The sequence below is a fragment of the Aythya fuligula genome, chromosome 1, assembly GCF_009819795.1.
Source record: "Aythya fuligula isolate bAytFul2 chromosome 1, bAytFul2.pri, whole genome shotgun sequence".
NCBI lineage: Eukaryota > Metazoa > Chordata > Aves > Anseriformes > Anatidae > Aythya > Aythya fuligula.
In genome coordinates this window covers 66,014,098-66,302,455 of record NC_045559.1, presented here as the reverse complement: position 1 = coordinate 66,302,455, position 288,358 = coordinate 66,014,098, and the positions used below count along the sequence as shown (strand labels likewise).

Below are 288,358 nucleotides of genomic sequence, written 5' to 3'. Positions count from 1 at the left end.
CTGGGTTGGAGATGAGAAGATACTGAACACTGGGTTGGAGCTTCAAGAGTTCACCCATTGCTAGCCTGGCTACCTCATTGCTATTTTTCTTCTTCATGTTTCTCAGACATAAGATGGGAAACCACAATCCTAGCCTCACAGTTGATGTGATTAGGGTAATAGGGTTCAGTCCAACTACAAAGACAAAGCCTGACTTTGTGTTGCATGCTGAGCATGCTGAGGATGCTAGGCATCAGTTTTGCTTTCAGCAGAAGGTAAAAAGAAAGAACACGTTGCTGCTGCTGCTGCAGCTGCAGCTACTGGGACTATTACAAAACACCTGCCCAGCCATCAGCAGGACAAGCTGCACCACTTACTCTCCTCATATCAGATTAAGCACATGAGATATGATGTATTTTTGTAATATTAACACAGAACAATACATTACAATAGTATAGCATAAGCTGTATGAGGTATAAAATAGCAACACATATAAATCACCTTCTAACAGGTAATATGATGTATGCCATATTACAGTATATCACTGTATAAGCAATATATATACACTGCATAAATGTATTTTTTTTTAATATTGTAGCTGCATGGATTTTTTAGATCATGATGTTTCAGGAGTTTTTAAATATAAAAAGTATAATATAATTTTTCCATACATTAGGCAGCCTTTACAAGATAATTCTCGTTAAGAAGAAATCTTTGAAATTTGTCATGAAAATATTTGTAGTACTAAGTAATTAACAAAAGCTTGGACAGACTGAAGCATAGGATTGATTTCATTGCACAGCTAAAGCAGAGGTAAACAGCAATCCATAACTGAAAAATATACGCAGGGCTGACAGCAGTGGAGGGGGGTTGGAAAGGAGGTTGTTTGGTTTTCTTTTGCACAGGACATGCATTATTACGTATGAATCCTTAGAAACACATGAGACGTACTTCAATACACCAGGCAGATTTATAAACCAGGTTACTGCATCTGAAATCTAATTTTCACATCTGCTTTACTCTAAATGCTTGCTGAGAGATAAAGCATTGGAATAGTGATTACAGAGAGTTTATGCCAAAAGCAGGTTATACTACTCGTAGGCATCATAAAACTACATACCATGGCTCCTGCTTTAATTCTGGTAAGCGCATCTTTCATTCACTGATGCAGTTTCCAGATGCCATCACTGTCAGTCCATTTGTTATTCCCTCAGTTCCTCCACCCTGGCCCTGTCTGAATGGTTCTTTTTTTAACATTGTCCGGGGATTTCTAGTACTTCAGAAGCATGCACCCCCCACGCACACATCCTGTAGTTGCTACTATACATGAACAGCTGTTCCCAGAGATGTGGAATAGCAGGAGACATGCATGGACTTCCATTTTCTATGGCACTGGCCTCTGCTACCCTGAGCAGCAAAGCCAACAGGATTGTTTCACTCCAGCAATGTCAGGTCAGCTGCTTTTCTCCCTAATGCTGGACAGGGCAGGGAGGCAAGCCAAGCCACTGTAAGACAGAAGCCTACCACATTTCATGAAGGAAATTGTCACCTCCCAGTCCATTAGTCTCATTCTGGAGTCTTGGGAGGTGCTTGTGCAAACGATGGGAAAGTGAAAACAAAAACCAATATTTGAACACAAGCAGGACACTTTGCAAACTCAGGGAAAAAGTACATTTTTGAGTAAATCCAGGTGACCATCTGTAGGCAGGGTCAGCCACAGACCCAGAGCTACGGACACAGGTATGTGCAGCTCACAGCATTACCAAATGGCAACACTTGATCTCTGCTCGCCTTTCTTTCAACCACCAGCTCCTGCCACCGGAACTGCACTGCACTGGTCTCTACCCCTGGTCAAAGTGGCTTCAGGTCCTAAGATTTCATTGAGAAGTTAGGTTTCTAGTATTTATAGTTACCAGAATAAAAATGAAACATATGCAAACCAGAGAAGTCTCTTGCCTAATTTACCTCAGCGCTGAGGAATTCTAAGTCTACTGAGATTATTTATAGACAAATATTCTTTTTTTATTATTCAGCATTTTTGCAATCCAAACTTTCTCTGGTAGTATCCTAGCTTCCAAAATCCTAAATGCCAAACTCAGAACTACATTTCTCGACAAACAGAACTGTGTAATTATGTGCTGGCAGTTATTTCAAAGTATTTTAAGTACCAGAAAATGTGGGAACAACATAAATAACATAATACAAAAGAAAAATAATATGAATCACACAGTGCATTTTTTTTATGTTAGCTATGCAAAAGTGTTCCAGTTTTAAGTTTAGCTGAAACTGTTGCAAAATTTTCATTTAACTGATCTGGAGTACCATCAAGAATAATATGCCTTGTTACAGAACATAAGTCAAGGTGAGACAACTGACGCAAAGTCTTAGATATTATTCCTGTCTGTGACTGTCCATTTCTGCTTTTCATCTTCTGCCTTCTGGATACAAGGGATTTGTTCTGGCCAAGCAGAAGTTGTCTTTTCCTACAGCCTGCACTACTTGGGTGGAAACTACAGTGTCCTTGCCAAGTGGTCTAAAGTCTGAGGACTTGTTCCAAGTGCACCAGAGTTTTCCAAGAGGACATCACGTCACCATGGAGCTGTTTCCAGAGTCCCATAGCAGCGTGACATAGGAGGATCCCTGACAACTGCTCTTTCAGCTTCTAAATATGGTTTGAAACAAGATGGATTTGTACCAGAAGCCAAACCATCTGAATTTAGAATATTATCAGTAGTTTTCTAATAAACTAGTGATTTTGGTCTTTTTTTTTTTTTTTTAACAAATGTAAGATACAATAATAATAATAATAATAAAATATCAGTAACTATATTTGGAATTGGTGGAAGAACAAATACTTTAGAGAAAGAGGAAGTTTTCCTAATAGTTAAAGAACTTTTGGCTTTGTATCCTTGTGGTGTAATTGCCTGAAGTAACTAGGAAAATAAAACTAACATTCACATTTTTAAGGAAAAGGTACAGCATTGAAGAGGCTTTCAGGGTAGGGCATAACTGCATTACCTGAGTGTTCCCTAGGCTCCCAACCTTAGATGCTATCGCGCTGGAGAAACTTGGTGTGCTAGCCCTAAGGAACAGCACGGAGCGTAGAGTGGAGTGGAGACACCACGGCTAGGCTCTGTAACCAGGTGGGGACTCGATTGTTCTTGTGCACAAAGCTGCACTTTTTGCCACCCTGAGCCAAAGACCTGTCATGTTTTGACAAATGCTATACCCTAGTGTACTTTTTGCTCATTATAATATCATTATAATACCAAAACACACTTCCATCCCAAAAGCTACCCGCCTCCAAGGTGCAACCACCCCTCATCGAGCATGCGCTCTGAATTTCTCAGAGCCTATTACTTTAAACGGAGACAGGAGAACTTTTCACCAATCATAACTAAGATATGTTTGACTAGAGGCACTCAAGCTCCACCTAAAAGATAGAAAATAATATAAATTGGCCCAAGAGAGAGGGGATGCCAGGGAAGATACCACTGTCAGGGGAGATACCATCCCAAGGAAATACAACATCCTTAGGACCTTCTGACTCCTGGGACCAGTCGACGGGCTGAGCCCCTCTTAACCCCCATTGGGACGCCTTTGTGTGAGATCTGAATACTTGCTTATAAATCTCTATAGAATCTTTGATCCTTTTAACGCGTTTATTTCTAGGCTGTGCACCTGTAACACCTGTAACATCTGAATATTTCACGCATGCTAGCTTGCTTTTGCAGACAGCCACTATCGCCGGCAATCCAAAAGAACCTGATTATCTGTTGCTGTAATAAACCATACTTGATTGCATTGTGATAGCTCTCATTAAGTGCAACTAGGGTAAGGGTGGTTATCTGTGATAGTTCAGTGTTCTGAATCCAACCAGACCCCCAGACGGTTAATGCGATGTTGGTGAATGTCTGAACGGACCCCCAGACGGTTAACGCGTTGTTGGTGAATGTCCGACTGGTTCAGTACCCTGAATATGACCAGGCCCGTAACGGTTAATCAGCTACACCCCTTAACGCGACAATCCTGGCTGTAAATATGACAACAACCCTAATTGTTAATGATGGAGAAAGCTTGAAATCTTGCAAGATGCTCTTCCATATTTTCAACCATGTGAAACCCCTATTCTAAGGCTCGCATATTTCGTTTCTTAATGCACAGCATGCAGCATGGCAATACATGGACCAATATTACACCCTTCCGGACCAATATTACACGCTTCCTTTTTCCACTGTTTCCTCCCCACTTTATCAAAAATAACAAAATCAAACACCATCTCTTGCCGGCCCCAAAACAGGCATGATCTCTTGGGCATTTCGAAACTCAGAACATCTTCCAAAAACAGCGTAGGGAGACTTGAATCATGAGGCAAGGAGATGAAAGAAATCTCCAGGTAACTCAGCTTATCAACATGGCTGATAACAACCACAAAATATCTTAAGTGATGGTCAAAAAATAAGGCAGACAAACCAGAAATCATAGATGAACAGAAGAAAGACAAATAGTATATCCTGGAACCTTTGGTTTACCGTGCAGATATCCAGCCTTAACATTAACTTTGTTCATTTTTTCAGTCTCTGTTGCTATGTGGATCTGGCTTTCTTTCATTTAATTACTTGCAACTACTGCAAACTGAAGAAAACCATCAGATGTCAAAAGACTGAAAGAAAATGACAACAATTTTCTATTCCATTCTGTCCTCCTCTGGCTGCCATGACAATGTTTTATTAACAATATTTTACTAGTGGAAAAAAATTAAAATGAAGAGCTTGTGTCTGCATCTCAGCTGTAGAAGAAAGGGAGAGCAATGGTAGCCTAAGTGGCACCTTCTGCTTCTTTCAAACAGCTTAGAGAAACCCGGAGGGAGCTTCCTCCAACAACAAGGAACATAACTTGTACTATAAGGCTTATAGCTTCTCCTAACCCTCCCACACACACAAGGGGAGCTGGTGAATAGAGGTGAAGCTCAGCGATACCCAGGATTTATTTCCTAGCATCACAATATGTCAGAAGACAGACAGACAGGCTCTTGTGCTTATTACAGTGCCAAATGCCACAGACAAGCTGAGTAAACAGGGACAGGCTAAGAATTTCTGCAGATGAAGACTCCTCTCCCTCAGTTTATAGCATAAGAGCAGAGTCAAACCAGAGCTGCTCTGGCCACCTTAGAACTGCAAAATCTCACACACCTGCTTTTCAGCCACCCATGATGTATCTAACAGGCTGCTTCTCAAAATTCCCAGCACAAGAGAAGCTTCCACAGAACTGCACTTTTCATTAAAATACAAACAGACAGACCTCACCACGTCGTCACAAAACCTGTGACATCTCTGTATCTCTCCTACCTCCAGTATTAGGAAAAGTTCTTATTTTCTCTCTACTCTTTACCTTTCCCTGTCTGAAACATAGAACCTCAGGCAAACATTGAATGCCCTTTGAATTTGGGGGTGAAAAAGATAACTATCTCTCTTCTTTTATATCACTTTGCAGGGAGGAAGGACACAATATACATGTGTTTTTAAATAAATTACTATGGTACAAAAGACAAGGAAGAAAGCTAAATTTTCTAATTTATTTTAATTTGTGAACAAAGTGGGATAAAGACGTAGATATTTTCCAGAGACACCTGCATATATAATAAAATATCAAATGTAAAATATACAGATACAATATCATCTTCAACTGTTGTTTTTTTTTTTTTATTATTTTTGTTTTATCATTCCCAATACAAACAGTTCTGTGTAGTACTAAAACTTCCCATCTTTGAGAAAAAACGTTGTTTATACAAGGCAGTTACACAACACTAATGTATCCCTTGTTTTTGGCTGTTTGGTTAAAGCTAAAGCACACAAACCTTCATGCTTCAGGTGAGATCTGCATTTTAACTTTCCACAGCTGGGCACTGCTTCATTGGCACATATTTCTGCAGACTCCAAAGAAGAATCTAGTAACACCTGTAACTCTGCAAAAGAGGACACACAGTGCAGACCAAAACACAGAAAGGCACAGATGCAGATGCTTCTGTGTGTGTACATGGCACTAAACAAATGCAAGTCATAAGTAGCTCATTTGGTCTGCTCAGTGCCTTTGAAATAAAAAGCAGCTCTAGATTCAGATTTTGAGTTACAGGCAGGCATTCAAGGATGTTCAGACTGTGGATTAAGTTTAAATCTTTTGCAGAGAAAGTTAGATGGGAAACAGAGTTTCTTGGAAGAAAGGAAATCAGAGTAAATCAAATGCTGAATTAAAGGTCTAAGTTGGGGGGAGCAAGAAAGCACTCTTAAACATTAATATCATGACTGAGTGCTAATCTGAATTATGAATGTCTAAGGAGTACCTGAAATTATGAACAATGTGAGGGATGTGAGGAAAGAATCTTCATGGACAACTGGACAACCCACGATGCAGTCAAAAAATCAGAGCACAGAAGAATTTAACAAAAAAATAAAAACCCTTGAAAGTTGAGACATCATTTTGAACCAAACAACAATATTGCAAACTAGTTCCTGCAGATATGTTTCTGATAAAAGGCAATATTCCAGCATTCCAGCACACTTCTTGTATGATTTATCCCTTTGCTACGTGAGATGCACATAAATGAAGAGAATTCATTTCACGAGACTACAGCCACATACATCTTAGTTGCTTCAAGCCCATGTAAAGACCAGGAAGGAAAAGATCATTAAGGGACAAACTTGCACAGGGCCTTATCTGCAGGGCAGGGTCCAGTCCTCTATAATTAGATGGCATGAGTCACTGTGGGATGGTGTTGGGGACAGGTGTACTCAGGCTCCTTTACCCGCAGGAAGAGTCTGTATGAGCAGGCAAGATGCATGGTGAGGATGTCTGAAAGCAAGGAGGAAGAGCTGCACCATTGTGTCCTGCTAACCTGTGTGGTAATTGAGTGGCATCATTAGCATAAAAAGTCAGTGTATGTAGGACCTTTGTTTTCCTTTTCAGGGCCAGGAGCCAGCTCTCACCCCAGCCAGTAAGCGTAGCTGTCAACTGCAGAAACTGAGCTATAACTGGCTTAAAATAACACCCCTCCTCTCAAGATCTGGTGCAGCATCATTCCCCACTCAAAAGCTGTTCATGAGCTTCATGAAAAGAGCAAAGACTATTTGTATGAACCTTACAAATTTATTTAATGCTTTGCCAGCCTTCCTGAGAAGAAGGGCAGCAGAGTTCTGGAAGTGTTCTGCTATATGTTTCAGGTTGACTTAGCATAAGGAAAAACTCAATTTTCAAGATGTCTCTTCCCTCCTTTTTGTCATGATAGCCATATCAGCTGAAAAAGCAAATTAGGAATGTATGATGGAGCTCCCACAGCTGGGGATGTTCAGATCTGAGATTCTGATTGAGAGTCGTACAGCTAAAGCAAACATGAAAAATCAAGAACTAGGATTGTGCAGCAGGATCCATCACCTAGGGTTATGCTGATCCAGACACTTCTATCTGGGGATAGCTTTCATCTATAATTCTTGGGGAAAAAATGATACAAATAGAGACAAGGCAATCTTCCCCCAATAGAAATCTCTCAACTCCTTGCTTCAATCCTTTATTCAAATCTTACTGCAAGTCCAAACTTTATTTGGGTTTAAAAAAAATAAGAGAAAGAATCAATATATTTCAATATATCTGCCTTTTGCTCTTGCATCTATTCTGTGCTCCACTGAAATGCGTAGAAAATGTGTCAAGATAACACAAAATGACTGTTCTTCCTCCCATGCTCTCAGCAAGACAGGAAACACTGTGGCCCCATGAGAATATTTTTTAAAAAACAACTGTGGCTTATCCTGCAAAGAGCTCCATGGAAACATAAATGGAACTCATTGCTGGACTGCAGCCTAAAGCTGGGGTTTAGCTCAGTTTTTTTGAATTTGTTCCTATTTTGTCCCAAACAGCCTACACATCTCTGGTACAGCTCTGCTGGCCTGTCAGAAGCTAAGCTCAGTTCTCCAACTTCTTTTAAAACAAGATGCCAAACAGCCATGAAATGGTAACGACTTTCAGTATGTGACCCAGTAACCTACAGGAGGAATGCAGGTAAAACTTTGTTGACTGATGTTGCATTATGTAAAGCCAGGATCAGATAAGTGCTGGCATTTTTTCTATGCTTGCCATGATGAATAAAAGCACACAAAGCTTTATTTCAAAATATAAATGAGGTTGGACTGAACAATTCCTGTATTTCTTTTAAAAATTACACAGTTGGAAAAGAATTGTCAATCAGTTTTATAGGGAACAATGAATGCTAAACCTCATTCAAGACTGTTTCTGTACTTGACTGTTTCTTGTACTTGTTTCTGAGCTGGTGGAAGGGGATGGGGAGCAGGATGTGGCCCTCACCATCCACGAAGAACTGGTTGGTGACCTGCTACGGCACTTGGATGTGCGCAAGTCAATGGGGCCAGATGGGATCCACCCAAGGGTACTGAGTGAACTGGCAGAAGAGCTGGCCAAGCCACTATCCATCATTTATCAGCAGTCCTGGCTATCGGGGGAGGTCCCAGTTGACTGGCGGCTAGCAAACGTGACGCCCATCTACAAGACGGGCCGGAGGGCAGACCCGGGAAACTACAGGCCTGTCAGTTTGACCTCAGTGACAGGGAAGCTCATGGAGCAGATTCTCTTGAGAGTCATCATGCAGCACGTGCAGGGCAAGCAGGCGATCAGGCCCAGTCAGCATGGGTTTATGAAAGGCAGATCCTGCTTGACGAACCTGATCTCCTTCTACGACAAAGTGACACACTGGGTGGACGAGGGAAAGGCTGTGGATGTGGTCTACCTTGACTTCAGCAAGGCTTTTGACACCGTCTCCCACAGCATTCTCCTCAAGAAACTGACTGCTCTTGGCTTGGACTGGCGCACGCTATGTTGGGTTAGAAACTGGCTGGATAGCCGGGCCCAAAGAGTCGTGGTGAATGGAGTCAAGTCCAGTTGGAGGCCAGTCACTAGTGGCATTCCCCAGGGCTCGGTGCTGGGGCCAGTCCTCTTTAATATCTTCATCGATGATCTGGACGAGGGCATCAAGTGCACCCTCAGTAAGTTTGCAGATGACACCAAGTTAGGTGCGTGTGTCGATCTGCTTGAGGGTAGGAAAGCTCTGCAGGAGGATCTGGATAGGCTGCACCGATGGGCTGAGGTCAACTGCATGAAGTTCAACAAGGCCAAGTGCCGGGTCCTGCACCTGGGGCGCAATAACCCCAAGCAGAGCTACCGGCTGGCAGATGAGTGGTTGGAGAGCTGCCAGGCAGACAAGGACCTGGGAGTGATGGTGGATAGTCGGCTGAATATGAGCCAGCAGTGTGCTCAGGTGGCCAAGAAGGCCAACGGCATCCTGGCTTGTATCAGGAACAGTGTGACCAGCAGGGCTAGGGAAGTGATCTTTCCACTGTATTCAGCTCTGGTGAGGCCGCACCTTGAGTACTGTGTTCAGTTTTGGGCCCCTTGCTACAAGAAGGACATCGAGGTGCTTGAGCGGGTCCAGAGAAGGGCAACGAAGCTGGTGAGGGGCCTGGAGAACAAGTCCTATGAGGAGCGGCTGAGGGAGCTGGGCTTGTTCAGCCTGGAGAAGAGGAGGCTCAGGGGCGACCTTATTGCTCTTTACAGATACCTTAAAGGAGGCTGTAGTGAGGTGGGGGTTGGTCTGTTCTCCCACGTGCCTGGTGACAGGACAAGGGGGAATGGGCTAAAGTTGCGCCAGGGGAGTTTTAGGTTAGATGTTAGGAAGAACTTCTTTACCGAAAGGGTTGTGAGGCATTGGAACAGGCTGCCCAGGGAAGTGGTGGAGTCACTATCCCTGGAGGTCTTTAAAAGACGTTTAGACGTAGAGCTTAGGGATATGGTTTAGTGGGGATTGTTAGCGTTAGGTAGAGGTTGGACTCGATGATCTTGAGGTCTCTTCCAACCTAGAAATTCTGTGATTCTGTGATTCTGTGGTCTTAGCATGGAGCGCATTATAGTGATTCACATATCAGGTGGTATCTTTATGCCCTGTTTTTTGAATGACTTCATCTTTCATGCACAAAGCCACAAGAGAATCCTGGAAAACCTTTTCAACTTGTTGATCTGAAAGAGTGTTTGAAAATCAGAGAAGCCTAGTTATTTCATATCCTTGACTTCATTATTTTACAAAGTACAGCTACATGTGTTCCATTTTAACCAAGTAGGCCCTGGAAAAGTATAAATATGCCACTCAGTATGCAAGTTTTTTTTTTTCCCTGTCTGCAACAAGATGTTCTGCCAACTGATTCACATTTGCATGACATTGTAATATTTCCATTAACTTGGCTGATAAAAGTTTTGAGTGTCTGAACATGCTGGCAACCTTCACAATTTTTAAAGAAACTTTGGCCTATCTCTTTTTGAGGGGGATGTACAAGGACAAACCACCAACAGAAGTTTAAAGGACTAAAGGCCCAAAACAGATCATCATGACTTAGAAAAATGTTAATTTTAGTTTAGTTAGCCTCATGTTTGCTTTAGGTAGGAGAACAATTTATTTTATTTATTTATTTTTAGCATTCAGCTGCTCTAAATGTTTTGAGGAAATCAACATTACAAATGAAAGGGACATCCTGTAAAAGTTGGGCATAGAACCAGAGGAATCGGTCGCGGTCATATAAATGAATGTAGTACAACCCAGTATTAGCCAATAAGACAAAATTAGAGTCAAACGCTGAAAGCAGCCAAAGGTCAGATAGGCAATATAAAGAAAAGAAAAGAAAAAAAAAAAAAAAAAGAAAAAAAGAAAAAAGAAAAAGACAATCCCAAACAATTCATACTTTTAAAATTCTAAGAGAAGCTGTAATATCATGTACATAGAAACCTTACCCCATGTGAGCAAACAGGGTCCACCAAAACAAGTCTCAGCCCTCAAATACAAGGTGCCAAAGAGACAGAAATCCATACCATACAGAAATCTATAAACAAGGAAATGGATACTTCATAGCCTAAAGGTAAGCAGGATGCTAAAGACTCTGCTGTTCTGAGCAACAAGGGCCAGAGAAATCACACAGGGTCATCAAAATCAAGAGGAGCAGCACTGTTCTCTTTGTATCCTCAGAGACCCATTTGAAAATCAAGCTCCCCTCCTCTCACCCAAGAAAGGGTCATAAATGCTGGAATTGGGAAATTACATGTAGTTTTTCTCCTTCCAATTAAAATAAAATAAAATAAAATAAAATAAAATAAAATAAAATAAAATAAAATAAAAATAATTAAAATAATTAAAAAAATACAAATCTTGAGTTATCAGTATGAAGAAAATCGTAAGTTCAGAACAAGAATGTTGAACAAGGACCTGTGCTGAGAAGACCAAGGCCCCCTGCCTTTCTCCTTACTCACAGCTCTGAAGCCCACTGACAGGAAGGGGAAGAATACTTCCTTTAGATTTCCTGCTGTTGTCAGGCAACAGTCCTACATGTTTTAATGCACTGATTAAGGGCCCCACTACTTAACCTTTAATTAGCTCATCACTGTCTCTCAATCAGTAACGTGCAGCATTCACAATTCTAACTCTGCTCTGCACAAAACTGTTCTGCACAGTATTTTGTGCATCAGTATTTGTAAGTGCAGGTTGTTTTCAAAACTAGTAAGTTTCAGAACTATGTGGGAGAGCTGGCTTTTTTTATTCTGCAGGATTATGCTGGAATAACTCTTGTGGCTTCTAGAAATGTTATAGAGATGAGAAATTCAGCCTACCCTGTCTCATAATAGGTTTTCTGTTCGTTTGGCTGGTTGTGTTTTGTTTTGGTTTTTAACATAAGGAACTGAATACCACTGCACATACATAAAAAGTCCTTTATTAAAAGCCCAGGTGCACAGTGCTGCAGGACATTTTTATCTGCAAAGTCTTGCACCCATGCACTGCTCCACGTAACATAACAGAATCTCATCGAGCACGACTGATCTTACCACACAACTGGGTCCTATATAATGCAATTTCTTGGAGCCTGGAACCACATTTTAACTTAAGAAAGAATTTTAATGGTCCGCAAGGTCTGTGGCCTAGAGGAAGAAAGCTTTATTTGCCTCTTTTCTACTTGCTCTCCAGAAGAGACCTTGCCCCCACTGTAACTGCAGATTGCACAGAGATCATCCCAGGGATGAATCTGCTGCCACTGCACTAAATCCACCTTGCCTTACTTAAAGAGTAGGAATAAGTGTGTGGCTTTAACTTGGCTTAAAATACCACTGGTAAAACAAATGTTCCAGAGCTCTGATCTGTGATCATGCAAAAGCTCTACTAGGAAGCAGTTCAGAGGCTCATGTTCTTCTCCTCACTTTGGGGCAATATGATGCCCCTGTTAATTTAAGCCACTTTGCCCTTTAGGTTTATGGTTCCTCATGATCTTGCCACTAATTTGTTCTCACTGTTCTTAGAACTGCAAACAAGCCTGTGAGGGACTGTTTCAAATGTCTTTACATTCCCATACCAGTAACTCAGAGCAAGAATAGTTCCAATGTATCTAAGAGCAGTATTTAAAATCTGTAACAGCAGTGGGTGAGAAAGAGCTATGTCTAATGAGCCTCAGCCCACTAGAACATATGTTTGTCAGTAACACAGACTAAGTGCCAGGATTTATTAAGAAAATTATTGTACAGCCATTTATTGAGTCTCCAATACTAATGACTGTGTGAAAGCAGATCATATGCAAAAAAGAAAATCAAGAAAGAAACCACATTGTTCATATCTGACTGTTTTTATTTCTGCCATCTACCATCCGTTCTTTAGCACCAGCCAGACTGTTGCGTGAGATAAACCTTTTAATCTAGGAGTCACTGCCAATGAGGTCCTGTATTTGTGTCTGCAAAAGGGTCTAATAATAGTAAAGACATTTTGGTGCACACTGAAAACCAGAAAGAGAAATAAAAGAACTTCTAACCCAAGAGAGCATCTTACTTTATACCCTTTGGATTCCGCAGGAAAGTATTTTTGCACAGTTCATGGAAGATCCCAACTAGTATTTTTCCAGATGATATATAAATAATCCACCTGGAACACTGTGATATGGCCTGATGTTTCACTGACTGTTCAGAAATCTCATCTTTTCCAGCACAAATTCTGCAACATCTCGGAAGGCTTTGCCAGAAATAAATGGTTAAAAATAAATAGACAGCAGCACTCTTTTCACAGGGATGTAACATCCAACAGGGAAGCAAAGAATGGCAACATGAACCATGGTGTAAAGAACACCTTACAGCACTATAGCTCCATGGTGTGGAGCCCATCCTTCCTGAAGTACCATGGTCAAAATTTAGCATCAGTGAACACCTACAATGAAAACCAGCCTTCATATTGTTTTAGTTTTGTACTGAAAGGCTGCGTATCTGCTGCAAGAAGAGTATCATCTGCCTCATCATTGGTTTAAAATCATTCTAACCACTATTGTAAAGAAGCATTTTTTAAGTTAACAAGTTACCTTTCAAAAACTTCTCTGTTGCAATCTTAAAAATGATTTACAGACAGGTAGTCCCAGCTCCTTATTAACTAATTTCAGGCACTTAACTAGAGTTACCCTGAGTAGCCTAGGAGATAATGAGGCACCTGCTGACAGCAATTGAGATCTTACTGGTATGAACAATTTTTCTCTCTCTACCAACTACAGGGGAGACTTAGGACAATTATGCTCCTAACCGAAGTGCATCAATTACGTACCTAAAGATAGGCAAGATGAATGCAGGCCTACAGAGCTTAACATTTACAGAGAATCAGTGCACCTAAGGTGCTTATGTGGACAGGTCATTCTTGAAAAAGGCTTTTATGCCCCATGTTGGGTCTTTAGGTACCTAATTCCCACCAAATTCACCAGTAGCTGGTGAATAACTACCTTTAAAAGGCCTTTCCCCAAAGCACATTTGAAAGCAGCACCTCTGGTTTTGACCTGTTTTGAGTGGCTGCAAACAGCAACAGAGCAACTGAATACCTAAGGAGAGCAGCTAACAAGTTACAGAGGGAGATGTAGCGGAAGAAGAAAAAAAGCTGCATTACTGTGTCAGATTTTACAGCCCTTCTGAGGGCTCAGAAGAATCCTGCTGGTTTTATGTGATTGACATGATTTATGAAGGTCAAGGAGCTGTGAGCAGCAGCCCTAGGTAGATGCTACAGCTGACAGCGTTCCTCTTCAGTGGGAATGCAGAGGGGCACAAGCCAGTTACAATATGCAAAGTGTACCTTCATGATATGTAACACTTGAGCACTTTCTAAAACCATATTTGATAAGGATTTGAGTATTTATTTGCAAGGCAAATATATCCTTATTTAGACAAAAAGAATCTGCTACAGTCCCAGAAAAACCTTTCTAAAAAATAAATAAAGGCTCAAAGGAGAAAGCTAGAAGCACAGACAAAGTTGGTTATTATTTAGCACACAAAAATCAAGACAGAGTTGAGGATTTACCGTATGAGTCCAGAGGACCTGATAATGTCCCATATGTAGTATTAATAAATAATTTTTAAAAAACTACCAACACCAAAACAAAACAAAACAAAACAAACAAAAAAAAAAAACAAAAACATCATAATGAACCTAAGAGAACTCCATTGCTATATGCTATGGGAAGAGGTACAATTCTTCTCTCTCTCCAAAGATGGAAAGCTTAGACCTAAAATATGTCAGTTGGTTTTTCATATATGATTTTTCACAATTATGAGGTATAAAAGAAAAATGTGAGAAATTTAGGCAGACAAAATTAGTAAGGAACATCCACCTCCAAACTTCCTATTGCTTTCACCAAGAAAAGAGGAAAACATCTGTATTGCTGATAGTGGTCCCCTCCTCATTAACTTTCAAAAAGGTATTGTATGAATTTTTGATACATCTCCACCTAATCTTACCCTTAGCTTTAAAATACCCAGTTGTCAAATGCCAGATTTTCACTTCAGATAAGTCTGACAGAAGGGAAGTTTTTCATCAGTACAATCCTCTTTGTATATAATACTACCTGATGCAAACCACAGTCCTTCCCCATGCCATGCCATCTACTTGGTAGATTTTTATTCAACTAGTGGCACGGCCAAGTTGCAGCAGCTCCTCTTCCCAATAGCAAGAAGACATTGTTCTGCTTAGAGAACAGTCTTTCCACCTTGAAGGAGTAGGTGAAAGATTCAATAACAATAGCAAAGATAAGGGTGGACAACATAGTGCAAATATGCTGAAGTCAACAATTTTCTTCTATGCTAGCTGACCATTTTGCTGTCAGGTACTATTCTTTTACCATTGGTACACCTGTCATTGCCTCCTTTTGGTATTTCGTACCCCATCACATCCTTTGCGATTATACAAGTACATACTAAATGATATCTTCTACATGATTTTTTCATCTTAATTGTAGGCCAAGGACATGTACATTCAAAATATCCCATCAGAAACACCAAACATCATGGACAATGAGAGGAAAAAAGAAATTATGATTACTAACATCAGAAACATGCATCGCCTAATCAGATCACCATTGTTACTAACTTTTAAGTAAAACACTGTGCCCATCTAACAAGCTGCTGATCTCACATCTTAGGTGTACACATCTTCTGTATGTGGTACAAGTCTGGTGCTCTACTGGGTAATGTGTCCTAGGATACATTGCAAGGCAAAGTGGAAGGCTGACTTTACAACTTCAGGTAGCCACTGCCAATATTTGTTGGTAAAAGTGGTAGACAGAAGGCTTTCTAAGGAGAAAAGCCAACTTTATATGAAATAATTTATCACCAATTTGAAAATATTCCATTTCCTGTTAACCAAGACACAGCAAAATATGTTACATTGGATACATTCCTAAATGGGGGGAAAAGATGAAATGGGCATCTCCTTAAGTTACATTTCCGGGTTAGATTTTGATTAATTATGCTTTTTATTATGCCTGAGTCAAATTCCCACATCCATCCATGGAAGATGCTATAGAAGCCTTTTTGATCATACAGTTGCAGTGTTACAGGATCCTGTGATTTGCAAGTGCATGGAATATTGGGAAATGAAGTAAACATGGTTTATTTACAGTGGTGTCAGCAGTCAGGTCTAGAAGAGACAACACTTCAGTGCAAGGCTGTATTAAATATTACTGTATTAAGTAAATACTGAATTTTAAGAGTGTGGTCCATTTTCTTCATTATAACATCTGATATTTGAGCATAGTGAACAAAATTGCTATAAAGAATCTATGGTCCAGAGCAGGTTATTCTTTTACAGACAGAATTAATAACTAATATTCTGTGCAGCTCTCTTAACTGTTCTGCACCTAATATTTCCCTTCCATAAAGCAGAGATTGTGTGTGTTACTCTTGTAAAGATCACTATGGTGATGAAAAAATATTTCTCATACTTAATCCATCTTCCCAGTGAATATTTTCCTTTAGAAAAAGATTAAAAACCTAATGGATACACAAGCTTGATATAGGCTCAGCAACATTTTCTTTCATTACAGAAGACATAAAACATATGCTCATGTGGGACACAGGTTATGGCATTACCTCTGGTTTCTTTTTGTAAATTTGCACTCTGCTATAAATTAGAGGCCTTTCAGTTCTTTATCGAGGTTTGTGGTGGCCTCTAGTGGTGGTTGTGTGAATGGGACTCACCCAGCTGTTCACAAGCTGAAATATGGCTATGAACAAAACAAAACAAACAAACAAAAACCAAAAGAATGTGTTGCAAGTTGTGGCTCCCTATCTCTCACACAGAAAGTGTGGGAAAGAAAAAAAAACACACAGCAGTTCCTTTGTATAGCTGACACTTTGGGATGACGAAAGTAAGCTTTTTGAAAGTGAAGAAACATGGAGGGAAGAGGGGAACCTGAACAGGCTTGAGAGCTACAACCCAAGCAAACCATGTGAAGTTCAGCAAGGCCTGCACCTAAACTGAGGCAATCCCAAGCACAAATACAAGCTGGGTGATTAGCGGACAGAGAGCAGACGTGGAGAAGGACTTGCATGTACTGGTGGATGAAAAGCTCACAATGAGCTGTCAAGGCGTGTTTGCAGCCCAGAAAGCCAACCATACCCTGGTCTGCATCAAAGCAGCGAGGCCAGCAGGGGAGGGAGGGGATTCTGCCCGTGTGCTCTGCTCTGCGAGGCCTCACCTGGAGCCCTGCATCCAGCCCTGGAGCCCCCAGCACCAGAAGGACATGGACCTGTAGGAGTGGACCCAGAGGAGGCCACGAGGCTGATCAGAGGGCTGGAGCACCTCTCCTCTGGGGACAGGCTGAGGGAGCTGGAGTTGCAGCCTGGAGAAGGGAAGGCTCCGGGGAGACCTTACAGCGGCCTTTCGATACTTAATAGGGGGTTGTAAGAAAGAGATTTTTTACATGGGCATGTAGTGATAGTTTTAATTTAAAAGAGGGAGGATTTAAATTAGATATTAGGAAGAAATTCTTTATGAAGGTGGTGAGGCACAGGAGCATGTTGCCCATAGAAGCTGTGGATGCCCTGGAGGTGTTCAGGGCCACGGCCTTCAGGCAACCTAGTCTAGTGGGAGGTGTCCCTGCCCAAGGCAGGGGGTTGGGCTAGATGATCTTTAAGGTCCTTTCCAACCCAAACCACCCTATGATTCTATGAAACCACTACATTTGTTCTTCAGTTCTTTGCAAACAATCTAATCTAAGACCTTTCCTAATATTTCTTAACATTTCATCTCAGTAACCAAAAATAGGCATTCTTTCCATCAGCTTTCCTTAACGCCTTCAGGGTATAGGGCTTTTAAGGTGAAATTCACTCTGAAAAACAAATCCAAGGATGGCCTTCAGTAGTGGAACACAGTCTGAGCATTCCACCACACAGAGCAGCCACAAACATGTTTTTAGAATTGGATTCTCTTCATAGAATAAATTATTTTGAACTTCATTCTTTACCCTGTCTCCTAAATATCTCTCAGGTTCATTTCAAAAGCATGACACTATCCTCTGTTGCTGGAAGTACACACATTTTCCTCTAGGGAACACCTTTGCATAGACTGTCAGGCCTTAATGGCTTCTTCACCAGGTGCCATTCATTTCTTTCTTACCTACTTTGAAATCTCTTTCATAAAGAGACTTTTGTTATCCAAACCAGGAGTCTCTTTGCTACACCACTGCACAAAATCTTTCAATAGTTTCCCCTCTTCTTTCTCCTCCTCTCTTCTTCCCCACTTCAGACCTAAAGGACAGGCCTCAGTCCCATGAGAGGCCCTAAAACTGGCAGAGTGCTGAGGTGAAGACAGCAGTAACAGCAGCAATTGCTTCAGACACCACATTATCTGTGTTCAGTGGATATGACAAAATCCATTCCTGGCAAGCTTGCTAGCAGAAATCAATCTTTACAGAGTGTTTGTTAGAGATGTTTGAACTAGACATGCTCAGAAAGGACCCAATGAAATACGAATATATTTGTAATTCAGAGAAGTTTCTTCTCATTTCTTCAATGGCTGTTTCAGAACTCTCACTCTACTTATCTGTTTAGTTTTTAATCTCAAATTCAAAACATTTAACTGTCAATTAAAAATAATTACATCCTTTCATTCAGCTTTTCAGCTGTGTTCCCAGAAAAGGCTAATGCCTCAACAGAGGAAGCCACAGAACAGCTTCAAAGTGAGTGCTTATGTGGTCTGGGAAACTGAGGCACAGAGAGAAGATCACACAGATACGATGTGACAAGGTCAGAAATAAAACCCAATTTTCCTAATTTGTAGGACCCTGTCCTAATCCCTGAACACATTCCTTTCCTTGCAAGGGGTATTTCAAAATGAACCATTAAATCCCACCACCGTTCTCATCTTTCTCTGGCCAGATGATATCCCATGTTGCTTTCATTATTGCTTTGTGCTATCCTTTGGCTCTCCTGCTCCACTCCAGCTCTCTTGGCTTGGCCCACAATCTCTTCAAAAGCACAGTGCAAGTATTATTTCTGTTTCATGCAAAGCTCTCCTGAATTTGTGGCAGGGAAAAGGCTGCAGAAAAACTGTATCATGTGACTCCCAAATGAAACCAGCTGCCTATTATTTCCATGCCTGTAACTTTAGACCAAATTATGTGAGCTGGAAAGCTAATCTTTGGCCACCCTTTGACAAAGAGGACCTTTTTTTTTTTTTATATATATAATCATTTTTATTTACATTTTGGGTTGGTAGCATAGAAATTTGATCACAAATATGACCTTATTGTTATCTGCTCTTGCTTAGCCAATTTTGCTGCTAAGCTAATTACAATAGTGATATGGAATATTTGCCTTAATATGTCTTTAAACTGTAGCTGCTGAGTCTACTAACAGTAGGCCTATGGTCAGTGACAAACATTAACAGGTCACTGAGATCCAGGTGCTTGTGACAATTGATAGTACTTGCAAAGTTTTCCTGCAGCCTTTACCCTGCTTCCTGACAAGGTGTCACGATTTCACACCAAGCTCCATGGTATTGTAGACTGACCATGTCTGGAAAACACAATCCTAGATCACCTCTAGATTAGGTATTACCTATAGGGGCAAGTGTAGATATAGCGTTAGACTAGAGAAGGATACCGGTGCCATGGGATCACCGAGAGTAGCTGACAGTTACTATTGCTACGAGCCTCTCTATCAAACCAACATTGCATGTATTTTGAAATCAGTTCTCACTCAGTGCAGAAACTGTACTGTGAAACACTACAGCCAGCATTCTGCAAGGTATAAGAGTAGCTGATCATAACTGTTCCTTCAGTTTTTAATATACTTTTCTCTTGAGCCTATATATTAATAACGCAATTGCTCATCTTGCAGTTTCCAGTGCCTTAATTTACTTCACGTCAACCATTTTGGAAGTGAAGATCCTCCTCCATTTTATTTTATTCTCAGTGGGAGGACAGAGCTAGTAAAAACTTTAGTAAAAAATTCATATATTTTTTTCCCTTCATGTTCTGCCTGCCTTACATCCTACACTTTAATTCTCAGTTGTTCTACCTGTTTGGGGTCTTGCAAATGACTATGCCTGCCAGTTACTTGATACTTGTAAGAATATTTTTCAAAGTTAGGCTCTAATGGGTGCGAATGCATGAAAGTAGCCATAACATAGCAGTACTTAGTGGCTGTAACCAAAATCAAAACTTCAATGTATTAGCAATTGAACAGCGTCTCTTCCGCGAGTACACACCAAAAAAATAAAAATAAAAAAACAATGTCATTCATATCTTTGACCATCTGAACTCTTAAATTCAAATGGGTTGTGTCTATGGCATATCAATACTGTCTGATCTGCAAGTGAATACTGTTTGTTGAACTTTTTCTCCCCTCAGCATTTGAAAAGCCATTAAAATGTAAAGGCCCACATATTCAACCCTCAAAAATGTAAAGTGGCTTATGCAGTCTATTGAGAAATAGATAACTATTTTCCTAAATAAAGCAACAGATTTCACAGAGATAAAAGTAATACCTTCTGCCTTTGGAGGAAGTGACGAGGATGTTTCACTGGACTATTGTGCAGTGAAATATTTACCACTGATACTATGGAAAATCTGAAGATCTATAAATAGAAAGTGGTAGAAGCAGCATGTCTCAGTGCCAGCTCTGAATTGTTATGGTCTATTCACAGCCAGCATCTTGAGGCTCAGAATAAATCCTGCAATATACATTCTTCTGAAAGAATTCATGGTCAGGAAGAAAGCTGACTGGTGGTATGAACTAACTGTAAAACAAACACGTGCACAAATCCTTGTACTCTTCTAAGGGTAATGGATTCAAATCTAGTTCCATCCAATTATTTCTTCATTTTCAGAGGGCACGGAGGAATGAAAGTATTCAAGCTTTATCTTAACCCTGCCAGATCTGCATAACAGAAAACGGCTTATAGCTTAAGGCAAAAACATACTTACTTTTAGAATCTTTGGCTTCCTGGCTGCAAATCTCATAGGCTCTGAGGTTCCCACCTCCTTGGCCTGCTTAAGTCTCCACTTCAGCAGATCTTCAGTGTAACACATTAGTGAAAGTGAAAAAACATTGACTAGCTAGCATGGCAGGCATGCAACAAGCCCAGTGTCTCATTTGTAAACCTGGTACTTCAGAGATCTCTCTGACTTTCCAAAAATCATATATATATATATTTTTTTTAATGTTGTATTTCTGATTTTTCATTTAGATGCAGAATAACAGCAACAAAACCTAGATCTGAAAATCCTAAATTATATACAAGACTAATCTCACCACATCTGCAGGTTTTCTCTTAGACATGACTCAGAAGAAAGGTCCCAGTTCCTCACAATTCTCACAGACTTTGTTTTCCTCAGTAGTTTTGCAGTAGACAGAGTTTTAGAATTTGGTTAGTAGCACATGAATATCTTGGCAATATTACATAATGTAAGTGTCCCTGTAGTTCTAAATGAATATATGTATACTTGTACATGTTTGTGTGTATATATTTACCTAAATGTCAACATAAGCTGCTAAATATGTAAACAAATCCTGGAGACTGTAAATTACATGTATAGTGTGCATATAGCAGTCAGTTGTAGTTGGGTTTGCCTACTGATTTTCACTTTACAATCTTGCTCTCATACACTTATTACTTATAAAAGACTTCCTTTTATTATTATTGGTAACAATTAATGCTATAGTAGCACTTAAAGACTCAAGCCCTTTCTTTTAGGTATTGTTTGTAATAGACAGGCTGTTCTGTGATTAGTTAAGAAGGGTGTCTCAGCTCTTGATGTGAGTCATGTAATCTGGTTAAGCTGTGCCCCAGTCAACCCTTCCTACCAACTGTGCACCATACAGGGGGCAGAAGTGGGGTGTTGCATTGGCAGGATTTTGGCACCTTAGAGTACCTAGAAGACATGCTACTACATGGTTCGCAAATTATTTTTAAGGCAATTTCCCAAAAGGCTCTACTCTGATCTCTTTCTAGTAGAATTTCTTCAATTATTTAAGTTACTTGGACCTAAAATTAATTCTCTTCATACTATTGTTTAGTTACTGGGGCAGTCCAAAAGACAGCATTTCAGAAATAAAACTTAGCCTGAATTATTTGTGGTCCATCTGCGTTCATGTTAAGCTTTAAGAGCATAGTTAAGCTCTAAGCAGTAATGCTAGACTTGGACCTGCCTTGGGATGTATAGTCTGAAGCCCCAGCTGGCATGAACAGAGTTTACAACAGAGATTTACCACCTGACAGAAGTGTAACAGGAACAAGTAGCAAACACACTGAGAGGAGACTGCAGCCTCAAGGACTTCCCAGAGCATCCTCAGAGGGCAACATTGTGGTTTCTATCACTACAGCAGACTCAATCCAATCTTTTCTTGGTTGACATATCAGCATGCAGCCATTGTCATTATGTTTCTTGCAGCATTATATTTCATAGAGAAGAAAAGGTTGACAACAGATCTGAAAACTTACACATCTATCTAATCCTACACACCACTGTTGAGTTCACTTGAAACTATCCTGCTTCTCAGAACTTGTCACTAACTTTAGTTAGTGTCTGTCCTAAGCCAACCTCAGTATAGAAACTTACTATAGCCCTTACAAGGCGAATGTCAGTTTTTGTTTTTCCAGTATGCCCAGTTGAACAGAAGAAATTTTGAAACCAGTAGGACTCATTAGAAAGTGTCAGAGTTTTTCCTGTCTTGAAACAAATAAGTGTTAGTTCTAATGCTTTTAGTGTCACTAAGATATGGCAGAACATTTCTAATTTGGGCCTGTTGGTATTGTGACATCTGGGAGTTCTGCTTTGTCATCACCATCATCTGTGAAGACGTCTCTTATGCAAGTACCCAGGAACCTTACAGCCCAGACTCCCAGCTGACACAACTCAACATACCACAGTCATCACAGAGAGGAGAATTTTCTTCAAAATATTTACAAGTGAAAGCCCTACAAGCTAAGTAACATATTAGCTATTGTACTAGTTTTCAGAAGAGAGGAATAACTTTTTCAAGCTACATTTCAAAAAGACTACTGAAGCAAGCTGAAAAATTCCAGTGGATACTGGCACTGCTTTCAAAAAGTTTTGGGTGACTTTATAATACGCTCACTTGGCCATTGCAATATAGACTGTCACAAAGAGACTTTGCTTAGGCTAAAATTACTTTAAGTAGCTGCATTTTTTAATCCCTATTTTTGTACACAACTTGGAAATGGATTTAAATCATCAAGCCACTCTAATTAGTTAAGAAATTCAAGATATTGAAAAGATTAAGGAACACAATTCTTGCTAATTCTAATGCTGTACATATACCAGGGTTATTAATTTCATGCAGTGGCAACAAATTATAGAGGTCATGAAACCTTGCTTCATTGTGATATTTTTGGTCTTTCAGGTTGCAGGAACTGATCCAGTTAATAAGTTAATCATGCAAAGTTAATAAACTTGATTTCTGAGCCTTAACTCAGCTTTGACACATAACAGATTAAGTGTTCGCAAGCACCAAACCATTTCTGGTGTTGTCCTTTGCTGTCCCTCACAGCAGCAGTGGTTATTTTAACTTTCATATCAAACTGCAATGATTACAAAAGGAAACTTCTTAATATGAGTTAGAGGCTGCTGATTCACATGAACTCTCTCCACTGGCAGTCAAAGCCTCTACCTCAACTTGAAATCAAGTCCAACTACATAGGGGATCCACAGGTCTCCTTTGGTCCTGCTCTACAAAGGAGCTAGAGAGAGCCCATATGACATTGCATCACCTGTAGTCAGAAAGGAGAGGAGTACCAGGTCTAACTCCTGCTAGTTTCGGAGGCAGTCTCACTGTGACCTGTTAGAGGCAGCCTTTGACCACACTACTAAACCTGAAAACTGGCCTTGTGCTGAGGATCCCAGCCACAATAATACTCCTGGAGAGACAAACTTTCTTTCAGATTTCTGGCTTGATCTAGTAATGAGATGGAAGTAAGTTGTTGCAATTCCACCCAGAGAAAAGACTCCTTCACTATATAGTCTAGATATTGACTGCTATGGCCATATAGAGATTTCAGCACCATTGTGATGCTGCAGTCTAAGGTGGTGTGGCAGTCTGCAAATCTCTACTACCCCAGAGTGGGCAGATGTGGAAGCAGCATCTGGAAAGACCACCCAGGACTGCCAGGACTCAGCATTTTGAATGTATTTTTCAGCCTGGTATGACAGAATACGACAGTCTCAGCACAGTTCCACATCAACAAAATCTAGGATAACCTGCACAACAATTTATATTGCTAAAACAACACAATATATGATTGCAGCTTATACTGTGGCTAACAAAAGAAATCAAAGTGTATTTCCTGAAGATTTGAAGCATAATAAAAAGAGAAAAAAGCATCATTTAGTGAACTTAGCTGAATGATTTTTCAGAAAGCAGACAGTGTCTATTGTTCCTTGATTACTACAACAGTCAGAAGAGCTTGGGACTCCATGTTGGTCATGACTGGGAAGAATCATTTACCCTGAAAATTGAGACATTGAGTACACATCACCTCTTTAAAATTAAAAATAATATGGACAAAGTCCCTTTTTACAGATACTGCATCACTGTGAGATAAGCTGGGAAGAAAAATAAATAAATAAATAAATAGATAGGTAGATAATGAGGCTTTGGGTGAAACTCCAAGCCACTTGAAGTCTTCTACTGAGCTAATAAGGTCATGTATTGCTTCATTTCCAATTTCTTTTTTATTATTATTATTTTTGTTGTTGTTTCTTGCTTCCCTTTGAGCACACAAAACTAATAAACCTGCTTTTATCTCAGATAAATAAGGTAACACTAGTGAAATCTGCAAGAGCACGTGGGCATAGAAATGCCTTTTTTTTTTTTTTTTAATAAAGGCTTTAATAAAGATGTATATACAAGCCTTGCAGCTCTTCAATAAAAGCCTGAGCCTGCGTGTTGCTTATAGACCTCAACTTCCCCTGAAGTCAGTGAGCTATTTTACAAGAAACAATCTTGTTGTGGCTCCAAGGCAATGAACAATATTATCTAATATGTCTTTTCCCTCTTGAATCTCTGCAGTTAGGTTTTTAATTACATCTGTTGGAGAATACATATGAACACAAGGGAGCAGATACACAGATCCCAGCTCGTTGCTCTCCTCACTGCAGCAGCACTTGAACTTATGGCTCCATTATAGGAAGACAGCAGACAAGAACTTGATGGCCAGCAGGTCCAATTGCCACCATCTGGGTGCCAGGACTCAGACACTCCACTCTGCAATGGCTGCCAAGTTTTAATTCCCCCATCAAAAGCCATAGCCTACAGGAGGTGGTAGTGTCTGATGCCTTTACTTGCAGTAAGTAATGAGGATGTTTAGAAGGATCATCACAAAAATAATTTTTGAGCTCACTATTCAAAATTTTAAGTAAAAGATAAATAAAATAGATTAATTGTGGTAAAAAATAAAAAAATAAAAAAATCTGTTTCAAAAGGGAAGATCTGATAAATTAGGAGTATCAGTTAATAAAAATGAACAGAACTAGCCAATGAGGCAGAGTAGTCTTGGGATCTGAATGCCTGCTTGCAATTTCTGCAAGTCTGCAGTGCTTGAACTCCAAGTTCACTGAAAGCTTTATAAAACATCAAGCCTGCGGAAGCAGGAACATGAGCTGGTGTGCAAACATGGCAGATTTACCATCCCTCTCATTCTCCAAACCTGCCCTTATGGTCCAGTATCTCAAAGTAGATTCTCAGACCACAAAATCTCAGACGATGATGTACTACTACCAGCCCAGGTAGCTTGGACACAGTTATCTGCAGCACAAGGAGCGGTTCTGGCTTCAAGCCACAGGCAAAGTTGGGAATAAAGTTTGGTCCCCTGTTTCTGACTCTCCCACACAAAACATAACACTACAAGATTCGACTTGCATTGAGTTTTGTTTTTAAGCATCTTAGTTGTGTTTGTAATCAAAGATGTGCTCAGAGTTGATTTACGTTGTAATAAAGAAATATTCCTTTTGCAAGTATTAAAATGACTTAGACATTCCAGTGGGAGCAGATTGCTTTAATGAAAGCAACAACAGTAAGAAATAAAAAATTGTTATTTTCTCTGTCTTTTAAGTTGTGGCACAACTGCTTCAGCCCCTATCCACCTCTATTAACAGTGGAAATAGTTTTACTCAACAAATATTTGTAATAAAAGCTGTAGGTGCTCCCAAGTCTGATGAAATTAACACTTGGAGTTTAATTGCTGATGCTTACAGATGCCTTAAAAATAAAATAAACATGTGATATAGGATGCATCCAGTTAATACAATAGAGCAGACCAATTATTTATCTGGAAAAGGACTGTTTTTTTAATAGTTAAATCACAGTTACACTGCTATAAATATCACAACATACATGCGTTCAGATTTAGGAGGGCCAGCAAAATGTACAAAACTGAAAAAGCAACTCACAGGAGATATAACAGAGACACACACACATGAAGTAAACTCTAGCTGTCATGATTTTTCCTAGCAGTGTCAGACAAGACACGTAGTTTTACTGCCTGCCATTTTCTCAAGCTGCAGGAGCAGTCAGAGGAGCAGAGTTGATAACACATGAGAAAAGCAATGATGAAAATGGGTTCAAGCAGCAAAGCAACTTGGACAACTGCTACTGTGGTCACTCATTTAACACACAGCCATGACAAAAACAATACACACTGATTCAGGTATAACAGAGCCACATAACTCTAGCTAGCTAAAAGCTAAAAATGAGGTATCACTGCTATGGCCTGATTAAGGCATTGACAAAATTAGAGACCTTCATTTCTAAGGCCCAAACACATTACATGCAATACATCTTCTCTGCTTCCTCTCTTTCCATTACTGACAGATAACCAAAACAGCTAAAACTACACTGGGAACACAGACCAGTTTTTACCAGACTCTCTTTCTCCAGCGTGACCTGTTTGTGAAAATCAGACTTAATTCTCTCTTTTTTATCCCTTACGTCATTTTAAATTGAAACTTGGAAAGAGATGCCCTCTTCAGAATAATTAGCAAGAAGGCAGAAGACAAAACAAAGAAGAGGTCTCAGTTCCCTAATTGCTTGATGCAATTCAAAGTCCAATATTCAAAGTTCAAATACACTTCAAATTCCAATAGAAATTCCAAATCAAATTGCAAAGAAAATTAAAAGCATCAAAATAAAAAAGTTGTGGCTAGAAGAAAGCGTACCTTTATTAGGGCACCATACTAAGTAGCCAAAATTATCAGTATGTGAAATGTAAAGAAAAAAATACTTGTGGATGCAAAACTATAACTTATTGATCTTTCTAAAAATCAGGTTGGATGCAGAAAAATTTGCTGATGATAATTCTCAACTGTTAATATTAAATATTCTTTTAATGTTAACCTGTGTTCTCATAAGTCTATTGAAACAGTTGTATGTAACAAAAGTTATACTCAGCTCTTTGGTTTAGGAACAGTGAAGGGAGAACAGCATTAACTAGAAAAGCATCTACCTACCTATTCTATCTTCTCTCAGCTGTACACGAATTAAAAGACTGATATAAGACTGATATACTATCTATCTGATGTAAGTTGAAATAGGTTGTCTGGGATTTTTGCACTAATAGCTTCAAAGGCTCAGCACCTAGGAGATCCAGAAAACACAACATACATATATAACATATGCAAAGGAAAACAAAAAAAAAAGTATATATACATATTTTTTAGTAAGTTTAGCACACAGTATGGAAAAGGTACGGCTGTTTTATAAAATGATTAGGGGACAGTAAAATGAAAAAGTACTTATCTAAACTTACAGGGTTCTGACTATGCTTGCGAGTCTAGCTGATCCTGAGCAGCCCCATCCCCATGCTTAAATGCACAGGAGCATGAAAAAGGCCTCACGTGGGCCTGTTCAGAGGCATTAAGTCTTTTTTGTGCCCATAGCACCCTGAAGTAAATACGTCAGTTAACCATCCCTCTCACCGCTTCGTTTATCCTAAGGTGACTGCAAAGGAACAAGTGATGTATTCCCTCTGATTTCAGAAATACAAAATTTACTCTGTGGTACAGCAGAGGAACCCTTGTGCTGTTCTAGTGTAGGAGTTTACCCGAGCTCCACTGTTAGAAAAGAACGCATTTTTAAATTGTGCTGCATGAAAAAAACACCCATGATACAAGCCAAGTCAGCTCTGGTGACTCACAACTGGGATCATAATTGATGTATATGTTGAGGCAATTTGGATCTTCAGAGCCACAGCAGCCAAATGAATGGAAAGCGATGCCCACTGGAGACTCGGGCCAATAATTAATCTTTGGAAAACATTCAGCATCTCAAGTAAATTCAATCTAGAAAGTGACTGATTTCTCAGGTGCTTTCAGGACCACAGGGACAGAGGAAAATAATAACATGCCAGAAAAGAGGAAAAGTCACTGGCCACTTTGAGCAAGAGGACAACAGAGGGCTGCTTCTCCACACAGCTCGAGTCCACCATGCAAGAACTTGCTCTGTAATGCCCAGGTTTGTCATATGGTCATCTCCCTACTGTTGTTTTTCAAATTATGTATGCCAGAGCCCCTGCCCTTATGAATTTATAACTGGGAGGGAGAAAACAATAGCAACAGGCAAAGAGAGAGAGAGAAAGAAAAGAGCAACTGGGGTATCCAGTTCTGACACTGCTGCTTTTAATTAAACCAGTGGAACAGCTTATGACACAGACAGATTTCCACTGTGGGTAGGAACAGAAGAGAGACTCCATGATCAAAGCATTGGTTTGATGCCATGCAACATACACTTTCTTTTATCTGCATTTCATTACATTGCTAAAAGAAGCAGCGAGTGAGTGCAGGGCAGCAAAGGTGAAGGAGCAAAGCAGATGGGACGACAAAGGAGACAAGCACGACTAACAGGAGAAGGAAACTGGGAGAAGGTGAACAGCCAGGGGGAGAGGATGGTGAAGGGCTGCTGTCGTAAGAGAGCGATATGGCTGATGGAGCAAACTGTGAGTGGAGGTGAAGGAGAGACCAATTCCAAAGGTGAGATGACTGAAAAGCTCTTCCCCGCAGGTTCAGATGCCCTCTTGTGAAATCCTCTACGCAGAATGGTCCTTTGGCTGAAAGACCTCCTTTTTCAGTCATATCTGGGGGAGCTTTCTAAAAGGCTTCTATCTGTGTCAAAGCCATGCATCCCATGGAAAGTAAAGCAAAGTAAGGAGCCACACACAGCTGTGTGGCTGGCCACCATCTGCAGGTAATAACCTGCACAAGGGTCTTCCAATTTGAGCCTGATATTTATATGAAATGATGAAGACAACAGAGAAACATCCTGCTCCTAGACATTAGCAAACCAGACTAATAGTTCACCCAGTGCTTGATGCAATTCCCTAACAATTACAGACATCACCTTCCACAGATTGCTGCTACACAGCAGCACAGAAAACAGATCATTCCATGTTACTTTGCTGCATAATCTTCCCAGCAGTCTGTAATTAAGAGCATTAAGCAGAAGAAAGAATCAAGAGGAAAAAAAGGGTTCTGACAGGTTGAAAATAGCCTATTTTGAGTGGCAAGGAAAAGATTCATATTCCTAGTGAAAGATCTATGAAGGACTCTGATCACAAAGATCATTTAGAATCAGATCCAACCCCTTTGAACAGGTTTAGGGAACTTCCCAGCATGAAAGGAGAATGCTTTGAATGGAAGCAGCTACAAACAGAGCTGTAGTACCACAGATCAAGAGGTCAAGAAAGTTTTACTGGCTTTAGCTAACTGAGAATGATTTGCTATGTCATCTTCCTTACCCACCTACCACACCAACAGTCATGACTTCTGCAAACAGCCAGTCGTCATGATGAGTGGTACAACTGACATTGTCATAATCAGAAATAAAAAAGCACAGATGCTTCTACTCTGTGTGGCTGACTGCAGCTTGAAAAAAAAAAAATGGACATTAAAAAATAATAAAATCATGATAATCACATGCTGGCACATATTATGAGTTTTTACAGGAGTGCTGGAGACAACTGGCATGATTTTCAAGGGACAGATGTCCCATTAGAGGAATCACTCTGAAGTTGACCATTGTAACACAGATTATATAAATATTACTATTCTGTATGCTGTTGGATCAAAGAACTAGATAGCCAAGATATAATAGATTAGCCAAGAGAAATTTGTGATTTATAGTGACAGAGCAAGAATTTTAAAACCAGTAAGACCACCAGAACAATAAGAAGGAAATATAAGAAAAAGACAGTTTCAAAAATGTCCATAAATTAAAAATCCAGAGTCTTTCTTTGTATATTTTCATGTGACTATGAGTTACCTAACCATGGAAAGTGAATGAAATGGAAAATGTAATAATGTATACTACAGGTAAGTTACAACGGCAGAATAATAAACGTCATTTTGATGATGTGGTCGGTATTTTAGAATCACTTGAAAAGGGGTTCCTTTTCCACAACAACACTCTGGTCTCTGATTAACATACCTTACTGTATGTATGTTTTCTAGCCGGTACAATAAACCACTTGGAAGCAGTTAAGTATTTTATACCAGCTCGGTTTCCAATTTGCTTGTACATGTCAAATTAACGATCCATTTTGTTTGCAAATCAGCATACAAGAAATGAATTCCACACAAACTCATTTAGTGTGAAATAAAAGAGGCAGTATAACAAAGCTTTAATGAAACTGCATCTAGCGTTTGGGGAAATTAATTATTTATGGAAAAGACAGACAAGCTTCTTCACAAGAATTCAGCAAAATAACATTTGTAATGCTCTGATAAAACATGAAGAACACTGTAATCTTCCTTCAGCTTACTGGAGCATAAACCAGCAATGTTTCTCAGTCATTGGAATTTCAGCAGTAAGGAGGCTTGGAAGACTTTTTTTTTTTTTTTTTTTTTAATTTGGTGTAAGATGTTAATATCAAAATTGAAGTTTGATGAGGATGCTCGTCTTGATGAAGTTATTAGCTTCACTACCAAGGCAAGATCATATACAAAAAGCCATCAGAGAGCTCCTTGAGTGCCATCCTAGGGTAGTAGCTCTGTAGAAGCAAAATAATCTCAGCCCTGATAGTCCTCAAACATAAAACAGCTCTCCCATTCAGGTATACTGAGTGTCAGGGAGATCAGCAAGACACTGAGGAGATATGTCCTATGTTTATTCCATCTATGTTTTTTGTTTGTTTGTTTGTTTTTGCCTCCCCTGAGGTACACATAAAGTGACAAAGCAAATGGCCTCTCTTTCACACAGCCTTTTCCTTTGGAATTCCTGAAGTTAAAGGGAGAGAGATGATTACCCTTTTAATAACAAAAATATACTTTTAAGATGTAATGAATTTAATTCTGTGTAATGTTCAATCTTTGACAGCCACAAACTTTGTTATGCGGGGAGGACACAAAATACAAGCATGAGTAATGGGAATTTCCTTCAATAGTTATAATTTTGTCACTGATTTTTAGAAAAATTATCAGTTGGTACTGGTAGTTACTTCTGCTGGAGAAAAAGGAAATGTGTGTGAATGTTAGAATCAACCGTAACATATTCCTTGTTCTTATTTTAAGTTTATCTTCACAAAGAGATAAAAGTTAGCTAACTCAGTGTAAAACTTCTGTGAAAATTAAAACCTGTACTGTTTTTATGTAAACTATTTAGTTAGGATAAAATCTATAAAGAAGAAGGGAGTTTCTATTGACTCCTTGACTGAAATGAAAGCTAGCATCTGAGCTGCATTAAGATTTTACCACCCAGACATTCTGAAGTTATTTTTTTCATTAGCAAAGACACCGCCAAAGGGTTTTTCTTTCTCTCTGCTCTAATCCACTTTACTTCCTCTCTGCCAAATTTGTCAGACAGTTAATGGTTGGTACATTTACATGTATGCTTTAGTCCAGCTGATCATTGCAACAGGACTGACACCTACTAGCCTTCGGGTTGCTCCCAATTTGAACTAGCTGTTGAAAAAAGACCTGAGTGTACTTTGTTTGAAAGCTGTGCTCTGATAAACTTTGAAGGAATAGCTCTTTCTCCCTCCCTGGCATTTTTTTTTTTCTGACTTGCTTTGGCTTGTTTCAAAAATACAGGCTCTCATAATCTCCTGTAGTAATACAAACTGTCTTTACCTGTTTCAACTTGATTCCATTTGGAGTCCACTTTTCTAATCACCGATGACTTAATCTGTATGTAGTGCTTCAGCTAGACTCACTGTGCTTTGTAATGATGGTATTGTTCCCACAATCTTCAATGAAAATACCTCACCCAACACATCATAGGCTTTATTTCTTCCTTTTAAAGCCAAATTGTATCAGTGACCATAGACCATACCAAGAAAGCGAGCCAGAAGTCTCTAAATTAGCAGAGACCTGAGATGATAAAGTTTAAAATGCTGTTTTGAAGCAAATGTTCATTTATAGAAAAGGTACTGATGCCTAATGAGATTTTTAACACTATTCCTTCCGAAGCTTTCTAAGAAGACAGTTCAAATTGCACTAGGTGGGTTTGCCACATTATGTGCAACAACATAAGTTCCATGATGTAACTCAGCAGCAATACATTTTTGTGCATTAAGAAGGAACAAACTACCACAGAACTGGGATGGTTTGAGCCATGTAACAAGCATCTTTGATGCCACAGTCGGTGAGTGAGTGAAATGCCCATGCCTGATCCAATGCATACTTAACTCAGTGGAAATATTTGCCCCGATTTCCATATGCCTTCATCCAGGCCCACAGAACTATAATTCAGTATCAGATAAGCCAGATAATAATACAATGCAGGTGTTTAGGAGCAGTTGTATTTCAGCTTCAGGTACCTGCAAATCTGATTTTCAAGAAGCATGTCAGGGAACATCTGGATTCTCAAGTTAAACAAAAATGAAAGTTTTGAAAAATATTATTGTAGCTCTGATGAGAAACCCCACTTAAGTCCTTTTTTCATTTGGTAAAGATTTGTATATCCTGATATTATTAAAATTCATAGGCTTGTTGTGCATAAGAGACACCTTACAAGGCATTCAACTTCTCTTTATAAAGATTTACTCTTTCATCTGAAAACACAGTCAGACAATCATTTTGCATTTAAAGAAGAGAAACTCTTCCTTTATTTGCCTCCCTGTCCATCTCTAGAGATTAATAAGGAGCTTGGACTTTCTCTGCACTCAGTTCTTTTCTTTAGAAAGAACCAATATATTTTGATTCAAGACAATGCCTACTTTAATGAGAATTTGACTAAAGCTCTCATCTCTGTTTGCAAAGAACTTCAGAAAGACAATGACTGAGTGATTATCACAAAAACAGCATAAAAGGATCCCCAAAAGAGCTCTGTTTTTATTCCAGGTGTATTGAGTTCCCAAACAAAACAAGGCTGGGCAATACTTTTACCTCTGCTTAGTCGGTTCATTGCAGAGATTTTATCCCAGCATGAACAGGAAGCTCACACTGAGAATGGCTTGATGCATCTAATCTGAAGTTGATGAAAGGACTTCAGGTGTCTAGAGCTTTCAAAGTAATTTCTTTCATCAATAGTAAAAACTGCTTAGGGAAAAAATGGGGGGAGGGCAGGAGAGTTGCAGAAAACTTGTTTCTTTAATATTAAAAGATAAGAAAATTGAAGGCTCCTAGAAATATGGTGAATTATTACCACCATTTGAAAGACAGAAGCTAATCACAGTAACTACACCAAAAGGAAGAAGCAATCCTGCTTTGATTTGGACTTCTTCATTTCTAAAATATACCAGATGATCTCCTTTTTCTTTGTAAAACCATGAGAAGATAGCAAAGCAGCAAAATAAAACTGCTCAAGGACAGACAGAAAGAAGGAAATAAGCTCCAGATCCATAGTAGGAGATCGGGGATGCCAAAATGTACCTCTGCACTCTCTCTTTAGTTACACCTGAGGTACATCAAAACTCAGAGCTATGGATCAGGAGAAGCTAATCTGTCTCCCTTAGCTCTCCACTGACCTTTATGCTTCACAAGAAAAAGGCAACTGTGTGTGCCTGCCCTCCAGAGCGTGTGCAAAGCCTTCAAAATGATCCCCTGTTCCACGCTCTAATGTATAAAGTGTGTATGCACCAAGAAATCTTCAAAAAGCATCACAACTTCCTTGATAAAAGGTCAAGTAACTGATATGATGTCTCTTGCCCTAATAAATATTAATTTGTTATAGTAAAATAAACAGTGGCCAGAATAAGTGACCACATGGAAAACAAATGTCTGAAAGGAGAGGAGAGTATTTGCTTCTTAATGTTGAAAACACTGTGTCATGTTTACTAATAGAAATAAATGCCATTGGATTTTCACTTGAAAGGAAATTTTTTCCTTCCATCACTCTGACCATATGCTGATTTTACAGAAGGCAGGGTCTGGGCTGGAATCTAGCCTTGCTTTGCCTAATTTATAAAATATCAGAACTTCTTTCACTTCTCATTTAGGGAAATGCCATTTTAAAAATGCACTCTCTCAGGCATTTAATTCTGTAAGTTTACCTAGTGGTCATGGCATATTGCACAGGCTCTTTTTGCCATAAACAGATCCAGACTGTTTTCCTAAACCTGCCATTCCTTAGGATGAAACTATTTTCTCTTTCAGGAGCCACCAGTTTTTCAGACAGCAGTTACATCCAGGAAGGAAATCATCTGTCCCTGGATTCTACTGCCTTGCAAGAAGTGACATTAGCTGCATAAAGAACAGAGCCCATATGCAGTGCTGAGTAGCTTACAGAAGAGGGAAAACACTACAGCCAGAGAGTTCTTAACAATGAACAGTCCTTAAAATCAGAGAATGTGGCATTCAAAACTCTGCTCATGTCTTTTGTTTTGCACCTAACAGGCTGAGTCCCAGAGGTACCACTCTCCATCCAGCTCTGGAAATGAACCTCACAGATTAGGAGCTACTCTGTATCGCTATAAACCTTGCAGGCAAGAAATTTGTTAAAAGTCTTGTACCTAAGAGGCTCTGTTAATACTCCCTTTGAAGGCAATAGGGCTTTAAAAACGAGTTTAACAGCCCACGCTGCTGCACATCTGTGCTTACAGCTGCCATTAATAATGCCACGGTTCCGGTGGCAGCAACACCTGTCTTACCATAAGGTTGCCTTCACAGGACCCTTCCCTGTCTATTCTCCTTCATAAACACAAATAAATCTGAAAAATCAACCCTTGTTTCATATGGCAAATCCATTGTAGGATCACCACTCAAAGTACCCAAAACCTTGAAGCTTTTATACATCATTTCTGGTAATAAGAGCTGTGTTGCCTACATAATTAAGTCCCTTGGAGGCAGTATGCTTGAAATGGATTGAAAATTAAGTCCTTTATTTAATTCTGCCTTTCTTCAGCATCCTCTGAAAAACATCAATTTTTATTTAAAAATTCGTATTTATCCTTGTTACTAATTCCACATTTGATGGATGTCAGGTTGCCAAATTTATATGATTCTTTATCAGAGTGCTTATTAAAATAAGTTTTTTATGCAGAAATGAAAGAATCAAAAGCATCAGCAAAAAGAATAAAAATTATCATGTGTGTGTTTTTGTTTTTTTTTTTCCAGCAATACCCATAATCAATTTTTATGTACTAGGATGCATGGGAAAATAAAACTAACACTTCAACCAGATTTCTAAGAATGTTAATAATGAAAGTTAATAATGAAGGAAAATATCATAACATTTTTTAAGCAATAAATTCTTCTAGATACAGAGAAAAGTTCCCCAAGAGGGAAGACAATGCCTATGGCTTCCTTCTTACCACTCTGAGCTTAATGAAGTATTAGTTAACATACTGCTGAAGTGATGACAAGTTCAACCTTCCCCCCCCAAGCTGGGATGCCCTTTAAATAACCTCCTCAGGCTTTATCCAGCCCAGTTGCCAGCTTTCATCACAGGCATTGCTGTGAGTTGCCCCAGCCCAAGCTCCAGCCCCACATTCCCTTTGGATGAGCCCTTCCTGCCAGGCAGAGCAGAAACAGCCAGGCTTGCTGCCCAGGAAGCTGATTCTGCTACAACCTCAGCCCAGCAGGTCAATAAATCTAAAAGGAGCTATTTTATTCCCTTTGTCTTTTATTAGCTTTGTCCTAGATTGTATACAGGCTCTCTTGTGTACTCCCCTTTGTCTACACACAGGGAATGAGGAAGCCTGCAGAATAATTCCCTGATCCTAAGGCCACTGTTACCATATGCTTCATCATTACCATTTCCTCCATGACACTGCCTTGCATGGCATGTCTCTGAGTAATTTCACATCACCATAAGCAAGAGCCCCCGCATATCTCCAGCCTTCTGATCACAGGAGAAAGCCACTATACTGTGCAGAGAGGAGGCAGCTACTCAGAGATCTTTCTCTAAGTTATTCAGACATCACTGGTCTATAAGAAAGCTGCAGATGGGTACATGATAGACTTCAAATCCTTCATTTTTCATTTGTGAAGAGCAGTGCTCCTCTTCCCTACCAATTTATATCACTGAGACTGTGTACCTTCTCATAGATAGAAATCTTGTGGGCTTAGGACACAAAGAACACAAGAAGATTCTCATTTTTATGTTGCTGCAGCTACTGTGATATCCTAACAATATCATCTTTCCAAGTGCATCCACACAATTATTCAAAGTTATAAAAAACTTTCAAATATAATTTATGCTATGATAAGTAACTAGTTTTGAAACTTCTACAATATACAAGTATCAGAAACAGGATGCCATTTTTCTGCTGGTTAGCTGTTCTCACACCAACTTGTAGTTTTAAAGGAATCAATCTTGTTTGATCTTAGACAGGTAAATAATCCTTTGAATGTTACAAATTTTCTTGGGCCTTGCAATATAAACTGAAACACACCATCAAGTGCATCTTCATCCTTATTCAGTAAAGCTCTAAATCACCTCTCCACAGAACACATGCAGCTCTGCACAGAACAGAGACAAACAACTGTTAACCAACCCCACTGCAAAATAAAATAATAAAACAAAACAAAACAAAACAAAACCTATCCCCACCTCCCAGCATTTATTTTGCTATTAAAATCAGTTTGTGCAACTCTATCCCTTGAATGCACCAGCTCGGCTTCCTTTTTTTTTCCCCCCGGTAAGATCAGGACTAACCTCTAAGAGGTCTTCCTACTGTTTATCACCATCAACCACAGCCACACGGAACATAACAAACTGGGCCTTAGCACAATACCCATTTTGCCTCTTGACATCCATATTGACCTTTTCCATCAAGCCAAAGATGACATACAAGCTGATCACTGAAGAATTTTTTTCTTCTTCACAGCCAGAAAACTAATGTGACTTGCTTAAAAAAAAGCTCCTTAAACAGACAGACACAGAGATCAAAATACAAATGCATATCCATTCCTACACAAAGGTTCATCACAAATATCTTACCAATATACAAGTTTGCTGTACAGCTAAACATATTGTAATGCAACCCTTTGAAGGTTGGAATGAAGCCAACCATAAAAAAAAAACAAAAAGAAAAAAAAAAAAACAAAAAACAAAAAACAAAAAACTTTGTTTCATTTTTTTAATAAAAGCTGGAGAGAAAAGAAAAAAAGATGCAGAAAAAAAATATTATAGAATGAGATAAGATAGACAGGGACTGAATAGATAGGCACTAGGCTGAAGAAAACATGCTCAGATACTAGACTTGGATGTTGAAATATAAAAGATTACTGCAAATGAAATGGCAAGAGCCTCACTTACTATAATAAATGCTTTTATCTCCTTTTTTTTTCTACCACTAACCTAGCCAGGATCTTGCTGATGATGAATTGTTCCTATAAGTTATCAGAGCAGCAAAACATACGAGGAGAATACAGTGTCTTATGAGCTATGTTACGTGGAGATTTTGCACCATCTGCAGGTCCAGAGAGATATAAAGACACTGCAGTTATCCCATCCTATAATAAAATACAATTGCTGTATGCATAATTTTGAGTTCCAGCAACAGAGATTTTGTGGCATTTTTGAATGCAGTATTTATGGGTGCTGGATGAAAGACTGTTTTCCCCTTGTCAGACCATTCTGAATTTTCTCCATCAAGAATAAAACCATATAAGATATGTATTTCAAAAATACATTTGAGGATCCCCTTATTCTTCAGCTCAGTAGAGAGCACAGTCCCACTAGCTGAATTCAGGGCACTTACTTTTTTGGGGCAGTGTAGCAGTGACCACAAGCCTTCTTTTGATAAACTCCTTAAATTCATTACTTGGGAATACCTGGAGATCTTCAAAAAATGTGTAGAGGAAGTGCTTCGTGACATGGTTTAATGGTGGACTTGGCATTGCTAGGTTAAAGGTTGGACTAGATGATCTTAGAAGTCTTTTCCAACCTAAATGATTCTATGATATAAAACAAGGGTTACACATAACCAAAACCTACAGAGTATTTACCCTTACCTAAATGTAATCCTTTGTACCACAGTATATATTGTTAAAAAGGCTTTCTTCTTACTTTCTTCGTACTTCTTGGCATGAAACATTTTTGACCATGCATTGAAATCCTGAAAAAATAACAGTACAAGAATACAATTTCTTGTAGAGATAAGATGATTTCAGGAAATACACCTTTTCCTAGGATTTTAAGTTCAAAAAAACAAAACAAAACAAAACAATCAAACAAACAACAAAAAAAAAAACCATATACTTATTCTAAAAAATGGATCAAGATGGGAAACTAAGCAAATGTATCCATGTAATCATGCAAGAAAAATTCACTGCATAAAAATCATTCAACCTAATACACTAGCACAAACATCGATATAAATTGATATAAGAAATGAAGTCAGTGGGTTTTGAACTTTATTTTTTTGAAAGAGAGTTATCCTTTAAAACATTAAAAGAGAACAATCTTGACTGTGGCTGACAAAAGAGCAAAACAAATAATATGGTATTTAGATTGAAAGTGAGTTTGATGGATTTGGTAATACTGGTTATATATCACAAAGCACCCTTATCTGATACATCTGCCCTACTACATGTTATACTGCAGCAACTATAAACAAAGGCAATGACTGATGATAAAAATTTGTGATGAAAAGACATGTTGGACTAGTATCAAGCATATTCCATGGAAAGACTGTATATCACTTCTGCTGATGACTTCAATGTGTATTTAAAATAGACAGCTGCTTTCAATTGATTTTGAAACCTCCATTGACGTCAATAAGAAAACAATGTCACCAAAAGATCTATGATAAAATATGGTGAGTTTTAAGAGAAACTGTGCTTTTAGTAATTTATTTTTAAAGGATTTTGTTGCTTTTAGTGGGACTCCTATGAAAAAACATTTGTTTAAGAGTACCACCACCATACTTTCTCTACCTCTCTCCTTTATCTCCATCTCTTTTACTGCATTTCTCCTAAGCCTTCTCCTAGTTTCACCACCAGTTATACTTCCACTTTCTTCCCACATAACTAAAGATCAGTTATAATATAATTCTTTTATTATTTTTTATCAGAATTATCAGGCTAAGGAAGAATTAATTCTTCATGGTTTCAAAGTACAGAAAACTTAGAAGATAACATTTAGTAGATGTAAACATTGCAATTTAACTTTTCACAACCAAAAGACCTAGGAATACAAGACTTGTTTTTTTGTTTGTTTGTTTTGTTTTTTAAAGTTCATGGTTGATATCCAGGTAATCCTAAAATGCTATAGGAGCAACATAAATGTATTAGGAAGGTCTGACCACATCTCCAGCTACAGGACTAGCTTTAGGATCAAGAATAAAATAAGCCTAAATTGAGGTTACAATGGCAGAATATCTTGCCAGCAATCAAGAGGATGGTAGGACCTGTTAGCTTCATTCCTTCATACTAGTGAGTTCTTTACACTTTCTAATACTTCTAATATAGAAAAGAAACATAAAGACAGACAAAATAAACAAGTAAAATAATCTCCTTAATGGAAAAAAATACCATTTTTTCCTCTTTCCCTAAAGAATTACAAAGTTGACTTTTCTTCCTAAAACTGGTTAAAAGGTGTGTTCTGCATGATGTCATTGGTAGCATAGTCCAGCTCTATTAATAGTTTGATTTCTTGAAAAAAAGGAAATAAAATTGTCATAGTGCCTATCCTGACTTGCCTCTTGCCAAACTAGGCTGCAAAATTGAAGTTGACAGATGACCTGCAAAGAGTCAGAGGACTGTTCCTCTTTACTATAAATACCAACCATGTTTATGATTCTAGAAAAGTCTGATGTATAAATTTATGATGTCTGTTGACCTAAAAGAAAGGCAAAATTTAGATTGTCTGTACAAGCATAATAAAAGTAAACAACTTTTTACATAAACATGGTTAACTTGTCATTTTAAGTATTCCTCTTGACACAAGTGCTTCTATTTTAATAATTCATTTAAATAAAAGGCGAGAGAGAGAGAGATTTTTAGTTACTAAATGTAAATATCTTCTCAGACAACTTTTTTTGGATCCACCCAGCAATGGGTTTATTCATATAATCATTAAGATTGGAAAAGACCTCCAAGTCCAACCATCACCCTACTACCCAAGCCACCCACTAATCACGTCCCTAAGCACCACGTCCAACCTTTCCTTGAACACCCACAGGGATGGTGACACCACCACCTCCCTGGGCAACCTGTTCCAAAGCCTGACTGATCTTTCTGAGAAGAAATTTCTCCTCATTTTCAACTTGAACCTTCCCTGGCACAACTTGAGGCCATTCCCTCTAGTCCTATCACTGGTTATTTGCGAGAACAGGCTGACCCCCCCGCTCCCCACAACTTCCTTTCAGGTAGCTGTAGAAAGCAATAAGAAATAACTGTGTTAAGCTGAGATGACAGATCTGACAATCACTGTCAATGCTTCAGAGTGCAAAGATCTAGACCACTGCCACACAAGCACATTTCCTCATAAATGGCAACTTTCCAAAACTCTCTTCCATGACCAGGTGCTCCATTCCCTTTGTACTGCTTAGCTTAGGCAATCAGAGCTGTCATGGTACTTATCCAGATCAAAGATGCTGTCTCAGCTTTTTTTCTGAAATGAACTGCAATAACAGAGCTCCAAAATTCACAGGGGGAAAGAAAGAGATGAGGTGCCCTCACAGGGAGGAATACACAGCAGTCACACTACGCAACTGTTGAACTGAAGAAAGCCTTCAAAGGTTTTAATGCAAGGCTCTCCCATTACGCAGTTAAAGCAAACATTTCTGGAGAAACGTGAAATACTCATTTGGCTTTAGATTCAGTGGATCTCAGTGATTCAAGTCCAATGGATTTCTAACCCTGGTCTTCAAGATTTGGTGAAACTTTGCATTTCAGTGTTGGTGAAACTCGTGTCTCACAGGTAACTGAAACTGGTAACCCAAAGGCAGCTTCTTCAAGTAGGAAAAGTTGTTAACTACTGAAAAAAAAATCAATGACATACTGTAAAATTTGTGTTTTGTCCACTGCACTCAATCGAAATAATCAAAACACTTCACTCACATACACAGATTTAATCACTGCTAGTGAGCTGCTTCACCCTGACATTGCCAGATCCATAAGCATGACATGGTGGAAATAAGACCCTTAGAAGTAGTTCTGTCTCAGTAAAAGTAGACATTTCCTGCTATAACTTTTGAGGGGTTGTTTACTTTTGCTTTTAAAGAAAAGCTGAAAAAATACAGCAATTCAAAAATACACCAAAGACTAGGAGTGTCAGAGCATATAATAATACACAGAGCATATAATAATAAACTAATCGTATTATATAGTAATAATAAAATAACTAAAATAAATAAATAAGAGTGCCAGAATTTATAGCAATAAACAAGTCATCATTTGGCTTCGCTGGCTGCCACAAGCATCCTACAGGAAGACCACCTAGAAATCAGCTGCAGGTGAAGGCTGTGCTCTGGAAACCACTGCCACATTTAGCATTCCTGCAGGCAAGCCCCCTCCTGCACTCACGTGCTGCAGTTGGAGGATTGGCACAGCTGGGTGCCCCTGGGACCTGCCAGGGCATGGTGGGGCCATGACTCAGCTACAGTGCTGGGGCGGATGCTCCTTGACCTTCACCCATAATGAGCATTGAAAAAAAAAAAGCCTGGAAGGCTTTTAGACTCCCATAAAAACAGGTTTTATTGGGGTGTTTACAACAATATTTATCTTTTTCTATAGAGATAAGGCAATTAAATAAAACAGAAGTATAAAGACTATAAACACAACTGTGTGCAGCTTCCTGCCAGCTCAGTAGCTTTCCAGGTTACTTTCACCCTGCAGCCCATTTTAGCTGCCCCTCCTGGGCAGCCACCAAACCAACATCTGGGACAGTCACCTCCATCTGCCTCCACTCAACTCAGACTCTTCTTAAAACAACAAAACAGATACCCTAAACCACCCAATAAAATAAAATCGTATCTGCATCAAGGGCTGATTTTCTCCAGCTCCCTCTGAACAAATACCAAAAGAGGAGACACTATTTTACATAGGGAGAAGACAGAAAGATCTGCTCACTAGCTATTACTTTCTAGATATTCTCCAGACACCCCAAAATTCATCCTAGGTTGCACTGAGCAGCTGCTCATAGCAAGCCCCCAGAATACACAGAGAACATCTGCTCAGCACCTATTACACCTCCCAAACAGGCGGCATGGCTGGGGAGCAGCAGAAGGGAATGTATGCTCTCCAAGACTATGGCTGTTTCTCCACAGGTTTATTTATTAGTACTGAGGCCACTCTTGGCCAGGACATGCCTAGTCAAGATATTAAACAAGGAGGAGGTAGAAAATTACGTAGGTACATGTATCTTACAGTATCTGTATCTGTGGGAAAGGACTTATCATAAGAAGGAAATGCACAAACAAGTATGATAAAATGCACTAGTTCAGGACAGGGGAGCGTTAAACTTTGACCCACATGTGTGGGTGAAAAGTTCACAGCAGTGAAAAGTTGATAGGTTCACCAACTCAGCTTCTCTCAATGAACGAGGTTGTTGCAAACAAATGCATCTGCTGGTTCCTTTCTGTTTTGGGGCCTAGGACCCAGGTATCCCCTAGCAGTCTTCTTTCTCCCAGGCAAACCCTTAGGTGCAGCCTGTGCTATGAACACCCTCCCAGGGAGAAGGTCCTGCAGTTTATTTACCCTGTAGATCTGAAACAAATGGTCCAACCTCCTCCTATTCCCAGACTACTTTGGCGTGTGCTTGCTGCAGGCAAAGTCTACACAAGTGCTGGCATTCAGATCAGGAAGGTACCTGTGAGGTGATTCAAGTGACCACCACCATTACCCATGCCTCATCTCCTACTGCCATGGAGCAGCCTTGCCATGCACAAATTGGATCCCTACAGCTGAAATGAAACACAAGGTTACCTGCAACAGGCTCCTGCTATACAGTACTGTTTCTTAGCACAGCCATAACATAAGCCCACATTAAATGGGCACCAAACATAGTCAAGAGATTGTACAGGCAAATAAGAGGCATTTAAAAAAAAAAAAAAAAAAAAAAAAAAAAAGAAACAAACAAACAAAAAAAGCACTGACAGCCTTGACTACTTCTACAGATCTCTAGGCCTGATCAGCACTTGGCCTTTCACATGCATGAAAAGGCTTTGCTTCAGATTTTGAAAGATAGGGAAAAATTTCATTCCTGCCACCCATGTATCAGAAGGGATGGCTAAAATAGTTGAAAAGTGGGTGTAATCCAAAAGCAAAACTAAGCAGGAGCCCAGAGACTTCAAGCTCCACAGTAATGCAATACACTTATGCTACTTTTGTCTGTCAAAACAGGTAGAAAAAGCATTTGAGCTAAAAACAAACAAACAAAAAAGCGCAAACAAAAAACACAGAGCCAGGGAGCCTGAAAACCCAGTGTCAGACTGGGAGCCCATGCAATAGGCCCAAAACCCACCCCAGAGCCAGGTCTCTCAGAACCCACCAAACCAGCAGAAAAGTCGGTTGTCCTTAAGTCTCCCCTTGCTTTGCTACAAACTCAGGAAAGCTGGCAGATCTCCCAGTAACCGTTTCTTTCTGAAAGAAAAAGAAAATAGGTGTCCTTACAAGTTTCAGCACCACACTCCTGTCCTAGAGAGTATTCACAGGCAACGGAGTGTGACTTGATACAGAGTGAGAGGTCCGCACCCACTCACAACCACACCTTTCTCTTTCTTCAGCTCAGCCATTGCTGAACCCTCAGCATTTCCCTTGGCCTCCCCCAACCAGGAGAGGAGATTTACAGCAGGCAGCTTATTGTCTGCGTAGCAAAAAGTGCTTATCATCTTTAAACGAGCACAAAGCACACACCTGCTGAATTCACAGCTGAACAGCAGCTGCACATGGCTACAGCAGCCATTCTGTGGGAGAATAAACTCAAAACCAGCTGCAGGTGAAGGCTCAGCGAGGTGAGAGCCATGCTTTGGAAACCACTGCCAAGTTTACCGCTCCTGCGGGCCAGCCCCCTCCTGCACCCATATGTAGAAACAGCTGAAGGGAGGGTGCAAAGAAGACAGAGCCAGGCTTTTCTCGGTGGTGCCAAGTGCCAGCACAAGCAGTGGACACAAACACAGGAAGCTCTGTCTGAACATTAGGAAGCACTCCTTTACTATGTGGTTGACAGAACACAGGCACAGGTTGCCCAGAGAAGCTGTGGAGTCTCCTCCTTGGAGATATTCAAAAGCTGCCTGGATGTGGTCCTGTGCAAGTGACTATAGGCGTCCATGCTTGGGCAGAGAGTCAGACCAGATGGCCTCCAAAGGTTCCTTCCAACCTCAGCCGTTTGGTGATTCTGTGGCTGTGCCTCAGTCTGAACCCACAGAGTTCTGCAAGGATGCCCAGAAGGTTTTTAGACTCACAGAAAACATCAGGTTTCATGAAAATATAAATGACGATAATTACCTTCCTACTATTCAGTATTTCATACTTGTAATTTCATTATTGTTGCAACTGATGAGAGCTAGACCACTAAGTTTTGTAGTTTAAGAATGTGCAGCCCTGAATGTCGCTCTTCAGGAAGGACAAGTCAAAATCAAATACCAGTGAACATCCAGTGAGGAGGCAGCAGTGCCTTGAAAGCCATGGCTATGCTTCCCGAGGATACCAATGAGTCAGTTCCTGTGTCTGCACATGCTGATTCATGGGATAACGTGGCAGAGTGCTCCGGGAGAGCTGCCACACTCTGCGGGAAGCAAAGCCACCATGACTCAGCTAAACATTGAGGTAGGAGGGCCTCAGTCTACACCTATTCAGCATCCAGGCTAAATAAATAAATAAATGAATTGTTGGAAAGCTTTTTGACTCCCATAAAGGTAGGATTTACAATGCTGTAAATATGGGAGTTATCTTTTTCCAAACAGATAAAGCAATCAGGTTAAACAGAACAGAAACGCCCAAGCAGAAAAGCTCGGATGTGTAACTGTGCTTTCAGCAGATCTCGCCAGCCAGACAGGTGCTGTAGCCTCCTGAGCTGCCAAAATCTCTCCCTTCTCCACTCTGGCCCCCAGGAAGTTCACTCCAAAACCATGAAGGCCTGCAGGCCAGACCAGCTGCAGGCCCCACCTTGCTTCTCTCTTATGGCAATGTCACTGCATGCCCTGCTCTCCAGAGCACCTCTGGGTGCCCCAAAATACTTCCTGGTGCTCAGCTGCTCTTGGGAAGCCCCCAGTCGGGGAAAAGCCCAGCACCTATTACACCTCCCAGGCAGGAGGCATGGCTGGGGAGCAGCAGGAGGGAACAGGACACTCATGTCCACAGCTGCGCTCCCAAGGCTTCCTGTGATGGTAGCAATGAGGCCACTCTTGGCCAGCACACAACTCGCCCAAATGTTAAATCAGTGGGAGATAGAGAGAGAATTACTCAGGTGCCCATATCTCATTGTATACACATATGTGGGCACAGTCTTATCTTAAGAAAAAAGGGCACAAACACGTATGCATTAGCTAAGGAGAGCAGCAAGCTGAACATTGTCCCACAGTCTGTGGGTGAAATGGGGCTCATGGCTGTGAGACATCCATGGAAAATTTGAGCACCTCCATGCCTTTCTTGTAATGCAGGGCCAAAAACTGAACACAGTACTCAAGGTGCAGCCTCACCAGAGCTGAATACAGGGGGACAATCACTTCCCTTGACCTGCTGGCCACACAGCTTCTTATGTAAGCCAGGATGCTGTTGGCCTTCTTGGCCACCTGAGCACACTGCTGGCTCATATTCAGCTGACTATCCACCATCACTCCCAGGTCCTTCTCTGCCAGGCAGCTTTCCAAACACTCATCTGCCAGCCTGTATCTCTGCTTGGGGTTGTTGTGCCCCAGGTGCAGGACCCGGCACTTGGCCTTGTTGAAGTTCATACAGTTGACCTCAGCCCATCGGTGCAGCCTATCCAGATCCTCCTGCAGAGCCTTCCTACCCTCGAGCAGATCAACACACGCACCTAACTTGGTGTCATCTGCAAACTTACTGAGTGTGCACTCGATCCCCTCATCCAGATAATCAATAAAGATATTAAAGAGGACTGGCCCCAGTACTGAGCCCTGAGGGACTCCACTAGTGACCGGCCTCCAACTGGATTTAACTCCATTAACCACGACTCTTTGGGCCCATTTCAAGCAGGTCCACATGCTGGATCCTTTCTTTTTAGAGTGCCTGCAATGCCAGCAATTCTTAATTCTTTGTTTCTCCTCCTTTCTTCAGTAGTCACATTACACAGCAAATTGAATTCACAAATTCATGTACAAACTGTTTCTGATGCTTTTGGGAATGTGATTCTTTATTAAAAGGTGAGGATTGCCATGGCTACCCTCTCCATTCGAGCTTTCTGGGGAAGATCTGGCTGTTGGTGCAGTTGGGCTTGTGACGAAGAATTGATGGGCAGGATCCTTAGGAAATGGCCAGCCTGATGTAAGAATATGCAGCTAGGCAGCAAGCCCCCATAACAACAGGGAGCCCCCCCTCCACTGTGCTGAGGTGGGCTTGTAACATGGAGGTCAACCTCCAAAGTGGATTAAAATGCAAAAAGGCCACCTTGAGAAGGGATGAGAGCCACACAAATTGAAGGTTTGTGATTTGCTACAGTATAATTCCAATCAGTCACAGTTTCAGAGCAAAATACATACACATCTATCATGCAGCTAAAAATTTGATCAAAGAGAAAGCAGAGTTTAGTCTGACAGATAATACTTGAGGAAAATCTGGACATCATCTGTTTCAGCTGATCTTTATGCACTTATGTCAGACTGGCTAAGTGCATAAAAGCTTAGGACATGTTTTCACAGAGGGGGCTGGCTGGAACCTGAAGAGAAACATCCAAATTACAAATAATTTTGAACTGATCAAAACCAGCCACCACTTCTTAGTTTTGCAGAAGAAAATTATTTTAAAATTGTCAATCTGGAAACCAAACCAAAAAAAAAAAAAAAAAAAAAAAAAAAAAAAAAAAAAAAGTCCCTTTATGCCTTTCAGAACAAGAGTTGATGTAGTTAAAGATAAGCTGTAGCTCAATCTCAAATCTTCCAATTTGTTCTTTACATGATTTTAGTGCTGTAGCACCCAAGACTCTTCAATAACTATTTAAGCAATAGGTATATATCATGGGCTGGGTGCAAAAGTTTGTCATTGTCATCAGAGATCAGTGCAGAAGAGTAGAGTGGCTCTTTCTGTCCTTAAAATAGATGATCCATTATTAAATTTATAAAATCTCTGCAGATTTGTTTGTCTTTGTGTAAGTCTTGCTCTCTCTTTTCTGTCAAATTCCTCACCCCTCTTGCATCCTCTCTGCCCCCCTTCCAAGGGTACAACATTTTAACAAATCATTAAAGGCAAAGGGACCCCACCACCACAATTAGCCAGCTCTCTCCTGCTGCAATGTGTGCCACTGGACAGGGACGGATGCAGAGCACTGACAGCCACGGGGGGTCATGGAGCAAGGAGGGGGCCAGGCAAGTGGCGATGGACCATCAGCACTGCCTGTGCACATCTCATGCTCCGTGTCTGAGACGTGTTGCCTTTTTAATCACCCTAGGACATGATCCCTTTTCTGATTAAAATGTGTCCAGTGTCTGCATCCATATCTAGTTTTGTCATTGCTTGAACTGGGAGTAATAAAATACAAAATAATAATAATTAATTTATTAATTAAAAGAACTTGCACCAAAGAGACATTGGTCTCTGTAATTGTGTCAACATGCTGTGAATAGAAACAGGTGGGAAAATGGAAGGAATTCAATCCATAATATAGAATTGTGGCTGGAAGTGTTTAGAAGACAGAAAAACAAAACAAAACAAAACAAAACAAAACAAAAACAGTTTCAAAGTTGATCAGAAAATCTGTTTTGAGAAATGAGATAACATTATGGTTAAATTAGATGCTGAAAGCCCCTACAGTACAAGAGGCAGGGACCTCCTGTAGACCTGGGGAGATAAAACCCACAGCAAATTTGGACCAATGCTTTGATGCTTAATATCAGGTCTCTGAACCCGGATTAATGTACATAAGTAAACTGCATCACTCATGGAAGCGGTCAGCACTGATGGCACCTGTTGAAAGGCAGCCAAGTGCCGCCGTGACAAACATAGCACAGGAAACATAAAGCTGGCACCACACAAGCAAGGCCGAATCTGAACCATTCTTGTTGCCCCTGGGCAACCCTCCCATGGGTTTGGTGGTGTGGATTTCACCTTGGCTTCCCAAACTGAAGCCCCTCAGCTTCCTCATTTGAGGCAAATCCTGCCTGGATCTGGCTGCCAGCTGCACAGCCCAGCCCTCCCAGACCCCTGCCTCTTGATGTCTGAGGCACACTAGTCTCACAGAGCTTCCCTCAGCCTTTAGTCATCAGCGCTCTGAAAGCGTTTCATCCCTACATGAAGGCCTTCCGGAGACAGCATGCTAAGTGCTGAGTTCATCGTTAAATCAGCCGTTTTTCGTCTGGCTTGCTCAGTGTAAACTAAACAAGTAAATTAAAAGATCCTCAGCAGCCAACCAAGCCTTGACAACGCCCTGCGCCCTGCGAGAGCCTGGGGAGGCGGAGAGAGAGGTGGAGGCAGAGGCTGGGCCAGGACAGCTTTAAAATGCCTGCGGGCAGCCTAAGGAGACCGGCAGTGACACCATGGCGAGCCCCTGTGTAGAGCTGAGCAACAAGATGAAGATGCCCATCCTGGGGCTGGGCACCTGGCAGGTACCGGGGCAGGGGCCATGGTTCCTGTGGGTAAAAAAAATCAAGATACGGGGGCTGCTGTGGAAGGTGTCCGTGGGTTGGTGTCAGTGTCTGCTTGCAGCACTTGTATAACCAGGCAGCTGGAAGGGGGGGAGTAAAGGAAGAAGGCAACAAGTATAACAGAAGGAAGAAGGGAAAATAAAAGCAGGAGCAAAAGAATAAAGTAGATTGCAAAAGGCTTTCTCACCCCCTGGCACTTGCAGCTCACCCCCGTGGGATGGGGGGTCACTTGATGGGAGCATTGTGCCACCAACCTGCTTTTGTGGGGAAGGGTTTGGGGAAGGTAAAGTGGCAAAGCTGCTTGGGTGATGCTGGGGGCACATAAAGGGAAGTGAAACCCCTAGAAGGAGTAGGGTCAAAATGTCCCGCGGAAACTAACTGCTTTCTGCTCCAGTCCCAGGATTTCAGTCCTTTCCCTACAGCAATGGGAAGTTAAAATTAAATTTAAATGCAGCTGACGAGGAGACACCAGCAGCTGCTGGTAGGGGAGACTTGGTGCAGCTATCACAGCAGTGAATGCTGGCAGAAGGTGATGGAAGAGCTCATAGTTTGGTTGTCTGCTTTCAGGCTTCTCCAGGAAAGGTGGAAGAGGTGGTGAAGCACGCTATTGATGCAGGCTACCGGCACCTCGACTGTGCCTATTTCTACCAAAATGAACATGAAATAGGGAATGCAGTCCAGCAGAAGATCAAGGAGGGAGCTGTGAGGCGGGAAGATCTCTTCATTGTCACTAAGGTATGAGGATGCAGGAATGTTGGTGCATTTGGCTTTTCTTGCAGAGAAACCCTTGTTTCATCCCTAAAGTACCCTAAGGACCTATTCCCTTCTTTTATACTCATTTTATGATAACCTTGTTGCAGAGTGTAAATTCCATTCTTTGTTTGCAACTTGGACTGAACCTTACTAGGAACTGTTGAAAACTTAGCTGTTGCTAAACTAATAATTCCATTGCATTTACTGAAGGTTCATATGTGTGCACCCTACAAGGATCAGGAAGAACAGACAAATCAGATGTCTGAATTCAAAGGTGCTGTGCTACTTACTGATGTGCAAGACACTGAAAATGGTGTAATGTAGAAAAAGTAATCCTAAAAGAGAATAGAAATTAAACTATGGGACTTAAGTCTCAAGTATTTTCTGTGTATGTACTCCATTCCCTCATCTTATCCACTTGTCTCAGCAATGCTCGTTACCAAAAAGTGAAAATATTTCAATTAATAGACTTATGACTTGAGGTTTTTCATGTGCAAAAACAGAAAATACTGAGCAGAACAAAACTCTTTCACACTCTTATTTTTACTTAAAGAATAGTTCTTAATTTGAATAATACTTGCGAGTTCCTCTACCTAAGCACTTGAATTTTCATTTCAAAAATAATTAAGTAGAATTCAGAATGGTCCTCACAGTGGCCAAGTAGTCAGATAAAAAGTACAGAAAGAGGGTAGTTATGGGGTGCTCAAGACTTGAAATTTAGTCTTTAAAAAAAAAAAAAAAAAAAAGATATACATAAATAATCTCTAACAGTAAAAATATGCTGTATACCTGGCAGAGATTTACATCTTGTTCAGAGAATCTCTTTTCATGAGTAAGAATACTGCTTTTCCACCTTCACTACTAACTCTTCTATCTGTGTATATTTGTCCTACATTAACCATTGAAATCCAACCCCTACAATTCTGTGATTCTGTGTGAATTCTATGAAGTATTAGCATCTTTTTCTCTGGTCTGGACAATGGAACCTGCAGAGTCACAGCTGAGCTTTGTTTCTTCCACAGTTGTGGAACACATTTCATGAGAAGTCCTTGGTAAAGGAAGGGTGCAAAAGAAGCCTTGCTGCACTGCAGCTGGACTACCTTGACCTCTACCTGATACATTTCCCTACGGGATTTAAGGTAGTTCTTCTTTACATTCCTCTTTTCTCCTTACCTGGTTAAAAACATAGTGTGTTTTCTCATCTGTGCTGTGTCCATCTTCATTATACATCAAGGATATGCTATGGTTCCTTTGTCTCTTCCCTGAACCTGGAAGAAGCCAGCATTTGGTCAGTAACTAGGCAGTAGTATTTTTAGGGTGTGCATCTGGCCTTCCATGTGTATTAGACTGAGATAGCTGTGGTTATGAGTATTGCTAATGAACACCCTGGGTCTTCAGGGAAAGTGTAACCAATGGATGATGGAGTTTGGTATCATGGCCTTGTGCTGGGCCAGACTGGTGTGATCATATCATCTTTTCGAGATGTGGGCTTGATCTGGAGAAACCAACTGTGAGAAGTGAAACACAGTACAGAAAGAACTTGCTTCTAGTCCCCCTCCCCCCGCACCAGTGTAAAATAAACAAAAACTCTAGAATAAAAGTATGGGAGTGTCTGTTCCCTTCTCTCCAGACCTGCCTAAATTACTCAAATATTTACTACTAATCCCCATCTCTTTGTATGCAATGATTGATTTGTAGAAGTATGGCCCTTGTCCAAGAGAATACCGAGGAACATGAATAATTTTTAGTGATATGTTTAAACAAACTACTAACTTACTACCTGTAATTCCCAGTCAGAAATCGTAATATACAGTAGGAAATGCAACTTTTAAGTCCCTGTGATTCTGCCTTGAAATAACAGGCTGGTGAAGATCTGATGCCTACAGATGACAAGGGTATGGCAATCCCCAGTGATACAGATTTTCTGGACACATGGGAGGTAAGTTAATGTTTGGTCTTTTGTGCATGTGTCAGCACTAAAAATGGAGCAGAAATGTGCATGTACAATGAAATTAAGGGATGGGTTTGGGTACAGGTTTGGGTAGTTGCACAAAATTACATTTCATGACCAGAAAGAGCTGCTGCTTTCTCTTGTTTTCAGGAGCTGAAAGGGTATGTCTTCTCTATGAATAAAGAGGACAAACCTATGAGCACTGTAGGTGCTGTCCCTAAAACAATATTTGAACATGTACAATGGTAGAACTGAGGCATGTATTAATGCAGGCGTGGCTGTTAATTTACTGGGAGTTTCATACAGATAAGGAATTCTCATACTTTTCAGCATGGGGCATCAGCATCTCAGGCCATCCTTCAATCCTCATTTCCTTGTGGACTGGGAGGATTCAGTGTCTGCTCCTGCTACCTGCACCACTGTGGTGCTGCAGCTCTGGGAATACATAGTTTTCTCTACAATGGCAGATTACAGCCACAAGAAAGTATGCGGAGATAACTAGGTTTAGTCTAACATCTTCCCTACTGCATTCTGCCAACTCAGAGGTAGTATGCTGGCTTAGGACAAGGTGGGGGGATCTCCCCTGCTTTTTCAGCTCTAGTAAAATGACTCCCAGAGAAGCCTAAGCAAAATATTTCCATCCCATTACAAAAGGGTTGGCCTACCCTTTTTATGTTACTTTACCATCTGCAACAGGACATAAAGCACACAGATAATACAAGGTGCAAAGATATATATTTTCTTAAAATTGAAGATACTGTCATTTAATCTACTATGGGATGTTTCTTGGTTTGTCACAAGCTTTAATGAAATAAAATACTGTACATGACAGTTAATACCACCTCATAAATACACATTTGTTGTCCTCATTCATTAGGCTATGGAAGAGCTGGTGGACTGTGGCATGGTAAAAGCCATTGGAGTTTCCAATTTTAACCATGAGCAGATTGAAAGAATCTTGAACAAGCCAGGACTAAAGTACAAGCCTGTAAATAACCAGGTAAGACTTTTATCTCCACTGATGTCAGCTGATCTTGGAATATGCCTAAATATATTTGAGTTATACTTCAGCTGTTAAAGCTGACTTATGCCACGACCTTTAAAATAGTTTCAGTGCCATGGAAAGATCTCACAAAACACTAGGTATCTCTTTGTATGTAAAAGACATGTTCGGCCTGGCTCAGGTCATTTTTGGGAAAACAGATTTTGACTCTTTCCTTTTGATTCTTCACCTGCAACCGTAACTGTTCTCATTTTGCACAGCCCTTCTGACTGAAACAGTTCTAAACTAGAAACAATGATTATATAGCTGTAGCATTCAGCCAATGCTAGGGATTTACTATAGCCCTGATCTGATAGATACCTTAAACTAGGTCATTGTCATGCTGCTGTTACAATCCAATATGCAGGGTGACTAAACCCTCAACAGTGTTTTCCAGCTGCAATAACATGTGGTGCTTTTGACAGAAGGGGATGCTCCTTTCTATACTGCATTCATTTTTATGTCATCTTGCTGTATTTAAATAACTTAAATGAAGTAACTTAACATGAAATTCAAAATTATTTCCTTCTCTGGAAAAAAACACCACCACAACAAAAAACAACTAGATAGTAGCACTACACAGATGTATTATTTTTAAAGCACTGGCTTCACACTGAAGAAAACAGGAAAACTTATACACATGTAAAATATTATTAAACTTTATATCATGCTTCTTCTGTAAGAAAGAAGAATCAAGATCTTGCCTGTGTATTTGAGTAGGGATTTCAGCAGCCAAAGCACAGATTGAAGCAACTTTTTCTGAAGGTCAGGGAGCCTGCAGCAACCAGGACTCAGGCTTCTTTGTCTATTCATATACCATCTCCTCAGGGGAGGGATGGGGAGGATGTCCAGAAGGGCTAAGCTGAGGAAGCTCATTTCCCTCACCTTCTTTGGGAATCAGGGAGACTCCCTGAGGTTGCATGACTCAGAGCAGAAACCAAACTCCAGGTATTCTGAGCAGCCCCTCTGAAGATGCAGTTATGCTCTCCTGACTAGTCCAGGAAGACTGATTTCCTAATTTTTGCCACAGATCCTGCACTTTCAGTCTTCCCATCAATTTCTTACCATGTTTGTGTAGTATGTGGCATGAGGGAGACTTATTATCTGTATTAAGCTTCTAGATATTGCTGTGACATTAATAATTTTAATAACATTTTTAAAAGATAGATTTTAATCATGATCCTGGGAACCTTTTCTTCACATTGTCCGTGACCCAAGAGGATTTCAAACCTTATGCTCTGGAGCCCCATGCAGTCTGCCTCCATGCCAACCAACAGGTTTCTGTGTTTACAGATTGAATGCCATCCATACCTGACCCAGGAGAAGCTGATCAAGTACTGTCAATCCAAAGGGATCGCTGTGACAGCATACAGTCCCCTGGGTTCTCCAAACCGGCCATGGTAAGAAACCACAGCAGCCTTTCTCTACAAAGACGACTGGATTTGCAACTTGAATCTTTGTGGCAGAGTATGCAAATAATGCAGCTACAATGAGAGAAATGCTCTTGCTTTGTTGCAGGGAAGCTAATACCTTCCTACCACCAGTATGGTAGCTAATACCTGGTTTTTGCTTTTATTAGGGCCAAGCCAGGGGAACCCCTGCTGCTGGAAGATCCTAAGATTAAAGAGATTGCAGCTAGATATAATAAAACCCCTGCCCAGGTAAGTGGGGATGTCAGACCAAACTCTTCCTCCTACTCAGACATTTATAGGAGTCGATGGCCAGTCTTTGCGGATGCTGCCTTCCCTAAGGATACAGTACAATGGGGTTGAACTACTCTTGACTCTTCGTACTGCCCCTGTTCTTAACAGCATTCATGTCTCTTAGAAAACATCTGGTAATTCATGTTGAGTATTGAGCTTGAAGGAGCTAATCAGTATGGGTATGAGCTTACCTCAAGTGTCCCCCTTCCTAGGGAGATTTATTCTGCTCCCAGAGAGAAGTGCTCCCTCTCTGAAAATCACTTTCCTATGAGATTTACTTACAAATCATCAAACCAACACATTATTCCTTTCTCCAGCTAAGTTAGCAAGTTACTCTTCAGAGAAGCAGAAGTAATTTGCAGAGCTATCTGATTGCTTGCTGTTTGCTCACCTTCACAGAGAGTCTTTGAAAGCTGCTTGATTAGTCAAGGTGAAATGTTTTTCTCTATGGTTTGCTAGACTCACTAAAGAGATCTTCTTGCCCATAGTGGACAGGAATTGCATTTCAAACAAATCCACGTGTTCACAGGCAATTAACCATAGTCACATTTTAAGATGGGCAGAGCAGGCAAAAAATGTATGCAACAATCCTTTGTTGATGGAAAAAACTTCAGAAATCTTTTTTTCTATTTAAAGCATTCTGAAAGCTTAAGTTAGGTGAGGTACTTACCTATGAGTATGAGGTGAGGTACTTACCTATGACCTAATTTGGTCTGAGCACCCATGTAATACAAGCCAGAAGCATCATCATTTTTCTCTCCCTCCACCCCCCCAAAAAAAAAAAAATCATTAAGAAGCCAAGATATAGAAACAATTGATAGTTTTTCAGTAGACTGCCAGCAAATGCTGGAACATCAAAACTCCTCTGTGCAGTCTTGTATTTTTCCAAAGAGTGAATGTGGTTGTAGAAAGAGGAATGGGTTTGTGGGAAGAAAAAAAAAGTAAGAGAAAATGCACAAAATGCATTTGAAGATTTTTTTTGCACCCCTATGCTCATAATTCTCCCTGTCCTTATTTAGGTCCTGATCCGGTTTAACATCCAAAGGAACGTGGCTGTCATTCCCAAGTCTGACAAAGTGCAGCGCATTAAGGAAAACATAAAGGTGAAGTTTCCATCAGGACTGCAGCCACCTATTTACATGGCATAGGCACCCACACCCTAATCCCCTCTGTGTTTCCAGGCAGCACCCAGGAGTCAGTGAAAGGGGAGCACAGAGATATACAGATCAGGGCTCAGTAGTACCTACCCACCACACCTTTTTCTGTGGGGAGAAGGATCTTGTTATCTCCAATAGACAAATGGGTTACACCAGGGTGGGTGCTGGAAGTGGAATCACAGTTTGGGGTTTCCCTTCTGGGAGATGCTTAGTGAGCCCTGCTTTGGGGCATAAAGGAACAAACTGCAAACACCACGCTCATTAGCAATTTGTCTCATTTTGAGGCTGTGGTTTTCCTTGGCAGGGAGAGTCAGCCGGATGCTTGGTTTGATGACATGGCATCTTAGATGGTTGCTCTGTTACTTTCAGTTCATGCTGCTATATTTTGGAGTCATTTCTTTTATTAACCACTAGCAACAATTCTTAGATGACATCAACTGTGAGACAATAATTTGCAGTTGGTATCCAGGAAGTCCTTACACACTGAGCAATCAGCCCTTAGCACCTACGTTCGCTGTCAGTGCATTACAACACAAACAGAAGTGGTGTTTGCATTCAAGTACCTGCAGCTGAGCTACTGCTATGAACAGCGCCTCAGAGAGAAACGAACTAATTGGTAAATTGACATCTGGCTGAGAAATAAGATGATTTCTTAACTAGCACTAGCATGGATGCAGTGTGTTCTTACCTTCAGTCATAATACATGCTGGAAGCACACTTCGTATCTCACTACTTATGAACCTAACTAAAAAAGAGACTTTTGTTTCCTTTTTTTTCTTCTGCTAGGTGTTCGACTTCGAGCTGTCTAAAAAGGAGATGGATGTCATCCTCAGCTTTAACAGGAACTGGAGGGCAGTTCCAGTAGCCCAGTATGTTTCTCATTATCCTTATTATCCACTAGGCCTATCTCTGTCTGTATTTTCATCCCCTGTATCTTGAAAGTATACCTGACCAAAACTAGAGACAGTTCCCATCTTAAACCTTGGTGATGAGACATCCTGGAACTGACATCAGGAAGGAGAGGCATTCAGCATCTTGGTATTGCATGTGCTTGTTCACAAGCATGTGTTCAAATTAATGACAGCTGTCAGCTGCAAAACTTGAGTACGTTGGCAAGGGGGAGGGCCACTGCAGTAGGGAAATGCTGCTGAAGATGCTTGCTACAACACCTGTAAAAACAAATTATTTCTCTTTGCAGGGCTGTCAATCATAAGGACTACCCATTCAAGGCAGAATATTAGCACCAGTGGTTTCTGCGAGACCTCTATGTATCTCCTTCCAGATTAGATGTCCTCTGTATCTGAGTCCTGATTTCTTCTTTTGTACTTGATGATCATTAAAAGTGGTTACTTGCCCTCCTTTTTTAGGAGGAGACCACTAGCTGGTGAAAGAATGCATCAATGGGGACGGGTCTTTTGTTGAGAGGGTTAGCTGAAATCTGTTCTTGATTAATAGTTTAAAAAAAAAAAAAAAAAAGACAATGTCTCATTTCTGTTTTTTTCTTGTCTTAAATAATTAAAGACATGTTTAACAAACAAAAAAAAAATCTTGAAAGTAACTAATTTTTTTAATGTTGTTTTCAGTGCAGTAAGTCTTACTGGCTTATGAGTGGCTGTTGAAGAACACTGTCTTTAATTACTTTGCTTATTACATAGTTGTGATTTTTATGGTGTGAATCATTAATGCTTTAAAATTTTATATGAACAACAAGAAAACAAAAAATAAAGTTTGAATAACACCAAAACTTTGTCACTGTGATGCTTACATTGTTTGATGTGACTATTTAAAAACATGCCTGAAGTTTTGTTTTTCAATTTTCATAGAGGTAGGAATGGGCTCCTACGCTTCCTGTGCAAGGACAACACTGGGAAAGAAACTAATTTGGGGCTTATTCATCAAACACACATAAAGCTAGAAGCTAAAGAGCAAAACTGCCCTCCCTCTGAACAAGAGGTGACAAGGTAAAGACAGCAACATATGTAGTGATAACCTACATGAAAATAAATCCAGCTGAACATAGGTACTATCTAGGAAAGCAGGGCAAATTGTTCTTGAAATCTCAAACACATAACTTGTTTTTTGCAACTTTGCTAGAAGCATTCAGGAACTAATATACCCAGAGAAGATCTGGCTTTATCTAAGGAAAATACAGACAAGGGGGGGGGGATAAAAAAAGAAAAAAAAAAAACTTTTCTTTAAAAACACCAAAGCAATCCCTGAGGTAGACTTACACTTGTTTTGAAGTATTTTTGGATAGGAAATGCTACACCAAAGCAAAGACAGGGCTTAATTTTATTTTTTTTTTTTGTGTGTGTGTGATGTTTTGTACACTGACAACAGAAAGTTTGGCAAGGAGGGCAAGCAAACAAGCAAACAGTAAAGCATAATCAGAAACTAAAGCACCAAACTGATAATGTCTTACAAATTGTCACCTCTTTAGTGGCATCAAAATGCAAACAAAATGCTTGGTGCTGCTGGGTCAGATGCCACCAGTAAGGGCTGCCAGTATGGGGGCACAATCTGGCAATGACACACAAGTCAGTATTGCCTAAAAGTAAAACCAATAGTGCCCAGCACACCTTCATGGTCTCAGAAAATGATAATAACCAGGAGCAGAAGAAACATTCACAGCAACAAGAAAAAAGCCTTACTCACTAAAACTTGGAGAGAAGCATATCAATATGGTCAATCAATGAGGGAGAGCAAGAACACTTTCAAGCATGCAAGCTCTTTCCAGATTAAGTTAGGAAGCATCCAACTACTTTCTCCCCAGGAACTGAGAAAGCTGCTTCCTGCAGCCTTCCTGTTGGTCCCTGCAGAGATGGCAGCAGCCTGGGGGAACTCTTTCGAAGGACAGTGACCTGAGTAGAGCAGGGCAGTATGGGCTGCACTGCCTTACTGCAGAAAAGAAGGGGGTAGGAGGACAATGGGATGCCAGCATCTCCCCAGGCTTGGTCCCTGTGACCACCCAAGGTTGGAAGCACTTCCCCACTGAGCTGCCTCTCACCAAGGTAAGCAGAAGAAACAACATTAATGGCTCTCACAGAAAAAGTTTTGCAAACAAGGAGAACAGACAATTGTGCTGCTAGGTTAGAACTGACTTTGTTGGGTGTGCTGACATCCAGATGATGCCCAGCTCCTGTCCTGTACTGACAAGCATGACAACTAAGATTTTTATATTTATTTTTTTTTCTTGAGAATCCATAGGTTAAAGCTGATGATTTTAGAGTTTAGCTATCTGTGCATCAAGAAAGACAGCCTTCAAGCTTTGTGGCAGCAACACGTTATTTCACACAGCCTTAGCATGATTCCTATCCTAGTCACAACAACTGTTTCATTCCTAGTCATTAACAAACAGGGGGCTGCTGATGGAAATATTCCATTTATTGTGGATGCAGTTTCAGAATACATTGTTTGAATGAATCATTTTTATTGCAGCTATCAAATGTATTTGAAAGACTCAGAAGAGTGTTTACAAAACCCCCAAACGAAAAACATGACAATGCATAGACAACGTCAGGCACAGTTTCACCCCTTACAGATAACTATGTGCATCTCTATATGTAAACAAGATGTTTTGGCCAAGCAGGGGAGCTCATCTTTGGGTTAAAATATACCATTCTTCTCTACAGGAAGAAGTCAGATGCTGTAAGAGATGGAAGCAGTGTTAAGGGAGAGCCTGGTAGTTTTGATGCACGATGAAGCTGTTAACAACGCACTTGGGGGCTACTTCAGTTGCTCAGTTTATGCCACCCATACACTGTAGGATGTAAATGCTAAACTGTATGGCATGTAAATTCAAACCAAGCTGACGTCTTATAGCCATGTGTTTACTATATACAAATCAAAACATCTGTAAATAAGATATTCAGGAGAGAGAGTTAAGAAGAAGCAGTACAAAGATAGAGGCTTACTTCATTTTGGGTGGACCTCGTGCACGGCACTGATGAATGGCAAGATTTAGTGTACAGTCATTTAAAACAAGCTCCAACTGTGTTTAGTTTTATTTTATTTTTTAATTATGGTAGTTTTATATAAATTAAACTACAACGTTTTATACAAGTGACCTATTTTTGACCCTCTATACCATTACCTTTTCCTCTTTTAAAAACTATAACTTTCTTTTTAATTACCCATTACTGGGCAATTGACATTTAAATTTTTTTAATACTTATCTCGCCATACCTCTAATGGCAATTAAGAAATCTTACTATAGAAAAGTGTGTGATCTTGTCTTTATCTTCTTTAAGCTGTGATACTGGTTAATTATGTATGTTTATTACTAAATATAATACTCTAGCACGTATTAAAGCATTCTACCGTTAGTAGTGCCTTTAGGCTAAACTTTGTAAAGCTATGTGTGTATATATTCTAAATTGCAATCAATTACTAGTCACTAACAACAAAAAGAAATATCAGTACCGCTGTCAGCTAACATAATCATCCAAATTTAGGTATTAACTTAAACTAGAATGGAAAAATTGATACTTAAAAAAAAAAGTATAAAACAAAAAAAAAATTAAAACAAGTTATTGATGCAGTATTTCTCATGACATGGGCAACTTACAGAAAATATTACATTGTCAACTAAAGATATTTCTTCCATGACTTAGTCTAAAGTGCAGAAAGAAAGATTTCTGTATTCCGAAAGTAACCATTGTTTTTATAGGTTTACTGCACACCTTTCTTAAGCAACTTCACTTTAAATGAATTTTGGGTTGACCTCTTATGCCAGTTGAAATCACTGTTCAGATATATAGTTTGTTATGACTATCAGTAGGAGAGTCTATATATTTCACAGCATGGGTTTCTTTAGGAATAAAGGCTCTTGTGCAAAGGCAGTACTATTATGATGAATGTCTAGACTGATTATTAAATACAGTGCTAATATACATGGTTTTAACTGGGATAATGCAAAAAGACATTTTGGTAAATAAACATAAATATAAAAAGAACAATTTAGTATTTTTCCTTTTCTTTTTTTTTCCCCCAACTGATTGGTCCAGCGTCTTTAGTAGCCTTCTATGGTTCTTTCTCAAATTGTCTCAAACCTGCTGAGAGAAAGAAAGATTAAAGATGGCTTAAAATAACCTAAATGTATCTCTAAAATAGAGAGGGCATGACTCTAGATTAACAGGTGGCATGTGAGAAGGCAGGGCACAAGCTGGATGTTGCTGTGCTCTTGTATTGGGCTCGATCAGAGGTTGCCTCCAGATTTCTCTATGAAACCTTCCTCACCTCCAGCAGCCCTGGGTAGCAACTCAGGAGCTTCCCACAATAAGACAGTGGATGCTGCATGCAGCACTCTCCCTGCCTCACCTCTCCCAAACCACAGGTGGGTGGCTACCACACAAAGTGCTACAGGGCTAGGCACATGCACTCCGTGTTCACAGTAAGACTGAAATCCATCTGCCTTCTCCAGCAAGCCCTCTGCTGAAGCCCTCATCTCACTCGGCCTCAGAGAAGAGGCTTGGCAGCATCTCAACCACTCAGCAGGGGCTGCTCCTGCGGGTGATGATGGCATGGCCGCTAACGCCTGCCATGGGAGCAGAGCTGTGCTAACACTGAGCAAGCCTGAACACCCCTCTCCCAACACTTCAGTTTGAAAAAGGAAAAAAGGAGGAGTAGGAAGTCAATTCCATCTTGTGCGACTCTAAACTGACCCCAAAAAAGTCCACAAGCATATCACAGCACTCGACTTGCATATGAATGTGAAAAAAAAACATGTACAAATATTAATCGGGAAAAACAAACAAACAAACAAAAATAGTTTTTCTACATTTGATCATCTCATTCCTAGTGGGAAAAACATCAACGGATGTTGTAGGACATCTTAAAGCTATTAAATTGATCAGTAAATTTCCATTCTTCCCCACTGGTCATTAGGCACATATTTCCTCTAATTGATTTTATTTGGTAAGTTTTAGATTAAAACAAAAATTAAAGAAGCACACTCAAGCTGGGGGTGAATTTGCAGACTTCTTGACATATAACTAAGTTGTGTTTCCCAAACTAGTGATTTCAAAAGAACAGAATTTGCAAACATTGCTGGAAATTGCATCCTCGGTTCTCCTAGCCAGATGATTCAGGCTTATTTCTCAAAATAGCAGTCATGTTTTAGTGATATTGCAAGGGAGCTTAGGAAAAGTGAACGGCAAGGGAGTGAAGGTTTCATGTACCAACATTAACAGCTGTAGAATTTTAAAAACTGAGAATTGTAATGTGTGTACAAAAATGTGCCAAAGTTTCTTTTTAATGTGCAGGTGAATTATTAGAATTACTTACCATTAGTCTCTGATTTTTTCCCCACTGCTGTTACCTGTTTGAAAAAGTAAGAATCCGTTATTAAAGTTGAACATGGGGGAAAAAAAAAGTCATCTTCATGCAAAGGACAGCATTCGACACACAACTTCTTCCAAATAGGAATAATAAAAGTTACATGCTGTCCATGGTGTTTGGTGCCTCATTGCACTTCCTTTTATTAAGGTGTATTAGTGACACAGGCATATGAAAAGGCATATTAGTAACACAAGATATGCAGAGACCTAATTCCAAATGACTGACCATATGAAGGCAAACAGTGCCTTCCCTCAGCAAAAAGCTTCACACACAGATACTATCTTTTAAGAATGCACTGATGCGTTACCTTAGAAGAAGATGCTGCTGGCTTGTCAACTGATTGCTTCTCCCAGAGATTACGTTTGCCAGATACATCTCCTGGTCTTAAATCCTGTATTTTTAAGTTAATGTCAGAGAACAAAAACCAACTTTAGTTCAGATTTATTTTAACTTGCTAGAGGAAAAGTTAGAATGTGACTTCCTCATAAGAAGATTTGAGGACCATCTACCAGTTGTAAATATTACATTTTCTATCAATTATAAAGTTATTCAGAATGACACCTCACAGAATCACTCCACACATACACACGCTTTAACACAAAATCTAGTCCTACTGCATCTATTTGGTTTTACACAGACTGGCTATAATTTATTGTATTCATCCTAGACAATAGGAAAAGTTCCTTTTTTGAGGAAAAAGAGAATTCAGAAATAGTATTTCTGTTAGGGAGGAATTCAAAGGTAGCTTGTCTCAGGTATGTTAGATCAGAATCAACATATTTAATTAAAAAAAAAAAAAAAGTGTCAGACTTTAATACAGCAGATCCTCCTCTACATTCTTAAAAAAAAGTTTCAGGATTTAACACTGTAGTCAGTCCTATCTATTTGAATTTCCATTGTATCTTTTACAACCTTAACATGGACCGATCACTAACCTGACATGGAAAAAACAACTACGTAAGGTAAAGTCAAAAAATATTAACAGTAATAATAGTATTATCTGCAAATAAGTGTATTGAATTTTGCTTAAAGTCTCCATATACAAATTTAAAACTTTTCTTTGCGGAAAAGCAGGACTACAAATCCAGAAGACGTATGCTAGGCTAGTAGTAATGCACCTTTTTAAGGATAGATGGATTGATATCTGCCCCTGTGGACACTAAGCAAAAGACTCTTAAAACAATTTAGGACATAAATACCATCCTTTTCAGAAAGTCCTGCATTGTTCCCAGAATTTTGCTCTTGCCATGCATAGATACGTAGCCTTCTGCACACAAGAATTTATAACTTGGGATAGAAAAATGCGCACTGAGGTACAGAAGTCTAATTTCTGCAAGAGGTGTTTGCACACAACAGTGATGTTATAGTTCAGCCAAAGATATCATTAAGACTTTAAGCCTTTTCTGTGCTTCAAAAAGTGAGTTAAGCAGATAGCAAAATAGCAGTAGACTGTCTGAATGCCTGATCTGGAAAACTATGAATTATTATTTATTGCATAGGAATAGGATGAGGGTAAGGAGTTATTTTGTAAGTAAGAAAATCTTGTTTTCCCTTTGATTTAGCCTGATTGAAAAAAAAAAAAAAAAGTAAAAAGTAAAAAACACACATTACAGATGTATATCATTCTTCAGAGTCAATTATGAATAGGTTTACCTGACCAACTTAGCAAACAGACCCGCAAAGAATAGGAGGAGGGCAGGTTCCTTCAAGCAGAAATATTGAAAGAAGAAAGAACAATCTATTGAGAAAGAGGGAAATGAAGACATAGATAGAAACAGTTCTCTGAGGGGAAAATAAGAAGTTAGTTTTACATTATCTAAAAGATGCAACTTAGAAGAAAGAGAAAATCTGGAGGTAGATGCTGTGCTAGTTTTCAGCACTTGTGATTAACTAGATCTACCACAATTACTTGTTTTCTTTTTATATTTATTTCTATGAGGACACAATCTCCATGTAGCCACCAGTAAATATTGACTTGAGGGACAACGCTGCAAATTTCAAGCTTCTCTTTGAGATAAATAGGCACATGAATTAAGAAAGCGTATGCTAAGCTACACCTTTTATAAAGGGCAAGTGAACTGGCAGAAACAAACTACTAAAGCATATGGGAGGAAAGCAGATCTGTGATACAATCCTAAAGACGGTGAATCATTTACACCATGAGTGGTGCCTTAACATTCTCCAGTTTGGAAACTTACAGCATCAGTTCCTCATCCCCAGCCTTCCCCAGAAAACAACTAGCTGTTCCTGCACCTACCCAAGAATTAGCAGAAGGCCTCTGAGAGCTTCCAAGAGAGGATGGGCAGTAAGGTTCCTCTACATACCATCAGTTGGCTAAGGAAGTACCATCACCACCTCCATCCCAGCAGATAACCCACCAACCAAACAGATTGTTGCAGGTTTACTTACAGAAGGTTTTGGAGCAGATGATTTGTTACTCTCTGGGGTCTTGGTTAACCATTCGTTGATACGACTGGAGACACCAACTTTCAGTCCAGCAGTTTCCTACAAAAGAATAAAATATAATGAGAAGACTTTCAGAATAGCTGTTGCCCTATTTTTTCATGATTTGGATTTAAAAACAAAGCCAAATCCGCGTTTAATACACAAGTCCTCACTGAGGTTATGTCTAGCTAAGAGTTATCCTGCCTACTCAGAAGACATTATCCTTATGAATTACACAGTACTAGTACCCTTTAATTTTCAGTAATGATAACTGTGATCTGACAGAATCATTTTAATATTTTTGCTAACCAAAAATAAACCTTAGACACAAACCTGCTGTTTCTGTCATAACCCCAAACTCCAAGGAGAAAAAATCTTTAGCCTAAAAGAAGAAGGGGTACCAGTAAGCCTAGAATTTTATTTTGTTAAATTACTTTAAAAAAAAAAAAAAAGAACTAGAAGTCAGCTGGCATAAAATTTCGATCATTAAAATAAATCTTTAAAAGCTTAGAACAAATTATTGAAATTTCTTGCCTATCTGTAAGTATCCTTCTTCAATCTATGGTTTGCTTTTTCAGCTATGATGAATCCTCCTCAGAGCCCATCAATTTACAGAAAGGAAATGTGGTTTTAAGAATTTATGTTGAATAGATAAACGTCTCACAAATGCTTCTATCCATGACCTATAATAGATCAGTAGCTTGTCTGTTTAATCCCACTCTGCCCCTAGAAAGAGTCTTTCCCTACACAAAGAATTTCTTTGTACCCAGCTTGAATTAGCCAGATATATTTGTCTAAGATATCTGATGTGACTCTGGAATGTCTCATAAGTTAGCACACTGTGTCACTAAATTCTTCCATTACACTGAGTACTGCAGCCATGCCATTTTGCAGGTTTCTGAGGATTTCGGGATGCTTTGTGATATTCTTCAGCAGTGATGTCAAGGGAAGCAGCCAGGCTTACTCATAAGACCATGAACTGCAAGATAACACCCATAATTCTTTATAATCACCATGTGAAATTAAATACATACCTTATTCGGTGCGCCTGTTCCCCCAGAAGGTGATGAAAAAACATTCCCTTTCTCCCACATGCTCTTGATATTACGGACACCCTCAGCTGGAACAGGAAGGTCAGAGGCTGCTGGCTTAGCTGGTTTTGCAGCCTTTGTGCCCTGCAGAAGAATTGAGACCAGTTGGTGGTTGGCATTAAAAGCTGGACTTGCAGGGTGGTTTGGCTCTGGGGAAGTGCTGAGGAATGCAGTAGTTCTAAGTTCTAGTAATGATCATGTACAGATGGAGAGAAGGGACCCTGCTCAAGAGATGACATTGAGATTCTCCTTTTCTTGATTTGCAGTTGGTCAGGCACCCTTGATATGACAGGCTATGAAAACTGCTTAGATTTTTGTATTTGTTACATTTCTAGAGCTCTTGGAAAACCACAGCTCTGCACACAACTGCTCCAAGGCTTATTTTTTGTCCTCCTTCAAGTCACAACACTTGAATCCTGTAAGCAAGTCTCTTTCATGGATATAGCAATGAAAATTTCTCTCCTGCCTCTGGATATAGCAAATCCAGAGGCAGGAGAGAAAGGCTGCGCTGTCAACCAGCATCAGACTTATTCCATCTGTCCAAGACAAGTTAACCTCACAGCCTGGGATTCTAGAGGCAAATTTCAGCAATTGCAATATATTTGGAATTAGCTGTCATTTTTGTTTTTTTGTTTTGTTTTGTTTTAGGGAGGGGAGCTTTTTTGTTTTGTTTTATTGCTTTTTGGTTTTGTCAGTACGTCCCTTGTATGGTTACCAAAAACACCAGGCCAAACTCAGTCTATTCTTTCTTTTCAAAACTCTTGTACGTTTTATGTAACACAGATTTGAAGGGAGTAGGAACCTGTATGAGCTATCGAGATAATATCACTTTTAATATTATTTTATTGCCATTACACTTGCAAATCCATGTCAACTATATTAACCAGTGGCTTTCACATTGCCTGTACTCACTGACTTATAAAAATAGTTTAAAAATGAGCAAACAAAAACCTACTTTTTCTTGAACTATGGAAAGAAAAAGCTCTCAATTCTGGTTTCAAAGCATAAATATTTGACTGTTGTCAACCTATGGTTGAATTCTATTTTGTTCCCCCTCTTTTTCTTTGTCATTTCTTAACTCCCTAATTCACTAAAGTGTCTTCTAAATCCTTCAAGAGCTATTTTAGGCTTATAAAGCAGACTGTATATTTTGTAGGGAAAGGGAAAACATGAATCTGAGATTACATGTAGAGTTATATATATATATGGAGGTTGGTTATCAGCATGCCTCAAGCATTTTCCTTTTAGAGTCTCATTAGAAACGGCTTGTGGAGAAAAAAAATCAAAACATTGACATTTTTAAACAGGGAAATAAAAGGTGATTATTAAAACCCCAAAGCCATTAGTAACTAAAGTCACTGTGACCTGGAATTAACTTACCACAACTGCACTAGTGTATTGCTCAAGTCTACTGTCAATCTTTGAGACAACTGCTGTCGTGTGGGTGGGTTTCATACCACTTTAGGGAGTAGAAAAGAAAAAAAAAAAAAAGGAGAGAGAGAAAGAAATTAATATTGCCTCCAATTAAACATAGTTGTTTCGACTGAGTCTACAATCTGTTTTATTGTTTTACCTCTTCTGAGCGGATTTGTTCAAAAATTCTGCCCGTTCCTCTATCTAGAAGAGAAAGAGACAAGACCTGTAAGGTGAAAAGTAGTACACACACAGCCTGTATAAGGCCAGGCTAAATATCATTTTATATGTCAAAAAGTCAGTCTGAAAGAGATGGATTCCAACAGAAATCACTGCAAATACACACATAGGTTTTGTACTTGGGAAACTGTCATTCAACATATGCAGAAGGGTGGATATAATTTTCTGCATTAATGTTTGTATCCTGCTTATTTCTTCAGTATTCTATTTGTAACAATAAATCAGCAATACAGAAAGGAGAAAAATGGAATAATTTTATCTTATTAAAGAGGTTGATAGTCACAAAATCGCTGTCAAATTCCCCTCATCTCCCACACAAAAGCAAGTATATGCCTCTTGAGGGAGACAGCAAATTTACTACTGTTTTTTCTGAGCTGAGATATCAGACTAGGCCAAGTTTGGAGCTCAGCTATGTACCCTTCCTCATGCATGCTTTTTCAAGACACCAACAATTTCATTTGAGCTCCAAAAAAAAAAATCAGACTGTACTCTGCTGATATTCAGCAGGGTCATCGTTGAGCCAATATCTACTAGCTGTTATTATAAAAAGTGGTATCTTACATTTCATCACTATTTTCTGCTCTGCATATAGGAAAATACTGTAATGCTTACAGGGGAAAAGAATCATGAAGGTAAAAAGAATCATGAACATATCACAAGACTTATGCAAAATCTCTTGAAAATTTGGGGAAAAAAAAAAAAAAAAAAAAAGAATACATCCCTGAATAAATTTTTAAAGCATTTCATGATAGGGGAGTATTCTGTGTCAGGAATACTCTAAACAATCAACTTCCTAACGTGTCTTCCACATTACGTTGTTCCATTTCTTGTCTCAGGCTCTGTAGTGTCACATAAGTGTTAAAAATACAGAAGCAGCTCCAGGGTACAGAAATGACTATTAATCAGCCTGGCTGGATTCCTGGGGATTCCCCAGTCTCAGTATGGGTTGCCCATTTTCAAGTCCCTTTAATAGTGACTGCTGCAGCGTTCATGCCTTCAAGCTAAGGCAATGACAGCTATTCCTTTAAATGGTCCTCTTTTGTGCCCTTTAGCATTAAAGTTGTATTAGAATTTTAAATTGCACACCAACCCCATCAAAGGGCAAGTATGTTTGTTTTATTTCTCCAGACCATAGGAGCAAAAACTCATGCAGTTCACTTCAGTGCAGAATTTGCCAAATAAGACAACTGGAGGATCTCCAGTTAGTGTCACATCCAGTTTAAAAGAACCTCTAAAGCTCTAACAAATATATACAATTTACAGAGCAATTTACATTAACAGTTTTAGTTGCCAATAAAAGATTTAAATGAAGTCCTAAGTAGAAAGATGGGCTTTGCTTGGATATGTACCAACTGTTTCAATTCACTCTCACAAGATGGCAGCAATACACCAGGCAGGAACCTAACAACACAGCAGCAGAGTGCATATCTAGGGCTCTCTCTTCCTTTTCCATCCTCAACAGTTTACACGGTAGTTTTGCCATAAAGAAATATACTCAGCGTTGCCACAAAACAAGCAAGTTATTTGATTAAAAGTGACTAAACAAATTTACGATGCTAACGCAAAACACATCACCTCTCCTCAACTACATTATAGTTCTATATATAGAAGAGTTTCCCACAGCACTGATTTCTGAACGGTAACCAGCAGTTCTCAGAAAGATGCATTATATCAACAAGAGCTGTTGGTTTCTCCTGTTCTCTGTTTGAAGGGGCAATTCCCCCAACTATATCAGTGAAACCCTGGCTGGCAGTGAGGACAAACAATAAGGAACATCCCAAAGAGCCAGGGCTCAAGGCAACTATGCTATAACTCACTTAACAGCATCTTCTAGTTCAGATTAACACAGGTTCCACTTGAACTCATACAAAAGGGACACATCTTAAAACCTGTTTAAAAGAAGCTAACCCCTAGACTCCATAGCCTTCCTATATTCAGAAAGGAGAGGCATTTCTATACAGCACAAAAACCCAGCTGGCATAGGCACTGGGGGGACAGGCCAGGGAAAAAGGGGATATGAGTTCTTGGGGCTGAAGTAAAAGGATGCGGAGTTATTCCTTACCCTCTGGAAACAGAAATGCTCTGAGCAATTGCTGTGGTGTCAGGAATAAGCTGGGGATTGTTCAGAATAGGAGGGTGGGGAAACAAACCAGAAAGTAAGTTAAACAGGAGAGCAATTAGGAAGCAGCCCTCAGAGCTGAACATGGTCTTCTTCCCAAGGAAGCACGTGCCTCAGGGGGATGGATAACACATTTTCCACACATATAAGGATTTGTATTATAGAGCATCTGCCTCAAAACTGTGCACACAGCAAATAGAACACATTGCATACAATCAGAGCAAACACACCTGCACACACAAATGTATTCAACATATAGGTCAAATACATTTAAACTGCACAGCAACATTTAAAGATTATTTATTTATCCACTGCACTCCACACAAAGTCCATGCAAATAGTTTAAAATGTTTGGCACATACAGTAAACAATATTACAAAATAGATCTGTAAGACAAACAGAGAAAGCAAGGTGGTTATCAGAAAAAAAACAAGGTTATTTCCTCAACTAGAAATCAAGAAATAAAAAGAACTTATTTTGCTATATTCTCTTTAACAGAATCTTGTAAAATAGCTTGGGATTATATTTTGTCAGCATGGCATACTTTCCAAAGCCTCTGACATAAAACACACATGTACCCCATCGAGTCAACCTGCCAGTGGCTAATGAAACTATGAACAGAGAGAAAAAACATAGGATTCCAGGCTTTACCTCTCCCACCTAACCTTAGTTGCTTGTAAGTTAAGCATTTAGTCCAAACTGCTCATTTTAATTCCCTCCACAGTCAGTGGAGAGACAGAGGAGCTCACCTCACTCTAGGGAGCGTGGGCTTGCTTGTCCATCAAGGCTGACTCGCTCTCTCCTCACTCTCTCAGCTACTGAAGAAGTTACACTGCACAACAAAATCCTGAGATGGACACCTGTCCTGCTTGTAACATTAGATGAAATGAAACCCTCCTCCTCCTGCCTCAGAGAGCTGGCTCCTGCCTACAGGAGTTAAAGCTGATAACTCTGCATCAGCTCAACAAGAACACACAGCCTTTTAACTGCATCCCTTCAAGGCAGCAACATGCACCAGGGTCTCTGTTGCACATACTGCTGAGAGGTACTCTGCCTGATTCATGGCAGTAGCCACCAGTGGACACAAATAAAAAGCAAGCAGAGTTTCAGAGCTAATCACAGCCTTACTCGATAGGGATAGCACACAAGGAGTAAAATAAGCAAGATGCTACACAAAAATATGTGTGTGTATATATATATATACATTTATCCATATGCAATATTATATAGACATATTTGGTTTGCTGATTGTGCAAAAAAAAAATGGTTGCTTATTAAAAATCCAGTTAAAGTGTAGGAGTCATAAATGCACTTCCTTCCATCTGTACATCCTCCAAGAACAGAAACTGAATGAAAGGAATGAGTTAATACACAGTTAAAGTCAATGATTTGGAAAACAAGCACCATTTAAATATTTCCAGTAACATTTGTTTCATGGATAGTTTTTAAATGATTCTTAGGAATTTTAAATTGTGTATTAGATATTAACAACAAAAAGTGCCTTAAACTGATGTAGTGAAAATTATTTTCAGAAAAATGGGGCCAAGGGAGACAGGGAAGAGGAAATATGTATAAAGACAGAAATCCCTTTATTATAATTTCACCTCATGCCTGACAGGTGGAAGAACCTGGTGAAAATCCATTCTGAGTGGTAGTCCCTGGGAGTAAAGTGGCTTCTCCTGAGCCTCCCACGCTCTTTTGCTTCATTAAGTAAGCACAGTTAGGCTTTTTCCTGTTGTCAGCAGCATCTGTGCAGAGCAGGCCATTTTATGCCAGTTTACCTGGCAGACTAGGGTGCTGCTACAGCAGCAAAAAGGGGGAAAAAACAAGCATTAACAATCCTGTCCTTACTCCTTTGTTTTCCATCTGCCACAAGAGCAGCTCATCTCCTAGAAAGCACTGATTGCGTGTAGTCTAATTCTTTCCAGTCAGTGCTCCAGTTCTCCAGTATTAAGCAATACTGAGATAGGAAAAGATAGGTCTTCAAGGAAAAAGTACAAATAAAAATCTCAAGCCCTGAAAAGTCCTGCTTCAGTCTTAGCTGTCAGCATCACCTTGTGGGGAGCGCTGGTTGCCACATCAGCCTATGTTTCCCTGGAGATATCTGCAGCAAAAGCAGGAGATAACCTGCCCCTGGCCACCTGCTGTTGCTTTCTCCCTTCAGTACCTAACTGCTTTTGCATTTCTGTAGTGGGGGAGCTCACCCCCACCAGCAGAGGAGAATCGGTACCAAAATACCCTGTTTACTCCTGATTAAATTTAGGAGCAGTTGCTCAAGATGTCATGATCACTCCTTCCCAAAAAAACATGAGTAATGAAACTGTCTAAAAGGCAAAATCAATAAAGACTGGGCAGAAAATCTCATTCTTTCACTGTAGTACCATTTTTGTGAACTAAACTAGGGAGAGCAAGAGGTAGAATGGGATGGGAGAGCATGCTTTGCCAGACTGATTTAGGAGAAGACAATGTGCACATGCATCATATGGTCTTTCAATACTGTGACTCCTTTTTTCATCATCAGTTCCAACTCTCCACTGACAATGGAGTATTTATATTTCTCACATGATTCATGACATATCTAACTAGATAATACATTCATCAAGGAACAAAATGTGTGCCAGATGCTTTACCAGTCAAAAGATAACTTGGTCACTGTATGATAGCCTAATGAGAGAAATGTATACCAAACAGGCTAGGCCAAAATGAGAATTCTGTCCAAACAGAAGGTGACAATAGATACCGTCTTCTAAATGCTCAAAGTTGGTGTCAGTTTTTTAAAACTAGATTATTGCCTTCTCAGCTACTGACCACAGAAGGCCAAGAAACTTTTTAGGGCGTGAAGATTTGACAGCATTATATGTATGCTCTAGCTGCCCACAGACACCAGACCGAAATATCTACAGTATCACCAATTTCTCAAAGAGACTGAGAGAAAAGGGAAAAAATATGTACAGAGTTGCATAGATTAGTTTTTGTAACAAAAAAAAACTTCTACTTAACAAGTCATAAAACCAGCAGCAATTATCATCATAAAAAATCAGACCTCAAATGTTTAACATTTGGAAAATTCCAGCTTTCCTCTAAAAATACACTTAGTAGCATCAGTCCAAAAGCTCTCTGAAACCTATTAACCTCCTGCCAAATCCACTGTTTTGTCCCACTCTCCCCAAAATTATGATCTATATCTTGCTATTATGCATACTCAAGTATAATTTCCTTTCTTATGAGTCATCTGTGAACTAAAGCTCCAAGTGTATGTCATAAAAGGCATCTCAACAGACAGAAGGAAGAAAAAGAAGCCCTCTCAGGAGGACTAGGAAGAAGCTGTACAATTACACTATCCATTCTTGACATAATGTTTTGCAACCAAAATAGCAAGACCAGGTTTATCTAACAGGTGGGAGTTGGGAAGCAACTTGGCAATCATTGTTTACAGCTGTATGTATTCTGTCCTCAAATTTCAGGTTCAGATGTGCCTGAGGAGTCAAATCCAAGTCTAGCCAAAAGCATTTGGCCACTGTATTACCTGGAACAGGACCCAAAGCAGTATAGGGTTGAAGCTCAGAGCAAGCTGTATGAGCAGAAATGTCATTCTGACTAAATGCAGCTTGTCACCTATGACACACACTTCTTAATCCCATGGAGATATCCTTCATGACCCAACATAAACTCCTACCTGACAATGTCCTGACTGGTTCTTTATCTTTCTAGTGCCCACTAAGTGGTATTTTTTGACAGACATTTTGGATTCTTACCTGACTAATGCCTCACAAGGAAAAAAGGAAAAGATGGGTGAATATGATTAACAGATCTGTAGTTCTAGCTTGAGTTGAGGAAGTGACTAGACTAAATATCAAAACAGAATTCCCAATAATTTCAGAGAGGCCAAGATTTCTTTTCCATGCCGAAAGGTCATTTGATTTATCTGACATCCGAAATAATATAGGCCTCAGAAGATCAGTTAGAAATTCCTGCAGCAAGAGAAGGTGTTTTGTTGTTGTTGTTGTTTTTAATATCATGTAAGAAAATAAAATCCATCCCAGTGTTTCTAGATGTTGTTTTGGAGGGTTTAGACATAAGCTAGAACTACCATATGGGACAATTTCAATTAATGATGATTAGGTTGAATATGCTTAAAGACAAAGTAATTTGGCAAGGAAGAAAGTAATTGTGGAAGAAGAGAGTGGCATTGTGAAAGAAGAGAATGTTCTATGTGTGATCTTTTCTGCTCCAGTTCACAAAGCAGTCCTATAATAAATTAACATTGAAAATCAGCACAGTAATGCAACTCTAAGTATCCTTCCTCTTGAAGGTAAAGAATCTTTTTGGACATTCTTGACCAACAACAGGTAACTGACATGACAGACCATTTTAAAAAGGGTCTCTAATGTTGAGTCATCCAAATGAATGAAGTCTTTCAGCTGAAGGTTTTAGGCAAAGGCCTATTTCAGAACATTGGCCCAGGTCTGATATTAAGTATTTATGCAATGCTTCAGTGTTTACCAATTGGTTTGAACTGCAGCTCCTATTACTTTTTCGGTACTATATAGAAGTTAGTGGGGAGGTTACCTTGAGAGATGAACCTTTAGGACTGAAGCATTTAAATGGTTTCTTTTCTTCAGATACACCATCTTCTGGCATCTTTTGACGTTTCTCAGCAGCTTCAGCCCTTCTCCTTTCAATTTCTTCCTTCATCCTCCTCTTTTCCTCCTAAACAAATAATAAAGGTTATTTCTTCTTTCAGAAACTACATCACCATTACAGGGCTTTGTAGTCCTGCAAAAATTTAGCACACTTTCTAAGAACAGGTATTTATGCTAGCCAGGGACTTATGCTAGTTTGGGGACTTGTATGAAAGCTTATATCAGAAAGACATTCTGATGTCAATTCATCGTATTATTAAATAAGTGAGGAAGACAGCTATTCCGTTACTTTAGTCTCTCCTCACAGGGAAGTCACCAGCCTTATTGTCATGTAGTGTTGCTTAAAGAGAGAATAAAGCTCATTTATAAAAATGCTTTTTCATTATGAACTGGATTTCAGAAGCCTAATATCATTTTTTGTAGTTGTACACACAATTAAAAACATTTTGGAAGAACAATTAGATGTGCTCTGAGTATTGATGCAAACAGGTTTACAAGAGAACCAGTCAATCAAACAGATTACACAGACTCCAGTTTGTCTAAACAGGTGTAAGAAACATAAACTCCCATGGTCTCATTTCGTTTCCCAGATTCAGTTTCTCTGTACCCTCATGTGTCACCTTTGTATTGTACTTCTCTCCATCTGCTCTGACACATGTGCCAAGGTTAATACTTCACATGGAAAATTCAAAAGATGCCCCGAAAGTGAAGAGGAAGTGCTTATAATTTTCCCTCCAGAGACATAACTTGAGTTTTTACTTCATAAGCTACAAGTCAAACCAGAAGCCCTCCAAGTACAAGCACTGTGTGTGCTGGTTAGCAAGGTCTGTTATACAGCAAGTCACTGGGCAATCTCAGCATCTATTGAATTGTACTATAAAGAGCATACCATATTAAAGCAATTGGCATTCATCTGCTAATGCTATTATTATTCTTCCACCATTTGTTTTCCAAACATGTGAGATTCCTAAATGATGCACCAGAGATTTGAAAATCTATTTATAGAGTCCCTTGGCGGAGGAAGCATAAGCGAACAGATGTACTTGGGTACTTGATATTTAAATAGACAAGAATATCTTCCTAATGAGATCTTGCCCATCATAACTATATATAACATCAGCATTCCAGCTCATCTACAGCAGACAAATTTTTGCCATGCACTTTGTAATTCAAGTTGTGCTACATCAAAAGGACTGCAAATAAACTAAGAAGTCTGTGGCTATAACGCTGCCTCCAGAATCTTGCATACCCAACAAGATAAGAAAGTTACAACTGCTGTAGATGACATCCTGGCTCATGAAGACATTACTACAGCTTTGTCTTTTCTCAGAGAGAGACAAGGACTGCAGTTTTTCTTGGTGCCCTGCATGTTTTACCTCAGGTTCTCACAAGAATACCTCTGTGATGTGGTCATGTTTGATATCAAACATGGCATACTTGCAGTTACATCTGAAGGGTAAATGGGGCAATTTTAATGTTGGTAGCATATTTGAAATAACTGCAACAGACCATGTCCTGACACGTGACCATAAGAGCACATGATACAAATAGAGCTCCCAGACAGGGACACCTGAAGCAAATGTACAACCTGAAGCAAAGTCATGGCAGCAAATTCCCACACAGTACTCCAACAATATCACATCCAAGAAAGAGAAGCCCACTTTAGCCTGCAGGTTTGGGTTTAGTCTTGCCTTCCTTGTTGTACACTCCATTGTCACCTATGTGCAAGTCTCCTATGGCCTTCTTCTGCCCTTTTGTTAAATACAAACACATTCTCATCCAGCTCCAATGACCTCTTTGCCAAAAGGTGTCTGTATGGACACTGCTGTAAAGAGTTACCATCTAATCCATGGTTGATTGAAGCAAAGTAGTAACAATAAGGGATTAAAACCAGAGATCAATATGTCTTACTTTACACTTACCTCCTCTCTGGCCTTTCTCTCAATTTCTTCCTGCTTCTTCTTCTGCTCCTCTTCCTCCAGGATTTTCCGGCGCTCCTCCCGCCTTTTCTTCAGTTCATCCAGCTCCACAGCTGCCTCCTGCTGTTTCTCCTTCAGCTTCTCGAAGTCATCTAGCCGCTTTCCAGCCTCTACCTGGGACCCTGACTTTGCTTCCTGGGCATTCGCAGTTCCCTTCAAGTTGGAGCGGCTGGGAAAGAAATGAAAGGCAAGTTAATGCACCACAGGTTTTCCCTTCCTAGCCAGAGCCATCCCCCTGCCCCACATTCACCAGCAATATGAGGATACTGCCTCACAAGATCTTTTGCTCCTTGTAAACTACACTGAACACAAAGCATTTTTGTTGGGAGCTAGGTAGGCTGGGATACTTGGAGGAACACCTCTCCTATCTGCTGCCAGTGAGGAAGCAGTCTCATGTACTTGTAAAGCAGGGACTGTACCACTCTATCTGAGAACGCAGGCCACCTCCAGTTTTATCACAACTCAGCTAATGAGCTTGAAATATTTAACATCTCATGTAACTTTAGCAAGACATATCTTATCAGTATCTCCATGGTATACAGTAAACCACTGAAGTTTCACATCTCTGCCTTGTAGTTTTTGTACAGAGGAAGCACTTACAAAAAGTATACTGTACTTTATGCAGAAAACAAAGCAATGGAAAACCATAACTAATTCCTTTCTGCTGGTTTTAAGTGAGACAAATTTACATATAAAAAATAATAATAATAAAATTAAAAAATAGAGCAAAGATACTCTCCTATATTCTGTGTTATAAAATATGCATAACCCTTTGCTTTCAAAGGCAAATATTTTATATAATCCCTTTAGAAAATGACAAGCATCTTTGGGAACAGAACCAGTTACTTCACTTGAGGAAGACAGAAGGAAATGAGAGTGGTGAGATTCCTACAGTTTCAACAGTTTTAAAAACTGTTAGGTCCCTACCTAATCTAAAGCACCTATCACTTGGACTCAGCAAGCTTGTACGAATAGAAAGGTTCATCTTTGCTGAAAGTTTCCAGGGAAGGTATGACTTTAATTAAGGAACTGGCAATAATTTATTAATGACGACCCCTTCCACAGAAGAAAAACAAGTTTTCCAGTCAGCTCTAATATGACAGACAGACAGAAAGAATACAAGGAAAAAAAAAAAAAGTATTTGTATAGGCGAAGTGCATACTTTCAACAGAGTCAGATAGTATCACCTAGTTAAACAGTTACCACAACAGTGTTTAGTCAAATGTCTGCTCCCTGAGCATGTTTAGTATTACCGCTGACAAGGAGATAGGTAACACAGAGGTATCAGTGTGCTATTGACAAGGGACAGAAAAGGAATGTACTTACTGATTTTTTAAAGAACTTTCTGCTCTGTTCTGTTGACATTTAGAAAAGCTGGATATTAATGACTTCATTAACTGAGCCAGAGTGTTGCAGAATTTAATGTCATGAGACAGTATAAATCAAGTGTTCCAACAAAAATAATAACTGTTAGCGATGATGAGATTAGAGATGACAACATGAATAACAAATATGATATAAATTTGCAGTCTGGTGAATAACACCCAGTCCTGTAAATGTACTCTTCATTCAGATGGATCCTTCATCTACATAAGGTTAACCATATAGAACAGGTTGTCGGATCGGAGCTGAATTATCTGTAGTTTCAATATTGCAATAGGATCTGCTAACACAGATTACTCTGCCCCCACATGGTCTTACTGACTGGGATGAAACTCAGCTGCAGCAGGGTAGAATGCATGGTTTTTGAATTGTATTATTAAAAAACAATGCCAGCATAACCAAACTGACCCTGGGATTTGAATCTCACCTGTTGGAATTTATCTGTGAAAGTTCAACACCAAAGTAGTAAGACCTGACATTTATTTTGCAATGTGTTTATTTGGTTTTAGGAAGTCTTTTCTATATATAACATCAAAAATTGATGGGAAAAAAAAAAAAAAAAAAACCTCCCAGATATCTGTGAATTTATGTATCCCTAAGACACTTTCACACTTGATTTTCTAATCTAGAGTTTTAGGTACATAGCACATATTTCCCTAACATCACCTGACCACAATCCTTTTTTTTTTTTTTTTTTTTTTTTTTTTCCTCTAGGTCCTATTCCTGAATGTGTTTTTGCAGTGCAATTACTTAACCCAGGAAAGTAGAACCAGAAGGTTACCTTCCACCATAAGAGTCATGTTGTTGTGAGGGGTCACTGATAGGGGCTTGCATCAGATAGTGACACCTATTTAAAGAAAGGAACCCTTGTGCTTTTTTTAATACAAAACATATATACAAATAACTAAAACATTGTGAGAAAACATTGGAAGCTTTATTTGAAATTTCACTTAGACTATTCAAAAACAAAGCAAGGATCGAAACTTGAGGTTTGAGGTAAACTTTTGGGTGTTCACCCTGAAATACCTCTGATTTAGTTCACAGAGGTCACAAGAATCCAGAACAACCCATGAACCCCATAGGGCACCAAGTATTTCTAAAGATCCAATTCATTTATCCTGTGCAGCCCTCAAGAAATCTGTTTTTTTTTTAAGGCTTTCCTGCTTCATTGCAGGCTTGCAACCTCTGTAACAAACATCCCAGGAAACTAATTTATTAATTAATTATTTGTTTGTTTGTTTATTTATTGCTCTTGCCCTCTAAACTCAGTGTTGTCAGCCCAGCCATATCTACAAAATGGTGAAAGAGGTCACCTTTGATAGGTATAATGATATCACTGGCAAGGGCAAATGCTCAGCACTCAAAATTAAGAGAGCTAAGAACATACCAGTTACTCAGATTCTCTTAATAAATAACTGCTCTGTTTTATATCAGTATATGAGAAAGGTTAGTCCTTACTGACTTCAGTGCAGATGGCCTCAAAGAAATCAACAACTACTCTCAACCTTCAACTCATAAAAGCCGAAAGTAGAATCTAGTCTTAATTTTATTTTTTTTCTTTGGAGACCTCAGGTGACTGTTTTGTCCTTCTTACAGTGAAGATCATTTAAGTTTCTAGCTCATTTTATTCTCATGCAGCACACAGGACTTTCCCTACTGGCTCCGCATAATCTGAAATAGGAAACAATAAGCTGGCAGTAATTCTCTGTATTTTCCTCCAGCTCCCAAAATCCTCTGTTTTCAACAGATTCTGGGAATCTCCATTCCCTATTGTCAAGATTGAGAAATTAGCACTGAGATGCTGGGTGGAGGAATAGTTTCATAAGTACCTCTTTGGTGCTAAGAAATGAAATTGGTTGCCAGCTTTCAGAAAAGGAGGAAAAGGGAAGTAGTGATTTGTGGGAGCCAAAAATGTCAGAACAATGTGAAAAACATGTTACTTCATATTTAGGACTTTTCCAGTCCTGCATAAGAATGGGGAGAAAGGTAGGTGGGAGGGGAGATGGGAAAGAGAAGCTGTAAAATATATGTATTTTTTTTTCAGTAATTTTCTGGCTGACATGGACAAACAAGACGCAGATAAGATTTTTCTTTAGCCTTCACTACCCTATTTTATTCTCAATCCTCACCATTGAGAGTTAGCCAAGTTACATGCTTCCTAATGAGTATCTGATGTGTTCATGTAAAAACAAGAAGACAGTTCCAAAGAAAGCCTTAGGTTAGACACCCTTCTTCACACATTTGGGAAAGAGTGGAAAAAAAACAGGAGAAGAAAAAATGAGTGGAAATACAGATCTACATGTTGCCACTAAGTCCTGTCTCCCACAGGAAGTGAACCAAATGAAAACACAACAAAAATATTTTTAGAAAACCGTTCTCGTGTTATTGATGATGTGACCCAAGTCATGATGCAGGACAGTTCTAAGCAAGGCCCATTTCCTGCTATCCCATCTCCATGCTGCCTGACTCCCTCTGTCTTTTGGCCTTAGGTCAGGGTGTCTCCAGGGCCTTATGAACTGCATTTTATTTTGAGAAAGTTTGGTTTTCCCGGAAGAATCACAAGGGGAATGCTGAGATATAACAGCAAAACCCATCTGACCTACATGAATTTCTAAGCATGCCTGGAGCGTTTAACCTTTTCTTTGCCTGTGCCAATGTAAAAGAGAAAGAGATGTGCAGAAGGCAAAAAAAAAAAAAAAAAAAAAATTTCTAACCAACTCATGTTTCTCTGCTAGAAGGAAGAATTTGTGCTCTGTTTCATTTATTCCCTTCCTTTTAGCAGGCAGAATCCCTTTTTAATAAACTTCCTTAGCAATTTGTTACCTTCACTGAATTTCCCAATACAGCCACAAGGCCAGTGTTTCCTTCAAAATAAAAAAAAATATATATATAACAATGCAACTTTTAAAAAGACATATATATATATATATATATAGGCTAGGAGAGGTTTTCATCTAACTGAAAACTCACTTTTGTAGATAAGTCACTACTTTGAAGGTTTGCCTTGAAATCAAGAGAGAAGTTCTATCAAGAGTTACCAATTGAATTGTGCTTCGTACTGATATGCAGTCTGATTAAAAGCAGATGTATAATTGGAAAATGAGTTATTTAAGGTTGAGATCTGATTAAAAATATTAGAGACTACAAAATCTGGAAAAATCTGGTCATTACTGGCCTCTGTGCAGATATTAGAATGAAATTCTAATTGAAAGTCCCTCAAGGAAGGAAAATTCCAGCAGAGAAATATAGCTGCTCATCTCTACTGAGGGCACAAGGTACTATTTATATCTGCTATCTGTACCTTGTTTTGTCACTGTAACAAAGGGATGGCAGTCCATTAGAAAACAGGCCAACAACCTTAATTCAAACCTAACCACCCAGTGAACACCAGAGCTTCCACTCATGATGCCAGTGTAAGTCTTCTTCACAGCTGCCACAAGGCCATTAAAGAGAGACCCCTGAGAAGGCCCCCTGCTTTGTTCTAGCATAAACAAGCCCCATGCTCACTTGGAACTTACCCAAAAGCATTCTCAGTAGATTTAAGTTTGGGGGAAGTGAGTTCACGTTCTCCATTCTGTACTTTTTGTTCAGGAACTCCCTTTTTACGATCCCAGACACTTTTCATTTCCTCCTTGGGTGCTTTTTCTTTATCCTTGTCATCTTTTACCTGCTCAGGAGATACCGTAAATCATAGGGGGGGAGGGACAGAAGTCACAGTGAGTCATTATAAATAACAGTCAAGGAACACAAATTTCTTGGTATTAACCAAGTGATTTACTAATCTTAGCAATTAACTAAGTAACTGTCTTCACAATGCATATGTGCTTTACGGAAGAAGTAGTCTGCAAAGCTCAAAAATGTGATCATCCATCACCTTGTCTGCCTGACCTGAATTCAAGATGAAAACATCTAAAATCATCAGTCTTCTGTGAAAGTTTGTTGCAGCTGTGGGACTTTGCTACCACATCACTTCTCTCTACAATTGCACCTTCCTCAGGCATCCCAATCCTCCTCCCTTCCACTGCAGCCTATGACAAACCTGGGCTGCAAGCCCTCTGGGAATAGGACTGTTGTTACATTCTTGGTACAAGGTTTAGAGCATTGAAGCAACAGAATAGTTTGTAACCTTCATCAATTGCCAACTTTGCTGGATAAGGTAAGTTCATGCTATTTGGATATATGCAGATCATTCTGCAGCACAGCACTAAGAAAATGAATTGGACTAGCAGCCTAAATAAACTTTCAACAGCAGCAGAGGAAAACAAAAAAAAAACCAATTTTTTATTTTTTTTTTCCCAACTGTACCATATTGGATGAAGCGGGCAAGCAAGAAAATCATAATAATAATAATCTTCTGTTACCTGAAAGCTTGTCACCATCCCATTTGCTATATTAAGTAAAATAAAATAATTTCCATAACCATAACAGTCCTGTCTGCAACACAGCAGCTTTGAGCAGCTTTTGAGTTCCAAACTGCACCTAGAGATAAAAGCCAACAGCAGGCAATGCGGAGGTGACACACACCACAAGTCAGTGCTGGGTGGTCATACTACTTAAGTAAGTTTGACACCAGGGAGTGATGCTGGACACAAGGCACAGAGATGCTTGCTCTATCCCAAGAGCAGGCAGCAGCAGCGCAGACATTCCCCATGTGCTCCTGCCAATGGGCTCTAGCTACGACCTGGCAGCCCTGCCCTGATGGACAAGAGGGGAGTTCAGTTTCCATGGCCGTGCATTCTTTGGCTGTGATGCCGTGACTACTAGCAAACAAGGCCATTATTGCTAGCTGCCTCAAGGAATGTCTTTCTGTTTTCTAGGAGCTGTGCTGAGACAACCAGTGCTATTCATTGAGTCTAATGAATACCGTCGGACAGTAATGTCTTTTGGGCGCTCCCAAATCTGGGCAAGATTCTAGCCAGTGACATGTTAATAAATAAATAAATAAATAAATCTCTGTTGTCTGTTGGCAATCTCTTAAACCTTCAGTCCCAGACAGGGTGATATGGAGACCCACGATGTTGATTGTTGTAAGATTTCAAATGCCAGGATGTCTGTGTTGGGATTTTGAGAGCATAGGATTTCCTTTGCTGAGATTTTCATCAAGACCTTTCTAAGTCTCATTAAAAAGCCAATCTTCCAGCTGCCTGATGTATTGAAGTCCACTGGGGAAGGTCATATCTCTTACATCTTAATTGAAATTGCTGAGAAAACTAATATTAAAACAATATAGTTTAAAAATTAATAGGTTAAGAAACATCATTTCAGAAGGCAGTAGGATTTATGGTAATATGTGTGCATTTGAGAAAATCATTACTGCAGTTTGGCTTCTTTATTCAAAAAGATAATAAAACAAGATATAACACAAACATTTCACAGCTTTCATGTCCAATACTTTTCCTACTAATTTTAATGCCAAAACTGTGACTGATTAGCAAAGAAATTGAATCCATTATGTCCCATTCCAGAGGAAGGCAACAGGAAAATTATTTTCTCTTGTATCAGTGCTTCCCTGAATTACAGATGAGTTCAGCTCCCACTGAATTTAGTGAAAAGGACTACTCTGATTACAGATGGAGTGGATGGGTGGCATTACATGAACTGAACACAGTTTGCACTGTCTCTCAAATCTTGACCCTCAAGTAAAAAAAAACCTGGCCAAAAGCATGTTTAGCTAATTTTCAACATAATTTATTTATACTTTAATCTTTCTCCATGCTACTTCTTTCCTGGTAGGCTTATATATTTATATATGAGAATCAAGTTTTCTAAATCTAGGACTTGAACACTCAGAAAACACTGAATCAGTTACTGAGGTTGGGGCCATTTGGCAAATTTTATTCCTTGCTTGGGCTCAGTTTCTTGGTGACTTAAAAGCTGTGGGCATCTGGGTCTAGGGCATCCATTTAGAGCCAACGACTATACCCAAATACCATGAGAAAAGCAACCATTGCGGTACGTCTAGCCAAACTGGAAGCAGGAAATACCAGAAGTCTCACATCATGAGAAAGCTTGTTCTTATGAACTTTCCAGGCCAGTTTTGAGAACCCAAAATTGTGGGGCAGTTCAGAGAAGGAGACAGATTTTGTTTGCTAATTTGATCGAAACCTGAGCTTTGAGGACCAGATTTTGGTCACATTAAGAAAGGATATGTACTTGTGTTGCACAATTGCGGAAGCAAATATGGTTAAGTATTCCTTCAGAATCTTGTTCACTACTAAGAGGATAATGCTATCCTCTTAACTCCATATATGTGTCTAAAATAGCCTCACTGAATTTATACATTCTTGCACGGGGGGAAGAAGTGGAGATAGGAGCCTGACCTTGACTTTGTTTGGAGTCTGAGACTGTCATTTTTAATTCAAGAGCCAAGAAGCAACAACCGAGGTTTTCAAACCTGAGCAGAACATGTTGAATGTTCAGCTTGATACACGTGTAAAAGTTTAACCTTTCAGTGGATGCATATTCAGCATTGCACCAAAAGTGGTACTCTCTCAAACTGTCTCACCTTGATCATCCAAAAGGTACTAAAATCAAAAGTTACTTTCAAAAGTCTTGCCAGTTTCCTGGAAGAATCCAGCCTTGTAGGCATGGCTGAAAAGGATGACAGGAGCACCACTGAGTGCTGATCGAGCTCCACACAAACGTAAGCAGGATGACTGTGTCTCAAGCACTCCTCACTCCAAATCAATATTTGCGGTCAAACATTTACAGCCCACTTTTTACATTTACTTGGAATATTCAATGATTGTGTGCAACAGTGAATATTACAAGCTGATTCCATCATATGAACAGCTTTTAATATAATCCATCCCTTATTTTCTGCACAGTTCCTTCCTCTGGTTTCACAATCAGGGTAATCAGGTACAGTGACTATTTCATTTTTTTAAGCATTATTTTGACGTATCTCCTAGGCTTCATTTAACTCTTTCCCTTTCTAGACTGTTATTTTAGTATTGGCAGTCTCTCTCCCTGTTCATTTTGAAACCAATCTTTTAACCATCTTCATCACTTTATTTGCTTTTTCCTGTACCTTACTAAAAATATGCACAGTCAACTCAGGTAACTGGACAGAAAACCTTGTTACATGATTTGCCCTCACCTCTCTCTGAGGGTAAGCTAAGCTTCTGCAGCATGTTCTGGATTAATCAAGCTGCCTTCCTACAACTAAGGACACTGGACCAGACACTGTGTAGCCCTCAGCACCTCAAGGCAGCTGCACTGGCAACAAGCTGCCTGTTACTAAATCTCTGTGCTGTGGCTCCCTTTAAGCCACGTGGAGCTGGCTGAACCTAAACGGGTGCAAACCTGCAAGAAGATGAGTAGTCCCAAGGTCTGGCCAGGATCAGGGGCCATTTTGATACCTGCTACATTGACCCAAAAGCTCAGGTGCTGCATAAAATGGAACTTGGCTCCCTGTTTGTCAGCGGTAACCTGAAGAGTAAATGGTTCCCAAATCTTATTTACTTACCATACAGTAAAACATCATGGCACCAGCTCCTGTGTTTACAGTGGAAATGCAATGCAGTAAATTTTGTAGAATTTCTCTTTAAAACAAAAGAAGAATCTTGGGTATGCACAGTTTATATCATGGGACATTGCAGTTTGGGGGAAAATCATTAGTTGAGGCATTCAGGTGGCCAAAGGGCCTAGATTATTGTTATTGTTATGGTAAGAGTAGGTCTCAGTCATAGGGGAAACGTTCACAGTAAATGGGAGGAAAACAGGGAAGGATGATTAGTTGAAAAATTCATCCCTAAGGTGCAAACCATCCTTGTATTATTGCCTGACCTGAGTTTAACTGAAGTATTTGTTCTAAGACAAACAGGTCTTGGTTGTAAGGCCCTAAAAGAACAAAACACTTAAGCATATACTTAATGTTAAGCACCATAAGTAGCTTCATCCCTATTTATTTCAGCAGGATTACCCATGTTCTTGAAGTAAGGCACGTTTAAGTACTTTGTTGAACAAACAACTTTCAGTTATAGGTTCCTTATTTATTTTCTTAAGTTTCCCTACAACATCTAAATCAGTGGTTTATAAGTTACCTGATCTTTTTTGAAGGCAGGTTGAAGCTTCTCTGGTAACTTTTCCTTTTTAGCTTCCACTTTAGCCTCTTTGTCTTCCTCCTTTGTTTGTAGGTTTTTAATATTTTTTGTAAGTAAGATATGAAAACACCATTCTGTGAGCATCTGCTTGCAGTTTTGTTTCTCCACACCGTGTTCATGTACCAAACCTGCGTGCAGCCACGTCTTTCATATGTTGCTGTGCCCACATCTCCAAGTGCAGCTGTGCTCCCTCTACCCTCTCCAAATCCTTCCATTCCCCCATCTGGGCTTTCTCCCTTGTGCAGCATCATGCTCACATGTCCCAGCACAGAACCCCTTATTGTGATTGCATTTAACACACGTGGTTCCTCACACAGTTTACCAGGTGCTCATAATATTTTGTGTCAACTTGTGTTTGCCTCAATTTCATGTGTTACTGCAGCAGGCCAGCTTACAGCAGCTGAGAAAAAAAGGCAGCAAAAAAAAATAAAAATGCAGAGCTCTGAACATGCAAGGTGTGCTCTGAACAATGGAGTGAGGGCAGGCATGTCATGCACTTCATTATTGATAAGCAGAAACAAGGAATTTTAGTTTAAAAAACAGACAGCATGGGTATTAGTTGTTTAAATGCAGGAACAGATCTGTGAGGAAATTCCAATTCAATCTTTTTGTTCTTGCATTACATTTCTCACAAACAACAGGTGTCTTATTTTGGTGCAAAATGTTTACTGTACCTGTTTTTTTAGGAAAGCTGCTTGAGGTTTTTCCTCTTGTACTTTCTTCTCTTTTACCTGCTTATCTTCTATTTTCTTTTCTTCCATCTTTTGCTTTTCCTTTAATTTTTCTGCTTCTAGCTTAGCCTTTTCTTCAGCTGCCCTCTTTTCCTCTTCTGCCTTAGCCCTCTCCCTTTCCTCAGCTGCTTTTCTCTCCTCTTCTGCTTTAGCCCTCTCCCTTTCCTCAGCCGCTTTCCTTTCCTCTTCTGCCTTAGCCCTTTCTCTTTCCTCAGCCGCTTTCCTTTCCTCTTCTGCCTTAGCCCTCTCTCTTTCCTCAGCAGCTTTCTTTTCCTCTTCTGCCTTAGCCCTCTCTCTTTCTTCAGCAGCTTTCTTTTCCTCTTCTGCCTTAGCCCTCTCCCTTTCCTCAGCTGCTCTCTTTTCCTCCTCTGCTTTCTGCTTTTCTTCAGCTGCCTTCTTTTCTTCTTCTGCTTTTAACCTCTCCCTTTCTTCTGCCTCGAGTTTCTCCCTTTCTTCCTCAGCCTTTTCCTTCTCTTTATCTACAGCATCAGTTATACTCTGCTCCCCTTCCTGCACGGCATTCATATCATTTTCTGCTTTGTGTTCTTCTGCATTTACAGCTAGAGTTTTTGTTTCTACTACCTCTTCTTTATCTGTGGATTTTGCCACATCTACCTGATTTTCCTCTATGGGTACCTCCTTTGGTTTGTCCTCCTGTGCCTCCTCCTTGTCTTTTTCTTCTTTTTTTTCATCTTCTTCCCCATCTTGCCTCCAGTTGTTCCTCTGGTATGACTTGGTAACCGTTTCTGTTTCCTCAGTCTCATAGCGTCCTCGGCGCGTTTCAACCTTTTCCTCTTTCCCTGTGGTCTCATTTTCTTCCACATTGTTTACTTCTCTCCTGCTGGGCACTGACAAGCTCCCATCTGTGATCGTTGGGTCAAATTCCTTTTGACGTTCCAGGGCTTCTTGTAGACGTTTTTGGCGTCTCTCCTCACGTCTTGCCAGTCTCTCCAACAATGCAGCTTCGTCATCTGTTCCCCTTGTGGTTGTACGTTTGGTTTCATCTTCTGCCACACTACATGAAAGTGACAACTTCTCATTAAAAAAGCTTTCTAACAATGTACGCTTAGCTGTTTCTTAAAAATAAATAAATACATAAAAACAAAAAAGCTTGCTGTAACATCATTCCATGGTTTGAAAACACAACAGGTTTCATAATTCAAAATTTAGCCAAATGGTTCCGGGGATTAATTTTGGCATTTCTACATGTATAGGAATGCAGTGTTTCACAATGTCAGAGCCTGGAGAGGTTCCCTTCCAGGCAAGCTCCAACAGCCGCTGAAGTCCCCAGGAGTTTTATTGACCTCAGTAGGCACTAGACTGGGCCCTGATGCTTGGAACAGCAGAAATACAAACAGCTCTGAAAAAAATCATCCTCCCACTCTGCACCTTGCAGCAGAATACTTGAAAGACCTCAGCTAGTTTTAAGGCCCTCTTCAGCTTGGCTGAGGGCATACTTGAGAATTCCTTGTCTTATGCCCAGAGACAAATTTTTAAGATGCTACACAAGTAAGTTATACCTTCTGACTTCAGTGACCTTCTCTAGCAACAAGAAGGTGGCTACCCCTGTTTGGCTACAAAATCCGCAAACACAGTCCATAAGGGGATAACCTGGCAATTTAGGGTGCAGCATGGTTGTGATTGCCTACACAGACACATGAATCTGATAGAAAATTGAGTGAGCATAGCTCCTAATTTAAGACATGCTGTTCAACACCTATAGGTATCAGAACTGGATCTCACTCTCAGCCTCTGGAGGTTTTTTGACTCCTCTAAAATTCAGATGCTTAATTTTACTACATGCAGTTTTGCTCCCTCTTTCTCACTGTATTTTTGCTTGTTTGTTTGCTTTATACTAGAAAGAGATTTAACCTGCAATCAGAAATGTTGCCATTTACTTATCTATATAAATTTTCCTTGTATTTAATAGAATGCTACTTGAGCTCAGTATCTGTTAGTTTGCTGTCACAAATTATATTTCTGGTCTCTTCTGTCAACTGCGTGATGGCTACTGGAAATCTGGATATGTTATTTGTGATTATGTGAAACTGAACAGAAAATGGATTATTTGAAAACATTAAATATGAATATGTGAATATGTAAAAATAGATGTGAATAGGTGAAAATGGACAGAGTGGAAGGCCAGCACTGCCCTCTCAGCTTGTAAGAAGTGATGCCTCACCCCACCAGCTTTTCTGTTGTTTACAGCTGCAGTGCCAGATGAGGGCTGGTGTTTAGTGCTTACACACAGAATCTCACAGGCATATTTCTGTCACAGCTTAAGGCCTAGGTGTCTACCATATGCCTTTTTGCCAGTGAGAGCATGGCCCCTATAAGCAGGACCATACACTTTCTTGTCTGTCCATCTAGTGTTAAGACAAAAGAAGTACGATGAGGAGGTCTGTGGGGCAGCAGGATGCACTGGAGGGGTTTCCGTCACTAAGCTGTGACTGTGTTACCCCATAGACAGCCTGAAGACACTCTGCGAATGGGTGATGAGTATGGCCTCAAACCTAGCCTCAGTGATGCTCCCACCCCACTGTGTTGACACAGCCAGTGGCACTCCTCACGGCGTTAGGGCCTTCTCAAAGCAAAGATGGCCAAACCTGGTGCTTAAAATTGAAGTAGCATGGCTGACCCTTTCAAAACACGTCCCTCGTCCAAACAAAAAGTACAGCTGACTCATCAGTACACATCAAACATTTACCTGTTCTGAGCATTAACTTCTGATTTCTCTGTTACATCCCCTGACAGATCTCCTTCTTCCTTTTGCCGCAGCCTCTCCTGTCGAGCCCGTCGGCGACGTTCTCTGGCAGCTTCTTCATCATCATCATCATTTCTCTGGTAGGACAGCCTGCCACAGAGCATTAAGAAGAGAGAAATGAAGAGGCTGTCGCATGGAGGACAGTATAACTGAAAATGAGAAAAAGCAGCTGACCACAGCACAGTAAGCAGGACCGCAGTGGCTGCTCCATGCAGTGTTTAGAAAATAAGCTGTCAAGTTGAGATGCATCATTTCAAAATTTGGTCCTGTTTTCTTTTCCAAAAATGAAAATGACAAAATGGTAGTAGTGAAGGTAGCAGCCACACTACATTGTCAGTTTGCTCCTAGAAAATACCAAGACCATAAAACCCCAGCTCAGTAGCTAAGTGGACATCCTGCTGGACTGCATTAGGATCCTGCCAGAATGCACAAAACAACGCTTGACCAGACTACTGCTCAAGCCCACATAACTGAAATTGGACTTAGCTAAGCAGCTTTTCATTAGCCCCCTCTAAATATAACTCGCTTTAAATGTTGACAGCACTCTAGATCCGAAAGACTGGAAAGTGGAGAAACGCAAGTATGACGACGGCTCTCAGTGCTTGGTTCTGAGTGCCAAACATCTGACACCTACAAAACTTTTGTGATCCCAGAGCCCTGCCAGGCCAAATCATACAAGATCTCCACTGTGATGAAAGCCTACAGCTGAGAACCCATTGTGTTCATCTAACCCAACAGATGATTACAATTAGTTTCATCCTACTTGAAAAAGAAAGCAAGACATTACAATCCTAATAATCCTGCAGCCCATTCAAATCTTTGCTGAGGTGCATTATTACTGCATGAGATAGAGCAAAAGGCCTGCATTCCTGTTATCTTTCTGTATAAGAGAAGAGAAATAGGAAGCTAAAGTGCCAAACCCAATCAGGGCATTCATTCACTTTGCTGCCAGCAGTGGTCTGAGATAAGTGATGGTTAAAAAATCGCCCTTTCTTTTGTAGTCATCCGTTTAAGCTAGCTGTACAGCAATGCACATACAGAAAAAAATAGCTCTGCACAGAGTCAAAACAAGCACAGCTAAAGCCTGTGATTCAAAGAATACTTTAACATTAAAAGTAAATGAAAACATTTTGATTTAGTCATGATTCAGACTCTTTAGGTCCAAGCCTTTCCAATTGCCTTGTTCTGGTACCACTTTTCCTTTGCTGAGAGAAGTATAAATTCAGCAGAGATTCAGTTGATCTATTTTTGCTTTAAACATTAAAAATGAAAGTTAAAACCTCAGCATGGCCAAGCCACTTGCCCCTTGAACAGCATCTTCATTCTGTGCATTTTTTCTTGGCCTTAGCACACTGGAGGATTTCATTTGTTAATTTGATGCTGCACTTCAAAAGGTTGTAACTTCTCTGTACAAAAGAGCTCCTCTTAAAGAAGGTGAAAACCATGAGCAGCATGCCTATGAAGGATCACAGTAGTGGGAATGGGAAGAAAGGGAGGAGAAGAATTAAGAGATGAAGCTGGGAAGGCAAGGAAAAATGCTTTCTGTCATTTGTAAGCAATTTAAAGGGGGGGCGTCAACATTTCATTAAGGTCTAGAACAGAACGAACATACAATATAAGAATAAACCAATGAGGTCTTTAATTTTCAGAGGAAAGAGATTCTGGAATAAAGCTGCATTGGCAAAGTGACCACAGAAGGACCATTCGTTAGCAACACGTTCTGGCTACAAGAAGCCTATCATCTTTTTAGCTCTGAACTGCAAATATAAGGGCATAGGACTTTTGCTCCTAGCTTGTGGCAGCTGGATAATGGCCATAGCTGAATCAATTCTCAGTGTGTATAGCTCAGGTGCTGTCTTTGCAGTAAGACCACAACAGGACGAAGTAGTTTATCCTACTCTCTTCTCCCACACAGAACCCTCCTAGACAGCAAGGAGAACAACCGCTTTTAAATGCCTCTTTAAAATGCCTTTTTGAAACCACCAGTTCCTCAGAAAGCTAAAAAAGGAAAGAAAAGACACTCTAAGCAAAAAACTCCCACCAAATGGTACCCATTAAATAAGTCAAATGAAAGCAGATACGTATTTCCTGTCTTTGGACACATCACATAGATCATCTGTTAAGAAAGCTGGCAATCCCTCTGAATATCCTTTTAAGTACATACGCTGCCTCATGGCATATCACAGTATTTCCCTACAGCAAGCAAGTATGCCAGATATAAACTCCACCCATGAGGATGACCTTAAGCAGTCAATTCTGTTCACCAGCATCAATGCATGAAGCATCTTCAATAACCTGGAAACAGTGGTATCAACAACTAGTAGCAAGGTTTTATAGATCTGTATCATACTTTCTCTAAAATTATGTCAAAACCACTTCCCACACTGTACATCTCTGGGCTGTTTTGCTTGCCTCAGAAATGCAAGCTTTGCTAGAGTGGACCTGAGGAGCCACCACAGACTGACAGTAAAAGGAGCTGAAAGTGCAGGCTGAGGTTGGGTATGTTAATTAAGAGGCTACTGAGCATGCTGTGAGCAAAGTGATAACATGAGCATTTATGAAGAGATTCAAGCATAGTCACCTTAACTGCCACAGACTTTGCATGAGAAAGTCAGTCACAGGAAAGATGGTGCAAGTTAGACAACTGCCATTTCTGCTCATGAAAAACGCACTCTTCTGATGATGTTCTGAGGTCATTCATCCTAACTCAGCTGGAACATCGCTCTCTTTTCCTTAATTATCTAAGCAGCATTCTCCTCCTCTGCAGCTTGGGGTGTCAAGCTAATTTCACACAGAAAGTAAAACAAGACACAGGTAGGCATGCAAATTCATGTACCCTCCACTATACATTCTAGATCAAAATAAGACTGAGGCTCCCTCTCCTAACTGTTATTGCTCTCACTAAATTCACATCATATGCAAAATCAATATGGGAGTTCTTCTTCCACCTGTCTACATCTTTTGGCATTCTTTAGAGCAAGAATAAACAAGAAACTACAAAAATGACACTTCAGCACTATGCATCAGACAAATGGAAATCCATGCTGGCTTGCGGTGCTTCTCCTCCACCTTTGAAGAATAGCCTTGCTGCCCAGCATGCATGCACACCCCACAACTAAATTAAACTAACCTTGCTTCCATTTGTCACCTTCTGCATAACTGTTCAAAGCCTTTGCAGGCAAGCTTCTCTCTACAGTGAGCTGTTCCAGCTATCCCAGGCAATGAGAGCACAGTATGATCTCAAAGAGGCTGAAAGAGCCTTCTGATATATGACACCTCTTATTAAATATTCAGATGAAGATGACTACACCTTGTTACCAAAGATAAATTGATTTAAATGGCAATTAAATGGAAAAGAAAAAATAGCAGCGTTGGCTGCATCTTCTGTTACCCCTCTATGTTTCTGACATGAGAAGAGGCAGTGTAACCTGCAGGCATTATTGATAAGCCAGTCTGGTAAAGCAGTAGTGCCAAGTCTATTGTACTTCACATGCAGCACAACTCAGGTGCAGGAGACTGAGCAACACATCTATGTGCAACATTTCCCACCGTTAGGTAAGGATAACTACAGACATTCTGCCCTGTTGAGGGGGCAAGAAAATTGCAAACATGTTGAAGTCAACAGCAAATGTTCTGAGTATTTCAGTAAGTCCAAAACATTACCCTCAAACTGAATGTGGGGACCCTACAGCCTACAGCAGCAAGTAATTTTGCTGGATTAGAAGAGTATGCAATGAGGCCATCTGCCTCAGATGTTGCTCAGAGAGATTCGGACACTCTGAATTTTATGTCAAGCACTGAATTTAGATAAAGATATAACCTAGTGAGAAACTTGGTAATAGCTAGGATGATTACGGGGCTTAAACCATTTTGTACAATCCATATTCATCTGGTTTCCACTTGAAACCGCAGTTCAGCTCAAACATTATCTGAAGCACTTTGGTTTTAGAATTCCTTGCCAGTAGTACTACATTATTGTTATTGTCTGAATTATGACAGCATTGAAATTTCCTGATCGAGCCCAAAAGCTTGCTATAGTAGGCATTTTATAAAGATAGGGGAAGATCTGGTCCCTGTTCTAAGCAATGTGTTTACTGACAGAAGAAAAACTTAAGGCATTGTAACACTACCCTGCCCTCAATTAGTCATAAGCTAAATCTGATGAATCTTTTTTCATTTTTCATAATGGTGTGAAAAAAATAATAATAAAAAATAATTTAAGTTGGATCTCAAACTACTGTCCTCTCTCTTCCATGTGCAAAAAACACCTTGCATTCACAGAACTGGCTGCCAACACATCCCTTAGTTAGAGGCAACTGTACCTATTCAGCAAGCTCTTTCCTACATACCTTTGTTACTTGGAAGCCTTTATAGGTTCCACTGTACATATACTACAGATAAATTTTCTCTGTTGTCCAGCCCAAACTGACCTGTTTCTAAGAACTTCACCCTTCATTACCTAACACCAAAGAAGCTGAAGTGACATCTTTATACTTGTATATCTCCTAGTTGATGGCAGAGGGAGTACATCAGTAAAATGTCCTTGATGACAAATTTCACTGCCAGACACAGTCTATACAAGCTGCATTTGTTTGCCTTCTGCACTCTTAGAAACCCTATATGTTTACTCATTCTATTCCTAAAAGGATGGGTGGGGTGAGAGGGAAAGGATGGGCTCCATTATAAAACCCACTGGAGAGTGCTCGTTGAGTCACAATCAATATTTGGTCAAGTTTTATTTATGATTGCATGTTTTTACTTTTTTTATTGTTTGCTTAATTCGTGTTACAATAGGCACACTTCAAAATGTGAAAATAAACAAGTGATCAATCTTCACCTCCAAAATACAACAAATGCATATGCTTTCAGAGCATTACATCTCTGTCAAGCTTAGCATGTCAAATGTCAGCTGTATTTCATTCAAGTCGCATCTAAAAATGTGGTGCATGGGGAGAAGGAGGGGGGGCAGAACTGTGGAGAAAACTATTTCTTCTAATCATTCCTCCATAATTCAAGGACAGCTGCCAGTATTCTGCTCAGACCTGCTCAAGAAGATTCATTTTTATGATGGAACAAGCAGAATTTCAGTCCAAAATGCTCATGTTTCAAAAAGATGTAGTGAGTGAAAACAGGGGATTATGATGGAGACATGCAGACATGCCACCACAGTTCTCAGTCCAATGCTGTGCATGAACGCTGTTATTAACACCCATATTTTTCACATATTTCTCGATTTGACATGCACAATTTTTTCACATTGAATGTAGAAGAGACAAATGGATAAAATTAAGCAATGGCTGGAAATTAAACCCAGACAAATTAAAACTGGAAATGAAGCATATGTTTTTAACAGTGAAGTTGATTAAATATACAAGAAATGATGGAATATCCATCTTAAAATGAATGCCTTTTTGGACATTATACTACAGTAAAATACCAATTCTTGGGCTCATTACAGGCACAGCTTGGTAAATTTCCATTTTCTGTTACGTATGGAAAATCAGACTAGATGATACTGTGGCTCCTGCTGGACTGGACTGTCTTCCATTTACAGAAAGTATGTGACTTCTCATTCAGTTCACAATTCATCTCTGTCTCACAAATAATTTTACTCTTTTCACCCACACATTCTCCAGAACTACACAGCCAATACTACTGACTTGGCAAATTATCCAGAGAAAATAGCCACATGGTTCTTTGTGAAAAGCAGAATGGCACACCTTTCAGTGTAGTCCCTTCTCATTTACATCATTTTCATACTAAGGTGTTCTATTATCCTTTCTTATTTTTCATAGCTCCAAAGGATTATCATTATTATTACTATTTTCTGCTGGGTAACCACCTGTTCTGTAGGTAATGAGAAGGATGTTCTTTCTGCTGAATCTGGCATCCTTAATTTCCTATCATACCTTTAGAAGCCTCCCTTCTCTTACTTTAAACCCTGATCTAAAATACCTAGAACACAGAACAACAAATACAATTTTTCTTAATCTGTGCAAAATCTTCAGATCATTTATGTTGGTTAGGGAGCTGACTGTGAGATTGTTATTTTGTTTGCATGACAAAAGAGCTAAATATGGGAAAGAAATGGTCTTCTGAAAGGTCCAATTTCCATATACTCTTCTTTACAGTTTCTCTCATCTTGATGTATTTGACACTTAGTTTTGCTCACAGGTAAGGAAAGAGTAGGTGCACTGCTCCCTTTAACAGTCTGATTCTTAAAAAAAATAACTAGAAAGCAACCCCCATGGAAGAAAAAAGCATAAAAAGTGATATGCAAGCCAAAAACAACCAGTGAAAATGACTCCATATTGATGAGAAAAATACATGATTTTTACCAAGTAATTCATGACAAAAGTAGCCAGGGAACTTATTTCATTGCTGAAGATGGCATTGAAGCCTTTAGCACAGATCCTGGCTTCACAGACTACTGGGTTCTGACAAAAATGTGCATTCCGGTTCAGTAGCAGCCCAGGATTTTCAATGCCCTGTCTCATTTCTTGCAGCCTTCTGTTTGTGATAAGACTGCTGCTTTGGATTCAGATTCAGTCACTAAAACCTGAGCCTTGTAGCTTTGAGCCAGTCTATAATATCACTACATGGTTCTGCACAAAGGCAGAATGACTCATGCACGCGCCTATTTCTTTTTTTCCTCATGGCTGAAAACTGATGATCTGTTTCATAATATGAAATGCAAGCAGATTCTCCAACCACATCCAAATAACTCTGGTAAATCGCCTGTGAGTACCTCAGCATAAATTGCATGCAGGGCTGCTAACATGAAGGGTAAAAACCTTCAGCTACTGAAACAATGTCAAATTTGCCTCCAACATATATTATATTTAGATAAAAGCGCTTGCTGGAAATGTCCCAGGGAAAAGCAAGTAATTCTCTCAATATGTGAAGTCTGTAATACTTTGCAGTTATACTTCATCCACGATAGATTTGACATTGACCAGTCAGTAAGCAGTCCGGTGTATTTAATCTGTTTTAATTCAGAATTTTCACATGAAAAGAAATATAAGTAAATAAATAAATAAGCAGATGAGTAGAAAATAGTAATTGGCCAAGCTCCTTTTAGCTGATAGCTATTGCTTTTTTACTGTTTTTCTTGAAGTTTAGTGGAACTCACCCAGAAAACCATCTCCTGGTAGATGACAAACACACAAAGAAGTGTACAAAACAAGTTTACTTTTTCAGATTTAAAAAAAAAAAAAAAGAGAGAGAGAGAGAGAGAGAGAGAAACACAGTTGCTGTTAATACCACTGTGGATGGTGTGCTATTTGTCGACTTTATAGCAAATTGCTTTCTGCTTGCTGCCACCACCTCCAGTTTCTAGTGCTTTATTGCATATAAAATTCAAAATCATTTATGCCACATCCTTACCCAGTAATATGTCAGGCATCTGACTGTTGAGGATAATGGGCATTTTGCCTAGCTGAGGCATAAGAAAGAACTTACAGGACTCACCCCAGAATATACAATCCACAATTGCTACAAAGCCAAATCATAAATTTTCTTTCTTGTGGTTTTGGGCCCCAGTACTTAATAAGGCTTTCAAGGCACTTTTATACCTAAAATTGCTAGCTTGCTGAAAGTATACACAGTTCAGATCCAACTCCTCCTCTTTTATATTTCATTGCATAGAAACCCTAACTGATGTGATTGAGCAGTTTACTCAAGACAGAAGGAATTAAAAGTGAAGAAAGACATCAAGATTTGTAACTTTAAAAAGATCCCCTATATATTGGGAATTATGGTCTTTCCAGAAAATATGTAAGAGGTTCGAGGAATGAAACCAACATTTTCTTATGTCACCTTTAGACAAACTGATGCCTCCAATGTGTCATGCTCAAACTAGAAAGTTCTGTGTTTCCTCAAAGAATCATTTGAATCCATTCAAAATTCATGGTATCATCTGTAATATCTATCAGAGATCTCCAAAAGAAGGCAAGGAAAAGAAATACAGCACAGGGAGGAATTCTGCACACAAAGGATATACTTCGATGGGGTAAGCTACAGGATAAAGAGGGGTTAAAATGCAATAGATTCAGCTTATTTGTTAGACTGATGTAAGTATCTTCTAGTTGAATTGAGCCATTGGGTTTCTTAGACTTGGGATTTGGGTGCAATAGCAACTCCTGCATTTCTCGTGTCAGGCTTTTTACAGGATTCTAGTGTTTCTTCCTAATGGTTGAATTCTGAGGGTAGCAATGGCATGAAGCATGCCTTCCAGAAAGCCCTGTCTGTAAGCACCACCTTGGCTAGGTGAGTTAAAATTCAGTTTACAGAGGATGGTGCTCAGAGTACTGGCTGTCTCCACCCTAGTGTAGCTCCAGTAGCAACAGTAACAAGGGGATATTTTCACAAGGTCTCACTACAAAGACAAAGGCAAGGAGGAAGGCTGGAAGGAGAATTCACTTTCATTGTTCTCTGCACAGCGGCCTAGCTTATCGCTTATCCCTGTAACTGCAGCAGATAATGTTTTGTGAAGTAAACAAAGTTTAAACTTAAAAAAAAAGAATAAATTAAAAAAAAGCCACTTCTGGTGTTATTTTTGAATTCCAAACCAGTATGCTGCATCCTCCCAAATTAGCAAACAGGAAAGAAACTACGATTTCAGGAAAGCAGAAACTGAATGATTGCAAGTTATACACATATCACTGACCTGGAAATGCAGTCCCTTGCCTTTCAATTTCATCTGTTCCTCTACTTTTCACCCTGGTTTTCTACTTTGAAGGCTTGTTTAATGCAGCACACTAGGAGATTGAGAGCCTCTTAAATCAACGCTTGCATTTCATTCCCTCCACAAAGACTAATAGGGTAGCTGCATTTTAAGAGCACTGCATTTTAAAGAGAAGTACAGGACCACAGAGATAGGTCTCATACACAGGAAGCTTCTTTAGTTTTAACCTGTACCAGCTCCAGGTTGAATATCATAAAAGGACAAACACTATAAAAGTCAACACAGAGAACCACGGGATTCAGAAACATCCCATCCAACCTCAGTTGTGCACACACTAACCCTCCACCATGATGCACAACCTACACACAATCAACTGCCAACATTCACCCTTCATCCTGCCAAAACAAGACACAAAAGTTGAGTAGAAACACGTCTTTGATCTTCTGAGATGACCAGGCACCAGGACTGACTGGGTGAGCAGCTCTGACATGAACATCCAGCATGGGGCCATTCACACAGCTCTCCAGCCACTGCTGTGCCAGGGCCTGGAAAGCCAAATTCCACCATGACTGGCAGAATGGACATTGTAGGATAGCGAGGCACAATTATCTGGTCTTCACATCACTTGTTTACTCCTTTGGCCTTGCCTTAAATGCTGTGTAATCTGAAATGACTACAAATGGTCAGACACTGCTATTTTTATTGCTCAAAATCATCAACATCCATCAAAAGTAGGGGAGTTAACATTAGCCTGGGCTCTGCGAAGCATTAAAACTCCTCTATATTTCCCAGGGGATTGTAACTAAATTACTATTGCTCAGAGCCAGACAGGTCCCCGAAGATATCTGCTCTAACTTTCAGAAGCGCAGAAAACTCAGTGCTCCACAAACAATGTACAAGGCATATATTTGCACATAGGGAGCCTGGAAAAATAATTTTACCAGATAATCGTTTAAATAATCACAGAATAATCTTTTTGTTCATCCACTCTTCCTGACACAAAATATGCAAGAAGAGAACACAGCCTTAACATACTGCAGCAGACTAAATATTGAAATAAATGCTGCAAACAGGAAGGCAGTTGAAATGCAAGAAAAGAACATGCATCAAAACAGAATGGGCTGCAAAGCCTTGTACTAACTGAAATAAACCACTTCAGGGGGGATACAGCATTACAAATACATTCATTGCCACAACATATGGTGAATGGAAAAAAAAATAATGAAACTCAGATGTCTCAAAGTTTTCTAGTACCAATTCCCCATACACACAACCCATGGATGCTATACAGGTGCGGATTTGGTTTCAAGGGAAATTCATGACTGTTCACTTTTAACATGGACAAGCATCTGTCTCTTTCTCAGGTGTTTAAGAAACCTACTGTCAACAGCCAAGGTGATTAGGAGACATTTTCAGTGAGACAGCGGAGGAATTATGAGTGCAGATCCTGTCATTTGCTAACAGGATTAGGGGCAGATACATTCCATGCATCTCTCTGAAAACTAATCCTGATGTGTCTTTCACCTTCATGAAAGGTAAAAAAAAAAAACCTTCCATAAAACAGGCCTGTACAGATATGCAAGGTCACGTACGGCACTTTGAACAGCACACTAACGTCACAATGATTTGCAGACGTCGTATAATAGCACTGCGCAATTTAAACAGCTGGAAATTTGACATGCAGCCATTGCAACTATACCCTCATAAACACTAAAATATTCTGGCTTTATCTTTTCAATTAGCTTTCCCTTAGATCTGCCTGTTTCCCCTTACATTGCTCCATGCAGTCCTTTTTCCAGGAGAATTTACTCATAAGAAACTAGCAAACAATTTAGTGTAAAATATTGGAGAAAGCGTGCAGAAAGCTGACTGAATTCATGAGGGCTGATCAATCACCCTAGAAATATGAATCAAGTCACCATGGTGCTTCAAAAAGGGTAAAAAAAAAAAAAATAAAATTCATGGATGGAACTCTAGAGTCACAGAATTTCACAGAATTTTCTAGGTTGGAAGAGACCTCAAGATCATCGAGTCCAACCTCTGACCTAACACTAGCAGTCCCCACTAAACCATATCCCTAAGCTCCAACAAAAACATCTTCCATTTCAAATATTCACTAACAAATTAGCTACAGCATGAGTTATTCACAGGAAACACACAGATAAAAACAAGGAAACTAAAGAAAATAACCCATTTGTCCTGAAAATGCCCATGGTCTGCAGGCTTCCAATGACACAAGAATGCACCTAACCCACAGAAACTACAACACAGAGATACTGGGCCAATATAAGGGGCTTTTTCCATGATATATAGCCTGTTTCCAAATCACAGCAACTATTATGATATGAATTTTTTTAGTATTATTCTGGAACAGCAGTTCCACATGCGGAGCTGGTCTATAATAGCTATTGCAAAATGCCTTATGCTGAAACAGCCCCAAGCAGAGGAACTCTGCATGAGCAGGGGGACCTGAGTGGCACTGCCAGCTACACATTCAGAGCAAGTTATCGATCAGGTCCTGTTAGGTCTCTGGCAGCTCTTCCACTGTCAACCTGCAATCCTCTGAAGCCCCTTCATTGCTTCACTTTTTTCACACAAACCCTGGCTTTCAGTCCTTGTCCCAGCCTGTCCAACAGACAATGACCTTCACGCTACTCTGCCACTGGCCCCTGGATGCAGAAGAAGGTGAGTGGCACCAGCCTGGCCTGGACCTGTGGGCACTGGGTTACTTCCAGATAGCAAGGATTGTGCCCTCAACAGAGAACATGGCATGACTTTGTATTATGATTTTCCTTGCCACAGCACCCCACAATCAAAGCACTGGTCCAAAAAGCATTGTTCTGAGGCCGTGCAACATGCATTTTGTTTTATCTGCATTTCATTATATTACTGAAAGAAATGCCACCTGAGTCCAGGACAGCAAAGGTGAAGGAGTAAAGTGGAGATAAGAGGAGACAAGTTTCCTAAGAGGAGAAGGAAATTAAGAGAAGGTGCACAGCCAAGGGAGAAGATGGCAAAGGGCTGCCATGGAAAGAGTGATACGGCTGATGGAGCAGACTGTGAGTGAAGGTGAAAGAGCCCAGTTGTGAAGGTGAGGAGACAAGAGAATTTAAGTTTTCATCACCAATAAGCATGCGCTTCTTAGAGACTGAGCTGACATTTTTAAGGAAAGAATAATTGAAAAAAATCATCATTAAACATAAACAAAAATGTTTAAGCCAAGACTTCTGGGATAAACCATTACATTCTGGGAGTGAACACAGACTGATGGCTATTTTCCCCTCACTTATGAACACTTGGCACTCACTAAGTTCTTTCCACCAAAAGATCTCAATGTGCTTTACAAATGTTAATTAAACCTCACAACCCCTTCAAGCTTCCGCATGCCAGGTATTATTATTACTATAATGGTAGTTTATGGAATGGAAAAACAGGGACATAGATAAATGTACTTGTTTCAACCTAAACCACGCAGCAGATAAGATTCTCGCTTTGGCTGCACTACTTCAGGCACAGTCCAAATCCTGTAGAAGTTACCAGGAGCTTTACCAGCAGCTTCCAAAGGCAGTTGATGCAGGTATGCCGACTCCTTCCTCCCAGGCCCACCTCTGACAGCTGTGCCATGCCAACTTCCATCACTGCACCCAAAAGCGTGTGAAAGCCACCGGCAGAATTGATTATCCTGGGACGTTTTTCGCTGGCATACAGAACAAAGAGGCGTCCTCCCCTGAGCTCTCTCTGAGCAAGTGATGGCCTGCCCCTCCTCTGTGTAACGCCTTCAGTTACCAGGTACTTCCAAATCAGTAGTTTACATTTTTTAAGGAGTTGTGCCTGTTGGGAAATGGGAAAGGAAGAGTGGAAAGCTACTTTACCCAGGGGAAACTTGCGGCCATGTCACTGCAAAACAGCCTCAGGCTGCACACATGGGTCAGCATGCCCCAACACAGCCTGGCACTTCTTTGAAGCACTAGGTTGTGAACTGACATACATTTCAGTGCCTGGAAATATGGAAAATGGGGTGCAGCTCCTCATCCTACCATTGGGTTCACTGCCAAACCCTTCTGCTTCCCATGCTTCAACAGGTGCAAGAAGAGCCAGCTTGGTGAGATAGGGCTCCCAAGAGGTGGATGAGTGAGAATACACCTGCTCTACAGCCTAGAGATTTTAGGCATGCAGAAACTCTCAAAGGCATTGCATGGGAAGGCTTCTGTGCACAGTGGCTCTCACTGTATTTTCTTCAGTGCCACGGGATAGATGGGACTGACTGGAACACAAGCCAGACCTACCAACAGTGACACATATAGGACTACCTCTTGATTCAAAGACAAAGCATTTCCTGTCTCACCTGCACTGTGAGATAGAAGGGTGTTTTAGGAAGCCACTGGGACTCATATCAGAATTGCATTCGCACAACATATGGATCATTAGGAATAACGATACCAGAAAACTGGCTTTAGATTTGATCCAGACATGCCATAGTTTGTCCAAGTATCCTTTTCCCAGCAATCCACAGTAAGCAATCCACAGTAATTTCCCAGTAATCCATACCAAGCCAACTGTAAGATGTAATTCAACTAGGATTAGGTTGAATATTAGGTTGAGTCACCAACACTGGAGGTCTTTCAAAGACATTTAGATGTAGAGCTTAGCGATACGGTTTAGAGAAGGACTTGTTAGCATTAGGTCAGAGGTTGGACTAGGTGATCTTGGAGGTCTCTTCCAACCTAGATGATTCTGTGATTCTGTGAACTCATCCTTCTATGAAATTTCTCATTGAATTTCAATAAAGAATCCAGAAAGCCACTGGGAGGGGCCAAAACAAAACAAAACAAAACAAAAAAGAAGAAAGAAAAAAGCACTGGATAACTGGATAGCAGGTATATGCTTAATACACTTTTATGAAAATATAACATTTGACAAATGAGGATATAGCAATGCAAATTAGAAAGTATTTGGCAATACAATTAGGGAAATCATTAGAGAAATTGAATTCCTTCTCTCAAAGAATGCTGGCCAACCTCTTACCACAACTCAGTTGACAAAGACTACTGAATAAATAAGGATACAGTAATCATCTGCCTAAAAAGGATCTATTTTAGCTGCTATGAAGTAACAAAATGATCTGGAGTTCAGCAATCCTCCAAACGGGAAAAATAAGTTAAGCTTGCTTTTAACTGAAGCAAAAATGTTAGTAGCTAAGACACAATGTGGGATTTAGAAGACTTCATTTGCCTTCTCTCCAATACAACTTTGTGCATGAGATGCTTAAACTCCCTTGTGTTTCAGTTCCCATCTGACTACAGGAGTGTTCAGTGAAAAAATCATCCATTCATCCATTTGGGGGATTCAGAGGCTGTCGTGATGTGTGTTACCTACACCAAGAAGGTAGTATAAGACCAAGCAGTCTAACACAAACACTGGCATAAAACTTGATTCAGACACTATGATTGTCTGCCAGTGAGGTGATCTTGGATGTACTTACGGGTGCTTCTGCCAGCTCAATAAGAGAGTGATTGCCAGTGTTAAAGCACAGCTATAAGTGTACACCAACAGTTTTTCTGGACCCTTGCCCAAAGTTTTCTCAGAATACTACCACAAAATTACCACAAATTTAGGAAGCTCCAGGGCAGGCCCCACTATCTACTTCCCTACTTTACAAAGAAAACTCCCAAATGGTTTTCTCCTCCATTTCAGCTCCCTAGGAGCTTTTCCAGTTCCTTCTCCAATTTCTTCTCACATTCCAAGCAGACTGTGTCACTTCTCACCTAATGGCATTTTAATGGGTGCCTCCATCTTCTTTCTCCACACCTGTGAGCCCTGCCTTAAATTCTCCCAAGCCTGACCCTCCCTACAGCCTACCCTTGCAACACTATCAGCCTAAAGGCTGATATGCCAAAAATGGAAAAATGCCAGGTACTGCACCTGGGATGGAGGAATGCTGGACACACGTGCAGGTGGGGAGATGAGTGGCTGGGAGCAGCTCTGCAGTACAGGACCTGGGGGTGCTGGTCATCACCAGGCTCAACAGGAGGGTGCCCTGGCAGCCGAGAGAGGGCAAACTGCATTAAAACAGCACAGCCAGCTGGTCAGAGAGGTGGCTCTCCAGTTGTATTTAGCATTGGTGTGGCTTCGCCTTCAATGTTGTGTGCAGTTCTGGGTTCCACAATACAACAGGATGCTAAGGTACCTGAAATCATCCAGAGAAGAGCACAAAAGCGGGTGAAAGGGCTGGAAGGCACGTCCTGTGAGGACACTGGGCTGTCCTGCCTGGAGAAGAGAGGCCTTGCTGCTCCCTGCAGCTCCCTGAGGAGGGGAAGCACAGAGGGAAGCATCGGTCTCTGCTCGCCGGGACCAAGCACAGGGCATGCAGCAACAGCACAGAGCTGCCAGGGGAGGGTCAGGTGGGCATTGGGAAAGTGGCTTCACTGGGAAGGGAGTCAAATGCTGGGACAGGCTTCCTGCAGGGGTAGTTGACACCCCAGGCCTCTCAGGGTCAAAGAGGCAATTGGGCAATGTCCTCATGAATATGCTTTAACTTTTGGTCAGCTCTGAGGTGGTCAGACAGATGGATTTAGATAATCTTTGAAGGTCCCTTCCAATTGAACTATTCTATTCTATTCTTTTCAGGATACAGGCATGCACTCAATTTGTCATGCCTCTTGGCAAGTGCTGGAAAAGATCAAAAGCTAGGCACTAAGCAGCAAAATCTCTGCTTGCTATAATCTGGTAAAGAACATAACATCCTTTTCAGTGTGAGAAAATATGTTGGTAATATTTTCAGGAGCAGAATAGGACAGGGAACAACCAGTGCTCACAGAATGTAACAGAAACAAGTACTTCACATATTCAGAGCATCCACCCTTCTCATTCATGGGCTACAAGCACGGGACAAAATGGGACTTTGTCTCCCACCTTATCACTTCTTAGGGTGTTAGGTGAGCTTGAAAGAGAGAAGAATCCAGGAAATTAAGCAAGGAATTAACCCCATGGCTATTCCCAAATGACAAAGGACAAAATGAAGCTCTCTGATATGCACAACAGAAATATTTGTCCTCAGCTGGATGGGCTGCAGATTACTGCTAAGACACATGCTGTCAGTGGAAAGCTGTCATGGCCATACAGATAGGGACTTGCAGGAGTACCAAACCAAGATAGTGCTGCAAAGGTGTAAAGTGAGCTTTTTAGCATACTGACAAGTCTTGAGGAAAAGTTGCATTTGCAGTGAACTTCTAAACTACGTTGCTTTATGGTAAATGTAACAGAGAAACTACAAGAAAGTTATTCCTCAGCCTTGATCTTTCTAACTAAAGGAAAAGTTCAGCTACCTTTTGAAGCAGATGTTACAACTGTTAATTAGGCTTTGGGGCTTTTTCAAATTCTGAAAAAGACAACTGCTTATATTGTGTGTCTGACCACTCTTGTTCCAGGAGGAGGAAGATGACTAAGGCCAAGATGCACAATGTCATTGTACACACCCAAAATCCATCCCAGTGATTTTTGTCATTGGGGGGAACCACAAACCTAAAAATCTGCTGCTTCACAGAAGAAATACAGGTGTTACACAAAATATGTGAAGCTATTATTTAAGACTAAGTTACAAACGGGAGTCTAATTTTGAAGAAATTAATATGCAAGAGCATACAGTGAGTTCAGGATGCATTTCATTCATGTTTTGCAAAACATCATGTAACACAGTAGCAAAAGTACTTGAAGGAAAGAACAAAAAAGAAAGGGAAAGGAAGCACATGGCATAGGAGAGGCAACTGCAGCTCCCACAACCTGGCAAGCCAGGCACTACCTGAATGAAAGTGAACAGAGACTACAAAGGGTCTGACATGGCCATTTCAACATGTGGTGATGGTCTGCTTTGTTTGGGGATGCTTAAACCTACAGATTTGAATCTTATGAGGCTCATCCTTCCCTACCACAACCCTACTGCTCAGTTATGAACTCCTCTAATTAAAAAATAAGAAAGAAAAAAAAGCGTAGTAAGGATGGTGCCAAGACACCAACATGCCAACATTTGTGATTCTAGAAGGTACTTCTGTAATTACACTGAAGCAACTCCAGTGCTGAACGTATTGCAGATGGAATTTGGCAAGCCAAAAATCTCTTGTTCAGAAACATGTAATATATTTTTATGGTTAAAAAAAAAAACTGCAGGCAATTTGGCTATGACATATCAAATAGAAGCCAGGATCTAACATCCTGCAGTGACAAGTGTGTTGGTCTCAGGGACACACCTCTAGGACAGACCTCCACGTTTCTTATAGTATCTGGGGAAGGAAAACAAGTGCATATAGAATACTTCTGCAGGAGTGACTTCCGCTTTTTCTGAAATGCATAGCAGAACAGTTAGGAGATGTTTTCTTAAAAAGGTTTTAACTTTCTGGAACAAGAAGCATCTTTGTTGTTGTGTAATACAGTAATTTTTACATGGAGGTCCCACACTAGCACCAGGTCTCCTTAACAGAAGCATAAAGCGGAGTGAAAGCAATCTGTAAAAGACTCAGAGTTCAGAATAAAAACTGCTTACATAGAGTTAATCCCTACAGGCCGGCACGCCACGTTTTGCTGGAGTTGATTGTTGCTCATGAGAATCCAAATAGTTCTCAGCATTGTTTAGTCAATGCATAGGAAAAAGTAGTGGATGGAAATTAAAAACAAAGATGACAAAAAAAATCAGCCAAGTCCCTGATACTTAATAGCAATTCCAACTTTGAGGAAGAAGGGTCTGAATACGAATAGGTATCAGACAAAAAAATAGACAGACATATATATACACCCAAAAATGGTTGCATAACAACCTCTTGGGAGTAGCCTACTTCTAACAGTGCATCTGTGCATACTGTTTAAGGTGATCTTGTTCATCCAATCCCTACTACTAACATGTTTATTTTTCTTTTCTGCTTTATTATCATCCAAGTTTATCTTTCACATCCTTTGCCTACAGTGAACTAGCTTCAACAATAACAGGATATGTACTCTCAAATTATTATGTTGGGGAAAAAAATAGGGGAAAAAATGCTTCACAAGGGACATAATCAAACTTATAATACTCTGAAGAAAATAAATGAGTGACAGAAAACAGGGCAATTAGTGACTAGGTAAACTATTTTTCTTCCTATGGTCAAGGAGCCACCCAAGGGGCACTGGGTAGGAAGAGGGCAGCCACTTTACATCCCTTGTGGTCTCCTGGTGTAGCACCAAGTGAAATTTAGCAGAGCTGACACTTGGCTTGACATTTCATTTACCAAGAAACAAACAGAGACTAAGGAAGGAAAGAATTTAGATATCAACTTAGGTCCTCGTTTGCAACTTTGCTCATCATAACTCAGCTTAAAACCAGAGGAACTCCACTGAGTTCAGATCATTCCTGGAATTCAATGTAAGCCTTCAAAGCAGTTTGAAAGAAAAATAGCTGAGCTCTTTAAAGTGTCAACTAACTCTTGCAATTTATATTTTCCTTCAATGATGGATGTTTGAACATAGACAAATTGGATCATAATACCTTGGACTGAAGTGTGATTTTTTCTGTCAACTTCACAAACTGTTTAGATACTTTAGATATGCAACAACCCCCCACAGAAACCTGTGTTTCAGTGTACCTGCTGTTCCCTAAAAGGTGATTACAATACGGCACTGTTAGGCTTGCAAAAACTTCTCGTTACCACATCCAGTTTGTATGTCACAGGGAGATTTTATGGCACTGCTGAACACTTGTGAAAAAGAGAAGGAAGAGGGGAGGGGGGAAGCCCTCCCTGACTGTCTGCTCTGCAAAGGATTTGAACTGCAGAAAAGAGGAACCATGTCAGCAAATGCCAAACCAATGCGATACCTGCCAAACCGCACCTTATCCTTCTCAATCAGCAAAAAAATTATCCGCTGCCTGATTTCTCTTACCTCACCAATAAAGGGCTAGTTTTTTTCCCTTATTAGGACAGTCTCCATGCTGTAAAATTCTGGCTCTAATAAGTGGCTTTAACAATATGTGCTGCACATCAGCACAAAAAGAAAGCAACTAATAAAAATAAAACACAGGAGGAGAATAAAAGGGCTGAGTCCTAAACTAAAAGGGACGACATCAGCTTAGTTTGGGCTCCAAAATCTGATCATAGATTTTATAAAATATAGAATTGAAATTGGAATGGATGAATGCATAAAGGCTAACATTATACAGATATATAATTATAATCTTGGCTTTGCAGCTGCTTATACATGTAAGCAGCCTAACTGAGGTCAGAGAGACTTTTTTATACACTTCAGTGCTTACAAGGCTCAAAACAACTGTCAGTACTTTAAAATACAGCAAAGAAAGCTTTCTCTGTGTTTTCTTTAACAAAATAAAATCAAAACCAGTGAAAAGTTACAAAGGTAAGTCTGAGCATTTCAATTATTCAAACTACCAATTGAATTATTTCACTTGGATGGATTTTTAAATGCATGGATTTCAAGTATCTACTTTACTGTATCTACATTGGATACTCAAATTGGATAGAAGAGCACAGAGGTCATGAAATAATCACCAGAGAATTTCTTCCTGATCCTTCTGGACCTTCTTGTTTTATTCCAAATGTGGAAAAGGGTGGAGGGGGAGGCCTGGGATTGCAGGTTTGGCAGGGAAGGAAAGGCAGGGGTATGAAGCAGACGGATGAATTTCTGCCACCCCCTATCCCACACAGCCACACCTATGCCAACTGGGTAGCGGTGGAGGACCTATCTGGATTAAAGATCTGCACTAACAAGGAATTTTCTAGTTTTGCTGAAGCAGGAGAAATAAATAAATAAATAAATAAAAATGTCAAAGTGAAGTAATATGGAATATGTGATATGGCTCAGGATTGCTTTATTTTAAGTCAGCCTGAAAGAAGAAGGCAAATCTTTCATCTTTTTGTTTTCTTTTTACTTATTTTTTTTTCTTTTAAATTTATGTAAATTCCGTTTAGAAACAAAAGATCAGAATGTTTTGTTTCAAAAAAAATTTTGCAAAGAGGAAACTCAATAATTTATGTAGAAAAAGTGTCCAAAACTTAATTAAAAACAACAAAAAAAAATGTTTTCATTTAGACAAAGCTAGTCTCAGAATCTGGTGAATTCCCAAACAGTTCTGCTCTGCCCAGAACTCTCATTTTTTCTTGTTTTTACTAAATTTACTGTTCATGAAAAATAGTTCTCTGAGCTCACCTCAGGCTTTTCGATTCCCAGAGAGCAGCACCAGTTTGGCTCTGATACCTCTCACCAGTGTCTTGGCTTAAACAGAGTAGAAAACTGAGCTCAGGGTTTTTGAGAACTAATCTTAGAAATTTGGCTTTTATAGAATCATGACTAAACTCAGGTGGGTGCCCAAAACTCCATGCAGATTAATCCAGCTTTGTGCCCTCACCCCCCCAGTGCCTTGCTTGTGCTGGAGGAAGAGAAGCACCTCAGAAATCTCAGAGATGTTTCCTTATAGACCTGTCCTTTCTCTGCCATTATGTTCCTACCACCAAGAAGGATAATTTCTCTCAGAAATGTTTCAGCTCTTGTCAAAAATTTCTGCTGACCCACTATGAGTAAAGTTCCTAAATCCAGCATAAAAATCTTGAAGTGGATATTTAGTCCTCAGTAGCCCATGTCCTTGTAAACCAGACACAAACCCTATGTAGTGCACTTTGGCAGTGACAACTAATACATCACGAATGCTCTGTACACAAGAAACATTATCACCAGAGTGTTCAACATAAATACGGTCCACACCGAGATAAATATATCTGCATCAAAAGCACTCACCTATCATCCCAAGTGTTTTGGGCTTCATCCCTAAGCATAAGACACTGATGTGCAACTTGGATATAAGCTGTACAGCTCACAAATAGACAGGACAGTGTAAGGGGATGAGCCACTTTCAGACACTTACTGCTGTTCTTAGCTTTTAAAATGGACACAAATAGGCTTGTTGCAAGCTAACATCTTAGCATATCTGGTGTCTAGTTACTTTATGCCCATCTTATTTTTCCTCAGTAATCTAAAAAGGCTTTTGCAAATTAAGGATTCAGGCTATTGCCCACTGGGGAACAGGAATGAAAAGCATGTCCAACAGAGAAGATCAGAAAGAAGGAAAAAGATGGCTTCAAGTGAAAATGAACAACATTTATTTTCAGAGCAGAATTAACCAGATGACACAATGCTGCCACCATTTCTGCTGTCTGTGGAGATGTAAGGTGTCTTCTTCCACCCTTCTCTTCTAATAAAAAAAATATAGTCGATAATCTGTCTTGAACATGCAGCCAAGAAACAGAAAAGATATACAAGAATATGAGGAACCAATCAGAAAATACTGTGATGGTGAATTTCCAACATCCTGACTTCCAACAAACAATCTTGAAGTATGAATAAACGTTATAATTTACTGGAAGAAAACATTCTACCTGTTGACAAAGAATACCTCTGCATTCCTTAGGAACTTGCACAGTAAACACTTATTGGAGTGTCCAGCAAAGTGAGCCAATTCAATCCCTATATATTTACTTAGCAGCCTTTATATTTTCAGGCCAACCGGAATGATTTCTTGGCTATGATGAGAGCTTCTGCTTTTAATTTCCAGCATATCGAATGCTAACAGGATTATATTCAACTATTTAGCAATTACAGGATTTTCTACAAGTACACCAAGAGCATAGAAAGTATCTTTAAATGCTGCAGCTGAAACTATCATATAAAAGAGGCCATTAGAGGACATTTGCAAGAAGTTAGAATTCTTATTGTACCTCATTCAAAGCAGTGCAGTAACAGCTTCCTGCCTTTTCCTGGAAAGTCTCCAGAGAGTTCACTTATATGGATTTTAATACTCCTTTTTCTTTTCCATTGCAATCTCCTGAGAAGGCATGAGCACTTGGAATGATTACGTTATGCCTCAGCCTGGGAAGGGCAGTATTTCATCATGTATTTCACTGAGCAAAGCTTTGAAGAAGCCTTTGTGGGTAATGCTAAAGGTGTCTTCCCCGCTTTTGGCCTGAGGTCATGGACGTGTTTGTTAAAAGGGAATAAATCAGTTTCCAAATTTTGGCCACACATTTCATTTCTCTTGAAAGTCCTTGCTCCAAGAGAGCTTTGCTGTTCTCCAGATATGCTACTGGAAGCCCTGACAAAAGAAAATCCATATCTGGTTGTCAAGGTGTGTCTGCCCTTGTTTAGAAGCAGCTACAGGATACAAAACTCCCAAGACACAGAAAAACAGGAGTACGGTAGGTAATCACATTTCAAGAGAAAAGGATTGAATTGTCTACATCCAGACATTTCACTGACTTCAGTGGCTTCACTTCACGTAGCGTAACTGTGGGTGCTAATGTAGATGCACAGTAGGGCATTCCTCCCAGCACTCACCCAACACTTCAGAGATGCACAAGGCACAAAACCAGCATGTTGCTGGTTCCCTCTCTCATCCGAGGGAAGAGTGTAGAAGAACCTCTCTCAGCAAGGATATCCAAAGATTTCTGGTTTTGTAAACAAAACAGCCAGACCCTGTCCAATCTAGCTAAATTGGCCCGAGTGCAAGCCAGCAAGTAGGGTCTGAAGCTCGCTGTAAGGTCTCGGAGCCTCCAGCCTGGGTCATACCACTCTGGGCCAGCACCCCACACTAGGTGCAAAGAGTCCAGGTTTCCACCAGCTATACCAGCACCAAAATGCCTAAACCTCATCCGCTTCTCCTTTCCATTCCTTTGCTTTCCCCTCGCAACAGTTGCGGTGAAGCTGGTTCCCTGCCTGGGCAGCTCTCCATTCTCATACAGAAATACGGGAGGGCTGGCAGCCGTGGCTTGTGGCTGTGTTCCACCACGGTCCAATACAAAACAAGTTTATTTGACGTGCTCTTAATTAAATCAGTATTTATTGCCCAATATCTGAAATCATGATGAAGGATTTCAGATTCCTGGAAGGGACTTCTTGGAGGGGTTGAGTTTCAGAAATCTCTGAGCTCCCTCCCTTCATACAAGAGCACAGGATTTGATGTTGGAAACTCCAAAAAACAGCACCCAGAAATCCCAGTCTCTTCTGAAAATCTCTCCCAGATTTTAAACAAAACCCTGGCATAAATCACTTCACAGTATTTTAGAAACACAGTACTGCCCTGTTTCTCACTCATCAACATATAAAGCAGACAAACAAAACAACAAAACAGGACCCAAATAAACCAGATAATTTCTCCAGCAATTTTGCACAGGCTAATTGATTTTCTTCTCTTGCTTCCCTCCCACATTCAGAGCTGAATGTGCCATGAGGACTTTATTTACACAGTGAATTAAGCAAGCTGAGTTATGTGAAAGTTTTCACACAAAGTATGAAACTTCTGTAAACTTCCCATTACCAGAAGTCTGATTAGCAACGAACCCTTCCAATGTATTACTCTGCCACTGAATAAAGCACGGAATAAAGTCTGCAATTTCAATTTAAAAAAGATACATACATGTGAAGACTATTCCTTTAGACAATGTTCTATATAGCACAATATAGCAAAAAAAAGGAGCAAAAGAACCCAGTCTGCATCCAAGGCTTACTCCCCACTTCAACCAACTTCCCAACTTTTTACACCATTCTGTCCCCTTTCCCATCAACACCATCCAGCCCTTGCTACACAACACAAAATGGCTAAATCCATATAGATATCAAAATAAATAGACAACTCACTTGGAAAGACTTGACAAGTTCTGCCTGCAGTATGATCTGCTGATCATGTCTGCAGCGTATGAATCAGTGCAAACTGCTGCCAGCTCCAGGGAGCAAATGGACAGATGATCAGGGCGTGGAATGAGATAATAAAAATGCCATTATCCTTTCAGGCATGCGAGACTCATTGGATGCTCTTTCCACCCCACAGGTTAACCATTTGGTCGGTCCTCAGCTCCTGTAATGACACACTCTATTTGCCTATTGTGAAGCTCATTATCTATCTGGTATCCTCCTCCCCTCCCTTCACCCCTCTCTGCTCCCTGATCATATGATTATTAGCTTTTTTACTGTATTCTCTCTAATAGACGCTCTTTGCTATGGCTGGACCTCCAACTGTGGAAAACCCTGTATATTTCTCAGTTGTACAACTTGATCAACAAATGCTTGTTTCCCATTCAGCTTTCACAAAAAGTGCTTTTGTTGCAGCAAGCCTGTCCGAGCACCGAGCAGCCTGAGAGCTGCGCAGAGCTGCCTTCACAAGTATTTGCTTGTAGAGAAGTCACATTCCAGCCTGCCGAGAGATGATGAGGGGAGAGGACCCGAATATAAAACAATGGTCCAGGAAACAGTCCTCCCTTTTCATCGTAAATCATTGACTGAACGTATTGCATGCACTTGCATCCAGTCGAATTTCACAGAATCACAGAATCACAGAATTTCTAGGTTGGAAGAGACCTCAAGATCATCGAGTCCAACCTCTGACCTAACACTAACAGTCCCCACTAAAGGTCAGGCTGGATCAGGTAGCTCAAAAGACCAGAGGGTGATTGCCGAACAGGGACAGATCCAGGGAGGTGGGAAGGAGCTGCAAGCTCAATGGCAGTTAGGGTAAAACCACCTTGTGTTTAGCGATAGCATTAAAAACAGGGCTGGAGCTAAACCCAACCTAACAGACTCTCCTCGACGTTCTTCCATCTAATCCAGTGACTGAGGCAGGAAATAGAAATGCAAACAATGTAATTTAAACGGAGGCACCATCAGTTACCACGATTTCACATGCTTGGCTCTCATGCCCCTTTGAGCCTGCATATGCGAACAAACTGAAACAGCTTACTGTGCAGTCCTGCAGCCATTCCACCCCAGGCTGCGATCTTGTTAAACCTCATAAATTACAGGGGTGGGTGTGGATGGATTAGTACTCCAAAGGGAAATCTCTACAGCAAACTCACCCTTCTGTGGGAAGGAGCGAGCAGGTTCAGTAGGTGGCACTCTTACTTTGGAGTGAGCACTGACCGAGTCAATCAGTCAATCCATTCTGTCTGAAGCCATGAAGGATTCTGGATGTCCAGAGAGGAATCATTCGGACAATTTTCTTCTCAGAGTTTTCAATAAACCTATGGCTGCACTTGTCATGGGCACTGATACTCATTTTATGTTCTGCTCAAATACCACAGTCATTATTTATTTCCTCCTGAAAAATCCCTTTACCGTTTCCAGGCAATTATTTTTGTGAAAAGGGAACAGTTTTGTGCTTTACAGATTGGTAAAGGATTCTCATGCAAGAAGGTACAGGCTTAGGTTTTCACACTGAAAAAATACCCCAAGAAATCGCTATATCTTCATATGTACTACCTGAAGAAGGGAGTCTTCTGAGAAGACTCCTGTAAAAGGCATTTACATGATTGGCAAATTACAAAAGTAGAATTCTTTCCTCTGGAACAGGATTAGTTAAACAGAGATTGTGTCACTTTTCTGCCAAAACATACATTTTAATCAGATGCCAGATCCAAGAGTTGATGTTTATGAAACTATAAACTGGGCTCCAGTGCAGCCCTACAGATTTCTAATACATGCCTGTATTTACTGCTATGTCACAAACTGATTTTTTTTTTTTATTATTTTTTTTTCCAGTTGAGTGAGATCTGAGCCCTTTGCCACCCATTCTGGAATATTTCGGTTACTGCAGGGCACACAAACAAAACTGCCTCCACATGGGATAAAAGTAACAGCAAAATGATTATCTTCTAAAATCTCACAGTACTCCTTCAAAAAGTACTCCCTCCTTGGAGATGTTCAAAGCCTCCTGTACGTGGTCCTGAGAAACCTGCTCTAGGGGTCTGTGCTTGAGCAGAAGGTTGGACCAGATGGCATCCTGAGGTTTCTTCCAACTTCAGCCATTCAGTAATTCTGTGAAGAGCTTGAGATTTTTTTTAAATATTCCTCTGCCCCAACCACCATGCAGATTCTGGCTCTATGTGGCAAATCTGACTTATTTGTTGGCTCATTAGGAATAGGAGAAGCCTCTTGCACTTGTAGTAAGACACACAACTGTTTTAAACTATCCCCTTAAAGAAGGACAGTCAGAAGAATGACAATTTTTTTCTTTGCTTTTCCAAATAATGTTGTGAACTATAAAAATTCTGGAGGAACACTTACAGTCTATATAATAACCACTGTGTTAATGATTTACATCATCTAACTATTTTTGATTTGGGGCTAGACTCCTAATACCAAATTCCATCTTCTTGCCTATAGTTTTCATCTCTACAGCACTACAAAGAACATATGCCTTTCGTCCACTCAATTCTTAAGCAATCATCAATGCTGACCAAGCAAGTATCCTCAGCTTGGGTTATCTGTGCCTGCAAATGAAGAACTGAAGATAAATAAGGTGAGCAAAACTCCACTTCCAAACAGTCTCTCTGCCCAACTGGCTGTCACACTCATCTACAAAAGGTGTCCTTCTCAATAACTGCATTAAACACTCTGCCTGTTGGCATTCCACATATTGGTTTTTAATCTGACAGCACTAGCGTTATTATTTTTTTCCAGCCAGAAATTGCAATAAGCATTACTTATCATACTTGTAAAGCTTCAAGACCCAACATGCAATTCTGGACACAGTCCTGTTAATCCACTGCACAAAGGCAATGAGCACAGTGCCAAGTGGACCTGGGCTAACCCGTATTAGTGGCATACTGTTCCACTGGTGAGTGCCCAAGAGACTTCACCTTCAGCTGTTTTCAGTGTTGTGCACACTGCTTAAGCCATACAGGCCATTCAGTAGAGGGGCATCACTGTTTTAACTAGAGTTACAGGGACATTTTGCAATTCAGTTTGTAATACCAAGGAGTGATCACCAAGGTCAACACATGCAATGCTAAGTATTCAGTCAGTTGGGTGCATATCCACCAGCTCTGTAAGTTTATAGCAATGCAGAACTAGTTCTCCTGAAAGAGGCTGACATTGAACCAAGATTTTGCCATGCTTCTGAACGCCTTCACAAAGAAGAGAGAGGGGAAGCTGAGTCAGTTATAGATCCTTGCACTTAATAACCCCATTATTTAAAAGCCAAACATTTGTTGTTGTTTACTTTCTTCAGTAACTTCACTGACAGAGAAACGATCTCTTTTGTGGCCCTGAGGTGAACATGTTGCATATGGAGCAGAGTAAGAGGCAAATTACCTTCCTCCAGATCATTTTGAAATTCACTTGGGCATCTAAAGGATGAAAAATGATGGTGACAAGGCATGCATGTCTCACAACCTGTTTTCCTTGTATGTTCTGATGTTTCTGAGATGATTAGTTGCTCTAGGACAACAAGACCCCTAAGCAAAGTAACAGGAAAAAAAAAAAAAAAAAAAAAAAAAAAAAAAAAAAAAAAAACCACTAACAAAACTAGGGCACTTTCGAGTAGTCATTCACACCAATGAATTCAAGTCAAATGTCTCTGTAAGAGTCTAGGCTCATGTATTACAACAATGAAAGGAACTGCAGGGCCTTTCATAGCTTCTCAACATTTAAAAGAGCAAAATGAGGAGGAGGAAGGAGACGTGAGAGCTTTCCAAAAGGAAATTATTACTGGGAGGTTCCAACATCTCCTCATACTAACAATAGGAATGTCCAGAGGTCATCCAGAGAGACACTTAACATTTTGTTTGTTATTTTTACTTTAACCATTCCTGCATGCAGAACTGAGTTTTCAGTGAGCTGATCACAATAACCCTTAAATTCTTATTCTTCTGAGACTATTGTGGATTTAGAACCTGACAGAGGCACGTACACAGCCCAGACCATGCCTTCTCATACATAGTCTACTCCTCTCTGCATCCATTTATCAACAGTGGATTCTGTCTGTTGCTGCACTGCTCTCTGTTCTTGTTCTGTTCCTCAAACACTTCCCTAATTGTTCAGCAATTCATTTACTCCTTTCCCAAGTCAAGGCAGTTTTAAAATGCACAGGCAAATAACTTACAGAAATATATCTGAATTGTTTCAGAAACAATAAATAGTACACCCTATACCTCCTCTCCTGTGTGCCATTGGTCTGAAATAAGTAGGCAGGCTTGTAGAGAACTTTGCAAAGCTACTGACATTTTGCAAGAGAAACAGAACTCTGTTTTTTATGAAAACCCATTTTAATGACATTAACATCTGCTCCTTGTTTGAAGAATATTTTTAACTGTTCCCTCCCTGGGAAAACGAAAGATGCCACAGTGTCTTTCATGTTCTCACGGAGTAGACAAACTGTTGGTTTTTTTAAGGCCTGTTCTGAAATGCCCCAATACAGTTCACTGCAGGGAACTGAATGTATGCATCTCACAGGGCAAAAAGGATCTGTTTATTCATCCTCCTATGAGATTTCACTTTAGGACACTGGCATGTGGGCAGGGACTTCATTTCACAGATGAACAACACTTGGCGTATTAAATCATACACAGTAGGTAGAGTCTGGCAACCCATACATAAGGTCTTGGAGTAAATCTCTTGAGTACTCATAAAAATAAGGCTATGCACTTCATTATCAAATAATGCTGAACTGTCTCTTACGCTTCCAGTCCAGTTTTAAATACCTCAAGTAATGGAGATTCTGCATTTCCCAGTAGTAAGACTTCTGCGCTCTTACAGAGTTCAGTATTAAGAAGCCATCCTACAGCTATGACATCTATTCCTCTCATTTTTTAATTTTTTTTTTACAAGTTAACTCATAGTTATTTCTACCTGGATGCCTATAAACAGCAGCAATGCCAGAACTTTGTGTTCAATGAAACCTGTGAGCAATGCTTACCCAAACATATAAGTGGATATATATATTAAAATATATACTCAGATCAGATTATTTAGTCTTGGTTTTGGACATATGCAAATCATGGAAGCACATGTGAACTGAGTTTGCATGCTCACATGGACACATTATCATGGAGCTAATGACTTAGCAGACGACAGAACTACTTGCATGGGCAAGTTCTGCAGGATTGGGAACAAACTTGTACCATCAAAATGTGAGAGCCTGAAGCCTCTGAAATTTTAAACACTCACAGTAACGTACTTTGGGGTACTGAAGACCTATATAGAGCCTGTGTAGCACTCAATCCCATCGGGTGCCTGCTTTCCTAGAACAGGATGGCCTTGAATAGCACAGACAGGAGTTTGGTCATCTACAGAGAAGAGAATTTCATTTTCTCTGTCTGTCCTCAGTTCCTGAGATATTAATATTATCCTGCTTCTCACATGGAAAAGTTACCATCTGCATGTATGGCTGCAATAGTAAACAAAACAAACTCCAAGGCAAGTGCTAAAACGATATTCCAAGGAGAACTTCCACTGTAAATTGAACCTTGATTAGAAAAACATACCTGCTGGTGTTTGCATTCTCTATCAGCTACTTATGGGGCAATACACAATCCAGAAATAAAGAAGCATAACATTTCACAGGTGTGATAGACTATTTCCAATGAAGCATAGCTTTTGTTTTATGTCATGTTTTCACTGCTTTCAAATAAACACTAAGATCCAAACAATAGTCTCCATATAAGAGCTAGGATACAGTCATCGTCTTGTCATTGGACAACTGAAATGGAGAAAACTGTACGAGGGAAGCATTCACAAAGGTTTACTTTAACTCCTCTCCTGACGCTCCAGCACTGTCACTAACGAGGGACAGACTCTGGTCTGCTCCAGCTCTGAGCCACCCTCCAGAGGAGCACATTTCCCTCCAGCAGTACAGGGAAGGGCCACTGTTTCCCACTCACTTCCACACCAATACCATTGTAGTTTATGCATACCAGCATCATATACCAATTCTTATAGCAATGAAAAGCAATCTACTATTTTGGCAGGAAAATTTTAAAGTTTGCTGTCTCTCATGTATACCTGATCTGTTGTTTGCTTGGAGCATTAACTACTATTAAGAAATTTCAGCTTTAGCAGCAAGAAGTATGGTACTCAAATACCAGCAAGTTACGATTGGACTTGTAGGACTCCTGCTTGCCGTCATGTAGTATAAGACTTGCAGAATCCACAAAACAGAAAGACAAACAAGCTGCCAATAATGTAGATGCAAGATCTCCCCACCCCAATTATTTCTGGGGACTGTTAATTTCAACACCACCTTCAAAAACAGATTGTATATAAAACTACACACCTATATATTAACAAGCATGCTCTAAACATTAATATTCACTTCCTACTTAGCCAGGAAAGCCAGAAAGACCCACAACACAGTAAGTGTGATACAAACATACAGAATAGATGTGCGGCTAGCCAAAAGTGTTTATAGGCCTTGACTCTTCTGCTGCATGGGCATGGATGGACACCCAAGCTTTGACAGACACCCCAATAAACAACAGTAAACTTGGGAGATGTGAGGCATTGGGAACTGTTCACCCATGTGTGCCACCACATAGCAGCAAGAGCATCTACTGTCTCACTTAAGTCTGAAGCCATGGTCTGAATCCAGGTTTCGGGTTTGATGCTGCTCTGCTGGAATAGTTTACATGAATGCATGCACAGGCGCACACACAGACAGCTCTGGAAAAAGAAGGGCATTTCCTGCTGGGACAATTTATGGAGACAGTCCTGTACCAAGAACTCCTATCTTCTTATTCTGACTTTTACTGGTGAACAACATCCAAGCCCTAGTTGAGATCTCAGCTTCAAAAACAACCCAATAAACTCTGCTGGCAAAGCTATTCAACAAAGCCAGCGACTGTTCAACAACTTATGCCACTTTTTTGAACAGCTCAGAGGTATTCAAAATAAAAAACTGAGATTTGAAATATTCAGTTTGAGCCTTTGTCATCTCTGAACTTAGCTTAAAAATATGAAGTTGGAGCCTCAGATCAGGACTGTGCTTCATGCAGGTTAATGATCAGTTAAACCCCTGGCTGAATGGCCTCCTCATTTTTAATATCTGGTAATGGCCCTTAGGTGTTTTGGAATCGCCTCTATTTCACTAGCTGCACGGGGATTACCGACTAACCGGATGCTCCCAGGAACCTTCAGAGAGCAAACAGTGTCAGTTTATTTAATAACTTTCAAAGTGAAACTAAAATCTTGTCCAAATCATGTCTCCTCTGATTTAATTAAAACGCACCACACATACTGCATTGCTCTGTTAGTCATTAACAAATTTAATTGAAGACAGAAGATGTGTCTTTTCTTTTCTTTTGTTCAAAAGCCTCTAGCCAGTGGAAAACTTCAAAAAACACTCCAAAAAAAGACCAGTACAGTATGATTTTTGTTAGAGTGGTCAATACGTCAGTATGTTTTTTCCCCTTCTTCTGTATTTCTGACTTCTATAGGAATGCATGTTAAAAGAGAGGGTTGTTTGCTTTTTTTTTCCCTTGCTTGGCAAAATACCTTTCCCAAATTTTCTAAATATTGCCTGGTATTTGCGTCAATATGACAGTCATTGGGTTTGACAGGAATCAGATTGCTAAACCCACACAAAAATGCTTTGGAAATTAGGGGCTAGTTATACATTCAATCTCATTCAAATCCACTTTAGCATACTGGCAAGGAGTGAACTAAACTATCTCTGTTATCCCTTCACTGCTGTGGTTCACAGCAGAGGTTTCTTCAGCACTCTAACCTCTGTGCTGACTTTTAGACTCACTCCCAATTTCTGCTGTCTGATAAACCTCATTCGTTCTCCTGTCCCAATCCATTTTCACTTTCCAAGAGGACCTAACAACCCATGAAACATATTCTCCCACTGCAGCAAGCCTTTCCAATTTCTTCCAGGGAGGAACTGAATAGGAAATTAAGCAGTGTTAGAAGTACAACACTTTGTAAGACTATTCAAGAAACAAAATACATTTCCAACATTTTTTTTTCCTCACTTCCTTCAAAACATAAAAGTTTCATTCTTTACTTTCTTTATGTCTTAGGAAATTTAAACATATGCTTCCAGTCTCATCAGTACAGTTGTTATCTAATGGGATTTCCCTCTTGAAAGCAACAAAGGGTCAAGGCTGAACACTTCCACAAGGCCTGTCATATCAGTTCAGGACAGCGCTCCATCAAGGCTGGATTCTTGCCTCCAGCCATGGTACATGCCTAATGCTTTAGAGGAAAGCAATGGGAAAAGTTAAAAAAAAAAAAAAAAAAAAAAAAAGGCAAACCACACTACACCTGGACCATTGAGTAAAGCTCTCCCTAAGCAGCAAAATTCCTCTCTGCCCCCTGCAGGTAGGCAGCTGGGGCTCTGCCACATGCAGGCATCACCATCTATACCCCAATGTCTTAAAAAAGGTAATTTACAGAGGGCAATACATATAATCTGGTATCAAGGAGTTAAAATGAAATCATCATACATGTTCAATATTTGCATCACAGTACATGCATCAGGACATAATGATCTAGAGACTTAAATTAGTCCAGTATAACAAAAGACCAAGTGCATTTTTTCTTTGTTGTTTCTCTACTTACCCATGTGCCAATACATGTTTCTGCACTGCAGTACCTGAAATTTATCCTTATTTAGTGACAACTGCATGGAAAGAATGCTTTAGGACACAGCATATCTATCTCCTTGTCTCTTAAGGTCTTGGGTGGCTCCTTAATGTCAGGTTGGGCTGGGCCTCAGCAAACCCTCAAGACCATAATTTCCATCAGCCTGCACAGTACACCTGGAAACCCGTGTCAAAGGGCTCGACCCATGCTTCAAAGCTGTCTGCAAGAGGACAGTCTGAAGTGCAATGTTCCTCAGCACAAGCTCCAGATCTCATCCACCTTACCCACATGGCCTGCATGGAGACAAGTGCAAGCACATAAACAACAGCCCCAGCTAAGCTCCTCCTCAGCACCAGCCACCACATCAGTGCCAGTCAGCACTATGGACAGGAAGTCCTAGGACATGGATCTAGATGATTTAGCAGCTGAACAGATCACCAGACAGGTTACAGAGCATGAGGAAAGCCACGCAGCTCTGATCTGCCAAGCCCTCTGGAGCCTCTAGCAAGCATATAAAGCCTTGGCTTCCATCTGTGAGCACAAAAATGGCGAGCCACTCAGGGAGCAGGCCCATGAGAAGGAAGAAGAGGGGCTGTGGCATGCTCTACATGGGTTGTTTTGTTATTGTTCTATTTCTGTTTTGGTTTTCATTTTTAAACATCTTATAAGTTGAGGTATCCATGAAGAAATGCATTTGTAAGCAAACATCTATGCAGCAATGTTTGAAGACAGTTTTGAGTTTGTCTCAATTCCTCACCATTGTTCACAGAGTTCAGAAAGCATCCCCTTCAGCCTGCTGGCCAGCAACCAAGGGCCGAAGCACCTGCTGCGTGGGTGACAGGCAAAATCCCTCAGCTCCGGGACTGCAACCTTGGTACATTTCTCTGCTACAGCATGGTCATATCTCCTCCCTCAAAATCTAGTCATCATCTTAACAGTGCTCGAAGAGATGGTTCATACAATTAGGGTAACATCAGAGATACCCAGGCTGGGATGTGGTGACACACATTCCCCACCTCTCCTCTTCTGCAGCCATTACACACAAGCTTGCACAAGGACCTGAACCATATGCCTAGATGAGCATCCAAGAGTTTTATCAGCCAGCTCAGTAAAGGCGTGAGAAAAGCCTTATAGATCTGATAGCAGGAAGAGCAAATATAAGTGTTCACCTGTGTTTATCAACACTTGTAGCTTTTGCATACTGTGAAAATATGCATTATTACCAAAATATAGCTGTTACAGCTCTTGTGAGGGAAACTGACCAATACCAAAGTATTCCTTCCAAACAATCTTTGAAATCCACTTACTGGATCACTCTCACAGGGACCAGCATCCCTGTATATTTTTTCTGTATCTCTCACTGCACGGTGTTTTTGGGGACTTGGTTTGGGCATGAAAAGACACATTCCCCAAACTTCCACTAGCCAGAAAGGTTTTTGTGCATGCTACAAGATGGTGAAGAAACGGCCTGCATCTCCACCACTCCTTCACTACACAATGCAAAAATTTCCCCCTTTTCCATTACAGAATTTAAAGGAAGACCCTGTCAGTTCTCACTGCATGGGATGGTCTTATAGGCTGCTTAATCTGCTACTAACCAATAGTACTGACCAATAACCCTGTCCCATTCAATTCTTCATAGTATGATGGAAAAAATGTTAAGTAGTGGCAAAACAGAAATTTAACATTTTCCCCCAAACAGTTTACAGACTTGTATTCAAGGAGATTTAAATAATGAAGCTATCAAAAGAGTTAGTAGTAGCCCAAATGCAGCAGTACAACTTGCATAGAGGAATATTGGCCACTGGCTACAAAGGAAAAACATGATTATTTTCAAATGGCAAGCCTTCCTCCAGATCTGCAAAAAGCTGAAACCTTATTTCTAGAGTTGTGGCTATAGTTTCACAACAATGTTTTGTGCACTGAGAGAAGGTCTCAGAACGTCACGTTTTATGAATAAACTTTATGGGATGGGAAGGATTCCAGGAGCTCCTTTACCATGGACTCTTATGGGATTTAGAAGTTCTGTAGAGATTAATACATATGCGGTATTACAACCTTCTTCCTAAAATAAGTCATTATAGCAGGAACTTACTCTTCCAGTCTAAACAGCTTCTGAAAGTATTTTCTGTCAGTCCAAACTGCAGACAACTGGAGACAAACCTGTTCTTAGAGTACCATCTTTGCACTTGCAAAGAGACCAAAAAAACAGATTTAAATACACCTGAGCTGGTGCCAATGTATCAAATAAACATGTTAATCAGAAATTTAAAAAAAAAAAAAAAAGCCAAATTGACAGTATTGTGTTTGTTTCCAACTATCTTGAAACAAGCTTCTAACAGTTCAGGGTTCTTATAGAGATAGTTACCAAGATCTCACTAAAATTTTAACTCACCATAACTCTTGAAAACTATTAAAATCATGTTTCCAATAAACGTTTCAGGAGAGCATGAAAGATAAATTGGAAGTATTTTCATAAACTTGGCCGAGTTTCAAACACCTCTAACACTTGAGAACAATCTTTTTTTCATAGAAAAAAAAAAAAAAAGCAGTTTTCAGCTTTTTCATCAGCATTCATTCATTTGCATTGAAACTGCTGTGAAATTCTGCTCTTAAAGCCAAGCAAGGACTTCAACATTTGGCCCTGTAGAAAGCAGAAAATCCTACCAACTCCAAATGCCAAGCTAGAGCCTAAAAGCAGAATGGAAGCATAAAACTGAATTCGTCACAGTCTGCCAACAAGTAAACTAACCAACTATTGATAAGATGTTCTGTGATAAAACTTAGCTCTTTTTTAATGTTGGAGCTCTTGAAAAAACTGTTCCAGGCACTGATAAGCCAAATGCAATCTCAGCAAGGGCTTCTAAAGCTTCCAAAGAGCTCTGAAACCAATCAAGGATCTCTGGGCTTTCCCAACGTGTTTAGAAAGGGGAAGGGGAGCCAAGATACATACTTCTGATATGCTCATTAAAACCACCAAGGACACCGATACTTGTGCAAAGTACACAGCATAATCAAAGCCAAACAGATCTTGGGTGGGTGCTTAATGGGTTCACATCTAGCATTACAATGGCATGGGATTCATAACAGGAGGGTAGGCTCCTTCGTTGCCCTATCTGGCTCTATCCCAGTTTGGGCAGCTGCCCAAGGCCAATGGTGTGACTGCAATGGCAGCACCAGGGGATGCTGCCCACAGGACACCCTGCTCCCTTCCTCGTCACCCATGCGCCCCACCACACAATCCAGCCACCCTTCTTCACATGCAAGGAGGACCTGGCAGTGTTGTGTGCAGCCGTGGGGCAGGAAAGCAGCATCTTGACCCCTTGCAGTTGGAGCACGGCATTTATGGGAAATGGGAAGTGTGCAGCTGGGAGAAATATTTCTGGCTGCATGGACTTCTTGCCTTGTGCCACAGCCCCACAGGCCTTGAGCAAGCCCCCATGGAGCTGCCACCCCTCAGTAATAGGGAAGGGACCAACAGTGGGTCCTGCCTCTCACAAATGCCACCGCAGACAAAGACTCCTTCTGCATCACTTGATAGGATTTCAATTAATGATTGTTAACACCAGGAATCTTATACAAAACCAACTGGCCTGGGCCAGACCTGAACGCAAAGAATAGTAAATAGCAGACATTTTGGGAAAGAGTACAAGAAACTATAAAAAACATGGTGTGATCCTTTACTGGTATTTTATTCCTATCAGTATTATTTAAACATGCATTCTTCTTAAACACAATCACTTTCCAAAACCTAGCTTTGTCCCCACCCTTTTATCTGAATCCCAAATACATTTTTTGAAAGTGTAATTCTCAGAAAACAAAACCTAGACAATATACCTCTCAAATAACCCAATCAAATTATGTGATGTTTTCTCTCTCCATTCTTCCTTAGGAGGAAAAATATGAATCATAATAATCCCCAGACCGGATAATATTTTTATGTTTACATTTTTATAATTTATGAAATTAAAATAGGGACACTTTTTGAACTTTATAGCTCTTTATATGTTCCTCTAAAATCTTCCCAGGGAAAAAAATAAAAATAAAAAATAATCTAAGGTAAGATGTGACACACAAAATTTCAGGGGATACAAAATATTTTAGAGAAAGTCTCAAGGGAAATTGATTCATCTGTGAAGATAAGATTGATCCTTAACTGTGACCTGGCTACTCCTGATGCACATGAAAAGGTTTAAGAGGTTAAATGTGGTTCTGAGAGGAGTACGGTGCATTTTTGTTTTTAGAAACTCTACATTTAATTGAAATGAGAGATAAAGAAAACGGTCCTTTGATGAACAGGGTCTGGCTTTAGGCATTTTCTTATCAAGATGGCCACGTTCAGAACCCACCCACCAACATACCAGAAACCACAGTTGGCAAATGCTACATGCAAAGGCATTTCCTGAGTTCTGACTTTCTAGCTGAGGGCCAGATGCTTCACGATCCTTCCTTAAAAGCACAGTTAAAGGAGTGGGAGTACAGAGCCTTGCCTGATCTTGCATGGTCTACGTGAAGACCAAGCGGCATCCCAGCCACATGCTCAACATCAAACAAGCAGTGATCTATTCCTATGTTTCTCAGGAGTTCCCTGTCTCAGTGAAAAGAGGGCCAACGGACTACTTTTTCTCACCCATCCTCTTACAAGCTACCGTTTACAACCTAAATCTGCTAAATTAAGTAGTAATTACTGTGGTCCCCACCTGTATGATGTGCCAAAACTTCAGAATGAAAGGAAGAGGAAACATTATTTAAAAAGTAAACAGCAGCTGAAAGGCCTAGGGAGAGCATTGTGGTTTACTTCCAACCTACACCATGCACTACCTACACCACTTCCAACAAGTTACTTCCAGCTTTCTCTCCTATTATCTTTAATATATAATATGATAATTACTTATGTAAAATTCTCTAGAAGTACTTACGTCACTTAGAAGTGAAGGTCTATTTCAAAAATAGGACTTAGAGCCTTATAAAAAGCCCAAAAATCTCTACGGGAAAGCTTGATAGTTATTAAAATCAATTTAAAAAAATCAGTCCCTGTTAAAAAACAATTAAAAAAAAAAAATCAGTCCCTGTCCTACAAAACAACAAAAACTAAACAGGCTAGCAATATTAAGCCTTCTCCTACTGAATAAAGAAGGGTAGCATTTATCCAGAGGTGAAACATGCTAAACTCAAGTGTAATTTGCATGTGCAGCTATCAGGTAGATCAGAAATAATTCTACAATGTGGCTGGCTAGAGGTATAACAAGCTCATTTCACACACATATACATGATTCATGTTTATAGTACTAGCCCTTGTATAATACTAACCCAAATGCATGCAACATGATGGACGAGAAAGAATCAGTAAGAAGGGAAATTCACTGCCAGAGACATTTTCTCTAAACATTGTCTATGGCAGTGTCACGTAAGGCAGTTCTTTCACAGAAGATACCCCAAATCAATGGCTTTTCCTCCTGTAAACAGTGGGGTCAGAAAATAACACACTCCAAACAATGTCAGACAGATCTTCAAATGAAAGGGGGAAAGGGGGAAAGCCTAACAAAATCTTTACCAATACTATTTATCTTTTGATAAGGAAACAAGGAACTCTAAATAAAATAAAATAAAATAAAATAAAATAAAATAAAATAAACATACTTTGGTCCCATCTTTTTAATGTATCTATTCCCCCCTTCCACCCCCCAAAAAAAAAAAAAAAAAAAAAAAATTTGGTTACATGTGGACAAAGCCAAGCAGAGGACTATAAAGACAATTTCCTGTAGTGAATAGGTCACTTAAGCATTACTTAAGTGTCCTAAGCTGTGATAATTGTACAGGATTAAAGCAGACAGGACCAAGATTTAAACAAAAAGTATAATCAGACATATCTTTGGTACCATATCTTAAGACCCGCTCCATCTGCCTTCTAATAAGAGACTCATACATGTCATATAAATTCAGAAAATTATTTTCAAAAAATCAGTCACATTATTCAAAATGAGGCTAAACATTCTGTTGTATTTAAAACTCTACATACTGTTTTATCTTTCTTCATTTGTGAACAGCTTACTCACAAATACAGGCTGGAAAAAGAGAGACTGCCTGAGTAAATCAAAACAAATTACCATCTACCCCCTGCCATGTGGTGTGGCTCTTCCCTGAAAAGGTAGGTTGGATGATGGCATTTCTAATCCACCTCTTCACAAAGTAGGCTGACAGTCAGGTGCCATGCCCTGTTTCTGTGTGTGCACTTCTGACAACTGCCCCCTTAAAGAAGAACATACCTAGTGCAGGTAAAAAGATAACAACTGATACATCTCACAACTTAGCACACTATATTTATTTACTACTCAAATAAATTTATGACATTAAAATGTTAGGATACCCACCCTCTACATTTTGTTCTAATCAGTCCCTGTCTCAGGTTTTGATGGTTGTATTCATTCTCCTTCTTGTATCTGCACCAGAAAGAAGATCACCTATAACAACCACACATTTAGCTTACAATGCACAAGGAAGAACAGAGACCAGTCTGCTTTACCCTTGTTGTTTTGGCTCTCTTTTTTTTTTTTTTTTTTTCTGAAGTACTAGCCAGACAAATAGAACAGGTTATGATAGACATGCAGATATTATTATTTCATCCTTGTTTTTTGCCCATTTGTGTCCTATACTGATCTTGGCTCAAGCCACATTACAGCATGGAAAAAAAAAAAAAAAAAAAAAGCAAGAGTTAAACAAAGATTCTTTAAGTACTAGCAAAACATTTGGATTCAAGCTCTCAGTCGTGCCCTTTAAAGCCATTATTTTAAAAATGTTTATGCAGCAGAAGCATTTCTCCTACACATAAAAAAAAAAATTAAAAAATCTTGAAAAACAGGAAAAGGAAATTAATGCTTCCTTCAAAATTAGCCACTGTTGGCACAGTCTTGAGTCTCTTACTGTAATATTCTACTGTGCCTTTACCTTTGTCCATATTTATAAGATCCTACATTTAATTTTGAAGTTACAAGCTTCCCAGACCTTTCAAAGGGAAATTAAACACAAGCATTTTCACTGATGTCTAACACTATAAAACTAATTTTAAAATTACCATCAAATTACACAGAACATTACGAACAAACAAATATAGTCACCAAGACTGTATTTCTGGAATTTAACTCAGTTTTAAGAAGCTTTCTGTCTCATACTAATGCAATAGGATGTCATAACCAGGTGTCCCTTCAACACAGATCAGTCAAGTTTCTTTTGTCCTGCCAGTGCTTTTACCCTGTCAATTTCCATCCACCTCATAGCACATGATCAGCTTCTGTATTATAGAAAAGAAGCCTCGCTGTGCCTCTTTTAGCACACCCATGCAGTGCCAGAAATCATAAGCCTCCTATACTTCCATGAGAGGAATTAAACAGTGCTAATTTTGATCAAAACAGGCTAAATTTGACTCTGAACTTCTGCAGATTTCCTGCAGAAATGCAAGGGGACACTTCAAACACACACAGGCCCCAGCATAGCAAAGCTCTACAACCCACCCCTTAAATCCTGCTGACAGCAATGAGTGTATACACGTCCAAGTACTGTAGCCCACACAGGTCAGCTGGAAGCCTCCACAGAAATGCTGAATGCACCTTACCCAAGGAAAGCATGGTGATGAGGTTGCCTTTTCACAGCACACTGCAGTCTGAAGATGCACATGGCTTCTTCAGCTACAAAAGTGCTGGTATTTTAACAAAAGTAAAAGTCTCAGTCTGAATTACCACCAGTAGTAGAAGACTTGTAGCAGACTTCTAGACTGGGATGAAGAGATCACTGCCATGTTGGCAGTGAAAATGCAAAGGATTGCAGTGATAAGCACTCAAGCTCCTACAGCTCATCCTAAAGAGACAACATAAAATACTTCTCCTTCCCCATACAGATTGGGCACAGGAGAATATCTGCAACACAGATTCTTACCCCACTTGTTAAATTGACCATTGCTAGCCCTATTTGCTCCTGAAAACTCAGAACAGAAGGTTTCATCAAGTAGAGGCTATATTTTGTGAGCTTCTTTGTGACTGCTCAAGTCACCTTTAGCAAGAAGTTACACAAAAATGTCCCTCATAAAGATAAAGACAAATTTAATCTTCATGCAGCTTCACTGATGACAGTGTCCCCACTTAGTAATGTCCTGAATTCACTTCATGAAGGGTAGCCCATAAACAGCAAGCAAGTGGATATGGCTCTTTGTTTACAATGTACTTTTCAATACTGAAGACCGAGTTGTGTTTTCTAGTTCAGAGGAGGACAGGAGGCCCCTTTAGGAACAGGTTTGTCTTTCAGTGAAACTACGCTAAAATAGACATTAGGAGGAAATTCTTCACTGTAAAGGTAATGAGGCACTAAAACAGGCTGCCAAGAGAAATTGTGGATGCCCCATCCCTGGCGGTGTTCAAGGCCAGGCTGGATGGGGCCTTGGCCAACTTGATCTAGTGGGTGGCATCCCTGCCTATAGCAGGGGGGTTGGAGTTAAATGATCTTTAAGGTCCCTTCCAACCCAAACCATTCTGTGATTCTATGTTTCTCTGTAAACAGTCACAACCTCGCAACTTTCAAAGACAAGGATAGAGGAGAAAGAATGCCAGATATAGAAAATCTGAAGAAAGCACCACACATTTTACAGCTGGCCAGGCGACAAGTCAGTTTGATGGGTTTCCCCTACGTTGCCATTCCTCCACCCACAGTCAAAGGCATTAAAGCTTTTCCTCTGACATGAGAAATTTCTGGTAGAAGGACTGCAAACTACAGTTGTAGGACTGTGGTGTGAGAAGACTGGGGAGGAAATAGAGGGAACACAAGAAGTGAAAGCAGAAAATATGTTGGAAGACCTATAGCCCTGTTGATGCTATTTTAAAATTGTGTTAATTAATGATTAAAAAATAATTAAAAAAATAATTAAATGGATTAAATGCCCCTAAGAATATGTGCAGTATAGGAATATTAAAGAAATTCTGCAGTTACAATGTTGTTCCTTGCCTTATGGTCAGAGACAATGACCCATATGCCTTTTAGTTCTATCTCACAAGTAAAAAATTGAAGATACAAACAGCTCAATACAATGGGCCTAAAAATGATGTCATCTTCTATGGATCAAGTCTCATGAATTATGTGTGCAGTAGCAAAATCCTGCAAAAAAAAAAAAATCCTACTGGGGTATTTTCATTTCCATGAGCACAATCCTACTAAGTGAGACGGATTCTGTTGTGATTACTGTGACCTTGAATATTATGTAACTGCAGCCTGGGAGAGATTTTATTGTTGAGTAAATTTCATATAAAAAAAAAATTAAGCTACTAATGTTCATGACAGAAGGGGGAAATTTGATCTCATCACATTCTAGACAACAGAGAAAGGAGAAAAATGTTAAAATATAATATAGCCATGGTTTCATCAGATAAGAAAGGCAAGGTAACTGCAAAAGTAATCATTTGACTAAATCCCATAAACTGAGAATGTGAGAAACTTGGTGGTCTCCAGCCAGGTGTTAGTAGACACATTACACCTGGCATCCTTGCAAGCTAACACTGCAAGGCTGCCTCTCTGTTAAGGCTATGGCACATGCAGAAAGCCTCCATTCATTATGCTTCCTGCCACCTCTGACTTGGGAGTAGAGAAGTCAATGTGGCTGGTATCCACCAGCCTTTTCCTTGCTGATCTCCAACAGTTTCTGACCTTGTTTGCTGGAAAGGCATAGCCAGTACTGACCCTGGGTAAGGAATGAAACTGAGCCCTGCATCCAGCTGGTTGCTGCTGTTCCCCCTGGGTTTTGCCCATCCAGTCCCCACAAGATAGCTGTGCTTACTGTGTACTCACCGGCTGTATTCTCCAGGCTCTCTCCCGGGTGAATTTTGGATGTTTTTCAGCAAAGACCTTCCGAGACCACAAAAATCTGCCCGTGATAGGTCATCAGTTGCCTTTGGGCAGAAGACCCTAGTCCTTTTGCTTGTCTACTTGATGGGTACTACAAGCAGTTTCTCCAGCAAGGCATACCTGAGCACCCATCTTCTCTCCAGTCTCCAAGCAGCCTGCGTGTTTCCCTAATGTTTACAGTAGTCTTGAAGGTCAAACTTTCTGTGTAGCAGTAATGTTTAATAACCTGTGATCTTCTGACAAACAACATTACAGATGGGAAGTTAAACCCTGATCTTTGTGAATGTCACCCTGCTCACTTGGCAAGCCTTTCAAGTCAAGGTGCAGTCTGCACCAAAAAGGGTTTCTTTGAGCTCTCCCATCCTCCCAGTTTCTTCTCCCTGTCGCTGTCATCATGGCAAGTGGGCTGTCTGGTTGCCACCCCTTGCATCAGAGTTGGCAGCGTTTCAAAACTACAGGGTATGCGTACACATCTGCCTACATATTTATGTGACAAATACAAATACAGTAGCCAAATCTAACAGGAACATAGGTTGTCAAAAACACAACTTCCATGAAGTCAACAGCAGTCTTTGTAGAACATGGCAGATAGCTCACAGGCCACAAATCCTATCTTTATCACCTCTACAGAGGAAGCGAGCCTTGAAAAACTCACCTTGCACCTCCAAAAGCACCATCTCTCTCACAGGGGCTAAAAGGGTGCCCTGCAGCTGGTGGCAGTAACAGGGAGCATTGGTGACATTTTCAAGAGCACACATAGATTGACTTCTGCAGTCCCATTACAGATCATAAGAGATTTCAAAAAATCTTACAAGGTGCTTGTCCCTTTCTTGACTTATTGAAAAACACGTAAAAACCTGGCTATCTGAACAGTACAAATCTCACCTAACTATTGACATCAAATAATTAGCTAAAAGTTCATCTGATCATCTTGGTTTCGCTTACAAAGCTACCCAATTCCCATTAACTGTGAAGCTCTGCATGCTTCGATCTCTTTTAAGATGAAATTTTATTTTTTTTATTTATTATTTTTTTTTACAGAAGTTTAACTGGACTACGTAACTGTTCACATGTCAGCTGTGAGCTTCTCTCACAGACTATGTGTCAGGTTATAACTGCTTTGAATTTATCCCACAGTCCACACAGTACTTTCTCTCAAGTTAACACAACATTTGACTATTTTGTAGGTTACAATTATTTATTGACTCATGTAGGATTGGGCTTTGCTGAGAACCATATTTTCAAATTACAAGCATCGTTCAGCCTAATACTTTTTTTTTTTTTTTTCCCCAGCATTAGCTTGAGTATTAGTACAAGTAGCAGCTCCCACAAACTTGCTAAAAAAAGTGGAATACTTTCTGTGGGAGTATAAAATAGATCGGCCACTGTTATTCTAACAAGCGCATTAGTTCCATGTGCTAGAGAAATAAAGTGCTCATTCATTACCCAATTTGCGGTGACAGTCTAGTGAGATATCTAGTTTACATTCTGATAGCCCCATGAAATGAACTGAATTCCCACATAGTCGCAAAAGGCCAAAGTTAGCATTTTCTTTAAAAAAAAATAATAAACTCAAGTCTGCCTCTGGAGCAGATTGGCTATAACCTTGAACCTTAAAGGAAATGAGAGGGAGAAAGAAAGAGCAATGCACACAGCATAAGAGGGGGTGGGGAAAAGCTAATGGCACCGGGAATGGAAAATGTGGGCATTAAAAGAATTTCCTATTCTAAACAACGTGCAAAGTTAAAAATACCTTCTCTTGAGATTATCCTCAGCATAAATACTCACCATGGCTATTTATAGCTGTCTGGTAGCCTATGACAAAGATTTTTATTCCAACAAAGGAGCTGTATATGAATTCAGGACCTGTTTAAAGAACTATTAAAATGGAAAATATACTACTCTTGCGTCAGCTAGTCATATTGGTACCTGTTTCCAATGCAGTCTAAACACGGCTTTCCTGAATGCTGACAATTGACCATTAAATACTAGAGAGAGGGAAGGGAAAAAACCTTGGTATTTGTCACAAGCTAGATACCCATTGTCATGAAGGCTGGCAAGGCGAGGTGCTGGGCTGAAATAAAGAGCATGCAAGTTACTCAGCACCTCTGTGGATGCCCAGGGCTCCTGCACAGCACAAGCCTGGTGCAGTTTGTGTCCGGGACAAGCCAGGAGGAGACCATGCTGGGGCCCCCACACACCAACCAGGTGCCACAAGCACAATCCTGCACCTGGGAAACCACACAGGACAGAGTGACACGAGCAGGATTTGCCAGGAACACATCAGAAAGGAGAATTTTTAAAAGCTTCTTTACATGTCTTTGTTTGTTTGTTTGTTTGTTTGTTTGTTATTTGGAGGGACTGAGAAATATGGAGAACTTCTTTAAATTTAAAAGAAACTGGAACCCAAAGTCCCACACATCTTCAGAAGTCATCTATGCAAGTAAGGAGTTGCTGGCTCACATGGAGAGCTTCGACCCCAGCTTTGAGGCATTTCACATTCAGAACAGAATGGGAACAGAGAGGAAAGGACAGATAGGGATGACATGCAGAGCTTGAAAGAAAGAGGAGGTAATCACTCCCAGTAGTCATGCCCATATAATCCTACTGTCTTGGTTGCCTTCAGCTTCCAATGAGGCAAAGCAAATTTTAAAAAGCAATTTATTTGTGAATATACTGTTGAAATCCATGGGAGACTTTGCAGAGATAGCTCATGGTAGTAGGCCCCATTAGACTACAAGAATTTCGGACCAGAGGCCTTTCTTTTCACTGCCTATATGTAATGGACTTTGTGGTGCAGTTCTGATCATGAAGGTCGAGTGATGTATATTTGTAAGCTCAGGTTTGGTTTGGCTTGGGTCAGGCTCCTTCAATTCAAATTAATATTTGAATTAAAAGGAGACTTTTAAAGTAATTTTTTGGACTGAGTTTCATTTCAAGAAAAGAATAACAGCTTAAACTAATTTTGAGTTCATACTCAGTTCAAATCTTTGGTGCTGGTTTCTAATTTGTGACTCCAGATAGTACTGAAACACCACTGGTTTGAAGTTAAGCATAGCAGAAAGAGGGGTTGCTAAGGATGATTTAACTAATGCAGGGAGAACCCAAGCAGCAAAATGATTCCCATTGCAGCAGCACATGTTTCACAGTGGTAACATCGACCCTGTCTCCCCCCAGAAACAGAGAGCATTTTGCCCTGTTCCCCAGCTCTCTCAGGACATGCTGTTCGCAGCTCAGTATCAGTATGCAAGGCCTCTACCCTTATTTCTTCATGGAACAATTTACCACTTCAGAGAGTTTTCTCCATCTGGAGAAAACCAGGGCTGCTCATTGTTGCCTTGTAGGAAATGTAGAACTTTCCCTCCTTCCCTCCTCAGCAATTCCATTTGTAAAAAAGGATTTGGGATAGCTTTTCCAGTTTCCAGTACTCTTTTCTAGCTCCTAGACACCAAAATTCCCACCCCACCCCCCTTTTTTTTAAGGGTAAACCAGTAAGAATTTTGTCCACAGACGGAATAAAAAACAGGAACCACTGCCTAAATGATAAGGGTCTTCACTTGCATATAACTCTCCGTGGAAGCAGAGGAGAGTTAGCACAGCAAAATAAACTGTTTTGAGACATGGAATTTTAATGGCAGTTTAATCTATTGCACACAGTTTAGCGACATAACAAGGAGCCTATAAACCACACAAGTGCTACAGACTGACATCCACATTTCAGTCATAGTATATGGTTTTAGACAAAGCAGCAACCATGGCTGGATAGTACAGTACATTCTGTTCTACCAATGGCAACTCAACAGCAGCATCTACATCTGACTCTCATTCTTTCTGGTATCCAGCATTATGGCTTTTGGAACAGGATAATAACCGTTATTTCACCCCCTCCCCAACTCTGTGGTCAGCAGCTCACTACTCCTGCCATATTTAATTGATAAATAATGGGGAGTGGGGCTAGGAAGGAGGAAGTCTAGCAAAGGGAGTTGAATTACATAAGTGACTTAATTTTTTCCCTGAAAGTCTTAACTTATTATCTGCTCACAGTGCTTACTAAATGTACAGGCTCAACTGCCACATTCCCCTCCTCTGCATAAACAACACCGCAAGCAGTCCTGTATCTTTTGAGACTCACATTGCCCTCTATTAAAAGGTGAGGTTGTGTTTGCCCCAGTTTACGAGATGCCCAAAATACAGCTTGCAGGTAAACTGCAGAGCAGGCTGCTCTGTAAGAAAGCTCACAGCTGTTCTCTGCCTCGGTGAGACGATGCGGTCTCGTGGCTGAGATGTGGCTTCTATTCCCAGGTCTGCCACTAAGTGATTAAAGATGGAGCTTGAGGTAAAATGTGTTATGACAGCCTAAACCCATGATGACAAAGGCACATTTACAAGAAACAGGGACATGGCTCTGGTTTAAGAAAATAAAAAAATAAATAAATAAAAATAAAGGAGTAAGACAAAAACAGGGAAAAAATAATAATCTGATATGGCCATAGCTGCTACCCCAGATCGTGAAACCAGTTCACAAATGGCAGAAAAGTACTTTCAGTCAAAGGGTCTAGTATGATTCCTGCCCTATTTTCTGATTGCTTTCCCAAAAATTCAGCATCATGTTTGTTAGTTTTGGCCAGAACAAGTCTCCAGATGTCTTCCATGTCCTTCTCTCACACACACACTCAGCAATGTGTTAAAGTGCCCTATCTACTGACCATTTAAGCTGTGCCTCTAAAGCTTGCACAGGCACTTGAAAAACACTTCAGCCTACCCTTAAACAAAAGCTATACCAGGTGGAAATCCACAAAATCCAGTGGAAAAGGGCTACAATGAGGTGCTGTTGCTCCTCTCCAGCTTCTGTAAGTATTTAGCAGATTAAGAACGGGGCAGCCCCACAAACTCCCTACAGGCTGTGCAAAGCAGCTGATGCCACCTCGGTGCTAGGCACCCAACAGCGACCAAGTCCAACATTATCAGGCTGTCAGCCTGCTCATCCTCCCTCACCTGAGAAATCACCAGGACATGCACTGAAACATCTCCATATCGATGTCCAAAAGTCAACAGTCAGTGAGTGGCAGAGATGAACGAAAGCTTCACATCCAATTTTTTGTGCAACAAAATGTACAAGGAGTTTTTGTTAAATGTAAACAACAGAGGCAGGCCAACCTGCAATCTAAAGACCTCAACACTTGTGGAGGTGGATTCTCACTGCCTACAATGAAACATTATTTTTCATGACTTTCCCTACTAAAAATAGACAGTACCAAAATGACTGTGGTAAAAACTCTGGGACTGGTGATTTCAACATCATTCGCCAAATTCTGCAGCTTGGAGAAAAATCTAAGAAGTAAAGAGACAAGAAGAGAGAATTCATCCATCCCATCTGCTAGGTTGTGGCAGTGAATCTCAGTTGCCCATCAACAAAGCTAAAGGAACAGCACTACCATGTTACCTGGGTGAAGCAGATATACATATATAGCATTAAAAAAAAAAAAAAAAAAAAAAAAAAAGGGCTTTCTTTACTCTTTCAAACAAAAGGAATCACCTTTAGCAACCTCTGAAGCAGTGCCCCCTGGCCAACTTTCTCTGTGTTTATACCTTATGCTTACAGACTTCCTTCATCTACTTAAGCACTTCAGGTTTAAAGAGTCTGAATTCTAACTAGCAAACAGATTATCCTATTTTAAGTCTTCATTTTAAAGCCGTTCTGCAACTCTGTTTATCCTGCCCTGCAGAGGAGCAACTTGAAGACACTGTAAAAGTAGGCCATCAAGTACAGAACCTGCAACTCATCTCCTGTAAAAGCTGACAGCTCAGATGATAATAGTTTACATTCACAGAAGCATCTTTCATATGAAAAGTGCATTGCAAACTACAGAGCTGCACATCTCTAGCAAAATGCAGTTACTGCTGGAGCAAAAGGTGGCAGCCTACTAACTATTTATGTACTCCAGTAGGACAAGGAGACATTTTAGCAAAGAACAGTCAATGTCTCTTGTAAAAATGGCATATTCTGTACCTTAGAGCAGTGAAGAGCTCAATATTTACCATATGCAATCCAAATAAAGACAACATTCAGAATATTTTTATTAAAAACAATTGTCTTGAATACAAATGTCCCAATTTACAATATGTTGGGTAGCTGCCGGATGTCGATAGAAAATGAACACATGCTGTAAATTCAGTGCTTGGTAATTAGGAAAATGTGCATGTTTCCCAAGTCTGCTTCTCGGTAGGTAGGACTAAAGGGCAACATTATGTCATTTCCCTTTGCGCAGGACTCCCTGTTGACTTCCATAAAGAATTTGGCTTAAAAACTGATGACAGGGTACAGCCCAAGTTCTTCCCCAAGAGGGAAGAACAACCAATAAATAACGGAAGGCGGGTTGGTGACGGAAAAGTCATTCCTAGTCACCAAGACATCTTACCAATATTTAATTCCAGCAGTATAATGAGGACAGGACAAATGATCTCTGCTCTCAGTTATACCAACTCCTTAAATCCAGACTAATTGCTAAACACACACAACCACTGAAAACAGGATTCAGACTGAAAAGAATGATAGCCAGTTTTAAAATATTGAATGACACATAACATGGAACAGCTACGAAGGTATGACGCAGCCTACTAAATGGGTCCTCTGAGTTTAAGTGAGGGCCAACCCTTTCCTCCTAGCTTTCTCCTGCCTTAAAGCATATTCTTTAATAATTGTTTCTATTTCAGAATTCTGTTATTGGCAGGCAATGGCAAGGGTTTAAAAGCTTTTGTTAACCAAACTGTATGTCTTGTCATCTTTGCTCCAATGCTGTGCATTTATGCTGTTATGTCCTCAAAGCAAGGTATTACATCCAGCAAAAACATACAGCCAATGGGCTGAGAAGTCACGTTCCCTCCAAAGCCAGTGTAACCACAAACATGCACAACCTATAATGATATCAAAGTCAGTACGTCCGGATTTCATTGTAAGTATGATGTGAGCACAATAGGTGAAATCAGGATGGAGCCAGTGAAACAACAGCGAAACAGATGAAGAAAGTTAGACTTTGAGATGTGAGTCACCAAAACAACACCTTCAAGTGCTTCTCCTTTCTCAGTGTCAGAGCTGGTGACACAATTAAAGTCTTTCATTGTCTTCATGGTTTATTAGGTACCGTATTAGTCCATCTGACAATAATCAGCAAAAGAAAAATTAGATTAAGGACCTATTGAATATGCCTAAACATTTCTGATGTGCCTTTAAGATATATTTTCTTCATTCAATTTATGTATATCCTGTACATACATTCAGGCCTAACAAAACATGATGAGATTTTCATTACTTAGTAGGTTTTTTTCTCATATTAAATTAATAACCAATATATTCATTCTCTTTAGAACTATTGAAATGACTCACTCATTCCCTGAAATATTTTGGTAAGAAATAAGACAATAGCCCTGAAGGAACTTATTCAACCCTCCAGTGTAAGAGGATGATTACATGCTAATGAGGGAAAACACTCACTAGCTTGTACAGAGAGAAAGAGGGGGGAAAATTTTAAAGAACCCTTTTGCTTAAACAAATTCATCTTGTGACATTCCAGTACAGACAACCCCTCCAGCCATCATAACTCACTGGTTTGAAAAGGTCATTAGCACGCTATCCCATTTTGTTGCAAGAATGAAAAGCCAAATTCATGGGCATGACATGAAAATTTGCCCTCGGTATTGCTATGAGATGACGTGAACCCTGAAACCCTACTGAGAAGTTTCTCCGGGTAATTTTTTTATTTTTCGCAGAATATCAGCCCAGCATAAGCACATACTTTCTACACATGGTATTCATATTTACATCCTGCAGCCACGGTGAGCACAGTACCTCATGCTCTTTTTGCCCTCTTTCTACATTTCCCTACCCAGCTATTTCTTTCTCTTCCTTGGAGCGGGCTGTACATGTGGCACCAGACACATGATGCCTGTGCCCAGAAAGCAAGCTGCAGTGGGAAGCACTTTGTTATCCATGTCGCTGACCTTCAGTGGAATACCCCACTGCGCAAGCTGGACCATAAAAGGAATCCATGTGTAGCCAGTGTTTAGAAAAGCACCTCCTTGTCTTCAGTGGCTATTGCGCTGCCTTATTAAGACAGTGCAGTAATAGCCAGCTGGAGAATCTTGGGAATGTTCTGAGTAACGGTGCCTAAAAAAGCTTCTCATTTTGTATGGGCTGACAATTAAGTTGAAAAGCAGCAAGTCCTGTTCAGCTTAGCAGGTGCAGGAAGCAATGCTGTTCCTAGAGACTCCATACCCTTCTGAAAATACCTGTTCAGCCATTTTACCTGTAAAAATGCTCACAACTTTTTTCATTGCAGTTCAGTCATATTTTTATTTTATTTTTGCAAAGAAAACTAGACTGGGTGTTGAGAATGACATCTCAAGGGACTGCATGATATGCCATACAAACCATCTCATGAGGAGGCATAAGGACAAACAGCATCAACATACAGATGATCGGAAGGGATTTCCTCTCAAGTCTTGTGCTATGGTCCTCTCACAAGAGGATAAAGCAATAAGTGGGAAGAGTCAAGACAGTGTTTTTTGACTGTTGACTTCACAAGTGTAAGACTTTTTGTGAAAATCTGATAGCTAGTTTTTGCTGAAAACATTTTTGAATTTGCATAAAGGCCACTGGACAGTGGCCTGGTTTATGAGGTTTGTTTTGTTTTTCCATCAAAGTTCCATTTCACTGAAAGCTGTTTATACCACCTCCTTCCTTTCTCTGTTCAAAAAAAAATCGATGGAAAAACATTTATCCTTTATATTAAGAAGCCATTCTGCTCTGTGTCTAGCTTCATCCCTGTATCATTCTCACCAGTGTGTTATAATAACGCCTTTCAGAAATACCCAAGATTGATAAATAGAGCATCTGATTTTCTCCTTATCATTGGACAGCTGGCAATTTTATAAGTGAAACTACCTTGCGCTATCTATTAACTGAAGTCAAGATTTTACTCAAGAAAACCATTTCTTCTTCCATTAAAAAAAAAAAAAAAAAAAAAAAAAAAAAAGACATTTCTAGGAATTTAGTTATTATGCATAGGAAAACCTTTTGTGGTAAGAAGCTATATATCTTGTTAACAAGCAGGTAAGCAGGTGTATATGTTCTTAGATATTCCTGCAGTGCTTTTCTCACTTTAAAAGTGAAATTGCTCAGATTTTTCTTTCTAGTCTTTCCCCATTTTTGAAGGATACCCCTCTGAAACAGCTAGGAGTAACACTCCAAGCTATTGCAGGAAGACCTGCTGCCAAGACTAGGAATAGCTGTAGCCATTTGCTGATTCCACAGTGGCTTGCAGAAAGTCTTGGAGCTCCCTTTTTCTTGACACATGGTCAGCAGCAGTTGGTGGATGTGCATGACACCTGATTCACCTAATACGAGCTTTCCCATGATCTACACCTGACCTCAAACGACATGGTAACATGAAGGCATGGGAAGGTCAGCCTCTGAGATTCCCTGTCCATAACCTCCCATCTCTCTGCAGATCCACATTAACAGCAGACACAAGCAACTGTAAGAGAAGACAGATTTGCATGGAAAATGTCAGCACTGAAGATCAACACAGGTTCCTTATCAGGCAGTCCAACACCAATGCACCTTACCTTGGTCACAAAAGCCTTGTGTGTACACAGAAGTTGCAGACATTTACCTCAAGTGAATTAAATCTATGCAAACCTCACAGTCTAAACATAAATAGGCTTACCCTTCCTCACTGTTTCACAGTAAGATACCTCCATTTTAAGAGGCTCAGCTGACAAGTGGTAACTTCAGCCACAGTAATTTGGTTACTTTCCACTGTGTGCATTTAATTGACTTAAAATTTTACCATGATTTGCATCAGGTTTGTGTCATACAGAGATAACAAAGAAAGAAGCACTTGTTTGAATGAACCAGTTTAAACGCCAGTAGACAAGATGCTGTCTCATGCTGGTGGAAGAAGAAAGTACTAGTATGGAGGATTCACTTAAAATGACTGAAGGAGCCCTTCTTTTCAGTACCAATTTTTCAACACTGTTCTTATGGCCCCAGCACAAGAATGTGGTCTGCCTAGAAGATAACTTCTTCCCAGAGCAGTCCTTAGTGTTGGCTTTTAGATTTTGTCTCCCTTGAAAACAGGTTAAGAGCTACCTTAAAAAAAAAAAAAAACCAAAGCATGTTTTCAGCAAATGTCAGGTAAAAGAATTGGGTAAAGACTGCTTTTTGTTTGTTTGTTTTAAGCAAAAAGACAGACCCAACTAGATGTTGAGTGACAGCCTTCCGTTGATTTTCTATGTCAAACTCGCTGACCATTTTTCAACAGAATATCCAGCAAAGTCCTATCCAGCAAGGCTATTAATATGCAAGTTTATTTAGACCAACCAACAGGCTTTGACATAAAGGAGAGAAAAACAACATCTATTTATATTTTCTTAATATCAACCAAGATGAGACTGACCTTTAGCTACCAAATACATTACCTATTGGTTTATACTTTCCAATAAACGACAAGAGAAGCATCCTGCTTACTTTTCCACTTCCCATCACCCTCATTGCTCCCCAGGAAGAGAAGGACCCAACCACAAGGCTTACACAGCTACTGGTCTTTCTCATCTGTAGCTGTACCACTTCTATCAACCAGCCCTCTAGTCGTGCTGCATGCCAGCATCCATAGGGACTGTGCTGTCACCAGACTTCTTTTTTAAGGAGCAGTTGACCTCCCTCCGACCTTATTTCTGGGCAGGAATGTTTCTTGAGCTGCATGCTGATGAATTAAGCTGTCCAAGAAGCACATCCATCTGATGTCTCATGAAAGACCTTGATCACACAAGGACAATCTGCTGGCAAGAAGGAATTTCTTTGTTGAGTGCAACCTAATAAGTAAGTCATCATGAGAGAAATAAAGCTGCTCATAAACATTTATCCTCAGTAATTAAAGCTTTGTTTGTATGCACAAAGCCAAAAATGCAGGATCTAATTGACCAAATGAGAAACCCACTGGCTAAACTCATTTTCATGTCACTCTTGAAAGAGTCTCATAGTTGGGTAATAACTACAGTTTCTTTTGTGCCTAACTAACTTTTATCTTTCTGAGCCCACTATTTCCTGAACAATAGTGAAACAATAGAGCAACAAGTATAATGACATTCTTATTTACTAAAAAGAAGACATTGTAATGTAACAGTTAAGAGATCATTTGCATCCAAGTCTGGAAATTTTAAGTTTTAGAGACTGATTTTCAGTTGCTCTCTTTTGCTTAGAGCAAAGGAGCAAATTAACTCTGGTGTTCTCCTTTCTACAGCAACCTGTACTCCACACCTCTTGCAGATGCAATGTTGTGTCACCACATGGACCTTGGCACCTGGGCTCAGGACCCCCAGCCCCAGTCATCTCCAGCCCCAGCACCCACAGGTGGTGTTCAGCCTCTGGGGCTAGGGTGCGGGTGCTGAAGCATGGCGGCAGCGTGGAGCATCCCCACGTGCTTTGCTCCCACCTTCCCTCTTTGGCAGCAGCAGGGAGGGCTGCACCAGCCTGCATGGCAAGGGCTGGGAGAAGTAACCAGCCATCAGAGCAGCACTTCTTAACCCTCCACGTGAAAAGCTTCAAGGCCCAATGTGGCCCATCAATGAGCAGGCTGCACCACCACAGTGTATGCCATGAGCTGCTTGCAACAAGCACATACAGGCTATAGGACATATTATTACGGGTGAATACATCAGTGCACAATGTATTTCCCTGAAAATATTTTTTGAGATACAAGGATATTGAACTGTCATCTTCTTTTGTTATGGAAACAACACAGTACTCTTTTTGCTTTTCTTTTAAAAAAAAAAAGTGTTGCTGATTATTAGTAGTAATAAGGCCTTTTTTTTTTAAGCAAGAGAAGAAGGGTTGGTGCAGAATTTTCAGACAACTTGTTTATAAGCATATACATTTGTGCAATGGCGTATGCACAATCCTATGACCTGGCAAGTCTTAATACAATGAAATAAATCAGCTCCTCTTCTTGTGCTAGTTGTGGCCATCAGCATGTGGGAAGTGACCGTGTGGCTGAGAGCTCAATCTAATGCTTACTGTCTAGAAAGAAATACAGATCGATTGTTTTTATTTATGAAGGGAGACTAGCCTAGTAATCTAACAAGCATGAACCATCAATGAACCATAGAACCATCAATGGTTCTTGCAGGTTCATTTGCCAACTAGAACTATCTGTCTAGATCAACGAAGATGGCGGGTTGACCCACCTAAGAAAGCATCTGACAAGAGTAGACCCAAGGACCAAGAATCCAAACTTCTTTATTCTGGATTGTCTTAGGACAGTGGTCTTGGTCCCTGCCATGCTGAGTTAACTGAGCTTTCATAGAGTGTAACCTACATGGAGGGCTGATGCATTCCTTGCCGAAAGACAGAAAATGATGCCAGGGACCTGAGGTACCATGCCAGCCTCCAAAGGACATAGATACTTGCAGTCAAAGGCACCACCCAGCTCAGCTGTGGCTGGTGCAGGAAGTTCAAAAGCTCTGTGCTTTCACAAACCTTAGGCCAATGTTGAGTTAATGTAGCTTTTTGCATTTTGAGTTTCTGGAAGTCTTTCGTATGAGCCAATTCTGATGGTAGATACAATTTACACTGAAGATACAGTGGCAGATGGGCAGCCACAAGAATGCTGAAGGCTATCCTAGCTTAATTGACTGCATACTGCCAATTGCACATAAGATATTAAAGAGATGTTATTTTTCACATAAATGTGACAGGACAGCAACTGACATGCTTGTACTACACAGGCCCCATTCTTTCACCTTCATGTTTTTCTTTGTGCAATGCCTATGCCTCAGTAATTCTTAAAACCATGATAAAATACCTTAAGGTCCGGCACCTCAGATGGTTCCCTTTTAAATATGCATGCTAAAATTTTCAATTACAAGCAGCAAAACCTGAGCCTCAATGTCTGTATCTAGTAGCCAATTAAATAAGATCCAGTTCATTAAAGGCTTCAGAGTAATTAAAGTTAATAAAAACACAGTAGGAAACAGAAAGGTAGACTTCCCTTTGGGGTAGGTGGGTTAGCTGGCTATATGCTGGGGAGAGGGGCTTTTCACCCAGGAATTTCTAACACTCCTTGGTGCTTCCAAAGCAAACCTTCCACTTTGCTGAAAGAGGTGAAAGACATGGCATTTTGCCAGCTGTCTGGGTGCTAGATTTGGACTCTCCTAAAAGCCTAGCTGGTATGGTAAGTGTTGTACAGAAATTACAGAATAATCTTAACACACATGTGAGATTAATATCTGAAATACTAAGAAGCCTGTTTTGTTGTCTGCTAGGAATTACAGTGGAGTTAGCTCAGTAAAGTTTATATTCTGCATGTATGGCTATTTGGAAGAACAAAGCTTCTTTTATAAAACATTTCTCCATCAGGACATTTAAGGAAAATATTATCTTCAAAATGCACAATAGCTGTTAAAAAAAAAAAAAAAGAGGTAGGACTCTACTCATGTTTGCCTATGTTTGGTTACTACCTCCAGGGCATCTGAAATGCTACAACAGCACAGATTTGTCTAGTATCCACCCTCACTTGAGAATGACAGCAGTATGGCAGGCTTTAAGGAGGCACTGTATCGTGTTTTTTTTTTTGCCTGGGTTAAGAACAAACTCCAAGAATAGCCATCAATGTAACATGCAGGGTCAAACTCACCTAGACAATCCAAATATTTCCCACCAGTCCTGAAATTCAAAGTAGCTCAGAAAACAGATTAACAGCTGGAGTACTTTGCCTCAATTTGTTCTCAATCCTCATGCACTTTTAATCATTTTTTAAATTATTATTATTTTAAATATTTAATTCCTGGGCAGAAGATGTTATGTCTCACATTTTCTAGATGGCATTTCATGGAAAGACAAACAGATACCCTTGAACTTGAAACTTCAGGATATGTAAAGAGAACAAAGAGAGATAAAGCCTCTTCATCTTGTGTTTTAGTACCAAAAGACGACTGGACTAGACAAGAGCACGGTACTCAGGAGGACAGAAGATGACATTTTTGAAAGTATTATTCTGAAATAAATCATGAACATTGGGAAATTCGTTGTTAAGCATATGAAGTCAGCTTTTATACGCTTAAACACACACTCCTTGAAAACTTACAAGGAGTTACAAAGTATTAAGATCATAATTGTCATTCAGTTACACAAGCTTGAATTGAAGCACGATGTCTGAAAGCTGTTAATAAAAATGGAACCAGAGATTCAGGAATAAGTCATGGGCAACTCTCAGTGTTTCAAAAACTATGTGATAAATAAAAAGGAACTGTCTATTTTTAACATTTTAACACTGTTTACCATTTGTCAATGATGTACACTCTATCCCAGAGATAACTCAATTTCAGGAATAAAAAACAGTTTCAAAAGCTGTTTGTGGTCATTTGATGCTGATCTAATATTGATACACACTTATCCTTACCTAAGCTCTCTTGGACAGAAATTGGCTACTTTGTGGCTGACAAGGATGACCCTTCCTTGCTCTGCAGCTGTATGAAGACCCCATGGTAGCAAGTATCTCCTGTGTTACCTGTCCAGATGAGCAACACACTTCTCTTTAAGTTCTGCAAGGACATACTCAGTCTGATCCTGCAGGCTTTACATTCTTAACTTGTAGAATGAGCCATTGGTACACTTACCTGAGCTACACCAGCGTCAGCATGAGCACTCACACAAGTAAAAGGCATGTTAGATGCCTTCCTGGTTCTGTACATACCTTCACATGTCTGGAGTTAAATTAAGTTTACTTCTCTTTCAGTTGTGCCAATATACGTTTTAGTATTAACCATGTGTCCTCTTTTAACTGAAGTTGCTTTGAACACCCCAGGAAGATTTTCAGCCTGCTGCAGGCTGCCTCCATCCCCAGTCTGTAACTAGGTTATTTCTACAACCATTTCCTAACCTATGACTATGAACTTGAACAACACTACCTTATGAAACTGTTCAAATGACAAGCTGGAAAGACTTCGTTATTTAACTGTTAAAAAAAAAAAAAAAAAAAAAAAAACACACTACTGCCTTTAGTAATTAATGCTAAAATGCTATTATTTACAGTATAAATGTAGATGACACTTGAATCTGTCACTTTTATCATATGTTTAATTATTGGTCTGCTAGGAGATGAGTCTTCTAGTCAGGACAGCTATAGCTTTTGTCAGGAGACACAGCCCACAAAGTAATAGGGTGGTTTTAGAGAGCCTTTTTAGTGACTCTGGACTTGCTGCTAGATAACCATTTCTCTCTACTGTATTTCTACAACAAGATGACCCATATCTCTCCGTCCCTGAGAAATGACCTGCAACCCCTTGGGGAAGAACATTATGCAGAGCAAAACTGTGATTCAGATTCAACGTCTGACACTTACCCTGACACCTCCCCAAAGTCTGCAGCAGTGATGGTATAGAAATGAAGCAATCTGGATTGGCTTGCCAGTATAATTTTTAAAAGAGCCTTGACACCACGGAAAGGTGAAAATACATTGGTGGGGCACTGGTATGTCAGACAATTGTAAAGCTATGGCTTATGTGCTAAGGAGGTTAACCTGAGAGCTATTCTTTAGAGAGTTCAAGGGGCTGATTTTTGCTCTCAAACTAGCTGAAGTCATGGAAGGAGGTCTTCTGCCACTTCAAGAAGTGTTTCATGTCAGTGCTTCACTGTGGGTGTGCACACATGCACACTCCACCCAATCCTAGGCTGAATTCTTCCAGTGTCAGCTACAACGTCATCCATATGACAAAGACTGATGGCCAGAGAACATCTTTTATTGCACAGGAAGAAACACAAAGCAGCAAGTAGTATTTGTTGAAAGAAATCAGCCCACCGTGCTTTAGATACAGATGTTATTTTCCTTATCAAATGCAACCCATTTCTGTGACAGCCCTGATATTCCAACATGGTATGTACCCTTTGGCTGGGAAGGCAAAGTGTTCATCCAGCTCCTTCAAAGCTGCCACTGAGATTGTCTCAGAAGTCATCTAGCTAGAATATCTCAGGTAGGGGTTAATTCAAAGCCCACTGAAAGCAATGGAAAGCTTCAGCCAGCTCAGGCCAATGCACAGGTCTCCCTTGGCCACCAAGGAGCAGGATGAAGCCTCAGCTCTCCCCCACAGCAGTTCCAGAGATGTAGCACACCCCATCACCCAAACAGCTGGCAGGGGCTGATTTCCCCTGCCCTTGCACCTGTGTAGTACACCCCACATGTAAAATGCTAGCAGACTGGAACAGTTAACACTGCCATGCTTTGTCCTGGGCTTTCCAGCCGGTGTCTGGAAAGTCTTGTTCATCCAGGAGGTGCAAGAGCTGCTGGGGCCCTGCCAGCCCGAGTACATGCCATAAGCCTGACACCCTGTGGGCAAGCCCTGTGCCCACCGTTGGACACATGCCCCCTAGACAGGTCTGTGTAGCTACTCCAAACCAGCTGATAGGCCTCCAGAGATTCCAGGCAAATATAAAAAGCCAAAAAATTCCAGCTGGAAAAAGTTTCTGGGTGGGTATGGCAGGACTGTGGAGGAAAATCCAGGACATGTAGGATACCTTGAAATGGTAAGAGTGTGAAATGCTGATGAAACACTAGCTTTCTGAGTTGGTAGCCATTTATAACTGAGCTGCCATGATATGAACTACCAGCCAAAGCATGTGCCAAGGGTGAACCACTCTGCTGGTCTTTAAAAGAAAAAGGCAGCTTCCTCAGGATCACTCCTAAGCACTCAACCCAGAGTGCCGGGGCTACACACCACAACAAAGCACCATTTTCACCAGCTTTCCAATGGGGAGCAACAGCAACAACAAAGCCTACCATCAGCCCTCACAGACTGGACTTGCCCTAAGCATCTCCAGAAATCAGATGTCAGTGGACAGGTGCCAGTGGCTCCAGCATGATGGACACCTGGGGTGCTGATGGTACATGGACCCTGACTAGGGGTCTCACGCAGCCTCTGGGGAAGACAAAACAGTGTTAAATCACCCCTCACCCCCCTCACAAACGTGAGTCCATGAATCCGTGCATGCTATAAGCCATCCTCAACCCTCGGTCTCTCTTGGGCGTGGATGTCAGGCTGAGAAGATAAACTCTCTATGCGCCTTTAACCCAGGAAATGGCAAAATGCGTCACTGCGGCTGGCCGAGTTACAAATAGTGTTGGATATGGCTGTTTTCACTTCTGGGTTTACTGTTTGACTCCAAGAAACCTAAACAGTTTCTGGGAGACCTAGGAAATATGCTACAGCCTACACATAACCACTCGTCTGTCCATCTCTTAGCAGAAATGCTGACGATCAGCAGCTTCCTCCTGGAAAGGCTACATACAGCCCACTGAGGGGAGGTGCAGGGAAATGCCCTGTGCAGCAGGTATAGATGCTCAGAGCAAACAGTGTACCTTCAGCCCCCGTGCTGCTCTCCAGGAACTCACTGTTCACCTGATCAAACACCTGAAAGCCTTCAGACCGAGGGAGGTCTGGCAAGCAGATTGCTGTGGTTTAAAGTAGGAGAAAAGACATGTACACAAACATGTTGCAGACATATTTTTAAAAGTGAAAGTGATGTCCAAATCCCTAAAAGGTGATTTCACCAAAAATAGTCCAGTTTTACACATTTGTCTGTTAAGAACTGCCTAAATCCTGCTGCCTGCAGCTTAATTTGCTATGCAGGCAGAACCAATGCTCAGTTCCTCCCCGGCCTTGCCCCTGCTGGGGTGGGTTTCGTGAAGTCCCAGCTTCAAGAGTCACATCCAAACTTGAGAATCAGGCTCTGTTATTGCTAAGGCAAACCCAAAATAAAAAGGCCAGACTAAATTATTTTTAAGATCTCAAGATTTTTAAAGCAGTCTTGTGACTTTCAAGGGGTCTGACTCATAATACTTGAATGCTTGAAGTTGGCAGCAGCAGAGGGAGTGCAGCAAGATTTAGCATACAGGAATTTATTGCTAAAAGTCTTCAAATGTGTGGGAAAGGGCAGAGTGCTTCTGCAGCAACTGAGCAGAAAACAGGGAAACAGGCCCAAGCCCTTCTCCTCCAGCCGGGCTTGCATCAATTTCATCTCCTCCACAAAAGTTACCACACAAAAACAAACAAACAAACAAACAAAAAACAGCACAGCTGCCTTAGGCATCACAAAAACACTTCCCAAAAGGATGCATGGGTGGGCTGGGGCTGTTTCCCACCTCAGAGGCTATCACTTTCTTGCTCAAGCACTTGACTTCCCGATCACGTAGTGAGGCAGAGCCATCACCCTCAGGGCTCCCCAGGGACAAGGTCCTTCAAAGGCCACCACTGTGACTTTTGTCTCCCTAGAGCTCTGGTTTCTCCATGCATGAACAGGGACAGCCTAGCCTGTGTGTTACACAGTGACTGGAAGTACTGTATTTCTATTTCTAGGACAACAAGGACAGATCCCTTTATCCCTAGCCCCTGCAGCTGTCATTGCATCCACAAGCTGGTCCCACCACATCACTGGTGCCCAGATCACTCCACAGTTTCAGCATGCTTTTGAAGAAGAGTTTGAACAGTATCACAGGGAAGTTCAAGTAACATTTTTCCATGGTAGAAAATAACTCTCAGACTACACACCCCAGAATCCTCTGCAGGCATCTGGATACATGGACTAGCAATAAACCTTAAACTCTCAGCCTTCCCTTTAAAAGTGTGTTGTTGTTTTTTTTAAGTAGAAGTATACTAGAAGTATATAAATACCATGTGTTCTCATTATATAGCGCTGTTAAAAATCTGCTAAAATGGATGCATATGGAGTGAATGTACATTGAGTGTAAATGGGCCTCAGTCCAGACCTCCAGCATGCAATACATCTGAGTGTTTCTGACTTCTCAGATAAACAGCAGACTTCTTTCCAGCTGGTGCATGCGCCCAGCATTTGTGCCCACATCAACGGCTACAGCACAAACTTCCCTTCATTTCATCTCATCTCATTTCTGCTTAAATGAACACTGTGATAGGAAGTGCAAGCCAGATACCGCTAGATGCAGCAGATCTGGTTACCCAGCAGACCAGGCTAGTGCTGGCACAGGCTCTGCATTTCCTCCCACGCTGTCCAACCAAAATACATCACCACAGGCCTAGAGAGGAACTTTCTGGGGTAAGAAGTTCTCTAAGTGCCACGGCACATTTGCCCCTCTGCCTTTTGGGAGTAGTCGCTGACCAGGTGATGCTGAGTTTTGCAAAGGGAGGTTACTACCTCATTTCTCTTTGGCCACCATGCTTCATGTGAGTTTATTTATCTGCAGGCAGCACTGCTGCTTTCCAAAAGCAAAAAAAAAAATAAATAAAAAATAAAAAATGAAGACCATATTCAAAACTAAACACAAAAATGAGAACAAAATACACTTAAAACCAAGCTGTTTTTGTTGGTTGTTGGTTGTTGTGTTGTGGTTTGTGTTTTTTTTTAATCATTGTGGTGTTAATAAATTACATCAAATCTTTATATCAAGAAAGAAACTACAAAACGACAAGAAAGAAACTACAAAAGTAGAGCCTGACTTTCTCCCTACTTATTCCAGTGTAAAAATTAGGAAATTCCATTAAAGCAAATAGAACTGTACAAATACGAAATGGGGTTAAAGAAATGTCATTCCAAATATTTTCATGCTTTTTTCATAAATGGACATCATTGTACCTATGTCAGGTTCTGTTCTCATTTGCACCAAAGTAAATCTGTAATAACCAGTAGCAAATGCTGCCCTTATTGTCCATGTGAAGTGGCTGTAAATAAATAATGATAGGCACTAAAAAGATAATACCAATTGCACAGTAGTGGCACACAAATCACAGATATGCAATACCACATACACCAAGGGTGTTTTATCTTTCAATTGAGATCCTATAATTTTAGCTGTGTCTAGAAACACACACACATGAAAACAAACAAACAAACAAACAAAAACTTCTGTACAGCAAACACACAGCATTTGAGCATGAGTTTTCCTATCAATAATTTCATATTTCCATAGTTCACCTTCACTGTTTACATTCATTCATACAACAAAATAACTGGGAGCCAGGTCATTTATAACAGCCTAAGGGATTTAGGCATCAGACACCACTGACTTCTAATTTCTCCCATGATATTAACTAAAGCCATTCAGCATACATTTTTAGCAAGAACTCTTTGGTTAGCTGCAGCATTCTTTGGAGTTTAAGACAGAAATCCTCAAAGCCACTGCTAATAAAAGTCAAGTCACCAGCACCATTTTCCATACATACTACCTCACCTCTCTGCTTCAAGGCGCATTTCCTCGCGCTTTTGCCTCCTGAGTTCTCTGCGGCGTTCAAAGTCATCCATGGTGGGTGTTCAAGTGTTCAGAGCTCTGGAAGGATCCAAACCTAAAAGGGAGATGACCACTCAGATGAGAGAGAAAACACAATGAATGCATTTAACCAACTGAGTCCACTTAGTTTTGTTTTGCTTTCTTAACTTCACTGTAACAATTTTCTTTTTCTATCAAAAAATGTAACTTCCTCAGTATTGTTGAGATAAACAAGATTAATGAAATGCCTTGTAGGATAAACATAGCCCATGCCTGAGTTTAGTTTCCTAGTTAAAATTAAATCAACATGCTTTAAGTAAGGACTGTATACATCTGCTAGCCGCAGACTAGCTATTTGTAACGTCACAGGTCTTTTCCTACAAACAAAAGCAACAATTCAGCAGGATTTTAACTTTAAGCTTCCAGTTTTTACTGGAAGTAGTAAAAATGCTGCACAAGAGATTTCTTGTTTTCTCTAACAGCACAGATAATGAAAAGTTTTGCAAAAGCTTGCCCCCGTCTGTCTGTCCCCATCCCCCCCTTCAAAAAAGGAGAAAGGAGGAAAAAGAGAAGAGAAGAGAAGAGAAGAGAAGAGAAGAGAAGAGAAGAGAAGAGAAGAGAAGAGAAGAGAAGAGAAGAGAAGAGAAGAGAAGAGAAGAGAAGAGAAGAGAAGAGAAGAGAAGAGAAGAGAAGAGGAAACAGAAAGGAAGAATGAAGGAAAAAGAAATAAAAAAGAAGAAATAAAAAAAAAAAAAAAGGAAAAAAGAAAAAATGAAAGGAAAAAAGCAAAAAGAGAAAAAGATACAGGAAAAAAAAGAAAAAAAAAAAAAGCAAAAAGAATAAAAAAATCAGAGCTTTTAAATACCACCCAGGAGGAGCCAAGCTACGTATAAATTGTTCTCAAAGATCCAAAAGTAGCAATATTTTTTGCAGTTTAATCCATGCATTTTCCCCGTGCCCTACCTTCTTCTTTATGATTTAGTCCATGAAATATTTTCCCCTTTACAGTTCTTCATATACAAAGCCTTTTCAGCCTTGGTTTATATCCCATCAAGCCGAGTATTACAGAATTCCCCTGCAGCCCCCAAACCAAAAATGACTACCAGAAAAGGGAAAGCTGTTCTCTTTTTGTCCCTGCTTTGTTTACAGAGCTGTCAGTGGTTAGTTAAACTCTGCCTGGAATCTGGCATTTAAGGCCTGCTCTAAGATTGCTTCCTGTGCAGGGCTGGAGGCCTCAGCTTCCTCTGCAATCCTAGCCTCCACGCTGCACTCGGAGGATTTCCACCCCCCCGACCCCCCCCACCATTTTCCAGCCTGGCAGTACAAGACCGGCTGCAAAGGGAGCGAGCGTGCAGATGCAGACCAGCACTCAAAGGGGTCTCAGTAACCACTTGCAGTGCGAAGGGAGACAAAGCCAAGGTGCGTTTGGGAATTATTTGAAGCGCTCTGTTTGCAGATATGGATCTGTTTTGCAGCTTTATATCCCTGCCCACTGGTGCAGCGTCCAAGCACCCTCCCCATAAAGTCACTGGCAATAGCAATGCCTCTCATGACTTAAGGGAATCTGTTGCTTTTTCTGCCCCTTTTTTTCAGATGAAAACACTGCTGAGGACAGAGGTTTTGCAAAGATTATTTTATTAGTTTACTTTTCCTGAGGGTGTTTCTCTTTCTCATTTGTTTCTGGATTGGGGGATTTAAAATTTTGTTGTTGTTGTGACTTTTTGCATGTTTGGCTGGCTGAGGTTATTTTGCAGAGGTTCAAAGGAAATGTTTATTTTGCAAATCTGATAGCAACTTTACCATTGCTGCTCCACTTTTTATTTTTCTTTATGCACAATTAGACAATATATATAACAAGCAAGTTGCAACAAGACCTTTGTTCAAATCTTGTATTTGCTTACCCTTACCACTATGTACCCCTTGAAGAGCACAGCACACCAAATCTGCCGTTTTCTCCTGAGAAGGGTTTTCATCTCAGCCTACACACGCAGCTAAGTTCCCTTGCTAGAGGGGCTGTAAGTTGCAGGAATGATGTGGCTCCCCCCAGCTGGAAGACCAGGATCAAAAGAGGAGCAATACACACCAGAGAGCAAGTCTGAAGCAGTGCCTGGTTTGTGTGCACAGAGGGCTGGTGACAGCGCCTGCAGGAGCTGAGCTGCACCAGGCAGCACCGCTTGCTCTGCGGAGGGCAGTCACCAACAGGGCCTTAAAGTACAGAGCTGACTGCTAGGCTGACACCTCATGTGCTAGAAACTGAGATTCCCAAACTCTTTTTCTCTCTCCCTGCCCAAATAGACATGCTTTGGCATCTGATTTATGTGCACCTTCATCCCTTCTAACCCAGTGAGGTACACCTCTTTCCCACCTCTCCTGACAGGGCTATACTCCTTCACTCCCCAAAAGTCCAGACACCATGTACCCAATTCCCTCCCCATTCCCTCTGCAAATGTCCCAGCCAACACCTTCAGCCCTGCCCTTCCCACGTGGCCTCAGCACCATCTCTCATCTTCAAAAGCTCAGGGTCTCTTCCTCACAAGGAAAACTGAGGAGGATGCACAACAACTCAAAACTACTACTATTCTTCCCCCCAGCATCTCTTCCCAGGGTGCAGGTGAGATTGTGCTGCAGCCAGGCAATATTCCCTGGTGCAACAACCTTCCTCCATCTTCTGGGTGCTTTCCTGATGTTCAGTGCAGTTCACATCAGTGGATCTCTTGGGAGCACGTCTCAGGTCTGTTAGAGTGTGCTGCCTCCTCTCCATGGACAGAGGGCCACTTTGTGGCATTCAGATGACTTCCAAGCCAAATCACCTCAAAAATCAGAAGGGTACTCAGGAAACTAAGGTCAGGTTAACACTACGACATTTAATTAGTGAAGTGTAAGAAGAAGAGTTATCCGACAGACAGTCCACTTAAAGAAGTCAGCCATTCAGTGCTGCTCACTGCCTTCCACAAAACAAGTTATCTTTCAGCCTCTATAAACTACAAGACAGTAACTTCATCAAAATCAGTCTCTCTAAAAATGTTTCCTGTTTCCACAGAAAAGTTTCATAAAATTGCAGTTTCTCAAAGTCTTCTAGCCTCAGAAGATTCAAAAATCACTTTGCTTATAGATGAAGGTACCAATTATTTGAAATATTTCCTACAAACTATTTTTGGGAGTGTGCACATTTTGATGTTCCTTTTTTTTTTTTTTTTTTTTTTTTTAAATAAAAATTGGTCATGAGTGAAAACATCCCGGGTCAAAGCATAACATTCCACATGGCTCCAGGGCCTGCCTTCAGAGACAAATGTGAAAATGTCTCTGTGTCTCTGACCTTCCCAAATCTAGAGAGTTAATCAGCACACAGAATCCATATTTCCTGATCAAAGGTGTGTAAATAAATTATTTTTTTTTTATTCTTTGTAACCATTTTTTTTCTGTTAAACATTTTAAATCATTTGGTGTCAGACCAACAGAGTTTCATTCTTCTCACAAGAGGAAAATGCCCCTAAGAAAACAGTTTCAGTTCACATGTAATGTTACACTCAACCTCAAAAAACTACTTCATTTTTATTATAAAAGTAAAAATTTTGGTTTTAGAATTATGATGGAAAATTTTTTTGTATTACCTTTATTTTTTTCTGATTTTTTAGCAGGCAAGTTTTTAACCGGATTCAACCATAAGTCAACAACTTATAATGAACACTTTTTTTTTCTTTTTTTTAGCAAATAGAAGAAGATATCTGAAACTGTTTCACCAGTTCCATTCCCTTGATATCCACATATATACACAAACTGACGGAATAGTGGCTACTGGTATTGTGAAAAGGTGCACCACAAAAATTGGCATTATGTTGCTCTTACATCAAAACAAGACTCTAAGCACTATTTCGAACTTAGCACAACTGTAATATTACTGAACGAATCTGAAGTGAACTCTCATGAGTTTCCCACCACCAGACTCAAAGGAGGAACTTATGGAAAATATTGCAAAAATCTTTGGTCTTGCCTTTTCTTTTATATATTCCTCTCAGAAACTCTTGAAGGTAATTTTTGCTCTGGACCTTGGATTTTCTATAGTCTCACAAGCAGGGGTCTTTTTAGGGTCCCTCTCTTTTGATTCTGAGATTGAAGCTTTAGGTAACAAGATGTTTGATGAACCCTGTAGTGTTTCTGAAGAGATGCTAAAACTAAAAAAGGACAGATAAGCAAAGCAGCTTACCTACAACATTTACCAGCATCATCGCATTACTTGCACCAGAATTATAGTAAAGTATGTGCCCTGAAAATAACACCATCTCCCCATGTAAACATTCTTTATTTCAAAAGCAGTACCAGAGCCTCTGTCCTTTTTATCTCTGCACTTCACATAGTGCCTTTGATCTTCAGTTGACAAGGGTTTATTGCTAAAATTTGTTGAGTTTTTCATTGTCTTGCAAAAAAGTGCTTCCTTCAAGGACAGACACATTTAATCCCTTCTGGTACAAAACACACGCATGCAAATCCATCTCCCCTTTATGCCTCCTCATCCTGTGGAAGAGTTTAAAATTGTCTTCTTGCAGCTTTCAGCAATTGGAAAATCAGACGAATGCACAGTAATTGTAAATATATGACATGATACTTTAACAGTAACCAACAGGAATATACTTTTTGATGGCAAAGAGTAAATTGGCTAAGTGGAAATGCACACAAAACCACACAGCTATTTAATTCCATTATGAAGAGCTAAATAACCTCCTGCTGTGGCTCAGGTTTAATTCTGTCCTCACCCTGTCCCCAGCAGTGATTACAGAGACAACCCAGCACCCAGTGGGCCTTAAAAACAGATGAGCTAGACTGATAAAAAGGAAGTGAAAATGCAGACTGCTACTCAGGTCTTTAGCCAACGGAGATGCCTTTCTTTCTAGACCTGCCAGTCGCCTTTCCATTACACAGAATGAGCACTCAACCTAGTTTATGCCAGCCTGTGTACCAGCTTCCACCTAGCAGAGCCAAGAAACATCAAGCCAGAGCACATTCCCTAATATAGCACGGCTGCATATTGCACCGGGCTGCAAGGCGGCCGCGTCTGGTGACAGCATTGTGCAAGCACATGCCATCTCCTGTCCCTCCCAGCACAGAGGAACAACTGCAGATTTCCCCTTGGTGGCCTTCAAGCACAAATGGCCTGAAAGTCATGTCCCTTTCCTCACAGCAGGATCGCTCACTGGTCTGGCGCCATGAATGCCCAGAGCAACCTTCACACAGACATCTAGGCAGATGGAAAAATGTGATTGCTGCCCATGCAAGAGAGCATGGACCAGAGCGCTTGCCGGACTCCCCTCTCAGCAGGTTGGCATATCATTCATTAAAAAATCAGGGCAGAATACAGTTTCATTGGCTGGAGGGGACCAAAGGGACTCAGCCTTAGGTTTCTTTGTAACAGGAAAGATTTTCTGCTAATTTTCCTTTCTCATCTACAGCCACACACATCATCTGTGTGGAACTGTACACCACGTGCATCCCCCTTCCTTTAGCAACCCAATAAGCCTCTCATGTTGAAGTGAGCAAGGTACCAGCACAGACCAGTGTGGCTGTGGGACCATGGTTCCGCAGAAGCTGGTAGAAACTTTAGGACCCAAAGGAAGCAAAGAAAAGGGCTAGATTAGAAAAAAAAGGATGATACCCAGTTCCTTCATAAAAGAAACCATAACCAGTTCCTTGTCTCTTTCTCTTGCATCCTGAGCAGCTGAAGGCAGGAATGGCACAAAGAGAATTGGCATTTTTAGAACTGAAATAACACAGTACAGAACAGGGAGGGCAATGAAATAGCATGGCCCACTGCCTAGCATCCAGAGTGAATCCAGCAACTGTGGATACTCCTGTTCAGTTCTACCTCTGATTTACTTTATGGCCTTAGAGACCAAGCCTTAGCCAGATTTGTGCCTGTGAGTCCGTATACCATCTCTGCCGACTGCAAATTTGTCTCACTGTGGATTTGCAGCATGCTAAAGCACAACCAGGCCCTGGTTTCAGTCACAGGCACTAGATGCATCTGTAACATTAGTACTGAAAAAAAGCCACACCCAAAGATAAAGGGAAATTCTTTCTGAGCCTTTCCTACAGATGGGTAAGAAAGGCAGGGCTTCCAGCCCAACTACACGGTTTTTCTGCATACATGAAGCTGGGGCTCTGACTTCCAAGCCGTCCTCACTGCAGGATCAAGTGGTAACACAAAACCCAGTTACTCTGTTATCACCCTCTTTCTTTTTGATATTCCTACAAAAAGGATCAAGTGTCTCATTAAATCTCAACATAAACTGAGACTGCAAGCAGCTTTGTGAGTTGTACCCCATTAAGTTGGATATCTCATTTTCCCATCTGTCTCCATGTCATCTGTCCAAAATCCCTGGCTTGGAGGTGTGGACCTTTATTGACATTTAAAATGTCAATAAAAGAATGGTCAGTAAGAAGCATGAAGAATATTTACTTCACTTAGCTTCATGCTACAACATCCACTGTATCTATAGGATAGATATAGGATATATACCACTTCCCTCTTTTTTCTTGCCTCCCTTACCCCAAATGTGATACCAGAACAACTTTGTTGCCCTTTTTGTAGCTGAGAGTAACTCAAAGAGCTACACTTGTTGTCCAAGTGTAACTTGTTTAATCTGGCATCCATGAAACACAGATATGACAAACATTCTCCTGCAATATCTGGGAGAATTAGAGTTCCCTAATCTATCTTCAGTCAAAACAAATAAATCTGTTTTCTATGAAAATCTGTCAGAAAGCATTTGGAAATGATTTTCCCCACTTCCCTTTTAATTTTGTATTAGGAGCATTCAGTGACACTCATATCTTTCAGAAACAAGCACAACTGCATTGAAGTCAAAAGGCGGAATTCAATGGATTGATTTGTCCTTTGTCAGACCTCATATATGCTCGTTCTTTAAACTGCAACATTGGATATGATTGGCAATTATATATTACCAACAGCAAAGCCTATGTTTAAAGAGGCTTTTCTTTTCTCCATAAATGCTTTTTTGGTTTTTGTTTTTGTTTTGTTTTGTTTTGTTTTTTTCTTCATGTAAAACGAGATCTCTAATCGCTACTGTAATTTTGGCCAAATATTCAAGTTGACTGCAGATAATGAACTCTTGTACTTATTTACATATACAGAAGATATACTCTATCATATCATACAATGATTTGCCTTGGAAGGAACATTAAAGACTTCTTCGAACTTCCAATGAAAATTCATCATTAGCAAACCAATCAAGTAAGTGCAGTTCACACTTAGCATCAGAAATAAATAAATAAATAGATATTTTTGGAGGTTTTTCCAAGTCAAAATTTCTGAGTTTCTGTTCTCAGACTGCTTCACTTCCATCTACATGGGCTTATCCAAACCACTGAATCTGTGAAGAAAAGCCAGTGAACAACCTGGAATAAAGGAACTCAAAGGGACCTTAATGATCATCTGGTTCCAACCCCCACGTGAATAACAGGGAAACACTGACATGCAGCCTTTCATAGGACATTGTCCATGCCAGTTCACGACTTGGAACTGCACCTGAAAGGCTCAGGCCTTTAAATATATCTGCTTGGGTAACTTTTGAAACAGCCTTTGAAGCTGTAGGTATCTGTTTCAGCCCATCTCTCATATTAATGATCTAATTCAGCAGTGGGAAAGGAGCACTACACCATCCTGGAGGTGCTAGCAAGCACCCAGCTTGCTATTGCTAACACTGCAATATAATAAAATGCATGCAGCAGCAAGACTTATTATCTCACAGCCAGCCAGTTGCAATGGAAAGTTACCATTTGCCTTTATTCCCTCAGGCAGGCTGAGTGTCAGTATGCCTTTTCCACTCCTTTCACTTCCTTCCTCATCTTTCTCCTACTGCACATTGACATAAGAGTCAGGCAGAGCTTTCTGTTGACATTTGGATTTGCATATACAGGTCCCACCCCTGATCCTCAGAGACATTTGTCTATCATTTCCCATTAGCAGACAAAGGAAGAAACAACACTTAGCTGGGAGCTGCTGGCACCACCACTGGTTCTCATGTTAGAAGGATTGACCCTTGACTCCCCCCTTCAAGTGTCCTCTGAAATATTTCAAATATGTTGTCCCCAAAGATCAGAAGATACTGAAATATTATTCATATACAGGCTAGAGTTGAAATCCTGGTCCTGTCCCTGGCAGACTTCCCAGAGACCTCAATCAGGACTGGATTCCACCCTAGCAGGCCAAGTTCATCTGTGATATATGATACAAAGGATCAGTGAGCTTACCTTGCATGTCAGAAACTGGTATGCTCTCAGATTGTGCCAATATAGGCAACTTCATCCTCTCATACACTTGTGCACACAAATCTAAAGGCAGAATTTCTTTAATTCTAGCAATGCTAATTTAAGAGAAAGAATATTTTTTCTCATATTGTCATGACTGAGGTAATAGCCTCTTCTGCAGATATATAGGGCAGCTGAAAATTGCATCAGCTTTTACTACAGTTTAATGAGTATATATCCTAGGTAATGGGAAAGAGACCCAACCCAGAAATACAAAACACTCTGAAATTAGAGGGATTTTATGTCTACAAAACAGTGTATGCTTAGACCCAAGAAAAGATCTGACTTACATTCACTGCACTTGAACACTGGGAAGCAGGTTCATAAGATATCATTCACTGGTTACCCTTATCTCTCAACTACTTTTACCGGGAAAGACATTCAGTTTCATCATACTAATGCAATCACAAGAAACCCCACATCATGCATTAACTTCTCCTGCAGGCTTTGCCGCAAATCTGTGGCCTGACTGTTGAAATTCGTGGCAATGCTCTGGCGGGTGGCCAGCTTCACGTCCCACTAAAATCTCTGAGAGTGGAAAAACAATGCCCAAGCCAACACTTTCCAGCCAGGAGCTGTTTGGTTTTTCATAACAGGAAACAACTGACAAACATCACCAAGAAACAGGTTAGATCCAGCTCAGATGGCCAAGACCATATTAATGATAGGGAATGTATTTCCTCTTGGCCTGTACAAGCAAAGCTAATTTTCCCATCGATTTCTACTAGAGGGAAAAAAATAAAATAAATAAATAAAAACACAGAGGCAGGACAAGCCACAGGAGCAGAAAGCATGCAGGGGGCTCTTGCCCAGCAGTGCTAGTGGCCCGGAAATGCAGGCAGATGTGATGCAAGGCAGGGTGTCCTGCCTCATGCACGGAGCAGCAGTCCCAGCTCTGGCAAAAGGTCTGGAGCAGGCTGAGCAGGCATCAGCCAGGGAAAATGCTGCTCTGTCCAACTGCAGGAGCATTTCTCCTGCACTAGAACTGGCATGGAAGCCAGCAGTAGCAGTACAGCTCTCCATACTTGCCTTTGCAAGAGTTTCACCCTCCCAGGCACAGAGCTGATCAGTGCCAGCAACCCATAGCAATGGGAAGTATTAGCCTCTGCCTCCCTAACTTCTCACTTCTCCTACTCTGCTCCCATCCCTCTCATTTGTGCTTTTCTCCTGTCCTACCCTCGTGCCACACCTGCTGACCTTCATGCCCACATGTAATATTTCAACAATACATTATGTGAACTTATCTGTGTCCAAATAGGTTTCATGAACATTTTAGTACACTACTCACACTCTTCCTCTGCATCTCTCGGGCCTTGAATTAAAAAGCCAAAGTAATACCATTAAAAATAATAAAATGTCCAACTAGGTCTAAGGTAAAGTTCCAACAGCAACATTTACTCAGCCAGACTGCAAACTCCACGTGTTTTCTGGAACACACTTTAAATACAAAATCATTATATATTAAGCTACATAGTCAGTCATAAAAAAGTAATAGAAAATAATATGAAGGTACAATGCAGCCAGCTTACTGTGGCTTCGTATTTGTATTTTCAACTATTTTTTCTTTTCCTGTTAAAACATGAAGCCTTAAAATCCAGCTCTGCCTAGTGCTGCGTGTCATAAACTCTAATGAGAGTTGAGGGCTTTCTGTTTCTTGCTCTACTGAACAAGCAATAAGCAGCAATACCAAGTATTAGTTGTCATCCCTACAGTTTTAAAGAAAAAAAAATAAAGAAAGAAAGACAGAAATACCTCTAAAGTTCTTTGGTTTGCTGATCTTAGTACTCATCCCTTAAGAGATATTAAGCATTTTGAACCTAAACAGTTCCTCAGGAGAAATGAAAGATAAATACCGAAGGTCCTGTCTGTTGCTCTAGAACTTTAATTAATACATCTTCCCTCCCAGTTCCTGTACATTTACTTTGCAAAGACACAATGTATGTCACCACAATATACACATTTTAGCCAAAGGTTGGTGCTACTTCATGGCAGAACATCATGGAAATCTGTGGAAATCCACCAGGAATTAAATCAGGTGCTGAACTTTATATTGGGCTTTTCCAGCTCAAATTTTCAAAGTAATCTTAACAAATGAAACTCCAATTGTTCCATCCAAGTGGCTCTACCAATTTATCTCTAATAAGCAGTACTTCTGTGTCTTTTTAGTTAAGAATCGATGCATGAGTTTAGTGACAGCTTTAAAGGGGTGAGGTAGGGCAACAAAAACCGCAAAGTCTTTTGACAGGAGAAGTCAAACAGGGTGCCACAAAATAGTAGTGCAGCAAACCATTTGCCATATTTGAAATTTACATCATTGGCCTATCTTCATGCCAGGTTTAGCTGAAAGCATGGAAACACTGACACACCACAAACAACAAGCAGAAGACGGGACAGCGATGAGGCTTTGTTACAAGAGAAAACTGACCAGCAAGATGATACTCATATGCTGTGAATGAGCCAGCATAAAACCTGACACTGCAATATTAGGATATTTCCAGTTACCCTCATAAGACTTGCACGGAGAACCTGTGAAGTAATCTTGACAATAATCTGACTACCTAGACATTCATGCACAAATGCTTGTTGCCAGCACACATGGTGACTGCAATACATTGCTACATCAGTAACGTGTGCAACTTTCCCTTCTCAGTGAAACAGCAAAACTTTCAACAGAGCCTCAAATAAACAAGACAGGTGAGGCCCTGACAGTACCCTGTACACTTAATGCTGAGAGCACACAGGCATACACACTGTCTCTGTATGAATGTGACAAAGGAAAGTTACACTTGAAACCTGTACCAAGAGAAAAAAAAAAAAATCCGTTATTTATTTTTTTTTTAGGAACTGTGCTTCAGACCATGTCTGTGTGGTCCAGAAACAAAAATGTTTAATTTTTCTTCAAAAAAATAATGAAAAAAGTCTCTGCATTGTGCATTATCTACTACCTTTTCCCTAAGACATCTACCTTAGGAACCCAAAACCCTGTGGGGGCTCCTCCAACCTCTCTCTTTGCCATATTAGGTTCATCCAGCTCAGAATGGGAGACAGAGCACACAGTCTAATTTCTAAGCACTGAAAGAACATGAAGCACACTTTTCACAGTTGAGAGACAAAGCCAGGTTGTTTGTATACAAAGTGTTGGACAAAACCAAAACACAAGGCTGAAAGTGGAGAAAAGACAACTTCCATTCTATTTGCAAATGCTCGACAAATAGAGAAAGCAGACTATGTTTGTTTACTAAGCAAATTATTTTTCACAACACAGTAACCTCATCTTTAGCAATGGACTTGCTAGAAAAAAATCAGCTGAACTCTACCTTAAAGTTGCACGCCACCTTCAAAATGATGCAACCAGAAACACAACTGAAGTTATGATTGACAAATGCACAGAGGCCTCCTCACAGTGGCTACTTCACAACTCACAAGATCTGATGATACAGCAGGGTGGCGATCTGAAAGGATACCCTCCCTATTCAAGATGTGGAGAAGGCGTTATGAAGTCAACAGAACAGAAGGTAAGGAGAAGAAAAGAGGTCTGAGAAAAGAAGTACAATCTGGAAAAGGAATACAGAAAAAGATCAATCTAAATTCCCTATCATAATCTTTGAGAACTTAGAGGATTTTTACAATTCATACCCAACACAGAAATCCTGAAAATAAAGTTAGTACCATTAGTACCATTAAGGTGAACAAAGGAAATAAATCCAGATCTGAAATTCATAAATAAACATGAGTAAATTGGCCAGATTTTCCAGTGCTTACCTGGACCAAATCAAACTTTACAATTTGTAAATACTGACAAGTGTCACTTTGGATATTACTAAACATAAGACAGATTGGTCAGCAGTTAAATCGTTTCTCCTTTGCTTTTCTAATGCTGAAAGCAATTGAAAACATGGGACATGCTTCTTGATGTACCCTAACTTTTTAGGAACAAAGTAAAAATACTAGTTACATAGCTGACACTGCATTTCAGGCACCCATATACCTTCACACAAAACGAGGTAAAAAGCAAATGCACGGACATTTACAGTCTCATAAAAGACAAGCATAATATATTCTAAAGCAGCTGTTAAATGATATTACTTGCAACACACTGTAAATGAAAATCCACAGAAAGATGGCACCAGTTCTTCTCCTGGCCAAGACTCCTCAGCATAAACTCATAATGTACGTCTTTGAAACCAAATGGAGTCACAAAGAAAATTAGGAAAACTCTGCCCAAAGTGTTGCACAGGGAATATATATGACTACAAATTCTGAAGGATGTATGCATGCTCCAGAGTGGGCAGATCTGAGCTTTTACTATTTTACTATCTATGCTACTGCTTTAAGTCCGTATTATTTTGGCATTTGCACTTAAAGAAAAAAAAAAAAGAGAGAGAGAGACAGAAATATCTTTGGAGATGACTAAGCAGTTTCTTGATTTCTATTAAGTACCAAAAAGCAGTCCCGCCAATTTATTAATATTTAAGTTTCTACAACTTAATATGAACTTGGTTCCAAGAACTACATAGGTCTCCTTAAAGTATGTGTAGCAATAAGTCAATGCTGTGCCAGCTGGCAGATTAAACAAGCTATTAAAATAGGCTCCTACTGAATTTAAAGGATTGTTTTTCATCTTTTCCCTCTCTATTCCTCTACATCCAGATGTATTATTTAGGGAATATTTTCCAGTCTCAGTAAGAAAAGTAAAAGAAATGCCCTTGGCACTTAAAGAGTTTTTCCTCCAATGTGGTCTCCTGCTGCACTTGGAATTTATTCCATTACTATATGGCTTGCAATGGGCCCAAAATACCTCTGACTATATGAAAAGATAGGAAAAGTGTGTTTGGGGTAGGTACAGTTCTTCATTCAAAAGCAGGGACACCCTGAGGTGACTAATCTTAATGGATCATTATCCTGGAGTGTCATCCCACAACCCACACCCTGCAGCCCCTTGGGCAGGAGACCAGCACTATGATGTGTGCTGTAGTTGGGAAAAGCAGAGCATACTCAGATTAAGGACAAAGCCTGGAGCAGGGTGGCAGAGAAGTTCCAGTGTCTCTGCAGGCTCCACAGGACTTCAGCGGTGAGAAAAAAATCTCTGGTAAAACCCTGTAAATTCACAGAACTGAGGTCTACAGCATATTGTTTTTCCTTCAGAGGTTCAAATGCTTATTTGAACTTTGTTAAAACTGTCTGAACTTCATGACCTAGCAGTATTCATGGGAAGAACAAGTCTAGAATAAACTATGGTATTAAAGCAGCTCTAGCGTAATCTGTAGCAGTGCAAGTTATATAATGGTATTTCAAATAAAAACACCCTTTATAATAATATTTCAGAGAAGACCTCTGAAAGATCGGGGTGGGGGGGGGGGGGGAAGTTATCTCTCAGTATTTCAGTTCCTGTGTTGTGAAATGAGTTCAGTCCTGTAAACTTGCTACTGAACTAGAAAACCAAAAGGCCATAAAACCAAGTATCGGCACACAGCCAGAAGCTGAGATAGTCAGGTTTGAAGCTTGCCTGTGACTCAGAGCATCTCCTCTCTCAGGAGCAAGAAGCCCTCCCAGGCTCCTGCTCAGGCCCTGTCTGGTCCCACAGAGTGAGTGGTCACCTTCCTACCTGGCAATGATCTTAGTCCACACAATGACTTCAGAATTTGGCTCCATTTGATTTACTGAAATTGTCTTGGGGGTCACAAATCACCCTTGCCCTCTTCTTTAGGGGCAGCTTAATTCTTAATTGCATAAAGCTAAAGTGTAAAAACAGTATTTTGTATGTGTTCTTTGTTTCTAATACCCAGTATCCGTAAGGGGACTCCCTTGCTTGGCTAGCAGTCGGGATTCATTAGACCTTTTATGATGATTCTTTCTGGTGTGCAGATATATGATGAATCTCAGATGTTTAAATACCATATAACAGTGCTCCATTGACCTTGCTGAATACAGTTGGAGGGAAAGAAAGGTAATTTTCCTCAAAGAAATGTTAAAAATGTGTCTCCACTACAGCACAGATGCAGAGGATAAAGGAACTCCAGAGGGATTAAAATATTTTAGATTAATTTGGAAGAAGGCCACATTGTGTAAAGCCTGGTTAGTTTGGGCCTTTCCAATTCCACGCCATATAAACAAACCCATTTAAACTGCATTTGCTAGAAGGAATGTTTAAAAAAAAAAAAATCCCCTGAAGTAGTTGTAACTCAAATCACCTCCAGTTCTGGATTCTCTTCTTACTGCCTAAAGAACAAACACATGTACAGCCTAACAAGAGCTTGTGCAGTTGCTGTATGATTCATACTGCTTGAAAATTAAGTCATTTAAGTAAAGGGATCCTGGCATCCTCATGCAAGGTTTTAAAAGTGAAACAAGTTTAGAGATGGTTGGTTCTGGAGCCTACTTCCATACTTTGAACAAGATCGTTGCTTATAGACACTGTTTCCTCCATCAACGTGAGCTCTGTTTTAATAGGGAGACTCAATATTTTGATATGCTTAATATCCTTTATTGCTTTTGTTGCAATGTTTTTATTCCTCTTTTTTTTTTTGTTTTGTTTTGTTTTTAAATGAGAAGGATGGGAAATCTTTGCTTTGATTTTGGTAGAACTAAAGAAAAGTAGAAAGGGAAGGGAACGGAAAAGAAGATAAAGTAAAAGAACCTGTATTATTAACACAACAATATAAGGATTACCCTAATGTTTAATTCACCTGTATGTGAAAGAAGCAAGTCCTTAGCATTTACTCATTTTTAAGGACCGAATTTTGCCGTTTTTACTAACACGGAATGGAGCTTTTGCCTGCAGAGGCTTCCAAAGAGACAAGTCACAGAGCATGGTACTAAATAACCATGACAAGTAAACAGTTTCTGACCCTTATGAGTTAATGAAGATGAGAAAAAGGTATATAAGGGTTGCAGTGAGCCAGCAGGAGGCCTAAGAGCGTGAAACACTGTGAATCTTTTTGCAAGATCATCTTCTACAAAACAGGGGGCACTTAAAGGGACTTTCTTTATGATAAACTACAAATTGACATGAGGAGTACTCTCCCATCTGCCAAGTAAATGCAGGGTGCTCTCCAGTGGTCCCAGTCCTCCTCTAGTTTTTGAAATTGTCTGCCCAAAGAGGACACGAGGCAGCTAACACAGCCAAGACAAGACATTGTTCTCTCCCAAATACCCATAACAGATCCAGTATTTTTCACCACTGAATGTGACTGTCATATAGGAGAATATAGCAACTTTTTTGAAGTTCAGAACAGTAGAACTCAGCTGTTTAGAATACAAAATGAGGGAAAATGCCATTCTCATTAGATGTACTTGCAGAGAATAAAAAGGTTAATTTAAATCCTGGGATTTGAAGGCTAGCATCCCTTCTCTGATTGAAATTAGTATGAGATGTTCTGCATATGATATTGCAAGAGGTGCTATGATGATTCTGACATCATAGATATAAAACTCAACTGCAGCTATCATAAGTTTGATAGCACATTGTTCATTTGCTACACTGCTACTGGTTCAAGCTTTCCATGTGATCTTTTCTCCTGTAGATTATTGGAGTGCATTAGCGATAGGTATGTTCTTCAGCATCTCCCGCCTGTTTTTAGTCTAATTGTGTCTATAACCAGCACTGTGCTTTGCAGATATTTTCAGTTTAATGCCAGCACTGGTGATCATTAGCCTAAGAAACTTCATAAGATATTCTGCCAAATTTTGCTTCTCATCGTTCTAGCCTAAATATTGTTGTTCTTAGTACTTCTAGTTAGACACCAGGATACTGATGTCATACCTCCCTTTTTAAAATTACCGAATTGATTCAAATAGAGTATGTCTATTTTCTGTAACAGTAAATCTTGAAATCTTAATAATGTTTTACTGTCTCTTAGTAAAGTGGCAGAAGTGAGATAAGTTCAATTGCTTAATAAATCACATTGTTTCAGTTTAGATACATGCTACAGCCAATTTTATATAGCCTGACATAGTCAGAGGATATGCTAAGGTCATACAGATACACAGTGGGGACACAGATACAAAGTGATGTAAAGTCACTCAAATGTTCTCGCTCAGAGCCATTTCAGTTTGAGTAAGCTTTATGAGCTCTGGAAACAAGGAAAGTCCCCGGCTGCTTCCACACAAAGCTCCTCAGGTGCATCAGCTCTCAAGGCGCCTGGCACCCATCCTGTACAGGCACTGGATGCCGTAGGGGAGAAGTGAGATTTGACCAAGATGTGACTGCATGGAGCTGGCTCTTGTGTCCCTGCATCTGCATTACGACTAATTCACCACCTCAATACATGTAAGCTATACGCAGTTAATGCTAACAAATAATCAGCTGTTGATTGTTAGTTTGTTAAAGACTTTTGTATGTAGGCTTAGTTTCTATGGAATTAAAAAATAATAATAATAATAATAAATCTAGTAAGGAAAAATAGCTGGTGGGAATCAATCAATAAAAAATAATAAATGAAACTAAATTTTACTTTGAGATTTGTGATTTCAGTTTTGCAGACTTTTCTTGAGTTTGCCTGTTCAATGTTTTCTTTGTGCTTGTAAAGAAAATAGCACTTAGATTATCCTCCATTTTAACACAAGGAAAAAACATGACAGAGATTTGTCTTTAAGTGATAAAACTAGCAAAAATAGAACACTTATGATAACCCTGCCTTTGAAAAACATCAGGAAAAAGCTCCCCCAAGCTCCACAAACATGTTGCAGACTGCACATGTCACATAACTATGGACTATAATTTTTTGCCTGAGGCTCCCACATTTAACAAAGGGAAACACTGCTTTCAACAAAAGATGCTATTCTAGTTATGTGCCCTTTTACCCTGTCAGAGAAACAGCTGGTATCATAAAGTCACAGCTAATTTGTATCATGTCTGTGCTAACAGTCAGATTCAGTTTGTATCAAACTTTCAAAGTTGGACTTAATACCAGTTGATGGATGACAGCTTTTCTTGCTTTCCCCTTCTCAAAACATATTTAAACATTGCCCCACATAAAAATCCCCAAAATTCAAAATGCAAATGGAATCCTTAATGTATCACATAACAGGAATATACAAAAATGTTTAAAATTAACAAGTTAAAATTCCTGAAGACGGGTAAGAAAGTTACACCAACATTTCTGAAGATCTGTGACAAATAAATAGAGCTTTAAGACAGACATGTGGGTACCAAGTGTAGCAGAAAATAATTTTCTCAAAAAAAAAAAAAAAATCACTTGCCTCAGGTAATCTTTTGCATTTTGGGGTATCTGTTCTCCTAAAAATATTTCAGCCTGCCTGCAGAGACTTTAAGGGCTTTTTCAAGGTCAGCACTCAACTCAAGGAAGGCCAATTTTACTTTTCTTTCTTTTTTATTTTTTTTTTTAAGGGACCTGTTTCTCATTTACACTATTAAATGTCATCTAGTCTCATTTTAAGATCCCCTAATGCCTGAGCTGTGTAAAGGGACTTTAGTGGAAGTGAGAGTCAGTCCAAAGACTTAACAGCTCCAAACCCACAGCGCTCATGTGAGAAAGAGCTGCAAAGATCAGGCTCTTCTTGGAAAACAGACATAGGGGAACTTCCAGACATCGGAGAGTTCAAGCTCAGTTCAGATAAATATCTAACGGCACTGGTGCACTTCTGAGGCTATCCTCCACAGCACCTGAGTCTACAACACTAGCTTCAGACAAGATATTCCTTTGAGACTTCACATACTTCCTGTTTCCCAATGACCTAGAAGTATTTGACCAAGCCTCTTTCCTCCCATAATCCAAAACCATCATCAAAATGTATACAAGATCTCACAACATCCTGAGAACAGGGAAATACTGTTTTGGTGTGGGTTTTTTGATTGTTTTGATAATGTTGTGCAGTAATATGATTATTGGGGTTCTGAACAATTGTCCCTGGGTTTCTGAGAGATCTAAGTACTCCAAACGAACAATATCCCCAGGAAGTTCAAAGCAGAAGTATCAGTAATGCAGTTTTTAGGTGGCAGAAGAGCTTATTGCAACTGAGCTAAGAAAGAGCAGTTGTCAATGAAGAGTGAAGAATTCCAGCTCCCAGCCTATCTTTCCCTCAGTGCATGCATTTCCTGCCTTAGAAGGTTAATATTGCACAGAAGACAGTAAGATACAGCTTCTGCTGTGCCTAAGCTGTGCTTGGCACTGCTTTCTGAAGAACTCCTTGCCAGCTAACAGAGCCAAAGCGCAGCATGCTCCTGCCACATCCTCTCCAGCGAGCTATATCTGCTCCCTACCTACTGGGAAGATGTAGATAATCAACTCCACTCCCTTCACTCCGAGCACAGCAGTGAATCTGCCCCTACATATGATCCTTGTGCTTGTTCAGATTTTTTCTTCTTCTGTTCTTAAACCTCTGTCTGGCAAGGCACGATTTATTAGAAGCAGATTTCTCTTCCACTACTCAGTGCGTCAGTTTTACAATTCCTAGGTGGTGTAATTCCTGGAAAATAAAAAATGTTCTTCATCCAAAATTTTGGATGAGTCACAGCAGGTTTACTTGTTTTGGTTCACCCTCAAATGAAGCATAACTTTATACATCTAAATGATGCTCTGGTTTTGTTTCAGCTGCAAATTTCTTTCAAGCGATAAGACTTTCCTAGAAAACGATATGCAGCAGCCACTGTATGGCACTCATCACATTTTCCTGGGACTGTGGATTGCATCAGGAAGAAAGACACTATTCCTTTCTAGGCTTGATCCACTGGTATTAAACTAAATAAAACTCCAAACAGTAGGCTTTTATAGCTTTTCAAGAATGCAATGCTACACAAAAACTAGCAGGTTCTCATCATATCAAAAAATGTCCCAGCTGCACGTAGAGGTTGCCTGAAGTTCCAAAAACTATGGGGAAACTCAAACAAGGTTTAGTGCTGCATCTCCATTTCCAAACAGCAGACAATAGATGAGAGAAAGAAGACCCTACATTCATCTTGGTGTAACTCACCACAATCAAGCCACAGAAATATTAGGCTTTGGAGATTATACAGAAATGCCTTCAGTCCTGAACATCAAAGAGAAAAGATGACCAAAACCTTTCTTACACAATGTTTCCCAATGGAAAGTATCTTGCTTTAACAAAATGTACATTTCCAAACAAGATAAAAACCAGTCATCATTAGCCAGTGACTTTGAACCTTAACCTTATACGGTATCACTTCTTTTTGAAAGCAATTTATACAAGCACATCACAATTTGTTTTCCAAAGTCAGACATGGCTGTACTCAAGAATAAACGGAAGAGTTACAGAACTGTCAAATTAATACTAAACTATATTAATGCATTTTATACTCAGATAAAGAGATGTGCTTTGCTTCCAGTACTTTATGGTGATAATGCTTGTCTTTTCTTTACCAAATGGTCCACACCGTTTGCTTTAATGTTTTTTCTAAAGGCAACTACTGGCGTTTTTTATGGTATTTACATTCATGTCCCCTAGAGACCATCCTCCCATTGGCCCAGATTTACAGTTTGGAGAAGATTAAACGTGGAAGTTATCATCAGATTTTGCTTTTTCTTCATGACAAGATTCAACCACTTTGACAAGTTCTGTGCAAGTACAATAGGATTTCAGCATTAGACAAATGAGGCTCCACTTGGAGCAGATGAATGAGTCACTGAAGGACAGTGCATTTTCAGACACAACTTGTGCATCAAAATACGGCATCATATCAGAAACACGCTGAACTACAAGTCTCAGTTTCAAGCAACTGAAGTGGGTTGTTTCAACATCACAGTGTGCGTGCTCAGATGTGTCTAGAAGTACAACTCCAGCTGCTGAGCTGTCAGAAAAACTCTGGAGGGCAGTCAGTGCTCTTTGCATGTCCTATTCTAAGCAATAGGGTAGAGAACACTTGCATTTCTAATCTCACTGATTTTTGGAAAAAATATCTTCCCTCTCCTTGGGTCAAATTTTTAAGGAATTTAGGTACTTCCTGAAGGTACCACCCAAGAAAGAATGCAGGAACTTAAATTCAGTGATCTCACTGGAAGAATCCTTTCATGGGAAATTTTAGAATGTTTAGTCTCATTCTGAATCAGAAAATTCCTAATTTAGGAATATCAAAATTTCTGTCTGCAGTCTTAAATGTCCCCTCTAAAACTAAAAGTAATGCCGAACTCCAAAAACAGCAATCGGCAGAGAACAGCCTGCAACAATTATTAGTCCATTCAGCACTTGCACAAACCTTCTCTGAAGTGTACATAAAGTTAAATTTGCTTCCCCAAGGACAACGACAAAAACAGCTAAAATGGGCCCAGAACTAGCATTCCTGATAGGGGGGAGGCTGCTGGAGATGAAAGGAAATGCAACCAGTGTTCAGTCTGTAGCCATGTCCCTCTCCTCCTCCACACCGCTCTTGCCAAAAAGAGGAAGAACGGAGCAGAGATACATAGGAGGGCCAGGCACATGAAAAGCATGTTCAGCCATCAGTGAGAATAAGAAGCAAAGTGTACCCTGAATTCACTGAAGATGAAGGTACATAAGGGAGATGCCCTGACCCTGGTGCAATATTTGTGACCCCACCAGACTGCTATCATAGGCATTGCTTAAACTCTGAGCCAGTCTTCTCTATGTCTCCAGTCTGGAATTTCTGTATATTGAGGGGGTGAAGTTTATGTACATTATAAACACTTCCTTTAAAAGGTTTGTGAGCCCTTACAATTTTTGTTGGCTCTGACAGTGAAAGAACATTTAAAAAAAAAAAAAAAAAAAAAAAAAAAGCTAATTCACACGTGTTGGAAGTAGTCAGCAAACATGATTACTTGGACTCTCACAGACCCCCCAGAGCCCACACTTGCTCTAAAAAGAACAGAAGACACAAGTAAATATGATTTAAGACTCTCATAGCAAGCAGAAAACTTGCTGAAATCCAATGAAGAAATAAAAATAGCTACCAGAAGAACAGCCAAATGTCCACAAAATGATTATGGTAAAATTCAAAGATCTTGATTTGAAGATAAAATTAAAAATAAAATCCTTTAAATCTAGTATCTGTTCTAAAGAAAGACTGTGGTGACAGTGGCTCCAAAGGAATAAAAGTCATGGACTGACTGCAGCCCTGCCCACTGGTTTTGAATCAGCCTCCAAAACGGCAGGCAAGCATGGGGAGGTGGGGGTGTGGAATCTTTACAGAAGGAAAAATCCTTACAGAAGGAAAAAAAAAATGCAGAAATACCATCGGATTTCCTCTGACAAGGAAATCTGAGGTAAATACTTTAATCATACTCGCAGGAAGGCAATCAGAGGAAATATTCCGAACCTTTCAGTAACCAGATGCTGATGAATTCAAAATGATGACTGCAGAAACAAGAGGTGATCACTGTAGATAAATAAAAGTAAAGAAACTTGTTTAGCAATAGCACAGTAATTGCACATATAAAAAAATACTCTTCATATGCTTTTGATGAACTTGTCTTTAGCAAAACAAAACCAAAAACTTTAGTATAAAACAAAAATAATAAAATAGAACAAAATAAAAATTTTGCAAGGTTGATAAAACCACTATCAACAGCTCTGTAACCTAGAGACCAACAACAGATTTCCCAAAAGCTCTCAAAGTCACTAAAACTAAAAAAGGTCCCAACTAAGAGACTATGTAGAGGAAGACTTTTCCATTTTAAAGATGATTGAGACTGTATGAGAAAGATACTGAATGGGTTTTAAACACTAAATGTTGTTTATTGTCATATGAGAACTATGGTTCAAGAAAGAATTAAAAAAATCATGAATGACTGTTTCATCAGCTATGAGATATAGTAGTAGCCTGGATGCAACCTCTAGATCAGAAGGTCCCAAAGCAGAAGTTGCCACATTCCATGCCCACCTCCTTTCATTTGTTTTACTGTGACAATCTCAATGTCTCAGAGAGAGGATACTAATCTGGAGAGACCTTTGCTCGGACCCAGCATGGCCACATTTCTGTAAACATCAGTTCAGAGAGTTCAAAGAACTGAAGAGTTCAAATCCTTATTCAAAGGCAGTACAACAATTTGTGGGTGATCTAGTAGAAACTCCTAATGGATACTAAGAAATATAGAAAGAACAGGCTTCATTGAAGCAGAATGAGTTTTCTCTGAAGACTTACTCTTCATTGAGCTACCAACTTGGCAGTATACACACACAGAGCAGTGAAAATAGAAGCTAAGCTTTCTTCAGAATGCTATGCATGATCCATTCTCTTTAGACCCAAGGACCTTCATACAGAACATGTCAATGCCAGAGAAAATACCAAAAATAAGCTTCAGTGATTTTAAATGTAATTTAGAATTAGAATGTGGGACCATAATTAGTATTACTTTCTGGTTATTCATAGGAAACTCACAGACTTTGTGGGACTTGATGTAATTGAGAGAGATGTAATCTATTCAGCAATTTCAAAAATGGTTTTACAGTCTGATCTCTGGGTTTTATAGACACCTGTCTGATTTATAATTACTGAAAACTTTGGGGTTGGTCAAAAGCAAGATTTTCATTCATTCCATTTTAAGTTTCAATATTAAATTCAAAAGAGATTAGATTAGATTCAAAAAAGAAAAGAGATATGATGAATAATTCATACTGTTACTACGCATATAACTCATAGCAGAAGAGAGCAAGGTGAGGGGGACATTGAGAGCTGAAATGAACAACCAAGAGCTTCAAATCATTGTCATCTCACTGGTTAATCCTGTTTACAAGCAAGAGAAGTCTGGGCTACATCAGTCCACAGAGCTCTGACTCATATATAGCATAAAAGCCCTTCTAGGTCACTGAATTCATTCAAACATTTTCAGCACCCAGAAAAGCTGACTTTGCCCATTTCTGTTTTTTAGTGTGCACCACTTGACATTCATCAAACACAGTCTGAATGTCATGAAGGTATGCATTCTGTGGGGTCCTGGTTATAACAGGCTTTTTCTACTTCAAACTGTTTGCTTTCTTCTAAACTCTTCAAGAGTTAAAAGAGAGAGCGAGAGAGAGAGACAATCCATGTATGGTTTTTTTTTCCCCACAGCAATAAAGCCCTCTTCTGCTATTTTCTTTGCAGTTGATCTGTCCTAAAGCAACATTTTTATGAATTGAGCTCAACATAATTTCTGACATGAATAAAATCACTGAATTATGTTTTCTCAGTGTTTGCTGTCCCAGAGAACCTCTATCACACCACAGTTCCACCGTGAGCTGACCACGGAGGGCTGAAAACATTTTAACAAACAGGAAATTTCCACACAATTTAAGCATGAAGGAAGTTCAGGTCCAGGTAGAAAAACAGACTTCACAAAGCTAAGCCCTCCAATCCAAGTAACATCACTAGGGTTTGGACACATTTTGGGCTCTAATCTTCTGTGGTAAAATTGGTAGATTTTTTTTAAATCAATTTTTCAGTTCTTTGAATATCCCCAACCATAAACACTAGCTTCACGTTCTGCTGTTATTCATGCAATAGCATTAGCATCATTGCAGACCTAAGCACACTCCCAGCATTGGAAATTCAAGAACACAGTGGAACTTAATTCCCAGCTAATATAGGTACTAGATTCTCAGCTAATGTAGTCAGTTAAATGCAGCTTTAATGTTAATCAAAACATTCTGCTTTTATCATAAGTTCTTGAAAATGCTTTTGTCAGAAGTATTTTGTGATTTAAGAAAAGAGTGAATTGTTATCATCTTGATTCGACAAACTGGAGAAACTAAGCCACATTCAAGGCCATTCAGAAATTGACCTGACACATCTAAATGTGTTTTGTTTTTTTACGAAAACAACCAACCAAAAAAAAAGCATGGTTTAATTCCCCCCCTTATTCTTTTCATAAATTCAGTTTCATTTCACCAAGTAGCTATGAATAGAAATGAAGTTATAGAGCTCAATTACCTAATATATATTTTGCAGGTGCTCCATTTTATCCAAATAGCTCAGTGTCCTGCCTCTTGCAACTGGCTAATACCAGATCTTTAGGGTAAAACATAAAAGCAGGGAACATATATAATGATGCTTCCCACAAATACTCTTCCAGCTTACAACAACTTGCAGCTTCCAGAATACCAGAGTCAAAGGTGGAATCTGTGTATTTACTGATCTCCACAGCAGCTTTTTCCTATTATTATTTTCAGTAGCTATGAATATTCAGCAAAATCCCATAACAGTGTCCCATGACATAATTATTTGCTTTGTGAAGACACAGCTCACTTTGGGCAGGCAAATAAACCTTCATACTGACACTTGGGCTCAGCTATGCCACTTCCCAGCTGAAAGTTCACTCACCTAATGTGCAGTTAGGTGTGGTATGCAAATAGAAAGTGTTTCTCGTTGCACAACATATAATGGAGCAATTGCAAATTACCCAACAGCAAAATATTTAAGAAGCTGCTTTAGAATTAGCATAACTGGGTTTTAGTCCCAGTTACATATTTAATCATTCAAGAAAGAGAAATACCATCAGTAGGGGAGAATGGAAGCACCATAAAGAATAGTTGGAGAGTACGCCTTAAAACTCCTTTAGACAAAGGAGCTAATCCAGTTTATCGGATTCTGAGTTACTAATCTATTAGGCAAAAGGATTCCCTGGATCTTAAAAAATATCATTTCACTTCACAGAATCGCAGAACAGTTCCAATTACAAGGCACCTCTGGAGATCATCTAGTATAATTCCCCGCTCAAAGCAGGTTGCCCAGAATCATGTCCAGCTGGGTTTTGTGTATCTCCAAGGATGGAGACCCCACAGACGCCCTGGGCAATCTCTTCCAGTGTTTATCATTTATGATTTAAAAACCTCTTATGTTTAAATAGAATTTTCTGTATTTTATCTTGTGTCCTTTTCATCGTGTCCTTTCACTGGGCACCCCTGAATCTGGTTCCACCTTTATTTTTTGTCATTAACCCACTCCTCTATCTCACAGAGATGGAGAGTAGATGTTAAATATAAATCTTGTTACAGTTATAGCAGGAATTTTTGTCGATAGATTTCAGTATTGGCTCTTGTGCAAACCCCCATTTAAATAAATGGTGTAGGTGAGGTATTTCTTTGCTTATCCAGTTCTTCCAGATGTCCTTTTCTCCTTTTAATTTTTATGTCAGGACTGCCAGATAGTTTATTTACTTACAAAGACATTACAGAAGGAACACTTAATAAAACTTTTCAACATTTCCTCAGACATACTATGTGCACAAAGAAGGCTTTTCATTAGAGCATTTGGCAAATAAGTGTTGCCAACAGAAGAGGGGCATGGGAAGCCTCACATGCACCCATTACTATCCGAACAGGTGCCCAAGGAATTTCTTTTTCAGGATGACCTAAAACGGGGAGTTGGGTTGTCTGCTTTGAACTGCTCAATTCATCATTTCTGAGCAGCTTATCAGAACACAACATGAGCATTTGCCATAAATAAAAACCAGCTATTAACTGTCCTGCAGTACTACACTTAAGTGAGAGTTGAATTTTAAAACCATAGTTAAAGCCCATTGCCTTCAGGCTACACACACACATATATGCTCTGCTGAATGTGGACAGTTTGTTCTATCTGAGCAATACTTCCCAGAGGGCAGCAGCCACCCCCAAGTTCCCAATTTTTCTGTCAGTCTTAGAATTGTGACTGCAGTAGTATTGCCAAGCTCCATCTCTGTGGGTGCTATACAAAAAGCAGAACAAAAAAGTAGTTATTGCTCCCAAAGAGTTTAAAAGCCAAGTACAGAAGGGATGAAACTACGTGTTATAAACTTGTGATCCAAGAGCTATACTCAGAGAAGTTAATATAACATTGTTACATTAATATATTATTAAAGAAAGGCTTTGGAGTTCAAGTGTCATCTTAATTCCAGCTGAAGAATGACTATTAAGATATTTTCAGTGAAATATTTTCATCTTCTAAATATGTAGCTCTGTGTACATACCACCATTATTTTTCAGATGTTATGAAGCACTCAGTCCATTATAGCTTTCTCTTTCTGTGGCCTCATGTGAAGAGGATTTCAGTGATGCAGAAAAATATCAATAAGTACACGTTCACATGGAGAACGTGAGCTGCAGGGAAAGGTTTCCCACTGTCACATTTTCTGGTTGAACTACAGATCATGAACCACACAGGCTGCATAACATACAAGGTTGATGGTCCTGATTGTCCAGATGTGTTCAGGGTCTGGAGGTAAATAGTCGGAGAAGAGGAAAATCATGCTGTCAGCAGTGCCTCTTCCAGCCCAGCTGCAGAATATAGTGGAGATCTGAAGAGCAGGGAGGAAAAAAATCCTTCTCCAACTTCCACCCACCTTTTGCAGTTCAACTTCTTGGAGGCCCCATGGACACCACTTTCCATCCCCTCCCAACACCATGGGCATAGCAGTACAGAGAATGGTTTGCCAGAATAGGACTCTGGGGCACCCTGAGCACGCTGCAACCCATGTGCTAAGCTGCTCAATGAATGTTCTCAATTACAGTTTGAATCAGACCTTATAATCATGATTGGTTTTTAAAACCATGCCAGACAGTGTACACATTAGAAGAGAGCCTGTGAAGGAGAGAATTGTCTCTTCCCTTCATCTAAGCTGATGAAATCCTTTTAAACAGCGACTCAGCTGACCTAGAGTTTCAGGCAATGGTATATTTCTTGCCAACTACCTTAAAATGCCAGTTATCCTTGCAGTAACCTCAGCAGTAGAGCTCCCTAGGACTCTGGTGATCATCCTTCCTACACAGACAATGACACTGCCTCAGTGAAGGGAGCAACTTTTGGACATAATGACTGACACAAATACAGACTTTTATTCTATACAGCCTTGTATGAGACAGGAAATACAAGAGAACTGCTTCCTGAAGTTAAACACAACCAAAAGGTAGGACAAGATATAGCTCATGCCTAGTGGAAGTAGACTTCGCATTTGCAAAAGTTCTTTGCATTGTTATTCTTGAAAGTAGAGGCTAACAAATAAGCCAAGTATGCATACATATGAGCAGATGAGGGCTGAACATCATCCCCAGGCACACAAATATAGCACTTGCTTCCTTCTTTGGCCATGTGCGTGCTACTAAGCAGAAACCATTTGCTAACCACACCACAGTGGCATTCACATTAGCAGAAAACCAGACTCCTCATCTCTTCCTGCTTTGTTCAGCACTTACTGCCCACAGGAAAAAAGAGTGGTTGTGCTCTTTGCTTGCTCCACACAGGGTCTGCTGTCTCATGGACATCAGTGGCAGCAAAAACAGGCCAAGCCTGTTCCAGAATAGCCATTTGTTCTCATGTAAACCTGTCTCCCCAACACTGCAGCAACATAAGCAGGAAGAGAAAGCCAATGCCAGAAGCATTTTCCCTTTGAATTTTTGATCTGGAAGGACAAACATTTTTAAATTTAAAAACCAAAGCTTGATCAAGGATCCCTTTTGATCATCTAGAGTTTGAACATATACTCTCCTACATCACTGGCAGTGGGTACAGGCGTGTCTGCAACAGAACATGCTGCTGAGGGAAAATATTTACTGATAAAAAGAAGTCCCGAATTCCCTGCAAATCTACATCTCCTGAGATATCCAGTCAATCGCTGCTGCAAAACTTTTAAAGTATCTGCTGTTAGCTGCTCTAACAACTGCAAGAAGAGTGGGGTTTACTGTCCCATTTAGAAAAGGGTTACAGAAAGCTTACAGTTTTGATCCAAGTATTAATAATCCATTAAAAATTACTGCATAATAATTCAGAAAATAGTCACTTGCAACAGTCCACAAATGGAAACTGACTGATTTAAAGCATATTTTGACAGCTGCTAGCATCATTCAACATGACAAATGAAGGAATTTACTCAAAAAAAGCAGAGGAGTGCAGCCAAAATAAGTCTGTAATAACAAAAAGGTTGTCTTGTGAAAGCTCTGGTTTTCTCCTCTTCTACGTCTTTTTCAGTTATTGAACATGAACACACTGCTGGGATGAGTGTCAGGAGAGAGGGAGCTACAGGGAACATTCTACAAATTGTGTCCTTTTCAGGGAATTTTAATTAATGGCGGTTCTGAGAACTGGGATTGACAGGATTAGTGCCGGCACTAAAAGTTACTATTTGAGGATCCTAGAGCTCACAGCTCCCATAAAAATAAAGCAGTTTAGAAAAGAGCTTTGTGCAAATGAAGGCATTCCCTCAGCAGGGAAGGTTCATGTGAACGTCTTCCGTGGCTTCCCTTCACATGGGTTTTTCACTGGAGATGGGATAGCAGAAAGTCTCTGGAGAACTGCCTCCCCTGGAGTGCAGAAGGTTTAATTCAAGTTTTCTAGGTTAGTCCTTGGGGAACATTTCTATAATGAGCCAAAATGTAACTCTAAGAATGAAAGTTCCCAAACTTCATGGAGGGGAACATATGGTTCCACTTTCAGTGCTTCAGGATTTATTTCAGGTTTGTACCGAATACCTTTTTTCTTTCAGTTTTCCAGTTCATACCACCTTCCTCCTAAGATAATCTTCTAGCATTCTCCTAGTAAGAGTCAGCTCAAAACACGTTATTTCACTACTGCTGTAATCTGTTATAAAGAGCTTAGGACAAACCATTCAACTGACCACAAGCATTGCATTTTATTTGACTATTATTAAATATTTAAGTACTAACCCAAAGTAAACCAATTTTTAGAAGGCGTAAAGTATTACATGACAAAACAATAAGCTAGAAATTAGCCAAAGCTGCCTATTCCAGAAATCTCCAATCTTTTTCAAATACTTTTGGGCCTTAAAAATGCTTGGGTAGCAATATTTATTCAGATTAGGATCATTCATATTCATTTGTGCTTGCGTTTCTGGCTTCTAACTGAGGCAATATGAGCAGAGCTAAATTTCCACAGGAAAAAAGATAGTACACCAAAATACTGCCACTTATTCAGGAATAACCAGTGCAAATATCTTTTTTTTTTTTTTTTTTTTAATGGTCATATTATATATGGAATGAATGCAAATCACGCTTTGCAAAGACAGTCCCAGTGGCAGCATTGTTTGGCAATTAATACATATAGTTATATCTTCTTCCATGGTCTGGTTCCAGTGACCCCGCAAACCACTGTTCTTTTTTTTTTTTGTTGTGTTTTGTTGTTGTTGTTGTTGTTTTTTGTTTTGTTTTGTTTTCCCCAGCAACTACATTTCTCTTCAGGAATAATTGTAAATTTGTTGCTGTCAGCTTACATTGCTGCTGGGACTAGTATATGAACCTTTAAGGCTACAGCATTAACAGCTCAACTTTAATTAGCTTATGAACATCCACAAAAAGCACCAGATGCTCCTGAACATTCAGGAACCTCTAAATGTCCACAGAAATCTTAAATTTTAGTCACTCAGGAACCAACTTTTAGGGGTGGACATCATCTTCGCTATACAAGTCATCAGCTCTGTCATGACATATAGAGGAATGGATCACCATTGTCCCAACTTCTTCCTGTTCTGCCCCATAGTACAAGGAAATTAAGTTGTTGGGCAAGGCCTATTATGCATGTCTATTTTCTACCTTTTCACCTAATGCGCAAACACAAAAACTAGCAGTTTGCAATTGATCACCTAAAGAAAAACCACCAAGGCTGCTTGTCAGCCTTCAAACACTACCCCAGTGCTCAGTGATACCTGAACCTTGCCAAACCCAGTCCATTTATTTTAATGAACTACAACTCGTAAATTCAGTATACAGTTTAAATCTTTCCTCACTTGGCAGCCATATAAAACAGCATGGAATGTGCACATAAAAAAGCTATCTTGGTCACACCTGTTACTTTTTGAAAAGGAAGGGCATGCTCAGGTACTGTAGATGAGAATCTAGATGACTGAGCTCCAGCTACTTGTTTAGACTGTTAACTTTACTTCCAATAGTAGGAAATATTACATAAAATCTATGTAACACATATAAGCTAAGTGCAAATGATGAAAGAAATCAGCAAGGGAAAACAGGCCAGAGAGCCGTTGTGATGGAAGAATAGCAGCTGGGAAAACTGAAGTCAACCCAGCTATGTTATTTTTTTAATTAAAAATAAACATGGGCTTTGTTGCCAAGGGATTGGTTAGCATTCCATTAAAAAAAAAAAAGTTTTACTTCATTCTCATTCCCCCTCCTTACCTCACTCCCTCTACTTCCCCTCCCTCTTCTTTTCCAAAGTATTTATAGATTTTGCAGAAAAACCATGGCCATAAAATTTAGGTCAGTCTGGAGCACCACAAAGAGCCGCCTAACTTCTAAGGCATTCTCATTCTCTCACATGAATGCTTACTTGATTAAAACTAGTCAGAGACTATCATTTTTAATTCTTTGTTAATTATTTCATCTTCAGTGCTGACCTTGCTAGCTACACAAGTACACATGACTGCACTTCCTGAGACTGCATGTGTGCGACTGATAGAGGCCCTCTTTGGGCAGCCCTTTTAATGAAGATTTCAACAGACCCACATTAATCCTTCCAAGGTCAGTCTTGCTTCTCTTCAATCAAATATTAACACACTACTTATTCATGCCTGGACGGGAGTTTGTCCTTTTTTTTTTTTTTTATATGGAATTTTCTTGTGTCTAAGAGCAGAAGAAATTTGGCCAGTAAAGATCTTACACTGCTTCTCTGCAGTCCTTGCTACACAAGCAGGAGTTTGCCCATTAGCAGCAAAAAACTGAAGGATCCAAAGATTTCGTTCGAGCTTTTCATACATTTCAAGCACTTAAAGTTTAACTACTTTGAAAGGTTGATTACCTCATTACTCTGCCTCCTCTTTGCTGTTCATTCATCTCTCTTCTATCTTTCTTGTGTGCCTTCTTCATGCCTATCCTCAGAACAGCTTTCTCCTACCAAAGTCTTAGCCACAGACCAGCCTTACCACAACCATTTCACCACACCTCTTCCACAACACATTTCAAAACCTTATCTTGTTTAATCAACTTTTACTTTTCCCCACCTGCTTTACTGGTTATCTTCATTTTGGTTTTTTTGGTTGTATACCATAATTCATATTAAATACCTAACCAGAGCCAGTTGCAATTGTTCCAATAAAACATAATGTAGGATAGGAGTTGATGGGGCAATTCCACTGAAATTTTCTATAGAAATATCCTTCTTCAATGTCTTCTTTACTGTGCAGGTGACTGAGCACTGGCACAGATGGCCCAGAGGGGTTGTGGAGTCTCCTCCTTTGAAAATATTCCAAAGCCACCTGGACATGGTCCTAGGCAATCTGTTCTGGATGGCCCTGCTTGAGCAGCAGGTTGGACCAGATGACCCTCAGAGGTTCCTCCCAACCTCAACCATTCTGTTATTCAACTGAACCAAGGTATCAGGTTCTGCTGAATCAAAGATTAATCTAATAATTAGGCATTCAGCTAGCTGGTGAGAAAACCAGAACTCAAGTAAAGGAAAAATATTTACATCTACCTCCTGCACCACAGATAAGTACTATCATGCATATCAAATCACCACCCTAAGTTCTGTTCTGGAGTAGGACTTGCTTGCATCTATTTGGAGTCACTCTAATTTGCATTTTAAAAAAGTCCATTGGTGAAGAGTATAGAATATTTAATTATTTATTCCATGCTGAGTGACTCTCACGAGAGTCCTGAACAAAAACAGTGTGCTACAGAATTGTTGATTCACCCACATTTTCACAAGAAAAAGACCCTGCCTCCATCCCAGCTGCACAGAGTGATATTTAACCCTTCAGTCTTGAAAGGAGCCCTAGCCAAAGGATTAGGCTAGATGTGGAGTAGAAAAGCAGAGACACGAGGCCTTTATGCATTTCCAGAAAGACTGTGCATTTGTGAAAACTAAGATAGATATATTTTCATTATTCAGCTTTGGTCATTATCTGCTGACTCTCATTCAAATTCCCCAAGTATCTGAATCTTCCATCAACTCCAGAAAAAATGTGGGGTTCACCACAGAAGATGAGGTTAGGTAACTAAATAGCATAATGCACATTATTTGCAATGCAACAGTAAGCATAGGAGAAAGAAGATACTGGGTTGCAAAACAGTTTTCTTTATGCTTTGCATATTTTTTGGAAGAGAAAAAGAAAACCACATTAGGCGAAGCAATACATTTGTTTTGACTCAAGGACATAGACTCACAAAGAAATGTTGCTGCAACTAGTGAGAGTTCAAGTCATTGTTACCCAAACCATATAAAAAAACAAACAAACAAACAAAAAAAAAAAACATTAAAAATCCCTTGGAACTTAAATGTTATTCCTCATCCTAACCAAATGTAAATATTTCAACAGCTTAGTGACCAACAGTGTACAACAGAGAATGACTTTTTCTGGGTAATTAAGCTTTGAAACAGAGCTGAAACTAATTCTGTGAACATTAATTCTCTTTTATGGCAACATAAAATTGGATTCAGCATTAGAAAATAAGAGAAGGGAGGGAGAAGGGGGGAAGAATAGTTTGGCACTGGCAGAAGCTAAACATGCTGTGCTTCAGCCTCCTTCAGTTTTACACAAATTTCCATGTAAGAATAGAATTTAGTTGAATTAAACATGATCAGAGGGGCAGTTTTGTCTTTCAGATGGTCACTTGCAGCTTGAGTCTAAGGGTTACATGAAAGCAGAGAGATCTGAGTGAAAGACTTCTCATTTAAACTTTTCCTTTTCCAGATAGGTTGACTATTTGACTACCAAAATAGGTACTTCCTCATTCTGACTACTAAAGAGGATTCTGCTCTCCTTCTTACAGCATTTTTGCTTTTCTTCAAGATGTGCAATAGCTCAATCTAAAAAAGTAATTATAATTTTAAAATATATTAAAAAAAAAAAAAAAAAAAAAAAGCTTTGGGAGGCTCATTGTATTGTTTGTATAATGCCAGAGGGTACAATCACACAAATACCGAATAGGACAGGGGAACCAAAGAGACAAAGAGAAACTCAAAAATACAAATGGAAAATAAGAGATCTGTCCAGGAAGAGAGATTTGCAATAAAGTTACACAGAAATGCCATTGGCCTTTAATCTAGAAGAGTAGTTATATCAATGAAGAACAACTCAATGATTCTGATGTGATTTAAGTGGCTTGGAGGCTCTACTTGCTTGACTTTTAAAACTCAGACCAGGAAGCTAGACTACTGAAAATGCGAGCATGTGCCAAAATGGGCAAAACATTTAAAACCAGCCACATGTCGCATCTTCATCTGGCAAACAGAAAATGGAATGCTATTTATAGCCCTTTGATATTCCTTTGTTTCTCATGGGAAACTAGTTGATGTTGTCTATTGTCAGCTCTCATTGTTAACAACACTCAGGGAGTTTATTAATCATAAGTCTCAATGCCATTTGCCCAAATCAGTCTTTCTATAAGGGTCACATTAGACCAATAAACAGTTGAGTATCATATAGACATAATGATTTGTTCACTAAGTAGAATTCAAAAAGACTAATGTTTAAGTTTTATGTATTTCTTATTTTAAAACATAACCTTCTTGTCAGCCTCAGGATTTCCTTGATCTTTATGCTGTAGAAATATACAAAATTAAACAATAGCCCCCTACTCCACTAATTTCTCCTACCACATAATATAACAAAACCACAGTTCAAATAATATTATTCCAATTTGAATACACCCCATCTTCCTTTTCCAGTCCAGTTGGAAATCTGGGAATCAAATAGTTCACATAGGAAGCAATGCCTAACTTCACCCCTTAGAAGGCTGCCAAGTTGTGACTTCTTCCAGTTGAAAGAGCGAATACTCTAGCTCAAACAGAAGAGTCCTGTGCTGTCAGAATAAATGTTGCATCATGGCACTGATGTGAAGTTGCCACCAGATGAGTTTTTTTTGTTTTGATACAAGTCAGAGAAAGGAAAGTTGGTGTCTGTAGTCCCAATGTTCTACCTGTAAGACCGTATATCTACGCAGATGAGGAATAACATTCCCAGTGGCAGCTACATGAAAAAAGCTGACAGAATGAATAGCTATACAGAGAAATCTACCCTATACTTGGGGAAAACACTCAAAACACACAATACAATGTATGTGGAAAATTAAAGCTACGGGGAAAGAGGATGTAAAAATTAGAGAAAGACTGGCAGGAATACAAAAGCATCGAAGATTAAAAAGATCGGAAGAACAGAATATGAGCCAGCAGTGTGCCCTGGCAGCCAGGAGGGCCAACCGTACCCTGGGGTGCATCAAGCACAGCATTGCCAGTCGGTCTGGGGAAGGGATTGTCCCGCTGTACTCTGCACTAGTGCGGCCTCACCTTGAGTACTGTGTGCAGTTCTGGGCACCACAGTACAAAAAGGATGTGAAACTGTCGGAGAGTGTCCAGAGGAGGGCTACGAAGATGGTGAAGGGCCTAGAGGGGAAGACGTATGAGGAGTGGCTGGGGTCACTGGCCTGTTCAGCCTGGAGAAGAGGAGGCTGAGGGGAGACCTCATTGTAGCCTACAGCTTCCTCATGAAGTGGAGTGGAGGGTCAGGCGCCAATCTGTTCTCTTTAGTGACCAGTGATAGGACCTGCAGGAATGGAGTAAAGCTGCAGCAGAGGAGGTTCAGGCTGGATATCAGGAATAGGTTCTTCACCAATAGGGTGGTCGTGCACTGGAACAGGCTCCCCAGGGAAGTAGTCACTGCACCAAGTCTGTCTGAATTTAAGAAGTATTTGGACTGTGCGCTTAGTCATATGTTGTGAATTTTTGGGTAGACCTGTGTGGTGCCAGGAGTTGGACTCGATGATCCTTATGGGTTCCTTCCAACTCGGGATATTCTATGATTCTGTGATTCTATGAACAATTGGCGCAGAGGGAATTAAACCAGCCTGAGAACAGATTAGCATGTAAAAGTTTAACAATAAACTAGAGCTGGGACCATCATACTAGAAACTCAAAGCAACCCTTATAACTCCTACAGTTTAAGGCTGACTCTGGTTGAAACTGCGTGGTGTCACATTGAAGATATTCTCATATTATTCTTTTATATTTGTAGTATTCTCAGTTCTGCTTATCCCTGCTACTGGAAACAAAGGCAGATGATCTGCACTGCTTGATTTTGCGTCTAGAAAAGAGGCCCACACACCAACAGAGAAGGAATCTGTGTTGATTTACTGTCAGATAGATAAACTGCTCAAAAAGCCTTATAACAACAAATATTTTACATAGCAGGGATCATTGTACCTATCTTTTTAAAAACAGAAGATTAAAGAGGGATAATCAAAAAAGGAAAAAAAAAAAGAAAGAATGAATGTTTGAGAAGTTAGATGGCTGGTATTGTGGCTCTGAGTTTAATTGACAAAACAGCTTTCATCAAAACAATTAGATTGTTCTCCTCCAAGCTATTCATCATCTCAGATATTTTTCTAATTTTGACTTTTACCCACCAGAGAGCAGAAACCGCCTGAATAATTGTCATCTAGGGATTCCTTAGCTGGAATTTGGAATGGCCAACATAATTCCTCCAGACGGTACTCCTTGACTTTTTCCCGTGGACTTTGATATTGCAGTGAAATGCCTAGCATGCTGGTTCTGTGCTGAAGAAATGATTCTTCTATGTGATATGACAAATTCATTATTTAACAGCAAGACTGCAAATTAATGATATGGTCCCACTTCTGTTTCTGAGTGATAATCTTTTTCTATGACACATTTGGAGAGGAAGGGGTGGTGGGCAACCAAACAAGTAGTTATGAGTCTTTCTAAGTGTTGATGTTGGATTAATAGTCTCATAGAACAAAATCTTTCACTGATCTACAAAGCTGATGGAGTACTGGAGATGGCAGTGACAGCTATGCCAGCCCAATTAGGGACAGAATGAACCAATCTTAACTCCCACTTAATGTTTAGCTGTTTTTTCCATCCAAGGTGCCAGACTAGGGTGGCAGCTTTATTGATCATTCTAGCAGCAAACCACTCAGCATTACCAGCCCTCTGTATGTCTATAGGAAATCAAAAGAGCTGAATCCCAGTTTGAGAGGAACATTGTTGAAATTCCACACAGGGAAGGCTTCAGGTACTACATTCTCTCTTCTCCTGGCTAACTTTATGTGGTTTCTTGCAATACAGACTCACAAATCTCTCTTTTATCACTTTCAGTCAGCATTCAACCACAGTAAAAATTTTTGTTTCTACAGTATCCATATTATTTTCATTGCAACACTGAGTGATTCACAGCTTTCAATCTCACAGCAACCTTAAGAAGAATGGAGTAGTTTCTATCCTCATTTTGCAATAGGCTGATTGTAACAAAGAAAGAATAAATAACTTGTACACGGTCACAGACTGCTATGAGTGAAGACCTTACATGGAGGCCTCCTAGTGTGTCAAATAGCAAACCAGCTTTTGTTTCATTTGGTTTTCTTTACAGAAAAAAAAAAAAAAAAGCTTCACTTCCTAGAAATATAAAAACATAAATCTGGTTTCTGTCAAATTATTTCAGTGGTGTGTTCTGAAAAGGGAGAGAGGGTAGCAACAAATGTGATACAAGATGATAAACTGCTTTCTCTGCTAGAAATAGCAGTTCTGTTGCTGTTGACTTTCTTGTTTGAGCCAAAAGCAAAGCACACTGTAAAGAGTTTCTTTATCTAGCCACAAAAGACATCTAAGCCATAAGGGGAGAAGAGAAGGAAGGAGAAAAGAGTGGGAGCTTCAGACAAGACCCCAAGTATTGTCTTGTTCTAAGCATACAAAAGCAGCAGCAAAATCATTAGTTTGCTATTGGAACTGCAAGTAGGATCACCTGTACTTGGACCAAACATCTGTGAGGATCATACATGGTTAAAAATCTCTATTCTCTATCAAGATTTCTCAGCCTCCCAAGCTGTGCAACATCCTCATTTCATGATAGATCTAATAAAATTACAGACAAGCATCCATGAGAAAGCTGGAAATTGTTTATCATAGAACTCTTCAGCATATGTACCATGATTTTAAAGGCTCTTGCTGCACTGTAGTTCTTGAAAATAGGTCACAAAGCTGAAAAGTATCCACTTATTTTCCTCCTCCTTTCCTTTAAAGAGGAAGATATTCCCTGCATATATTGTGAACTGGTATACGCTATGTATATTTACACTCTGACATGAAATCTCAAATCTTCATCAATTATTTGCATTTTTTCCATGAGGTGCCTGTGTCCTAAGACTCAGGAGCAGACCAAGCAACTGCAAACCAACATCTCCTAGTTTTAGGACAAACACTCATGAAAATGACCTAGTCATTTTCATTCCCAGAGGTGCACATTTTCTTGGGGATTGATTTGTCACTATTTTCAAATACCGGCCCTAATGCACAGACTGGTTAGTCATACTTGGCAGTCACGATGGTTTTTCCTCTCCTTGGGTACCCTCTGCTTCATCTTCCTGGCACCATGTCCACAGCCAAGTAACTGTGGACTACACCATCTAAAGTAAGCTTTCTTACTAGAGCAGAAATGCACACAGACACAAAAAACAATCATGGATAGTATAACCAGTTCAAGTTTGCTCTTACAACTGCAGTCTTTGCGTGGTATGCAAACAGCCTATGCTAGGAAGGTAAAGCTGCACTACTTCAATGAGAGGTACAATTCTGAACAGATGCAGCTAAGCCCTTACAAATCCCTGGGTAGACATAGTTATTTCAGTGTGAGAGCTTAGAGTGTGACTGGAAGTCTGAACACTTTGAAGATGACATAAATCAAAGTAGCCTCTCCTTCAACACAGCAATTTCCCTTGTTTTGAGTTCCTTCCACTTTGAGAGAATGGAGAAAAAAATCAGTCTCTTAAAGCAATACATACTGTCCACTAGATTGTGTGAAATACCATCCTTTTTTTTTTTTTTTTTTTTTTTTTTTTTTTTTTTTTTTTAAAGTAGAAAAGCTTTTCTCTCTTGTCTGCTAGTACATCTTGAAAGCTTGTTATAATGGCATGGTTCTGGGTGACTACTTGATTGTAGAACATGGATAGTATGTCATCTTCTTTCCGATGTAAATGCAAAGGGAAACCTCAGCACTGTATTCTAGGGGAAGCATGGTGACACATGACAAGAACTCTTGTGTCTGCAAGCATGCACCAACAGTAAGGTTTTCCATACATTTTTGAGAATAAGACCATGTCCAAAAAAAAAGGTCACAGGACTGTCCCTGTGCTTGCTTCTCCCTCCCCACCATGCTCATTAGTGCAATCAGATGATCATCTCTGTTCTCTTTGGGGTTCCTTTGTGTATCCCATGTGAAAGGGGCCAGCCCAACTACTTTCAGAGAGATCATTTCAAGAATGTGAGCAGTGGAGAACAGCAGACACATTGCTCAGTCTAAATGATCCACACTACTACCATGACCACAGCTGCAGCTGGTCTCCTGGCAGAATAAATCCTGGGACCTCTCTGTACTAGAAAGGAACTACAGCAGTGTGCCTGCCAGATTTGTCTGAAGGATGAGCCCATTGTTTTGATCATTTTGTTACTCTTTCTTGTACTATAAGATAACTCAACAACATACAGACAGTACAAGATAAGAGGCTCAGTCCTTGTTACATGCTTTTCATCAGTCAAAAGACTGATTTTCAGCTGCCAAACTACAAGTGGAATTTGTCTACAAAACACAACCTGACTTCCATTAACATCGTGGCATCAGTACTTAGGGTACAATGCTCTATACATTGAACTATTCATTCCTTGCAACTAAGAGAATAATGACGGCTCATGTCTACAGATGGCTGCATCAAGTAGCTAGACATTTAAAAGGAGACTAAAACCAGGGCAACTCTTCTACTTCACTGGAGCAAATGCAAACTCTTGATATGAAGATTTTCATTCTGGAGGTAGGGTAACAGAAAGCAAAACACAGATAACACTAATATTAAATGTTAATAAACAAAGCTACTAACAATTATTAGGGTTCTAGCCCATTTTATAATGGCCTAGAATATATTCTTAAGTAGAATATATTAGTAGTTGAGCATGTTAGTGGGTTGCTAATTATTCCTAATGAGCAGTGATGTCATTTTCCATGGGTATCTGTAAGATACATCATTCGTATCAATAACTTCACTGTAAATTCCTGTGATCACTGACCAGCCCCTTATAAAGTAAACTTGGAAAAAAAGTACTGAATTTAGAAGCCTTGATCATAGAACTCTGAAAGAGGCTCATTAAATATGCTACCCATGCCTTGCTCTCAAGCTCAAAAATAAGTTCTGACAGACATGGACTTGGCTTGGCCAATGTGCAGGTTTCTAGGGAGAAGCAAGATATAGATTACTGAAGGTATAAATGACAGTTCAGTGTCTAAGCCTCAGAAGTTTTAAGTTTTACTGGGATACATGTACCTTCTATCTTAGAAGATTCTTCAGGAAAAATTCTATCACCTTCAGATTGTAAAAAAAATTATCCTTGGTCTAGATAACCTTATTTTTACTTCTGGTTACACTCATTTACATTTAAAGATGATGTACCACTCCACGCATGGACAAATTAGTCTTTTTTTTTTTTTTTTTTTTTCCTGTCTATTTTGAGATTGGGAGAGCAGTGAAAGGTTTTTATCTCAGTTTTAGTAAGGCTTTTGACACTTGTCTCATAGGGTATAACATCCTTTTTACAAAGAGGTGGATTGAAAACTGGAAGAATTGCCAGGCCCAGAAGGCAGTGACCAGGGTCACAAAGTCCAACTGGAAGCTGATCACTAACGGTGTACCCCATAGGTCAACACTGGGGCCCATACTGCATAACATCTGCTTTAATGGGCTCGATGAGGGAACTGAGCACACCTTCAGCAAGTTTGCAGACAATATAAAACTGAAAGCAGTGGCTGGTACACCAGATGCCTGTGCTGCTATCAGAAGGACCTTGAGAAGTTCAAGAATGGGCCAAAACAGAACCATATGAATTTCAACAAAGAGGTTATAGAGTCCTCATCTTTGGAGATATTCAGCACCCGACTCGATACAAGCCTGGGCAACCTCCTTTAGTTCACCCTGCTTTGAGCAGGGGCATTGGACTACAAAATCTCCAGAATTCTCTTCCAGTTGCAATTCTTCTGTGATAACCGTACACAGATATATCTTGCAATAAATGTTGCACAAAATACAGTGTGCAAACATACAAAACATACTATCTTTCATAATATAAAAGTAGAACAGGCCAGCTGCTTAGGTAATCACCTATCTAGTGTAAGCTAGTCCTAAATATTGCAATTTGAAACAGTTGAAGATACGAACAATACACATTAAAAAGGCTTTGTTGTAAAGAACAAATTTCAGTGCTACCCAGATAATAACAATTGCTTTTACCAGACTTTTTAACAACTCAGCGTCTTACATGAAACTGCTGTAATTACTGCTATAATCAACATCATAACTTACAATAACACTTGCAATTAACATATGGTAAATAGCATCAGCCAATTAGACTATCATGTGCCCTGTACATCTGATTCCTGTTTTCACTGGAATGCAACTATTTGTGCTGGATCTTGTCCAGGGTCTCTGCTTTGGCCTCTAACGTTCTTTAGATGAGCAACCCTCAACTTTCTGCTGTAGTTAAGGGGAAAGACAAGATTTCTGCGCATATGAATTAGGTCATAGATATGAACCTTGAAAGGAGATTCATTAGTCATTTTTAGAGCTCCACTACTTTAAAGTAGAAGAAAATAAATCACAGAAAACATCCCCTTCATCACTGCATACCATCATCATAGACAGCAAAGTTAAATCTGTATTAATTACACATAGCCCACCATTTCTCCTTTTGTTCCCTGAGCATGCTTTCCCTTTTCTTTTTTGTTAAACTTCAAGGTCTAGAAACAAATGCAGGGCATTTATTTAATTACTCACAATCAAATCTCTGCTGTTGTTGAGTGACTTCTATGGATGGCCAAGGATTCAGTGTTTCCAGGGCCATCTATAGGTTCTCAGGACTTGGCAGGACTGGATGGTTCATCTTAACAATTAAGTAATCCGTGTACTATCAACAATCCCTTTCCTCAGAGGTGCCGCTTCCTCTAAAGCAACAGCCTTTAAGTAGCAACGTGACTGTTTCAGAGTGGTAATGACTGACTTTTCCTTTGCCCACAGTCTTGCCCAAAGTCTCCAGCTTCAGCTCCTGACAGAACTGTGATACCCCCAACACATGGTGCTCAGCAAACCACAGAACAGAAATATCATATGTGAAGCCCCCTCTTGCACATTAAAAAAGCACAAAGCAACTAGGAACTCAAAGCAACAATATGACCAAGATATGAAGAAAAAACTTGAACTATCTTAAAACTTCCATTTTTATTGCTCTGACTTATTGCTCTGACTTTCTGAAACCAAAATCCAAGGTACATATTCCAAATTAAGAAACCATCACATAAATTCTTTGTTTTTACCTGTCTCAGGAATTTATGCTAGAGGAGCAAAAGAGTCCTTTATCAAAATAATGCCACCACTGGCAGGCTGACATTTTTATTTAGGTTCCCAGAGGAAAAGCATGTTAAGGAGCCCCTGCCACTATTATGGCTCAAGCTACAGAAGACATCTTGGGCCTTTGAAAGATACCTGTTACCACCAAAAGAAAGCTGACCTGAGACTCAAGACAGGACTTATCTGCCCAGCTCTGCTATGTGATTTGGGGAAAGGGTTTGGGGTGGGAGCAATGGAGGAAGGTTGCATCTGTGCTTCTTCCCCTGTCGCCCCCTCATTCTCATCTACTCAGATGTTATATCTTTGAGGTCTTGAGATGTTTTTCATTAATAACAGTTCTTGAGTTCTCCACAAGTGTAGTAACAAACTGTTAACCAAGTGCAGATAGTGGTATGTTTCAGTTTCTTTTCTTCAGGATATAGTTAGAGAAAATACTGATAGAAAGTCAAAGGAGGCATGCAAAAATTTCCACACTAAACTAGTGGCTGCATGTTAGAATCAAGAAAAGGGCCCATTATGAGCAATGGAAGCTTTGCTTCAGTCTGAAAGGCAAAGCTCATTTGACATTTCCATCTGTGTAATGTACGTGGCAAAGGCTTGCATGCAGTGTTCCATCATGTGTTCTTGATGCTGTCAAATACAGAAAGGGAAGAAAATGGAAACATGAATCAATGAAGTCATTTTCCTTCCCATATACTACCTCAGGCTGAAATGATGTCAGAATTCACAAGAAAAACAAGTTTGAGTGGCACCAACATTTCAGAGGAGGAAATCCAAAGGAAAGTCATATCCATCAAATACTGGTGCTGATGATTCAATAGGCAGCATCCCTACTGCAAAATCAGTAATGAACTGATTTTGTCTGTGTGATGCACGGCTGTCATTGCTGGGAGTTTGGGCTTTCATAAGAGAGGGGGGGAAGGACCATACCATCTTCCCAGACAACCAAATCCTGAAGGGTCTGTAAGACTGGCTCCCTTTACTTTCAAGTCATCCAACCTCCTGCTGAGATGTAAAAGTCATACTGGTCTAGTAACCACTGTAATTTCTGACAGCTCTCAAGATGTACTTGTACCCTACCTAGACTTATCAGACTACCAAGTCTGATCCTGGCTTGCTACCATTTCATATGCCTTACTATTCAGTACAGAAGCCTCTATTTGAGGTAAAATTTGATGGGTATGGAAGAAAAGGGGCAGAGGGAAAATATACCCATTTTTCCCCTTGGTTGTCACTTTCTAGAAAGACAGGTGAGGAAGGTACATGGCACCTTAGCTGATGTATTAGCTATTGCTGTCATTTCAGGGTAACCTTAGACTTGGAAAGAAATGTGGCAAGCTTGAACCACATTAAAGCCCTTATTTAGCAAAATGGTCTGAAACACATGCTTACAGTTAAGCATGTGCCTAAATGCTTTGCTGAATTAGGACCTATGCTGGTAAAAGGGGCAATTGATTAATGGTTTCTGACAACCACCAGAAACTAATGAGCCACAGACCTCCGCTTTTTCCTCCAAATGACTGTACTTAAACCCGAAGGAAATTTCATTATGGAAACAGAAAACACTTATAAATAAATCATACGTGTCTCCTTTGCAAATATTAATTTTTATCTGCAATTAGTGGTAAACCCAAACTTCCTTTCATACAGTAATCTGAGACAGTGCCATTTGCCCCGTGTAACTGGTTACTCATTCAAACCCATAAATTTCTTTCTAGAACTGCAAGTTGTATGGAAAGCTGCACGAACCCAGCTAAATCAACCATGGAATATTCAGCATCCAACATACTAACCGAAAGGTTGCCTCACTGCATCATAAGCTTCCGAATGAATCAAGCCAGCTCCGTGCAATCCACCTAGAAACAAAGAGCTCAGTAACAAAGTGCTGAAACCAGCTTCAAGCTGCTGCACATTTAGCCTCAGTGAGGTGTTAGAGGATCAGATCCCAGGGAATTAACACAAACTATTCAAGTCCTTCCACATGGGAGAGAGAAAAGGTCTGAAACTGTGAGAGGAAATGACTTGTCCAAGATAACCTTGGTCCTCTTAAGATGCAAACCGGCTCTCTATTTGCCAAGCTGTACCCCATCAAAGAGTCTTTTTAACTGGCAATGTGTTTTAGCTGGCTTCACTTTATTTTTATTTAGAGAGACAGGAAAGTCCTGTGGCCAAGGCACATCACTGGAGCCATGGCATTCAACTCTAAGGTCAACTTTATCTAAATACCATTAAGCAACTCACTTTATTTTTCCTACCACCACTGTTGTTATTGCAAGCACAGGCAACACCTCCAGTATGACAAAAGCAATAACTGCTGTTAACACTGTGATGTCTTAATCTATCAGGTATACCTAGAAACGCCAAGACCACAAGCTAAAAAATAGGGACACTAATATCTGAGGTCTCATTGTGCCATTCATAAAATATCTAAAATTATTCTCCCTCTTTCCACGTGTATTTTAGTCATCTGAACAAGATTTCAAGAGTAGACAGATGCTATGTAATTAAAACAGCATTAAAAATTTGATGACATACACCAAGGTTTTAATGGGTGTTTACAGAGCTCGAAAGGCATAAATAACATCAGGCTTCATAAAAGATGATAACTGAGTTGTTCCCTTCATTCACATACTCTTTCCTGTAAGTGTACTAATTCACCTATAATTCTAAACAAGAAAAAAAATGGAAAAAAAAAAAAAAAGTATTTAGTAGTTTGCATTCTTAACTGTGGTTGACTAGTTACCTGAGACTGAGGTTTCACAATCAGTAGGTTTATGCACACACATCACCAAAAACTGCAAATTCAATCATCTGTGATCGCATTACTGTCCTATTCATTTACAGAGCATTACACATTTATACCAGCCCTGTGACAGCTTTGCAAGCATAGGCAACATCTAATCCAACAAAAATCCTGCCAGTGTAGTTAACCTGTCAGTTTCCTTGCTAGTGATATGAATTAGCAGAGAGAATTCGTACCAGAGTTGCATTACATGTCTAAACTACAATGTTTCTTACTAATTACTAGGAGCCCTAATGCACAATTTATGTTATCACTGAACCATGACCTAATAGTAAGAATGGGACTTCAACTTCCACAGTGCTGTTTAAATGTTTCTTGAATATCCATACCTTTGTAACAGAGACAAGAAGTCAAAGACAGATCTGAGGAAAGAAAAATGACAGGACTGACATGTCTGAGACTTGCGAAAATGACCAAAATTTATCCAGCCAGTGGAAAAAAAAAAAAAAAAAGTTTCAGTTCCCTGGGTTTGGACCAGATCAAATATGCACACACACTAACAATACCCCAGAGGAAAGGGTGGGAAGGGAAAAGGAAAACATTTGATTTTTCTTCCTAAGTCTATATAAATAAGATATTACATTACTAAGCAAATATTAAATGTGTTTACACTTCTGTTACACTGTGAAGAGGAAAACAAGTGTTTACCTTTGCATACCTGACAGTTTCCAATATGTTTATTATAACTGAGATCTTGACCCAAAACCTACTAGAAAGCCTATTTCAGGTTTCTGTGGATGTCAGTTAACAGTTTGTAAAAGCTCATACTACATAAATGGTCTATGTATCTACCACAGTAATGTGCACAAGATATTTCTAGGGTCAGACAGAAAACTTTCAGCAAACTTTCAAAAAGAAAGACAAGGTGGTGAGCTTAAAAACATATGTCTTTACTCATTCAGTGCATGGGAAAGTTTGAAACAGCAGTTACTTCCTATTCCTAGCACAGTGAAAGTCTGAAGGGTATCAGTTATTACCCTATGAGGTGAACTTTGATATTTGTAAAGATGAATACTGTAGCTAGCCAGCCACCAATGCAAGAAAGCTTATTCCTTTAGCAAGTCTTTTATTCTCGTCACATTGACCACATTCGCATTCAGCTTGATCCACGCAGAGCTCCCTGGCTATGACAGAGTTCACCATGGATACTCTGGGTCCATCAGCTACACTCACACCTGGGAAAATAATGTAAAAACCTCATATTCTTCAAAAGATTAGAGACTTTACTTAATTATAGTAAGAGATACTCTGTGAACTCTCACTGCTATCTTTCATTACAATACAAAGTTCAATTCTGTATTTATTTAGCCTTTTATTTCCAGAGATTTTGCTCTACTGCAGAGTTATAACAGACACACTTTTTCATTTCCTCTTTCCTTTACAAAGTAGAAGTCGGCTTGAAATGATGGTGAAAGAACATATATGAACCTTTCACTACATGGTTGCTATTCTGAATTCAGCATAATCAAACTGTGACAAATGGATGTTAGGAACTGATAATTGCTTTGCTACCAATGTACATGATGTTAAATTAATACTTGTGGGGGGAGGTACATGTTGTCTTCCTCATTAGCATTCATCTGAGTGTCTAGGAAGCTTGCAGGAGACCAAGTGTAAGGAGATCTGGATGATTCCCTCACTGCTATGGTAAATTCACTTCAAAGACTCCAAAAGTCTTTCAGTTGTGGGGAAACAAAGAGGATTAGAGGAGCAAGTACCTTGCCTTAAGCTGTTCCTCTTGTGTGGAAGGAGTGTGGCTTCTACTCTAATAACATGTTATCTTCCACGAGACTTGCTCCACTTTCAACAAAACATGTTTGCTCTTCTGTCATAGCGTTGCCACTTTCTTCTCAAGATTTCTAAAACCAGATATTAAAACTGAATATGAAGCACACCCATAGGTGCTAAAGAAACTTGGCTCCAGATCCATCCTGCTCTCCTGAAGTGTTTTTCTAATTGCTGTTCTCCTAATGACTTTCAAAAACTCATTGAAGCATTTCATATGCATTTCCCTCTTTGCTCTAGGGCTTGCCTCCCTATTTCAGCCTGTTTTGTTTTTCAGTTTGACATCTCCCATGAAGCCACTTGGTCATAATGTGCCTGAATATATTTGCAACCTAAGTCATTTGATTAAAAAGGAAAGTTTCTTCATTGATACATATTTTACTATTAATTGCTTAAAAAAATCCTATAAAAGACAGGAACTGTGAGTAAACGCACTATCGAGTAGTGTCAAAACATGCAAAAACAGGCAATGTTCAGCTTAGAGAATTCTGAATGCACAGGCCAGATCTCCTCAAAAGTCATATTAGTTTGGTAATAGATAGCGAACTACTAAATGAGGCAGTAGTTCTCAGTTCTTATAATAAATAAATAAAACCCAACACACACGGCTGATAGCGTATTTCCCTGGAGAAATAATGTCATATGGCTCTAAACACAGCAATTACAAAGAATGCTCCATTTTTTTAACATGTACTGACTGGTCAGTTCCCGGCTAGAGTCCTGAGTCCATCTGCAAGTGCATTGCTTTGGGAAAGCTGGGGAATTGCACGAGGGTCCAAAAGAGGACAGTAAATGTTATCAGAGATCTAAGTGACACAGCCTCCATGGAAAGTTTCAATTTACCTAAAAGACATGGTAAGTGTCCTCATACATATTAAGGGAGAAGAGAATGACAAAGTCTTCATATCCACTGAGGGAAGAACAAACAAAGCATAACATAAATTAGATGGATAATCTAAACCTTGAAACTAGTAGTTTCCCTATCAGTTAAGACACTAGGAGAAACCATGTGAGGAGAAGGATAATTAAACACCATTACAATTGAACTGAGGAAAAACATAAAGCTCTGCATGGGACACTTTCAGAACAGGGAACACCACTCAAAAACCATTTAAGTAGGAACCTTCGTTTGGGCTGCTAGGATGGACTGGATTACTTACCAACATTTTCTCTGGCCTATAATTTGCATTTTGCAACACCACCTGCCAGAATTTCATTATAAGTGCTATGCATGTGTCTTGAACAAGAACAGCAGTAAACTGGAGCTCATCAAAAGACAACGGGAAGGGAAAGGAAGTGCACAGTCCTTACGTTCTCTACAGAAGCACTTGCAGAGAAAGATTCCTAAAGATTCAACTGGCAAGTCAGTATGTCCTCATAGCCAAAAAGTATCAGAAATCAATGATATGTAACAAAACCAGAACCTGAAATACTGACTATGGACACTGTGTTAACCATAGATAACAATCAAATCGATGTATAAAACCCCAACCTAATGCCAGATTGGAATAGCTATAGAAGTATAATGAACTCAAGATGCAGATTTTTTTTTAATTTATTTTTGCCAAGAGGACAGTTTTAAAGTCCACTAACTCCATTTCTTTTCCTTAAAGCAAAAATATCCGAACCTGGAAATTCAGAGAGACTCTGAAGAGATACAACAGCCAGTTACTAGCTTTGACTTTTACTGAGTGACTATTTCCTGCCCATAAAAATCTCCCCCTAAATACTACTATTTTCACTGGAAATTCTCTGCATATTTAATTTACTTATACTATTCCTTTTATTATTGAGCTCTGCTCTGTTATTTTTATTCGGATCATGAGAATAACATCAGCGATACCCATTGTGGCTGCTGTCCTACCAACTTCAGTATCCTGATTCCAACAGTGACTATGAGGTATTCAGAAGATAAACCCATGATTCAATGATCAGATTGTGCAATAACAAGCAGGATAAGGCAGGTGAATTCTTTTCCAAATCCCTCAGCATTCAGCTTCCACTCTGGAGCATGAGATCTGCTTACCCTTAACTTCACAGGCACATCCACACTTTTTATTAAGTCATAAAACAAAATCTTTTATATCCAAGCTACTTAATCATCTTGCCAAGAATTTGATTAACTAAAATTCTGGAACAGATAGAGGGGAAAAAATGCAGCAGTAGACTTTTCCCCAAAACACAAAGTAGTAGTAATTCTGTGTTACATAACAGAGTGAGGCATATGAAAATATGAAAGAAGGTTTACAGAAAAAAAAAAAAAAAAAAAAACACATCCAAAGCAACACCCCAGTTCTGTCCCAAGAAGAGCATAGGTAAGCCAGAATCGATCAGTGCTTCAAAATAGCTGCCTTCATTAACATAGAATTGGAGGTTGGATCAAAAACACACTCAGATCTTAGCTTCATAGTGCTGGCTCACCTCTAGGAAAACAAATAAAACCCCAAAACGCTGCTTTATTTTGTAATTCACTGAAGCTTTGAAGTTTGGGTCCATGCTGTAGCCAGCTCATCGAGACTTGTGTGCGGGCTCAGAACAGACCTGTATTCCCTGTGGGCCAATCCACCTCACCTTACTGCTGTCTCAGGCATATTCACTTCATACAGGTGAATCCTTCAGCATAAATCTAAAAAGAGCTGGAAGGAAGGGTCCAAGACCCTCTTAGTTTAAAGCAAAACTGTCTTTTACCTATAACTGGGTAGCTCAACTTAATACTTAGGCAACCGTGGGGTTTACTAAGTCAGCACTGGAAGACCTTTGTGGGGACCAGGCTCCAAACCCAGCTCTCTTCTAAACAATTGAGCTAGTTGTGAGACTGACAACAGTACTATGGCAGTTCAAACCCAGCCAAATGCTGTTCAAACCCAGCCAAATACAGGCTACACTTTCAGCAAGTGCAATGTGCATCTCTACTTTCTGTGTTGTTACACAGGCACAATCTCCTGTCCCTGCTGAGGAGACACTGTCCTCTGCTCATAACTATCTATGGTTATGTCCTTAGTCTAGCTAAATGTAAATTCTACGCAACTTTTTTTTTTTTATTTTCATATTCTTTAGAAGTGGTCATTTAGGGGGTTGCTTGATTGGGATGTTTTTCTGTTTGTTCACTTCACTTGCAAGCTGGACAGTGTACAGAGGAGACATTTACATCTGAGTCAGAACCTCGTATGTTCCTCTTATATTTAAAGCTGGATCACAGTTCAGATTAAACAATGCCAACGTTTTAAAATTGCCCTCAGAAGATTTTAGCTGGAATATCTTCTAGACAGTAGCTTTTCTTGGGAAGTTCACCTTAGGCCAAAATCCAATCGAAGTGTTTTGTGCAAGAATTGAACTGCAGCCCTAAAACAGAGCTCTGTTTTGTGCTAGATATAAAATTGGAAAAGGGGAATGAAAGTGTTTCTGACTCTATCCCTTCCCTATTTCTTTGGAGTGAATTCAGCACCAGGGGTGCACTTCCATCTTTTTAGTCCTAATATGATGTGTGGTGGAAAATGCAGAATAGTCACCTGTAACCTCGTCTGTTCCCCAAGAGCAGATGCACCTTAGCACATCTTCCTTGCATTTTTCTAAACTTTCATGCACCTTTCACTCCTAAACTATAGCTATAGTCTACAGCAAAAGCCTTCACTTGAGCAGTAACTTTGACGCTACTGGTTTTGTAATCTTTGAACTGCCAAATTATAACCAGCTATATACACTTGAACCATCCCCAAGAAAACTCTTTTTCCCAATTACATTTATCATCAGCCACCTCACAACATTTACTTCCAAATATAAACGTAGCTTAGTAAAACTGTAAATCACTGATGTATTTTTAAGCCTCAGGGACCATTACTGCAAATTTCCCAACTCTCATAAACATTACCACTCCTGATTAAAAAGACTTCCCATGAATCAGCCTGGCTCTCTGGTATGTTACAACACTCAAAGAGCTCTTCACAAGGTATATACCATCAATAACACCAACTCCTCACAAATTAACATCAACTGGATATTTCTGCAGTTAAAACTTCACCAGCTTTGTGTTTCACAAAGACGATGGGCAGGGGAGAGGTGGATAAATATGTGGATAAATATGCTTCTGGCTGCATCTGCTTCATGCAGCGGGGTCTGACACAGTTTTCTTTAATCCAGTAAATCCATGTGCTGTGCCAGGAGGTGGATTACCAGCCTGAGTTCAGAAGAAGTGTCACGTGTCACCATTTACATGAGTTCAGAGTATATATAAAATTAATGTTTTATTCCCTCTATGCTCCACTCCTAGATCTGCTGGTTTTTTGTTTGTTTGTTTGATTGGTAATATTACATTTATACTGCACTGATATGAACACACCTAGACAAAAGACAGGCTTGCTTCTTTTTTCAAGATTTTCAGATTTTCAGCTAATTGCATGCTTGCTTCTTCAGGTCTCTTAAAATAAAAATCAACAGCTGGGCAAAGCAAAGCAAATTTGTACATGTTAAGATGTGTTCTCAGTAGTCATCTATTGAACTTTGCAGGGGCTACACTTGGCAGAGTTCATCCTCTTCATTTGATTTAGTTCCCTTCTTTTTTAGCAAAGAAGATGAAAAATGGTTATGCACAAACAATTTTTGACGATAGTGCTCCTCAGTTTCCTCAAGCCTGGACAACATAAGCTTTCAGGTGGTTTGCTTCAGCCTCTCACCCACTTATTTTACATTTCCACTTCTTTATATTTTCTATATCATGTACAAACTTATGCTGACCCTCACGGCAGCCTTACAAAATATAGCTACTATAGTGTTATCTTCTAACATATATGGACACCGGGGCCAAGAGGTTAAACGACTCTGATAAGATCACACCATCAGCAGAAAACAGGGTCAGAACTCACAGGATGATTCCAGCCTCCCAACAACATAGGCCTGTCTTTAGGTACAAACTCAGGGCATGTTCCAGCCATTTTTGCATCTTTGAAAGGTGTCATCAAAATTTTAAATCAAACAGCTCAAAGGGTTTAAAGCTGGACATGTTTTTTCCAGGTTCTTTAGAGTATACATCACATTGGAGCATGATGTGGTAGCAAAAAGAGTTCAAGCAATATTAAAGGAAATATAAAGGCAACATCACAGGGCAAAAAGGTAATATCCCTAACAGCTCTGTGGTGATCACACTTGGAATACTTCACTCACCTGTGGAGAACTCATTTCCTGAATGATAACAATCCAGAGGAAGATGACAAGAGAGCTATAAAGAACATTAGGTAAGCAGAGAGGGACTGACCTACAGAGAGGAATTAAAAAGAGCTAACTAAATCCTGAGAAGTGGATGTGACAACTGTCTACACATATTAGAAGAGCATTAGCAAGGGCCGAGAATGATTTTATAGTGAAGTGAAAGTGAACAACTGCATGCAATAGTATTAAATTTAAAATCATGAAAACATTCATCAAAAAATAATTTTAACAGTAAAATCTACTAGACTATGGGTTAGACCTAATAATACTTTAACTAACACTCCCACTTCTCAAACTCTGGTCTTTTAAGAACACAAAATTTGACAGCTAACTCTTGAAAAAGAATCTATTTTGAAATTTGTAGTTGAAAACAAGTTTTGAAATTTCTCAAATAAAATATGCTAACCCCAGTTGGAGGGATTTCAGGGATCCTTAACCCTGAGGCATTACAGCTATGTCTGGGTCATTGCATTTGTGCTGCCCCAGGCATAAGCTTCAGTTTTGATTGGATTCTCCCAGACACAAGTGGACCAGCCCATGAGTGTGTCCCACAGCAAGGCATTCACCAGTGGATCCTGTTTCATCCAACCATCCTGAAGAAAAATCACATAAATAAATGCCAGATCCTATTCCAGCATTTATTTGGATGATTTGCAATAAGAGAACTAAACAACTCAATATTTAGAGTTTTCTGCTTCTCCTCATATTCTCCAGGACACAGTGCAGAAGGGGACCTTGTTGACAGTCCGTCAGGATGGAGAAGGCTCCGTTTGCCAAACCTGAGCAAACAGCCTTGCAACAGTTTAAAGACTCTCTCATCCACTTGTTTGTCCTCCCTTGACAAGTCTGCCAACAAGAACGAGTATGCTTGTGCCTTAGGCAGTCAGGTTCACTGCACTCCTGTTTTTCACCTGAATAACAGCATAATATTTCACTATTGGGCATTTATTGAGGTCAAGATCAATGGATGAAAAGCACAAGGGAGCCACACATTTCTTTTATAATAATGTCAACTTGTGATTCCTTTGTCTTAGGAAACACCCTTTTTTTTTTTTTTTCTATCAAAATTTAATGTCAAATTTTAAAGGGTTCAATTTGTCTTACTTTATTAAACCTGCAATCCTTAAGAAAAACAGTGGCTTTCTACTCCATGAAATATGTGCACAAACAATAAGTACATCAAAAGCCTATTGCTTGCTGGCCAATTTCCATATAACCTAATATGGTTAAGAAAACGTTTGACTGGATCCCAGAGCCGAGTGCCAAACTTAACAACTCTGCAGTAAGCAGAGTGCCACAGAGCCCTCTGCTTATCCTCACTGTAATTTCACTTTGGTGCAGTTACTACCTATTCACATGAACTAGACCATAATTGTACTTCTACACAGTTAACAAAACACAGACACTTTTTCTCTCTGTCCCTTGCCAAAGGAGATTAACACTAGCTGCCGTACAAGGCTTTTGGAGATGGAAGCTCCTTGGAGTGCTTCCCTTTTGGGCTAGATATATTAAGGAAATCCTGGGTTTCCCAAGGATATAAAAGAACATGCACTGTATGAGGCACTCTGGTGTTTATGTAAACATCCCAGAAAGAGGATGTTTACATATTCTTGCTCCAGTGCAAGAATACACTTTCTATATCTACAGCTAATGTACACATTAGAGGTTTACCAATATCCAATCTATATGAACTCTTTCTGGTTACTGCTGCTGTTTATGAAACTTGGCAATGTGCAGATTGCGTACTTGTTTCCATCTGAGCCCACCACAAAAAAAAAAAAAAAAAAAAAAAAAAAAAAAAAAAAAAAAAAAGCCTTTGTCCACTTGTGTTTCTTGCATTTCTTCCCTCTGTCATATTTCATTTAGCAGCAAGGTTTAGGATTTTTTTAATAGATGAGAGAAAAAAGGGTGACAACACAAATGAAAGACTGACTTTGATCATGACATTAAAGTCACACTTCAGTCCTCTCACTCTCAAATCTAACACTGCTGAAAGCATTGAGAAGACTGATAACAGGGATTTGGTGACAGAGGAAAAATGGATCACTGAGCTTATATCAGCAAAACAAGTCACTTCAGGCATTAGAAGAACAATGCCACCTTGATTATGCAAAAGGGTTAGACAGCCTCTCCCAGATCATTTCCTATGAGATCATACACAGACTTGGAAACAGAGGGGACTGGTTTCAGGAAGTTTGGAAGCCTTTTATGGATTATATTAACAAGGCACAGGCTGTTCCCAAAAAGTGATTGTACATCAAATTCCAGTACTGCCACATGCCCTTGGTTGGAATGACTTTAGCGTATATGATAGTACTAACAAACATTAGAGAAACAGCAACTCTGTCATTCAATCCCCGTGATTTGTTTTTTTATTATTATTATTTTTCAAAGGAAGGGGTACTAGTTACATTTTTCTAGGTGTGGACAGCATTCAGTTAAAAAAAAAAAAAAAAAAAGTAGATTAAACAATATGTAAAATAATAAAATTCAGGAAAAAATGTTGAAATTAGTAAATGACTGGTAGTTTTGACTAGTTTACAATGAGATATTTGTTAGGTTCCCTAAGCTCTAAAGCATCCTATAGAGGTTAGCCACAACTTTGTAAAAAAGCTAGATAACTGTCTTACATAGGCAGAAAAAATGCTACACTACAAGATTTTGGAATGATACTCAATTAACTATTAGAGGTTCATTTTGACTTTTCCTCTACAGTAATAGAAAAATATGTGTCTATACAAAACTACATCCATGTTTGAAAAATAACTTCTTTATGCTATTTGAGATCTTAGCTAATGGATTTACTGTCAAACACATTTTTCAGTCAGTTTAATTCCCATTCTTCCCCAATGCAGAAAGTTAGAAAGAAAAACAGTTACTGCACTCCTCTAAAAATTAATGATGTGCATTTTCTAATTTTCAGAATTTCACCTCTAGCTATTTTTGCCCTGGCAATGTCTATGAACAAGGCAGATGCTTCATATACCAGGACTGTCCTGTGGTTCCAGGCAGACCCATGTGTCCACAAGCACACCTCAAAGGCGCTGACTGTTTGGAAGTGTCAAGGCATTACAAAGACTCTGCCCTTCAGCCTCTTTACTGAGGCAATACAAGGCTTATGCATCCCTTCAGTTTCACGTTAATTCTTCAGTGATGCAGAAATTGCATGCTGAGCTCTCTAAGGCCTGCAACTGCAAGATGCTGAGTTTCACTATGGGAGCACTGATATTACCAGATTTCATTCTCAGTTGAAAGTAATGCAACATAATTTTTTTTCAAGCAATGGGTCTCAAAGAAAAGTAATAGTCTTCCTTTCTGTTTGCAGACAGTGGAAGAGAGGCATGGATAAATGCAGTTATTTGCCCAAGCCCAAGTCATTCATGAGCAGAGCCTCCTGCACCCCAGTTAAGTGCTTCTCTCCACCACGTTGTTCTTTCTCCTACCATCTGCACGGGTTGGTTGTGGATATAATCTGCATCACTGTGGCTGTCGCTGCAGAATCAAAACTCTTAGAATAATTATTTCCCTTGGGACATACTGCCGTTTCTTATCCAAAATAAGGCATCTTTGTTCTTCATTGGAAAGAAGGGAATTAAGAGGCACCTGAGCAAAGGAATGAAAAATTCACAATACATCAAATATGATTATTTGCTATCTGCTTAATGATAACTCTGTGCCAAAAAGGATGCAACAATTTTAAAGACAGCCATTGCCTTTTCTCAGCTTAGGGAATAATAACCCCTGATGCAATCTCCCAGGAATTCATCCTTAGTTGCAAATAACGATGGACAAGGCTCTAAATAAATGTCAGAAGGACCCACATCTTTTGCCCTGAAAATAATAAGACCTTTGGCCTTAAAATTTCTTTGGAAAGTGCTTCAGAGAAGACTGTTACTCTGTAACAATGTTTCCTTCCATTAACATTTCCTCTTAAAATATATGGCCCAAAGGAGGAACACTAGACCTCAAATATACCACAAATATGGACAAGTCTGCCTGCAAGCATTTGGAGGCTGGGAATTTGCCCAAAACATTATCCTTACAGAACTAACCAGCTCTCTGTTAGCCAGCATAGTGAACAACCTCAAAAAATAATTCCACTTCATTGGGGCAGCTCACCGACTGTATAATACACAGTTTTCCACTTCTTAAGGATAAATTATTCCTGACACCTGCAACTGAAACCTCTACACTTCTACCTGCAAATCAGGTATGTGTGGGATCCAATACTGTCCAATGATCGCTTATAGGTTTCTCCTTCTGGTTTTAGCTCTGTCTCCCCTTGCCCTCATCTCCCACCCCAGGCTGCGATAGCCAGAGCTCAGAAGAGCAGGCACATTACCGCTGACCACGCAAAGTCAGTGTGATGTTAGGGCTCTGACAAAGACAGACAGTGGGAGAGAGCTCTGGTGAACTCTAGTTATCACGAAAGGCTGACTAGAAAAGTGGCACCAATGGGCAACAAGATTCAAAGGCAAGGCTTTGTCTGCTCCTCACTCACTAGAAGCAAATGCAGACAGAGCCATCAGCTCTGCCATGTACAGCACTGTGACTTCTTAGGATGCTCACCAAAAAAAAAAAAAAAAAAAAAAAAATCAAGATCAGGTCTGTGATACTTCTTGTCCAAGCCCTTGACAGTGGTCCTCACACTTCAGAGAGGTCTTCAGCAAACTCCACCATAAGGATGATTAGCCATTCAAGGCAAGTCCGTTCCTCATCAAAGCTGGCTTCGTCGCTTAAGTTTTAAATCCCTTTTAATTGTTTTCCTTAGTGATCACTACTGTAAGTCTGCACTATATTGCTATTTTATAGAAATGTCCCATCCTTTTGGATCAGTGTGGTAATAAAATTTGCTACATGACGTAACTTCCACCCATGTAGTTAAAACAGTAGAGTTCCCTCACTTGGAGCAATTTGCACTAAACTGCATTTGTAAAACAAGTAAAGCCTGAGAAGGTTTATTATTAGCATTACTCCTGTCAAGTGTTGAAGCAACAATCTTTTGAAAGGCAAATCTCCTCCCACCTGGAAAGCAGAAATATTTTACATGTACCTATCAATCTAAAACCAGAACACCCAGAGATTGTTGTCATTGGCTTTGATAACATATTCAGCAATATCACCTTAATGACATATAATAGTCTCCATATTAATAATTTTTCAATAGGAGAAAGACAAGTATAGCTATTAAGCTGAAATAATTACCTGTGTACACAACTGATGTGAGCATAAAAAGATGGCCATGCATATGTTTAATGTACACAGATAAATGAGAATTAGTCTTGCCAAAGGAAGAAATGCTCCTTTCCAAATTCACATAGTGTCCAGGGACCACAAGAGCCACAACGTGGAAGAATTTCTCTAGTCTAGATTATCATACACATACCTACAATCCTTGACATACAAAACACCATCAGAAGGAAAAGTTACGTGGAAAACTCCCACATCCCAGTTTCTGACAGTCAATTCAGCCAAGGACTACCAGAAAGTATCTTCCCAGTGCATTGAATTAAGCTGTATACTAACCAGCCCAGAACAGTCTATTTCCACACCAGACCTTGAGTTTTGATGAAAACTAAGCTAAAACCATAGTGCTGCTCACAATAATAATTCTCAAATAAACACTAAATACCTCCAGAAAAGAAAAACAAATGATATAAACAGTAATAGTATATCTCACCAGTTATGATGTCCCTGAGCCTGGAAGATGCTGTCTCTTCAGCTCGCGAGTAACCAAAGGATTATCACAGGCACTGGAAAGACAAAGTTGTGGGTTTATGGGTGGGAATGAAGAGTGCACAAAAAAACGGAATAGTTTTACAGTAAGGATGATTTAAAAAGCAGAAAATCAGATCTTAAGCCTTGCTATGGTTACTAGGTACTGTTGTACCATTGAGTAAACTGGATTGCAGCTCCTTAATTTTCTCCAGCAACTCCTCTGTGAGGAACAAGGAAATCCCAACTGAGAAAGGGTAGTTCTGGCAAATTCTGCATTATGCATATCTGAAGTCCAATTAAGGGAAAAGAGTGGCCTCCACCTGCAGGGAAAGCTACTCCATGCACCTGATCCTGCTCCCATGACTGTAACCCAATCACAACGGAATGCAACCCTGAGAACACCTTGGGAAGCATCAGTCTCAAAGCTGAGAATTTTAATAGCTGAACTGCAGCAATTAATATGGATCCAAACCTGATTATTCCCTCATGATTCATTTTCTTAAAAATATCTGAGGGAATTCCCTGTTTGTTTTGGCTATAGACCAGCATGGTTCCTTGATTGCGGGCTACCTCCAGTCGAAGATGCAAAAATGTTTGGCTTTTTCTGCATAGCCACTGGAGTGCATTTACACAGTTGTCAGTGGCAGCTTGTTTGTCTTTACAGGTACTTTGTGACTGTTAAAGCAATAGAACAGCCACCTCCAAGTAATAGCTAGGATAAATCATAACAGTTTTGGCTGTGTGCAGTAAGACTGGAAATTGCCTCTGAGAGATGCCTCAGCAGGAGGACTGGAGGGAGTTTCTTGGGGAATAGACATAGAAATCCCACATGGAATGAGATAAACCATCTGGGAAACTGCTCAGGGGTGCTAGGGACTCCCATTCTCTTTCATCCATAAAGGTGGCAAAAAGACAAAACTTCAAATATCTGCACACCCAAAAAACAAAAGGCTGGTATCTCAAAGTCAAATGCACCTTTATTTTTCTATTGAAGAAAGATATCTTAAAAATGAGCTGGCTTCACAAACAACCTTTGATTAGACAAATACAAGGCATACCTTTCTTCTCCACCTAATGAACACAATCAGCATATGTGTTCAAGAGTATTAGATTAACCAGCTTGAGCAGGAGATTTGACTAAGCTCTACAAGACCACCTTGGAAATTATATGATGCTGCTTTAAGTGATGGTGTGTATTTTTGCACTGTTCTTAATCCATAAACAGGGGTTTTGTGGAGTGGTACTTATCTGAGAGAATTTGTGGGGCTTTGCTTATAATCCTATACTGCCTGTCAAATTAGGTTTTATTAAGATAGCATGTGATGGAGGGATGGGAGAATGAAAATCTCCAAAATAAATACAGTACTGTGCTCCACCTTGACTGAATGCAACTTGTACCCTTATTGCTTTACCAAAAAAAAATGAAACACTTCTGTTGGTCCAAGAACTGCCAAGACAGAAAACAACAGCCATGTCCACCTGAGGCAGCAGTTCCTTCAATAAACTAATCTGGACCTTCCTAAAACAGCATTGCAGTAAGTGCTGAAGCACCCCATGCTTTCAGAGGTGCACCAAATCCAGGATAGCTAGGCAAGGGGATACAGATTCTCAGAGCATCACAGAGGCCCATGTTTCTGGATTGTCTCAGCTTCACATAATCTCCTATTAAAAGCAATAGCAGTTGAATCTGCTAATCCAGAGAAAAATCTAGAGCCATCTTTGCACCAATAAAACACAAAAATACTCTGGTCATTTATAAAATCCAAGGACTGACATGGCTTTCAAGAATCACGCAGCTTCCCTAAGTGATCCAGTTCTTTCAGGAGTAATTCAGCTTTTGCATTGCTTACTCCACATAGTTCGCTCTAGCCATGAAATACAGAAATGCACTATCATCTACATATGATGAGGAAAATGAAATCTAAAGGTGCAATATAGCAGAGCTAAGCAGCATTAACTTCTGGAACTTCCTGGTTGCTGAGATATTTCAGAGATAAAGCTCCAAAGGTGGACATTAGTCTTAATCAGAAGAACATCTAATTTCCATTGCTTTCATTTAGGCTTGTTTCCTGTGATACGTTAACGTCAGCACCTCATTCTTAAGTGCCCAGATTCACAAGGTGCTTAAGCATGCTCCTAACCAACCAAACAAGATTACTCACCTACTTAAAGTTAGGCACACATTTGTTGAGGCAGAGCCAAAATATCCATGCACATACATATACCTGACCAATAACATATTCTTCTTCCATAGGCTGTTTCTATTCTGTAGTCCCAAATGCAGTAGCAATATATATATATAAAATAAAGTTTCATTATGCCACATCTTCAAGAATTCCTCAGTAAAACTCAGTGACTATTGTACATAATATAGTTTCTAGTTATGATGGAATTTACAATGCGTAACATCTGTGCCCACAAAGATAACAAAACCTGAATTCTCTCCTAAAAAGCAGCAATAATGAAACATCTCTCTGAAAGACCTTGCAAATTAGTGACCACTAATGACTAGGCAGGATATAAAGCAGAAGAACAGTTTATCCACTTGTAAATGTACTTTTACTGCTTATACCATATAGCCTCTAAAATATTAAATGCAAAAGACACCATCAACAAGTTAGTTTGCTGGAGGATGAACAAAATTGATTAAATTTACACAATCTCTGGATGCCATATGTACTGAAAAGCTGAGAGGGCTTCAAAGATTTATCTTGCATTTCTTTTCTAAATAAAGCTAAACTATGAGACAAATGGATTTCCCAATCTATTTCTTCAGTCTTTCCTATAGTCCATCTCACCAGTATACCTACTTACATACTGACTAGCTATGAACAAAACTAAAATTACCAGGCTGGAGAAATAGAGGAATGGGTACAAAACCCAAACAGCAGAAGAATATAAACTTTCTCTTCCTCTTCATTTGGTGAGTACTACCTTTCTTCCATAATTTTACAGCTAGAGATAGCTAATTCCAAACACAGAAATAGACTATTCATATTTTTATAAGCAAACTATATCTTTGTTTTTCCATTGTTCTTTTCCAAGATTAAATTATGTTCTTCCTAGGAAGGAGGAAATGATCATTTTCCAGAAAATAAAGCCATTACAGCTTAGATCACAATGCATTAATCTATCACAGTCTAATATTTTTGAGAAGTTCATACCACTTCAATTTTATTTGACTACTATGATATGCAAGCTGGATTCTCTAGGTTGTATTAGCATAGTCTCCCTCTCCCTTCCTCACAAATAAATAAATGGTACACTATAAAATAATAATAATAATTAAAAAAAAAGTCTTCTGAGCTAGTCCTTAAAACCCTAGGGTGCCTGTAAATTGTTCAGATTAATTTAGAGCATGACATTTTAATGATTTTTAGGCCGTTTGGGTGACATGAATGAACATGAGCTCTCATTTACTGTTACACTGATGCTTGTTTTATATCAGCACAACCCAACTTGCGTGAGTACAGGACATGCAAAATCAGGCCTGAGTTCTTAGGAAGAAGAGCTGCAGGGCTTCACACACATCCCATTTCACAAATACTGCAGCCTAGGGACTGGCCCCCTCCCACGTTGGTACATAATAGGATTAAGATGCTACATGTTTATTGGAAAGTAGGATGAGGCACTGGAGTCTCTCGAAGCAGGGGAATCCTACTGGGCCTGTTCTGTGGTTTTAAACATGGGAAGGAAAACTTAAATGATAGATCCTGCAATAGCAAACAAAAATGATGGCACCAAGAACTACCTAGTTTCTCTCTCTTAGGAAGGGATTAATCATCTTTTCTATAACCCAGATAAGGAAAAATGCCATACCCTTTGAATTTTTGTTTGGCCAAAATGCTGAGGACAACTCCCCCATTAGGGCACAAGCATTTGAATATAAAAAACAAACATGAATTTCTGAATATCCTTGGAACCCTTGTTCAGGGCTACTAAAGCAGGCAGCATGAACAGCAGCCAAGCAAGTCATCAAAACCATATCAGGTATGGCATTGATTCAGAGGAAAGCAACATATGCATTAAATCACTTTATTTTCAAGCAATTCCAGCTGCAGGCATTCCCTGGGAATTCCTTGGCTTGGTTTTATCCAACGTCTGTGGTCAAAAGACCTGATAACCCAAGTGGACTTAGGCTGTAGACAGTTTAAATGAGGCAAATGGCAAAAATATCTTCCAATGCAACCAGTAACACCAAATTGAAATGCTCAATAGGGTAGTCATCCTTGGATGCAAATTTCCAACTCTTTCGTATCACCAGGCTGAAGACAGATGATGACAGGTAGGTGAAATATGCTGCAGTTTATGCACTTTCTCGTGTGCTTTTGAAGATCCCCCTCAAGATGTCATTTTTCACAATATATATATTATGATTGTTTAAAGGAATACAGTTAAAATAGCAAAACAGCAATTCTGCCTGCCACAACAATGTATTTGCTTTACCACTTTTATCTTACCTATTTAAATAAGTCCTTTAATTTCTGCTCCAACAGCATTTACAGAGATCTAAAGCACGTTTGCATGTTACCTCAAGAAAAGTAGCATTTTTTTCTTCTCCTGTATTTTTCACCACTGATGTGAAAAGGCACAATTAGCCATAATCTATCTTGAAGTACAGCTCTTAGTCCCTTTCATAGCTCATAAATTAAGCTGAATTTCTGACAGTTTGTGTTAACAGGACAATAATGATAATAATATGCCATATCCAATTATGTAATGGGGGGAAAAAAAAGCAACATGTTGTGGTGTTTCCTTGTCTATCTACAAAACACCATATATGCATTGACACTGCATGTATAGGTAGAAACCTGTGTAATAATCTCTGATCAGACATTTTTGGTTAGAACGTCCACCACCTACCAACCCAACTGCCTTTTTCAATTATGGTATCAATCATCAACAAATATCTGCATTTTTTAAAAAAGGGTAGCTTTTTGAAGGAATTTTAAGTCTCACTCCAGAGAAGGTCATGTCCTATTTTACACATTTTTCCCCTGACATTTTTGTTTCATGTTTTTCTTTGTAGGAGACAAAGATAGAGATTCTGTACATTTTTGTGGGACAACTCTATTTGGCAGCCAGCCAATTCCTAAGCCAGTATCAGCAGTGAATTATAGCTCAAAGGAAAGAAAATTCTGAAGAGACAGGGTTTTGTGGGAGGGAGGTTTTGTTTGGTTTTGTTGTTTAAATCTGCAAAGCTGTTTTTGACAAGTTTGTCATCAGGTTTATAAAGGAAGGGTGGAATTTAAAGCATCATCTGCTCTAGCACCCAGCCACACCTTGCTGAGCCCCTCACCCATACTATCACTTCTGTCTCTATGGGTATTCCTACGTTGGTACATAGTTTCAGATTTAATCAGTGCCCTCTGCACATTTAAACTGACCATTGGCAATCTACATTATTAAATATACGTAATTTCTACTTCACACCTAATTTGTTTAACTTAATTCTCAAGAGTTTCACTCTGTGCTGTTGATAGAATAAAATACAAACCAAACAATTTTTTGCCTAGACAGATTTTAGGTTGGATCTTAGGAAGAACTTCTTTACCAAAAGGGTTGTTAGGCATTGGAACAGGCTGCCCAGGGAAGTGGTGGAGTCACCATCCCTGGAAGTCTTTAAAAGACGTTTAGATGTAGAGCTTAGGGAAATGGTTTAGTGGGGACTGTTAGTGTTAGGTCAGAGGTCGGACTCGATGATCTTGGGGTCTCTTCCAACCTAGAAATTCTGTGATTCTGTGATTTTGCTACAGTGCTGAAATGTACCCTTTGTTCAAAAAGACACTGGGTTTCTAAAGCAGGGGTCGTCTAACAGGCATCAGGAGTTCAATTACAGTTCTACAAGTGGGGAATGCACTGAAGATCAAACACGCAATGCTAGCAAATGCTGTGTTGACAGCAGGCACCCAGCATAGCATCAGGACATCACCAGCAGGCTGAGAGCTGGATGAGCCTGAAGGTTGTGTCGGCAATACAGAGGCATAACACATAACAAAGCTGTAAAAGCCATGCATCTAGGGATAAAAGCACATCCCAAGATAAGGTAGCAAACTCATGGCAAAGCCTTGTTACAACTTCTGCTTACTCTTGAGCAACAAGAGGACAGCTAGACAAGTAGCCACGGCAATGAGTGCAGCAATGAGTGAGTATTAATGGACATTCACACTTTCTGGCTGAGACCGCTCTGGCCTCAGCTCATTCCCACGCGTTGTGGTGTGGCAGCCAGCAGTGAGTCATTTTTCCTAAGCATAGCTCCTGATCGATCCTAGCAGCCAAGCATATACATGAGCATGCAGGACATGGTTCCTTTCCCTCTAATCCATCCTTTTTCACATCAGTGCCCAGTGCAAGGAAAGCCCATGGAGCAACAACTCCTCAGGGCCAGTAGGACCGTAACACACCCTGTGCCAGTACCCCACATCCTGCTTTCCTACCTCTGGCCAGCTCTGGTTCTGTGCTAAATACCAACTCCAGCAGGACAACTTCTGTAGCACTTCCATAAAATGCATGCACATGCCTTTCTATAGACTACAAAGCAGAAGTAGGCAGTTCTTTCCTTGTTTCGCTGCTGAAGATCTGCTACTTTTAAAGTACCCCCTTTAATTTTCACTCCTATTTCTGAAAGCAGCGCAATTCTGCATTAGTTAAACATTTCACTAGAGCCAGAACATCCCTCAATCGCTGCCCAGATAACTGAAGGCAACTTTTTAAAGCTCAAAGTTATTTAAGTCATACCAGTGGCTACAGTGTAAATCATACCTTCCTTTGCGAAGTGAGGTGCTTCTCAAAGACAGATTTCAGTGTTTTCTTCAGACTGGTACAGTTCATATAACATATAAATGAAACATTGGCAGATCTCAGAATATAAAGATGAGAAAGTCTCTCTCACAGGATCCCACAATCCCAGGAAAAAATCCAAAGGCAGGCACCTACAGCAACCAGAAGCAACTCAGACACTGTTCATGCAAAAGAGGGCAGCATATAACAGATATTCTGGACTTAAAAAAACAGCAAATTGTGCCTTGGGAATAGGGGAGGGAAGAAAAGAAAAATAACATTTACAGGAAAACAGATCTATTGAAGCAAGTTTGTTTTGAGACAGTGTAGTTAAAGCATGTTTGGGAAAAAATTAATGAACCATCTGAAAAAGGTGCAGGGTTTTCTGTTGGTACTGCTTTTTTATTATTTGGTAGGAGTCTACTTTATTCCACAGATTTTAAGACATGTTTAAGATTCCATAGGTTTAGTATTACATCAATAATGGTTCATAATGAAATTCCAGGCAGTAGCAAAAAAAGAGATTTTGTGATAGAACTGCAGAAGATATGGATATGGGGCCCTTTGTGCAGATTTACTGATAGGAATGTTGAATGTAGGTTAAAATAACATAGTTGTCTGGCTCACTTGTGTGTGCTAAAATGTCATGTGACAAAGCACAAGTTATGCTATTACTTGAATCTTTTTAAAAGTTAATCTAATTCTGCCCTTTACTGGATTTTTCAAAACATTTGTCATCTAGTACAACTCTATTTACCATTTACTACTGTAAAAAGTATTTTTCCTGTATTCACATCCCATCCATCTCCATGATGAATAACATTTCAATGGTTTTATCAGCATGCTTGATACTACTTGGACTGTCAAATTGTTGCCCTTCCAAGCTCAGTGTGGAAGAGTGGACAAATCAGTTGGTTGGCATCAGCTCCACTTTGGTGTTGGAGCTCAAGTCGTTTTTCCTTTTTGTGCTTCAGTTTCTCAGACTGACAAATGGGGAAACAATACCAAGCTCCTTTGTAAAGAACTTTGAGATCAACACATGAAGAGCGATGCCTAACAGCTAGATTTTTATGCTATTTTACCTTATAGAATGAAGGTTTCTTTTTAAAGATTACTTAAAAATAATTAGAAAGGAAGTATCATCTTACAGCTACATAGGACCACACGTTACTGAGACTGTCCATTCTGTCCATTTTTTGCAGGTGGATAACCCAAGCCTGGGGAAGATGACCTATCAGAGCCCAAAGTGAGAAACTGTCTTCAGCAGATAGGAACTTTTATAAACCTAAAGACATTCACTTTAGCAACACTTTTAATTTGGGACTAAAAGAGAGTTTGGTATAGCATCTCAAATCATTGTTTTGCCTGATCCCCACCAATACTGTTGTTGGAAATAGCTGTTCACTTTCTTACTATTATGTTAAGGGCAGGAAAAGAAAGCAAAACATTATGGAAATGCTGAAAAAAAAAAAAAAAAAGTCAGTGGAACAATAAATTAAAAGAACAAACTTTGCTTTAAAATGCAGGCTGGGTCCATTGTCAGATCTGTGATAAATCATGAATAACACCAGGGTGACATTTGACAACCAGCATGAAAAATAATAATAATGATTGAATGAGTTGCTGAAAGTCTCATCCTTTGAATACAATAATGTTTCTCTTGGGTCACCCATCACTCCATCTTGCAGTGATGTTGGAATCATCAGACAGAGCTGTCCTCACAGGATTTTCCTGCACATAGGGTCCTGACAATGCTAACTAGATTTTCACAAAATAAGGTCCTTCCACACAGAGAAATGCTCATTGTCACTGAGTTGGGAGAAGCACACAACCCAGCCTGATATATTGGTCCAAATCCCACAGTTCAATCTTCCATAGAATTCAACTCTTGTTGCATGTGAATATCACACACAGCTCTTCACAAGTTGGTTTATTTTATATAGACATAAAAGAGGAAGTAACCTGAGCACTGAAACAGGCTTCTGATATAGAAAAAGTTTTATGGAGGACATCAGAAAGAAAAACACAGTGGATCCCATCTTTGGTTCTTTGAAGGTCATGCTTTTATTTTAGTTAAAACTGATACATAAAAGTTAACATCTGAATCTTCTGTCAAGCTTTTAATTAGTGCCTTCCTGGTTTGTGCAGTCAAATTAAAAGTACGTATTAATGAAGTTTTTCAAAAGCTCTCAATGATTTTGGCTGCCTGTGTTAAGTTACTGCAATGGCATTTGATTTCCAGGGTAATGACAGACAGGTCTAAAATATCCTAATCGGACATCCAAGAATCAAGGCATTTCAAAAATAACTTGGGGAAAAAAAATGCCCTTTGTTTTGGCCTCTTTTCCTTGACAGAAAGAACGTCCATTTGCCAAATTAAGTAAGGAGAAATATGAAAGCACAAACAGAACTTTGACCTATCACAAGAGCCAGACTATTGTTTTACATTGCATGACTGTCTGTGACAATATAAAATGTGAAATTAGCAAGACTGTTTGGAAGCTTTGAATTATGAACATACTCATTCACTTTAGAGGAATGGTGAATTGATTAAACCATCATAATTTCTGTGCAGAGTTCTCAAATCTGCCAACAACTACAAGCTGAAATAAGTAGGTCTGAAATATTATCTATATTGGAAATATAGATAATTTCTACTGCACCGCTTATTGTTATATTCAATTGGAATCAATCTAAAGCACCAGGCACACTCGAACGTGCAATGGAAACACTCTGCACGTACAGACTAAATGTTTGTACTGGGTTTACAGACATCTAGTAGCCTAGGGTACTAGACATCCAAAAAATGGTGCATTACAACCGGAGATTATTGCTAAAAGCAGTCAACAGCCAAAAACGGTGTGACTGCCAAATCTCAGAATGGACAACTGGATAGGCGTGAACCTTCATCATCAACTTCAGCAAGGACAGAAACTCAGCATCGGTTTCTTACATGTTAACTTCCACTTTCTTAGAAATCACTATAATAGTTTAATTAATAGTTTAATTTCTTGACTTTAAAGGAATTATGAACAGTTACTATGACCATTTTTTTTTTAAGTTTGTTGGTTTTGTTTTTTTTTTAAACAAAAAACTTGGTTTTGAATAAAATCTAAAAAAGTCTAAATTCCTTGATGTTTCATAGACAAACTATTTCACGATATGTTTGAAAACTCACTGAAGACCTTTCATCAGACCCTTCATCCTGTGACTACCAAGGACCAGTGCTGCCAAATAACACCCTTACATCTTTGTTTCTGTAAAACAGCCAGGACCATGCATGCTATGGAATGGATGTAAAGGACTTCCCTGCTCCATGGAGCCCCAGACTCCAGCTCTATTAATCCAACTACAGCTCCTTGGAGGAATCCTTTACATTGGAAGTTATGAAAATAAAGGTAAAATATATGCTTACACATCATAAAAGTGAGGTCTTGTTCCATTTTAGACTACAAGATTAAAAAAAATATGCCATGAACAATAAAATGGAATGTACAAACCCCTAACCAATAAAGGATTATGCACCATGGAGCTGTTTCTGGTCAACTTTCCTCATAAAAATGAAAAATTCATCTGAAATGTACAAAGTCAGCATTTCTGATACTTGTCAGCTTCCCTATACCTTTTCTATATGCAGTAGACATTTTAGTTTTTTTCCAGCTGACAAAAAAAATGCATGTCAAGACTATCATATGTTCACATGTGACTAGCCTACTAACCCTGAATCATGTTTCTAGTGTTCCCTTTCCCAATTCCTGTGTAAATTATGATAAAATTCTCAGGCTTACTATGCCTCAGTCTCTTCTGTGGAATCTGAACAATACTTTCAATGAGGTTTGGCACAAAACTCAGATTTGCAAAGATCCTTGGGACCTTTTATATCAAAAGTGCTTTTACATGTAATGGATTATTAATGACATTTTACCAAATGCAAAAGGATTCAAAATTTGAGTGACAGAATGACTCTTATTATAAGCAGCTTTTTAATTCGCATTTAACCTTCAGCAAACTAACAGTCTTCCTGAGAACATGTGGTCAGATTTAACTTCAGATTCTAAAATTTCTGGGGACATTTACTATTCCAACAAAAATTCCTCAATATGTCGCACACCTTCCATAGCACCTACCAATAATTTGTATCAAAACTAAAACAAAACAACCTCAAAAACAGTTTATATGAATATATATACACACTTACAGTTGATTCAAAGGGGAAAAAAAAAGAGTAATTTCAATAGATAAATAATCCTCAGTTTACTAGACACTCTGTTCAAGGAAAATGTTTTCTTCTCTTGGAAGCTGAGCTGTTCCTCAAATTTTCCATATTCAAGGCATCCTGATAGCTTCTCTTAGTTTTCTGCTTTTAAGACAATACAGATTGACCTTCGACTTTCACACTAGCTTGCAGCAAGTAGGAAGTACTTTCCTAGACCATGAAGTCTTTCCCTGCACTGTAGAAAATATATCTTTTTAAATGTAAGTTGTTGCTCAACTGAGTTCACTTTGCCCTGCAAGGAACTCCCAATGGGAGAGAAAACATTTTCATACTCCAGGGTGATGGGAGGATTATAATTGCAGCTACATCTCTCTACCTAATAATGAATGAAACCTCCCTCTTGGCAGGCGGTACAGAATTGCCCCATGGCTGAATGAGCATGCCTCACTGCTGACCCAGTCCTCAGTTTATATGCATGCAAAACAGAGCCTGACTGGGCATGACAAAAAGAACATGAATAATTCACAGCAGCAATAGTCAATGTGAAACAGCAAAGGGCTCTCCCAGAGAGGACAGCCACTCTCCCATCCTCTGATCCTGCAGAGATTACAGAGTAAATGTTCTACAAAGATGTCTAGCAACATCCTTGTCCTTATCGTTCACATGCCTTTTTGCTCCTAATTGCACTCCATGGTTAGCCTCTGTCTAGCTAACAGCCTTTCCTTCTTTTGTACAGTTATTTCTGTGAAACTCTGATTTCTTGTGTGCAGTTGTTAGCCCCTCTCTACAAGTCTATCATTTCCCAGAGCAGCCACTGTCCTGCAAGGTGAGTACCATCACCCTGAGGAGAGACCCAGCTCACTTCCCAAATGTGCTAGCCACTGCTAAAAACCACTCACCTTTCAGATGAAAGGCAAAGGCCCTTTCAGCAGAGAAATAGGTGTCTCCTGCAAGAGAGATCCCAGGTTCTGAATCTGGAGACAGCGACAATGCCTCTATTTTCCTGGTGTGTGGTCAAGAAGAGATAGACTTCATATACCTCTATGCTCAGTGCTTGCTGATGGCCAGAACCGTTCTTCAAGGGTCACCCTTTCTGCTTAACTCTGCCCAGGCTGTATATAGGCATTCCTCTTGGGGACCAAGATACTTCTATGCCAGGGAAGAACATCCAACCTTTCTATTCTGTCACACCCAAACTGTTACTACCATCACAGGCATCAGCCATAGTTTTCAAAAATATGAAACCTAGCAATATGCAAAAAGATTCAGAAGAAATCTTGAAGGAAAAGGTAGCACGTTGAACTGTAGGCAGCAATTTACCCATTAGATTACAAAGATCTCACAGTGCTTTGTTGTTGCATCTGGGGGGGAAGCAAAACATTTATCCAGCTTTGGTAGAACAATTCTGCTTCTGCCGCCCTAGAGAAGTTAATGTCACATAAATCTGTATGTTTTACTAATGGCATCATATATCTTCCCAGGCATTTATAATTTACCCTTTGTCGAGCTATCTAGGTACTTTATCACATAAGGTTACTCTGTGTCATGTATTAATATTAAGACACTGTGCCTCGTCTTTCATAGGAAAGTACATGTTCTTATCTAAATTGCTGAGACTAATAACTTGAAATATTGTCCCTGCAAAACATACTTGAATGCTGTATATTCAGATAACTAGCACTCTTTTTTTCCTCCCCTCCCAGTGAGAGAACATAAATTAAGTCTCAACGGGAATTAACCCAAGAATAAGCTGCAGTCCCAGTTTGGAGGCAGGGAAGAAGGATGTACTGTAAGAAGGAAACTCCTGCCTCATCTGACTGGGTCCACATGCCACACCAGGCAGGGCTCACAAGGACAGTATGGTCTTTTAGTTCCCCAGCACATCCATGCCTTCAGAAATGTGTGCTAGGAAACAGCTCGTCTTTCCCCCTGGAAGTTTCTTCACCAGTAAACAGTATTGCACATTGCTCAATCCATTTGGTTGAGTTTGTGCTTTGAAACTTGGGTACGTGACAGTTCAGATTGTTTTCAACTGATAACTGGCCTAAGGATGCCTCTTTGCTTATTACTTCTGATCCAGATAAGCATTTGGCTGTTTAATCAGCTGCAAAGCTAAAGCAGAAAAAGAGAACACTCCAAAGCCTTACAACCCCATGTACTTAATTTAGCCTAAAAATAATTTCTGGGCAGAAAGAAAATTTAATTAACTCTTTTCTATAAAAGTGTATGGTAAGATGTGTAGCAAGATCTTATGCATTCCTTTGAAGTTTGTCATACATTCCTGAATACCTTTGACAGTCTAAGAAGTTATGTGTCTGCTTCTGATTAGATAATTGAAATAAATCTACACCAAATAAATTCAGATCTCTTAAAATAAACTGCAGAGGTACGTGAACTTTGCAAAATGCATGTAGTACTTCAACCAAAAGGCATTTCTGCAAAAATCAGCTATCAAGAAAGAATTCATTTCTTTATTTCCATGTGTGCAGACTGCAGTTATTATCCAAGTTTTAATCCAGGTTTAATACTAGTCAGCATCAAGTACAGTTCCTACATGACCTAAAAACCAACACAGTAGAAGGAAATCACCTTTTACACTTATTGCTCTCTGCATATCACCCCTTAGCATTAAATGTTCCTTAAAATTAGAAGATACCCATATCAGGTACACCAAGTCTAGCAAATATTTGTCCACCACTTCAGCTTGAGACTAGACTGCCAAACCTGGATGACAATACATAGGGAAGACCACCTTACATAATCAATCTCCATTCATTACACCCAGCCCAGCAAGCCACCAAAACCAATCAGCATCATGGTTTTCCTGCCAGCCTACAAAGCTGGGAAAGGTCTATAACATGTTATATTTGTAATATATACTAGAATACAATATAATACATAGAAGCAAACATTACATAAACTGGAAGATGACAACAAAACTACATGGCAATACATGAAAAGAAGAATATGACTGAACACAACTTCAGTTTAGTAACTGGTATTTAGTAATATGTCTGAACACAACCAGTTTAGTAACTGGTTAAAGTCATGCAGCTACCCAAGATTCAAAAAGCACACAAAACTTTGCTTGAAATTCTAACAGTGACCACATAAACCCAAGAAGTGCTGCTCAGATGCATCTTTTCACATGCTTGCTGCACAGGTCGTCCTGCCAATCATTTTGCAATGGCCTCCTGAAGCCACATGCAGGAGGACAGGCACAAAGAACTCAAGATGTATCATCTTGATAAAGTTCCCCCTAAACAGACAGCAAGAAGGCCAGAGACCTAAACACATTTTAAACTTCTACAGAATGACAGGTCTTGCAAAGATGTCAAGACGACACCATATTTGCAGCTGCCAGAAATGTCTTTGGAAACATTATCCAAATAACAGTCACAGAGTGCTGGTATTCCCTTCATCCTTGTTCCCCAGACACTGGAACTGCCAGGTCCAACAGCACAGCAAATAAACAAGGCCACTTTAGGCAGTGGGATGCCAAAGGCCTTGTTGAAATCAGTCCCAGACATCTGTCTGCGTGACTTAGGAGCAAGGCTGGTCCAAAGCACAGCTGGTGTTGAGGAGATGTACAGAGACTTGAGGAACGTCCCAGAGTCACCAACCCTGCATGAAGGTGCATGAAATCATAGAACTGATGAAGTGCTTGACATTTATGGGGAGACATCAAGAAAAAGTGATGAAAGATGCAAAGGAGAAGCCTAGACAAGCACTTGGTTTAAAATATAGCTTTAAGTCAATTGAGAGTAATTTAAAAATATGTCACGGAGTCCCATCAAGAAGTCAAGCCTCATCCAATTATTGGGCAAAGAACAGAAGCAGAAATTCTGAAGATACGGTCAAGATAACAAATTCCTACATTACACGTGGGTCCATCTCCTTTGAGCTAACCAACATCTACTAATGAAAGCTTACTTTTGAAGCTGCAAGTGATGGCAGATCCACCATCTGTTACTTTGTCCTGTTTTGAAGAACAGGAAATTTACATTTAAAAAAAACACATCTAACATCATTTAAATATACTGCATTTTATATTTTTTCCACCACTGGAATGCATTCATTATTACTGGCTTTTGGTCCATTAAAATACACTATGTTCCACACACGCACACACACACACAGAGAATCTACTCTACCATCAGGTGCCGGGTCCTGCACCTGGGACGGGGAAACCCTGGCTGCACGTACAGACTGGGCGATGAGACGCTGGAGAGCAGCCTAGAAGAGAGGGATCTGGGGGTCGTGGTAGACAGCAAGTTGAATATGAGCCAGCAGTGTGCCCTGGCAGCCAGGAGGGCCAACCGTGTCCTGGGGTGCATCAAGCACGGCATCGCTAGTAGGTCAAGGGAGGTGATTGTCCCGCTCTACTCTGCGCTGGTGCGGCCTCACCTCGAGTACTGTGTGCAGTTCTGGGCACCACAGTATAAAAAGGACATGAAACTGTTGGAAAGTGTCCAGAGGAGGGCTACGAAGATGGTGAAAGGCCTTGAGGGGAAGACGTACAAGGAACAGCTGAGGTCACTGGGCCTGTTCAGCCTGGAGAAGAGGAGGCTGAGGGGAGACCTCATCACAGTCTACAACTTCCTCGTAAGGGGGTGTCGAGAGGCAGGAGACCTTTTCTCCATTAACACTAGTGACAGGACCCGCGGGAACGGGGTTAAGCTGAGGCAGGGGAAATTTAGGCTTGACGTCAGGAGGGGGTTCTTCACAGAGAGGGTGGTTGCACACTGGAACAGGCTCCCCAGGGAAGTGGTCACTGCACCGAGCCTGTCTGAATTTAAGAAGAGATTGGACTGTGCACTTAGGCACATGGTCTGAACTTTTGGGTAGACCTGTGCGGTGTCAAGAGTTGGACTTGATGATCCTTAAGGGTCCCTTCCAACTCAGGATATTCTATGATTCTATGATTCTATGATCAGATACGTGAAATGTTCATGCTAAAAATGAAAAATATGTTTTCCACCAAGTGGAAGTGTGCCACAGCTAACAGAATTGTGGCTACAAGGCTATTAAACATTATCACATATAAACAGAAATACAACAGCCTTCAAAATCTGTTACAGTTTGTCACCTCCAGTAGTGCCAAGAGCTGATATTTCTGACCTCGGTTTCATAACTATCATCCCAACCACCAGCTCATCTTCTGTTTGTTCCTTCCTACTCTGCCACAGCTTTATTTCTGACTGTTTCTTTAAAAGACTGCAACCATCTTTCTTATTTCTCTCTTCTCTGTCACTCCTGACAGCTACACCTTACTGTCCCCCAAACTTGGGGATCCAATGCTATCTTCATCTTTTCTCACCTTTCCTCTCAAATTCAACACTCTCTCATGAAATTCCACTGGCATTTCTCACATTTTTCTCTTAGTCCTCAGGAGTATAAATGTAAATTAAAAAACAAACAAACAAACAAACAAACAAACAAAAACACTTTGCTGATTCACCTTTGTAGCTGTTTTTCTTTGCAACCTTCCACATTACTTGGGATTATAAATGCCACAGCAAAAAGTGTTTCTTCCCTTGCCCTCCTTTCTGAGCATACCACAAACACTCCTTTAATCCTTTCACGGGCTTTCCATCTTGAATTGACAGAAAATTAAAGATTTGTTTCCTCATTTTTTTCATCTCTTTCAGTCTCTTATGCTCCATCTCAGTCTTCTTGTCACCATAAAATCTCCTTAGCCAACCAAGCCCCCTCACCCAGTTCTGTAAAGAGGGAAACAAGGCAAAGCAACAATTCCCTTAGACTGATACATCACTCCAACATGACATGGCTGCAAGCCCATAGGCTGCAAAACAAAGGGCCAGAAGTTCAGGGACAGGTAACCGTGGTGTTACATATTCCACCATGGGGAGCTTCTACCATGAGCCCAGGAAGGAGAGGGGCTGCAAGAGCCAGGTCAGAGCTTCCCAGTGTTGGCCACCTTCTGCCATGGCATTGAGTCTGCACACAGAACAGCCTGAGGAAACACCACTTAAATTCCTGTGACCTGAGCATAATTTAAATGATAATTTGTTGCCAATTTCTTCCTATTTTTTTTTCAGTGTGTAACCATGTTTGCACCATCATTTCAACCCTTCACAGACCATCGTGCCATACTACAGATTAACACCAAGATCAAGTTTTGAAAGTACATCATGTCATTTCATTTCTACAACAACTGCTTGTTTGGACAGTGCCAAAGACTTTGAAATTCAGCAAAAGCCTCAGTATTCAAGATGGGGTATCTCTGATCAAATAGAGAGTGCTTGCATGCCCACCTCTCCAGAATCTGTAGACAAAAATGAAAAGTGCTAGTAGCTATGACTAGGATGTGAAGTACAGGGTCTTTTCCAATTCCATAAAAGGAGCCTCAAGCTTTGGAGGCAACATCTCAAGACAGGTAAGATGGTGTTCAAAGTCACTAGAAAAATATACTAAAATACATCTGCACTGATTTATAGAGAAAAGTTAGAACATATACATGAAGCAACTAAAAAGAACAGGGTTTAAGTCATGCCTGCATGTGGCTATAGAAGTTAATCAGCAGCCACTAATTATGTCTAGTGACAAATATATAGTGCTAGATTGTAATACTTTATTCCTAAAACTCTAAAGGCAAAATTAATATGAAATGTACAGAGAGCTCACTGCATAAACTGTAGATTAGAGTGGGTATTTAATAACACTTTCTTGTTCTATTATGTCACTGAGGTACCTAGTGTCTCCTGAAACATTTTGTAATTAGAGATTATATCATTAGTGGTTATTAAAACAGCTTGATCTTGTTTGGGAGATGCAGCAGAGCAGCACATCTCTCATTTGATGTTATCTTTCTCCAACTTATGTTAGTGAGTCATTAATGTGACAGTTAAATCGACACTGAATTCCAGCCTAAGAATTTCCATGAAAGCACCCATTCAGAAAAGCCTCCAGTACATACCTTGCTCGTCACTCCCAGCCTCCGGTTCCCTAATGCACAGGACCACCAAGCCACTTTGCAGCAGGCCAGTATCAGCCTCATGTTTCTTCTGTAAGAACTCATTATTTCCTTACATTCTATTTTGTGTTTCTTGTCTTTCCATATGTCTCTAGACTACTTTTCTATAAGAACTCCAGACAGAGACTATCACAAAGTTTATGGATCACTATAAGAAAATATTCCTCTTAGGGTTTTAATTAAACAAGTTTGGCACTTTTTACAACACACTCAAGCTTCAGGTGTGATCAGAAATATTCTAGCATGTCTAGCAGGACTCGTGAGCTTAGTGCACATGTAGCCCCCAAGTCAGTTTTTATGTAGCACACCTGAGGGGACTTATGAGCTGAGTGAAAGAAGGAAAGAAACTGCAGGGCAATGTGACGTATAGTAGATGTCACATTTTGTTAACAGCATCAAGAGATCAACAATCACCAAAATTTTATTCTTGCAGTAGTTCATCACCCTGAATGTAAAAACGTGTGTCTAATTTACTTGTCTGGCTTCAAGTTCCAGCTATTAGATAGGATTTTCTCCAGTAGAATCATAGAGCCTTTTAGTAGCCAATATTTCTCCCTGAGGAGGTACCAAGATTTGATTTTTATTAGTCTTCTACATGGTTCATACACAGAAGATACAATTCCTCATTCCGTTTTTCTTGTTCCTGGATATATGATTTTGCGTTTGGCTGCATGACAACAATTTATCTGAATAGACTCCCTTTATTGAGTGATACAGATTGTGCTGTACAGCTGCCTTATCTTCACTGCTCACTATCCCCCCACCATCCTGATCTTTGTATCATCTGTGCCTTTTATCTGAATCATAAGTAGCAGCAGCTGCAGTATCTCCCAGTAGAAGTTCTCCTTAACTTTTGCTCCTTGTTTCCCTTTTCCTGAGGTTTCCAGTTCTGGTGTGTTATCATAAAAACTGTTCAAGAGAGACTAGTATGTCTGATGCATGTTTCCAAAAATCACGTCTGAATTCTAGAGGGACCATCTGCTTTAAGGTTACCAAACAGAACTACTGTCAGTAAGAGCCAGGCCTCCCTTGCTAACCCATTTCACTTGAAAATCCCCAATGGAGCTGTGGTACTTTTCATATTGGAAAGGAGTGTTTATGGGAGTTACGGGTTACAGAAGTAGATCCACAATATATTTTGTTGACCTTGGAATATATCCCACCATTGATTTAATGTACAAAGCTTCCAGGGCCTACTTCTCCCCACAGTCTGTAAAAACCTTCCAAACCTTTTTCAGTAGGGGACAGGGTAAGGACATCATTCCTCTCCTTAGTTCCAATGTGTAAACTCTTTCCTTTATTTATCAAATACATTATTTTGGAAATTAATAAGTAACAACTAAGCAAATCCAAAAACTTGTAGGTATGGGACAAGGGAGACCACAGAGCTTCCAGAACCATTAAGTAAGCCCAAGGAAATCTTTAAAGCATCATTCTAGCAAATAATTTGCAAGTAGGTGGAAAGATGCAAATATTTGATAAATACTTATATTTTTCCCTAAGGTTTCAAAGACAATAATGGAACTGTACACCTGGACAACCTGGAGCATTCCCAGTGCCAACTGCATGCTCTTAACCTCTACACTCTTAACTATATAAATGTGTAGCGCATTTGCTGAGTAGATATTTATATGTACTTCCTGTTTCAATGCTAACTTTTTAGTTACTGGAAAAGAACCAGAAGGGCTCCATTCTCTTGGGAATCATTTTCCATTAAAAGAGGTTTTAGACAGACTATTTGTTTTTTCAGATTTGGAAAGAAAATCTAACAGAGTGTGTATTTTGAGTATATTTAGTCTTTTTACAATAACAGTCAAGGACTAAATGGCTGGAAATGTTTGCAAATTTATTTTTTTCTGATCTACCTCATGACACCTGATGATGCTTTGTGCCAGTGGAACATAATTTACTTAGACAAGACCCTGACAGCTTTTTACCTGGGGGGAAAAAAAAAAAAATGCGATCTCTCTAGAAAAAGCCAACAGTTGCACAAGTATGGAGTCTGCACAAAGCCCTTCCTTCTTCCTAACAGCTGGGCTCCTTCAGGGCAGGGGGAAAGTCTGATAAAAGCTTCTGTTAGCCTATCTTCTTCTAGAAATAAAATGAATTCAATTTCAACACAGCTCATCCAGCAGTCCTCCTAACCAGGCTTCCATGAACTTGTATTTTAAGGAAATAATATGAGTGACAACAATTCCGAGCACCAGGGTACCTTGCCAGCAACATGTTCTGCCATGAGGGAAATCAGAGAATAACCTCCAACTGAACAACCAAGTAGCAAGTGAAAGTCTCACTGCTTCATTTTATTACTGCATTGGGCTTGCCAACCTCAAGAATCCTTATAGAAAGAATTGAAAAGCTAAAAACCCTAGGAAGGATGGCAACAAATCAACAGTCTAAAAATAACTTTACAGGCATTGTTTTAAGAGAATATTCCAGATCACAACATTCAGAAACTTTCTTGAGTGGCCAGGATTTCAAAGGGAGGACAAACTGGAGGAAAGAAAGAGGAGTTAATGTATAGGCTGGTGATTTAAGCATCCCCATCTGAACCAATATTCTATCTTTGCTTATGTGAATAAGGATCCAGGGTAAACTTAATTTTAAAGCACGCATCTGGATTTGTACCAGTGAAAGCAAGAAAAGAATGTCTGCTTTTGGTGAGGTGTGGCTCCTGAAAAACCTTGATTCTACACCCAAATTGTCACTTAGTTAAATTGGTTCATGATTTTAGCAGTGCTTACAGAAATATCAGCACCACATTCAACTGGTAGCAGTGACAGTTTTCACATTTAAAAATCTGCACTGATCATACATGTATATCAGTCATTCACTGAAGCTTCTTTGCTTTGGATTTTCTTTAACCTGCTAGTCACCATAGTATAATTTCTGAAGATTTAAGGAAAAGAGTAACAGTGAAGGAATTAAAGCCTCATATGCTATTTGGACACTTTTAGCAGACAGCAAAAATTGGTCCAACAATAGAATTTTCTGCATTTAAAGGAATTAATCCAAATGTGAAAACAAAAATCAACAAGTTGCTTCAAAAGAAAATAAGCCAGTTGTATCCTATGTAACCATAGCCACATCTCTTTAAGTATGTGCATTAATATAAACTCTTTTCTCTCTGTGGGACCTGCCTGCCTGACTTTATATCACTGTTTCATAGCACCACAGGTTTCATTCTTTCAGCACAACATTGAAAACAACCTCATTGAACACGCATGCTTCAGAGGTTACTGCAGGATTACAAGCTGAGTGAATTTGGTACTTATGAAAAATGCTGGATAGACAGACCTGAATCCGAAGTCCTCTATTTAGAAGAAGTTATGGTAGAGGCTAAGCATTGCAGATTTCATTATACTTCCCTAAAGATGTAACTAAATCCTGAGCTAAAATCTACTTGTGATTAGCATGACTACAAATGAGTGTATGGAAAGAATATGTCTAAAAACTCAATTGAAAAATATTTTTTCAACATTACTTGAATATACTGTTGTGCATGGCTTAAGTCACAGTGGAGCCATCAGACAGCAACAGCATTTGGTAACTCCTGTGACATTGTCTGGATCTGACCTTACAATTCTGCATCATGCTCCATGCCATACAGTCCCCAGAACTTCAGATCATGCAGTCTCATTCAGCAAGTGTCTCTAAAAATGAGCCATCCAAGAAGAGGTCAGGAACAAATTTCAAAGAGAGCCTGTAATTACAAGCTTCTGGTATGTGTTAATATTTTTTAGTTACCCAATTCAATGATTATTTTTTTCAAGATTCCAAGTCATAAAAAAAAAAAAAAAAAAAAAAAAAAAAAAAAAAAAAAAGAGCTCAATTCAAATTTAGGACCTCTCCATGAAAAAGTAAATAGCTTCCCCTTTACTGAACACACTATGTTGTTAATTGGCACTCCTGGGTGGTAAGGGTAAGGGATTGATCCTGCTTTAGCTGAAGTCAATACAGTCAGGTAAAGAGCAGCAGGTCTTAATATGCTTAATATGCTAAGATGAATACCTTATCCCTCATCAAACGGCTTCAGAGTCCAGTTTTGCCCCCACTGCATAGACATGCTTGAAAGGAAGAAGACCAAATTGTCTGGCACTGCCTGTATAATACAGAACATGCAACACAAGAGGCAGCACTTGCTGAGTTTAAGGTTGGTGAAGGAAGTTAACATCTTTGCATCCTATTAAAATCTCCCTATAATTAACTCAGCACTTTATTTGGACACACACTGAATGGAATGAATGCAGAGATATTGTATTTGATTCAGACATTTCAAATTAATGTGTTCCTTTCTTCTCTTGGATAGGGGAGAAATAATTTAACAGCAGTCAATCTCATTTTATGTGCAAATTCTTCTCCACACAGACACACAGATCCTCTCACCAAATGTAATTTATCTGACTGAACCTAAGTGGATAAATGAAGACTTCTAGGGATAGATGAAACCTTCTGTCAGTTGAACATGCACTGTCATGGTGGGGAAGGATGAGGTAGAAAGACATGTGTTTTGACATTTCATCATTTGTCACTTTTTGAGAAACTTGCAAAAGACAGAAGGATTTCCAAGGAAACTAATATTCTTCAAATATATAAATTGTAAGACAACTTCAAATGAAAATGTGAGAGAAGTGAAAATTAAGGGATTTCTCCTGAGCCCTGGGCTTACACTACAAAGCCACCAAAATCTAATGCCTTCTTATGCCAGCTGAAGTGTCAGACCTTAAAGGCTTTTAATTCTGAACAGTTGCCTCCATCCTACAGCTGACCAGCTGCATTTTCAGCTGCATCTCTTAACAAATTCAAGCCACTTTTTGTTACCTCAAAGACAGAACTTCTAAGGAGAAAAAAAAATCCCTCCAATTTATTTCATTTTAAAGAAAAAAATATAACAGTCAAAGTTATTTTATTTTACAGTGGAAACACAAAATTATATCTTTTCAAGGTATTTCTATGAAGGAACACCACTTGGGTCTACTACATATGCAAAGACCATTTGATTCATTTTAGAATCCAAACTTTTCCATATAACCCTATAAGGCTTTGGGAGAGTACGTACTGTTGTGTGGCTTATGGTCATATTCCTATTTAGGATGCTGCTTGATAAATATGGGCAGTGTAGCTCCTCCATACATTAAAAGTGCTCAGGACCTTTTAGAAGTCAGGCTTCTGAAAGGACAAGGAAAAATGTAAGTCACTGACTACCAATGGTCCACCCTGTATTCTTAAACAACCTAAAATACTAAAGAATTTCCCAAAGCATCAAAGGGTTTTATAAGCACAGTCTCTTAAAATCAAACTTTTTATATTGCCTTCTCAGAAGTCTTGCCAATGCTCATATAGGGTGACTGAGGAGAGAATTTAAACTCCCTGGAATACTTTCACTACTTCAACCCCCAAACCATTCCATCTTTTGCTAATTAAGTGGGTCAAAAGCAGCCCCCAAATTAACTTCAAAGTTATCTTCCATACACTCAACAGTAAGCTGTTGTAGCCCAAACGTGCTGTTTGCATGTGGTTTTCCTATAGTACCTGCAAAGTGCATTCCCTCTTCCTAAAGAAGAGGTGAATAAGCACCTTCCATCAACAGACCTGATTCCCACTGGCAACCTATTCCCTTTGAATTCAGTCTCATTGGGGAAGAGCAGCTGGCCTTCACATTACTAAGGTGTGGACTGGATATAAGAAAACAGAGATTAGGTAATTCATGGGCGACAAAGCTGGTGAGGGGCCTGGAGAAAAAGTCCTACGAGGAGCGGCTGAGGGAGCTGGGCTTGTTCAGCCTGGAGAAGAGGAGGCTCAGGGGCGACCTTATCGCTCTTTTTAGGTACCTCAAGGGAGGCTGTAGCGAGGTGGGGGTTGGCCTGTTCTCCCACGTGCCTTGTGACAGGACGAGGGGGAATGGGCTTAAGTTGAGCCAGGGGAGTTTTAGGTTAGATGTTAGGAAGAACTTCTTCACTGAAAGGGTTGTGAGGCACTGGAACAGGCTGCCCAGGGAAGTGGTGGAGTCACCATCCCTGGAGGTCTTTAAAAGACGTTTAGATGTAGAGCTTAGGGATATGGTTTAGTGGGGACTGTTAGTGTTAGGTCAGAGGTTGGACTCGATGATCTTGAGGTCTCTTCCAACCTAGAAATTCTGTGATTCTGTGATTCTGTGATTGCTACACAGACACTTTTTTCTCCCCCTCCACCGAAAGAGTTATTATAATCATGTAATGGTGTGTCTGGATATATAGAGATTCAATCAACAGGTATCACAGAGGCAGATTTTTATCCTTCCCCATGTTAGAATTACCTCTGCATGTTCCTTTTATTTGGAAGGATGAAAAGGGTAATAAAATATCTTTTCTAATGTCACATAATTCTAGTGACTCCTACCCAGAAAAAGCCTATTCCTCCCTGCCATACTTTTGCATGAAAGGAAGCTTTTTGATGAGCAAACTTCAACAAAAAACACATCTGTACTACATCTCTGTACTACAGAGAAACAAAGTATATGGATATGGTTCAGGCAGAAGTCTCAGAGACTAGACATTACTCTATTTGCCCATGTGGGTTTTTTTGTTTGTTTGTTTTTGTTTTTTGTTTGTTTGTTTTTAAGGCAAATGATACAGATTAGAAACTTTAATACTTAGACTCTAAGCTACTCCCCATCAATATAACCTCTATTAAAACCCATGCTTTCATGCATCCAGAACAATTAGTTTTGTGTAAAATCAGATGTCCAATGGATGTAAATCAGTAAAGTCCTACTGATGCCAGCAACAGTTACAACAATTTATACAACCCAGGAATCCAACTTAGAGAAGCTTTCTGCATTTGGCATTCTCAGAGCACACGCTATTCTCTCCCTTTTCCTCCTCGGATTCCCATCAAACGCAGCCCTGCAACAGAAGTTTTCTTTTCCTAACTTTGCTTCAAGTCATGGCTGCAGCTCTCAATAGTATATAACCTGTCAAGATAAAATATGTTTGGGGACATACAATCTCTACTGAGCATTTTATTGACTTAACTCTACCATTTCTGAAAGGCAGCCAAAATGCCTTAAGGTTTTCAAAGGACTTTGTTTTCTAAATATTATCCATGGACAGATAGAAGAACACAAAAATTTGCAGTTGTTTGTGTAGTTTGACTTATGTGCCATGCATTGCCCATCATGATATATTAATTTTCTTTTGCAAGCAAAAATAAACAAATCTCAGCTACAAGTTGCTTGGGCTTTGGGGCCATATATGATGCAAAGTGCCCTGGGAACCATTCAAAACAGGAATTTTGCCCACATGATGTCTGTAGGTCACTCAAAAACTACATTTTCTTTCCTTTTTTTTTTTTTTTTTTTTTTTTTTGTAAAAAAAAAGGAAAAGGCAATACAAAACACCACAGAATTTAAGCCTCCACTGTAGCTTTTCTTTCCAGACACTGCTAGAGAGGCAGAGGGATTAAAAGCAGGCCACAGAGTTACTATTAACTCCACAAAAGACTCAGAGCAGCACTGCACCGGAGGAAAATGCCTCAGATAGCGCATGTTACGTCAATACAAGAATGAGCCTGTGTCTCGAGAAAGGTCCCGTGCTGCTCTCCTTCTGCTGCCTTCCCACAGAGTAGCCCAAAGAGGGACAAGCCACACATCTCAACCCTTGCACACCACTGAAGCAGAGACAGAGGAGTCAACATGGCCCCAAGACAGGCTAGGGCACCACATAGGGTAGTTATTGCTTGTGCTACTACCACAGAAGCTTTCTTGGGGAACAGAAGTACCACAGGGGTAGGAGATGAACTGGCTGCAACTCCTTGCACCCATCCTCAGTACAGACCACACATGAGGAAAGACGCTTGCTTCTCCTGGTGCAATGCCAGCGGATGATTACACATCTGTCTGCAGGAGTACAAATGCTAAGGTTACAGCTGCTTCTTGCTATGGTCTGAAATGCATAGGAAGTCTCCCTTAGCCTATTCTTCCTGTAGAAGTTACACCTCAGATGGGCTGGTTTGTAAAACCAAAATCCTTGACTGTTCTGAATCTGGTGTTTTTTTTCTAAGAGGAGGAAAGTACTTTAATTGATCAATGGGCTAAAAATACTTGTTAGTTTATCAGTAGTCTTGTCCTGTAACCTACACTGGCTACTCAAAGCAGTAATTTCTAAAACGTTGTTAAGCCTCCCTGAGTTCTGAAAGAACACGGTGCTCTAAGTTAGGATTGAAATTGTAAACCTAATAATTTACTCCAATTGTTTGGATTAGTCACCCAGAATCAGTTGGCCCCCATCAGTTCAGCAACGCACAAAGAGAGATTTAAAAGTATGATGAAAAGGAAGAATTGGAAACCTGCAGGATCAAAGAGCAGGAACTAAAAAGCTTAGCAGCTGATGATAGCTTTATCTGGCCACTGGTTCTTGTGCCAGTTGCTTTAGTCAACAATACCACAATGCACTTATCACTTCCAGGGCATATTTCATTAAAGGACCTCTAACCACTTTGTAGACACTAATTACAGTTCAAGTCACCACACTTCTGTGAGAAACAGGATCTCTACCTGCTGAAATTTCCAAAGATCAGGGAACAAGGATACTTTAGCCTATTGTTGTAGCAGATGAATAAGGCCCCACCCACTCTAGGAAATGACACTGACATTTGTTGGGATGAATCTGCAGAATAATGGACAGCTGCACCCATGTAAGCCATGCTTTGTGCCAGTGGTCCAACCAGACGGAGATCTCCCACAGCCGATCATGAACTTATTGCTGTCTCCATATGAATTACTGACCCACACTGAATTCCTTTGCTGTAGTCAGCCTGTTAACCCTGTACTACTACAGAAATCTGAAATATGCCTTTTAAAGATAAGCAAATAAGAAAAGGCCAAAAAGTCTGATAAAATCATACAGTAAAATTAAAGAAGCACCAGAAATGGAGCACAGAGTCCTAACTCCTGCTACTGCACTAGCAACACTGCTGCATTAAAGTAGGTCAGTGAAGGCTTTTGGATGCCTTAGGTGTTCCTGAAGATTTTATCAAGTGTTCAATTTTGAAGCAGCCCACTTAGCTACAATTTTACCAGAGCTTTTGAAATTAAAAAAAAAAAAAAAAAAAAAAAAAAAAAAAAAAGCTTCCCTCACCAAGATGCTTTAAACAGAAGAAAACAGTGGGAAGAAATGTCAAAGGCCAGAACCACAACCCACTTTAATTCACTTTAATGTACACTCAGAAGAATGCAAGGCAATATTTTCTCCTCCATTCTGTCTGCATAGCACAGCTCAAGCCATCACCTCTGTCTTCTGACACTAGTCAGCTATAAGAAACAGGTATCTTAACATTAAACCTGGCCAGCTGTAATACATTTGCTAAAGTAATTACATTTATTTTTACAGATTACATGTGCTTAGGTTTCACTTACTGATGTACTAGAGAATCAGAGGTTTCAATTTTGCAGATAAAGTTCAGCACTGTTATAATCAAAGACAGCATCTAGTGCTTAAAGCTGCTAACCATACGTGCTTTAAAAAAATAATACTGTAGTTACGATGTGCTACGGGATCCATAATTCTGACCTGCTAACTTAAAGTTCCTTTTTTTTTCCTCTCTCTTTCTTCACCATATTAACAAGGCTAAGATAATTAGATGACAATTATCTAAGTGTATAAATCTGTACAATCCTTTAAAGGAAGCTTTTTTCAATACACAATTTTATGTGGAAGCAGCGACATTATTCTGAGTCAATACCTGTGGTTCCTAACAAAATCTGGTACTTTTGGTTATACAGCAGTTGCTGAACTGCTTGACGGCAAAAAAAGTATTCAAAGTGAAATTTCAGGTCCTCTTCCCCACAGTCACCAGAGGTGAGCACAATTACAAACCAGGAACCGTAGGCAACTGGGCACGTGCAGATGGGTCAAAATCAAAGCCAGGCACATGTTTCTTTGGTCAGTCTGCATCAGATGTCAGTAGGAGAAATACTGAAACAGAATTAAACTGACATTGATGAAAACGTCCACAACAGCCAGCAAAGAACTGTTCCTCTGGGAGAGTGAGTAACTTACAGTCAAAACTCTGACACTTGAAAGTTCCTGAAAACATTGTATTGGGGCAACTCTGATTTTATTGTGCATGTGTCACAGGACACCCCAATATTGGAATGATTACTTCCAAAGGCTGTTGGAAATACCATACTTTGGAGTATAAATAGGGGAGGAGCTACCACTTCTGATGTGCAATACTTCCAAGAAGGCATTTAACTGACTGTACGCATTGCCCCTGAATAATTTGCTGGGAGGTTTCATAACTGCCTTTTTTTTTTTTTTTTATCCTATTAAACTCTCACTTTAATACTCTACTAAACACAAGAGCTTGTTTTAATCTTGATTAATAGGGGAAACAATTGTTCGTTTTGTGTCACTTCCAAAGATGTATTCTGTAGTATCACAGATACTGGAGGGAAATAAGATTCAACCATGGTAAACCTTGCCTGAGATTGCTATAGTTTCAAATGCAATCAGCAGTAAAACACTACAGTACAATTGCCCAATAATGCCTATTTAAATAAATTGTCCAGAAGCTTTATACCACCGTGATATTATTAAACCAGAAGTAATATTTGAACACTAAAGCTGAAGTGAAGCAAAACATACAAAATAAAGCAATCGGGTAACACAGCAGGCAATTTGGTGTAAGAGTTGGACTCAGTGTTGTACAAACTGATGTGTTTGAAACCTGATTCTCTTAATGCCACTGCAGACCCCAAAGTTTTGTCTCAACACCCTTGCCTTGTCCTTACAATTTGCCAAGAGTGCAGCCGGTTCCCTTTCTAGAGATCACTGAATCAAAAAAGTGAATATTGGGCAGTGATTTAATTTCAATCTTTAGATTTAATACAACAGTCTAATTCAAGACTGAATCCTTCAGAGCTGCAAAATAGCATCTTATTTCTATTTATAGTCTCCCCCATCCCTGCCCCCTGAAAAAAAATAAACAATCCAACATAGCCCTTCCTGATACCACCTAAGGAGCTTAATTCGGTTTGGCAAAACTTTATATTTGCATTGGGAATTTGCACTTAACTTTGGACATCCCAGACAGATTTTTGCATGATGTGTATTGTAGGTCATGTTAAAAGAGCATGCAATGGATTGGAACAAGATTCAGCTGATGCTATCCACATAAACATTGTAAACCACTAATTGCATTTCTTTTTAATGAAGAAAAATGTATAAACAATTTCCATTTGCAAAAATCAGTGATTTCAGCTGGCTGGTATTCTGCAACTGCCTCTTCATCAACCAGCCAAACTGGGTAGCCACTACCTTCTTTATGAATACTGAATAGGGGCATTATATCCTTACAGAAAATGCATATGGGTAAGGAGGACAGGTCTTCTTTTATGCACACAACAAGAATGCCAGCAGAAGTGGAGTGTGTTTGTTTTCTACCACTCATGTAAATGTCAAGAAGAAATTTATATCAATGATATAAATGAGACATTTCGTCTCTCGTCAAAACAACCCTTCAGCCGAGGCCAGTTGCACCTGTATAAATGCAAAGTCATGTGTGGTACATAAAGCTTTTCTTTCTGATATTTCAGAGATGTTTATACTCCCTGTGGAGCAAGCAGCACCAATGCTGTATGAGGAACACATCTGTTTCCATGTATCCTACTGTCCTGCTCTGCTACAGACATGTTTCAACACAGAATCATAATTGTTCACTCCTGACACCCACTTCTGCTAAAGCGACACTTTATATGCCACAAATGGATGTAACACCATCTGTCAGAGCTTCTGCTGTCTCCCCTCCCACAGTTCTTTGCTGAAGTCCTGTTGTTCTTTGCTGAAGACTTTGCACCACCTTTGCTTTCTGAAGCCAGCACAACAAATACACACAGTCCATTCAGACTATTGCCCATTTTCTAAGAATACCACCATGATATTATGTTTAAAAAAAAAAAATCGTAAAAGTAGTCCAGTACAAAAAGTGTAGTAGTAATAGAACTACACAGATATAGACCATCTTAGTATCCCTGGCAGCAGCAAATACCCTGCAAGTGGTTCAATATCTCTTGCCATGTATTTTAACTGATCAAAAACAAAACCGATCAAGGGTGGCCAGACTACTTTGGATGGAATACCATAACACCGCATACTAACCTTGGATTTAAGTAGCAAAGAGGGAATTCAGCTTCTAATAAAAGGCATCACCTCATAACATCCAAGTCACTAGACCACATCTAGCTAGGTCTTATGCCAATAAAAACCTTCACACAGGAGAATGTGCAGCAGATAAACTTGTATTCAATATATTGAGCTTTATTTATTTTTTCTTTCTTTCATTTTAATGTCTCTAAAGTATGTTTAAGGTGTTCTTAAATTCTAATCATGCTTCACAGAAAAAGTTTCCTATTTACTTATCTCCTCCTTTGCAGTCATATGCCAGTCCCATTAAATAGCCCCAGGAGGTAAGAGAAAAAAAATGGGTAAATAGTAGGCCTATGAGTATGCCTCCAGATGAGAGCATAGTTTAGACCTGTGCATCTTGATGTAGGTGTCAGAAATCCTGGTCTGTGCCTCTGACCACTACCACTGATGTTCCACATAACCTGGGCCATTTTTACTTCAGTGAAGGTACCTACGGTACGCACAGTATTATTCAGTGTATACAGGTCAGGCTGGACTTTGCAAGCTCTCTTCAGCTAAAGACAATATTGAAATAGCAATATAATATGGTGCTTAGAATATGCTCTGATTTTTGAGTGGTCCTGTGCAGACCCAGAAGCTGGACCCTATGACCCTTATGGATCCCTTCGAACTCAGGATATTCTGTGACTCTACTTGTTTTGAGTTTTTCAAGGACAGAAACACAGAAAGCAAGCAGGAAAAAACTGGTATGTGTTATAATCAGACAAATTTCTCTCAACAGCATCTAATTTGCTGAGGAGAAAGGTTCATAAAGGACTAAAAAGAAATCTGCTAGGTAACCAGGCCTCTACTTCACACTTACCATGGTGAATCTGGCAGAGCCTTGCAGCTATAAGTCACTTCTGTCTCATGGCACAATGGTATCATACAGGAAACAAGCTGGTACTCTGAGACCAGTTCCATGGGAGCACACTGCTGCATCACCACTGGGAATAATTAGCACGTGTATGAACCCCAGGGATGCTAGCTTCTGCTGTGCTATTTTTGTGGACTATATAATTAGCTTTGGCTCAGATAGTGAACAGCAAGAACCCTGTAACAGACTGAGAAAATACTTGTAACCACTCTCCACAAGTGTTCCCTTTTAAACAAGCGGATGGGACCATTTAAAACATTTCAAATACTTTACTGCCTTCTCCCTCTCAGTTTTGGCCAATAGGTCAAGCTTAATTATCATTATTCTGCTTTCCTTCAAGATCTTCAGTAAAATAAAAATGAATTAACACTACATAACTCTATAGTCTTAAAGTGTTTTCCCTCCAGCAGCAGGAGTGCTCCAAGTCAAACTGCAAACCACAATACAATGAATATTTCTGTTGCACACCTGTAAACTTCGCCATTTCAAAGGCTGAGCAAAGCAAAAAACATCTGAAACCAGTGTTTATACTGCTAGGAAATCCTACTAAAATCCAGGGAGCTGTGTTAAAGTCAAACCCTAAAAGATTTCAAAGCTTACACCAAAGAGGCTGCATACCTTGGTTCCATACAAGCCTGTACCTCAGGTGCTGTTGTGTTGGAGAGAAAGGAGCAAGACCACCAAGACACAAGCAGCAAGAAGCCATGAACACACAGCCTCTTTCCCTGGCCTTTCTCTATTCTTAATCAATGCCTGTCACTTCTTCACCTCAGTTTCCTCATACATGGTGTAAAAGTGAAGCTCATCTCAGTTGCAGATTGCTGCTGCAACTTGTAACAACTCTGATGGACTTGAGAAAGTTTTGAAGCTCTTCTCCCTTTTTGAGCCCAGAGCTACATTTCCAACAGAGCACAGCAGTCTTCCTAGAGTTTTGCAAGATTCAGCTAAGCTGAATGCAGAGCGAGGAGGACATACTATTGTGCAATTCAGAAGAGAGGTTTGACTAAAATACATGGTTCTAATTTCTCTGCTTGCTTTGATAGTTTTAAGGCAGAATAGCTGCACATGTGGTGCTTTTGTCTGAGCTGGCTTCACAATAGTCAACACAGCTCCTCTTTTAATTTGATATGGTTGAAATTAAGAAGCAGAAATACTGAAGCTGCAGAACAGTCTTACTCTGCCATATGTCCCACCCATCTCATCGAGGAAACACCAGAAATACAGTCAGAAGGAAATTCGGCCCAGCACTCAGAAAAATTAGATACTTCTCTGGCTCTCTCTGGCAAGCTATCCATTCGTTTCATTTTGGATTTACACAGGTGCTATTCAAAGCAGAATTTGGCCCTTTTCTCCCAGGTGGCCTGATGCATTTACTGTGATGTCCAAATATGCCCATATATTTTATATGTATGTAAAGAACATTCCCCAAACTAAAACCCTCTCCCAGAGAGTCTCCCTAGGTGTCTGACTGATTTGGGCCTCATTTACTCTCTTGAAAATGAAAAACTGTTCCATTGAAGTCAGTGAGGTAACACTTGTATTAAACTAGCGTGAGATCATGTCAGAGCCATGGTCCATAATAAAACCAGCTGCCGTTAACTCTTCTACAAGTTTCCATTCATTAGACATTTTTTTGCTTGAATTCACATAAGCAATATCCATAGGCCAAGAAACACATTTTAGAATGATAGCTATTTCCCCCTGCTAAAAACTAGAAAGTGCAGCAAAATATCCCAATCCTCACTGAAAAACTACAGCTTATTGTATTTTGTTAATAAACAGAGGTGTTTATGGACAAAACACGTGTGAATATACTTCAGGGAGTCATCCTGCACTGCCTAGAGGAAAGGGACAAGATGACCTAATATGTCTTTCCCAGGTTTTCAGGCTATGCCTATAGCCTCCGGTATTTAATTCTAAAATGGGGAAAAAAAAACTCGAACGTAAAGATTTAAATTTAACCTCAACGACCTTTAAGCACTGAACCAAAATTGATGAAACCATTTCTATGCCTGCTAACGCCAACAGTCTTTCCATCAGTGCCTTTCCATTGCTTTGAAGGGTCACAGGAGAGACAGAAATAAAGTGTTCAGATTATAATGTTTTTTCCAGTTCATCAAGCCAGTCTGCAGACTTTCAGGGATGTATAGCTGTATTTTGTCATATAAGTCAGATTCACTGTCTGCCACCGCTTCAATCTGTTCATTATAGCTAAACATATTTCTTACACAGATAGCAAACTCCTTTAATTTCTTACTAAGATGAACTGATCTTTATCAGATATCTGATGCAGAAGATCAAAGTACCTTTATTCCCTCCTCTCTCAATAATAATATTAGTTTTTCTGTATACTGACTCTAAGGAGTTTGCAACTATTACAGAAGCTAGTGAAGAAAAAAAAAAAAAAGAAAAAAAGAAAAAAAAAATTTGTAAAACCTATTGGGCTGTTACAGCAGATGGGCCAAGAATTACACTTTTTCTGTTGTTTTATAAACATCTTTACTGACCATGGAAGTCCTTTGTAGGACAATGGACTGAAAACTCCTAAGCCAGTTCACAAGTAGAACCACAGAGAAGGGTATTCTTCTAAAAGAAAACATTTACTTAAATAAAAACTTTTTTTTTTTTTTTTTTTAATCTTGTAAAATGACGTCTTTGGAAGCTTTTACTTTTAGTATCTCAACAAGTAAAATGAAAGAGAACTCCTAGTCGTGACCAACGTGAAGCAGCGGAGTTGAACAAGAGCTGGTAGCCAGCATGAGGCTGCACAAACACCAAGCTCAGCCACTTGTAGGGCAGGAAAGAAGGGAGGAAAGGACTTCAAAGCACAAATCATTTACCCTGCCTCTTCCAAGAGGAAATCAAAGCAGCCTCACATCTTACATTTGGGTTCAGGAAGACCGAAGATGCTAAAGCTAGAAGAAAAGCTAGAAGTTTCTTCAACCATGCAAGAACACTTATTGCTCTCAATTTGCTTATTATTCAGAGACTTTTTCCTAAGGTTCCAGACAGCATTTAAGGAGCAGATACAAGGCTTCTACATGTTTCTTCATCCAGGATTTGAACAATGAGGAGGTTAAATATCTAGTTATTTTGGTCTCCAAATTGGTTCTTCCTGATCCTTTCAATAGCCAGAAAACAGAAGCAGCCACATATATTGCTGTCACTTCAGTGGGCTGTCACAACCTGAAAGTGCTTGTTTTGGCCACATGACAATTCCTGGTGGTCAGATGATGTCACCTCAGAAGTATTGCCATCCAGAAACAAAAAGTAACACCATTTCAAAGTGGGCCTAATTTACATCCTACTGCTTTTTGATGTAAAATATCTTGTGCCTTCAGGTGAAGCTGAGGGTGCTGGTTTCACTGTCAAAGTAATAGATTGAACCAAACCAGACCAAACAAACAAAAAAAACCCTCTTCTCATTAAAGGAAGGTATCAGAAACTATCATAAAGGTATCAGAAACTATCATAAAGGACCACCAAAAAGAAAGGTAAATTCTCCTTAACACTAGGAAACAGAAGCAGTGATATGTCAAAAAGCCATGGCAATGACAAAGCCAGTCAGCATGGGTTTATGAAAGGCAGGTCCTGCTTGACGAACCTGATCTCCTTCTATGACAAAGTGACGCGCTGGGTGGACGAGGGAAAGGCTGTGGATGTGGTCTACCTTGACTTCAGCAAGGCTTTTGACACCGTCTCCCACAGCATTCTCCTCAAGAAACTGGCTGCTCTTGGCTTAGACTGGCGCACGCTTTGTTGGGTTAGAAACTGGCTGGATAGCCGGGCCCAAAGAGTCGTGGTTAATGGAGTCAAGTCCAGTTAGAGGCCAGTCACTAGTGGCGTCCCCCAGGGCTCGGTGCTGGGGCTGGTCCTCTCTAATATCTTCATCGATGATCTGGACGAGGGCATCGAGTGCACCCTCAGTAAGTTCGCAGATGACACCAAGTTAGGTGCATGTCGATCTGCTCGAGGGTAGGAAGGCTCTGCAGGAGGATCTGGATAGGCTGCACTGATGGGCTGAGGTCAACTGTATGAAGTTCAACAAGGCCAAGTGCCGGGTCCTGCACCTGGGGTGCAATAACCCCAAGCAGAGCTCCAGGCTGGGAGATGAGTGGTTGGAGAGCTGCCAGGCAGAGAAGGACCTGGGAGTGATGGTGGATAGTCGGCTGAATATGAGCCAGCAGTGTGCTCAGGTGGCCAAGTAGGCCAACGGCATCCTGGCTTGTATCAGGAACAGTGTGGCCAGCAGGGCTAGGGAGGTGATCGTCCCCCTGTACTCAGCTCTGGTGAGGCCGCACCTCGAGTACTGTGTTCAGTTTTGGGCCCCTCGCTACAAGAAGGACATGGAGGTGCTTGAGCGGGTGCAGAGAAGGGCGACGAAGCTGGTGAGGGGCCTGGAGAACAAGTCCTACGAGGAGCGGCTGAGGGAGCTGGGCTTGTTCAGCCTGGAGAAGAGGAGGCTCAGGGGCGACCTTATCGCTCTCTATAGGTACCTCAAGGGAGGCTGTAGCGAGGTGGGGATTGGTCTGTTCTCCCACGTGCCTGGTGACAGGACGAGGGGGAATGGGCTTAAGTTGAGCCAGGGGAGTTTTAGGTTAGATGTTAGGAAGAACTTCTTCACTGAAAGGGTTGTGAGGCATTGGAACAGGCTGCCCAGGGAAGTGGTGGAGTCACCATCCCTGGAAGTCTTGAAAAGACGTTTAGATGTAGAGCTTAGGGATATGGTTTAGTGGGGACTGCTAGCGTTAGGTCAGAGGTTGGACTCGATGATCTTGAGGTCTCTTCCAACCTAGAAATTCTGTGATTCTGTAATGAGAAGCCAAACCACCTGAAGGCTGCCAGTCAATACTGAACCTAAACTGTAGGGGTAAACCTGATATCACCCAACAGCTGGTCACTTGCAAGAAAGTCTGCTTTATTGACACTGACAAAAATCCTTATTACCAGTTACTCCTGTTGGAAATTGCAGAGGCCCAGATGTGTGTCAAAATAAGAAGCTGAACCGCACGTCTGTCAGAGCTGTGGTCCATCCTGGTAAGCACGGTAACATTTTGGAGGAGCAGAAGACTGGATTCAAATCCTGCCACCTGTCCTGGGATCAACTAAAATCATCCAAGGAGACAGTTATGATTTTAATCACATCAGTTTAAGTGGCCTCAAAACAAGTAACTGGATGATGTGCAATGATGTGGTCTGGGAGATCAGACTAATCAACCAGCCCTTCTGGGTTTACATCAAAATGACAGTCACTTAAAGAACCCCATCTATAACCTCTAAACCTACCAATATGATATAAACATCATATTTCTAAGGCACGTGACAAAAAACAGCCTCAGGAAAATGTCCAGCAAGGAGGGAACCCTACATAGCTCCATCACTGCAGTCATTTAACTGTTTTTCTCCTTAGGAAATAAAATGCAAATAGACTGACAATTTTCTCCCTGTGATTTTGATGGCAGAGAAAGTACTGAACCCCAAGGAAAATAAACTGAAAAGCAAGAATGTAAACACAACTGTGCTGTAATGACTTCACATCTTAATGTCATCTGCATAGGGTTTCACTGCAGGAACTGATGCGGTGGAAGGAAAATCCCTGACGGGTGTGCACAGCCTTGCTCCCCTGTGCTCTTTCCCATCCAAAGCACACTGGTCCTGCCCTCCCCCAAAACCCATCCCTATTCATGCACACACGTTTCCTATTTGCTTCACTCCCATGGTCCCATTACTGTTTCGGAAATACCAGCATTTAATCATTGCTTTTGTTAAAGTTAGTGTTTTATACCTGGGGTGAGAATAAAATTTTGTCTGCTAACCCCAGGCTGAAGTCATATAAACCAACAACAGATACACTGAAGACAGAGGAGCTACATTTATTTATACTGGTAGAGGAAATGTCTTTTTTCTTGTTTGGGTTGTACAGGGGGAAGGAGAGGAAATAGGCTGCTGTGTCTGGTTTTATGGAGTGAGGGTTAAGTAGCAAAACAAACTGACTGCCATTTACATAGATCTAAATAAAGGAACAAAAAAAATAGTCACAGAGCATTTTAATAACACACAGTGGAGAAAACTGAAAACAAAATGCAAGCAAAAGTTGCTGCTTTTCCCTTTTATTGTCCCAAACCCTTGCTATTTGCTTGCATACTGTGTCCAGTGAATAAGCCTTTTACTATTGTGGCTGAAGTGAATGAAGCTCTGGCCTTCCCCATTTACGGCAAGGCCTTTTAATCACCAGGGAGCAAACGAGCAGTGGAATTTTACTGGCTTGCTGGTTTTGCAGTGCCCTCTCTTGTATGAAATATCAATTCCCAATGAATGCTTGTTACTGCAATCCTGACCCAATTTCCTGCTGCTAGTGGCCTTCAGGGGATGTATAGAAAGCAAAACAAAAAGGGCTGGTTTCTGATACCAAGCAGCCCTCTGAATTCTGCGTAACTCTAGGAAATCAAACAGATTTATATATATAATGTCTGATCTCAGCTATTGCAGTATTTTATTTATTTATTTATTTATTTTAAACTAACTATATGGTTTACCTCACCATACAGCTGCTGACAGCACAGTTAGATTCAGGCCAACCAATGCCCAGGTTAAAACTTCTCCCTCATTTTCACTGGTACAGTGACAGCAGACCTCAGACAACTCAATTCGTATAGTAAGTTACTGGCGGTAGCAGGAGGGAAACCTTCAGCAGGCCTGCTTTTGTCGGTGTAATATACATTAGCCTCAGAAATGCTTAGCTTTGTCATGTGGATTGCCTAAACACTCTTATTCGTATTTACAGCAATTAAAATGCTGCACTTCAGTCTTTATAATCCAGTTTTGTTTGAAGTGGCAAAATAACAGCTGTGGTTTATCATACATGTGGATGAAGCCCCTGTTTCCATAGCAGGGTGTGGCTGTGCATATAGGGCCATGCTGTTCCCAAAGCCCTGCCAAGCAGCAAACCCTCTCCTGCCCTCAGGCCGCAGGGTTGCAGCACACCACAGCCCTCTGTGCAGGATGCTGACCTCTGCCAGAGGCATCCTACAGCTCCCACACCGGAGGGGATCGACTCTGCAGGTAAATGGGAGCTGACCAAATTTCCCCACATCTCAGAGCTAACCCAGCTCGCTCCCATTTCCACAGTTTGTATCCAAGCCTGAAGAATTTCTATCTCAAACCTATGAGGCTTTAACTAGACAGGAATGAAGCCAAATTCTCCCCCTGGCTTTTGAAACTGCTAAGAGAAAGCAGGTTATCACCAGGTCATTATTTAAGGGCAAAATGAAGATGCAGACAGAAAATCCTTAGCTTTTGCTCCATCTGCAGCTGATCCCAGAGGACCGAGCAGAAATTGTTCATGATACAAGTGCTGGTATTAGATGGTGATGACCCGGGCTATCAGACAAGCACTGCTAGGTCCTCTGGAACAGAGAGGAATTAAATGAGGTCCTGCCTGAGCTTCTGGGATCAGAGGTTTTACTAGGGTGAACACTGTGACTCAGGAAAAAAAACGGGGACAGGAGGAGGACCATTTCAGCAGTAGAGAGCTTGCTGTCAAAGAAAAGAATGAAGTGGGAAAAGGCTAGTAACATGCCCTGTGGCAGTCACAGACAGACAAGGGAACATCAAAGCCCTGCAAATAAGAAACAAACGAGGGCCTGATCACAGGCTCTTCCACATGGGCAAAGCTCCCTTTGAAGCTGACTTGCACTGGTCCCAGGGCTTGGCCCCTGCAGCAGCACCGCAGCCAGCGGCCGCCAGGCCCCGCAGCGGGAGGTGAATTGAGCTTCCAACACATTATGTGCCTTGCAACGGGGCACGAATGCCAGTTGTCCCTCACCCCAAGGTACTCAGCTTCTGGAAGTGCACCCAGAGGTTGCTGTGCCCCTTGGGTGTCCGCGCACTTGGAGGAAGAAGTGTGGAGGGTGCCCTTATGGCATCCTGCTGCGGCTAGCAACAGCTGTTCTTTTCTTATCAGCTGGCCTACAGAGTTGCTCTTCTGAATGCACCCGAAACCAGAGCATTTACAGCAAAACTTTATCTCCACTAATCTATTTATAACCTTTCTATGAGCTAAATTCCAAAGATTTTTTTTTCCATTTAAGGACATAAACCAGAAAATGTGCAAACGGGTGGGTTCCACTTTGCTTCACACCCTCCACAGCAAGTCCCAAGGGAAATGCTCGTTATTTGTATTCTGTACACAAGAGGGTGTGGAAAACATGTACTGATGTTTCCATTGCCTGAAATCTTTTCCTAATATTTTCCCCACTGCAGCCTGGCCTGGCCCCAGGAGTTACAATTTGAAATGCTCCCATCAACAAGAAACCAGACAAGCAGATAAGCTTTGCCAGCTTGGTCGGTAGTTTCTCTTCCATTCTTGTAACAGTGTGGCAGGGCTGGAGGTAAAAGCTGTCATCCTGCAGTTTTGGTACCCACACAACAGCTTCACAGAAGGATGCTCCCTTAGGTGCAGCAAGTGCAGTTAAATCTGCAAGCACCCGAGAAATCCCATCCAGGCATTTCAGCTGAGAGTCACCGTGCTCAGCCTGCCCTGTTTTCCACCTCACTCGCTGTGCTTCTGGGTTTTTATGCCCACAATCTAGAAAAAACAGTTAAATTCTAGTGGAATATACAACTGTGCAAACAAAACAAAACACGTATGTTCTTGCCAGAAAATAAATCAAAAATAAGGTTTCTCAATCAATCAAAACAGAAATCAATCAAAAATAAGGCCAGTACTTAAACTTGGCGTTTCAAGATTACAAACTCTTTAGGAGCACTAATGAATTGAGCCTCAGTAGCTGCATGGGCTAAATACAAAATGGCATGGATTATTCTGCACTTGAAGACACAGAAACAGACACAGCCATTAAATGACTCACCAGGTATTTATGACCACAGGAAAAAAAAAAAAAAATCAAAGGAGAAATGACTGCAGTGGTTTAAGATCTGGCCTTCTTTTTCCTTTCTCTCTTCCCCCCACTTTCTCAGTTATTTGCTACTACGAGTAAGCAGAACAGACCCTGGGAGCACTTCACCCTGGCTTCAACACAAACCCCATAAACACTCCTATAGTCAGGATTTTCTGATCAGGAGGTGCCAACTAGTGATGCCTGGGGAGAAGGGACATAGTAGAGCCTGCACTGCTATTGCTGGTATCTGCTTGGCAGCCAAGCTGCCAGCCCCACACCATTTATCAGCACTAAACACAGTTCCAAAGGGGAAAAAAAAATAAAATAAATAAGCAGCAGTTTCCTAATTGGATGTAAACCATGAAGCTAACATACCAGGGCTAGCAGCTAATCGACAGTGTTGCATGCCCTAATGTTTCTAGTTAATCTGATCCATTTCAAGAAAAGTAGGAGCAAGCTCCCCGGGGGTGGGAGGGATCCCAAATTATAATATGCAGAACATCCTTCCACACAGGGCTAGCTAAACTTTACAAGAGCTTTAGGAAAAGCAAAGAGAAATTCTTACACAGTTCAACTGTCCTATGACCTCAGTGTTTCATCCCAAAAGGTCAAACCTAATCTGATCTTCAAATGCCTTTGAGTCAAATTTCAGCTCCAGCAAAATCCTTGACAAACCATTTGGAGGCATGCAACAGCTACAGCTTCCCAGAAGACACCAGCACCCAAGGAGAAAGCACTAGCATGTAGGTGACTTGTTCCCAGTACAGTTGTGCCCAAAATCCATTCTCACCAGGCTTTAGGCCATGCAGGAGCTATGAACAGAAACAACAATCTGGCCTTTGCACCTGAGTATTTCTGAAGGTGCGCACTCAAGTAAGGAAGCAGTTTTCCTGTTACAAGCTGCCAGGGGGTAGTTACTAACAGGAGACAATTTTTAAAGAATGAAAACCTGCTTTGAAGATAGACTCCCACTCTTCACAGTCACAGGCCTGTCTGCCTCAGGCTTTGTACACCTGGAGCCCAATCCTGCAAACGCCCCATAACACTCCCCTCAAAGGCAATGAAAGGTTCACAGGATTGCACTTCACGTTCTGCTGGGTTACCTTTTTTGGTGCTTTCTTGGACACCCAGGAGAGCCCAGGCAAGCCCTGCAGATGGACAGCTAATGCTGCTGTCTGGCCCTCTCTTTCTTATGCATATATGGTTGCCTGCCCCTCTTTGTCCACATGCAGTGATCAATGTACCGAGCTGCCCCCTTAGCGGATAGGAGTTACCATCTCCACTGATCTCTGATAGAAATTAGAACATGAGCACCCAATGGAACAGTTTTGCGTGAGCAACTACCGAGAAATCGGTGTATTTTAGGCAGCTCCAGGGCATTCAAATCCTATTTGTCCTGCAGGAAGGAAGGAAGGGAGCAGAGGTTCACTTCTCTGCAATGGAACAGATTCCCTTGGGAAGCAAAATCTCCAGGGCATGTGGCATTTTAAGCCTCCCTGAGCGCAAGGAGGTTGGATTTTTTTTGTTTGTTTGTTTTTATTATTATTATTACTGTTTTTTTTTACCTGTGACAACACAGATTGACACTCACCCCAGTTGGACACAAAAAGCCAAACCAGTGTCAGCATTACCAGAAGAATATGAGTTGTACTGCTCCCTGCCACCTGTGCAAGCCATCCAAAGCCAGGAAAACCAGACAAGAGATGCTCCAACATACATCATTTGGGGTGGGGGTAACTTTGCACAGAGTTAGATTTTGGTTTTTGTTCAAACACATCAAACCCAGAGCCCTCCACCCAGCTACTGTGTTGCAGTGCCTGGTTTTGCAGGGATCAGCTACACAGGCTGTGCCTCTCTGGTTGCACACATGGAAGGGCAAACCCTGGAGGACTTTCAGCCAGGCTCTTGATAGACCCTCACAGAATATCTCTTCATATGACAGAAGCAACCTCCCAGCATGCAGCCAGCAAAAAGAGCTTTGCCCTACCTTTCTAGTCTCCTCAGCTGGAACTGGCCATGCAGATCCCTAACCATGTATCGGTACAGATGGATGCTGACCAGTGGGCCTCCCTGCCATGCATGGCCCTGTGAATGAGACTTCAAGGAATAAGACATCTTCCCATCTTAATACACTTTAATTTTCCCTCTACTGGTAGCCAGAGGAACTCAGAAGCCCTCTGTCCTTTCAAATTGCTTGCTTTCCAGTGACACTATTGCATCGTCTATCAGTGCTGCACAAGAAATAAAAGCAGAAGGGAAGTTACCTCATTCTCAGGCTGCTCTGGGTCAGAATACTGCTGTGAGCATCTGAAGTAGCAAATGCAGAAAATCCCTTGTTCTCCTAATACACACTTACATTGCTTATTGTCAAAGTGTATTCAGACTACACAGGGCTCTCCTCACATCAGCTCCTGCATCCGTTACTGATGGTATTGATTTCACCAAGACTAATCCTGTGGATGAAGGCTGTGGAATTGATCCCCTTGCCATTGCATGCTGCAACAAAGAGGATTTTTCAGGAAATACAAATTATTGCTTTTTTTTTTTTTTCCTGTTCATGATTTAGATAATATGTTAACATGCAGTTGATGGTGGTGGGGTTTTTTGTTTGTTTGTTTGTTTTATCAGCAAGGACACCTGCCTATCAGAAAGCCTCCCTCCAAAAGGCAGACCTGTTACCTTCTTTGAGTATCTTGAAACATTTCACCTTAAAGGCAACTTAATTAAGCAAATGTACTACTCACTTCCTTGAAACATCACCCCCTTTGTAATTTAGGTCAAAACAGTCCATCTGGTTTTGTGTATGTAGTTTTAGGATCCCATTCCATCTCTCAATGGCAGGAGGAAAAAGTATGAGATTTGTCTGCAGATGTGTACCCTCGCACAGCAACCTAGTGCTACATTTAAAGCAACTGAGAAAGAATGTGAATGCATGCAGGGTTTCAGGGCTCTGTGACAGCAAATCATACAAGCACAATCATTCACTATATGGTATCTAAAATAGACAAATTATAATACACAGTTTTCACAACAGAAATACTGCCTCCTTATTTTCCTTGAGCTGCTGCCAAGGAGAGAATGGGTTATTTTCACAAATTGTTGTGCTATATGCCTCTTAGCAAGAAAAGCGCTTTCAGCTAGGCAAAATTGCATAAATACTGCACAATGAAAATAAATATTCCACAAGAAGTCTTTCAGAAGAGTTATCTTGCCCATTTCTCCAAGCAACACATAATATGACATATGAGAATAATCAATTCTAGCACTGTAGCTCTGGTCAGAGGTTGTTTGTTCGGTCAATGTGCGTCTCTCCCAAGTCTCCCTCTGCAGCTAACTTCATCCCTCCTTTCATTTTCCCATCTCTTTCCCCAAGAAACTCCCTGCTACACAGAATATCGTGCTAGCAGCAGCCAGCCTTGCACAATGCTTTCAAGCTGCCCGAGCATGTCAAAGGAGCTGGAAAGGAGAGCCTGCACGCCGGCTCTGCGGAGCAGCGCTCTGACTGACACGAGCACAGAGCGATACTTTTAAGAGCTCCAGTCCCACCCAAGCGCATTTTTTTCTCCCCCTTTTAACAGGAAAGACAACTTCACAAGAAACTTTCTGGCAATACGCGGCTGTGCATGCTGAAGGCTGAAAACAAAAACGGATGCTGTCTATTGTCAACAAAATTTCTATGAAAGGCTGCCATGGCAGACATCTGCAGCAGCAAGCATCAGATCACTTACATTAACCAGAGCTTTACTGTATCTGTATCAGTTACACCACGAGACTGCCTTTGCAGCCGTACTGCCCCGAAAGCCCAGGTACTATGTTGCAAAATAAAAAGCAATTCAGCTGTTACCATGCCAAAGACCTTTTTATTGCAATGCTTTTATATATTTATATACATATATATAAAGAAAAGTTAAAGGGGGGGTAGACAGGTTATTGCCCCACGCACAGTGGGACCGGCACATGGAGCCGGCACCGACCTGCCCCACAGCCACAGCCTTGCCCCCACAGCTCCACGTACAGGTGGGTCCACTGGGGTGGGCGAGCTCGCAGCCCTCCGCCTGCCCCAGCCCTCCAAGGACAGCAGGAAAGGGGGGGCAATGGGGAGAGGAAAAAGAGCATCCGACACCGTCGGACCATTTCCATGGCTTGTTATATTTTGCATGCTGCTTAATCTCTAGGCACAATGCAAATGCAGTCAGACCGGCTCGCTCCCAAACAAACACGTATCATAAGCCCTTACCTCTGCGGTGCAAAGTTTTCAACTAGTAGGAAGGAAATGAATAACTGGCTGCTTGGGCAGGAGCGCAGCAAGAAAGGCACACCAGCAGCCTCACACACAGCCCTATTCAATAAAACTGCAGCCTTTCCTTGGCCCCTCCCAAAAGTCAATGCTAAGTGAATACATATCCCTTATGTTTACAATTGGCAGGCAGCGGTATGCATTGTCCTCAATTTATTCTAATAGGCAGCCAATGACTACGCACAAGCCAAGGTGGGTTCAGCCTGCCTGCAGAGATGCCTGTCATTCCCTAGGCATGCTCAGGAAGCCACTCATCAGAAAACCAAGACCTAAAAAGCTCCGAAAATTCATGCAAGCTGCCAAAACTGTCTTGCTACATGCCCTTTTTTGGTTATCCTTAGCAGGGCCTCTGAAAGTAAATCCTCTGTCAGGAACAATCATAAGAAATGTTAATCTTGGAGAAAGAGGCTGTCTTGTTGAACACAAACGGAGCTTAAAAAAGGAAATACACTGAATGGAAAGGGACACAGTAAACATATTTACTTTTTGCACCAGAAGAAAAAAAAATCAAATAAATAATTTCACTACAGCCAAACTTCTTTGTATTTTTATAACGAGCACCACATGTAAAAGGGAACACAGAAATGCTCCACTGTGTAAGCTTGATTCTGCAGAAAGAGAGACACCAGTGGGAAAGGCACATGAAAGATGAGTTGGCAGGCTCTGCAGCCTGTTTCCATTTCAAATAGCGCAACAGAAGTCACATATAGAATATCCATGTTCTGAAAAGTAACTTTAAAAGGGATTCAAAACTTTGACAGCGACCCTTAGCAAGTCAGGGCAGTTGGATGAAGAGGTTTCTTTTCTAGGCGTACAGCTATATTTATGTATACATTAAAACAGGTTCATTTACTGCGAGAATACAGCCATACCTCTACATATTCTGACAATACTTTTCACTGTCTTTCACCACTATGGACAGAGTAAGCATAGATTTATTTTTATCTTTTTTTTTTTTTTTCTTTAGGGATCACACAGTATTGATAACTTTCCAAATTATGCAGACAGCTCGAAATGAAAGAACAGACGTAGTCTGATACTGGAAACAAATGAGCTACATAAATTAAGAGAGTGAAAAAAGAAATCCAAAATTATTGCAGTGCACAGACCCTAGCACATGTACCAGCCACTGAGTAAAGCTGAAAGAGAACTGCTGACTGCTCCAGAGGACAGGATCAGGATTCCAGACCAGGGATATTCTGCAGATTCATATTTGACAATAATATACACAAAACCAGTTAGGGGGAAAATATGTGTAAAATGACTTCGCAGCTGAGTGGTCTAAACTATTTTAATGCCTTTCTGGGTCTTTTTTTCTGGTCACTGAGCCCCATGGATTTAGTCACATGTGTAGTGCAAGAAAGATTCAGTCCACAGACAGTAAACTAATCTTTACAACCTGAGAAAAATATATCTTTAAAGAGCTAAAGCTATGCAGAATTACACCAAGCAACCCCATTTTTCTCGTGCCATTTTAAATTTTACAACTTTATTAGATGAAGTAAAGAAAAAATAATAATTGTATGTTTTCAGAAGGCACATGAGGAAAAAAAAAAAAAAAAAACACTTTGGAAACTGTCAGATCCTAGATATCTCCCATGATATGACTGTGATGGTTTAAAATATTAACACTAATATATACAACATATATATATATATAATTATATAGTTTAATTTGCAGGATTTACTAGTTTGTTTACTAAACAACCCAAATCATTGGTCTCTGTCATGCTATTAACTACAGAAATTATTAGCTTAAGTATCAATGACCAAATCAAAAGAGGTAGTGGTATAGCCTAGAAATAAATAACAAATCCACACTAGATCCTGCTGTTTCCCAGGTATTCAAAATACAACACATTCAAAAATCCATGCCAAAGAATAGACAGCTATTAGGAATGTTGATGAGCAGGGCAGAAAACTGAATGCTAGAAGTACCCCAAAGTTCTCGTTCCTGCAGTCCATCACCTCCTGCAGTCTCCGTGCCCACTACAATAGGGAGTTAGTAAGTGTAAACCACTTATGGCTGAAAGCCATTAAAAAATGTGTTTTGTAAGAGACTTGGCATGAGTTTTGATGCTCCCTTGTCAAAGGATGTCAAATTTTATATTCTAGGTCACTTTTCCATTAAATTTCTGCAAAAAGACCAATTTTGCTTTGGGGAAGTTATATCACAAAAAGTAAAGTTTGCATCCTTCTTGCTGAGATGAATTTCACCTAGAGAGACTTGAAACTTTCAAGCCAGTGAACTCACGCAGATACCATAGTTCTCCTGGAGGTATTTCTGAAAACCCAAGTCATCAAGAATGCTGAGTTAAATTTCTAGTGGATGTCCCTTTGCATCCTATGACTAGGAGCAACCTGCAGATGCCTGCTCTCAATATTATAATATGCTTAAAGTCCCAGTAGAAGGAAATTAGGGAACTACCATGGCAGTCCTTGCCCTCATCACCAAGGCTGCCACTCTAGCCACAGCTTTGTATCCCCTCTGCTTTGACCCTGGCAGTCAAACGCTGTGTCATAGTACAAGGCTGAAAACCTTTTTGGGGCTGAATAACCCATTTCCTGATTTATGACTGCAGATATAAGACAGAAAAACTAGTACATGCAGAATTTAGGCCTTGAAACAGACACAATTTTAATATCAATACCTTATAACGGTAAGTAAGGCCCCTGCAATGCTCATTGCTAAGCTCTGGAGCTTGATAACTTGGGGCAAGGGTAGGACTGCTTGTGATAAGAGCCAAAGCATTTGTGTGCGCCAGACTGTCAGAGCATTCCTGGAGGCCAAGCGTGTGATCACTCCCTCAGAAGAACCGTGTTAGAAATACCTGGAAATCTCTGTCGAGACTGTGGCTCTCTAAGGTTTATCAATTTTTCCTATGAAATTTACAGTCTAAAGTTGAGGTAAGTCTGTGGTCTAGAAAGTGCACTATAAATCATCCCCTGGGAGGCAGGTCTCATTGCTGCATGCAGCCACGCTGAAGAACTTGTGCTTTGGTGCTGCAAAGCCCTCAGGGCTCCACAGGCAGTGGTGGCCAAGGGAGCCACTCGGATTATTGCTGCTCCAGTCCTCCAAGTGTCCTCTTCCCAAAGCAGCTGTGAGGACAGAGCTTGTGCTCCCTGCCTGGGAAGTGTGTCTGGGGTATTTGCGGAGGGAAAACTTTTTGCTTTTCAACATGAAGTCACTTCTGGTTTGGAGTTTAGTGATATTTTTTATTTTTATTTTTTCATTTGACTTGGCATACATGACCATTACTGACTAGCAATGAGTCTCAAACCACCCATGTCACTGGCAGCATCCTCAGCTGCCTTTTTGAACTCCAGAAACAAAAAGGAAATATGTTGCCACCCCTGCGCATTCCCACAATAAAGCAAGACGCATATGGAGCATCAAATATGCCATGGAGAAGACCATTCTTCAGTCTGTTCCCAGCCCACTTGCCCATTATCTCATATCCCTAAAATCTAGTTTTGATGGTCACCACAGCTAACAGTGGATCAAACTGACCCTGTCCTCAAAGCAAAAAGACAGAAATCATTAGGAAGGAGCTTCCATACTGCAGCTATCCCAGATGCTCAGTGTTTAGTTTGGGAGAGCAGGGCTCTGCTTAGGAGGAAAGCAGTAACAAGATCTGTGCTAGGAGTAACCAACCCAATTTCCTAGCACAGGTGGACACAAACAGGCAGACTCCTCTGGCCCCCAGAAGGGCACAAATGTCCTACAAGTTTGGTCAGCACTAGGAGCAGTTGAGATGGACATGATGGTCACTGCTGTCTGTGCCCTGGTCAACACAGTACAATAGACAGGGCCACCCTCTCCAGCAGACCTTGCTTTCTTTCCCTCCCCTGGTACAAAAGAGCAGTGGTCAGGAAATGTGCCGTGCATCCCAGGCCAGCTCACACCTCCTTTCTCACTCCAGGCTAGGGTGGAGAGCAGGGCTCAGCTCTTTGCCCTTTTCTCACAACCCCTCATAACACAGAGCATAGTGTGGGCTCCCCTGGCCCCAGCAGATGAATTCAAAACAAGGCTGTGGCTGTGCTGTTTCCACAGCTCATCTGAAATCAGCCTAATCTTATATACAGAGGATAGAGCCCAGATGGCAGTGCTCACAGCTGTGTCTGACATGAAGGTGAGTAAGCTTAGATTTGTGAGCAAGCCACCCAGCTGGCAGGTCTGTCTGGGGGACTGCTTCAAAGTGCATGAGGGAGAAGCCCACACACCATGAGCGGATTTGGTCATCCTTATGATTACCTCCTGGGGACAGACAAGCTTCTTCTATGTTAGAGAGGCAGAGGTAACATTTTAGGAAAATGTTACACATGCTGATTCAGGTAATATCTTTTGGCCTGGAACAGCGCAATCCATAGGACTTCAAAACCTCGAGTGCATTCAAAGTGGGTGTAAAAGCTACCACAAAAGAGAGCAGAGGAATACGAGTGTCTCTTCAAATGCAGGGCTATGTGCAATACAACATCAGTCAGCCAGAAATAAAAGCTAGTGCTGTTCAGACACAGTTGTAAGGACTATAGTATGTGGATAAAAGAGGGATGTTTCACATCCTTTCAGAGACTACAGTCTCTGTAGTGGTCTTTTGTATCCCTTGGAAGAGACAGATCCCTCCAAAGACTATTCACATCATGGATGTTAGCAGATCCAGAAGAGCTCCACTGATAAGTAGAAAATTCAAGGCATTAACCCCCTCCCCCAGCCAAAATGCCACAAATCCCCCAGGAGCAGCAGAGACTGTGTTCTCTTTCCTTACTGAAAGGCATTACAGGTCTTCTGGGTTCTAACAAAAGCAATACACGAAAAGGCTGTAGGTTCCTGTTTGAGGTGAAGGAATCAAGAAGCGTGTCAGTCATCAGTCCATGTCATGATAACCAACCAAGGAATGCAGGGCAGAAGACAGTACCACTTTCACCTTGCATAAACGTGTTGAGAAAGAAGAGACACCCCCCCCACACCCCTCCATATGGCAAGAGTCTCACCCAGCACCCTGAGAGTAGGGATCAGTCCAAAGTTTTGAGAGCACATCTTCTCCTTGGGTTACAAAAATAAAATAAAATAACAGTAAGCATATAATTGTGTGTCATTCCCATCCATTTTGATGTGGAGCATCTGCCCATTTGTGCTCGGTGTTGTATTCTATTTCTCTTGGTTTAGCCAAGCATAGCATATTTATATACTAAAAAAGAATAATTAAAACAAAAAAGGCATCCCAAACCTTCTGGAAAGCAACATTTTACCCACAGTAAGAAGAATTAATCATGGACTCAGTGACTTTACCTTATTAAAAAACAAAATAAGCAGCATAGTGGTCCATGTTCCAAAGAAAATTGAATACCTGCACATTTCCAATAAGAAAATAAGCCTAGCTACAAGTACACAGTGCCCCCCAAAGAACAGACACTTCACAGCACATTTACTTATGAGTAGAAAGGAGAAAAAAAAAAAAAAAAAGGGGGGGGGGTTTCTGGATTGCTTTGGGAAGTAGGACATTTATATACTTTTTCTGCAGGCTAACATATGGTAAGAGAACTCTGCCCTCAGGGACACCTCCTTTCCTGAAGGTCATGCCCACTTCTCTCACACAAACTATGAACAACAGATGTGTATCTTTTTCCCCAAACACCCCTGTTTTCCACTACCAGACATGAAAAATTATGTGTAATTGAATTAGCAGCATTCAGAAAAATTGTGAGCATTCTCAAACTATCTTGATTTGAGAAAAATCAGTGCATCTGCTCAAAAACAATTGCACTGTATACACTCCTCCTTTGTAAAATTGGCTTTATTTTGAGTATTGTTTTCCAGGCAGAAAGGATGGTGCCATCATTTACTTTTGCAACCAAGCTACCAATTGCACAGCTGCTGGTACAGGCATTTTGAGGGTGAGGCATATTCCTTGGCCTTGGTTCTCCTCTCGCCTAGACTAGGGTAAACCAAGTGTCAGCCTAATAAAATCAATATTCTCTGACGTATCCCATTGTTACAGCAATGTGAGAACCAGGCCCTTTGTGCTCTGATGCTAATAAACTATTCAGCTTCAGCAGTTTAGTTCAGGCAATGAGCAAAGGTTAGGTCTCGGTCATTAACTTGGACTCAAATGAAAAACAACGTTAGTGGACAAGCTTCATTCCAGTTCTATACATGTCCATGTTTGCAAACAGCGCTACTGATCTTCTCCCATGTCTCCTGTGCAGCTCTCCATGCTATAACAGAGTTCAGCACTTTCAGCTACTTCTCCACAGCCACGTGCCTAGGAATGGCAAGCCAGGGTAGAGAGCAAGGCACCTCAGGCAGCTGTAGGCAATGTTTACCCAACAAAGACCTCTGCTTCTCTACTGTAGCGGGTTTCAGTTGCGAGCTGGGAGAAACAAGAACAATAGCGAGGAAGGAATATTGCTCCCTTTTCATCGATAGGAACCAAGGTACAGAAGGGATCCATGTAAATCCAGCTTAGGTCCATGCAGGCATGCAGACATTCAGCTCTTATTTATGCAATTCGTAAGTTCCCCATCATTTGAGCACTTCAGTCCACTGTGGATCCGGTCTCAGTGACACGCAATACCATCACACTGGCAGTGTCTGGCAGAGCCAAGAAGGAGCCCAGAAGTTCTTCTCAGTCCAGAGTCAAGAGTCAAGAGACCTCCTAGTGAAAGGCTTGCTGTGCCAGGCAGCTCACATGAGGCTGCCAGCTAGCAGCTTCACTCTGAACAGCAGAGCAAGTTAGCTGAAAGAGTGCAAGGCAGGACTGCGTCCGTTAGGCATGAAGAAGCTGTGGCGCTGTGTAGGACATGGAGAAAACATAGCAAAGTGTGTGGCAAAACAGCAGAAGACTGGTCAGATACTGCAGCAGGCCCAGAACTAAGCAGGATGAAAGCGTGGTGACTAGGGTGTACAAGAGCACCAACCCCCATTCTCACACTCCAGTTGCTGTTTCATACAGAGTGGTAGCACTGCTCTGTCCCAGCTCAGAAGTGACCAGTTGCAGCTTTGTGCTATGCTCTGAGTACGCACGTGCAATAGCACCAGTGAACAAACAAAAAACAGCAAAGTTGATTAAAGTGAGATCTCTAGTGCCCCACATCACACCCTGTTAGCCTATGCAATGCAACGGCAGAGCCATGATTAGAAGCCAAGTAGAGCTGACTGTAGCTGTGCCAAAGTAACACAGCGGTTCTGTCGAAGGAGCTACGCGTGTCAGTCAGAATACAGCCCTCCCTCAATCTTCCAGCCACACAGTCCCTCTGGACAGAACAAGCCTTTGCCACTTCCTTGGGAAAGCCAACTTTCTGTCATCACCACTGACAAGGAATCTATAGGAAAGAGGAGCAGGCACAACAGACAGCTTCAACAGCAGTCCCAGGCATTTTCTAAGCCAAAAATTCTGTCTGCCCTTGGGTTATCCAGTGGAGGGAAGAGGAACTGCAACATCTGCCTCAAAAGAAATGAAAGAATTGGGAGCAGAAGAGAAGAGGAAACAAATGAAGAAACATTAGATAAATGGCTTATGTAGTGCCAGGGAACAAATTTGAGAATTGGATAGAGGAGTCCCTAACGCTCACCTAGCAACACACAGTGCCAAGCCATCTCGTCCCAAAGCAGTGAAAGGGATCACAAAAATAATGACTCCTCCTGTTGCAACATTGCCTGATCATCTCAGTCAGGTTCCCATGAAGCAGTCCCTCTGTTTACAGCACACAGCTGTGGGGGCCACTGGTGGGCTGGGACCCCCAGGTAGACAGATGTTCTTGCACAGGCAGGACTCCATACATGAAATCCTTGGGAAGCCCAAGACATACCATGAGCTTCTCAGAAGGAGGTAGCATTTAGTGGAATAGTGCAATGTCTTTCCCTGCCCCCTTCTCATGTGGAATGGAGGGATTGTGGCTTTTTTGCTAACTATCCAGCACAGCAGTTATTCTTCTCCAAATCTAGACACACCCAACTTCCTTTTTAGAGTGCTGGGTAATGTCCTCTGACAGGCAATTTCCTGTAGCAGCTTCATTTAAAATAAAATTAAATATGAAATTTAAAAAGATAGCTTCCCCATACAGAAGCTTCCCTACCATATATTTTGAAATTACATTTCGTTTTACATTTCCTATCCCCTAATTTTCCCACTGTGTCTCAGTCGTCTCTATTGACATAGTAGCACGACAGAATTTCTCAGGGTGAAGCTATCGGAGGGCAGCTGGGGCTTTGAACTGCAGACAGCTATGCTATTTGTCTATATAAGCTAAGTCACTGGCACAATACATGATGAGGTAACTACAGAGGTACAAAGGAAAGAGGAGCAACAGCTCATATGTTTCTCACAGCTCTGGTCTCCAGTTTCTCTGGGCTTCAAAATGACTTTGCTTCCAAGAGATTAAATCTCTATGTTTTGCTATGCAGGTCATATAGACACTGTTTATCCTAAAACTGGGGTTGATGCAGAATGTAGCTTGCTGCTCTGAGCACTTTGTATCCAATCTACTTCAGCCTGCCCCTTGGTCAGAGGGTGAAATTGAAAGTCATAGGTTTAATTCTCTAGGCAAGGGTCACGCTTACCTGAAAAATTACTTCGTGACCTTATGGCTTTTCTGTAATCGGCGTTCATCAAGTATTTATTAAAATATTTGACCTCCTGAATAGTTTCAATTTCCCTTTGGCCCTTTCCTTCCCAGGTTCACTTTCTGTGGCACACTCTGAACTCCTGGAGTTTTATGCAAGTCCCAACACACTGACATACACACACCCAGTGCAAATGTCCTATATTTTCTTCTTATTCTTAAAGAAAATCACAGCAAGCTAATTTTTCCTTTAATTGTTCTCTTGAGACTAATTCACAGCAAGTGAGCACTATCAGCTGTAATGGGAGTGCACTAATATAAATTAAAAATACCTTATGCTAGGAGAATAATTCCCACTCAGTCCTTTGAATTTATGTTTCAAGCCCTTCTTTAAAGGATTATAGTGACCTTCCTCCAGTTCTGCATAAGGAGGAATGGAAATGTGATACTAATGTAATGTTCCTACCAGGTTTCTGGAATTCTTCGTTTGTAGGTCATGGTATCTCATCAGATACCACTTCCTCTGACAAGCCATACAATGTCAGGGAACACTGCAATGCTCCTATGTCTTTTTGCAGCAGTAACAGTAGACACAAAGATTACTTCCAGATACCCTTAATAACTCCTGTAAGGAAGCACTGTTTATCTTCTTTAACAACAGCAACAGGAACATAGCAATGCAAGCAAGTCACAGGATTTCTACAGGCATAAAGTATGTTCTTTGTCATCATGCATGCTCTGTAGCACTGTTTTATGTTCTACCACAAAAGATCAGCACAGGAATGCCCATGTGATATACATGTTCATGGTATCTCAGTGCAGCTTCACTCACCAAAATAGAGGTCTTAAGACCCCTACAAAGCTCAAAAAACACAGTTTTGAAAGCACACTCTTTTTCTTATTAAAGACTGAAAAGCATCTTTAAGAATTTTTGGCTGAGCATTAAGTTCTCATAAAGAAAATAACTTATTCTTCCATGAAACTGGATTATCCTGTGCTACCTTTACTAAGCTAGCACCATTACCGCATTCTTCTCCTTGCTAATACTCAGTCTCACACACTATTAAGAGCGATTCCCAGTGCTGCAAGTTTAGACCCTGATGACGTAAACCAGTCACCAGAAGCTTATGGTTAATATCTTTATTATTTTCAGCCACAAAGATAACTTCCATAAACAAAAAATAATCAATGGACTTTAAGCACAAATATGGAAAGAATTAGGCTTTCTGTTACAAAAGTCTTTTCATTGCTGTTAAACGCTTTAGGGTAAAGAAAAGGGACCTCCTTGCCAGGATCTACCACATATGATATTATAACCATTGAGATAAACATCCACGCGTCACGAGACAGAGCTGCTTCTCAGCATCAGAATGCGTGCACGCATTCCTAACTAATAGCTATTGTTTGCATTCATTAGAAGTATCACATGCCTTTGACTTTTTCCAGAACTTAACACACTATAACACCACAAGCAAAAAAGCATCAGTTGATTGGTTTAAGAAGACGCCTTAGATTTTAAAGAGAATTTCAAGAAATCATGGATTACATGTAGAAATGTTTATGCATTTGGTTGCCATTTTTAGGGTTCAAAGCAAGTCTCAAAATACGCCATATTTGATAGCAATACACAGCAGAATGTACAGCTCTATCTTTCAAAATATTGTCACCCTGAACTCCAGCGTATGTGAGGAACTCTTAAAAGTCACTGTGAGATTTGCTTATTCTCCTCAGCCCCTATAATCAGGACTTACACCTCAGTTTGCACTGCACTCAGCTGCAGAATCCCTCAGGCATTCTCTGTGTTCAGCATCAGTCTGAAGCCATGAAGAGCTGTTGTAAAATACCAGGTAGTGAAATACAAGTAAAAAAGCCATACTTTCCCTCTCACCAGAGGTGAGCTGTTCCATCCCCTACCTACACCAAAGAAGCACACTGAGCATTATATTATCCTTGCACAATGCTATGAAAGGACAAAATGCTATTCCAACATTTCTCTGGGCTGGTCAAAGTCCCAGACGTCTGTTTCATGGGAAACTCCACCATTTCAGGAATACACTTGAGTTCATTATTTAATTGGAAGGGAGACAATTTCCAGTTATGTGAAATTTTGGAAGTACCTTTGCTTGACAATGACATCCTTTCTAAATTCTTCCAATAACTTCTTCTTAAAGTTAAATAATAAATACCAAAATGTTACACTTGTTTTCAAAATCTCTTCAATAATGTTTAGTCAAAATTATAAAACTGATTCCTGTGAAATACTTTCCCATGAAATTTAAGAAATATGTAAAAAAAAAAAAAAAAAAGTTACTGCAATGAAAAAAAAATCTTAACTTCTGCAGTAATATTAATCATTTATTATTTACTAATACAGCCTCTTTTTGAAATCACAAAAGATCTGTGAAGAAGCAAGTACAAATTTCCAGAAAAAATGTTTAGCTTAAGATTTTTGGTACAGTGACCAATTTCTCAATTGCTTTTTCAACTTATCTTCCAGCTTCATTATGATTGATTGTAAGAGTCGCATGTTACTAGTTCTGGCTTATGGAGATGGACTTCATATGTTCAGAAAGATTATCAAAAGACATTTTGAATCATTTTTTCCAAGGGAGAGAAGACCTTTAGAATCTTTGTCCAAATTCAATCAGGAAAAAAAATATATTAGTGGCTACATAGTTCAACAGTATGGGAAATTGGACGGCTTATTGTTTCAGGCGCAGGCCACCCAAGATTTGAGAGGGTTTGGCAGCTTTCAGAATATATCATATGAGAGACTGGTGAAAACAGACAAACAAAACAAAAACAACCCAGATGGCTGTGCTTCCCTCAGTTACAAGGCAAAGCCGGAGAGGCCTTTTCCCAAACAGAAAAAAAAAAAAAAAAAAAATCATTTTAATAACAGATATTTGAAGAATGTCCATATTTCATAGTCTTTACATTAATTCTACTTTTATCAAAAATCATGTTCTCCTCTTAAAATTTTCTGTATGAAACCTGAAGGAAATCTCAAAGAAACTCATAAGACTTCTGCCCAGCTTCTTTTTTCTGTTTAACTATGATGCATGAATATTAAATGCAGGAATGTATAAGGGCAAAAAATAGTTTCTTAGGCTCATCCAGGTACTTGAATGGTTCAGTCATCCACCTCTGTATTTCCTGGCATCATTAGATTTTCTTGGGCTTGTTACATTGATTTTTATGTTATTATAGGACTGTTCCTTTCCACTATATTTTATTCCCTCTGACTAAAATGAGTATCAAAAAAAGTATTGAAAAACAGTACTTTCTCACAATGTTTCCTAAAAATAACCACTCCGATTTCCAGTGCTGCTTGGCTTCCCCTCAGCTTCCTTGCATCCTCCCAGTTTAAAGCCAGGCACCTTTTTTAAGCACCCTTTTCTGCCTCACTGCTACAAGCTCAGATCCAAACCCTGGGCAGCCCTTATGTATGCAACACAGCTGGCAGGCCTGGTATATGGCCAAGGAATGAGATGGTATTTTGACTCAGTAACGACTTTGGTACATGACCGCAGCAATGCCTTACCTGCATCTGTTGTAATGTGCAGATTTACCCATTCCTTATTTCTAAACAGCAGTGGGAATTAATGTACAGTACTGCTTTCCAGCAAACATGACAGGAATTGCTTTTGGTTCACTTATTTCTTGGATAAAACTTGCCCAAACTGTATACCACGGTTGTATGCATCTGCACACCCAGAGATATGTTCTCTAGACTGAGTTAGCATCCATCCTTCTTTGTTACCTTCCCTGGCTGTAAATAGCCTGTAAATATTCCCAAACAACCATCCTATGGAGACAGGAGCATGAGGGTTCCCACCAACAGCAAACATTCCTAATCTTTGTTTAGCTTGTATGGCAGCCAGGGATATTAAGTTTGCATATAATATGACCAGATGGTCCATGGATGAAAAAGATATTCACAAAATCTGCTACAGCTATGGAAGACATCTAGCCCACTGATACTAAATGATCTTCTGTCCATCATATTACTCTTATGTATGCAGCACAAGCACAGGAGTTAATGTGCACAATGGGATTTGTTCAAGGGTAGATGATGGGTGCAGATGGCTCAGTCATTAGGGTTTGATAGAGCAACCACTGCTGTCAAGAGCTGTTGTCCTTCTGTTTCAGCCCCAAAGAATCTGCTGACCCTTGACTCAGTATTGGCAAAGCTCCTCAGGAAGAGGTGCAGGCTAAACACGATCAGTCCCCAGGGGAGACAAGAGGGGAAAAAAAAGTTTTATAATGGCTGTTGGAAGAGAAATCACTACATGAAAGAGCAGAATCTAACAGAAATCAGGATGGAGAGGGAGGAAAAGGAGCCCAAATTCTCTGCAGGAGACAGTCAAGCAATGGGAGGAAAAATGAACCCAAGCTTGAAAAGCAGTGTTTGCTATTTTCTTCTCTTGAGAGTTGTGACTCTGAATACAGCACGCATGAGGTTTGACAGCTTCTTTGCAAAATACCCATGTTTCTTGCTTTCACCGTTCATCATGAAGTGCCCCCAGGATAAATGATAGTCCAAAAGAAAGATCAAAGTAGAGATATGGAGATTGCACAAGGAATAAATATGAGGTTGTATAAAATATGAGGAAACTACACAGAGGGAACCACAGGATCCTGAAACCCAGAAACTTGCTGAAAGGCCATACACACACATAACCCGACTAAACTGAACATCACACCCAGGACCAACAAGTTTAAAGGCCAATGGGCTTCTGAAGCTCAGTATAACAGCTGTTATCCATGTGCATCCTCATCAATGGAAGAGGTCCATTAAGGCTGTAGTTCAATTAATGAGAGCTAACTAGCAATACAGTGTAATGTTGCATGGAGTCACCGGTGGATACAAGAAAACGCTGACAAATACAGCATATTTTATACCTCACATACAATAGGAATAAATCAAACGAGACAACTTCCAGATCCTCTCCCTTTTAAAACATTTGAGCTCTACTCATTAAAATGTTTCATTCCTGACTTCATCACTAATAAACAACTCTGCCTCTTTCACCAGAGGTGCAGAGCCTTTACCTAAACCCCTTAAAATTGTATAGTTCTGCTTCTTCTCTGTTTCAAGCTTTCTCTGGATACAGCAAACATCTGAGAGATCCTTTCAGCCCAAACCAGACCAAGGACAATAACAGCACAGTACTGTAGACAAAGATGTAGGAAGTGCTATGCCTCAGGTGCATTTTCGTGATCACTGCAGTCCTCAGCAAGGTGCCAAGTACCATAGACCACATGCCTAGGCAAAGTCCACTTGCTCGCAAAACACTTACGCCAAAAATTTCTGCCTAGACAATAGCAGCAGATCCTCCAGCCAGCAGACTTTGCTCAGCCAAATAAACCCCACTACTCAAGTATTATATGTTAATTCCCTCATAAAGGTCTTTCTGCTCCCCAAACATACTGACAGGTATTTCATAACAAGGGGTGTCCAAGGGCTGAAGGCTTGCTAGAGATATATTTCAGTGGGAATGTGCACAAAAGGGCAATTCTCATGCCACTTCACTCAGCAAAGCTTAAATTGATATTTCAATTTAATGTTGTTGGGTTTCCTCTGTGCTACAGCAGAAGAGGACATCTCCCAGCACTGACCTGCAGTGTAGATGAGACAGAGTCCTGTCCCTGCTTTAATGAGCTTGGAGAAGCCTGGGAAGAAAAACCGTGTCCTGAAGCAGAGGAGCAGAGACTTGAGCCAGTTTCTCCCACATCCCAGTACTGTAGCAACACAGCTCGTCTCCCCCAAACAGCATCTTTAGCCAAAATGGAAACGCTCCAAAGTTTTTGGTGCAAAATTGTTATCTGCTGCTGGAACCCAGCACAAAAACAGAGGGGGGCACCAGGGTCAGAACTATTATGCATTTAGATTGTGTAGTGTAGTGTATGATTTATTTTTTTAAAACAATAGCTATTTTCTTGCTCCACAGATGCTGATCACTCAGCCCCAGACACCTATTCTGTGAGTTAGACACATGTTGTGAGCTGTTTATGCTGGTCACATCCTCTGTGTAAAAACTTTTATGACTTTTTTAGCTTTTTATTGTTATGCATTTGGCTATCGTAGTGCTTGAGTGTGGCTGGCCCACCTTAGTCACTGTAAATCAAGTGGGACAGTAGTGAGTGATGAAGGATTTTATAACTCTGAGGAACTGGCTGAACTCTTCCCCTGTTGTTTTAAGATATTTATATTCCCTCTTCTGAAGGTGTAGAATATTCCTCAGCAAAGGGAAAGCTAGATTTTGTCTTCCCTGACCCCCTGTGCAGGGAGTCTCCTGAGATTACTTTCAGCTTTCACTCCCTCCTTATAAAACATGCACACAAACATGACAACTAAGAATACACAGATTAATTCTCTAGATACAATATCCTCCTCCTGTTAAATTAATTGCAAATGCAGATTTGCAAGCTGACTCATTCTGAAACTCACTTTGATGAGTGATTGTGATTTACTGGACTTTTCAGGTGGTCTCCCACACAGACATTGGCCACACCGAAACTCTGTTTGCCTTTTACAGAGAAGGAAGGTGCGTTCTGCCCAGTAAAGGCACAGATCAGCTCTCCAAACACCTTAAATTTTATTGTGTCCAAGACACTATTTTTCATCCTCACTGCCCTTGTTCCTCCTCCGTCACACTCAGGCCTGTTTATATTCAGCACATGCTCCAACAAGATTCCCCACTGTGCATGGAGGTGATAGTTGCACACCACAGAGCTCACAGGACTCTGCTATGAATTGAAGTTTCTCCTGGGCAGCATTTGGGGCTTACAGAGACCCATCCTCTGGACTTCTATAACTGAAAATAAGGTTTTTGCACTTTGAGATTGCAAAGAAAAAAAGCCAAATGCAGCTTCCGTCTAACTTCGCAGAAACTAAACTATTTCTTTTAATTATTTCAAAAGTATCCATTTAATAAAATTGGATGTTATTTCTTCTGCTCAATACCAACATTTTTAGCTCTTTCACTGCTACCCACTGCATCAAAGAATCAAGTATTGGACTTACTTTACTACTTTGAATACATGTATATAACACTGAGAAGACTAACCATCTAAGAGAGGAAGCATACCAATAGGAGTGTGAAACCCACAAAGGGATTTCAAGCTCTAATGAACTCAGGGGATGAGCTCAGTCCACAAGAGACAAGTGCAAGTTTTTCCAAGCTCAAAGAGCTACAAGTGTTGGTGGGCAGCAGTTTCTACAAAGCTCCACCATGTTAAGTGGATACGCATTTCTTTCTGTGTAGTTTGCACTGTGAAGTGGCTGGCCAGAAAAGTAAATTTTCCACCCCAAAACTCTTATGTAACAAAGAGGGAGGGCTGGTTCTTGAATCAGTCTGCCAGTGATTATGATTGACTGTAGAATCAGGTCCTTTTGAAAGTGGAAGTTGTAAAGTAAAAAGGTGAATATCTGGTAAAGGTGAATATCAGGTAAAGAAAAAATTATAAAAATCAAGAAGCAAGCTTTCAGTGTAGGCTTGAAGAGTTTTCTATAACAAGATCCTGCAATTTTTTACCTCTTCCTACATCCTCTTGTGCTCTTGAAGTAAAAGAGAATCACAGTAATCCTACCCAAGCACTGATTGAGATCAGAAGTGGCAGAGGAAGAAAGTTACACTTGCCTAGTGCAGTGGTCAAGAGCTAGGAAAGCCCTGATATTAAGCACTGTCTGTATTTCTCACTCCTATAATTTGCTCATTTTAGCTAAATTGGGTCATTGTTCTTATTCTTCTTCAGTCTGCATGCCTGGGATCCAGTTTCTGTGAAAAACTTACGTGCCATTATAACCATTCGAACATGTCTAAGTCCTTTAATTCTTGCAGATGTTTGGGAGGTTTGCATTCTGGCAAGAAGGATCAGTACAAAAGCAGCAATGAAATCTTATGGGCTTTTCCCCCTTTTTCATATCAAACCAATTGCTGGGATCTTAACCTCTGGCTTCAATTTTCATTTCAGTTATGGGTAATATCACAATATGGAAGTAATTGCTTAAAAGGTTTAAGTCCTTTGCCCCTTGTCTTCTTTATTTCCTAATTGGAAGAATAACGGAACCTTTATGAGTCTTCAAACAAAGTATAAATACTCCCAGAAGGAACTGCACTGAAGAAGTGGCCATTGTGACACTTTGTAGAGAAATTATGTCATCTTCTGTGGTGGAGAGGAGAAAGAGAATCTGACAGGCTGTCAGGGCAGCTGACAGCCTGTTTGAGTTCCCTGGCAAATAAAATACTAAGCCCCTACACTCTACCTCAGCACCTCTTCTCCCTCCCTAACAGCTGCTCCTTTGCCATTGTCTCCCTCAACACACCATCCAGCAGTGGAGCTGCTGAGGGGAAGGCAGAAAGGGTCCAAGAGGTTCCTAAGACCTGGACTATTTCTCTTTTGCCTCTCCACTTCTTTCTTGTAGTTCATAGGCAAGAGCTAAAGAGGTTAAAAATGCAGATTGCTAGTCCAGAAAAATGGGCCATGTGAAGGCTAACACATTTCTGGAGGCAAAAAGGATTGAAACCATCCTGAGACTTTGAGAGTAATTGCACTGACTGAACAAAGTCAGGGAATCAGAGCTGCCACTTTACATACTGCTCCATGAAAAAAGATATCCTTTGGCCAAATTTTAGTATGAAGTATTCCTTGCTCAGCATAAAATCTGGAAGGTCCCAATTAAGATACATATATTTATACTGATTTCTTTTAAAACCAGCTAGCACAACTTCTACTTTTAGTTTAAGATTTCATGTAAAAATACCTCAGGGGCAAATAGTTTGTGCAAGGTAGCAGAGAAAGACGAGCCACACGTGGCTTTAAAGTTCTACATACCAGTGACAGCTCCACATCTATTTCAACCTCTATAACATTTTCCATTACAGGACACTCTACTTTTAGTAGCTTAACTTTGCTCACTCTTAGCTGTTTGAGTAGAAGTTTCCATGTTACACATTTGTCTCATGCTACCAGATGAGGTGGCTACATGATGAGAGGAAGATATTTGGACCACATGAAAATGATCTTACAGTGGTTTCACAGAGAAGCTCCAGGCTTTAGAAGAAGAGTTTTACTTTTGATAGAAAGACCCATTCCTACTATGGACTGCTCTGGGCAGCTGCGAAGCCCAAGATATGCCTGCTGACTTCCTGAAGCCATTTACATTGCCCACATAGGAGTCCTGCAGCATTAGCCCCTAATCCAGCAGCTACTGCACAAACTGAACAGCCATCACTCTTCCAGAGGTATTTTGTTGTTGGTTGTGTTTTTTTTTCTTTTTCCTCCCCAGGAGACAAAGATCTGTTCCAAGTAAAAATAAAGCAGCATGGAGCAGAATGAGAAGAGAAAAAGATTTCTTGGACTGTTAATCAGGAATCTTAAATTATGAGTTTGTCAGACCCATAGAGCCTGGAATAAGATCCGCAAATAACAGCAAAGTGAAGCCTTTGACTGTGTTTGCCAAGTGTAGCTATTTGCTCTTGCTCTTCTTGACCAGCTTTCAAGACCATTTCAGCTGCAGCTACAGGGCTGCCAATCTATAGGACTGCATACTTAACTGTCTGCAGTGGCTTGGGTGTAGATCAACAATCTGCAAGCTCGAGCTTCTTAAACCAATTTACAGACCATACATCTCAGAAGCATGTTAAATAATTCATAGCAAGACCAGATATTCACTGAAAAAAGCCCAACATACTTAGCACAACCTGAGATACTGACAGCTCTTTTAACATATATAAGCACAATTCAATTCGCTGGAGGCCCTGAAGTTCAGTTCACACCCAAGAAAGTTCATAAGAACAATCAGATGTTGATTCTTCCAACCAGCCCAGCTTTTGCCAGGATCAAATCAGACTACTTGCCAGAGTCAGCCCATCTATCTGACTCAAAAAGCAAGCGCCAGCAGGGATGGGCTCAAGATGCAGATATCGTTACCAAGGAGCCATGACTACCATGTTTCAATACCTCCACATTCTCTCTCTACTTAAAAACAGAAAAATCAGTTTCTGTAGCTTCCAGACCTGCACACATTCTTCAGGCTCACAGTCATTAAGACATTACAATTAAGGCATTATCCTCCTGTCTGGTCCACGTAAGGAAACCAAGCAGTGGCCACTGTGGCCAGCCATAGAGAGTACTCCTCATTTTATGATTTAAACCAGATACACTGGTGAGGTTTGCAGTCACAAGCTGGCACTGGATCATACTAGCCCATTTTAAGGCTTCATTCGCCTGCCACCATGCAAAAACATCACTGCTGATTTCATCAAGAGCAAGTGCAAGTAGTAATCCGCATGTCTAGCTGGAAAAACAGTAATAGAAATAGCCTGGCTTGGGGCTAACACTGCTGCAGAAATCTTTCCTTTTGCTTCTGCTGTTTAATGTTTAAACCATGCAACCCTAATTCCATGTTATGTTGCTTTTTACAATATATTTTTGATTTGAAGAATAAGCAACAAGCCTGTTCCTTGTTTGGCAGCAGTACAAAGGCACTTTGAACTAACAACATATTCTGTAATCTAGCCTCAGGTATGAAGTTAGCTACTGGTTGGACATAAAGCATGTGGCTGAGCAGCACAGATCTGGCTGCACAGTCTAGATCTTCATGGCTTTTAAAACAAACATGAACATGCCTGGTTTCTGCCTTCACATACACCTGCACAGCTCCCCTGAGCACAGCATATGTGTAAATCAGAGGGCAGTCTTGAATCCACATGGTCTGAGCAAGAACTGTGCCTCCATTCATTCCTCCCCCCAAAGTCTGGAAGTCTATGGTGAACTGACATGCTAAACTAATTTTCTGGAATTTGCTTCTGTAGCCAGGCCCACAACGTGAGCCAGGGCTGTGGTCAGAGGACACTGCTGCTGAGCTGATGAGTTGAGACTGGCTAAATATTTGGGGTTCCACTTACAACTACTTCCCAAACAAGAGAGTAATTTAGAGGAGAAAGGGTTTTTTTTATTGCACACAATGACCTGTACAAGAGCATCTGTATGTTATTATTCTGAATCTCTTCTACACAAAACACAGAGAGTTTGTGACAAAAAGAAAGTATCTACTAGGAAAAAATAAACACTTCAAACATATGGACGTATTTGTGAATATCTGCTTCTGTATCTCAATTACACTGGGCAGACCCTTCAAAGATTTAAGCATTTAAGATTTAAGATTTAAAAAAATTTAAGATTTAAAAGTTAAAATCCCAATTTCATAGGGGACCGCACACTGCCAAACAGATTGGTTCTTTCTGGCTGTGGGTCCTCAGGAATCTCTGAATGATCTTAGGCGTTTTTCAAATGAAGAGAGAGCATCTCTCCTAGTCTGTCCAGGAGAACATATGCTATACAACCCTCTGTGGCTCCTCTCCATGGAAAGCCTGAGCCTTTCACTGTCATCATACAGATGACATCATTTCAAAACTACAGAGGTAAGCAGACCATCTTTCTAAGTTTTTAGCAGAGGACCTGTAGCACTAGAGGATCCTACTAGGTTTTGCTAAAAAAAAAAAAAAAAAAAAAAAAAAAGAGGCACTTCTTAGCAAGAGTGGAAGTTTCAGGCACACCTAGCCCTTTACACGTTAGTTTCAGCTTGCATACACTGAAGATTTAGACTGCAGCCCTCTGCTTGTGTCTCATGCTGTTCTTTTCAGATCTGTGGAGAAACAAGGTTGCATTGTGTTTTCACTGCCTTTTACTCATATTAGTAACACTTCCCCTGAATTCCAACCTGTAACTACTACCAAAAAATGCAGCAAAATATAGTCCACTTACAGATTCTTCTATGTATCTACTCAACTTTGCAGATTCAGGGAAGCTATTGGTACCCCAGGACCAAAGTCAAACTGGTATCTCCTATCATTTGAAAAAATAGCAAAGGGAAATTCACTACTCACACACAAAAGTTCCTCCTCAGGTCTCCTCCTTGAGGTGCAGGTTAGGCAGGCAGAAAAAGGAGCCCAGCTCAAAGTTACTGTATCTCACTGCACTGTAGAAGGTGGCAGATCCCTTGTGCTGACAGAGCTGAAGCTGCCTGTGCTTATTTGCCACATCTTTCCTGTAAATACTTTCCTAGTTGCCATGCACTAGAGTCAGATGTGGTTGTTTGGTTGTTTTGTTTAGTTGCTAGTGCTTCCTCATGTAAAAAATAATAACTGATATTTCATAACCAATTTGTTGTGTTTTTTCATATGAACATTGAGTAGACATTTCCATCTCTGCAAGTGAAATACAGCAAGGACTTGATGCATGTGTATCTTAGTAAAGTTGTTTTACATGTGGTTTTACTTGAATAAGGACCAGTGATCCTGGACAGCTAATATTTACTTTAATTTTAATTTTTTATGGAAACTGTCTTCAGCCAAGATGGTAAGCATTAACCTGGATACTGTGAACATTTCTATTTGTTCCACACATCCCAACACTTCAGTGTAGTAAAGATGAAAGTAAAAACTCCAAAGTATTTTGTAAGTTTTTAGAAGAGAGAATCCGTTCCCTACAGATTCATTCAGGGTCTTGGAAGAACTGGAGAACAAAGCTCTTGAGCTTTTTAGAAATTGCAACTCAACTTTTAAAATATGAACAGTGTGCCAGACAGTTTTGCCAAATGTTTACATTTTGGTGCATAGCTGAGCTGCTTATCAGAAGTTCAAATGCTCTTTGTTCCTAATTTCCCACAATTATTCACACTGCTTGCTCTAAGCACAGTAACACCCTGTAGCCATGAGAGCCAGCAATCCTTCTGTCTCTCAGAGGAGACCAAGGAGACTCAAGTATTCAGCACCCATAGCATGCCATAACTCCAGAGTATAGTCAAAGTGATTTCCCCCTGCATTTATCTTTATTATAAGCAGGACTACATGCAGAGCAGTGTAAGTTTTTCCACTCAGGGAAATCTTACAAAGATGTTCCCCCAAATTATGAAGTGTTTCAGCTTGGGACTTCAATACTGGAAAGCAGAATGCTCTGGGCATTCCAATCCTCCCTATGACCTTTAACTCATTTCCAATTGCAACAGCTCTCACAGGATTTTTCTACCCTGTGAAATCCCAGGCATGTGCCCTTTTCTCTCCCCTCTCTCATGGGATGAGAGAGGTCCTAGATTTTCTAGCTTAAGATAAAGACATCTCCTGAGGATGATTTATCCATTTATCCTACTATGGGATACAAACCTCCTCTGGAAGTACCTTTCTCCACAGACTTAAGAGAAACAGAAAAGTCAGCCTGGACACTTCTTTGCCACTAAAGATAAACATGATGAATATCAGCCTAAGTAATTGCACCTGTGCTACCTAGTGAAGTCAAACATCGTCCAAAAAATCACCATTCATTTCAGCATTCTGAAAACCCTTAGTTTCTCAATCAAATGAAGGAGACAGACACTGGTGATTTTGAGGACAGGCATGTTTTCCCCTTTTTCACGACAATAATGCAAAGTGGGATTTGGCAGGCATAAAACAAGTGGGGAAGAGGAAACAAGACAAGAACCAACAAGAATCAGCAGGTTCTGGAAGAACAAAAATGAAAAGACTGGGGCTAAAACATTTCATAGTCCTAACAAAGATGTCCTTGCTGTTGGTGATTGCTATAACTGAGAAATAAAGAGGAAAAGGAAATTATTACAATGACTTAGTCTTCCAGGGGGTAGATTAGCAGAACTAGAACAAACAGAAGAGGTCAAGTCAGCATGTATCAACAGGAAATATGAGACATTAATCATTCTAACTTCCAGACACAACGTGGAAATAGTCTGAAATTATGTCAACAAATTATTTGCATGTAAATTAGCAAAGCCACAGTGACTTCAGAGGAACTCCCTTCATTTATCCCAACAGACCATCAGAGCAACAGACAGGATCATCTCCTTTCCAGTGCTTCTGACAACATTTGCATTTGCTTGAAAGAGAACAGACTATCAAGTATTCAGGAAAAGGCTTTCTAGGACTGAGTGGGGCAGGGTATCAGAGGAAAGGAAGCTGCTGACAACTGACAGAACTACAGCATGCTTTCTTAAAGCCAGGCTAGAGTTTTTCCCACTACCTCCTCACAAAGCTAGGTGGAAGAGGCTCACTCTTACTCTGATCACATGCAAGAAAAACCTGAAATTGCAGAGTGAGAAGAGACTGTTGTTTGTCCGTGGAAGCCGATGTAGTGACCAGAGAAGCTCTACATAGAAATATGACCTCTCCTTCCTACCTCATTTATTCCTTCATTCTCATATTGCCCTGAATAGAGAATTAGGTATTCTGGCTTTAACATTTCAGCAGCTATCCAAAAATCTAAATATATATATATATATATATATAATATATATATATATATATCTACCTTAAACATATCTTACTGTACTTAATTATGAAAGTCAAAGGAAACTTAGAGGTTTCTGCTCTTGAAGGTAGCTGTAAAGTTTCCATACATTTTGCTATGACAGAAGTTGACTAGAGATTCAAAATCTTTGAAAGACTCTGGTGGATCACAGTTGCATTCGTATCCCCTCCTTCAAATTCAAATACACTGCAGCAATCAATTTACCAAGACACATTTTGCTACTGTAATGCTCAGTGAACAATAAAGATCTAAATGCTTCACAGAAACAAGGAAAATATTCTAGATAGGAGTTTGCTGGAGGGAAGAGTGCATATTCATACTTGAACACATCTAAAAGGTATAACAGACAAGAGATACTCTATGAAAATACAAAATCACATTTAAATCAGGATAGCACAGCAACACTCTCAGAATTTGCCCAACCAGTGAGAAAATGGCAATGGACTTATGCTGAACTGTCAGTAAGCCTGTGGACGTCAGGGAAGCTGTGTGAAGTGCCAGGATCCATCCACTTACACAAAGCTTAGGGAGGTCAGCCCTTAAAGGAAGTCTTTAGGAATTCAAATAATTCCCTAATTGCAGCAATTAAGAGTTACAGGGCAAATGGGAGTACTAAAGAACACTGCAAATGCTGAGATAACCTTCTTTTAGTTGGAATTGGCAGCTTGTTAGCTCTTTCCACCATACTGTCTTTAATTAGCTCACCACAAATCTTGCATTGGCTTTTAAACTATATTTAGACATCCAAGAGCCACCGGGAATTCTAACACATTTTTATTGTCACAACACGACTTTGATGCATTGTCTCTCACCCAGAAGAGCAAATAAAGTTCCTCTTTCCTCACCATTCCAGACCTAAAATAGATTTTCCCAGTGTTTCCAGAGACAACAACTATGACAAACAGAACAGAAACAAACCTGATAGATATATACAGACAAATAAGAGCCGCATGCATTGCTCCACTGCATGAAAGAGGAGAAAACATTAAGATTATAATTTGGATAGAAATATAAAATCTGCCATAAATTAGACCATTTATTAGAGGTTACCAAATGGAAAAGTATAAAAATAGTTACAACAAAATACTGGAAGATTAATATATTTATGAATGTATTTTTTCAATATCAATCATACTACAGTTTATATTTTGCACTGATAGGAGTTCTACAAGAAATTTTCAAAAGCAAGTGTTCTTGAACAGTTCGCAGGTCTCTCTCCAGAACTGTTTCCTATTCACTTGAGGTCAAGATCCTACAACCCTTTTTGCAAGTACAGAGCTTCGGATAAAGAAAGAGCTTAAAGACTACCCCTAATGTCTTTAGTAGAACTGAAAACAAGCTACCACTTTCCTAACTTCTGTATCATGACAATGAGACCATACATCTTCTCCATAAAAGATCATGACTCTTATGGGCACTCTACTCAGGTGTCAGAACAGCATTGGTAAGGCACAGGGCATCCATCCAATGAAGACTAATAGTTGCAGAGTAATTCTAGCAGTCATAGAAATCTCAGATAAAAAGAAAACTTCTACCAGCATAACAAAGAAAAAGCTAGTCTAATGGATAGGATCACAAGTGTCTAATATAAATGGCTTAAATTATTTATTGGCATTGCAATAAAGCAGATCCATTCAGAGGCATGAGTAAAAAGGAAACCCACAGGCTTTTCAGACATGTTTTCCAGACAGTATGTCAAGTTCCCATAATATTGTTCTACACTTCTGCAGTTCCTCTTCTACCTCCATATTCAAGCATGTAGCTACCCAAAATATTGAAGTAACTTTAAGTGCCAGCTTTGTGATCTTTATTAGGAAGAAAAGGCTGAATTAGCATTCAAACTTAATGTACACATGTATGTATTGTCAGAAATCTGATTATCTCTGGAAAGATTACAACTGCCACAAATAACCTCTGAAGTGAAATCACCACTGTTGTTTCTGCAAGTACATGGTAACATTCTGGGCTGAAAAGGTAGGACAGCACTGAATGCTGCTGAACGCAGCAAGAACTTGTCAGCACTAGGAATCTTAGCCCAACCATTAAATCATTCTTCAGCAATTCTATTTTCATCAAAAATACCCTGACTGTCAGTCTTACTGAGACTACAGTCAAAGAATAGACATCCACATCCTTTGACAAGTCTTTATTGCTCCTGACTCATCAGATGAAAATGCTCCCTATGAGATTCAAAGGGAGCTAACATCTTGCTTTACACACACTCATCTGCAGACCACAATTATTTCTACACTAACAAAAATGAAAAACAAAACCAAGAAATCCTTGAAGCCAAAAAGACCAGCAGGTCTGGATAGGAACAACAGAACTGAAGCAGCACTGAGAAAGTTTAATTAGCATGTAACATTCAGATGTTTTTACTAGTTAAATGTTATTTTCACTGCCGTTTAGAAAGAAAAGCAGCCTACACATCTTCAGTCTCCTGATTTTGCATTTGCCCAGACTATATGCAGGTTCCCTGACATAACACTGAATGCTGGGGACCTAAGTGAAAGAACACAAAGCAGTTTCTGTACTTAATTGATTTTCCTTAAAAATGATGACCAGGAAGGCAGGGAGGAGTTGGGAAAGCCAGCTGGCTCAGAGGATTAGTAGTGGGATATGGAATATTTCCACCCTAAACCAACACAGTCCAAAACCAGTCCAAGGCAGTGGGCGCTTTGAAAGTCATTTGATGACCTATGTGAAATGAGTGAAATGAGCTAATTGTCTCAGTAAAACCGCTAGGCATTTGCCCATCTTACAGTTAACTTTCTTGGTTGAGGTCTCTAAAAAGCACTCCAAGAGGAGATTATCACTGAAGTCTATCTATAATGTACATAGTATGGCACATCACTGTCTCTTAGCAGAGAAGATGCTAAGGAGGACCTGGAAAAAAGCCACTGTTCAGATCCAGCTGAAAAGAAATCAAGTCTGAATTCGAGTTTTTGCAACAAGAAATAAGAGGTTACCTGCTGAAGCAAAAACATACATAAAACCCCGATTTAAATTAATTTTAGATTACATTCTGAACTCCTACAGTGAGTTTCAAGGAGTTTCAGACATGTACAGGAATCACATCAGTTACCACTGAAGCAGACGATATTGATAAAAAAAATGGGGGGGGATTTTAGTAAGAGAGCACCAAACAATTGTGTACAGAGCACAAGGAGGAAGACAGTTACAGTTTTAGTTAGGTAGACCTTAAGTCAGTAAGCTGAAATTTTCTCCATTTGAGACATTATAACAATTTGCTCCAGCAGAGCTGTGTAATCTCATTTTTACAACTCATCCAACAGACTGTTTCTGCAGTACCATATCCCCTAACGGTCTGAATTGATCTGACTCCCAACAACTACTGAGATATTTAGTTCTGAGTTGGGAACAGAGTATTACCTACTGACCAAGGCTGCTTCCTTTAAGTTTGATGTCTGCTATCCAAATAGTTTCAGATGACCCATTTCTGGTGAGTTTATGAAGAACTGAAAATCATAACACCAGTTTGCAGATAGGTAAATGAATACATGGAAACCTTTGATAATCAGGACTACCACTCTAGCCAGAAACACTCATTATCCTTCCATAGAATGCAGTTAGATGCAGTCAGCATCAAACAGGGAGTTTTTCTTTATTGGTGGGGGACATCTGTATGCCAGAATTTAAGCAACTCTTAGGATGGCAAGGAAGTTTCTCATACAGCAATAAGAAGCTTCTGTTCCATTGAAGCCATTGAAGTTAAAATTCAATGCTCAATACATCAGACTCAAGACTCTTACAGTCATCCAACCAACTGGAATGAAATAGCATCAGTAACATCTGTCTCCAAAGTCTGATCATTATAACTAATATCACCAGTTTTACAGAGAAGCTATTCTTTAACCATAATGTAATTGTCTTCTGTGCTTACAGCATTTTTATAACATAAGCCAACTCTTTTGTACAACCTGCTCATTGACAACTAAATAATGGACAAATTCCTCATAATACCTGGACACAAACTCTTCTGCCTTCAGAAGGGAATTTCCACCAGTATTGCATTGCAAGAAGCACATGGAAAGGAACAATTTTTCATTATATCTGTGGAACTTATTTTTCATTTATGTCAAAATTCCAAATCTTAGGCTAAATGATAATGATAATCAGTACAAAAACCATGTCCAGGGTTATAAACAGAATATCTCCATTAGTGCTTAGCCAAGTTTATTCCCAGCATGAGCCAACAGTGTGTGTTTTTTAACAGTCACAAGTAATCTCCCCACTGTCACCTGTTAGGTCACAGGTCTAGATTTGTCAAGTCTTCTTCATGCCTGGCACTTCAAGGTCTCAGGACTCCAAAGTCTGCCCACAACAAGAGAGTCCCCTGTGGCTAACCAGGTTCCCCTGAAATCTCTTATGGCAACAGAAGGATAAAAATTAGACAAGTTAATTTTCAGGAAAATTTAGTATCTTTATTAAAAAATTGAAACCATAAATCTACTCAAGAGTAAACTTATGAAGATATTGTCTGTAGTTTTGTCATATCAGCTACTTTTCAACAGAAAACCAGTTTTCCTATCCCTTGCTCTTGGAGGGCCACCTCTGCAATTTCTTCTTCCCAGTCACAAAGTGTCCCCACAACAGGTCAGCAGAGCTAAGACAAACTCAGTCAGCAAGTGACAAAAAAGTTTCTTTTCTATCAGTTCTTCCTGTTCTTTGGTCAGTGGAATTTCACTTTAGGATTTCTATCAAATATAGCTTTGAGTAGTCATACATCTTCTCAGACTGGATTACCAGAAAGCTCTCCAAGATCAGATTTCTTCTCCTGTGAGTTTCTCTGAATTTCCATTGTATTCTTTACTTAGCACATTCTTTCTAGCTTCAGGCTCTTTTGCAAGTTGCAACATTTTCAAAACTGGCAAAAACTTTATAAAACATGTACAATGAGTATGTCTTCTGGTATATGTTTTATGAGAGTCAAACCTTTCAGCTTGCCTTTAAATTTTCAGAGACCACCCATGATGTATTAGTAATATAGATGAAAGACTTTAGTTACAATGTTTTTTCTAAGTGATCTTCCTGTTCGCATTTTTGGATCATATTCCAAGTATAATTTTGGCCCAAAGGATTAGCAAATAGAGACAATAACATTAAAAATATGTGCAATGTTTTAAGCATACAAAGTTCTATCAGGGGTTAAATCTCTATGCCACTTCCACCCTCCCTCCCCCCCCAAGTCAGTGGGCCAGAAAAAAAAAAAAAAAAAAAAAAAAAAAAAAAAAAAAAAAAACCTAAATACTTGATTTTAAACAGCAAATCAGTAGTAGCAGAATTAGGATTTCAGGTTTCATATTTTTTCTTGGGCTAAACAAATCCAGTTAGAAAAACTGGTATAGAAAAAATGGGCTTTTGGCAAGGCTTCTCCATGAAAATCATGTTTTTTATTGAGAACTGGTAACATTTTGCACCAAAATAGTCCAAAATAGATTTCATTTGGAAAAAAAAAAAAAAAATCCCTTCATAAATGCAAAGATGTTGCTTCTGAAGACTCCTAGGACAAACACTTCAATCTCACTCCCTCAAGGAGTTTTTCAACAGACCCAGGCTTCTCATGAGGCACTGCCCAGTAGCCCAACTGATAAAAAGCTGGGAGTACATCCTAGGATTGTGAGGGATTGCGGAGACAGTTGGCAGTGATCAAATTATAAGTGAGAACTTTAGATTTCAGTATTATTTTCATGGTGTCAGTTGAAAGTCTACGATTAAGAATCTTTTTTTTTTTCCCCTGAATTTAACTTTTAAAACAATTTTCTTGTGAAAATTACTTCCATTTCCATCAGCATTTTGAGATACAAGCAGGCCACTAAGGGAATTAAAGTTTTTCAGGCAGATAACTCCGCATCATATGTGCTCTTAACCAGAAGAAATGCCTAAAGAAACTGTTTCAGATCATGCAAACTATGTATAGCAGAATTTTATCACAATTTAATTAATTTTGGGGGGAAGCTTGTCAAAAACTGCAGCAAAAGAGCAAATACTCTTTAAAAGAAAAGAATTTTAGAGTAACATTTTAGACTTGACCTGAATTTCAGTGATGTGCCCTCACTTGCAAAACTGAAGCAAAACATCTGTCCTTTTCCATTAAAGGCATGAATGCCCTAAGAGCAATAAAGTGATACTGCAATGGTGAGCACCACAGAAGTGTCTATAAATAAATCCAAACAAACATTTTTCTGGAATGTATACAGTGGAGGAATGGATAATATGTTCCTCTTCCTAGGAACAGTGTACTGCATTAAGTAGCTAGACTGAGCTAACACAGATCTGGCTTTACATTTATTCCTGCAAGTTACTTGCAAGGTAAGAGGGATTTTCCTTGACTTAAACCCTCAGGATTTTTGGTCTTTGTCCAGAAAAATATTTCCAGCTCCATTTCAATGGTAGAGTGTACTGAGAGCTCTCAGTGCTCATTACTTACCAGGGGCTTGTGTGCCTGTGGGACTTCCACCTGTTCAAAAAAAAAAAAACTTCTGGACTTTGTACCTTTCCCTGCAAATCATAACTGGATAGAAGTACAAAACAAACATTTTTCAGGCCTTCACTAAGAAGTAGAAACTGGATTCACCTACAAAGGTGAACTTTCAACTTCAAAAAACAAATAATCTGCGTAAATGCCCATTAACATATTCCAAAAAGTAGGTTTCTCAAAGTTGTTTTGCTCCTCAGATAGCAAGTACTGAAAGACTATTTGACTATTTTTCTATCACAGTCCACCCAGAACAGTACTTTTTCCACAGAAAAAGTGATTTTAACATTTTTTTTTTATTTTTTTTTTCAGAAAACATTGCCTTCCTGAAGGATTAGGTCCGGTACATTTAAACCTAAACAGGCACCATTTAAGTCAACAGTAAAATTATTCTCAGCCTGAATAGTGGCTATTCCTCACAGTAGCATTTTACCAAGAAAAAATTCAGCTAGAAAAAGTGGCAAAAATCAGCCCACAAGCAGAGATTCAACATCAATTGAATCACCACAGTTAATACATAAAGACAAATTATTTTGCATGACGCTTTTCAGGACAACTTCCAGGGTCCTATTTTTGTAACCTGACAATTGCCAATTGCATGACACTGCAAAAAGTCCCGTCACTACAAAGTCACGTCACTATATACTTGCACAGTGGAAACAATTCCACATGAATTCAGATAGTGAATAGCATTTTCCTGCTAAGGGATAATTCCACCCCAATGAAAGGTGAATGTGCTGAGATCTCAAGAGAGCCTAGTTCTCTGTGAATTTTTACACTTGTTTTATTTAGAGCTATTACTTCATCATGAGAGATACCTCAATACCCTCCTGATTTCTTTACTCTCCTACTCTAGGATATGACACTTAAAGTGTGACAAGTTACCAAACTGGGTAACAAGCACATTTAAAAGGGTATTAATAGAATCGTAGATGGGTCTAAGATACATAAGTGACTTCATCCCACCATAAGTGTTCCCCACCAGCTTTTTCCATTGGGATTCAAGCCCTAAAGACTTTATATTCTTGCTACTTATGGCTGCACTCTGAACTCACTGGAGCTCTGAGGAAACCTGCTCAACAAGAGTGAACTCCAGAACCACAGTACAGATGAAAGCATCTTTAGGACCACTCTGAAAATCACCTCTTTCAAATACACACTGTCTAAATACCACTAAGGCTCTGAACATTTAAAATTTCCATTTTCAGCATGACTCCAACATTGTTCTAATTAGCAGATAGACCACTATTACCTTATCTCTGTTATTCATACTTTAAGGTATTAAAACCAAAAGCATAAATATTCTCTTACATTCTTACGGTATTTGTTTAGCTTCTGTACTTCCTTTGGCTTGGACAATTATAAGAGGCTCAGTTTTGTTTTGTTTCCCAAGTCTGTTTCACTTTAGGGGCATATTAATTTTGGTCAGTGTTTCCAAGGAAAAGAATTCAAGAACTATTTCTACAGTGGGCCACATTCCATGAAAGCCAGTAGAGAAAGACACACACAAAACTTGGATGCAGCCCATCAGATCTTTTAATATCCTGCTTTCCTTTTGTTTAACCTACAATTGTACTGGGCTCCAAGTATGTCAATTAAAATGATAAATTAGTGTGAATATTAGAAATGGACTTCTCCCAAAATCTTGTATTTAAATACTCAAATACTGTATGGGACATCAGATCTCTGCCTAAATTACAGAGTTCGTTTTCTCACCAACACTACAATCAACAGAATTAAACCCCCTAAGGCCAAATGTTAGCCCTGGGTTCCATATTTAATTACTATATATGCTATATAGAAGTATTGCTGCATGATTTGGCATAGAATATAACCTATGGGCACAAAGTAGTAGTAAAATATTCTGCAGCTTCTCACATACCCTTGACAGTTGAATTTTAATTCAACATAGTAGAGGGAGGTCTTTTGAGGGAGCAGTTTCAGAATATTTGCAGATGTCTTAACCTAAACAGTTACATAGGTAGAAGATATCATTTGTCAGTTTTTCATGGTGTTGATAATCATCACCAGGTTGCCAAGGTATCAATTAGCGGAAACCTCGAGCTTATGAAACAGTTTTCTTCCAGACTGTATTTCAGATATATGGGCCAGAAGCTACATATTTTTGTACCTCAGAATAGAACATCATGATTAAGTACACTATCTGGGATTTCAGATGAAGAAAGGTCAGACACTTATAAATACCATTTGTATCCTTTGACTTGTTAAGAAATTTTTGTCCAAGGCATTTATTTTTGCATAGTAATTCTTCGGTACCATTAACATCAACCAAAGATTATGGTGAAATATGACTACTACTATTTAGCAGAGAGCTGTTGTGACCTTTTGCAGAAGTACTTAGCCTCAGTTATGACTGCATGTTGCTAACATCTAAAAACTTAGTTGTTGTGCTTTGTTTTTTTTAAGAGTTTATTCACTTTGCAATTAATAAATTGTGGAAATGTGAAGCCTAACCCATTTACTATAAAGTTATTTCTCATGGAAAGAAAAACCTAGGCCTCTCTACACCATCAAGATGCCAAGCACATCTACAGCTGCTGTTGAAGCCTGGGCATGTAGCACCTCCCAAATAAGTTAATTCTGTGAGAGTATGGTTTCCCTCTGGCCCACCTGCAACCATGTAGTGATGCAAACAGGTATAGAAATTTCCATTCAAAAACTACATTCCTCCTGCTCACAGTACAGATAAGTCCCAGTCTCACAGAGTCCTACTAATAATTAACTACCTGTTGCCCTGGCAAGGAGTAGTGACCCATAGGATTACCAGGCAAAAGACCACTGTGCAAGTGCTGGGTGACTGTGACATACCGGGTCACAATGCCCACCCCCACTAGGTGGGGTGCTAGACACTCAGTGCCATCACTTCTGGGTCTGGTAATGCTGGCAACCACATTCTCACCAGGAACTTGTGAAGGATCTACTGATCCAAGAAATTCACACTGCACATGCACAGACCTGTTTGCAAGTGTGCATCAAGGCACACAGCCATTACTTCTAAGAATAACCTATGCCACTACCTACAAGGTGTTCAACTCTAACCAGTAACAGGCAAAACTTTATTTACCTGAGACTTCTAGTGATGCTGTTCCCCCAAATACTCACTCTAAGATAAACCAAAGAACTACAAAAGAACTCTATCAACTTCAGTAGCCTCTTACAATTGGGCTAAACTAGAGCAGCATGTTATTCGGATCATATATTACATTTGCCTCTGATTGTATGCAACTACATACATATATATGCATGATTTTATATATTTGATTTTAACTGAAACTGAAAGCAGTTTCTCAAGTGTTAACCAACAAGCCATTGTCAGACTCTAGAGAATCTAGATTTCTAGAGGGTTACAGCCATAGGTCATGGAAATAAGGCCCAAGAACTATCCCTTCCCCTGTTGGTACTCAAGGATACCCAAGATCATGCAGTTACTACTTTCTATAAGTATAAACATTAGCTTGTGCATGGGAATATTAAACCAAATTTTGGAAAGGTCTAGCTTTTGTAGCATGATTATGTCAGTGCCGTTAGTCACATTCATTGCATTTCTTTTTTTTATTTTTAAGGCAAAAAGAGATTAAGGCTGATGGTGGAAGGAAGGACTAGAGAGGCCTTGCAGTAAAGAAATATTGTAAGCTAGAAAGAGAACATTTATTATAAGTGCATGCTATAGTGCAGTAGTTCATGAATAATTAGAGTGTGCCTCACCCGAGCTATCTGAAACGGACCAGTAAGACAGTATAATAGTATCAAGTTCTGCAAGTAGTAAACATCTGTAAAAACAAAGAACCATTTTTGATGAAAGCCATGCTAGCATTTCATTTCCTTCCCTCCCTCTTGATTAATAAAAAATGAAATGCAGCAGGAAAGCTACTTATATATAACACTAATTATTACAGACCAGAAGGCGGCAATAGGTAAGGTGATCAGCATTTTCTGAGCAGGAAAGTTAATTCCACAAGGCCCTTAACAGTATCCTGCAGGAGATGACATTTAATTTTCATGAACTTTAATTGATAAAACATTAAGATCCTAATTACTTCAAGTGATTCAAAATTTTTGAAAGGCCTGTAATGATTTTTTTCCACAAGCATTTTGGAAGCAGAATGAAAGGTTGGCACATCAATCATCTGGAAGCAAAAAGGATCTCCTCATGTGTCCAGTGCATTATGCCTTGAGCTGTATTACTGAACACAGAAAAGACTTGGCATGTTATTCATCAGCATTTTAAATGCTCTTGGTTATCTGTCTGATAAAGTGATTGTATTTTCATGGCACCGGTAAATTAAAAAAATACATAACTGAGAACAGGCGTTAAGAGTATTCCTAATTTTATACAGTCATCTGGCTATGAAGTCATGACACCAAGTAATTTTACAAGTACTGTGAGAATAACCAGGAGGCCCTATTAACATTACCACACGGTCTCATTACAACTTTTAAAGTACTCAGCAAAATAAAATGATAGTCACCATGAGCTCTCCAGATTCATGGGATCTTGAACAGTGAGCATGGAAACTGTTGCAGTCCGTACGAGATGGAAAGTTAAGGGGGTGGAATAAGGAAGGAAGTGCCTTTTGGAACTTGGAAGTAGTTATTTACATCTTTCAGTTTCAATTTAATAATACAACTCTAGCACAGAGGAAAGACAGCATAATATGGCCCCTAGCTGCAAAACAAAATTAATTCAGAAAAACTAAGTTCTGTACGAGGTTTTTCAAATACACACAAATCCATGCATTCCTTGTAGTCCAAATTCAAAACTATATAGAAGTTTAAATTGGCTCCAGATTAAACCTCAATTCATGCAAAACAAGGCTCAGGTTTGCATGAAAACATACAGGGATCAGTGTTGTAATGCCCTGGGCTGCGACAAGATACAATGAGGGCTTTTCATTAAGGGGACTGCACCCATTCAGAGCTAACTGGTGTTAGGCTTCATGCAAACTTCTGGACCATCTGAGCATTCGGCTGTACTAAAGACAAGGCACAGGTCCAGGAAACAGATATCTGTAAGTTCTGTAAACTTCTGTAAAGTTTCCAAAGAACTAAAATTTTACAGCAGAACTTTAAACACAGTAATATTTCCCATAGCTCACCTCCCACATCTGCAAAAGGTTATTTAATGGTTGCCACCATACCAATATAGAGGATTGCACAGATGGAAATAGCTAATTGCAGGACTATCACTTCCCAGACAAAGCAATTTGAATTCTCTAGGTGCACAGAGAGTACATACTTCTGACTGCTGATTTCAGTTATGCTGCTATTTGAGTCAAAATAAAGTCAACTAGTCAACTAGTTAAATACGGATGCCATTAAATCCCAATGAAGTATGTCAGGCCTTTTGTACACTCTGCTTTCCACCAGCTTATTGCTTTCTTTTGACAACACTTATTTTTTAGAAGCAGAGAGATCAGATATCTTAATGTACATGTATCTGAGATTTCAAGCCTTTGCGGGAGGGACTGTCTAATGTAATACATAAGGAGATTGACATAAAAGCCAAAAGTACATCAGTATAAATTCTATTCCTTCAAGTAAAGGATGTCATCACTATCATGAAAGAGATAAACTTCCTAAAGTGAACTCTTCCACCTCAGACTGCTGTTGGATCTTCCATCTTCCTGAAGTGTCCGTCTTGGGTGTAAATTCCTCAAAGCAGGAAACATTTTATCTTCAGTAATAACAGGAGACAGCCAAGTACACGGTCTGTGCTAAGTAATATACACAGTGAGCACAGTCAAACCAAGCATGCTTATGTATGCATCTCCACCGCATCCAACTAGACATACTATTGAATAATGGCCTATTTTGAACAGATACATGAAAGTTTTATTATTTTCTATGCACCTTCCAAGCAGTGTTTCCAGCAGGACTTCCAAGCAATTGGCTTGTTCCCAGGACTTCTGGAAAACCCTTCCTTCCTGCAGCATGCCAGAAAGCACTTCAGTGCGAGCATGGATTCCCCAAGAATGAGGCAGACAGAAGTGGGGGGGTATAAGAAAAACGTCAGGAGCAAGGCTCACAAAGCTGCACAACATCTTTTAATGGCTACGAAGCCCTTTTGCACAATGAATATCTGCAACTGAATATCTGGAGCTTTGGATAAGCTATTTTATTGGCTGGAAGAGTCAGATGGAATTTGAGGAATTGTTATTGGTGTGAGAGTCCACCATGCACCAGTGTCAGCATAAAGGCTCGAACTGTGTTTTAGGACATCCTAATAGGTCAATGCATTGGTTCCCCATATCATCACTCAAAACAGGGGCCTCAGGAAAAGCATCCCAGGGGCTCTCCCTGGGGTCCTTACCCAGGACAAGGGCAGAAAGCCTGGAAAAATCTGCATCAGTGAGGAGAAAGTGATCCAGGTCTCTTCCAGATCCAAACAAGACTTAGAGAGAGACTCCCAGATCCTAACACTGCAACACACGATGCCACATTTCTCTCAGTTTGCTGAGCAGAAAGAATGCACAGCCAAGTTATAAGCTTTGGACTTACCCCAGGTGCTTCATATGCGTGGTTTTGGGGTGAACCTGATGTTTTAAGAGGTGTTTCAGACTTGTTGCACACACAGAGCTACCTTGAACACA

General features: G+C 40.0%; 2 protein-coding genes across 8 annotated transcripts; one reads left to right on the top strand and one right to left on the bottom strand.

Moving 5' to 3' along the window:
• The first annotated feature begins 48,841 nt into the window (after positions 1–48,841).
• Positions 48,842–56,808, top strand: LOC116499104 (aldo-keto reductase family 1 member B10-like). The gene is made up of 10 exons (XM_032203723.1): positions 48,842–48,922; positions 49,529–49,696; positions 50,737–50,853; positions 51,576–51,653; positions 52,543–52,665; positions 54,001–54,107; positions 54,287–54,368; positions 55,430–55,513; positions 56,354–56,436; positions 56,766–56,808. The coding sequence occupies exons 1-10, from the start codon at positions 48,854–48,856 to the stop codon at positions 56,806–56,808; spliced, it is 954 nt and encodes a 317-aa protein (XP_032059614.1). The 5' UTR covers positions 48,842–48,853.
• A 2,122-nt stretch (positions 56,809–58,930) lies between these two features.
• Positions 58,931–252,431, bottom strand: CALD1 (caldesmon 1). 7 transcript variants are annotated; one of them, XM_032187943.1, is made up of 16 exons: positions 252,299–252,431; positions 208,090–208,162; positions 151,019–151,130; positions 88,763–88,909; positions 85,999–87,070; positions 85,265–85,345; positions 80,738–80,886; positions 75,780–76,005; positions 73,784–73,924; positions 67,016–67,059; positions 66,823–66,901; positions 65,386–65,526; positions 64,316–64,411; positions 62,214–62,297; positions 61,853–61,886; positions 58,931–60,618 (listed from the first exon to the last, which is right to left on the bottom strand). In XM_032187943.1, exons 3-16 carry the CDS (start codon positions 151,087–151,089, stop codon positions 60,590–60,592), a joined length of 2,394 nt encoding a protein of 797 aa, XP_032043834.1. In that variant the 5' UTR covers positions 151,090–151,130; positions 208,090–208,162; positions 252,299–252,431; the 3' UTR covers positions 58,931–60,589. The 7 variants fall into 7 exon arrangements, with proteins under 7 accessions (XP_032043834.1, XP_032043784.1, XP_032043818.1 ...); XM_032187893.1 differs by lacking the exon at positions 85,265–85,345 and having other exon boundaries at positions 58,931–60,621; positions 86,671–87,070; positions 252,299–252,413; XM_032187927.1 differs by lacking the exon at positions 85,265–85,345 and having other exon boundaries at positions 86,671–87,070; positions 252,299–252,412.
• Between the last annotated feature and the right edge of the window lie 35,927 nt (positions 252,432–288,358).

Excerpts from the sequence above, each read along its gene's own strand:
- LOC116499104 (XM_032203723.1), top strand. The coding sequence starts at position 48,854 with ATGGCGAGCCCCTGTGTAGAGCTGAGCAACAAGATGAAGATGCCCATC. Across the intron at positions 48,923-49,528 it reads TGGGGCTGGGCACCTGGCAG|GCTTCTCCAGGAAAGGTGGA; the intron begins GTACCGGGGCAG and ends GTCTGCTTTCAG. Across the intron at positions 52,666-54,000 it reads ACAAGCCTGTAAATAACCAG|ATTGAATGCCATCCATACCT; the intron begins GTAAGACTTTTA and ends CTGTGTTTACAG.
- CALD1 (XM_032187943.1), bottom strand. The coding sequence starts at position 151,089 with ATGGATGACTTTGAACGCCGCAGAGAACTCAGGAGGCAAAAGCGCGAG. Across the intron at positions 88,910-151,018 it reads ATGCGCCTTGAAGCAGAGAG|GCTGTCCTACCAGAGAAATG; the intron begins GTGAGGTAGTAT and ends GCTCTGTGGCAG. Across the intron at positions 66,902-67,015 it reads AACAAATCCGCTCAGAAGAG|TGGTATGAAACCCACCCACA; the intron begins GTAAAACAATAA and ends TACTCCCTAAAG.